General features: G+C 42.2%; 9 protein-coding genes across 17 annotated transcripts; 6 read left to right on the top strand and 3 right to left on the bottom strand.

The window, feature by feature from the left end:
- Nucleotides 1–2063: 2063 nt before the first annotated feature.
- Nucleotides 2064–83893, bottom strand: dip2a (disco-interacting protein 2 homolog A). 4 transcript variants are annotated; one of them, XM_041950099.1, is made up of 40 exons: nt 83388–83893; nt 39334–39405; nt 34705–34824; nt 34496–34615; nt 29423–29692; nt 27055–27192; nt 26054–26095; nt 22834–22953; nt 21561–21758; nt 21308–21399; nt 20961–21071; nt 19835–19958; nt 19639–19748; nt 19328–19430; nt 18155–18219; nt 17562–17655; nt 16854–16973; nt 16561–16675; nt 15880–16019; nt 15325–15461; nt 14476–14556; nt 13556–13683; nt 13290–13404; nt 12416–12617; nt 12142–12242; nt 11728–11808; nt 11479–11596; nt 10857–10978; nt 10351–10462; nt 10087–10196; nt 9542–9672; nt 9213–9381; nt 8386–8556; nt 7673–7702; nt 5757–5818; nt 5520–5577; nt 5325–5399; nt 4692–4866; nt 4444–4567; nt 2064–4217 (listed from the first exon to the last, which is right to left on the bottom strand). In XM_041950099.1, exons 1-40 carry the CDS (start codon nt 83509–83511, stop codon nt 3965–3967), a joined length of 4833 nt encoding a protein of 1610 aa, XP_041806033.1. In that variant the 5' UTR covers nt 83512–83893; the 3' UTR covers nt 2064–3964. The 4 variants fall into 4 exon arrangements, with proteins under 4 accessions (XP_041806033.1, XP_041806034.1, XP_041806035.1 ...); XM_041950100.1 differs by lacking the exon at nt 7673–7702; XM_041950101.1 differs by lacking the exon at nt 26054–26095.
- Nucleotides 83894–85415: 1522 nt separating this feature from the next.
- On the bottom strand, nt 85416–90782 carry LOC121615974 (CASP8 and FADD-like apoptosis regulator). Of its 2 annotated transcripts, none has more exons than XM_041950540.1 (10): nt 90557–90782; nt 90096–90434; nt 89879–89984; nt 89570–89705; nt 88407–88456; nt 88255–88324; nt 88026–88072; nt 87846–87924; nt 86713–87217; nt 85416–86600 (listed from the first exon to the last, which is right to left on the bottom strand). In XM_041950540.1, the coding sequence occupies exons 2-10, from the start codon at nt 90389–90391 to the stop codon at nt 86471–86473; spliced, it is 1419 nt and encodes a 472-aa protein (XP_041806474.1). In that variant the 5' UTR covers nt 90392–90434; nt 90557–90782; the 3' UTR covers nt 85416–86470. The 2 variants fall into 2 exon arrangements, with proteins under 2 accessions (XP_041806474.1, XP_041806475.1); XM_041950541.1 differs by having other exon boundaries at nt 85417–86600; nt 90096–90342.
- Nucleotides 90783–91299: 517 nt separating this feature from the next.
- On the top strand, nt 91300–135495 carry LOC121616033 (protein FAM126B-like). Of its 4 annotated transcripts, none has more exons than XM_041950624.1 (13): nt 91300–91454; nt 106426–106510; nt 112227–112304; nt 114716–114817; nt 116451–116630; nt 118530–118610; nt 120609–120724; nt 123107–123202; nt 124021–124137; nt 127001–127088; nt 127305–127461; nt 131606–132279; nt 132318–135495. In XM_041950624.1, exons 3-12 carry the CDS (start codon nt 112254–112256, stop codon nt 132253–132255), a joined length of 1638 nt encoding a protein of 545 aa, XP_041806558.1. In that variant the 5' UTR covers nt 91300–91454; nt 106426–106510; nt 112227–112253; the 3' UTR covers nt 132256–132279; nt 132318–135495. The 4 variants fall into 4 exon arrangements, with proteins under 4 accessions (XP_041806558.1, XP_041806560.1, XP_041806561.1 ...); XM_041950626.1 differs by having other exon boundaries at nt 131606–132300; nt 132339–135495; XM_041950627.1 differs by adding an exon at nt 128229–128414 and having other exon boundaries at nt 131606–135495.
- A 3186-nt stretch (nt 135496–138681) lies between these two features.
- On the top strand, nt 138682–154797 carry trpm2 (transient receptor potential cation channel, subfamily M, member 2). The gene is made up of 34 exons (XM_041951074.1): nt 138682–138697; nt 139003–139106; nt 139754–139827; nt 140049–140217; nt 140326–140506; nt 140830–140993; nt 141117–141297; nt 141403–141464; nt 141539–141739; nt 142561–142663; nt 144146–144267; nt 144573–144941; nt 145153–145290; nt 145385–145514; nt 145604–145749; nt 145915–146027; nt 146982–147080; nt 147308–147521; nt 148753–148871; nt 148966–149098; nt 149638–149809; nt 149929–150109; nt 150189–150370; nt 150674–150806; nt 151443–151551; nt 151757–151841; nt 151954–152099; nt 152219–152283; nt 152386–152415; nt 152504–152590; nt 152672–152750; nt 152852–152953; nt 153744–153860; nt 154045–154797. Exons 1-34 carry the CDS (start codon nt 138682–138684, stop codon nt 154159–154161), a joined length of 4443 nt encoding a protein of 1480 aa, XP_041807008.1. The 3' UTR covers nt 154162–154797.
- A 3030-nt stretch (nt 154798–157827) lies between these two features.
- Nucleotides 157828–191126, top strand: si:ch211-45c16.2 (mitogen-activated protein kinase kinase kinase 13). The gene is made up of 15 exons (XM_041951285.1): nt 157828–157912; nt 170446–170526; nt 180226–180936; nt 181981–182164; nt 182308–182499; nt 183402–183560; nt 183728–183886; nt 184091–184199; nt 184399–184508; nt 184664–184780; nt 185348–185491; nt 185743–186496; nt 186603–186673; nt 186904–187195; nt 187766–191126. The coding sequence occupies exons 3-15, from the start codon at nt 180294–180296 to the stop codon at nt 187865–187867; spliced, it is 3036 nt and encodes a 1011-aa protein (XP_041807219.1). The 5' UTR covers nt 157828–157912; nt 170446–170526; nt 180226–180293; the 3' UTR covers nt 187868–191126.
- An 886-nt stretch (nt 191127–192012) lies between these two features.
- Nucleotides 192013–201732, top strand: pfkla (phosphofructokinase, liver a). The gene is made up of 22 exons (XM_041951384.1): nt 192013–192242; nt 193092–193165; nt 193295–193372; nt 194245–194434; nt 194627–194792; nt 195418–195462; nt 195558–195666; nt 196341–196436; nt 196555–196647; nt 197233–197358; nt 197454–197518; nt 197727–197790; nt 197881–198027; nt 198139–198209; nt 198448–198535; nt 198652–198804; nt 199230–199394; nt 199497–199558; nt 200118–200229; nt 200337–200436; nt 200539–200644; nt 200725–201732. The coding sequence occupies exons 1-22, from the start codon at nt 192158–192160 to the stop codon at nt 200870–200872; spliced, it is 2343 nt and encodes a 780-aa protein (XP_041807318.1). The 5' UTR covers nt 192013–192157; the 3' UTR covers nt 200873–201732.
- A 4341-nt stretch (nt 201733–206073) lies between these two features.
- On the top strand, nt 206074–209424 carry tmem169b (transmembrane protein 169b). Its single transcript, XM_041951314.1, has 3 exons — nt 206074–206196; nt 206809–207197; nt 207566–209424. Exons 2-3 carry the CDS (start codon nt 206924–206926, stop codon nt 208198–208200), a joined length of 909 nt encoding a protein of 302 aa, XP_041807248.1. The 5' UTR covers nt 206074–206196; nt 206809–206923; the 3' UTR covers nt 208201–209424.
- Nucleotides 209425–210524: 1100 nt separating this feature from the next.
- On the top strand, nt 210525–218367 carry xrcc5 (X-ray repair complementing defective repair in Chinese hamster cells 5). The gene is made up of 21 exons (XM_041950083.1): nt 210525–210564; nt 210949–211062; nt 211141–211324; nt 211995–212043; nt 212182–212304; nt 212496–212675; nt 212843–212957; nt 213402–213540; nt 213617–213729; nt 213844–213906; nt 213992–214129; nt 214226–214316; nt 214714–214844; nt 214990–215186; nt 215419–215509; nt 215663–215732; nt 215887–215996; nt 216229–216325; nt 216520–216587; nt 216793–216867; nt 217089–218367. Exons 1-21 carry the CDS (start codon nt 210550–210552, stop codon nt 217101–217103), a joined length of 2178 nt encoding a protein of 725 aa, XP_041806017.1. The 5' UTR covers nt 210525–210549; the 3' UTR covers nt 217104–218367.
- LOC121615716 (collagen alpha-2(VI) chain-like) lies at nt 217105–229685 on the bottom strand. 2 transcript variants are annotated; one of them, XM_041950082.1, is made up of 28 exons: nt 229431–229685; nt 227803–227964; nt 226598–227208; nt 226470–226490; nt 226266–226331; nt 226105–226158; nt 225962–226006; nt 225824–225850; nt 225718–225744; nt 225555–225599; nt 225408–225461; nt 225075–225137; nt 224161–224223; nt 224026–224079; nt 223888–223923; nt 223733–223795; nt 223116–223178; nt 222768–222830; nt 222588–222650; nt 222451–222501; nt 222275–222373; nt 220336–220398; nt 220205–220240; nt 220062–220107; nt 219826–219978; nt 218612–219064; nt 218482–218520; nt 217105–218399 (listed from the first exon to the last, which is right to left on the bottom strand). In XM_041950082.1, the coding sequence occupies exons 2-28, from the start codon at nt 227957–227959 to the stop codon at nt 217798–217800; spliced, it is 3117 nt and encodes a 1038-aa protein (XP_041806016.1). In that variant the 5' UTR covers nt 227960–227964; nt 229431–229685; the 3' UTR covers nt 217105–217797. The 2 variants fall into 2 exon arrangements, with proteins under 2 accessions (XP_041806016.1, XP_041806015.1); XM_041950081.1 differs by having other exon boundaries at nt 217107–218399; nt 227797–227964; nt 229431–229683.
- Between the last annotated feature and the right edge of the window lie 5162 nt (nt 229686–234847).

Raw genomic sequence — 234847 nt, 5'->3', positions numbered from 1 at the left:
AAAAGAAAAATCACTTTTACAAAGTTAATTTAGCTGTTCAGTTATATTGTCTGTATTAGTAACCTTGGATCTGGCGCCACAAAACTGAGAGATTCAGTGAAATGCAACATGAGAGCGAGGCGTCAACACAACAGCAGCAGCAACATGTGTAATATGTGTTGTGTAATTGTAGATTTGTGGCTTTATAAAGTTTTTCTGGCTATAGTCTGTTTTCCAGAGTTTTGCTACTTTCAGAGGTTCGTAATTCGTCCTTTTGCTATTAATTATAATTATATATTACTAATATGCTTCTTGTCACGCTGTCTAAAAATGAAAGGAAAGAAGATTGCAGTAGTATTTGGACTAGAAATTTCAGGTATAAGTATAAATTGTGGGTTTTAACAAACTTGGCAACCCAGTTGGACAATTTCACTTTCATTTCTCGTTCGAAGAGGCCTTGCCCGCCTCTGCTCTATATACAAATATATATTTGTTTCACAAATGGGGCCTTGTCCTCACCCACAGGAAAACTGCATCACAGTTGAGCTACAGAGAGACACACTGACAGACACACACTAAACAAAGGAAGAGACTGCGACTGAATTATCACAATTTGTTTATATAAAAAAAGTCAGACAAGTCACAAGGTAGTGACATCACCATACTTAATGTACAGCTGTAGGAGGAGTTGGGGGACAAAATTTTGGAGGATGATGAAAAATAATTATAATAATAAGAAGAAACGCGGTGACTTGGTGCGTTGCCCCGTGTCCCTAATAAGAAGAAAAAATGCCAGAGATTACAATAGTGGCTCTATAGCTCTTTGCTTCGCTTTATCTGGAGGAATACACATCTTAGTCATTATACCTAATCTCTTTTAGAATGTGAACATCCGGTTGATTTTAATGAAGTCCACGTTCTGAAAGATTGTCTCACCCTGTGCATCTTTCTCTGTGTCAGGAGATGTTTTCTTACATACCACAGCGGCTCTCTTCTCCGTCATGTTTCTCAGGCACATGATCTCCAAGACATCCTAAAATGCTGATGTTTGTTTGAAAAGTTTACCACACAGTCAGAGAGACCAACCAACTGTTCAAGACTATTGATTAAGATATCATGATTAATCGTATCGTTTATCAGGAACTGAGACCTTATTTTCATCATAATCTAGTCTGAGGTCACTGATTATTTTTGTCAGATCAGTTTAAGAGCTGCGGTCTGTTCTAAAGCCTGACTGAAATTTCTTCAGAATATTATTTTCTTTAAGGAAGGAGTTAATTTGCACTGATTCAATCTTTTCCAGCATCTTACTGATGAACTGAATGTTGTATATTGGCCTATAGTTGGTGAGTGCATTACTATCTAGGTTGGGTTTTACATCGTAGAGATGTATTTACAATTTTCAGGACATGACCTGGAACACTGTTGAACACCCCTTTTAAAAATGCTGCAGGCACAGGGTCAACACAGGAGGTAGACGGGTTGGACTGTCTTGCAGAGCTCAATGAATTTTTTCCGTGGTTCCATCTTTTTGTCAGGGTTTGCTGAGGTCATCTGTGTCCACACCAGCAGCAATGCTGGCTCTAATTGAAGTTATTTTGTTGTTGAAGTCACACATTGGTGTTCTGTTTTCCTTCAAATGCTAGATAATCTGAACACATTAGGTCATGCACTGCCACCAAACAGCCGTCCTTATCTGAAAGTATGGAGTGAACCACATGACGTACTGTTGAGAAAGGTTATAATCCAAACCTGGATGTTCAGTTAATAGTGTAGTTTCAATGTTGGTGGGACTTGATTTGAATTGTGCTCTTAATTCTGGTGTAATTTTGGCTCATATCTTCCCACCTTCAACCTGAGCAGCAGTTTCATCAGCCACAATATTAAACACACCTGTGTGGATGTTTGTGTCTTTTACAAGAAGCTTCAACTGAAACTGAGCTGAAACATGCACTCACTGGGGCCTCAGACTGTAGCATTAAAAAAAAGATTATTCAAACTCAAAGTTATTTGACCAAACTTAAAATAGTCTTATTGGACAGGGCACCTGGAGGATCGGTTGCCAGTGAAGACAAACATTTCAAGTTAAAATCACTTTTTTATTCATTAAGAAATCATGTTATGAAAATAATGACAACTAACCATATATCAGACAAATGTATCTTTCCATATGTTAACGACAAAAGTTTGCTCTAGAGGACGTGACATCTCAGCAGTCGCCAGAGCGTAACTGTCTTCTCCTTGTGCTCGGAGTGTGCTTCGTCTCACCCTGGAAGTGGCCAGTTCCTGCGGTACTTTCAGACTATAAAAATGTTTACAAGGCTTTTCGTGTCACTTCCCAATGTCCACACACGAGAATACATAACATAATTTTTGTTTGGGAGGGAGAAGTTCACATATATACCAGATTCAGTCTTTGTGTTACGCTTCCTGTCGTGTCCTCCATCTATTAATAATTTACACAAAACCTGTACATACTTACAGCAGGATGGAGCCTGTTTCTGAAGGGATGTGCACATTGAAAAAAGAAGCAACACACAGTGAAGTGAATCTTTACAAAGTCAATGTGATAAGGTGGGAGGTTATGGTGCTATGAGCATAACAGACACTTGCCACATACGAAACATGCAACCAACAACTTTTTGCAACTCCCATTCAACCTTATGGCACTCAAAATGAGGCTATAACATTCTGCATCAAACCCATACCAACTACGATTTCTTCCAGTCTTTTGCTATAAAACACACATTCAACACATCTGACAAAAGGGACAGACATTATTAAAAATATCTATGGAGTGTGTGTTTGTAATGGCTGATGTTAGGATCAAGTATATTCATCTTAGATCAAGACTTTTGGTGCAATAAGAGCAGGATTTACCAAACCTAACCTCCCTCTGCATATTCCCTCCTTATCCAACAGCTGTTAAACTTCACAAAATTAAGTTAAAGAGGAGCTGGGATAAGGAACAGGCGCCTGACAAAACACTTAAGGCTTAATTCATATCATTTGGCACGTTGCTAAGTGTAAGCAACGATTATATTCCTCGCCATCTCCTGACTTTGAATGATTGGCACTTACTGTTGGCTGTCACTCAAAGCAACATCTTTCACATCACTCATATTGCATTTTGTTAAGATCAAACAATAACTATATTACACGTTTTAGATTCAGAAAAGAACGAGACTGAGTCAAACCACAACATTATTTCTAAGGTTTCTGTTACTGACACTATAAACTAAAGCACTACTGCTGGAATGAGCAACAAATAACACAAACCGCACCTCCTCCAACACTGCTGTGTGCTTCTCTGTTGATGCAAATAACAAGATCTGAAATGCGAAAATCACGTTTGATTTTAGGGTGCAGCCATAATCCGAAGAGCTGTTCCCACAGACTGACAATGCATGATAGATGTTAGACCTGCAATGGCACAGGAGGCTCTGCGAACATGAAACATGTTAGAGCTTGTGTGGACCAGGGTTCGGGTACTGGTGTCTTTCCTGTTCTATGGCACGAGTGTATGGCAAACACAACTAACATTCAGAATTTTGGAGATTGACAAAGTAAATTATGTTAATGGCACAGTGTAATATTATACCTTGACCACCTGCTGGACTGCTATCGGGTGTCCTGGGTTCAAGGAGTCAGACGTTATGATGCATACAAAACTCACTTCAACAAAACCAGAATGCCCTTTAAAACATTATTTGTTGAGGCAAGAAATCACGGGGAGAAACAGACATAATGTTTGTGTCAATCTTCTTTCTCTTGAATTTCTCTCCATTTTTGCTGTGAAGTTTTGCATCCACGTCTTTCATATTTCCGCTCTGTGAGCTGAAAGAAGAGGGCAGCTCGGTTTCTTTCAACATTCAACCATACCGTCACCGGGCCTGCGTCTATCGCGAGCACCGTATTTACTGTTCTGCTGTCTCCTGTTGTGTGGCAAGCCACATGGAGGTGTAACCCTCCTGCAGCAGGGCCCTCACATGTTGTAGGCCACATATATGGGGTCCAGCTGGTCAGCCAGGAATCCATCTCTGAGGTGCATGCGTTGCTTCTCCCCTCGGGAGTTGATGGGGATGACGCCGGGGTCGACCACCACCACCACCCCTACGATGAGGTAGTGCTCCTCCAGGACAACGTTGGTGACCAGGGCCACCAGGTCCAGGGCCTCCTGCTCTGATCCCTCCAGCTCCACTACCACCACGAGGAGGTTGGTCCATGTGAACACAGCACTGGAAGGAGGAAGAGGTGGTGGGTGCATGGAGGGATGGAAAAAAAGGAATGGGAGATGAATAAAGAGAAAAGATGGCAGGAGGAGGAAAGAAGGTAGAAGAGACAGTTTAGTAGTAAGAATTGATGAATGTGTATTTCAAGTCTAAAACGGATAAACAGCTAACTACATCAAGAGTAATTCAAACTGACCAGTAATAAAGCATTTAATTGATGTAATTTCCTCACCATTCAGCTATGCTCTTGTGAGAACGGATAACAGAGGTCTCGATGTCAATTGGGTGATACCTCATTCCCCTCAGCTCCAGAGTCTCATCCAGAGAGCCGACCACATAGAGGGCGTCGTGCCGCTCTGAGACATGCAACCACACACAGTCACGGATATGTCACTTTATATCTGATAAGTTCAAGAAATCAAGCTGACACCAAAAGCAATGCGCTGACTGCGAGTTAGAGCGAGCGCTGATGATTCTCACCTCCGCTGGCATCAGTCAGCTCAGTGCGCCGCAGGAAGCCCAGGTAGCCCGTCCTCGCCCAGACAGTCTGGGTGTCGCCGAAGCTGAGCTTGGTGTTGAAGTGGTCAGCATGCAGCGCCTCCTCACCATAAACTGTGTAGTAGCCTGTGGCATTGTGAGGACTGCTCACCCAAACCTGTTACAAGCACAATCATGACAATTGGTGGCTTGGCAACACAGATGATGAAACTCATCTGTCGCTCTTTTGATCAAAGTTACAGATCTACATGTCGTTATCTAAGTTTTGTATAAAAAGAGAATGAGCGTATTGACTCCATTGGTTTTAAAATCAGTAGTAAAAATAATCACAGCTGTTGTTTGTGTTGTTTCTGCGTCTGCTTTGAAAACTTGACTATTAAGAAAGAAGCCTGGTTATGTGTATACATGGAAAATAAACAGACTCTTCTGTGTGAAATCCAGTTGGGCAAACATGGTCGCTCTAATCTCTTTGGTGTCTTGTTATATAACATTTAAGAGTTCAGCTTATTGCAGAAAGTTGAGCGTAACCTGATAACCTAAGCACATATAAATGCACTATTTGTAGGGAACAGCCAGTTGAAACAAGTCTTCTCTGAAAACCTCAAATGATGTTACCTCTCCTAGATGAGAGTCCCCCAAGGGTCCTTTAGTCTCAGTGTTGGCAATGATCACCTTCACTCCCGGAAGGATCTACAACAGCAGAAAGACGTACTTCAAATAACCTTGACAGGTTGAGAAAGTGCAACCCTTTTGCAGCATAGCGTCACAGCTGTTTGAAGTGTTTTAGTATATGTTTACACGATGCCATACCTTCCCAGACTCCATCAGTGGCAAGCTGTGTGGTGACCCTCTCTCTACCAGGCGCACCCTGAGGAAAGGCAAGTAAAAGGACAAAACGAGTAATTTCATGTCCAGTTTCATTCCATTTTTCAACATGTGGATTAAAAAAAGTGGGAAAACTGAAAACTGTTCAGGTAAACTTTTAAATTCATATGGAAAATTAAAGGGAAAACATAGATAATCAAAATGACAAAGAATTATAATTACCTATCATGTCGTAGAGCTCGCATGTCCACATAAACTGTCGTGGGGTCTGGTCCGGCTGTGCCCTGGAGAAAAACCAGCAGTAGGACATGAGTCAATAACGTATCTCTGACAGCCCTGACATTAATACTGTATGCTGTCTGAGTGGAGGGGACGTAGAAGCTGCTAATAATACAACTGTTGACAAAGCAGGGGGGGCAGCCAGAAGCCAACCAGCCAGCCAGGCTACGATAGTTAAGACTTTGGCAAAACTCAACCATGTAGCCACAGACACTGTAAGTACCCGCAGGGTTAAACTCTAATGCTCTAATGCTGGCGGTTTGTTTTCACACAAGTGTAAGAAGGTTGGAAAAAGCTACAGTGCCAGTTATTAGACGCCTACAAGAAATTATAAATGAACTGTAGTTTATTTCCTTCAATTATCTATTTTCCTTAAAAGGCACACAAATGCCAGATAAATTCTAACCGAGCACCGTTTGTTTTGATTAAACGTCTATAGCTCAGCCATGCACCCAAGCTCTAATTGAACCATTTCTCAAGCACTGATTCTGGTTGACACATATTGATTCCTTCTGTTATGGGATTTGTCATCATTATTGCTGTAAGACTAGTCACAACACATTATGTTTTCCCTCACTCATTTGCCAGTTTATAGCCAGAGCACAAGCTAGCTATGAGTTGCTGTATGGTCATCTGTGAGGTCAAAGCCAAACAGAGAGAGTGGGCAGAATCAGTTTAATGAGCCGGCAACATTTCAGACTCAAGAGAGAGATTAATCTTTGCCATAAAACCAAAGCCAGCGGTCTGATTAGCCTAATTAAAGGTCACTTAATCACTGCTGTCAAACATTTTCTTTTATGGACCTGATCAACATGTTGGCTCATCCGATACAACGGAAGGGTCAAAACTGTGTATAGCATTCACTAACGAGAGGCTCAATCCCGAAATGCAGCAATTTAAAGGGGGGGAAATAAATCAAAGGATAAAATGCTAAAAATTAGGTGTGGTAAATTGTTGTAAATGAAAGCTTGAATATTGGGATTGTCAAAAACAATAACTTAAACTTACAAGTTACAAGTTCTCCCAAATCAATCTAATTGCGGCAGAGTTCATGCTGCTAGCTCATGGTGTAATGTACAACTCTGGTTACAAAAACGTTGGGACGCTGTGTAAAACAAAAATAAAACTGAATGCGATAATTTGCTAATCCTGTTTGACATATACTCAATCCCAAACAGTCCAAAGACATTAAATTTAATGCTTTACCTCATCAACTTCATTGATTTTTATAAACATCTGATGCAGCATCATGTTTCATACAAGTCAGGAGAGGAGCAACAAAAGACTGGAAAAGTTGTAGAAGCTCCAAAAACACCTGTTTGGAACATTCCACAGGCAAACAAGTTGATTGGTAACAGGTGATAGTGTCATAATGGGGAGTAAAAGGAAAGGCTCAGCAGTTCACAAGTGAGGATGGAGCGAGGTTCACCACTTTGTGAACACATGATAACGGATGCTACTACATGGACTCAGGAACACATGAAACCGTTGTCCGTGACCACAGTTAGTGTGCAAAAGACTGCATTCTGTTTTTATTTACGTTTTATACAGCGTCTCAACTTTCTGGAATCTGGGTTGCAGTAGCTGATCACATATAACACACATGTATCATAAAGCAATAGTCAAGAGCCAGTCGGTACAGGTAAGACTCGGCTAAAATGAATAGCGGTAAAGGAAAGCCAAAGCTCGTCGGGGAAAATGAGAACCAAGACAAAAATCGGTGAATTGAGGTTAAGCATTTTCAAAACCCATGCAAGATAAACAAAAAACACTCACATGAACACACACACAGACACACACACACACACAGACTCAGCGGCAGCCCAATGAGCAAATAGCAACTCTTATCCTACAGTTACCTGCTCTGCCAGTTTCCCTAACCTGTTGGGCTGACAGGACAGGGCGGAACAGATAAATAAAGATATATATATATATATTTATATATGTGGACACACATGCACACACACATACACACACAAACATGAAAAAATCACCAGGGATAGGGAGAAATAAATTAACCAGAATACCGAAGGGCCACAGGAGAAAAGAAATATGATGAACAGTCAGACTGAGAAGCCACTCAGAGCATGGTATTTCTGCCATTGTTCCTACAAATCCTTACATCTCTGCAATATGAAGTTTTATAAGCTGTTTTTCTTTGCTTTCATTCAGCTGATAAATTAAGTTTTTTAGTGGCTCATTTTGATCAGCTAAAATGCATCTATTACAGGGTGTGCACCATTGAAAATAAAACAAGCCAGTAAAAGATAAACTGAAGAGTAAAGTTTTCATTTATTTCATCAACTAATTTGAAGTAAGGGAAAAAATAAAACTTTTTGCTTTGTCACCAACTAATTGTACATTAAGGGAAAAAAAACTATATACATTTTATATGACTGAAACATTATCAATGATGATTAAATCATATTTTAGACTCATCTGACAACTTTTTACTGCCTTTTTACTTTGATCTGACACGTTGCATAGATTCACAGCCAGTGTTGCCCCTGAAATATTAACTGGCATGGACCCCGGACCTCTCCAACCACTTCGTCCTTCACCAGCTGCTTACCTGCAAACAGATCGCCACATTCACCCTGCAGCCGAAGGTAGTGCTGACGGCTCGTGGTGAGAGGCCCAAGTCCTTGAAGATCTTTGAGAAGGACTGGGTGAGTGCTATGCGTGGCCGCTCCTCTGCTACCACCATGCACGTACGCACGCAAGACAGGTTCACATTTCGCAACTGAAGGTGGACAAAAGAGGAAAGAAGTGTAAACTGTGTGAAAACATACTGCAATTAAAGGAATCATTTCAGAAAAAGGAAACAAGATGAGTCAGGTGAAATGTTGAGCAGGTCAGTATATTCAACAAAAAAAGGTTTCTCGGAATCTTTTAATTAAGCCCAGATTCTAAAATTCTCGAGTTAATGTTATATACAGCTTCCTTAATCCATCAAATGTGTGCAGGGGGATAAGTGTGCTTCAATTTCAGTAGAATCAAATGTCTGGCAAATAAAGCTGTGAAGCACCAGAGAGGTCAGCATCAGGTGGGGTGCCAAACATGAATTAGGTGCAATGACCACATCATAAGCCTAGATTATATTTTCAGATATGTTCGACCAGAAGTTAATTAACTTGGGACAAGACCACGTGTGAATGAAATTTTCCTAGAACTTTTTTATTAGATAGATTCTACTCATTAAAACACAGGTGTGATTTTAAAAAATCCTCGTCTCAAGTGCTGCAGACAGTAATCAGCACACAGTTACAGAGCAGTGTTTCTGCCTCAATGATTATGGCTGCTGTGGCAGCGGCACTACAGGGAAAAAGAGTAATTGAAAAAACCCTTAAATTATGTGTAAGAAATGACAACACACAACACCTGAAGAGACAAACTGACCCTCAATGCTTCTGTCTGTGACCCCAGGCCCTTGGTGCACATCTCCATGACTGAATATGAGCAGAAGGTGACGCGCACTTTGTACTGGCTGACTGCGGCGAGCCACAGGGACGCATTGCTCTCCAGCTCCAGAGGGGGAACCAGGATCGACTGGTGGCCCGAGTACACGCTGAAACCAGAAACATACATGTAAAGAGAGGCTTAGTGTGGACACACGGAGGAAAAAGGCTCCACCACAAAATAACGCATTGTTTCTAGCCACCATCTCTTTTACACTGACAATTTGATTTCTGATTTTACTGCCAGTCCTTTGTGCAGAGCCGGTTTACCTGCACAGACACCACAGAGCGAAGCCCAGGCCGCAATAGGGGTCCAGACAGATGGCGATCTGCCGGGAGGGGTAGAGCTCACACTGCAGTTTGATGGAGCGACACAAGGCACTGGTGGCAGCGTGAGACATCTGGAGGAGATGATATGAAACAGAGACAAAAGTGATGCATCCAAACTGGATCCTGGAGTAAAACCCAACTTAAAACAACTCCTTGAACTTGTAGGGATTCATTATTTCACTTCAGCAGTGTGTGGATGGTTGCTTGAAAGTGAGAACTGGAAATGTTGCCCAGCACTGTTTGGATGACCTCCAGCCAGAAACTTTACCGGATCCAAACATTTTGTTTTGTATTTTGTTAGGTTGTTATGACTGTAACCATTTCTTTTACGATCTCTACCTGCTGAGAGCAGACTGTAAAATATTAAAATTTCTCAAAGGTCTGCTAACGGGAACAAAGGAAGACTGGTAGCGTCCCAACATGACAGCGACAGAAAGTACTCAGATGATTCACGTGTGTCCTTCAACGTGTGACATTCAACCTACTTTGACCCCTGCTAAGATGCCTGTTGTGGACACACTGAAGTCCAGGTAAGCTAGCATCTCTGGGGTCGGGGGCTTGTACATCTGGGGGCTCTTCTTCCTCGGGAGGTCATCTGGAGAATGAGCAGAGGGAGAGGAGGAGAGCTTTACAAGCAGCCATGGAAATCACAGACCACGTCTTCCTTTTTTAACTTAAAAATCAAGTCTTTGGTGGTAACACAAGAGATCAAACCGTGGATCTCAGTCTGCTGAGTATGTGTAATTCACCTGTGTCCAGCACCATGGGCCAGCTCTTGATGTCCACAGCAGCAGCAGCCTCTTTGGATTTCAGCAGCTTCATTATTGCTTGAGTAGTCAGGATACACACCGACTTACTGACCTTTAACACACAGATACAGCAGTATTGCTACATATATGTAACATTACTTTCACAAAATTTGCCGTTAGAAATACCCCTCATGGAGCAGAACTGACTTTGTATATAATTCTGTATATTTTCAGGGTTCCTGCAGCAGTAAAAATTCAAGTACTTTCAAGGTACCTAAAGCAAAAATGTACAGACTCCTGAAGCCTCTATCAATTCATTTTCAAGGAGTATATTTGAATTCAAGCACAATCATAACCTTAAAAACATATCAGTTAAAATTAAGCATTTCAAGACTTTGTAAAAACCCTGTATTTTTTAATCCATGCATTCACCAGGTTTAATGATTGTAATAGCTATGCAGAGAGAGGAATTAAATTAGCTTTTTGATGCAAGTCAGTGCCCTTACCTCAACAATCATCTTGACAGTGGGCAGGGTGGTCGCCAGGTTTTGTGGGTGTGGGGGTCTGACAGTGACTGGCACACAGCCAGCATACAGGCAGCCGTAGAAGGTGGCAATCAGGTCGATTCCTGCACATAAATGTTCAACAGAATTAGCTTCACAATAATACGAAGAACTTTACTCAGAGCCTACGGCTCTTCTGGTGTGTGATATTATGTTGAATAAACAGACTGATGGCTGTGACAATAATAATAAGGCTAGTAGTAAACTTCATTTGTATAGCACCTGTCATACAGGAAAAGCAGCTCAAAGTACTTTTACAACAAAGAAATGATATGCACCAAGTGCTTCACATACAAAAGACAAAAATAAACATAAAACAGCAATAGAATGCCAAAATTACTGTTAAATAAGACAGAGAATAGTAAATACAAATAAGGATGAAATTACAATACAGAGAGCACAGCACATAAGATGGATAATAAAACCCGCTGAATAATAATAATACAATGAAGTTAAAAATTGAGTAAATAGAGTGCATAAAATAAACTAAAATACAATATTTTAAAACAGGTGTAAAGAATAGGATCGACAGGACAAGTAGCACAGCAGCAGGAGCGTCTCTTACCCGGCGGGTAGACGAGTGCTACATGGTCTCCGGTGTTGAGACGTCCCATCAGTGCTGCAGCCACCCGTTCTGCCCGTTTGTGCAGCTGCAGACAGGAAGCTGTGCTAGCCACCGTGCCCTGAGGAGCAAAAGATAAGAACACAAGTTACATTCACCTACAATGCTGCATCACTTAATAGATACAAAGGTCATAGGTTCAAGGATAATGGCTAGTCTTCCTCATTCTTATCATTCATCAAAAGGCAGTACCTTAGCATTGAGAACTAGGAAGAGCGGATGGTCTGGAGTGGCCTGTGCTCTCCATTGCAGCACATCTTGTATGTACAGGAACTATAGAGGAGAGAGAAACTCAAGTTTAACTACAGAGAAATGAGAGCAAACACACCGCAAAGTCAGACACAAACTGTGTTATGTTGAATCAGGAATGACAGATGTGATGGGGTTCAGTATATGCAAGCTGAGAAGAGTAATGGGTGTAATACAAGTGGAATCTGATCCACACAACTCCTGCATTTGCTTGCAGGAAGTCAAAATCATGTGTTCTCCATCAGCTGTATGTGTTTCAGACTCCACTCCCTCCACCATGGAGCCTTACCTGTATCTACAGTGTATGTGTGGAGGTGATGAGCGGGTGAAATGAGGGTGACTGTCTACCATACGTGCCTGATCATTGTCCTCTAGCTGGGCCACGTCTCTCCCACAGGCCTGTGCTATCCTCTTGCCTGCCACCAGGTTGCCCACTATCATAGAAGCAGGACCGACCTCTGTCCAGCACAACCACATTCATCAACGTCATCATGCATGTCAGTGAAGTTAGGGCCAACATTCATATGAACATAAAAATATACGCATCAATGAAAAATGAAGAAATTAGGTAAGTAAGTCTTGACGCTACATTTGTTTCTAAGCCTGATCTGTGTTGGGTCTGGTGGGCTACCTGGCTGTTTTTGTCTTGGTTTGGGCAGATTGGTGACACATGTGTGAGGGCACATGAGGACATTGCAGGGGTGCAAGGCGCCCTCCAGGAAGCGCTGTTTGGTCTCAGATATATGGATGCCGCCCAGGGGAGCTTTAGGAAGAGTGTTGGCAGGCACCAGAGCCAGGCAGTACACCCCGACCTGGTGGATGCTGTCTATGGCCTGGAAATAGACAGGTAATACATGCAAACACCAAGTAGAACTGAAGATTAACAAAGCTGTCTGTTGAATCAGAGGAAGCTTTTTTTTATTCTATTTTAACATATAAAAAAACATGTGAGCTTTGTTCAGTTTTAGTATATTGTTTTCACTTGCAATTACTCTTGTTTTTGCATGCATACAAAATATAGATTCAAAAATAAACCAAACCAAATCAAGACAAATTTATTGATCTTTTTGCAGCTTTTACTGGGACCAGAACAGTGGTTGTGCATTTTTCACACATTAACTACAAACCATGAATATTTCAAGCATGCAATAAGGCTTGTTAGATTTCGTATCCTCAAGCTGAGGAAGGAAATAGCATTGTTTGAGCCCCTCTTTCTTAATGCATTCAAGAATGCCTGAGCATCCCAAATTTGAGAATTATTCATTGTGATAAATTATCCTGAGGAAGTCTGAAAGTTCTGCAAGTTGGTTATCATATGGAACTGACATATACTGAAACCAGGATGGTAGGAGATCAATTTAAAACCATGTGATGTGTAGAAAACAGCACGTTAGGAGTAATATATACAAAGTATACCGGATTTGCACTTAATAAAATAAAACATGCAAAACCACAGGTACAGTCCTTCAATTAGATGTGACTTAGTGATAAGATGTGATAAAGACCTGAAGGACACGGCTCATCCACTGGAAGCTGTCTTCCTCTGAGGCATCTGGCCTCTGCTCTGCCACCACAACGATCCTCTCATCATGCAGCACGGACACAGAAAACACTGCTATCCTGGAACATGCGACATGAAAACACTGTTACAGCTGGACTGTACTCATCCAATCAGTTGCTTGTGTCCTGTAACACTGTGGGTAGAAAACAGTGCACATACAACAGACTCGTGATATTAGAGACAACGGATATGTAGAGAAGTGTAAACTACCTCCCCCTGTACACAAACTTCATGGGCTCCACTGCCAGTGCTGTGGCAACCACGTCGTCAGCATTGTGTCTCCGCCCACTGACCACCATCAGCCCGTCCATCTTCCCCACAATGAACACAAGGCTGTCCTGGTGGGAAACACAAATCACACATCATGAGACAGGTAGATCTTGACATTTGCCCAATCTAAAGTACAGTGTCCATCCATACAACTAGCACACTGGAAGCGGAAAACCTCAAAAGGTTTACAAGGGCTTGCAAATGATCATCCACCTCTTTATATCTATGAGCTCACAAGCCCTTACAGAAACAGAACTCTGCTTTTCAGCAAGAGAACAAAAAACATCACCATTTGTCTGCAAAACCTTGGCCACATTTTTTGCTTCAGTCACTGTGGTCTGGCCCTCGTCTCAGGTCGGCTGCATAAAATATGATTCTCTCCTTCACTGAATTGTAAAAACGTGACAGATGTTCCTTTAAACTAACAACTAAAGGCAGTTTTTAAATAAACACACCGCCCTATCAACAGTCTTCATTGGAACTACGGTATATACCACAGAGAGGTCTGTGGATTATACTGAGTAACTGAGATATTGTTTCTGGAAAGACACACTGCAGTTGATTTTTTTTTCCCTGCTCCATTTCCATTTCATTGCGGTCCTGGCAGAGGCTTCAGAGGCATATACTGTACTTCAAACCCTTAGCATATGAAACTGAAACTATCTGCACGGCACAATACTCATAAGCTCAGTTTTTGTGATTTGACTGACAACACTGAATATTACAGATTGTTAAATATGACCAAGGAAAATAAGACTAACTGAGGTGTAAGTACATATGTCCTTATGTAGCACGTGCTAAGAGACAGACATCAAAGTAAAGCAAGGTTAAAAGACGGCACATGAATAGCTGAAACTTACCGGTCCCACAAAGCCCAGCAGTGAGGTCCTGGTAAAGGGTCTGTCGCTGATGGGAACCCCAGATGACATGACTGGGATGGTCTGCAACAAGACACAACACTGTTCAAAACACACATTCATGGATGAATTACAACATCAATTGCCTTTACTTAAAAAAGTCTAAAAATAAGCCTTTGCAGTGTGGATTCTGGCAATAAATCATTTTGAGTATACGGTATGAACTTTAATGCAGAATGAGGAGAATTTGCCTTAAAAAATGTATAGACTCATACAACAATAATCCCTATAAATCATCACTGATGACCCACTAGAAGTGTGTAGCGGTGTCTGTATCCGCAGAGACTTATTTTGCTGTTGTCAGGATGTTTTTGGGTAGAAAAAGTTTACATTTGGTCAAAGTCAAAGTCAGCTTTATTGTCAATTCTGTACAGGACAAACAGACAATCGAAATTGCGTTACCCTTCAAACTTTTGTGACAGGACATATATTAAAAAAGAGATAAATAAAAACTGTACAATCTAAATAAAAACTGTACAAACTAAGTAAAAACTGTACAATCTAAACAATTTGGTGCCACGTCATGTGTGATGGCATATTTTGTAAACTTTGGGCTAAAACCTTCATTCTTCATTATAATGTTGGAAATGCATTATTACATCATGCAAGTTAAAAATAACTTTCCTGTTCCTGATAATTTAATATTTTCTGGTTTCATCCAGAGCTGTTATATAAACGAACAGAGGTATGGATTATATACAAAATTAACTGATAATACGCATTATAAACAAAGTATTTAAAGAAATGAACAGCATATTTTGTCACACCTAAAGTAAGAAATAAGACACTAACCTCAAAGACGTTCTTGGTCATGCCTGGGAGGCCGTAGTAAGCTACACCCGTGCTACCTGAGCTCACACAGATCTCTCCAACCTCATCTGTCTGACAGAGATAGGGTGTCCCCTCCACCCGCACCACACAAACCACAGCTGCAGAGACACAGTGATGACAAGAGGGTGGAACATTAGGAACAATGATTTATCATTTAATGGGTTTACAAATTCCTGCTTGGATTACAATTATAATTTGATTGTTTCATCATTGTCAGAAAGGTGCTTTGTAATTATGTTTTAAATCTGCTTCATGTTCTGTCATAAACACATTGACACATTAACATCAACAGATGCTAATGATGTCATTGAATAAAACAGGTAAAGTGTTAATGCTAAATATTTGAATGTGGCATAAACAAAACACTTCAGTTTAGTTTTTTTTTTTTTTGTCAAATATCCTATAAAATCAGATCTGATAACATCCATTCTATTCAATAAGAAACTTCCATTTTTCATTTTCAGCATTTTACTCATTAATGGCAGAGTTGCTAATGAGCAGCCCAGTGTACTGTACCTCCAGGCATGACCTGTCCCACATCTTGCACTGTAAGGACAGACAGTTTCTCCTCTGTGTCCACACGGATCACACTGTGGCTCAGCCCACCCATAGACAGCACTGCCTTCCCTGGAGGAGGAACACCCATTTCTGGAGGTCTGCAGGGCATAGACATTAAATTACACTCTGTGTTACTAAACACAATGACACACATGGAAAGACTTGTCAGAGAGCAGTCCAAGATCAACACTGTCACTTATTCCTCTTTCCTCTGGCAAACAAAACATACAGCAGACAGAAGTGGCTTCAGAAGCCAGTTCTATCATAGGTCATGAAATACAGATTTTTTTAAACAGTAGACTGAGCCATCTACAGCCTTAGTGCATTGTCATTGTCGCAGCAGTACTGACACCTTAAAAAGAGACAGATGTGCTTTGGTAGAATATGACAACCACGTGAACTTGTGGGATACAGAGTCTGGATCCATTACAGCTTTTCTAGACTCTCACATTTCTCTATTTATTTTAAAAATATCTGTCAGTCTAATCCTTCTTCATGACTGATCAGCAGAAAGCTGTAAAATCCTACAGTTCTGTGTAAAAGAAGCACAAATCTCCCTCCTCTCCCTGCAGGATCAGAGTAGTGCAAAGCGTCGGCGGGTGGCTTTTGTTCAAATAAGGTGCAGTAACGGCATCTCACCTGCGGATGGCGACAGTCATGGCTTCTGAAGAACTGGCACATGGACAGATCACCTCAGGTCGCAGCCCACGTGCCTGAAACACGTTGAGGAAGGCGTCGCAGGAGGATATCGACCCTGTGGCAACACACACACATACGCACACACACACACATACACACACACGCACGCACGCGCATACAGAGGCAGTCAAACAGACATACAAGCAAATACCAACAAATCAATGATAATCTCTTGTGGCTTCAGGCTGTTTTTAAGGTTATTTTATTAAATGAGAATCTGCATGTGGCCTCACATGGGTTAGCTCCATCGGCTACGATGAGCATGCGTAGGGAACTCAGGCTGATGTCTCTCTGGTCTCTCTGGGCCAGCAGAGACCAGTGCATGTCCCGCGACTTCACCACTGCAACCCGTGCTGCACAGGGGACACAAAGACAAAGAGACAGGCTTACAAAAGAATCACCCAATCAACACCGCTGTCATCCAGCTTGACAGCCAATCACAGATCACAAACTATGACAGCAAATAGCAACACAGTCTGACTCAGTTGCTGACAGGTGACTCAGCTAAGCTTGAACAAGAGAGGAGATGAATGTTATTCAGTGATGCAGGCCTCCTGTCCTCGACCTCCACCGTGCTAATACAACTGAACTAGAAATCAGTGGTCCAACAAACAATTGCTTTAATCCATCCACTCCTGTCACATGTGAGAATCAAAACGGTTATTAGAAACAGACTCCCTGTGGAAGCTTAACTTGGCCTTACACAGGCTTGCAGACTAGAACAATAACAAAATGTTGGTAAAGTATCATTTCACCATCATATAAGCTATCAAAGCATTTTCGTCAAGGTACTTCATGTGAAAAACCTATACTGTCCTGTATCTGTGCTACTGTACTTCGCAGTCTTGATACAATGCACTTTAATCAATACTATAAACAGAAGATGCAGCAAGCAATATAACTGTGAAAAGTAACAAACGTCGAAGTGGACTGAGCCGCACCTTTGTATGTGTGAACCTTCTGTATCCAAGAGAGAGGGTTGACTTTCATCAGGGAGTAAGGTATGCTGATCACGTGCATCCGATTCATGACGCTCTGCCATGAGAACAGACATCAAGCTTCACATCAGCACCAAAATATGTCAGAAGTGTGTTTTAACTACATGATGGCACTAAAAGCTGCAGGTCATGACAAGATTTTATCGCTTACTGTTAAGAGAATAAATGAAAGTGTGAGTGAGTGTTTGTGCTGCTGCTTTGTCATTTTAGGGATTTAAACTTGCAACAGCAGGTCATATATTTGCTGTGTGTAAATCCCACTGCATTTTTGAAACCAGCTAATCAAAGCTTGGTTGAGTATGTGTTGGAAGAAACAGAATATTTTTAGAGGTTTCAACCTCTTGAGTTATGAAATGAGTTATGAAATGTTTCTGCCCATCAGGACTTCATTAGTTTGAATGTATTTACATACTGATATAGGGAAGAAGTCACTCAGATAAATCAGACTTTTTATCAGCAAACTGAGCACGAATCTCCTCTATTTCTGATTATATAACCCATCTATTAGCTCTATCAGAGGCTTCAAGACCACTCACAGTAAGAACCCCATGCCATAATCCTGCTTCTCTCTTGAAGTCCAGCACGTTGGTTATGGTCTCAGCTGCAAATCAAAAAGGAGATTTTGCAATGGTTAGAAGACAAAAAGAGTTTGAGACATTCCTCAATCAATCAGATATCATCCTGTTGCTTTTAGCACAAACCAAGTCCTGTAAAGATGGAGTTAATCCTGATTGTAGCAGTACTGGACTGAGTGAAGCACCAAACTATGTCTCAGAAACAGACCTGGAGAGTGCCTCGAGGCTGCTAGTGTAGTTAGAAGTTATTTAGAGCAAAACTGGGACACTGGAGGAGAGGAGGTGCCTCACGTTCTGTTTCTTTTTAAGCAGACCTGACCCAGGTCTGACAAAAAGAAACACCAACAGCTGACTTGACTGTAATTACACTCTGATAGGATCTGTGAGCAATGTGAAGGGAAAATTCAATGTATTTATTGTGCTTATTTAAAAGGGACAGTGTGCAGCTTGGACATAAATGTTTCCCTTTGATGGACTGTACCACATTATAGCTTCAAGCTAATTCACATTTTTCAGTCCCTTGGCAGGTTGGACCAAAAAAACCCAACACAATAACAAACAGCACAGAGTAAAAACTAAAGACAAATGTATGTTTGTCAAATAAGAGCAAGTCATGGAGACCAAAAGGCAGAATATCAAAATCTGCGACTGCAGAGCTAAGCAGCTTTTAACAGACTTTTAAAGTTGACTTTGAAAGTGCTGATAGAGATGCAGCTCCTCATATCGGTGTTCCATTGATTTGTGGCTGTTACAGAGAGAGCTGACTGTCACAATGCAGTGTGGAAAAATGGTATGGTACAATCTGGTACAAATGCTATTATCTATAATATCATACATTATAAAATAGGTTCAATGAAGGTGCCCTGTGTTGCTTAATCTGCAGTATGAATAAGAAAAAACAACAAATCAAGCCTAAGGTATAGTACATGTCTTTCGTTGGATATTCCTACATTTTTATCATTGCTAAAGCTGGTTTAGTGCTCTCTCTTTCACTTTCTCTCTCCCTCTCTCGATCTCTCTATCTCTCTTTACCAACTGGGTGCTTTTCTCCATGTCATAGCAATGAATAAATCGAGAAAACACAGAAGTATAAAAATGAAGTACTGAGAAGTAAATGCAAAGTGTTCTTCTAACCTTCAGTGTAGCCGCAGGCCTGTGTGAGAGCATGACAGTGAGCTAGCATGGCTGAGTGGGACACTGTTATCCCCATAGTGCTTCCTTCCTTGCTGGTTTTATACTGGATGTAAGAAACACGGAAAAACATTTGAACAATTTCATTCTGAAAAATGAGACATGGATTATATGAAAAAGAAGAGTACCTAATTATTAGTGGATCAAAAACATAAAAAATACATAGAATATCAATTATTTAAATGAAAATATAATAAACCGTTGAATTAAATAAATCTTTGTTTTATTGGTAGCATCAGAGAAAGTACACTTACCTCTATGTAGGCTATGTCATTACTAGCTTCCCGTATTGGAGGATGCCAGTCTTTTGGAGGCTTCACAACATGTTTTCCATCTGTCACAAACCACAGCAACCGCGGCCAGCCTGCAGAGACAGAAGACGTGAAATCAGCTCAAACCAAATGAACCTACACAGGCAGACACTCAAAATGAAAGCAAAACAGGCCGTACCTTTAAAAGTGGCTACCTCCCCTGTCTGTGCTTTAGGCAAGCCTTTCTGACAGGCATCAGTGGTCAGTGCCAACGTGACGCCACAGCTGCCCAACAGAAAGCCAATCTGTTGACTTCCTGCATCCTGGGGGACCAAAGAGGATGATAAACTGAAGTTCATACTGTCAAAACATTGGCAAACAGTGTCTGTCACACAATTATCAACTATTAAGAAATATGAAATCCTGAGCATAAAGGCTTTGAAGAAAGATGCTCAGAGGGAATGTGGCAATTGTAGCAGAGAGAGAAAGAAGGATGATGACTGAAGAAGAAGAAACCTCAGAGCATCATACATCAAAGCAGCAGCAGGTAAGAAAGCAGAGTGACGGCCAATCACTATTAAAAACTCCACCGCAGAGCATCAAAGCTCAATCGTAGCAGGGATGAAGCCCAAGATCTGACAGATGCTCACTCATATTTGATTGGCTGTGCAAATTAGCTTACAGCTAGACTCGTGCTGAGCAAACCATACTGTGCAAAAAAGCAAAAAAAAGTGGGGGAATAAGAGAGAGAGAGGAAGAAAAAGGAGGTAGAAAAAGAAAGAGGCATAGAAAGAGAGAGGAAGGAAAAATGTGAGTTGGTAGAGTGAGTGAACAGGTTTCTGACACCAGAGAACAGTTGGCCTGTGATCTAATATTTTGACTGGAATTACACATCATTTCACCTCATTCAAATCTCATTAATTACAGCACAGCGTCTGCAAACAGCATGCTTATAAAGACAATCAAGAACAGGCATTAATATTCAGCCTGTGTAACTAATGTGGATGAATTTGGTTCAGCTTGAGCTGATGGATGTGTAGGAAACTGCAATGCATTGTAACACTCCGTAAATTAGAATATTTGAAGGTAATGCTGCAGCTGCAGTTGGAACCATAGAACATATTACCAAGAAGTTAGAGCTTCTTTGGGACATATTCTGGGATACGATTAACTGTAAATATCTAGATCGAAACAACATCTTGCATCTCCTTCTATCGTTGAGGGGTCAAATGTCCAGCAGGGGTCACTACTGCTCTTCACTGCTTCTGTACATACTAAAAATATTCATACCCTCCCAGGAGATGGTATTTTGTATTTGGCTTTACCTTTCTGGTCAGTGGCACTTCAATAGGCACAGGCACCAGCTCTGCCAGGAGGCAGCCATAGAAGGCCACCATGAACATCACTGGGTCATTGTTGGGGAAAACAAGTGCAACCTGCAGGCGTATCACAGACAAGATACCTTAGGGTATGATATGTTTTACGTAAAAGAAATGCATGGTGTGCAGCAAATATCATGAAACCAAACATTTGCTGTCCTTTGCAAGTAATGAGGCAGTGATAATGTATTTGTAACAAGTTTTTGGTTGAAAATAGAGCACCAAAATGCAACCTTCTGTAAGGGAACAACCAGAAATATCAAGAATTTAAGTACACTTATCTCACAACTTACTCTATCTCCAGGCATGAGCAAAGGCTCATTTCTCGTGCTCAGCTTGTTCAGAAGAGTGTAGGCCAGTTTCTGACTGCGAGTCCACAGTTTACCTGCAAAGGCAAATGTACAGTATCAAATGCTTCATTTGATTTAGCAACGTTAGACCCATAGATCAACATACATCAAGTCACAAAGAATGGATGACGAGAGGTGATATTGTTTTCCATTTCCATTGTTAATTCAGGGACAATCATCACAGGTTGGCACCTACCATAGGTGAGTGTGTAGACGGGTTTGCCAGCATTGTCGAGAGCAGTCAGACAGGGGCTCTTGGGCTGAGTGGTCCCCCACCTTTGTAAGGCTGCTGGCAAGGAGGGAGGCCACTTGTTGACCACCCCGAGATGCTCTCCTTCCAGGGGACTCATCTGCTGGCCTTCTGGCTTTGGCTGGTTGGGATCTGGCTCCTGGACTAAATACATGGGGAAGAGAAAGGGGCTTCAGTGTGAGGGTGGTTCAATGGGTACTTAGAGCGACAAAGCAGAACTAGCTCCTGGTGTACTGGTGCTATCCGAGCCCTGGACTCTCTCAAAGGAAGCAGGGTAGTAAAAGGAGCGTGGAAATTGAAAGACAATGAGAAGATAGAGGATTAAGGATGAGCTCTGCTCTGTCCTTATCTGTCTCAGTTGTCTCAGATACCAGTTCCTGGGAAACTTACTGAGCTATGGCTTACTGAAAGGCAGTATTATCTGTCCACCTTCCCTTCCTTCAAGCACCCTTTGATTTGACTTCCGTCTCCCCATCACTATTCGCCCCTCACACTCTCCTGAACTCTGCTAAGTGGAATTCAGAGCTGTTTAACTGAGCTGGAAAGATGTCCTTGCCAAATAAAACACTTCTATCAGGAGCAGATAATGCCCATCCTGCTAAGATTTCAGCTTTGAGTGTTTGTTCTGCTCACAACAAGCAGACCACCGAGGTTTGCCACAGTTTCTGTGCCAAAGTGACAAAGGCTTTACAATAACCTGCTAATGTACAGTATTACTATACTTGCTGCTTATTCATTTTCACAGTGTTTATTCAGTTTGGCAGACTACCATCCAAAACCCACGATGGGCTGGTTGGAATGGAGGAAATGGTTAGACGGGGTTGGTCCACCGTGTGTGTGTTTCTGTACACAGTATTCCCTCACCACTCCCTAAGCACACCTGGTGGTCTCAGCTCCACCCAGAGACAAAATAACAACCACTGATCTAAAAATGTACCTTGACTGTTTATTTGTGAGGCGTGGTGAGATAAATGTGACAGTTTTACCTCAGCTGCAACAAGAATTTGATAAATAACCAATACTGATGCCAGAAAACTCCATGGAAAGCTCCAAAAAACATTAAAGCTGAAGTGGATGTCACCCTCAAAAGAGCAGGGGTGTCTGTATTTAATACTGAAGTCTCTGATCAGTATGCTGATCACACCACAGAGAGAGGGATGCCTTTTTCACAATTTATTGATTTAATAGAAGCAATGTAATTACTTTCAGTCCAGCTTACCATCCAAAAGCTCCTCAAAATCGTCAACAAAGAACTCTCGCAACGGCGGTCGCTTTGGTCTCTTCAGAGTGTTGAGCAGCTGCTGGATTTTGGAGGAGACGCGACTGTTGACTGGAACACCTACACAATGAGATTGGAGGGGATGAAAAGGAAAAGATAGGGGGGAAATAAACATGGCAAGACAAGGATATGGAAATAAATACAGACATGAAAAGGGAGAATACCAGGGTGGAAACAGATGGGGGAGGGGGGATACAGTAGCGAAAGACATGCAGGCAGATTGATTGAGAGATTGATGCAATACAAGGAAGGGGACAGATGAGGGGAGGACAGATTAGAAAAGACAAGAGAAAAGGTCAGTGTGGTGTTCTAATGAGACACAGAGGACAACCTCTGTCACTCACACTGCAGCAGACAACATAACAGTGGACCTGGAGTGACTGTAGAGTCCCCTGGAGGTCAAAGGTTGCTATCTTTTAGTCACTGTTGAATCACTGACAAATCTCACAGGCTAAACAAGTCAGGAAATCAGGAGCCTCCTCGCCTGCTGCCTCGCAACAAAGATGCCTTCTCTGCAATAAGTGATTCATAAGGTCTCTCAAAAGGTGTCTGTTTCACATACACTGCAAAATTCACCATTGTGGAAGGCTAAAATTAACTACACCCCAGTCAAGTCAAAAAATATATACACACTGTATATTAATACATTACTGAGAAAGCATAAGAACAGAGACATGGACCTTTCTAAAGACATAACAACATGAATGAAGGAGCAGGGCAGCAAAGAAAAAGAGAGAAACAGACTAAGAATAAGAAAAAAGGGGAAATGTCTCTGTATTTGTGTGTTTCCCTCACATTTTGGAATGGGTATATGCAGACTATGATCATCATTGGACACCATTCCTCCATATGAATTCATACTTAGTCTGGGAGGGGTGGTCTGTGTCAGACATTCCAGACAGCCACAGGAGACGAAGGCCACAGCTGCACGCAGCTTGCCTGATCTGTCTTACTATAATAAGCCCAGCTGAGACAGACCCTGTGCCTCCTCGTGCAGGGACAGATGTGCTGGGAGTAGATGTGTGGGGGTCAGCACTGCACCTGATGGGCCAATTAGAAAGCCCCAGACACACAGGATTACATCTGAGGGCCCTGAACCCCACCCACTCAAGGGCCTTGATCATTAATATCACAGCCAGCCAGGAACCGCCTGTGATCAAGACTATAATTAACGTATTCATTTCATAATTTATCCATCCACAGCATTAAATTACTGCAGCAAACACAGTCTTCACAGCAATTTGTATACACAGTAAATTGAATTTACTGTACCAACAAGCTAAGCCCTGGCCTTATTCTATAGTTTTCCCATTGGTAATGAATCCCATGGAAAGACAAAAACCAACAATGTGTTAGTCTCTAAATATTTTAGACTTCCCTACCGTTTCTGTGGCTCTAAATCCAAAATGTATGCGTTCCCACTGAAGATGCAATTTTTTAAAGATTGTTCACAATATATAGCAGTGACATGTGGGCCACATCCAGGCCACCAAAGCTTTGCAACAGTCCCGCCAAATATTAATGACTTCAGAAACTGCGCGCATCTAATGTTACTCATCAGTGGCGGAGGCCCTGTCCGTCCTAAGGGTGATATAAATTAGCTTGCTAACCCCTGGCAACAAGCCATAAAGTCCTTAATTTGTAGTTCATCCACTCTACAGAATCGGGTTATTCTCTAACACCATCCTATCTACTCTGTGAACCCACCATCAAACCGCTTGGGCTTGGCTCGTGGACTGGTCATTCCCTGGAGCCGACAGCAGCGCACTTGCCGGATACAGGAGGCAACTCTGGAGTTGTTGGAGAATCACTAAGCTTGTTCATTAGATGCAAGAGTATTTTTGTTTGCTTTTTGTTGAGATGAGAACTCATTAAGTGGTAGTTGAACTGTGGGTTTTATATTGAGGACTTACTTCAACTTTAGCTGAGGTATGAGATAATTTAAGAGCATTAATTACCTACTTATCATCATTGACGTTGCATATTTTTAGGAATCTGTCGACCTGATAAAGACTAAAAATTAATTTTGTAAGAATGTCAAAACACTGAAACAATAATAGGTTAATTAGGCATAAATAAATGTATCTATTTTTGTATTTTTTTTAAGTCTGGCCCCCACAGTGTCTGCTTTAGAAAAATTCTGGCCTTTGAACAAATATACCTGAGGACTCCTGCTATATATTTTCATTTTCAGTAAGTTATTTCCTAAAATAGCAGGTCATTATAGCATTTGTCAAATGTCACTCAAGACAGAGAAAACATTGGATTTGTTTGGCACTATTTTCAACCATGGATTAATACACATCTTGAGTATTTACGGCACAAGAATTTATTTTGGGTCAATGTGGCATTGACCCAAAATAAATTACAGTGCCCATGTTTATGTTTTTTTGGTCAACAATGGAGCTCTATGGCTCAAAGGATATATATCAGACTTTGGGCACACACACAATACTTGTTAGTAGGATTAATCCACTGTTGGTTTTGGTCCTATCATGGGATTTGCTGGCAGAAATGCACCACAATGTGCATGTACAGAAAACAGGACATACAGTGTCGCTACCCATGTACAGATGGAAGTCAAGTTACTGTGTGGCATGTTTTCTACACCTAACTATGTGTCGTTGTTAAAATGGAAACAGTGCTAGACAGCCTCCATCAAAGAACCCATTGTGTAGCCGCAGGCCAACAGGCTTGTGTAACAGAATGTCGTGAGAAACAAACTGACAAGTCTTCACGTCGCAGTGCGAGCACAGAAATCGGTATGTCAACATGCAAATTATTTACAACCACCAAACACACAATCTGCTTAAATGTGATCGATTTTAAAGAGCATTTAGGATAGACATTGTTTAAAGACACTGTAAATACTTTTAGCCTTCTGTAAGGGAACGACTAGAACTTGTAGCCTTTTGAAACACACTTAGTTATACACACACACACACATACACACACCCACGCACACACAGGAATCTAATGACTGAATTCACTGTAACTTGCATATATTTTTGGAAAACACACAGGGTTTGGACAAGCGCTAGACCTGACAGTGGATGCGAAGGCAGAAACACAAACACACACACCAACAAACACAAATGCACACACAGCAGAGTGCACATTGAGCTGACTGCCACAGAGTTGGAGGAACAGTTATAAATACCATCCATTAAACAGAGGGATCCTTCACCTCTCCACTCACAGCCTGGAGGAGAGACACATCAGGATGTCAATGAAACAGTCCTGTTAACTTTGTGTATGTAAATGTGTGAATGTGTGATAGAGAAATCTACCAGCAGCCAGACGTAGGTGAGAGTAGACAGACTGTTGTTGTTGTACCATAACAACAACAAGGATGGGATTTTCTGCTGTAGTTATTTTTGTCATTTTTTTAATGACCCATGTGGGAAAACTTGCATAGGAAGTGCGGTTTGAAACATCTTGAATACCAAACAGCCAAAGAGAAGCAGATAAAAACAACACAGTTTAAATCTTTTAAAAAGCCATAGATTTAACAAACAAATCCCTTCCCCTTCATGTGTCAAGCCAGGTGGGCTGGTTTAACATTCATTAGCAGTGACAACCAAGAACGCACACATTCTTATTGACAGAGGATGGATTGCAGGAAGGCAATAGCTCTGCCGAAGTTGTGTTCCAGTTTTCTGGCTGCTATGAAGCAGCATTCCAGGCGTGATGCTGAATGAATGAAGATGGAGGGGAGACAGGAACACATACTGGCCTGGTCAACCAGATTGTCATCTATAGCAACTCTCTGAAGACAATAAACTTGGTGCATATATCGTAAAAACATCTATCTTAACGCATTAGTTTTTTCCAAAGGTAGATAACTAGTAATGTCACAAGATATTCTTTACCTTTTCAGGACTCAAAATAAACAGTGTTCCTATATAAATCATTATCAATTGAGTGTTTTTACTAGTGTCAACGACATGTTAAGCATTAACGCAGAAACGTGATTTTGAAACATGTGTTTTTGTGCAGTGTTACCATGACAACACACAATGGTCAGTCAGCAGCGTGTGCCAGTCTGACAGGCAGGCTGACTGAGGAGAGGACAGAGGGACAGACAGCAGGGGAGACAGGGAGGTGACTGTGTGCATGTGCGTGTGCATGTGTGTGTGTGTGAATGAGCAGGAAACTCACCATCTGCAGTCTCCATGACGCTGGTGTGATGGTTGTAGCCCCGGGAAACGCCTCGCACCGAGGCCACCTGGGGCCGCTCCGTGTGGAGCGTGGAGCGCTCCGACAACCCTGTCACATCGGGGGGCGCTGAGTGGTTATCTGTGATGAGTGGGGTGTCGGTGGTTAAAGGGTCAAACGCCAAGCCTACTTTGGGCTGTCGATACTAAATTAAAATCTAATTCATACGCTTGCAAACAGCTTAGGAATCTGATTGAGGGGCTGGAAGCCTTTCTGTCATCTGCAAGTGAAGTATTTAACTGCTTCAACCATAGACAGTACAATAAATAGTGGAAGTAGCCACCGTGACATCACCCAATTGTTTGTAGATTGGCATTTTGAGGCCTTGAGTTTAGCATTATGGCTGTCACCATATTGTTTTTTTGGAGCCAGAAGTGACCACATTTGCAAGAGAGAGTAGAGCTGGGTAGGATATGCATTGCTACACCTCTATCCTGATTGGGCTTGACTGAGAACCTGAGGACATGCCGTGGTAGCGACTTGTCAATTACAATGTACTCACACCCATAAGCATATCCTGCTTATGGCCTATTTTTACTCTAAATGGGACCATAATTTACAAAATGAACATTATGCTGCATTGAAGAAAACTTGAAACCAGCGATTAAGACCATAAACTCATTAAGAAAATGTTTACTGAGGTAATAAATTATGTGAAAAGCTGGGTCATTTACTAATAAGGAAACACACAATCAGACTTTCTTTGGCAACCGGTGGAGCCCCATGCTGGCAAGAATTTCACCTGACTGGCTTTACTTTTCAGACCTGGATGCTCCGTCCACTTACTATACTGTCTATGATTTTAACAAGGGTTTCACATTTTGCCTTCACTTAAACTACCTACAATGAAAATGAATGAATGTTTCTATTCAGCAGATACATTCCCCTCAAAGTGTAACCTATCCACTGAGAACAAGATGTCTGTGAAATCTGATTAACAAGTCTTAGGACATTGTGGGTACAGGTTTACCCATTAAAGTGGCCCTGGGGAATAGGTGCTTTGGTACGATGTGGTGGGAACTGGGTTTAAAATTTAACCTTTAACTAAAGCGCTATGGTAACACAGTCTTGTTGGACTACATAAAACATGTGATTTCAAAACCAAAGGCCATATTTGTTATTACCATCCATACTACCCTAAAATGTTGCCCAAGCATGACTCTACTAACCAGTGTCTATTGCGGAAGTGAATCATAGGCAGAATAAGAGTTTGAGCCGCCAAGGAACGGGATAATATGGAAGATATATTTACAGCTCCATTCAGCACTAGTCACTGCTGCTACTTTATGACAGCAACCTTGAGAAGAGACAAGCTGGACAGAAATCAGACAGCTTCATCCTAATGGGATATCGCTCTGCCAGCAACACGTACAGACACCCATGAACACACACACAAGCATGCACGCACACGCACACATTCACACACGCACGCACGCATGCACACACGCACACACACACAGTAAGACACCATCTCACTTTTCTGCTGCGGAGAGACGGATGGAGATAAATCCCCTGAATCTCATTAACTAGCTTGTGACACTCGCATGGTAACATGGAATGAGGAGCTTTGACAGGGAAGTGGCCGTGAACCCTTTCACATGACTGAATGACAGTGAGATGGCAGACGAAGACGACTAATTAGTAGAGAGCCTCAAATTAAAACTCTGTCACTGGTTCCCTTTGTCTTGTCTCATCAAGTGCTTTTGTGTGTCTGGAGGGATACAGCTGTAGCAGATGCGTAAGACACCGCTGTCTGTTTGCGATTGAGCTACACTTGCAGAAAAAGTCTGTGTCATAATACAGTCATCTTGGATATGACGAAAAATTCGGATTGGCTGGCAATAACATAACGCACCAACCTTCTGCTGACATCAGCATGTGTAACACAACGGAAAAAAGTAAAAAGATTCAGATCTGTATTTATAAGCTTAAAACCATACAGTTAAGCAGGAGGATCTGCAGGTTTGTTAAAGGTCGGTTTGCAAATGTAATTTTACTCCAATGAAATCTGAATCAGGATTCTTCCACTTACATGCTATATGTAGGAAATGCTTTTAAAGATCTAATACTGCTTCCTTGCTTGAAAACTTTATCTCATTTTAGTTCTACAATACCTTCCGATTTCATCTTACAAGCAAGTGACACACATTTTTAATTTCTCCGAATAGATTGAGGATGATTAATGTAAAAGTATTCACCCCTGGAGTGACTGGAGGAGAGCGATGCATCAATTAGAAAGGGGACAAGAACATACAGATCGGCCAACTGAAATGTGATGCTGCGTGAGACTGCGTGCGTGTGTGTCACTGACCTAGCTGGGTGTGTGCCATAAGATCGGCCAGTGCGGTAGCTGCTGCGTTGGCGTTGAGGGCTGCGTGGGCAGTGGTGTTGGTGGTGGTGACGGATCTCCCTCCCGGGTGGGATGAGGTGGATGACGCGGAGGATGAAGTGGACGAACCCTGGATGACACGGTTAAACCAGTGCTCAACGGCTGGGTGGCCGTGGCCCTGGTAGGGCGTGGAGGTGGCCAGACGTCCCTGCCGGCGCAGTGAGCCCTCGTCTTCCGACGCTGAGGAGGTGTCTGTGTTTGACAGGTCAAGACAGGGCAGCGTCACAACAGTGGAAAAAGACATGGGGCTGTCTGCAATGTAACCAGGAAAATAGCCAAGCTGGTGAAACTAGCAATGGATGATTGCAGGATTTATATAATATGCAGATGATACATTTTTCTACTTATACATACTGGAGTGAGTACATATAAGGTTGTGGGATGGCCAGATGATTTCGATGGAGATGATGTAAGGCTGAGAGATGCTTGTTTTTAAATATTCCATCACTGGTAGAGTCTGTATTAGATTGCCTTTAAAAGTAGCCATGCTATCACACAGCCATAAAGACAACCCACTGCAACTCTATGTGGACTATATATGAATGACAGAGTGTGAAAGCTCAGTGTGTTTCATATTTGTAGACAATGAAAAAATTGGGTGCTGTGGGAAAACAAAATGTTGGAGGTTGTGTTTTTATACACTGAAAGTAGACAGTAAAATTAATCAAATAAATAGAACTAAAAAAAGGCAGCTTTTTACGTCTACAGTAGGTCTTGCTAGAAAACTAGGCAGCTATACGAACGTATAAATCTCATGCGTGTTGAATGACAGTCCTTAAAACTATTGATGTTCAAGACAAAAAAGATTTTCCTTTTGGTATGTTAGTGCATTACATATTATCTAACCCATTGTGGTAATCCTATTTGAAGTTGTTGCTTCAAAAACAATTGTAAAAATACATACATACTGTTCTTGCATACAATACATACACACACTATTTCAATAGCCTAAACAAATTTCCTATCTAATAAATCTATCTGGAGTCAAACCCAGTCACTGATGATTTTACTGCCTCTCCCTTGAGGCAACTGTGAGCAGTTGGTCTCAGCAAAAATAGCCCAAACAGGAGCAACTTCAAAGCAAGGCAAGGATCATTCAAACTGAACACATTCCAATTCATCTACTAAGCTCCCAGAAATGTCTGTTCTTTCGACAGGATCAGTGAAGTTACACAACAGCAGGCCAGTCTGAGATTTGCATTCTGCAGAGGACTGAGTGCAATGAAAGGGCTAAACGGGCTTAGGCATCATCTACTTGAGAAAATTAAATACTCAGGTTATAAACAACTGACCAATAAAGGTCACACTTTCCCCCATTATTCATCACTGGCAAAATAAACAGCAGTGGCTGCTCTGCAGCCCCTGTAAAAAGTACAAAACTCATTCACACATCTCAAAATATTACAATATACAATATATTACGTGTCTGAGCATACTTTACAAAAGAAAGCCTTAATGATATGGAAAACCAAGTCCCAACCTTATTCCACTGAGAGGATGAGAGATTTAGAAAACAGAAATTAAGCCTGTGTGGATACGTGACCTGAGCCCGATGGGTGCAGACAAAAATTTAGAAAATGATGTATGGGTTTGGTCGCATCAACTGGGCTAGCCTTACCGACATAGTGCTCTAAAGTTCTAATCAATTAATGAAAATAAAGTGCAAAAATAAATAAAAATTAACTTCTACGTGCTGGGGTCTGTTATATATATGTAACAACAGATTTCAGGCAACAAATAACCTGTATTCATGTGGCATAGTAAAAGGATGAAGATATTAGACACAATTTGTCAACAGGGAAGTTTAAAAATCGCAGGGAAATCAATGGTATGGCAGTTGGTTATGTAAAACGTAAAACCTGTCAGGCTCTAATGAGACATGACAGCAAGAAGACTGGGAATTCAGCCCTGCAGCAACATGTGGACAGAGGGTACAGGGTGCAGGCTGAACGAATGCATGACAGCAAAATATCAAACTCAGTGCTTCAGCAGACATTAAATCCATCAGGGGTTTAGGGTTCGGCTTGGATACAAATAACACAATGCCTGTGGGGTTCAGGTCGGGCTCAGTTACTATTTTCTTGGACCTGGGTTGAGTTCGGACCAAAAAAAGCTTCCCAAGCTGCACTCTAGTGTGATATCAGCATGTGACTGATGATGTATTCTAAACAAACGAGTCCTCATGTGATTAATTTGCCTCCTAATCACTCACAGTACAAAGTTACGAGTAAAGTCCATCGATTGAGAAACTAATAAAACCACTGCATTTTCAGTCTTTCTCATGGCCTTGCAGACGCTGTCAGAGGTTTGATTATAACATGCTAAAATGTAATATCTCTACAACCAGCAGACTCACGGGGGTTATCTTGCATTTATGATGTTGCTGTTTGTTATTCCTCTGCCTCCCTCCAATCTCTCTCCCTATCTCAGTAACCTTGACACAGTTAGACAGACGGAGAAGGAAAGAGGGGGTCAGAGAATAAATGCAAAGCAGGAACAGAGAGGTGGAAAGAATGGGAAAGAAATTGAAAGAGAAAAAGAGGTATTAGTCACAGATAAAAAGAAAAAGCAAGAATAGATAGTGAAGAGTGAGCCAGACAAAAACAGGCAGTGATGGAGGATTTGGAGGCAGGGAGGGATGTAAAAGAGAGGAAACCTAAGCAGACACAGTAGCAGATCTGCTGTGATCTCAGTTATTCTAGTGCAGCAAGAAAATACTGTGTTCTAGCAAACAAGATACATTAATCAAGCTTCAGTGCAGCAGTTAAAAACTTTACTGACTTGTTTCAACAGAAAATCGAATCATTTCTATCAGCTTAAGCAACATCATAATGGATGGTTCCTGAAAGTGACAATTACTATACTGACTATGCAAAAATAGCATCCTACATATTGTAGACTCCAGATTCAATCTATCCTTCATCTATGTAGTATAAATAGTAAACTGATTTTATGGATCTGCTAGTACTGAAAACAATATTAAGAGGCCGTACTTAGGCACAGGAGTGCTTGGAGCTAAATGTAAGCAGGCTAACATGCTCACAATGCCAAGCAGGTACAATATTTATAATGTTCATGATTAATGCTAACATTTGATAATGAGCATTTTATGCAAAGTATGGCTGAGACTGATGAGAATGTCATTAGTTGGCTTTGGTTTTGGTTCTAAAACAAAGTCCTGGACAACTACAAACTTCGACCTGATGGTTTACCTGATGGTAGATGAAACGTCAGGAGGATCACCCAAGTGATTACAATTCATGCTGAGGGGATATTTCAGTCAAAACCACAAACGTGATCCTTGTGGCCGTGCTAGAGGAAAAGTCAGAGGATCACCAAAGTCAACTTCATCCTTCGGGGACAAAGACTGTCTGTCCCAGATTTCATGGCAGTCTATCCAATAGCTGTTGAGATAATTAAGTCTGGAGCAAAGTGGCCGACTAACCAACTGACTGATAAACCAACTTTGCCATCTGTAGGGCAATGCCAGGTTGGGTATTTATAAATGTGGTTTTTGCATTTTTTCCAAATATGAGTTCCAATATTGGGCACAGTGGTGCTTGCATAACAGTGCAAAGAAGGAAGCATACATCTACTCATGGATGAGAGGCTGAGAGAGGCTGCACAGTCATACGGCTGGCCAGTGTCGTCAGGTAGAAAGAAAATAGTTCCTACATGAAACTGCAGACAACAAGGTCTGTGGATTGTCTTGAGAAACCTGGTCATGATTTCTGGAAAGAGACATTGTTGTTGAGTTTTTCCAAATGTATTTTTTGGCTCTTTGAGCAACACAAGTGCATACACTTTAAATGGATACATTCAAAGTAGCTGGTTGTGGCTATTTAAATGCTTCTGCCATCCAGTAATGCTTCATTGTATTGAATGACAGGTCTGGCAGTATAAAAATGATTTTGCTTATATTAGTGCTGGTTCTTCAAAATTAGACATGTGTAACTCAGCCACTGATGGAAATCAGATGTAAATCAACCACAGCAAATTACCAAGAATTCACTTTCATGTGAGTTAAATATGGATACCAACAATAGTGGGACCTGTTAATTACTCTACAGTGGCATTAGTGGCCAAAAACGCCACTAAATCACAGACAAAATGTTGAAATAACTAACCAACCAAGACACTGTGTGCACACCAACATTTGTAGCTGCCATGAGCCTTTTCTCCTTTTATACATAAAGCATGTGATTTTCGGGGTCTGTCTGACATACCTATGTACCTTATCCCAGTAGATTACAATAGATCACTCAGGGTGAATAAAAACAACCATGAAGAGCCCCCCTCCTTCTCCTGTTCAAACTTCAGTGTCTGAGCTCTTAATCCGTTTAGTCACTCCACCACTGTGTCCTCTCCCTTTACCCAAGACATGAGGCTCTAAGGCCCCCCACCAATTAACTCTTATACACCAATGACAAAGCCACTGCAGTGTTAGAGATATCATCAGTCAGATATCTTACTGACTGATGAAAAGATGAGAAGCTTTCTTTGTGAATTATCTGGGTAAAAACCCAAAACCCAAACCCCTAACCCTAACAACACAAAAGGCTTTTTTCGGCCTTGAAAATATCAACATAAAGAAGCTGCAGAATGCAGTAAAATAACAACTCTTCAAATTGACTGGCCCAAACGATTTAAACTGTTATAAAAGCAGGCGAAAGGTTGACATTTTGGGACCATGTTAAAAATCTGATTATGAACCCATTACGCAACTCACGTGGGAAGGTTTGCCAGGGAACACAACAGCAAGAACTGAGTCCTTTGTAGTCGTAAAGAATGGACACATTCATCAAAATGCACATTTCTTTTCAGTAGCGAATGCGTGGCAACATCATCTTCATTCACTGGACACAACAGAGTGTCAGCATCCTACACACCGATGCTCATGGGAACACATGCAAACAACCCAGTGTGAGCATAAACCATTGCTGTATGTGCACAGGATAATCTCTGTCCCGTGAACAGTGGGTTTAGAGGTCTCACCTGGCGGGGTGCATGCCTCAACAGAAGACTGAACTAACACAGATCGTCTCTTGGAGGGCATTGGCATCTTCCTCTCTTTGTACTTCGCCAAAGCTGCTTGGACGGCTTCTGTGTGCAAATCTAAGAGAACACATCAACACAGATTAGTTACAGTATGAAGGAAGAGCAGAAGTCATTTAAACGTTTGGGCAGTATGGACACGTGATTACCAGATCTGAAGCGTTCATCCCGGGTGTTGGCCGCCCGCGATTTGTTGTGTTTTGAACCTGGGAGAACAGCTTGACAGGAGGCCTGAATCCTGTTGTCAATTTGCAGAGAAGGATCTACGCCTGCAGAGAGTTAACACCAAAGCAGGGAGAGGACAGGTTATAAAAACACACAAATAATGCTCAAATGCAGAAATATCAATATCACGAATGTGAGCGCACATATTCTTTGCAGAATGTGCCTTGGACACAGAGAAATGCTGCTGAAAATTGCTCAACCAGATCAAGTATCCACAAGCTTAACGGTAATCCCCTATTTAGGATGCTTTCTTCTAATACAGTAACTTGGAGTTGAGAAAGTATTCGCTTTAATTAATCCAGCCTCTCTTGCAGCTTTCCAGTTGCCTCCCATCTTTCCAAGGGAAGCAAATGCAAATTACACAGACGCTACAGAGAAGAGGTGATTAAGCTCCATGAATGTCAAAAAGACAACATCTTCTAACAAGAGAGTTCTGAAATTATCAAATTCTCAACTCATCAACCTCTCTGTGGTCAGCGAGATGCAGGCAGTGATTCATCCTTTAGCTAACACAATTCTCATTTGAGCTTCATTAAGTAACTATTGGTTAGCATCAGAGGGGAAACCCAAGACTACCGCCGTTCACAGTTCAAGCTCTGTTAGTAGTCATCCATCATTGGCTTAAATTCTTCTTCACTTCTGCTCTTATACTGACGTTTTTGCAATATGTAGGAGGGATAAATGTAAAAGTGAAATGATGAGTTTGTATCCCATGACACACAGAGGATATAAAAATGTGACAAAATGAGATAATTTTACTATACATCACAAGTTTGATCCAGATTAATTTATCTGACTATTAATTATTGACAGAAAATCTTCACCTTCTCCCAAATATGGTTTGTACTGTAATCTTCTGCAGAGACCTAAATGCACATATAAATATGTAATATTAATACTGTATGCAATATGAACACACCCACTAAAGAAATGCATATCCCACAAATTGCTGTATTTCCATGTTCAGTAAAGACCTTAGCAGTTATTTTAGGCAGAGCTGAAGGACAACTTCACACACAATGGAACAGGAAGCTGTCAAAGGAACACTATGAACACTATACTATGACTCAAGAAAACATCTGAAAGTTTTATACGGTATATTTTCCTGAGGGTGGGACAAGGGAGGAACATAAAGTTTAAAAGGATGCTTCTGTTGTTTCATGGCTCTGTACCAACACAATACCAACTAGAGCCATGTTTCCACAGCCTCCTGCTAGTTTACACCTGTACTTGAAAGACTTATTACAACAAAACTGTCTTGTTTCTGATCCCTAAACACTGCATGTTTTAGATATGCATCAAAGCAGCAGCACAACAAATATCTAAATACATTACATTTTTGTGTGAGTGAAGTCCTACAGCCCCTGTGGAGGTGACAATATGGGATGACAACTAAAAAACTAACATCATAGGTTCAGGTTCACACTGCACAGGTATTATAAAGGGAACACAGTTAAATTAAACATAAAATATTTTTCTTTTATTCTGTTTATTTCCAATGAAACCTGCTAACAAGATGCAAATATGCAGAGGCACTAACCTCTTCTTATCTGGAGAATATGAGGGCATCTCTGCAGCATCACAATCATTTCTCATGGCATGCTGTGGGACATTTTATCTTATCAAAAGATTTCAGCACCTTCAATTTGGATATTGAACTTGGTTGGCCATAGTACAATTTTGATAACATTTTGATTAATTGTTCATCCCTACTGTTACCCTATCATTGACTAGTGACTGAAAATTTGTTAAACTTGATTAAGCTAAGATGAAAACCCATAACATCCTTTGTGTCTGAAACTGTAGTCACATTGTGGGTTAATAGAAGGTCTGCAAATGCACAAATTAACAGAGCCGCTAAACAGTATCTAGGACCAGACTGTGGGCATCTTTGAGGTTGCGGTGATGTTGCAACTTTTACTGACCTGTGACCAAATGAACCACACAGAGAAAACAGCCTTGTGAGTTTTACCACACATTCAAGCAGCTAGCTGGCTGGCCAGTCAGACACCCAGCCAGCCAGCCAGCCAGCCATCAGCTCGCCTAGCTTTTCAGCAGCAGCTTAGTGAGGATCAGTGAGCTCCACACTGTCAGCAACTCCCAGACAGCAGCAGCACACACACTGAAATGCTGAGCAACATTCACGCAGACTTCAACTAAATCTATTAAATTACACAAGCTTCAGATATTACACAAGGTTCAATAAGGCCTGAGGACATTTACGGAAGCATGGAGTCTGAATCACACACACACACAGACACACACACACGCACACACACACACACAGCATTCCCTGAGCATGCATGGACACATCAATATATGCTGGTCCCTTATATCGCACTGACAGCCCAGTCACACAACAGCCTTTCCCCTGCTCCCAGAGGAGAGGTCTATAAAACAAGCCAGGACACCAGGCCGGGTTGCTGGGCAGAACACACTTCAGAGACACACCACACTGAGCCAATCAGAGGCGTGCTCCATCACAATAGACATGGTTATTGGTTCACAGCGAACCCCTGATGAATTTTTAGCACCTGTCTGATGCCAACGCTTGCAGGCGTGGCGGCGGGCAACACGTGTGCCGTGTCTCACTTCCTAGAGAGCAAATCAGCTTCACTAATGACTTGCATCATGTTCTCAGTTGTATGACATGACATGGGCTTAACACTAACAAATGGATGGGAAATTCAGTTTGAAAGAACTGGGACTTAGAAACTGCATTCATCTTCAAAATGAAAACCACAAAAAGAACAATCACCACATACCTGTGTTCTCACCAGAAGGTACCAAAATTCCTCTACAGAGCTCAGTTTGATTCTGATAAACTTACATTTACTTGCTAATTTTTTCCTAGAAGTTTGACCTTCGACACCTCAATTATTTACTCTCAAATTTCACGGTGAAACCCAAAAACTAAAATAAAAAGAAAGGAAATTAATCTACTCTCTTATAGATCTGAACAACCTGGCTTTGTACACCTACACCGACCTATTGCATTTGGCACATGTACAGTCCTATGACAACAGTGACATATATGACTGTCAAACAGCTTATGAAACTTTGTATGGAGCTCAGAAGCCCACAGTTCATTGGTCTCCTATTTCAATCCTACCCACAGATTGATCGTGCTGGATGAAAGTGCCATTAATTCCCAACACATCCATGTGTTGTATATAACGAATCTCACCCACTCTATTTCTGTCCCATATCTATCACTTCCTTTCTTTAGGTGTTGGGATCCAGAATGAATGGACCTAACAATGAACAACAGACAGAAGACACATAAATCCATGATAACAAGGACAGAGAGGGAGCAAGAGAAAGACAGAATGAAAGAGATGATCCGCCCAAGCTAAATAACAGGCCTGCTAACTTCAGTGGAAAGCCTTGAACGAGCGGCCCACACCAGACTCTGGTTTCCACTGAGGCTTGGTGTTCTGATAGCAAGCCAAACCAAAGACTGCCATGGACCCTGGATAGAGGATGGGTAAGCATACAGCCAGCGACTCCTCTCCGGGATTCACCACAAACCACCTCGACCTTATAGTCTGCCCAAGGCTGCTGGGACTGACTGACTGCACGACTGGGGCTAAAAATACCCTGAATTGATATAAAAATGTAGCCCCCTACACAGTCAACAACCATAGACAGATAATAAGTAGCAACATGGAACACTTTACGCCTCCCTGTTTTTTAAAGTTGATACCTCTCTTCTCAAACACCCACAGCCTAAAACAGGATGGCAGGCACAAATTCACATGAACCAGCAATTAAAAAACAACAAAACATTCCTCTGAATAATTTACATTCTCCAAGAAGAAGTAACTTACCTAAAATGTATAATGACAACCTATCAAGAGCTTAGCATTTGCAAAATGAAAGCAACCAAATCTAGACCACTTATAATTCCAGCAGACACCTAATATTTCCATTACAGTATGTCTTCCTTGCCTGGTTGTTAGCACTTACTTTCATCTGAAGCCTACATACACTACGATATATGGCTGACGCAGGGCTATGGCATTAAGAACAGAGCCAAGGGTCATAGGACCTGAGGAATCAAGGACACACGAGCAGAGACATAGCTAAGCAGATAAATAAAGTATAGATGTGTCAAAAGCCTCCACAGTATTCTTCATCACAACTTTACGACCATGTGATGTTCTCTCTGTTATGTTTGATATCAAAAATATTCAATTTACTCCATTGAAAATATTCATCTTCTTCTGAATTTGTTTTGGCTTTGCTTTTATACTATTGAGGTTTCAGGATTTTATTTTGATTGGTTTATCTCTGCCCTTGTAGTTTTTTTTTTTCTCTAACTTGTCTCTGCAAGGTGTAATAGGATTTGCTTTATTTGAAAAAAGTAAACTGTGCTATATGTTGTATGCTATATATGAAGCTAATCCTATAATCATCATGATCAACATTCTAGGACACTTTTTCTCATTCTGTTTGCTCTTGCAAGGACACTATGCTAACCTAACAGGCAGCCAGAGCAAAGAAAAAACCTGTTTTGGACAGTAAATTTCCTGCAGGCCTGTGTGTCTTACCTTGTATCTGTGGGATGTACGGTGCCAACAGCTTGCCTCTTTTCTTCTCATAGCCCTTCTGAGTGATGTCTCCTGTACAGACAGAGACAGAGAAATACAGAGGAACAGACAGACAGAGAGAGAAGGGGGGGGGGATGAGTCATTAGCTCAGCCGTGCCCTGGTGGTGTGTGTGTGTGTGCGTGCACAAGTGCCTCAGGATTGCACTGCGAGTCTGGTTACACTGGCACCACGGGGCACCAGAGGAGAGGAGGGTTGCAGTGGCAGATGACCAGCTCTCACCCACTGGATGTCTGTCTCTCACAAATACACAGGAAGTGACCTTGTAATCGTTGGATATGTTAGCTGATAGATATGTAGTGTGGCGAAGTTCCTACTGAATAATACTTGAACGATAACATCGACAAGGCAAGGGGCATTTAAAAGGCTATTTGTCTGGTGCGTCTGGAACATTTTCCCTCCAAGCATTTTTACCAGAAGTAAAAATACTGCTGATGTCAGCATGAACTGAATCCGCCTCAGTTGTCTCCCCACACATAATTAAAAGGCGGTCTGTTAAATAAGATCGAGCTGCATGTTATTTTAATGGCCCTATTTGAAAGGACGTACAAGCTTTTCCAAGCCTGGAATTTAACTACAATAAACCAAGACGGAGAAAAATGAGGGCAGAGCAAGACCGAGACATAGAGTGAAAGTATAAGTAATACTATAGCTCTGTAGATGCCGTAAGGTCTATAGGTTAACTATGCACAATTGTATACATGACCCAATAATAACATACTTCATCATTATAGTGGAATGTACATTGCAATTTAGCAGTATGTTATTGATTCACATTAAATACACTTTAACTGTCAGTGTTATTACAAAATGCTATGTTTTCACTTATTCATTAAGTCACAGCTAGGCATCAATTCAGTTTTAGGACCACAGCACTGGCCTCATGATACCCAACAAAAACATGATTCCAATCTGCTTAACACAATGAGGTATACAGATTCTCTATTTGTGAAAAAGAGCACCCTGGTAGAGCAGTGGTAACTGCATTGACAGATACGATGAGTTCAGGTATCCAAATCTGTATCAGAAAAGGAAACATTCCATTGATCCATCCCTAGATGCGGAGAACGCAGAGCATGCAATGGCTTTTTATTGCCTTTGTTGCAAGAAAGAAACCAGTAAAATCCAGTGTTTCTGCAGTGTGACATAGCTAGACATAGCTAAACAAAGCTTATAACAACCATACTCATCACTTTAGTGCCACCAAAATTAAAAAATATTGAAACATCCATGTCCACATGGGACCTGTTTAAAACACAGAAGTAGGTCATTGACTAGTGTTTTGGCTGCTTGTGGTTGATTTGGGGATTTAAGATGTCACTGTGTCCCTGCATATCAGACACTGTGGTGGGCTGAGGCTGATTGGGTGGAGGCTTGCTCTTTTGCAGACAAAGAACATATTGATTCACTTAGAGAGGGATGACTGACAGCACCATACAAACTATGACTGTGTACATAACTATTCTCCCATATATGTTCTCTGACAGGCTCTAACACCACAAAAGATTGATGTAAAAAAAAAAAAGGACTGAAAGACAAGGGGCCTTGTGGAAAATATTCCAGTGAAACAGCCACTTGACATGACATACACATTGTTTTGGCCGGATGATAGAAATGCTCACGAAAATCACTGCAGTCCAATGAATAGGGAACGCACTGTGGCCTTTACGTTAATCTCTACAGGCTCTCAGTGGGGGTCTCAGGGTGGAGGTCAAGTGAAAAAGCAATAAGTTCAATAGGGCTATGTCAACAGAACAAATTGATTAAAATCCCCCCCTTGAAATCCATTTCTTCATCACTTGCTCCTATAGTGACGTGTTTAACCTTTATAATCATAAAAAGCATGTTGTGTAAACACTTTGCCCTCTCATGCAACACATCTTATGGCCTTCATATTGATACATCTTCTATTGAGCTATGTTGCTTTATCTCTGCCGGTTCTCTGTTGCTTAAGACTCTTGAACACAACAGTGTGGTAGTGTGAAGGCAGGTGTTGTTGGTCACACTGATTGCCGTGCTGCCCGTTGGTCCTGAGTCACCAGTAACAGCTGAATGCTTGCACTGTTAAATGTCCAGGAGAGCTGGAGGCTAGCAACAATACAAACGCTGTCCACAGGCCGAGCCGGCTGACCTGACACTGACTCTTTCTGGTGATAAGTGCCTCTGTTTGTATGTGTGTACAACAGTATAAGTCTGCGTGCATGCCAGTGTGTCCGAGTGTGCACACCACAGCAGCCAACCGGCCTGACAACCACACAATAGAGGGCTATTCTCCGAATTCTGGCTAGCGGCCTCCATGGCCAATCGGCCCCTGGCCCACACTGATCCATCAAGTTATGTCTCAGTGAACTAATCTTTTGATCTGAGAACAAACAGCTTCGTCATTAAATATGGAGGAATGAACTCAAGCATTCAATGGCAAACAATGACTCTCACCAAAACAAAAAACATCTGAAGCACCAAAGGATCACAATATTTCCTGCGCAAGTATGTATGAAGTGTGTGTTTGCATATGCTTGCACATATATTTATGTGTGCATGTGTGTGTGCTGAAAGTGTTATGCATTCACAGACAGACACTCCATTTCCCCTCTCTGCCTGAGCTTTGAGTGCCTCCATAAGGAAAAAAACGGGAGGATTCAAAGGTCAATATGTGGCCTGCTGCCTTGGGAATAACAGAGGGGAGAGGGGCAGGGATGCAGGGAAATGGAGAGATGAAAGGATGGATGGAGGGAAGCTTACCACCTATACCAAATTACATCGTCACAGGGGACAAGCTGTAACTTACAGTATATTTACGGCAGAGTGGGAAACACTTCATTTGGTCCCTTCACCCATCTACGCTGACTACAGACTTTGCCATGTAATTGAGCTGTAAAGAAAAGAGCATATCTCCAAACAAGCACCTGAGGGGGGGGTGGGGGGGGGGGGGGGGGTGGGGGGGGGGGGGGTGGAGTAAATAAAAACTGAGAGCGAATGTGTCAAAGACGGAGATGAACCAAGGGACAAGAGGGAGGGGTGAACCAGAGAGGAGGCATTTCTCATGTCATGATGGTTAAAGAACATCACTGGGGGCTCAGCTGGAAGACTGATTTTTCTTTCCTCAGCCGGCATCCACCGTCATCAAAACCCACCTCCTTTGTTGCCTCCCAGCCCTCCACCCTAACCTCTTCACCTTCTTCTCAACCCTCAAGGGCTCACTGTCGACACATAGCTGAGCATTCTTAGCATTCTAGTCATCTTTTGACCTCTCTTTTTAATTACCTGCAGCAGTTCTTGCAGAGGGGAAAAGAACGTCTCATTTTTAGAGGCTATTGATGCTTGTCTTGTGACACTAGCCTTCATCCATCTGAGGTGACAAAATTTTAGCTCCCAGAGAACAGCTGCATTTTTATCTGGCACATCATCCAATGTTGTTACCGTAAACATTCCTCTCAAACGGCACTGAATCCAATTTCGAAAGAAAGATGGTCAATCTCGTGACACTCTGAACACAGACAAAAAGAGAGGCCGCTGTCTTCTGGTCGTCGTATTGAGTTTAATTGACTGATGGCTATTGAGCATAATTGACTGATGGCTATTGAGTTGAGCTCCTCCGATGAGGCCCATTAGAGAATTACCTCACATCTGCCCATATGGAGTTCTTCAGTGAGGAGGGGAAATACTGAAACACAGCACATTCCTCCACAAGCTAATACAAACACATTAGAGATAGATAACGAAGCTCTGAATGAAGATGGTGAAATTGGCTTTTGTTAGGGCGTAAGACTAGTAAAAACTAAGATTTATACATCCACACATATTTCCCATTATCATTCAGACACAGAGAGCCAGACGGGGATGTCAAGTCCTGTTCTCAGCTATATATCTGGATGTTATGCACGTGTAGCAAAAACAGCAACAGTGACGACTTAAGAATCACACAGCAATAGTTTCAGTGTCTAAAGTACTGCATCTGTGTGTGTTTGCCTCTGCTGCAGGCTGCCTATTAAAAACAGAACCCACAGCCAGTGTCTGTGTGTGTGTGTGTGTGTGAGAGAGAGAGTGTGTGTGGGTGGGTGGGTGTGTGTGTGCAGCTGATGGCAGACTGTCTATATGCCTACATGACTATGAGTCTTATAATGTATCTTCCCTATGTATAATTGTATTGTTTCAAATCTTTATTTCGAAATTATTTTCATGATGGGATTTTATTTATTAGACATCAATGAACATCAATATGGAGATAATTCTGTGAAGTGCAATACTAATTTTCTCCATATCAGCCATTGTTAATCAATGGTCCAAAATTCTTATTTACTCTGAAATAAAACCCGTCATGTCTTTGCAATACTGCTACCCTGTCTTCCTCGCTGACAGCCAGAGAGGTGGCCCCACCCACACTTAATGTCAGTGCCTGTGCCAGGCTGTCCCACACTGCTGCCAAGCCAGCAACCAAGCTGCCTGCCCTTCAGCCACAGAAAACCACAGTTAAATATTTAGGCAGGGCAGCATTTACTCTCTAGGCTGATGCAGCCAGCTGTTGTTTAGCATTAGCATACAAATGCCAGTTTTACACATATGATTAAGCTTTACCTTGGACAGGTGCTGAAATCTTTTTCAGTGCATATCTGCAGTACAGTTTATTTAAGGAACAGAAGAGACCTATTTCAGTTGTGCAAGGTCTCTCTGCATTATTACACTCATTCTAACAGCCCAGATGAAATGGGCATGATACTGCACAACTCGCAGCTTTTCCTCACTTGAGTCTGACAGATGCAGAAAATGTACCTGCTGCCTGAAAAAGGAGCAGAGATAAGAAAAAGAGGCAAAGAGAGGGACAGATGGAAAAAGAGCAGATCCACACCACAGCTTCAACCACATGTCTATCAAATTAGCCTGTCTAGATGACAAGAAGCACTAACCATGCAGCAGAAAGTAAGTATAGTTAAAGCTTAGTGTGCAATGACCACAGCAGACCCCTATTAAATAGTTTCAACACAGAGAGACAGAGGCAGAATCACTCACATGCAGAAGGCAGAGAGGCAAGCAGAGCAGTGATGAGACGTCTTCAGCAGGAAGAGAGAGATGCACAGACAGATGGAGGGAGGGAGAAGGAGAGGCCAGCGGCAGAATACAGGCAGTCAGGGCAGCAGAAGCTAACCGGCTAACCTGCTAACAGGCAAAACTCTAAGAAGTCCTGCTGTCATAAGTCAGGCCCTTCAGCATCCTTTGTTTCCTTTCCTGGTGGGAGCAGGAGAATGAACGATCCCCATCTCCCTCATTCTCCCTTTCCATCACTCCCCTCCCTCTCTCAAGCCCCACGCTCCAGACCCCCCCCCCCCCCCCCCCCGAATCGACTGCCTCTGACACCCCCTCCTTCTCCTCCCACTCCCTCTCTCTCACTCTTTCCATCGCTCTCCTCTCAGCTAAGGTCTCCACACAAAGCCAAACTAGGCTGCAGGATTAGGGTGTCAAAGCAGACCCCTGCCCCCCACCTTCCCACATACCTCTCTCTCTCTCTCTCTCACACACACACACACACACACACACACACACACACACACACACACACACACACACACTGTACAAGACAAGAGCTAAGAAAGAGGCTTCATTAGCCTGTTAAAACATGTTTATACAGGTCAAGTTACAAAGCATTCAAATCTTGTTTGGCTGTCACGAAGAAGCCCTCATGCTGATGCAGGCAACCACAGAGTTAATGCTTGCTACAACATTACAAAGGCCACAGCTGAAAAATATGGAGGCAAAGTAATTTATATAATGCTGTAGGATGGTCGACATAACCACACAACCACCTGGACAGCCAGATCAAACCTCCTCGACGATATAAAAGCACAGTGTCTCTAACCTCTAATGGCAGCGTTTCTACTGTAATTTCCATCTCGAAATTGCTTTGTGAAAAATTTTGGCTGTATTTTAGAGTAAAGGAGATCATCTCCTCTGATTCTAAAGACTGAGATGAACTATGTCACCTTGGACTTGTGGGTCTGTCACCCACTGCATGTTTCCTAAAGTTAATTTGATTAGAAACTGTTCACATGTTTAAGACCATATACACTGGGTAGAAAAAGAAAAACCCCTATTAAAGTAATGAAGTCGACAATATAGTAGATCCATTGATTATTCGAAAAAAATGTCCTGGCAACTAGTTTGATGATCAATTAACCATTTCAGTGGGTTCTTAGAAGAATAATGCCAAACATTTGCTGGTTTCAGCTTGTCAGATGTGAGACTTTGATGTCCTTCTTTGCCATATAGAATAGTAAATTAAATATGTTTGGATTTTGGACTATTGGTCATATAAAACAAGCAATTTGAGTATACCACCTTGAGTTCTGGGAAATTACCACAAAATTGGGGAAATTTTCATTTCATTCATCATTTATTTCACATTAAACTCAGTCACAGTATACATGTATGTATTCACACAGTCATTAATGTAGCAAAGAGAAGGCAGCATGACAGCAGCCCTGGACCAGTTTCCACCGTGGTTTGATATGAGGCCAATTCATTTAAAGTCACATACTGAATGTAGCTCTTGGCTGTACAGTACTTTTCAATAAAACCAAAAGATGTTATGCAACCTCAAGGGTATGACAAATATGAGACAACAGATTTATCATTTTGTACAGCTCGAGTCACACTGAATGACATGAATGCACACTGTAGGATCATTTATGTGACACACATCCTACTGGAAGGTTAAAGACAGTGAGGGACGGGAGGAAAAAGGGTAAGTGTTGCAGAAAAGAGGGGTTGATTGAAGATGACAAGGAGCTTGACACTGAGAGCCAGCTGGAAAGACGGAGGGGGGGCAGGGCCAACTGGAGGAGGCTTTAGGGAGAATTTAAAGACAGAAGGGGGGGATGAGGAAAGAAAGGAGAGAGGAGGAAAAAAAGGATAAGGAATAAAGGAGGATATGATTAAAAGGTAATGACTTCCTCTTCCTTTCACTAGACACACAGACACATGCTGACGCACACACACACACACACACACACACACACACACACACACACTGATATCCCTGATCCTAAAGCGCCTGGGTGTCTCTCAGTCTCTATCCATCAACTCCTCCAATCATTCGGTCGCATCGCTTTTAATTAAGTAGTGCCAACGAATTAGGAGACTGAACGAACCCGCCATTACCGCTTTGCTAATACATAACCCTCTCCTCACACACACACACGCACACACACACACACACACACACACACACACACACACACACACACACACACACACACACACACACACAGAGCCCAAAATCCCCCATCCATCCCCCAGGCTCTGTATGGCTGGTGAGCAGACAGACAGCGTGAATAATAAGACATTAGATGCAGCGCTGCCTTACTCAGGGGGCCCTGCAGCTGTGCGCTGATTTGGGGAGCAGACAAGAGGGGGGCCATAATTAACAGTCACAAATAAACACTGATACTGTAGGCACACACATCAAAGAAACACACACATACAGACACACACACACACACACACACACACACAAACAATGCTCTTACCCATTCTCACAAAGAGACAGATGCAGATTAACTCAAGAGAAAATATTACAGGAAAGGGATCAGATGAGGGATCAGGCCATTGTGTCAAATGTGAACGTATACCAGCCTGTGGAAGAGTGAACTGGTCACCTGTGTGTGTGCGTGATTTGTATGTCCGTTGTGAGGACCAATTTGAGTTTAGAGTGATGACATTTGGGAAAAGTGGGGAGATTTTGGCCAGTCCTAACTTCATGGTTTAGGGTAAGGTTTTGGGTTGCTGACATGTTAAGTATAATGGTTGTGGTTTGGATAATGCGCTAGGGAATGAATTGCGCCAATGAGTGTCCTCACAAATATCTAAATGTGTGTGTGTGCATTTGTGTGTGTGGCTGGCTCCAGTCCAAACATATTTATCTCAGTTCCATTCACACACATGATATCCAGTCTGGACTGAGCGATGTGCTGCTAAGGCACCATGAAACCACCTTGAGCAATGACAACAAAGAGAGACTGTTGCCCTCATCAGATATACAACCTCTTTTTAGCGAATGTGGTTTCTTTTGCACGTTAACGTTTGTTCTTCCAATTCAAACCTGTTTGACAGAGTCCAGAAATATGAGAGGTGACAATCAGAGACTCTCATATTGTCCAAGTCCTTTCATGTTGCCTATGTGCTAGTGTGTGTATCTCTATAGTGCATATGTGTGTGATTTGTGGAGCACGACATCTGTGTGACAGGCATGACCAGTGTGGGAGCCTCAGAGTAAAGACGCCATGAAACACAAGAATCCGCTCACAGCCACCAAGCAGAACTCTGCCTCCAGCTACAAAGTGATGGACTAACAACTGTATTCTACATGTAATCTTACATGCGCCAACCTCACTGTACTCCCTGCTGGTTCAGTTATTTTAATGACATGCCTGTAAATCAGCTCTGCTGGTGGTGACAGCTTCCACCTCTCTCTTCAGCTGCAAAAGACCATGTGTGCAACTGTCATTTGGCCAACACATCCGCGCTAACAGTGTGGTTACAGAGTGAACAGTGCTGCAGTCATCAGCACAAAAACCAAGACACAGTGTCTAGCTGGCTGCTAATGAAAATCTCTGGTCCTCACAGAAAATAAATGAAATATCCAGTAGTTATCATTTCAGCTAAAAACAGCCTTCACACACCCACTGTTAAGTGAGATGACAAGAAGGGTGAAACCAGACCATGCACTATGTTGCTGTATTCCGTATTGTGAGCAGTTTTGGCAAGGAAGAAATCAAGTCGGGCAAAGTCAACTCAATTTGACTGCTGCCCTCCATACAAGACATCACAGCTCTATTCACAAACTCAACAATCTAATTTGTCTCAATTCAAAAAGAGTCTAAAACACAGAATGACCTTCCCTGATGAGAAACCTTGTGCTATTGTCCAGATGCTAGTCAGCATGCTCAGCCACACATGCTGCATGCAGTCCGACTGTTTTGCATTCCTCTGGGGACCTGTTAAATAACCCGAGCAGGAAACTAATGTTTTCACAAACCGAGGCTCTGATTAATACAGGGGTGAAAATTACACTTGTTTGCTAAATATACCATTTTTTGTTATGAATTGCCTGTATGATATGACAAATATGGGCAAATATGGGACTACCAGATCATCATCATCATCATCATCATCATCATCATCATCATCGTCATCGTCATCATCTTCATTTTTGTCCTCCATACAGACAAATACAGACAACAATTTAAAAAACAACTTAAACCACTGCCCTAATGAAGAACTAAAGCTACTGACTATGGCAACCACCTACTTGGCAGACGCAGTACTTCCAGCATGTAGAGAGAAACCCTGCATCCCTGGTGTCTGAGATCCAAGTGGGACAGTGTCCTATCTGAAGCCCGAGCTCAGTGGGATCTGCTCACTTCTCTGTATGGTCTCGGAGGATGTGGAGAGATTTATTGTCTTCTTCTTTGCCAGGTTATTACCATATGAATGACCATGTTTTCACTGGCCTGACACAGGCTTAGCCATTAAGCTCCTTGCATATGGACGCACACATAAACACCTTTGCTATGGTGAGGGATGGCAGGGTGGGAGAGAGCCGGGTATCTTTGCATGAGCACACAAAACAGCTAAACTTCTACACACGGGCACCATGGCAATCCAATTAGAGGGCGCACACATAGATACTCTTAGCGGTATTAGAGATGCAAACCAACGCCACCAGCTGAGCATCTGTGTGTGTGTGTTTGTGCATCCATATCTATATGTCAGGGGCAAGGGCTAACTAGCTCTGCTCCAAGTCTAACAAGCCATACGGCAAAGTCTTTTGTTCCTCTACTGTGATTCATGATCAGGCCATGGAGGGGAGCCCAGCATCAGTGTGAGATTACATGAAAGCGTGTGTGTGTGTGTGCGCGCGCCTGTGTTTACTTTACACAAAATATACCATAAGTCCATTATTTCTTGCCGTCACTGCTAATGTGATATTGTTTCCAAATATACATTGAGCAAAGCAGGGCTATCAAATGAGACAGGCTCAAAACAGCATCAGTGCAGGTCAACAGAACAAGCAGGTGGACACACTATGTACAAATGTGCTCAAACATAACTATGCAGCTTACAGCGACAACAGAGTGTGTAATGCATGCTGCAAGAACCGAACTGAATGGTTACAAGACTGTTGGAAACCGTTGGATCTTAAAGGCAAACCAAGGTCTCAGCCGAGGTTTTTGTTACACTTTATACAAGTGTATAAAGGTTTCTTCAAGGTGATGTCTTCATATTTTGTCTGTAACAGTATAAATCTCACAAAGGGGTCAAATTTACAGTGGCATAAAACAGCAAGGAAAGCAGCAAGCTGGAACCAGCAACTTTTTTTGTGTTTTTGTTTGATTAATGACTTAAATCAATAACAAACTAATCATTTTGGCACAATTGGAGGATAAAGGTTTTTACTCCATGATATGCATTACATTTCGACAGTTTGAGGCGTCTTACTGTCTTTTGCTCACATGCATGTGCAGAGATGCAATAACTCACTGGTCCACTGCAATTGTCTCTCTTTCTAACATGAACAAACGGTGAACAGGCTGATCTCTCTAGGCTCTGGAGAGGATGACCACAAGCCTCACCTCCTCTGAAACACCATCTGTTCCTCTCTTTCCATTTCACTTCCTCTCTACATCACAAACACACCGTTCCAACACCTGAAAATGCACAGTAGAGTAAGCAACTAAGGAACCATGGGTCTCTATAACTACATGCAAACTGTTGTCATATGTGAATCAACCAGGAACCCCCGAATCTTTCAAGACCTGGAATTTTACACATTTTCCAAACTATCACGGTATATCTCTGTTATCTACAGTGTAACAATGTAATACTCCCATCAGTTTCAATTTCAGCCACAGAACCCTTAAGAGCCTTTGTCACTACATATGCATATACATACACACTTTCTATCTCATGTATGAATGTGATTACTCATCTATAATTCAGTAGAGTGGCTCTTTCACTTTCTTCACCACACAACAGGCTGAACTGTGCTCCTTTGGCTGCACCCAAGCAATTAAGTGGAGCAGTGATAGTGCTCTCAAGGCCGGACATAAGCCTTTTAAATTTTAACACCGCAGCTCAACACTGCTCCAGCCCTTGTTAACAAGACCAGGGCTGGCTGGAACACCTGGTTGCCCTTAGACAAGATATTTATTACTGGAGGAGAAGAACATGAAATGCTTTACATATATACTGACAGCCAGCAGAGTTCAGTTTAGCAACAACAGAAGATGTGCAGGGTTTCGTACAATCCTGATTCAAAAAAAGTTGGGATGCTGGTGTTGGGACAGGGACAGCAAAAGGCACAAGGACATGGACAGCAAAAGACTGCGAAAATGCTTAAAAAACACCTCTTTGGACCATTCCCCAGGATCATGACTGGATATGAAAGGGGTGTCCTTGAAAGATTCAGTCACTCACAGGCAAGGATGGGGTGAGGTTCACTACTCTGTGAAACCCATAACGATATAAAGGATATTACTACAGGGGCTTGGGAACACTTCGTAAAATTGTTTGAAAGTGATTGAATTCTGTTTTTATTTCAGTTTTACACAGCATCCCCACTTCTTTGGAATCAGGGCTGTGGTCTTTTTTGCAACAATTTGACATTGCACTGCTTTGTTCAGACATAGTTTACAGATTTTTGGGATCACTTGGAATATCTTTGAAAGGAAGTACAGTGTGTGTGGGCACGCACGTGTGTGCGTGCATGTGTGTGTGTTGTGTGTGAGCGTGGGAGTGAGAGTGTACTCATTAAAGTCCCATCTGAGATTCACCCCCTCACCACACACATTACTAGACTGGTCACCCTGCTGCGATAAAACCGCAAAAACAGCACAAATATTTAAAGCCAAAGACACACACAAAGTGTATATGCCACACATGTACATCAATGACAAAGAAATGTTTAAACTTACATGTACATGCTCACACACACACACACACACACACACACACACACACACACACACACACACACACACACACACACACACACACACAGTGAGCAGTCCATTAATGAGAGCAGAGGTAGGATGAGGAGAGAGTCCAGCTGGAGCACATGTGCAGAGCTCCTGTTCTAATGAGTCCATTAGTCAGTGGCAGAGCAACCACAACTGCCACCACACACACACACACACACAGACAGACAGACACACACACATTTGTGCAAAAACACACACTCTAAACACACAATGTTAAACATGTTCATGTTTCACAAATTCACAAAATAAGGAATCATCTGCCCCTCAGCCATAATCAGACCCACATCAACATGACACATTCATTTTGCTGTCATGAATTGATACTACACACAAATGAATAACAGTGGGAAAAGCGTTCCTGTCAGACAGGCTCGTCATGTTACACAGTATCTTGTCCGGACATTACACTTGTCCAACCCCAGGAGAGCGCACGCTGACAGCGGAACAGTGGTGGGCTTTTGTCTAATCTGTCCAACAGAGGGTGCTAGAGTGATATGCAGCCTGAAGGCTCCCACACCATCACCTTTCTGACCACCTCTTCATGTCATCTTGTCTTGTCTTCTCTGCCCTTGTCCTCCCATTCTTCTCCTCTGTCCTCTCCCTCCTATCAGTCTGTTCACACACTGTCACACTACACAGGGCTATTTATAGATCAATCTGAATAGAGTTTTGTCTTCGTGTATGTTTGTGTAAAATGTCTTAATGTTGTCAATCCTGTGAATGATTTGTTCTACCCAAAATTTTAGGTCTGTCCAGAATCTTGCATGAAAAAAATGGGAATCATTTTTTAATTACTGGAGAATAACCATGGAAACTCAACAAAATTACACCACTATTTCACACTAATAACAGTATAATTCCACTATGGCCTGTGGCAGCCCTCGGCTCTATCACAAGAGTGTGAGACATACTGTATCTGAGCACCAGCAGCTTGCAGACAGAGCCTTATAGTGTCATGTATGGACTGACAGATTGAGCTACAGCATGGAGGTAAACCCTGGCTGCAGAATGCTTGTGTGCATGCATGAGAAGTGGCAGCACTTAGCCTGTGCTCATCTATCACAGTGGTTGTGTGTGTGTGTGTTTTCTAATGAGTGTGCTCTTAATGAGGCTGAACTCTGTGTGATCAGCTCTCTTCAACAAAGGCCAAGCTATAAAAAAGCAATCACTTTACCTCAGTCACAGCACAAGCAAGAGCAACTCTTACACTTAGTATGAAGCTCTTGACCCGTCCAGGCAAGTAGCACTCATCATCTTTCCATATGGGTTTATGTTTACACCAGTGTGTTTACAGCTTACAGCAATCTATTAATCTGTGGGTAATCTGATGCAAGCAGAAAACAGATACCTCTGTTAAAGCTGCACAAGCTTCTCAATGTGTTACTGCATTAATAGAAAATGTAAAGACTTTTTCATGTGTAACTGGATCTATTTTTCCATTCCAGTTACTGTTGTAGTCAATGGCAAAAATGCTAAAAAATAAAGAAAGAAAATGTTGAGAAGTCATCAGAAAACAAGCATCTGCACCACAAACTAATCATTTGTTCCTTGCAATATGACCTGCTTTTTCAAGTTTTATTACATCTCTAACAGAATTTTGTTTTGTTTCAATATCCTCCTACTGAACTGCCAAACAGACTAAAGAACAGAAGTAATAAATGTTACAGAGTAGGAAATATGCCAACATTCATTGATTGTTATTGCAATAATGCACTGTAGATAGATCATTTACTAAATATATGGAAAATACTCCATATATTTTTGTTTGATAGTGACAGTATGAGGCCAGCATTGCTTGCAACACTAATAACGATACACCTTTGAACACAGAAGAAGCTACTGATTAGTTACGCACTTCCCTAGAAATGAGCCATGTCCCTTCATGCACAACCGAAGTGCTGAGAAGGCAGATGTGGGCCACTGCAGACAGAGGAGAGAGAGGCAGGGAGGGATACAAGAGTAAGTGACTGATGTCTGCTCTTTACTGTATCTATGAGAGAGTGATTCTAGCCTGTGACCTACCCTCAAAGGGATTTGCAATGCTAATGCAAGTGCACCCATCAGGCTGAACTAATCTGTGCAGCACACTGGACGTTTACCTTCTACCTTCTGACTGAAGGTCACCACTGACTGAACTGAGACAAGAGCATGTGGTGTGTGTGTGTGTGTGTGTATTTATGTGTGTTTCCTTTGCTTTGTGTGTGTCTTCTGGTCACTGCAGCACCATGTCCTCTGAGCAGAGTGAATGTTGTAGCCCTGACCTGACAGCAGCAGTGGCCCAATCACTGGTGAGTCATCAACCAGCCAACCTCTACATACAAAAGGTACTAACTTCAATATATTAGTAGGCAGCATCTGAAAGAACGCAGATATTAGATAACCTAGTTTACATGCTGCTCTCTATTTTAAGCTTTACTTTGAAGGAACTGACTTTAAAAGAGCACAGCAACACATTTTAACTTCAAAACGGTCTCTTTCTTACACTCATTCAAAAGTAGCAGAACAGGAATTTGATAATTAATGCATGTCATCATAAAGACCCGTGGTTAAGCCTGCAATCCATTCCCAACTGAAGGGAGATATTATGCAGTACAAAGTTCAGCAGCTATTAAAATAGATACCATACAGTGCCTCTCAGTGCTGCCTGTCTTGTATATAGTTTGTGCTTTGACAACTGGCTTTACAGCATTTCCTGGAAAATAGGAAGCTCTTCTAAAAATAGCTGTGAATATGGAAACTAAGAAACAGAAAATGAAACATTAGTCATTCTAGATTATAGCCTTGTTGTTAGTCCTCAGAAAGAGCTTTCCTTCATCCTCATGCAGCCTAACAACGCTTTGTCAAGATCTCACTACCACTTGTCCATATATTCCTTATATAGGCCTTTACTTTTTTCATCCTTGCTGCACCAGATAAGGTGCAGTGTGTTTCCACACTGCTCTGGATCCTCCCCTGAGGGTACCTGGCCTTGGCATGAAGCCCGCCTGCCTGCCTGCCTGCCTGCCTGCCTGCCTGCCCGCCTGCCCGCCCACCCGAGTAAATGACTGCTACAGTATTGGGGGGGGGGGCATGTTTGATGTCTTTGGGCTGGTGGGATTCACTTGAAAAGAGATGGAGAGTCAGGGAAAAAAAGGGGAAGGAGCAGGAAAGTTAAGAGGGGCTGAGAGACAGAGGACAACAGAGAGAGGAAAAGCAGAAAAGGGGAGATATATTGATTGAACAATGGAAAGAAGAGAGAGAATACAAATAAAGGAAGGGAGAGATTGAGTAGGTAGACAGGAAAAAGAGGAGGGGGCATTTACTTTGAAGTTATGAGCCGAGCAAAGAACTGCCTCCCCAGAGAAATACCAGGAGAGGGTTGGAGCCTGCGATCGTAAAGAATGGTTGGTTGGAGGAAAGGGAAAGGTGATGAATCATGATGAGCTGGATAAGAGTGTATCTCTTTCAGTCTCCATAGTTCTGTTTCAGTTGGTGCTACATGTTTTAGCTGTCAAATGACATAAAACATGGTACTGTTGTAAAAACCTGAACAACTCTCTTCTTCGATGTCTTTACTGCCATTCAGTTACTTGACTTGTCTGCGTCAAGACTGCTTTCCCTTTTCTTCTGTTTTATTTTTCCCAGACTTTGGCAGCATGTGAGTCTCTCTGTCTGATTCAGCCGGGCCAGCAGTGGTGATTTAAAGCAAGGCTTTCAGCATCTGCAGCACTCGTCCAGAGTGCCCTGCTGTCCAAGATTGTCTGTCCCAAGCAAAGGTCACCATGGTGACAGCCGCAGTGCTCTGCAGGGTCGTCTGACACGGGGAGTGAGTGTGCTGAAAAAGAGTGATTGTCCGGCTTTCGATGAAAGAACTCCAAATTAACAGAAACTAGACCACATAAACTCAGTGTTTTCTCTGCATGCTGTAAATTCACTCCACTGTGCATTGCTGGACTCTAAAACAAACAGGTTTGTCCCAAAAAGGAAAGAAAAGTAGCCATGAACTCTTAAACATGAGAATCTGACTGTCGGAGAATAGGATGGGCTCTATCCTTTAAAAAAGGACATGAAGAGAAAATAAACAGAGGCAGGTCAAGCCCTGACAGATAGGGTGATGGAAAATGATAGACCTGAGAGGGGGAGCAGGGATAGAAAGAGCCTTTTATAGGATGGAGAGATCACTTTATCTTTCCTTCACACTCCGTGGCCTCCATTACAGTTGCCAGGCACTTCCTGTTCTATTGTGCAGAATGCTGGCTGTACGTACAGGAAGTGGGCTCTTTGTTTCCTTTCTCCTTCCTGTTGGTGTTGAGCACAGTGAAGAGAAGAATGTGTGTGGATCTGGGAGAGAGGGACAACACGCGTTCTTGTTTGCAAGTAACCAGGAAGGAACTCCTGGGGACCTTTGCACTTCAAACACATACAAACACACCCATACACACACAGTAGACACACACACATACACACATACACACACACAAACACGGTAGACACACGCATGCACACACACACACACACACACACACACACACACACACACACACACACACACACACACACACACACACACAGTAGAGTGTAAAGAGAGTATAAAGAGAACACAGATGGGGCGATACCAGATAATTAATATCCAGACATTTAAAACAGCTACATGCCAAACGTTAAAGCTGCTCTGATTAGACACCTGATCCTTGCCTATTAATTGATCAGTTTCATTACTCATCAGGGAACGGAATAAATCATCAATGGCAGGCCCTTGGCTCCAACATATGTCATGTCAAAGCCACTCTATTTACCACTCTTTATTGATTCACGCCTACACAATGGCCCCTGGAAGTGTGGAGCTCTTTTTGGCTTGAAATATCCCATCCATCCCATCACTTTATCTACCCTGCATGGTTGAGAGCCAAGAAACAAGGAAATTTATCATAGGGCTCCATCAAAAAGATTGAAAGCTATGTATATGGCCCAACTCACTTTTGTCTTATTGCACACACAGTAACAATATGATGGGATGCTCAGCTCGAACCTACTCCTTTCTCCACTGAGGGTAAATGAGGTTACCAGTAGATCCTGTTAATAAGCCATAGATTTCACTCAGTAGTCTGTCACATATCAATGAAGGGTTTTCAAATTTCCTTCTCAAATCACATTTAAATGGTGTTTGAAATGAAAAAACAGCCAACTTAGCTCAGAGTCTGGAAGCTACTGTGTGGTTTTTAAAGAAACAGTCTGATTTCAGTGTAATTTACGCACCACTCATACATGTTTTTGTCAATCTGTAAATCTGTCAACAATCAGCAAAACAAGTGAGCAGGCCACAAGGCAAGTACATCATACCTGTAGAGACAATATGCTTTTTATTGCTGTATTATCTTATTTTTGCTCTACTGTTGCATTAGATGTGCTTTTTGCTGTATTCTTCTAGTGTACATGCTGTTCTTCACCACTGCAATGACCCACTTTCCTTTTAAAACTTGAGATGGGTTTTGCACCCGACTACATTGAGTGCATTTTGCAGTTTGCAAGTTACATTCATATTTGCATTCAATTTTCATGACATAATCACAACAGTCTCTTTTTAAATGAAAGGTAGAGAGAAAGGTCAACATGCTGCCAGCACCAACACCCAGAGTAACTGGTTCCACTGGACAGACAGGTTAGAGGAAAAGGAAACAGAGAGATGAGGATAGTGAGGGAAAGGAGCAGGGAGGCAGGCGCAAGAGCAGCTGTCGGAAAGATTGATTTAAGGAGAGCAGAGTAACGACAGCCCGGTATCATCCAATCAGACCCTTGTTTCACAAGGCTGGCAGAGCAGGGCAAGAGTGTGTGTTTGTCGGGATGGTAAATTCTCTGAGGATAGAAATAAAATGAAATAGAAGAGAAAGAAGGAGGTAAGAGGAAGTGAGAGAAAACTTGCGGTGTTGTGTTGTGCTGTCAGATGTCACTGTGAGTTTGATGATCCGTCACATCTCTGGGCAGCCATAAGAATAATGGAGGATGCAGAGGGAGAAGCAAGACCAGGGGGTGTTTCTCTATCAGTTTCTTCCATCTGTTTCCTCAAGCCCAACGGGTCTAACAGTCTAGTTTTGATTTAATTTAATCAATTCCAAAATTTAGATATGTGAAATAAGGACTATACTGCAGATTTCCCTCTCACTAAATGGGGTTCTAGAGTATACATGCTGTACTTTGGCAAAGTGGTGCTTTGAGCTAAATGCTAACATGCTTTACCAGGTATAATTGTTCACTTTCTTATTTTAACATGTTAGTATGCTAACATTTTCTAATTAGTGCAGCTGAGGCTGATGGGTATGTCATTAATTTTTCCAAGCATTTGATCTTAAAACAAAGAATTGGCTAATTAAAATTTTACATTATGATGGAGCAAGAGGCAATTGCTTCTCAATACAATTTGTCTTGAGGGGAACAGGAATATCTGTACCAAATGTCATGGCAATCCATCCAACAATTGTCAGGCTATTCCACACTGAACAATAATGTCAACATCATTGTGGTGCTAGAGGAAAAGTAAGATGATCGCAGGTAGGATTCATCCTCTGGGGAATATGAAAGTCTGTACTAAAATTCATGGAAATCCATCCTATAGTTGAGATACTTCAGTCTTGACCTAAGAGGAAGAAACCCCCAGTAGACGTTGGAATCCCTAAAGCCGTGCTGGTTGCATGGCTAGTAGTAAATATCATCATATTCAGCAACTAGAATCTGTGTTACTCTTGTTCCTGATATATAATTTTACTGAGCAGGGATCTGTGTCTGATTTTCACATTCGGACATAAAAGGTTTTTTTTTTTGTCACATTTAAATGACAGGTACCTCAGTCTACAAAACTACCCCAATGCCAGAGGGGGTAATTACAGTTGAGCTGACTGCCACCACCCATCAGCCCTTGTGTCCATCTCCACCCCAAAACCTGATTGTCTGACACACATCAAGTATTGTTATATTCTCTGTCAAAGCAAATAGTTTGAGAAAGCAAAACAAATAAGACGACCACCCTTCAACTGACAGGCTTTGGTATAATTGTGTCCACTACATGTGTGTACTCATGTGAAGTACTGCACACATGTAGGCCTAGAGCGTGCCTACATGTGTGTATCTGTCCAGATTAAAACAGTGATCTGGAGGTGTCATGACCCTGTGCATATGTGTGTGTTAAGGTCAGTGTGTGTACCTGTATTTCAGAAGCAAACACTAGAATGATGAGGATGTGTAGATTAGACCAAGGAGGAGACAGCTGGGCCCTTGACTTCTGGCCATCTCAGCCATTCATGGAAGTTTAATGGAGTGTGATAACAATGGCAACTAATCTGAGGGGGTGATGGGAGGTCAAGAGACCCTGATTGACTCCGGGTCAACACAAGAAAAGAACAAATGGAGAGAGCATGTGCGTGCGACCTGGAAAACACCACACATAAAGAATAATGTCGAGCTTTACGTACAAACAATAGCACACCAGGAGTTGAAATTGATCTGCAACTGAATCAGATCAAACTAGCAACTGACTTGCCAACTCCTGCAGCAGCACACACTCAGTGACAAATGGCAAAAGTGACCAAGATAGAGAGAGATAAGGGAGGTGCAGATATCACTTGATAGAGATGTAGAGAGTGGTAGTTGTACAGTATCTGTCTGCTCTTTGATGATATGGAGTCTTTTCCCACAGGGGGAAACAGGACTGATGTGGAAAACAAACAAAGCATTGCCTTTCGTCCCTGCCGCTCTCTCTGTGAGTTTATTTTAACCCTCCATTACCCCTTTTCCTTCTCTCTCTTTCCTTGTCTGTCTCACTCCCTTCCTCTCCTTGTGTCTATATGTTGAGAAAAGGCAAGGATAAACACAATTTTACTATCTGTTCTTTTAGACAATTTTTGGGCTGGAACTGACCATTATTTTCATAATCGATTAAACTGCAGATTTAAAAATTGTAAAAAATGCTTATCATAATTTCCCAGAGCCAAAAGTAATTGCTTCTTCTGTCCAACCAACAGTCCAAAACCAAAAGACTCCTCATTTACTATCATGAATGGAAAAGAAAAGCAGCAAATCCTTACATTTAAGAAGCTGTAACCAGCAAATGTTTGACTATTTTACTTGAAAAATGGCTGAAACAGTCAGTTATAAAAATAGTTGGAAATTACTTTTCTTTCAATTCACTTTTCGATTAATCAAATAATAGCTGCAGCTCTACTGGATTAGTGCAAGTGTCAATCAAATATTTGTTTAAAATAGCATGAATATTATCATCATATTACTTTCTGACAAACTTAAAAATCTACTCATCGTTTAAGCTGTACCACAAATTCTTCTGGTTACATCTTTACCTTCTCCATTTTAAACATTTTTTTGACTGTGAACAACTCTTCACATTGCTTCCAGCTCATTTGATTATTTAAAAAAATAATCAATGAATCAATCATAGACTACTCAATGCTGAAAATATGCCTGCTAGAGATTTAAGTTGAAATGAAACTGTAAAATGATAGGTCTTGATGATTTCATTATCTATTTTCAACTACAGCGATCATTCTAAATATCAGCTTTCTAAACTTGCTGACAACTGTTAACTGTAGAAACTAAAAACAGTACACACGTTTGACTGTGCAGCCCTGGTTGGAAATTTATAATCTCTGTGAGGGGACAGTGCAGGGAGTGGGAGTTAATCAGCTGTTGCTAAAAAGAGGATATCCTCCCATTTCCCAGCTGCCACCTGTCACTCCACCTGACACCTGCCCCACCGGCTATCTCTCTCTCTCACACACACACACACACATAAACAGACACACAGAAGAGAAATGTCTTCTCATACGACTACGTGCATGCTTGCACTCTAAACACACAGTGGGAAATGTAAACAAACCGGTTAATACACATGTCCACATAGGTAAACCCACAGGCCTGTTTGCACACGCTATTTACTGGGCGACACCTCAATATAACAGGCAGACAGAGAAGCAGAGTATGAGATGAACACCACAAAGGAGCATTTACACTGATGGTTTGGGGACAGCTGGACCACACACGCAGAGCACAGACAAACTAGCAGGAATAATTATACACATCCATGTACTGAATCATTCATTCCAAAAGAAACCTTCTTTTTACTTAAACACAGCTTTGATGTGAATCACTACACAATAGGGTGAGGCATTTGGTCATGGTACAGAGGCAACATTTTAAGTCATTGCAGCTAAGCAGAGAAGGAAACGAAGGACATTATTAGGACAAATCACAGAAATATAGCCAATATAGTTAAATCTTAGAAAACACTAAAAAATGTGTCCATCGGTCGTAATGATTAATAAGTAGCTCATATCTTATATTTGTCATAATGTACAGTTTTGTTTTAAATTGACAACAAAAGGCAAACCCCTGAATTTGCTCTTAGTTTGACCCCTAAAAGGATACCGCTGCACATCCTCAGCTCTTTTAACTAAGAGGACAATCCCCTTTCACGCCCTGGTCACATCTGCACAGAGCTCTACACTAATGGCAGACTGCATTAAGACACACACACAGATCCCTTCTCTCACTCACTAAAACACACACACACACACACACACACACATACACAAAAGAGGCCCTAATCCTTTGTTTCAAGCTTGGATTCCCTTCCAAAACACATCCTGAACGGATCCTAATGTAGACCTATGACTCACAAACCATTTCCCTTTTTTCTATAAGCACACATACATCCATGTGTCGTGTTTTACAGTGTGTGTGTGTGGTTTTTACAAACCCCCACCTCACAGTCATCCGTTGACTCAAGATATCAATGTGGGTTTTGTTTGTTTTTGTGAACTCAGTTGTGTGTTTTTCCTGAGGTCCTGATATCTCCACTCCGAGCAGAGAGCGAAGTTAACAGCAAGTTGCAGTCAAATCAATGCTCACTTCAACAGATGTTCCACCATCATTATTTTATGTGCCGGTGGGCAAAGAACCCTGACATCCATGCAAACATGCTTGGCTCCCGCACGCTTTGCAACAGATCCATACAGACACATGCAGATACATGTGTGCATTCATGTACTGACACAGGGCACGCACAGATTCAGTGTTCTGCTCTCACACCACATGCACTCAACAAATATCATAACACAGAGACATGAGTGCACACACAGCCACACTTTAAAGACAAGTTTGACATACAGTCTCTTAATCCTAATTCCTAATCCACCCAGATTCTGATGATATGCAGACATAACCTAAATAGCGCACAGCTTACCTCGCAGATCCCTATTAAAGCCTGAGTTGTTGCCACTCAGCTGGTATTATCTCCTCTCCAGCACACTGTCCAGGTCTAATGAGTGACATGGATAACACAGATCCATTGTGCTGGATGGATTACTAATGTAAACATGCGCTCTCTGACTCTAGCATCTTAACTGACAGGCTTGATTATTTCATCTGTCTATCCCAAATTCTAGCCGTCCTGGTTGTTTCATAAAGTGCATTTTTATAGCAAAAAAAGAGAGCCCACACCTCTCACAAAGATCCCTATTGTGTGATAAATACCTAATGGTAAATCTGGGCCCAGATCCTTAGCGCAAGTCCACAGAAGTCTATAAACACAATGCTGACTCAAGTCACGGAGGTGTGCTATGTGCTGGCCAAAAGAAACCCCAGAAATGAGATAGAGGAGAAGGCAAATGAGGCATTACAATAAATCATCAGCTCAACATCTCTCTGAGGCAGCCTGAGCTCTTTGGATCTTTTCCTTATATGGACCAATGGACTGGTGAGGCAGCAATACAGTAGTCCTGCTGTAGGTAAAGAAAAACTGTAGTGCCTTTCATCGAGTACAACGGGAAGTATGACTTGAATAGAGCTGGAAAGAAAGCAGGGAGGACAGGAAGCAGGAAGAATGGAGGCGGTATAAGAAGGCGGACAAAGGAGAAGTTAGCATAGACAAATGAAAAGAAGTAAGATGTAAGGTTGAGAGAAATGGAAGGTGGGGGATGAGAGAAAAGAGAATGACATAAAGAATGAGAGCACAGCTCTAATAGATAAACACGCACTGACAGGAGACACAGCAATAGAGAGTTAAGTAAGTGTGTGCATGCTTGCAGACCCCCAACAGGAAACATGGGACACAACATAAATTAACAGCACCACCCCCACCCCATACAAAGACAAAAGGCAGACACTTGACTGCGCGTGCAGGCTAGACATACACAAAATAAAGTAACCACCACTGACAACACTTTTGTGTTCACACGAGTATCGAGCTGTTTGATCATCACTCTTGACCTTGACAACTGCAACTGAGAAAACTTACCAAAAAGGTCAATTTTGTCACTGTTTTAGAGCATTTGATCATATCACATGATCTTTATCTTTTTTTTTTTTTTTTTTTACTTGCCGTTGAACTTTGAAACAGATATTAGATCAAGATGGATGAGAAGTCAGAAACTGCTCAGAAAACTCAATTATTAAAATTGAGTGAAAGCTCAAAAAGCAGTCACTAAATGTACTTTGTGATAAGACTGTTTTCTTAAACGGGCGTTGACGTTTTGTCTGGCTGACGCAAGTTCAGCCACAACGCACAAAATCTTTTGTTTCATTAAATCTCTGCCAAACATTTTTGTTGGATCCATTTGCTCATCCAAAAACTTGGAACTATTGAGCTTGGTTTAACACTTTATGCTGGGAAAGTTGTTAACCTGTGTGAATGTATAACATTGTCCACCTTTGCACTTAAGGTGCTCTGCTGGTTAAAGGTGGACTTTTAAACTGAATTTCCCTCAGGATGACCAACGAAAAATTATTTTCTGACTTCAGAGGGTCTGATACAAACTACACTCACAAAGACTTTTGGTTTCTTCCGTCTTTCATTATCTGTAGGCAACAAATAAATTACTGTGACCATGTATGGTGAGAAAGGTTCCACATAAAAAGTGAAAAAAAGAGAAAAAGAAAACGCACTACATCATTGGATAGTTCTGCAAATCAGTCATCTGGTTGCCATACCATTTGGTGCTACACTGCTCGGCAAGATGCTAGCTGAGGTCAGAGATATGTTAGATGACATCAGGGTAAAGGCAGGCTGGAGATCTGCCACGTATAACTTCACACAATAGAGGAGGAGCACTGGGATTTATTTCTGGTCTTTCTCCCGGTTTCCCTCTGTGTCCTTTCTTTATCTCAGCCTGTCTTCTTGTATTTCTGCATCTATCTTTATGTCCATCCTTTACGTCTTTGTCAAATGAGCTCTAAAAAAAATGAGGGTCTGCATTCATGGTGTCCTGAAGGGAGTTTCGTAGCTTTATCTCATCTTTCAGAAGTCCAACCTCCATCCCAACGTCCTCGAGCTACATGTAAGAAAATGGAAACTGTCTTTTGTTTAGGCTAGGCTATATGACTCATGAAAAAACTATGGGAAATATATAAGGGAAGACTGTAAGAGGCTATAATAAAACCACTATAGTCCTCTCTAGGTCTCTCAAGTAGACAATGCAATAATACAGTTTTGTTCCTTTGGTCCAAATGAAACCACTGTTCCATTAATCTCTCCCACCTGAATTCAACAAGATTAATCCCAAGCAGCTTCTCTCCCTATTTCTGTTTCAGCCTTATGCAAACACTGATGCACCACACACTACACAACTGTCATGAAGCCAGGCTCCCTGCCAGGTGTGACCTCATTGACCTTTGGTTAATTTGGTGGCTCTGCAAAGCTGCAACAGCTCATCTTTGGCTGCAGTGGCCTGTAGTTTAGCAGCTATGAGGGCACTCGGACTAACGCAGCTTCCAGCTTGGAGGTATAATTGTGTTTTAGAGGCATGAAAAGGTCAACCTCAGGCCATAGCCTCTTTTGAAGCTGATGGCCCCTGACTGAGGCTAAAAAGGCCTGCAGCTCTGCATGTGTCACGTATGACCTTAGCATGTGGACAGAGCCAGCTGGCTACAAAGTCACCATTTGAGTCCAACCTGGCCAGCTGACACAAGAGTTCAAAGGCAAAGAAACAAGTGGCTGTGGCAAGTGCCTACAAGTGCACAGGGGTTAAAGATAAACAAAATTAAACTAAATTTGATTTAATGCATTGCTTTAGCACCAGGATTAAGTTTTTTTTTAATAATGAAAGCACCATTATATGCCCTTTAAATGCGACACAGGGCAGTTTTTTTCAAAATAAATCAAATATAAAGGAATAAAAGTGGAAAGATAGACTGTAGTAGAATGTTATTTTCTCAGTCCTGCACTTGAGGCTATAACATTATTTAAGTGTGTATGTAGAAACACATGGTCATCAGTGCGTGACCTCTTTAATATCTGACTTTCACGAAGGGGACAGGCTCGGAAATACCAGCGTGATGGAGGGCCGAGGTTTGATCCCTCAGCTGATGACGGACACTTCCTCCTGCAGTCTGCCTGATAACACTGTTTACACTGGTCACCTCACAGCAAACTCCTCATCCAAAAAAGACTTTACTGCATCACCAATCATCCGCACAGGCAAAAACTGCGTATGTCCTGTGTACAATTCAGTCACTGCGCAGCCTGGGTTCATTTCAGTACAACACCTCAAAGGAGAGTGGCGCTAAATTTGGGTTTAGTAATGTCTGTTATTTACATGCCCATAGACAACAAGCATTTCAAAGGGATGCAATTTCACTTGGGAATGAAACTTGTGTGTTTTGTTTAGGCCTCAGGACTGTTCTTTTGGTTGAATGAACACTATATAACAAGCAGAAGATCACTTTTTAGCCCAGAGACCTGTGCTGTAGCAGATGATTACAGCAGCACATAACTGTGAGGTGAACTTCTTGCAATACCATAAAAAAATTTTGTAGGTATAAAAGTGCCATTGAGGTCCACAAAGCCAGACTCCACTGTCAATGTATCATTCTACGAGTCTTGATGGCATTACATAACCATTCATCTATGAGTTGTTTTTTCTTTATTTAACCCTAATTCTGGTCATTGCTGCAGTGTTGATTCCAGAAAAGCACCAAAGGCACCCTGGACAGTCTGAACTACAGCAACTAACTTCTATAAATGTACAGTACATATACTTCAGCATCATTCAATATCACTGAGCTTCTCACTCTGCCACACACCTTAATATCAGCCACTGAGCAAAGACGTATCTCTTTGATTATGCTTTATGCTTATGCTTATGTGTTTAATGCCTTAGTCTTTGCTTGACGCTTCAATGATGAAACACCTTCATTGTAAAAGAGCTCCACACACTGACTCATCAGCTAATCAAAAGGACCTTGCTACATATTGAAGGACAATGAAGACAGAAGTGCAGTGATTCTTTGGAGGATGGTGTTAACCTCACCACTCCCCTTTGCAGGCAAGCTGCCTAGTTCCTGGAGAGAGAGAGAGGGGAGGGAGGGAGAAAATGTGTGACTGACTGAGGCACTTGCTGACCCGTGACTGTGCTTTGCTTGCAGACGCTAACACAACACACATTCCAATCTGCAATCACAGGACACACACCATCCACTTTCACATTCGCCTGAGCACGCACTTACATATGTTCATACACACACGCATAAACTGCAAATAGCTCAGCAGCGGCATGGTTGAGGTAACCAGGGGAAGAAGAATGGCTTCCTACAAGAAAAATGCTTATCCCAGCTAGGGATGCTTGGCTGCTCAGTCACACATCCCAGCACTGGGATAAAGCCACTTCTGAAGGTCTTATCTGGAGACAGGAAGCACACAAATGAGAATCAGAGTGAAATTGGAGAGCTTCATTGGTCCCCTGTGTCCTGGAGGCTCATTACATTTAGTGGTCAACAAGTGCTATGGGACTAACAGTACTGTGTGATGGGGAACTTGCATACATTGTGTGATTAATTTTACTGTAACTGGAGAATACACAGTGACAACTACTGATGCTGCATTTATGTCAGATCATCTGTGAATACATGTCCATCCATCCAGCTGTTACCTAATCCCAGTTATCCAGTGCAGGGTGGTGAGGGATTGGAACCTATCCGGGACCTTACTGAGCAAAAAGCAAAAAATCTCCATGTATACACTTTAGACAGGTCAGGAAATCGGTTTGCAAAGCTGGCAAATAGTCCCCTCAGCCCCAAGTCGATTGCAGCCATTGATGACACAAGATCAGCTCCAATCTTACTTCAATTCAATACAAAGTCGATTGGGTAAAACATGTTCCAACTGTGATTGGTGATTATCAAACTGACTTCATCATGTTGTCTGACCCATCCGTGATGATTGCTTTATCTCACACATCAGGTCAACCTAACTGTGACTGATTTGGTTTTTGTCTCTACTTTGTAAAAACTCAGAAGGCTGTATTTTCTTCCCAACACTGTGATGTGCCACTCTGATTATACTGTATATAGCGAAGGGAACATACAGTGCGATGGATCAATCAATCCCCTGCTGAGCTGAATCAGACAGGCCCTCGTGCATCCAATCGTATGATTGATGTAGTGGCTAGATGAGGATTTCAACAGGTATTTCACTTATTAAATATGTGACCTTTTCTGTGTGATGCAGCACTAGTCTTTTCCCCTGAAGCTTAATAGGCCCAATAATATGTTTTCTAAAAATGCAAAAATTACATACACTATAAAATGCTGCAGAAAATCCTCTAAGAGTTCCCAACTCTATCTCATAATTGACAGAAATCAAGCTAACCACACATACTTTAACAAAACACTGATGCTCAAAAGGGCAGAGTATCAGTATAACATCTTAGTCTACTAATGATGTCAGCCTGTTGTATCGTCTTATGTGTGACCATGCGAAAACTAACACTATGACAAAGACCTGCTGGCAGAGGTAATTTAACTGTCCAGAAGAGACTTTTTACAGCCTGATCATTTTACAGTGCTTCTCAGCATTGCTTTGAGACCATCTTTCTCATCTTCTTTCACTGGGGAATACTGTACCTGAGCTGAGAGTGAGAAATTGACAGGCCTATACCCTAGCTGACAGCCCGAAGGCTTGGTGTGTAACACATACGCCTGTCTGTCTACTACTACTGTATGTTGACACATAATGTACGGTAATTGATTAGTCTTCCATTCTTACAAGACAACAGTTATGTAGGATATTACTGGTGCCTGGAGAAGTCTTCTTCTGTTTAATTAGTTTTTCCTGATTTTAGATGACAATCAAAAGTGGCACGTTCTCAAATAATCTTGTTCAAATTCTCTTGCTAAAAACACAATCGCACAACAAGCAATTCAAAGATAAGTTGCTGTTTGTTTTGCTTTTATCTGTCAACAGTCACAGTGTATGAAAATATGAATGACAGTCCTCAACCAGGAGCCCAGAAATAATAAACTTTTGCTCAGTCTGTCGAGAGAGGCCATTCAATGATAAGCCCTTTTGCTGTCAATAAAAAGCCACCACTGTGGAAAGCAATATATTGAAAAATGCAAGCATAATCTTTCTCTTCCAGCTTGCTGGAGACAGAATTTACGATTTGTGGGTGACATTTTAGGGCATATTTTAGTATGTTCACATACTAAGTTATGTTCATATGAAATACTATACCTGATGCTATCACATTGATGCAACAATTGTATAAAAATCCAATACTGCCATAAAACAGTCCTGGTCACTGATTAGCAATATTGGCCCCGATGGTGTAAAACAACCAGAAAGGGATAGTTTTGTTATATGTTAATCTCAGAACAAAGACAATTTTATATTGTTTCATGGTATAAATATGGGCCAAACCTCCTGCAGCATGTTTTTTTCTTACCATGTTGAAGAGATATTCTCTTACTCTCACTCCAGCATTTACACTACACTCACATCCTTTGTTCTGTATGTACTTTAGTTCTTGTTATTTCCTTCTATCCTTTACTTCCACATTACTATGCTTCATGCCCCCTCTCCCTGCTTGCCATTACTCTGTTTTCACCATCTCCCTCAGTCGGTCTCTCGCTTTGCTTTTCCATCCTCCAGCTCCTCAATCAATATCCTCCCCAGTGAAACCTCAAGCATTGTTGTGAGTGGTCAAACCCCCGAGTGAGCCTCTCAGTGAGGAATCTGACAGGCAGACAGAAAGAAATGAGACCAGAAAAGACACAGCAGATTCCAGCCTGAGGTGAGCTGAGGTTAGCCTCATGCCCTTTAAACTGTGTGTGAGTTAGAAGGGAAAGAAATGGATCGACAGCAGACAGCTCCAGAACATCTGTGCTGCAATACCATGCGGTAATGTGCCCCTGAGAAACACAACATGTCCTGGAGCTAAACTGTAAGTAAAGCTTCATTCTGACAAACATGGTAAAAAGCCTTGGGGTGTACCTTCAGAGAAATAACATTTAAATTTTGTAGGTGAACAATCCCACAGATGTATGATAGATAATGTGTGCTATACCACGCAAACAGACAAACAAACAGAATAGCAGCAACCACAGGGGCTTGTTTGCTCACATCTGTCAGACAACAGCCTGAGGTCCATTTCACCAACTTCCTGAGGTATTCTGCCAGCTCTCACTGCTTCCCCATACATGGGGAAAACAACCGGATGATATGCTTGTTCTAAAATTTCTCGAAGCCATCCCCGGCCTTTTTCCAGCCCTGCATTCCACATACGCCCACAATTCAAAGTCAGGCAGCCCTCTGCCCGGGCAGCGGCAGGGTTGCTCACTGTTCTTCCAGGACATGTGGAAGATAAGGCAGAGAGAGTCAGCTGTGGTGATATTGTTCACAGGGCTCTTGCTCGGTAACACTAGCCAACTGATATCGTCTGCCAACTCCACTGCAGGCTAATCGGCCTCTATTAGCTAATGTGGTGAAGCCTCTGCCTCACGAGGGAAATTAAAGAGTTTCAAGCTCACCCCTTGGGAATTCATTATGCGAAACTGCATATAAACAGTCCTGTGCCAAATATATTCAAATAATTCTTTGCATTAGTTTCAATCTGCCGGGAAGAAGAGGTTGTAGCGTACTGTGTTTAAGCAACTTAATGAGTGCCAGAAAGTGGGCTATTTCAAAGTCAGTTAAGTAACACTTTAGTATGGCTGACACCCTAACACTGTGCGCGCCGCAGTAAACAACATGCAAGTGGTGAACTAAATAGGTTAAATTCAAACCTCAGAGATTATTGACCATTCTTGAGGTTCTGGCCAAAGGTTTCTAGAACACACCGCAGGAATGCATGAACTTTTGTAAGACATTGTTTTAAAATAAACATTTCCAAAAATGCAATTAATAAATACCAGTCCATGACACCAGACAAAATATCCCTTATTTATGGAACCAGCGTTAGAGTGCTCAGGGTGGGGTTTAAATTGTTAGCTGATACTTCAAAAACAAGTAGAGCTGATTCCAAGACAAAAACAAACTCTAGCCCTAGCTAAATCTTGCAATAGCATTTTTCACCAAGCAAGGCATTCAGTGCTCCAGCCCCTCCACCACTCCTTACAGAAAAAAAGACTGAAAACAAGAATAAATGGTCAGTTCCAGAGAGAGGCAGACAAGGCGGCCAGCACAGGATCTGCTTTTGCACTTATCCTCACACACACGTAAGCCAGGGACCAAACCCGCAGCCTAACTCAACACACAGGCTGTGACACAAGGGACGGAGTGTCTGTGTGTGTATTTATGTGCACACACATACATGTGCAAAGCCTACCGACAATGAAAAAACACAAAACAGAGCAGAGTCAAGGGGTCTCAGATGATCGTCTAGGCAGACAGAGCCGGTAGCACATGTTCTCCAGCCAGAGGCCAATTCCTTTCACCCTAAAGAGAAAGTGCAGATTGATGGCAGCCCTGCTGCAGCTCTGCATTAGCCTATCATTCATCTTCTGTGACCTGCAGGGGATACAGCACTCATCCTGACGCAGCATCAGTAACAGTGGATCAGAGGTCAAGGCCTTGAGAGCGACCCTGCCGAGGCCTGTAGACAGTTCATCTTCACAACCCCTCAAGAAGACAAAAAGGTAGTGACACTTAATATGTGTAATACCAGCAGATGTTGGGATTATACTTAATGATTTTTATTAGTGTAACTCTTTGAAAATCTGTTTAGGAGTGAATGAAAAAAAGACCAAATCAACAAAACCAGAAAAAAAGGCACACCTTTCATTTTAAGCGCTGTATGAACCACCACAAAAAGCCAGTAAATTACAAGTGGTTTTGATAAAGCATAATATTCCCAGTAGTCTGACTGAGGAAATAAGGTGTGTCAGCTCTATTGTTGCCGTAACAACCCAGAAAGAATGTATTTTTACCACTTAACAAGGCAAGATTAATATGTATCAACAAAAAGCACAGTGATTACAAACTCCTCTTCAAAAAAGCTACACAGACTGCACACACACATATTTTACTGCAGACACTGTGACTGTTTCACCTGAGTGAATACGCCATATAAGGATCCAGTGTTTGTGAATGCATAGCCTTAATTCTTAGCATTATTTCTACATGGTATTTACTGCTTCAGAATAACTGTAATCAGGGGAAGTCATCCCTAAAAAGACAGACTTGAAATAGTTTCCTATCATTGTTTCTAGTCTTCCCTGTGTTAGTGTGGCACATGAATGTAGTACCACATAGTGGTAATACAAACAGGTTAAAAAACAAGCAATATTTGTAATTCCCAAATGTTGATTTCTCAAAGGTCTGACATACTCCAGCTGTTTCTGCGTAAGGGAAAATTTACATCCAGGTCTCATTATTCCTCCCACTCCTCCTTCCTTCCTCCCTCCCTTCCTGCCTTTTTTCCTCTCCTTCAACTGACCCTCTGGACACAGACATGTAAATACAACTCTCTTTATAGATTTAACTTGGAAGGACTGACTTTAACCTCAGAAAACCAGACCAAACTGCAAGAATGGAGCAGATTTGAAAGGAATATCATCTTTAAATAGAAACAGACTGGTTACTTGAGTTGATTTTTTTCCAGTACATTTTCAACAGCTTAGCTTGGTCAACATGACATTCAGTCAAACAATCCCTACAAATAAGAGTTAACTACTTGTTTTAAAGAATACAAAAGGGAGAAAACAGAAAAATGAGAACCAGCACGAATTTCCTGATTCAGTTGTAATGTCATGTTCTCTGCTTTAACAGCAAGCCTTTGTTGTGTAAATCTATTGCATTTTACTCTAGTCTTATTGAGCTTTATCAGACATGGCATTTGTGAAGAAACCCATCCTCTTCTTACTCCTCACCTCCCCCTGCATTAAGTAAAGTCACTTGGTCATCATCAGAGCACTATGATTTAATGTCTTGATGGCTAAATATAGGCCTGGCCTGACCACAACAACAGAAAAAATCTAATTCGGTTTGTCTCATCAAATTAGTTAACAAGGACGGGACGAGCAAGCAGCAGCTTTATCATGGGTTAGTCTTAAGATTTTCAGGTCATATGGCTTGCTCAGTCACATACATACACACAGATAAAGACACACCACACACGATTGCCAATTATGCGAACAATTGGAGGCTGCAGTAGTAAGCCTCGGGAGAGAGTTTGCACTCAAGTGTGTGTGTGTCATCGGGGGCATGACGCACTAGGAGAGGCTGCCAGCAGCTATCTGCCACTTGTTGCCGTTTCAGACTTGACTGTGTCTCCCTCCTGCTGACAGACAGGGTGGACTCAGCACAAACAGTATATCTGAACTTACTGCAATTATTAGAGGAGTGGAAAACAAGACTTCTAAAACTAAGTGAAAAGTGAGCTCCGACTGTCATCATGAGGCCAGTCGCACACACGTTATGGGAGCACAGTCATGAACATCAACCACAGGCTGCAGCGGCCTGTGACCTCTATGCCAGGAATGTTGTGAGTAAGAGCACTAAGACGTGACATTTGTGTGTGTGTGTGTGTGTGTGTGTTATATTAGATTACAGGTCATCCTTAAGTTGTATCCATGTCATTGTTCCTTCCCAAGCGCCTGGGATTCCACAACTAACACACTTGGGTGTGCTGACAGGCAGCAAAACTGTGCTTCATGCAGTGACAAAAAGCTATGTTTCATCAAAGGGTTCAGAAGCTTCATACTGTACACAGTGAAGATTTTCAAGGTTTATTGGTGTTTGATACTTGACAGGAGAGTCACCTTGAGTACTGCTCATCACGCGTTCCACATGGCTATGCCCTAACATGGACAATGAGTATAAAAACTGATTGCTGTCTTCTGTAGGCTAGTGTTAAAGTTAAATGCAGACAAAGGTAAGAAGCTTGGTTCAGAAAAGTTCTTCAGCTACAGTCAAGAGTAAAAAACGTCAACACACTCTCTGAGCTCCTTATCTGTAAAAACATCTGGTGTGTTCTTGGTAGTGCCAGAGAAAACATTACAGTGATTACTTTGACTTTGAACCTACATAGTATGAGAGACCACATTCATGCATCATTACTCAGGAATGGAGAACTCCAAAGACAGTAAGGCATACCTGCCTATAAAAAAGCCACTGAAAAAACATCAAATTTACAGAATAACCGTATGTTTTCATTGGTACAGAGGAATACAAAGAACATACGGTAAAGAAGGAAGGCTGCTGGAACAGTTAACGCTGCACACTAAATCACCTGCAACTGTGATTTGATCAAGAAAAGATGTATCCAATTCTTAAGAAGGGAGACAAAATGGTCAAAATCTTTATATTCAATCATTTTCCCTGGCCATCTTTTTATTGTGTTGTCATTTCATGGCTGAGTTGCTTTGTGAGTTTTACAACAGCAAATTAATTCTAGTTTATTAGCACTTCTCATGTTCAAGGTTTTGCTTTTGTTTTCTCTTCAAAATGACAACTAATTGCAGAAATAAGACCCAAACCAAAACTTAGCCATTAACTGCTTTGATAACAACAAGCTAATAGGTTTCATGTCTTAATATTAATATTAGTCAGTTCAGTTGTACCTTCAAATCCTACCTCTATGCTACTGTCTCAGCCTAATTAGAAAGGGTGCATTGTTACTCCTTTCTCCCAGGATGCTTCAAATGTATGTGCACCAGCTTCTAAATGCAGCACCAGAAGCTGAGTGAGAAAAGAAACAGTCTCATAACAAAAAAGCTTGGATGTTTATCCAGTTGATTTACAACTTGATGTCTTACAGACTATAGCTGTTGAATGGTGAAGGAGACTCCACAGTTTGTCAGTTATGCCTTAGGATATTTTAATGCAGTCCTGACTTGCCCCTGCTTTGCATGCCAGCCCTCTTTTCTTTCTGGCTATACAGGTACACAGTGAATAACTCACTCTGGAGAGTCTCTGGAGTGCAACAGCTGCAGAGCGCAACTAAAGCTGGCTGTCTGCTCCAAACACACAGGCTGAAAACACATTTTCTGGAATGAGTTAAGTTTTCTATCTAAAAAGCCTAGATTTAGCCCCACAATAAAAAATACTCTTTCAGTTGTCTCCCATGTTCTACTGGGACACCTAAGGGAATGAGGTACAGCTGATGAAGGCAACTTGGCCTTGTTCTTTTCAAAGAGCTGGGACAACCTCCTATGCTATGTGCCTGTTTGTTGTGTGTAGTCCTGCCCTCCAGCAGTGGTGGGGATTTGGAAAACCCTCTCCTCATGGTTAAGTTGATAGGTCACAGCACATTCCAGACATTTTCTGTCTGTTTGTTTTCCACCAGGAAGGCTCACAATGCAGCCTGCTGCTGCTACAAAGGGCTGTTTGTCTTTGATGTGCACATCACACCTGAGTAGGCCTAGACATTGACTGAACCAACAAAAACTGCATAAAAAAAAAAAAAAAAACTTTTTCACGTGATGTTACACTATAGTCAGAGCAGTGTAATTCGGCATCACTTTTGGCAACAAAGAGACACATAATCAAAACAAAAAGGGCAAAAAGGTGATATCTATCTATTGTAAGTATAGCAGCAACACCATATTAGTTTTTTCAGTACTGTTTCTAAAGAGGTTGCCCTTTGTAGTGCTTCCTCCATGCTTTCATTGAGGGCTGCTTGTTGGCCAGCTGCTGATAGAGCTAAGTTCATACTCCACACAGTCCTGTCATGCTGTGCAAGCTGACCTTTGCTAGCTCCTGGCTAGAAGGTCAAGAGAAGCTAATAGGTGCTGATGGCACTGACCAGGTGCTGATCATTACACTACCTCACTGGAATTAATCACCATCACATATTTTAATTAAACACTGCAAATTCCAGTCATTGACAGCTTATTTAACTGGGAGTCCAAGCAGTAACCATAATCAACACTGTCTGGTAAGATACAGCAGAAGATGTGGTAGACAATCAGATGTTTCTGTGATCTCCCAGCCTTTATTTTCAACCTGACTGGTTTTAACCATCAAGGGCTCACTTGTGAATAGGGCACAAATACAGCAAAGTAAGTAAAAAACAGTTAGAGTAGCTTAAGGATTCATGAGGTTGTAATATCATCACTGAAGTTATTTTGTTAACATGTGCAGAAAAATCACAAAGTGTTCAGGAGATGAAGGCTGAAGTTACTGAGAGGGAGCACTGGAGATGCAGGGTCACTAGTGTCACAGCTGAACACAGTAATGTATTCAGCGATACACACAGAAATTAAATGTTAAACAAGAAAAGTTGAGATCAAATAATCAAGACAGCAAAAGAAACATGCAATGAAGGACTAGTGATACATTTTTACCTTGGCATCTGAAAAACTTTTAAGTCTAAAAGCTCCCTGCAGAGCTCAGCAACCTCAGCCCTGCAGCCCCCCCCCCCTTTATCCTCTGCAACTAATTCACTCAGTACTTGTGAAACACTGCAGTACAAATATTGTGGACAAACTGCACTTATGCAGGAAACATGAATAATAGAAAATATGCTCTTAGAGCCAGTTCTTTATCTTTATCTTTTGGAGACAATTCAGCTCTCTGAAGCAGAGTCTGCATGTGTGTTTTAGTGTGAGTGTGATTGGACCAGAGAGAGGCCAGATTGAGCTGTGGTGTTAGCTGGGGGGTGGTGGACCTTAGCTGCCATCCAACTCTCATGCTAAGCCTGTCTCTACCAGATGGGCACAGAGAGGGTGAGGGATCAAAAGATATACACACAGGTAGGCAAATGGACAGCAAAGAATTTACACCACAAAGGTGACGGAGGCAGAACAAAAGCCTTGCTAGGCAGAAGAATGCGGTGCACAGAGCAGAGTGAAATTTTGCAACGTGTCCTTGAAGTGGGGCATGCAGCTTGTTTGGTCAGCAGATCTCCCTGGCACCGGTGCCCGCTGCACTGGCCTGCTCTCCACTGCATGTGCCATCTCTCTAGCTACAAGGACACACACAGTGTCACCTGGCTCCCGCTATAATTAAGAAAATATTCTGAGCCTGAGGAGATACTTATTAAATTATGCAAAATGGTCCTCATACCGTTATTCATTTAAAAAATGTCCCCGGTTGAGTACTACCAGACGCACCTCCTGGCCAGCCACAGAGCTCAGTGGTCTCTCTGCGTCTGTCAGGATGGGCAGGATGGTGGCCTGGCTGGAGCCTGGCATCGTCTTTCTTCTGTTGTGTTAGCAGAGGGAAGTTTCTGGTGGGCTTGAAAAAGACCAACTTCCTTCCTCTATACAGTCATTCTGATTCAAAATGTAAAGGGAATTCAACTGCAGGAGACCGGAACAGAACAGAAAAATGCAGAGTGATACTGTACATCCAGTAGAAGCCAGTTTAGCTGCCAGTAGCTCTCAAAATAATGATAAAAAGTCCACAGCTTTTAATTCCAATAATTCATAGCAAATAGAAAATGCATGATTTCTAAAAACTTAACGAGTATTGGGGTGGGCCGACGCAAAGGCCGAGTCCAAGGTCTGGGGTTTAATGTATATCTATCTATCTAACACATTAATAAACCATCTGAAAGTAGTTGGCATTTTCACATTTTCAATGGTTGATGTTCTTAAAAACTATCGCATTGCACTTTTCTGAAATCGTGAAAATACTGGAGCAAATGAAGGGGAATTTATTTAGCTTTTGCTGTGCTTTTTCATAGTAAATTAAGTGTACAGCGAGCTGTCTTGGACAGTTACGAAGGGTCCATGTCTAACCAGCGTAATGAAATGTACTAAATGTCAATCATGCCCCACTGATAGTAAGTGTAAGATATTAATTCACTGGCACTTTTAGCTTTTGTTATTACTTGTACAGTATATTGGAGAATGCTACTGTCTGTCACAAGCTGTGGATTGAACGAGTGTGGCAGAGTAATCACACTGTGCAGCAATTTCTGCCATCAATTGTAACCACAGCGATAAAGTACTTCATGCGATAAAACACTGCTGAAAAAGCACCAGTAAGTCAGTGAAACTTCATGGTTGACTCAGTTGAAAGAAAATGAAATGTCATATTTTTGGAATGCATGCAGAAAGGGAAAAAAAAGTTTTTTGTATATCAAGTTTCCAAGCAAACTTTTAAATCCTTCTGAGCCAAAAGCCCTCACAACATTTCTACAGGGAAGTACAAAGGAGCTGGGAAACAATCATTACTGAAACAATGTTAGAGGTCATCTTACAAGAAAAGAAATGATAAAGTAGTAAGTGCTTTGAAAACAACTTAATTACTATTTTGCTAATCAACTGATCCTTAAAGTTACTTGTCAAAATAAAACTATGGTTGCAAATATTTACTGCTTCTAAAATGAGAATCATTCTTTTCTTCCATTTCATAAAACTGTTACATGAATACTTTTAGGTTTGTTGACAAGAGAGATTATTTTTTTCAATTTGAAAGGCTAAGTTATTAATCAGTAAATTGATTGAAAACAATAATGATAATGTTGGTGGAAATCTGAGTCTGTAGACTCAGACCACACTTGAATAAACAAGGTATAAAAACATGTTTCTACACATTACATTCCCACAGCGCCACCCATTAAATATCCATGGCTCCTATAAAGACAGAGACAGGATGTTGAAGAGCATTGTAAAGAAAATAGGAAGGATCTACAGTAGTGGATCATTGTTGGGCAAATGAAACACAGCTCTGTGGTTTGTACTAAAAGTCGTCATTAGAAAAAATTCGATGCTTAAGTATTTTTATGGTATGTTTTGTACTCAACATCACCTATACACAGTATCTGGCCAGACAATTATAAAAAAAAGTAGCTTTGTAGGAATTCTTAATTGTCTCTTTGAGTTTCTAATTTCCTGTAAAACAGTTTCAAAAATGTTGATGACTCATCCTGCACTTGAGGGCGTATGCTAATTTTGCATCCTAAGAAACGCATTCTGAATTTTTATGACGCCACCATGGATGAGCAAAGCAAAGAACGCCGCGGGAGCGGACTGTTTCTGTGGGCTGGGAATCACGGATAACTTTCTAAAAACACGACTTTATGAAGTACAAAAACACAACTTTCAAAACTGATTCCAAAAAAGTTGGGACTTTGTGTAATAAAACACAAATAAAAACAGAATGCAATCATTTGCAAATGAACTGTGTTTATCAAAAACTGTTTAATAAAGTGTTCCTGAGCCCAGGTAGTAATCTCCTTCATACAATCATGTGTTCACAAAGTGGTGAACCTCGCTCCATTCTTGCTCGTGAATGACTGAGCCTTTCCAGGATGCTCGTTTCATACCCAATCGTGATATTATCACCTGTTACCAATCAACCTGTTAATGTTCCAAACAGGTGTTTTTGAAGCGTTCCACAACTTTCCCAGTCTTTAGTTGCTCCTGTCCTAACTTCTTTTAAATGTGTTGCTGCATCAAATTCAGAATAAGCAGATATTTTTTAAATAAATTAATGAAGCTGTTGAGGTAAAACATTAACAATATTGTCTTTATACTGTTTTCAATTAAGTATATGTCAGAAAGGATTGGCAAGTTATCACATACTGTTCCATTTAGGTACGTTTTACACAGCGTTTGGAATCAGAGTTGTAATAAATGGAAAGGGGGACCTTAACAATCAACCCAGAGACACAAGCAAGAAGTAAATAGACCGAACGAGCACACATTTCCATGTTCACAGACTTGCATATACTGGCAGAAGCATATGAGAGCAGCACAAGAATCTGAAGCTCTACTCTGCTCTGAGGCACACCCTTGAAATATTTATGACCTTCCACGTTCTATCCTCATCTATGGCAGGGGCACTGCATAGCTGCCTCTTTATCTCCGAACTGGACTTTGCAGCGGCTACAGCAGCCAGCTAGCTCGCTCCAAGGCTCAACATTCTTCTTATTTGGATCCTATTACAGAACTAACCAGCAGCCATGTACAAAGGTCCTTCAGTAAGCTCCTTAAATCCTCCATGTTCTCGAAGCTCTTAATGTAGAGTGTGATTCTACATTCATCAAAAGTTTGGTTTTGCTCAACAATAGACTGAACTCACTGGGTGAGTCCAGTGGATGTTCTTCTTTCATGCACTGGTGGTGGGAGTAAGTGACCACAGAGAAGAATGAGTCAGGACCAGAACATAGTCATTCCCTGCACGGAGTGGTCTTTTCCTTAACTAACTCACAGGGGCTTCCTGTACACTCATACTTTCCAAAAAGAGGTTTTATGAAACTACTGTCAACCAAAGCTATCCACTAACCCCACCTAGTATGCAGGCCTATGCCCTTAATTGTATAATAATATGTCTATATAAAACAGTATTGTAGGGTGCTCCTCTTGGATGAAAATCATACCTTACAAAAGATATTTTTAAGGCTTTTTAGGGATCTGGGGAAAATATGCCTTTGTATTGTACATGGTATTTCCTCATGCACAGGATAGCTTCCTTGTAGAGGTATTTCTAAATTTCTTCATCTGTGCTTTTGACTGTTATCTATGAAATTGAAAAAGTTTGAAACAACAGCAACATACACATTAGCTTTGCTTTTTTGTTTCTATCATCTCTGCCTGTACACACTTTGGTGTAATGCAGTCTTGCTATTGCAGTTTAGGGAGAAATTAAGAGTGCTTGATTCGATATAAGAGATCTCCCTGCTAATGCAATTGCTGTAGAAACATCATGAAAGAATGAAACTGATGACGATTGACTGCCCTGCCATACTTTAAGGCCCATGTAAACCTTCAGTTCATATGAAAAACTGATTTGGGGTTACTGTGGTCCAATACCAGCAATAAAATACACACTGCTGATCATTACGCCATCAAGCCTCCATCAGTGTAAGAGGTTGACAAGCATGTGCAAGTTTAATCATCACCATCTCATTACTACAATTACCACTTGACAGCAGTTTGCCTGGCCGCCTCTTTACCTACAGGCCTACGATGAATAAAGTCTCACCTTATCGGCATGATTAGATGAGGTGAAACTTTAATGATCTCCATGGGGAAACTGGGTCATTGCAGCAGCCGACATTAGATAAGAGTGAGAGCTAACTGAACACAGTTCTGGTCAGTTTAATCTGACTTTTGATAAATAAGTTTGTTGTGCTCATTGTGTGTTTGCAAGAAACACTTCGTGTTCTTCCAAACACCTAAAACCTGCTACAAACCCTACAACAACCATAAACAAGCCAGGGGCCACTACCAAAAACCTGAAATGCTCCTCTGTAAATGTTTGCTGAATGGGAGCAGGCGAAACAAGCGCAATGACCAACCAGGGCTTTGGCAGTTTCCCAGCTAACACCAGCACTGGACTAAAAATGACTTTGTAATCAGAGGGTTTACAGAGCAAACAAAGGAGGAGGGAAGAAAACTAGGGAATGATAGAGTGAGCCTATGAATTACTCAGCAGACTCATCTCTCCTGCTTTCCTCCCTGCAGGAGATAATGGGGATCATCTGTCTTCTTGCCCTCCTTTATGCCCTGTCTTTTGGCCACTCATCTGCATTCAGGTCAGCTGAGAAATACCACAGGCCCTTTACAATAACTATGATGTGTAGAATTCGATAGGCCGAGATTTCTGTCTACCAGCATTGTTGGAAAAAGCAGAATTACCAATCTGGCCGGACTGCACTGATTAAAGGCCCTAAAAATAAATTTTCTCAATCAGATTCTTACAACGAGTGGTGGAGTCCTCCATGAACACACAACTTAAAGCTAGAACAGTTTTGGTTATTTAACATTTCTGAGAGCAATTTCTGTGCTTGTATTTTTGTCTTGAGCTCTTCTCAGGGGCTTTAATTGGGAGGGGCAGAGTTACAAAAAGGTGATGAACAATATTCAACCACCAGCACCTGTAAAGCTCACTGATTAATTAGATTTTTTATGTTTGATCCATACATAAACAAAACTGTAAACTGAATTACTATAATTATTTCTCATCCCAGTTTCAATCATTCCGAAAGATGTTTTTCTTAACTTTTCCTAACTTTTATTGTCGCATATTTACTTATGAATATTTAATGTTAATGGTGCTTTAAACCTAGAAAAGCTATTTTACATACTTTAAATCCACTTTCCACATTTAAAGCAATTCCAGGTTCCAAGACAAGCTCCAGGTCTACACAAGTGTTTAGTCTTTTCAAATTATTTACTACATAGACACACTGAAAAACAGAATAGCAATGTGGCAAGTTGTAAACAAAAAGAACAATGGCACAAGGATGTAGGACTGTAGATTTAAGATAGATGTTCACCAAGAAATAAAAACAGATTGAGATAATTTGAAGATAAATGCATCTCTAGAGGAAACACTATTCATTATGACCACAATAAGAGTGCACAGATTGTTTATTTCACACATCAGCAGGCCTAAGATGCTGACGCTGGAATATTATCTTGCTGAGCAGTTGGATCGTCTCGAACTCATGTTATTCCAATGCCTACTGCTGCTAAACTGCTTAAGAAAACATACATGACACATCTATTCAACTTCATGAATAATACAGCGTTCCAGCACACTCACACACGCCCACTGGCACACTCATGCATGCTAAAAACCAGAGACGCGTCTCTCGGTGGGACATGCCTGATTTTAAATCCCCATGAGAGGAGCTCATTGAGAAGGATAGAAAACCTGCAGGATTCCCAAGCTCTCATCTCCTTCCAATAATACAAGTCGTTTATTCTATCCTGAGACAGGATGCAACAGCGAGGCAACCGAAGGGCATCATAGTGAGGTGAAGAGTTCACTGCAGCGTACAGGAATAGGATTTGAGAGTGGAAAAAAAGAGGCTGATTGGGGAAAACATAGAGGAAAAATGGAGGTGTAGAGTCATGGAGAGAGGCAGTAAAAGGGAAAGATGGTGGGCAAGAGACAACAGAGCATTTAGTAAAAGAAAAGACTGAAAGAGAAGCAGAAGGCAACAGAGTCAGGGAGATACTGCTATCAGAGCTCCAACATGGCAGGAAGTGACATGTGGAGAGCAGGAAGAGGAAACTGGACAGATATAGATTAATTTGGTAGCTGCTCCTGAAAACATGTCTATGCCATTAGGGGCGTCAGCGGCAGTTAATGTGCTTATCAAAGCGTGCACCTTTGGTCTATTCCTAACCCTGGTATGGTGCTACTGAACACAGCCAACATGGAGAAAGAAAAGACTTTTAATTTAACTACAGGTCAGTGGGTTTTCTATTAGTTCCAGTTCTAGGACAACACCTACTTCCTTGTAGAGTTTCTCCAGAGTTGGCAAGAAATAGGGTCAAACCCTGGGGTCAGATCCCAAATCTAATCAGACTAAATGTAGGTCATTAATTAATATGACTTTACCACAGCTCAGCTATTTTTTCCACGTGAGAACAGCTCAAATAAAAGGAGCACATTCAAACAATGAGTCTCACTGAACTAACGAAAAACAACAGGAGAGCTTTGTGAAAAACAAGCACCCTCTTATTTAGTGCACTGAAACTCTGCATTTAAGGATTTCAAGTCAACAGGAGGATGAGCTCAGCTTTATTTACTCTGCCGTGCTGAGGGACTACAGTTAAATGTTAAGTCCTTCTAGGTCCAAATATGAAGAAAAAAGACAGCTTTTGGGCAAATCATGCAGGTTTCAGATGGCAGGTGGCACAAATATGGGCAATTTCATGTTTTATCTTTACACAGGGATCCACAGAAGCTAAACTCTGTTGAGTCGGCTACCGTATCAAAATTTTTAGCACGCTTAAATACATGAATAGTGCATCTAGTATTTTGTCCTTTAAGGCCAACACCAAGAAAAGTGATCAGCAGATTAATAGCAGGTATAATTGTTAAGGAGAAAGATTTCTTTTTTGTTATTATTATTCTGTGAGTTTTATTGGCTATCAAAACATCTGATTCTGACAAAAATAGATAAAAAAATAGATAAAATCAGATCAAATGTTTCATGTTCAAAACCCAAAGAATTCAAATTAAGATACTTAAGGGAGATGGGACCTGACTTGATGTTTGGAAAACTAGATTTAATACTTTTTATAGAGCAGTAAATGCAAGACCTCCATGTTCAAATGCCTCTCTTTGCCCTTTTTGTACTAAAGTTTATCAAAGTACAAGTCGATGTGCAAAATATCAGCAAAAGTCTTTCAAAAGGATCCTAATATTTGTTCACATAAAAAAAAAACCCTTTGTTGCCTTTGCTAAGCAATGTAAGGACTGTCTTCACTGTTTCAACTTTTTCTGATGACATTCTACTTTCATGGTTCAGAGTCAGAAATCATTATATGGTTCCAGTCCAGATGAAAATGGTGTTGGTTTTTAATTCTACCTTGTCATAAACTTTAAGAAGGTACAGACCCTCTGGTTATGTGAAAAACAGAGCCTCATAATAGCAGCATGGGTGTGTCAGCTCAGCTGTTAACGCTGAGGCAGATAGCCATCTGATCAAATATGGTAGCTGGAGTTTGAACGTGTGGAGTCAGGACAATAGGAACAGTTTGTCTTCATTAGGATTTAAATAAAATATTGCGAACCATTAACCAGTGAAGTTCAGTTTGGAAACTGCCTGCGCCGCAGTAGTTCACAGCTATGAGGAGAAAACTACAGCAGAAGTTCAGTTTGGGAATGACTGATAGTTGCACTGGGGCTTCGCTGATGTTGGCATGTTTTCAAACATGAACCACAACGCCAACATAAAGGGCGGTGGTTTCTGAGACCTGTCATGTGCATAAACAACGCTTAAAGCACCCTCCAGGAAATAACAGCATGCCCCGGCCTCACGGTGCGGCAGCTCGTTTACATGTTGTCAACTTACCTTCAGAAAGCTCCAGCTCCAGCTCCGCCAGCTTCTCCCGGACCTCCGCCGGCAGGGTCATAGCGACAGCCGGAGTAGGCTCCAACATCATCGTTAGCAACCCGGTTGAGGTCCTCTCAGCCATGGTGGTCCAGTACCAAGCACAAATAGGTCCACGGAATCACAGGTGAGAAGGACAATGTGACCAGAAATGAGAAAAAAACGAACCCGTCCTCACTTGTTTTCGGCAAAGGAGGGCAAACAGGGTGTTGGTGCTTCTCCCGTCTCGCTGCAACGTCGTACAGATGTGTGAGAAATCTCTCCAACCGTCATGACACGGCTAGCTGTGGGGCTAGCAGACACACCTGGCTGTGCGCTTCCATGTAGCGTGGAAGGGCAGGGTTCCGTCAGTGTCTCCGTGCACGCTGCCCGTCCCTCGGCACTAACGCTGTCCCGACTGTCCGCGGCTGCTTCCCTTCAACTGTGGAGGGAACTCATTCAACTCCTCGCTCGCTTCCCACGGCGCAGTCGCCATTGCATCATAGCAACAGCAGCCCTGACCGCGCGCGCCCACGAGGCCTACTCCTGTGTTTGTGTGCGTGCTCGTGCCGTCTCCTGATGATGTTCCTCGTAAAACTTGCCTGCCTCCTACTGTCACGACCACAGCGCTGCGTGGCACTCAAGTACATGCAACGACTGGGGAGAAACTACAGCACCATTTAAAGTTCCAGCTGTTTTTTTTTGCATGAAGTGATTTGTTGGACGTTATACAAAAACACTAACAGATTTTTGATTCACTTGCTGCGAAATTAGATGTCACTATTATTTCAAAAACGTGTTTTGTATTGTAAGGATATAATTGAATTATCAACCAGTTAAAAGCACAATTTTTTCTGCTTCACTGGCCCACTACTAAATTAAATGTCACTGTTATCTCAAACAACATGTTTTGTATTCTAAGAATACAAATGAATTATTACCCGGCTAATGGCACTTTTTTTTTAATTCACTGGCAGCTAAATTAGATGTCACTGTTATCTCAAAATCTATGCTTTGTATTGCAATAATATTATTGAATTATCAATCAGCTAATAGCACAAAATAGCTTAATGATGTTGCCAGATAGTATTCAGAACTCCCTGTAAATATGCTACATTTACAACCAGAAATGACTCAATGTTGCAGTTGAAACATTTGAAATAGTTTAAATGCTAACAACGAAAGAAGAAGAAATAGCTGTTACAAGGGAAGTGCTGAAAGGAGTTGAAGTGCAATTACTGAATCAAACTGAAGTGCCTACTTAACTGTTAGCAACAGGTGAGGCTGAAGTATGAGTTGAAATGAAAGTGCTGAAAGGAGCTGAAAAGGCCAGATAAAGTGTACGTGATAGCTTGAGCAGTGAGTGTCAGCTGAAGCGGATGTCCTGAAAGAAATCAGTACAAGATCATAAACTGAAAGATAAGGTCGGTTGAAGTGTTGGCTATGAGGATATAAGATCAAGGTAAGTTTATGGTACAGTTCACACATGTGCTTTACCTACACTTTCACAGACCTAATTTTACCTAATTATTTACACAAGATATTTCAACTGTGTCAAAGTGCTTGACATGAAATTAATAATTAGAATAATATATAGTCACTACTGAATTCAACAAACTGCTATATAAATATTCCTTTAGTGTAGTGATTAGGTCCTAAAATTTGAAAGTGAATTCAGGTCTCAAAAAACAGGAACAATTGTATGACATGTAGGTTGGTGGGTGAGTGGGACAGGTATAGGTTATCAATTCAGCAGTAGCTTGGTTGGTTGGGGTCTGGGTTGACACCTCAACTGACAGTAATCTGCTCTTCAAGATCAAGAAAAACCGAGGAGTCAGTGGAGATGAGGTGGAGGAGGGTTGCAGAGAGCAAAGCCCAAGTGGGAGCAGATTCTGTCAAAGGCATGACTGCAGGCTGAGAGGAATTCATGTGGTCCTGTCACCTGGTCTCTGCTGGTATTTGACGTCATGCGATATTATATGTTATATTTTAATTACTGTTCTTTAATTTTATTGTAATGTAGCAAACAGAATTAGTATGATATACAAAAATGAAAAAAAGCCAAACATACAGCTGGGGTGATAAGTACATAAGGTTTTATCATTAAAACATATTGAAAGTAATAAAAGCATAGATATATTACTATATATTATCATATATTATTATCGTCAGATAAGACGAAGAAATTGTTTCAATACGATGTTTAATTTCCTTACTATTTTATTTTGCACACCTGTATCAAAATGACAACTATATATGAAATTATGCTGGTAGCCTACATGCATACATATAACACAGCAGTGCCTAGAATCCTTCATATATTGGGAACATAAAGATACAGAATATGTTAATATTAAAGAACATAAACTGCATCTTTTGTAAAATAAGTTATAGACTGCTTTACAAAAAGTCAAAAGCCAGAAAACAGATAAAACAGTGTAAAAATAAAAGAAACTTTAAAAAGTATAAATGCAATAGAAGCACTGAGAGACATCACTGTATGAGATAGATAGATAGATAGATAGATAGATAGATAGATAGATAGATAGATAGATAGATAGATAGATAGATAGATAGATAGATAGACTGTAGTGTTTACTTCATCCCAAAGTCATACAGGTAACAAAAACACATACCTGTTTTAGCTACAATGTATGAGGCAAGATAAAGGCTATTCACATTTATGCTTCAAAATAAGTGACATATACAATACTGTATGTTGTGTGCATGTTTAAACATACTGGGTCTGTATTGTGTGGGAAGTAGGGTCTTATTGTTCACATTACTATTAAGTCATGCAGGTACATGGGTTTGTCTGTTATAAAAGAACTAAAACATACATGTAAAAATCATATTGAGTGAGTATTCAAAAATTACTTAAATATATATTAAAACAACCAGTTAAATAGGTTTTGCTTCATCTGTGAAATTAAGTGCAAGTGTTTTGAGTTAATGCAACCAGCAGGTGTCACTGCATGCACAGTAAAAAGGGTTCTTCAGTGGCAAGGAATATATGACATTGATATCAGGCTGACAGAACAGGTTTGGTGAAAGAGATACATTCTCTATTGCAAGTAAAGATCTTTCCGCAGAGTATGTTTCAGTTCAATGAGGTACTCAGCTGCAGGATTCCTTTTGTTGTGTTCAAAAATGGCCCCATTCACTTCAGTATGGACATCAACAAGACATGATTTCCTGTCCGAACACAAACAACAGTTTAGTGTATAGCTTCTAGAATCTATAGCCTTTATGGAAACTGTCTGATGCTAAACAGGAGCTGAATTTGCTGTTGAGTGTTTGCCTGTACCTCCTTTGGCCTTTGTGTAAGGCATCTGTCAGAGCCTTCAGGTAAATGGAGCGATGGTGTCCTTGCTCCAGTTGACGTTCATCCGTCCAGCAGTGACTCCAGAACACATCTGCATCTGAAGGGATTAAATCATATCTGGGCAGCCCATCACACCCATCTGTCTCCAGATCCTCATCCCGGTGGTCTATCCTGGCACAGGGCTGAAACTCGGGGACGCTGTATCTCTGGATGAAGAAGAGCTTGGGCTTGCCAGCAAGCATTGGGCATGCATCACCATTGAAAAGATGTCTGACATTGTCCAGCTGCAGACCTACACTGTACGGGTCTGTACCCAGGAGTCTATTTGAAGTACCACGGCTAATGATGCAGCAGACAAAGCCGTCACCTTCAAGGTTCTCTCTCTGTCTGAAGATCCCTCTGAGAGCTGCCAAAATGTCATCCACACTCAGCCACTTGTAGATGACCACGTTGAAGTGAAGAGCCTTAAATGTCTGTTCCAACATGTCTAGGTGAGTAAGGAAAGATGAAACCAGAAGTTCAATTTTATGCTGATAATTACTCACTAAATAGATTAATGAAAAAACACCATCAGAGTAGGGCTGCTACTGATTATGTCTTATTTTGTCCAATCAACAGTGTTATACGTAAGTAGTTGCAGAAACATTATTTTGCAACTAAGGGTGTGCAACTAAGTACATTTACTCAAGTACTATACTGCACTTCCACTTTACTACACTATTGCCATTTTCTGCTGTTTCATACTTATACTTCACTGCATCTCAGAGGCAAATATTGTACTTTATACTCCACTACATTTATGTGACAGCTACAGTATACTTACTAGTCTATTATTAGAATATTTTACATTAAAACAGATGTCATAAACTTATAAAATACAACACATGGCTAATAAGTGACTTTAGTGGTTCTCATTTAGTGGGCCATTTTCTGCAGAACTTTGGATACTTTCTAATATTTTTTGCTGATAATACCTCTGCACTTTTACCCGTATACCTGTAAGTATGATTATAAATGCAGAAAGTTCACTTGCACATTGTGGTATTTTATGTGTACTTTGGTGATGGATCTGAATACTTCTTCCAACTGTAGGTTGAAAGTGTCAGGTGTCTCACCTCCATCATTACCCACGCAGTCTATGATAACACAAGTTCCTCTGGGATTAGTGTTAAACTTGTACAAATCTAGCTGGCTCTGTAATGCAAAGGAAGAAGCAAAGCATTAATGCACTTTACTAATCAAACACAACTCAATGGTAGACAAAAAAACGACCCAATAGTGAGTGAAAACCTTACCTGATGGCTCTGCTCTCTGTATACAGACACTGGTATGTTTTCTGTCGCTGATAAAGAGCAATACATTATTATGAATATCAAAGTGAAAGACAGTTCCATTTTCCACTTACAGTACCTCAGGCAAACACATTTGTTTGAAGTTGCTATAATCATATGTTAATAATAATAATAATAATAATAATAATAATAATAATAATAATAATAATAGGCTAATATGTAGCCTGCCTACCACTGTGACGGGGCTCTGCTTGTCTTGTTTGCTGTAGCAGATAAGAGCTATTTGGAGGGGGGAATGGACGCTGAGGAGAAGATGTTTTTCAAAAGCATTAGTGTTATGAGAGAGTAAATGAATGATTAACTTTGGGACTCTGTAATACTCACAGGAGTTCTGCACCTTTGCTGTTGGGATGAATGTTGTTCAGATGTTGCAACTGTGAAAGGTGTACACACACACACACAAATAAATGTAAGAAATGAAAGATTATTTAACAAACTGTACTTTCAGGATGGCTTTTTTAACAGCTTTGGGATCACTGTACATGTGTAGCTATTTGGGTTTATTCCATGTTTTCTGTGCCAAACTAGCCTGCATCGCCACACCAATTCACAAATGAGCACGCTCATGTGTTTGGTTCTCAGGGCTGTTGCCAAGCAGCGTTGTAATCTGAATACCACCTCTCTGTGTTTTTGTGCTCTAATACATTTACTGACATTGGTATCTCCCTGTAGGCTTAACTCTATCAAGCCTCTGCAAAAAACTCAGATCTTTTTCATGTGGTCCTTGGACATTGGATTTCAAAAAGTGCAGTCAGGGGAACTGAGTTATTGAAATACATTTTGAAAGAAAAAGTTCATATTCATTTGATTGTGTTTTTTTTAGTTGTTTAAAGTAAAATGGAATAATGAGATTTGGAACAAGCATGTGGTTTTAATAAATACAGAGTTTTAGTACTGTAATTATATCTGTGTGTCAACCTGATGTATGGTATCTTACAATCGCATCTGTAAACTGGACGCTATGCTGGTATCAGTGAGCATGATAGGCTTTGCGAGTTAAATGAAACAGAAAATGAAACACATTGTGTTTTATACTATCTTTAACAAGATAGTCTTGGAAAAAAACATAACATTTTTGTTGGAACACGCTGAAATAACCTTTTGTAGTTCATTGAGTATCTGAACAGTGCATGATCACTGGGAAAAAATGTGTCATATAGGTGGCTTTAACACTGGGTGTCTATTCTGTGTCTCTGCTCAACATGTTTCACTTTTTTTTCTTTGATTTAAAAACCATGTTGTGTATGGGACGTGCTTTATTTCTATAGTGTACATGGTATTGTCATGTGTAATGGACCCTTTCAGTGGTATTGCACATGCGCAAGCACGTGCACACACACACAAATGCGATCATTTTCAGTTCCCATTTTCCTGTGTACCTGTTTCATACTTCACATACATTTCATGTACTGTACAAACTCACTTCAGAACTTCTTTTTCACATTTTCACACTAGGCATTTGGTATTAAATGGTCACACAGTCTCACCTGATGTCTTGTACGCAGTCACTTTTTTGGCTAGGTCGACCCTGCCGATGTTCAGCAAACATTCCTCTACAAAGTCCACTCTTTCAGGTGAAACTATGTCCAGCTTCTCAAGTTCTATTATCACATCCAGAAAGCTCTGTCACACAAGAGAGAGAAGTAAGTTGGGTTTTTTTTGTCCCCTCACGATGAAAGTTGAAAATGACTATATTTGACATTGTTGTGTCAAGTGATATTACACCAAAACTCCCCTCCCACACATACAGGAATGAGAAATCCAGTCAGTAAAAACAAATGAGTTTTTGCTTTCACCTTTGCTTTTTCCACCTTCTGATGGGGTAATGTGGTGCCTAACAAGAACTTCACACTGTTCAGATCTTCACTGGCCATATCTTCACTTATATTAGCCATCAATACTCTACAGTAAGGGGGAAAAAACATGATTGCCTTGAGAACCACAATCAGGCCTATGTTAACTTGAATGATTAAAATATGTATGTCTAACTTGACTTGTTAACACACATCCTACCTGAATCTTGGCAGAACCCGCCTGTACATCAGAGTCATCTCCACCTCCTCTCTGCTGGTTTTACACACCTTCCTCAGGATATCAAAGCGTCTCAATTGCAACATCAGCTCCCTCAGGAACAGCTGACCGGTCTCATGGCGCATCACTTTACATTTCAGCATCTCCTTCATGCAAGCCACGCTGTAGTCCGTGTCCAAGCTTCCGCACAGGTAGAAGAGGCACCTGCGTTCACCGCTGCTGAGAGCCTCTGCAATTTGATTAATGGCTTGAAGCTGAAGTTGTTCTGGAAGAGCCATGGCATTTAGCAGAAGAGGAGTGACAGCTGATGGACTGGTAAACCTACAAACGGGATCGGGTTAAACTACTATTATAATACTGTTAGCCGTGAGTTCCGATTAAACTATCATGCAAGTATAACAAGGAATGCGTAAGTAGCTGAGAAAATTACTGAAACAACCTACCGTCTGCCCTCACAAGAGACAAAGAGGAACCACGTAGGAAAATGACGTACTATTATAAAGCTTGTGGGGAAAGACCCGTTTCGTGTAGACCTAAACCGAAAGCCTTTGAGACGGGCATGCACGGCTGCTGACACACATATATAGGCACCAGTACTCTTGACGATGGGTGCGCGGTAATATCCAAATTCTTGCGAGTTTTATAAAGCTACACAACAGGTTGTGGCAACTGAAGTGAAAGTGAAAGCAAAGAAATACGCGGCAGTAGAACGATTAAAAAAAACTTAAAGGCACAATCAGAGGCAGCATATGATCTGGACCGAAATCAATTTATTGACAATTTATTAACACTTAAATTGATTTCTGTTAGATGAACAAAGGCTACTTTTTGTCACTTTATGCTTTTAACACCAATGCAACATAAAAAATAGAACTTCGTGACAATTAAAAATAAGGACTGCTTTTATTTTTTATATATATTTTCACAGTTTTTATATTTTCCAACTAAGCTGCGTTGCTTCAGGATATTCTACTGGTGTCACTTTACACATCCTGAATATATGCAATGACATCGCTGTATTCGTGGTAAATCATCGCTATGCAACGTGGGCTAAGGCGCTCAAAGCGTGATGTGAGTTTTCCGACAGACATGAAGGCATCACGGCTGCTCCCCCTGCAGGTCGCCTGAGCTTTCTGCTTACCAAAGCGCACCGAGTTCCGCTCAGCCTGGCCAATCGTGTCACCATTGCAGTGTGGAGAGATCATACGGAGGTGCTGCTCGCTGGGAGAGGGATCATTTGGAGGAAAGATACTCGACCTGGGTGACCGCCCTGGGCAAACGCCACCCCTATTTCCCTCATACAGTCACGGCGTGACATTGCCATAACCACCTTTAGTCGGGGTGAGTATTTCATTACCTGGTAGCTGGCAAAACAATCAGAATTTTCTAGGTAGTCGCAGTCAAGGGCTGCTGGTGACTTGGAACATCATCCACAGTGTTGATGTGGATGTAAACCCGCGGCGAGGAGGCTTAAGCGTTAGCGCGCTGGCCAGTCCCGATACATCGGTAACTGTAGATTATCTCGGGGGCACAGAGCAGATGCTTCGGCGTCGGAGCCTGGCAGCCAGCAGCCAGCCGTTTCGGCCTGGTCACGACTGGTGAAAAAGAAGGATGAGGATGTCCACCAGCTGCTGCCTAGAACAGACAGGCTAACGGCATGCGAGCCAAGCTAAGGCAGCTAACGTTGACGTACTGGTTCAAGCTGTCGTGGCAGCGTTGTAAAAGACGTTAGCTAGTTAGCCGTAAACTAACGCTAGAGCTGCGTAGAGCCATCCAGGTAACACGCCAGCTAGCAGCTAACAGTTTATAAGGTGGGTTAAAACAGCACGAAGGTTGTCACTGAGCGTCAGCCGCTGCGCGTTTCGTCCTGAAATGTATAGCTTCACCTTTTCCACTATGGTAGTTAAAGTTGAACTCTACAAAAACGCTGCAGCTTGTTTGATCAAAATGTGTTTTATTTTGAAATCATAAGCGGAAGTACGAATTTTGCACCCTTGTACGGCTGCATTGCAACTTTTTAGGGCTAAAAACAGCACAGACATTAATCTAATGCCTCTCGCTCAAAGGGTTGAGTCTGATTATCTTCAGTCAGGCTACCTGTCTGAAAGGAGTTGCTGTAGAGTAAATCACTGTCATGTACAGCCGTTCAGCTTTAGTCTCTGAGTAACCTTTGCCATTGGCAGTTACATTTAGTGGCTAGTTAGTGACTTGTTTGTTTTTTTCCTCCCTGGTTAGTAGTCATTCATCATTCCACCATGTCTGTGAGTTTACAGCATTACCATGATGGTGATTTAAATCACCAATGCATAGGTATTTATATGTGCAGAAGTACATACATGTTTCAGTGGTTAAGTTAAGTATGAACACGTAACTGAGAGGTGTGAATGCACAGTTGCTTTAGTAAACACAGGTGAGAGTGCACAGTGCATGGTCAGTTTAGCAGCATCAGACCAGGACCCTGATGGTGCTTCAACTTTTCACCCAGAAACCTTTCACCCTGGTAGCTGTTTTCAAGCACACTGCCAATGCCTGCACCATTTTTGCTTAGGACAAGTTCTCACTATGACCCAGTGCTGTTTAATAAGTTGTGCTTGGACAGATCAGTGTTTTACATTGGACCAAAGTTAGCAGCAACACTCCGTATATCAGCAGCATCACAAATTCATTCCTCTCTGCTGTGCCAGCCCACTTTATGTCTGCCAAGTTGCTTCCTGGTTGATCTGTCAATCTTGTTAACGCTGGTATCTGTAAGTTAAATGAATGCTGCTTGGAGTGATATTGCTCATGATTAGTGAACTACCCCACAGATAATGGCGTCATGGGCATAGATGTTGAGCTGAAGATCCAGATAATTCCATGCCATCTGCTGCTCATCCTCAAATCATCATCCTCCTTCCTTATGTTGCCTCCTTCCTTGCTCTATCTCTGCCACCATGTGTTTTGGGAGTAGGCTGTCATCAGAGCTGCGGCCTATTTTAGACAGAAACTCCATTTACCCACTTAATCTGTGTCTCTGTCTCCCGGACTTGAGTTTCTATGATTGCTCAGTGTCACAAATGGTAGCTTGTCCAGCCCATGTCCAACCCATGTCTTTGATGAGAAGAAGGCTGTAAATGTATCAGGTCATATTGTGGAATCAGTGAATTCACTTATCCAATAATATACTGTAGTTACAGGGGCATTAGTAGCAGATGTGGCCTTATTAAGACAGCTGTAAACCAAAACAAATGTAAACGTAACTCTATTGAGCCCCAGAGTGCATTGCCTCCCTCCCACCTATGGTGATGCACACGCCTCGGGGATCAAAGCTGTAATTAGCCTGCCATGGATTAGCATTGGGGACTATTTTCCACTGTACTCGCTTCCACAGAACCAGAGGATCACACGGGCTACCCACCCCTGCCCTTCCTCTTCTTCTAGTTTGGACATCCAGCATTTCTTAAATTGATTATGGTACTTTCCATTGTCTCTCGCAATTCAGCATCCAAACTGGCTCTTGGTGTATATTTACGTCACCAGTGGAGTCATTCTTGTCAGCCTTGAGAATCAGCTGGGTGTATGGTTGGCATGCAGAGAGAGCTGCTGACTCACTGCACTGCCAGGTATGAGGTCTGTCTGTGTGTTGGCTGTCTCCATGATGTACAGTACCCCCCCCCTCGTTCAGAGTCTTGTCTCTCTGTCAGCCAAACACGAGTTCATACTGTTCCTCTGGGGGCTCCAAAGAGGTGGAGCAGCATAAAGAATGTACTGTCTTGTTCATTAATGAATCAGTGCTCTCAAAACTGATTGCAACAAGGTTTGGGAATCACTGGGTATATTGCCAAAGCTAAGGATGGTATTACCATACTGGCAAACAATACTTGTGTTTAGAGCTGCAGTTAGTCAGTTAATCTGCAGATAATCTTCTCAATCAATTGATGAGTCTATAAGATTGAAGATAGTGAAAAATGCAAAGAAGAATTATTGAATTTAATTACTCAAGTATAGTTCAACCAAATATCCAAAATCCAAACATAATCAGTTTGCATAGTATGACAAAGAAAGACATCAAATCCTCACCTTTGTGGAGCCAGAACCAACAATTGATTGGTGGTTTTTTAGGTTGTTTGTTTTTTTCCCTTGAAAAATGTGTAGAACGATTAATCAGTTATGAAACAGATTCTGTATCAGCTAGTTGATTAATTGACAAATCGCTGCATTTCTGGTTGTGTTACTGAAGTTTATTATTATTAAGATTTATTAACTGCATTGTGATTCAGTTTGTAACAGACTGTAGACTTTTAAAGCACAGATACATCAACACGTGCACGTCTACTATCAGCATAGGTACATTCAGAAATAACACAGCCATAAATAAAAGGCAGCATTAACATGTGCAGAAAAGCATGGGTGCACCTCTGCCCCCTCTAACTCTTGCTCAAATAGTTTCAGTATTGACTAATGAAGTTTACAAAAAGAGTCACAATTGGCAGATTCAGGAGGAACACATTGTGGTACATTGTACGACTTCTTCGTCAAACCTGTAATTCAAACTTGGTTTTGGTTTATGTGGTTTGACAGTGGTTGACATCTAACAGTGGATTACATGCGCTTGTAGTGTAAGATTTTAAAACAGTCTCAGATTATGTTTGGAAAGTGGCCCACAGTGCTAAACTCTGCTGCCATCATTGGCGCAATGGTTTGCTGGACGTGTGTGAATGTTTTGATTAGGTTAGATTAACTGTATTATCCCTGAGGGGGAAATGGCTGGTTCCCATGGAGGTGGTGATGGCTTTGTTGTTGTTCTGTTGTACAGTGTGACCGGTTGATTTCTGTGGGCCACAGACTTTCAGCTCCTTCAGTTCGTTTTAGCAAATGCTATGTTTGCCACCCTCCATTATTAGTACAATGCTATGTTGACAGATCCACCAGTCAACCTTTAATGCACAATCCTGTATTGGACACAGTGAATAGTTAACTTACAGCACATTCCTTATCCAAGTGTAAATCTGTCTGGTATATTGTTGATAATTGACGGACTAAATGAAGTAGAATACATTTCCTTTAACCAGATAATACTTTATTAAATTGACTATCAGATATCCAGAACCAGCCATCCGCCTGTGGTTATGACAAGCTATGACAGCCCTGTAAATTGTGACAGATCTACAAGTAGGGTAAATATTCCCATCGCAGTTTACGTGGCTGTCATGACTCAGGTGAGCTGATGCTGATGCTGATATTGCGAGCTATTATCAACATTACTTTTTGACTAAAAGTAACCTTTTTGTGTATGTTGTAATAACTCAATTTTCACAATGTAGGTATTTTACACATAATACAAAAGCAAAAATTCTAATTAATCAAATTAATTTGATACGTTGGCCAGCCTATTTCTGACCAGTATTCAATTTACAGTAATAGAAAAGCAGCAAATCCTCAATTGAGAAGCTGGACCCTGTGAATTTTTGACATTTTTGCCTGGTAAATAACCAACCCTGCTGCTCTGTAGTAATGGTCCAGAGGTCAAAATGACTAGGATAGTTGAACGTCACGTAGGGTTTGCTCTTTGGGACCAAACTCAATTGAAGGACTGTGTGGAAGAAATAGATCTGTGAGACCCTCTGTCACAGTGATATTTTAATCAACAGTTTTTACTAAGATATAACCACAAAATGATGTTGAAAAAGTCTGATACAGTCATGCTGCAATTTAAGACTGTTCCTCAACAGAAGTTTGAAGCTTCGTTGAGCGGTTTGCCAGCTCATTTGACATGCTGACGGCATCTCTTGAGCAAAAGGATATGATCTATCCTGCTGTTGACCTGAACACAAAGTAGGTGAGACTAAACTGCACCTGAACTCTCACACTGTTGCCTGGGTGTCAGAGTGTGTGTGTGTGTGTTTGGAGAGGAAACACAAGCTCTGTATCATTAATATGGCAGTATGGATGGTTTGTTAAAGCCAAGATCATGGGTCATCATCCTCTCAGTGCCACTGTTCTCTATGGGCTTTACCTTCCCATAGATCAGCTCTCTGCTCAGCTTGCTGGTCACGACTCAGCGCCTGTCTGAAGTTGAACCGATGCCAAAGCCTGGTTGATTCCAGGAGCCTTTGAATTATTGCCAGTTATTTGTTGTTGCAATATGATGGAAAAGACTCGGAAGGAAAGTGGGGGCTTTTACTGAAGCAAGCTGTGAGAGATGTTTACTGGAGAGTGAGCCAACTGTTAACAAATGTCCTCTCTTACATTTAGTACGGCCTAGTTGCTAATGCTTCCAATGTTGTGAGGATTGTTTGGGAATTTAGGGATGGAGGGTTTCTGATGTTATGCAACCTAACTGATCAAATAGATACAGTTAAAACTCAGTCAAAAGCTTAAAAGGTGAAACAGTTTGCATTGCACAATTAAATTTTTTAGGTGTCCAGTTTCTAAGAATACTTGAAAGGATTGAGTGTTTCATTGGCAAGCCAAGTCTGGCCAGGGCTTGAGGTCTAATGCTTATTAACTTGGCTACAGTTGCGAGTAAAATTGTGTTATTGTCCTGTCACTGTGTTTCTTTGTGTCTGCTGCAGTGGGATTGAATGAGCCAAAATGTATTATTTTTGTTTTTCACACCCTAGGAAACAATTTGATTTGATGATGAGTCTCTAGGGTGGGAGAAGTTGAGAGGCCAAGCTCTCTGGCTTGATTTTCTTAGTATTCAGTGGTTTTGCTACCCCCCCAAGCATCTGAGATTGTAGTGTCGTAGTGCGCCCACTCTCCTTTGTTTTCCCCCTCGTCGGTCCTTTGGTCATGCGGGCTGTGGTCTCAGGCCTTTGGGCTATGCAGTGCTCTTGGCATGTCACGAAAGCTCAAGGTGGTCTATTGTTAGAAGACTGCTGAGCAGCTTATATGGCAGCGCAGCATTTTGCACCGTTTCTCTGGAGTAAAGTTAAATGCTTCAGCTGCTCCCCCCCACACCATGCACACAGAGTCAGCAGCCCTGCTAAATACTGTGGAATTAGTGGTCATGTGTCTGTAGTTTGAACTGTCAGTGAACTTGTGACTACCCAAGCTTTTCATTAAAAAAACAATCCCCTCATGGCTGTTGTTTTATAACCCCGATTCCAAAAGAGTTGGGATGCTGTGTTAAACGTAAACGAAAGAGAATGTGATCATTTGCTAATTCTTTTTGACATACACTTAATTGAAAACAGCGCAAATGCAATGTATTTCATATTTTACCTCATCAGCTCCATTGATTTTTGTAAATATCTGCTTATTCTGATTTTGATGCAGCAACATGTTTCAAACAAGTTGGGACAGGAGCAACAAAAGACTGGGAAAGATGTGGAACGCTCCAAAAACACCTGTTTGGAACGTTCCACAGGTAAACAGGTTGATTGGTAACAGCTGAAAGTACCATGATTGGTAATGAAAGGGGCATCCTGGAAAGGCTCATTGACGAGCAGGGATGGAGCGAGGTTCAACACTTTGTGAAACACATGATTGTGTGAACTACACGAGTTCGAGAACACTGTGTGAAACTGTTGTCAGGAAACATTTAGTTTGCAAATGATTGCACTTTGTTTTTATTTAAATTTTACATTGTCTCAGCTTTGTGACTCAGCATTGTTCACTATTTATTAAGTACACCTGTACAATCTAATGTAATACAGTACAGTAACCCTGCTGTAAATCCTTCATTGGGGAAACTTGGTGACACTGTGTCAGACTAGCTTCTTGGATGTAGCTCATGTTTGTTTATCTTACATCTTACATACTTGAGAGGACCAGAATATTAGACAATATCTTTTAATATAATGCAAAAATGCACAAGAAGACTCTGCTTTCTTGAAACTACTACTTTTCCTTCTCATCGAACTGACTGACTGGTGGTCTTCAGTTAGAACTAAAGAACCCCACCTTGGATGACTTGTCAAGATGCTGCAACCCCTAACACTTGCAGTCTATGCGTATCTTGCTTGATATGATACTTGTCTGAAAATTATTTGAAGTTGTATACAACAACTATTGGAGAAGATCGCAAACTAAATACTCGAAATGTAGCACATGCCATTCTCTTTGTTGTTGTAGTTCAAGTATTCCCCATTGATCCCAGTGCTAATATGTGTAGGTGAAGTCGACGTGGGGCACTCTGGATGGCCTCAATGTGTGTGTTTATCCTGCATGTGGCGAACATTTGCATTGTAAGCATTTGTATGCCTCAGTTTGAGGAGCAGAGAGGAAAGAGGCCGGATGCTGTTGGCATTCACCTGTGCTGTTGTGCGTTGTGGCTCACCCTGTCTAATTGGTGGAACTGTGTGTGTGTGTCTGTGTATGTGTGTGTGTTCTTAGTTGCAACACGGGCCCATCCCAACACGTCTGGCCCTGCAGCTGCAGCAGATCTAATTTTAGCTCAGGATGTGCGTACGCCTCAGTTCCCCCTAGCCTGGCCTATGAGAGATGAGGAGAGGATGAGGGAGAAAGAGTAGCCAATCTTTCACTCTCTCTTTCTCTCCTATATTCTGTGCACCTATCTCTCTCTCTTCCTGCCTTTCAGTACTGTTACCTGTAGTATGTATTTTTCATGCCCAGAGAAGTCAGGGTTTTTTTTGTGCCTATGTCCACGTGTTCCAGGGGCAGCACTATTGATTCATACAGGAGCATATTGACTGTAGTCTCTGTTGCCTGCCTGTATGTGACCTTTACTCACCAAAAGTCCTTGTCTCTATCAGCTGCTGTCTCATTGAGGTGTGTACCTGTTTGCCTCCATATATTTCCAAATATATATTAGGTCATGATTTTGTGTAAAAAAATCAGTGCTGTATTTGCTATTAATAAACCCCGTTCTATTCCTGCGCAGACAGCCTACTCCACTGGTGAGTGGCTGGTTCTTGTTACGATTAAGAGAGGCACGGGGATGGAGATTACAGCTGACTGGTTCACTGTGGTCAGGCATTAGAGTTAATCCCTTTACCTAGGGAAAGTGTCTGGATAAAGAGCGTGTGTGTGTGTGTGCGTAGTGTGATTGTGTGGACGTTTCAGGAAGAATGGGCACCTGCAAACACAAATGCACAAAAGAGGATGAGTAAAATTCCCTTGTGACTGTGATCTTGTTGAATCAAATGTGTTAGAGGAGTGCTTTGGCAGAGAGGAAACAAAATTAGCGCATGCTTGTGTACCTTCGTGCTTTGTGCTCATTTATTTGCGCTATGCTGTGGGTTTATGTGCATATCAGCAGACTGCATCAACACATGGTCATGGTCCTACCCCAGATTCTTTTAAATAGAGCTGTGGCGAATAATGTTGAAGTTTGAAATTTCTTCTTTGCGCATATATGTTGATTCTGTTTAAATCCAGTATTTCTGCACAGTTGCAGATAAAGATTAGGCTCCCCTAATGTTAATAGTATGATATCATTAGAGTTAGATTCCAGTGGTGGCTGTGTAGGATTGTGTGCAACTCGTGTAACCCAAATTCCAATAACTCCAGAGCATTGTGAAGTCCTAAAGTCAAAATTAATTGGAAAAAGATAGATGTAATCATTGCCAAAATTCACAACATGTTTGTATCTGATGAAACGTTCTGCTTTAATTCACTTTTGCTGGCGTTTAGCCTTTCAAAAACAACATTTTCACTGCATTCATAAAACTGTTCTCCAGTTTGTCTCACACAAACTGGCACAGGCATGCACCTGTATTAATGAGGCGATCTAACAGCACCATGAATTACATTTATACAACCACAACAACAAAAAATCTACATCAGCTCTGCTTGTATTATAGTAAATTATTTAAGTTGTTACAAAACAGATCATAATAGATTGTCCTGCTGCCCCATTTAAGACTCATTTAATCTGATGAATCACTTTATTCAAATAGAGGATTTTGTTCAAGGACTTTTTAATTTATCCCCCCTTTTTTTAGGTTGATGACATTTGGTACAGCCGCACTTGTAAACCGGACTTTTAAGAGGCTCCCCTAATTTAGATAGTAAAAATTGAAATCTCTCAATGTTTGCATGTGCTGTATGGGAACCACATCAGTCTTGAAACGGCAAGAAAAAATCTTAAGTCATGGGATCCATCCGCCCTGCCTGAATGTGTCTGAACAGGACACTGAATCCCTCCTGTCTGTATTTGACACTGTGATCTTCCTGTTGAACAGGTTAAACGCAAATGAAATTTCCCAGCAGGGATCAATAAGTTGTCACGCCATCATTGTTGGATATTTAGCTTGTCATGTGTCACAGCGAGCAAACTTGAGGGAAGAGGGAGGGCGTCAGAAGTGGCGCAAACAGAACAGGCACAGAGCTTGCTCAAGCTCAATAATTCATGGCTGAGTGAGCTAAGCTGACCTTGAAAAATCCCCAGTGTTGGACAGTTGAAACCTGGCACTGCTCATTTAGGACAGAGAGGAGAAGTTGAGACAGATACAAACCAACATGAGCTGTACATTTGCAGTCTGCCTTTTGGTAAGCTTTTTTGTTGATGCAGTTTAAGCAAGTCATCTTTCTCATTATCACGTATTCCTGTTGCATTTCATCACTGTAGTTCACATGTGCTTGTTATAGGACTTTGATTATTGCATTTTGTATCTTTAGTAGTTTTGTTTTGTTTTGTGAGAGAGACACATGTTCCACTACAATGACTTGTTTCACAGTAAGAAAAGGGAAGCAGCCTGTCTCTCCAAGAGATTTTATTGTGAGGAAGCATACAAAAAGAACTTTCCAAAGGATATTAGTGATGCAACATATACCCACCTGCTACCTTTATTAATGTAATTTGTTGTTTGCTGTCTTGTGCTGTTTTATGGCTTTAGTAAATTAGATCTTGACCAGCCAACGCTTCAGTCTGGACTGTCTTCCATTTCTTGGTACTGTACCTGGGACATCAGAAAAAGCGAATAATGTGAATGAGCACAGGCCTTCCACACTTTGCTGAAGTAACGGGGACTGAAATCAGATTTTTTTGACTCCTCTCACTCCTCCTCTGCCAAAACCTCTCACTAATCTCACGGCACGACAGCCAAAATTCACTCTGATCATTTCAATAATTGTGTGTGCATATCAGTTTGGATTACAAGTTCTGTGGAGTTGCCAGTTGCTTTTGAAGCTAAGAAAACAAAACATGAAAACTGAAAGCCTTTCGGCGGTAGTGCAGTTGAGATGAACCGTAGGCACGATCGCGCGACCATCTTCTGCTTGAGTGTTAAGGACATTTCTTCTCATGCTGAGAAGTGTTGCACCCGTGTATCAGACCCTGATTAACGCTGCTGCGGTATTTGTTATAACAATACCACACCATACTCACTTGTCTTTCAAACAGTCCTGCGTTTTGCCCTGCTTTGATGGATGTGGTGAACACTCGCTTGCAGCCCCGTGTTTGGATCGCATGTGGGGAAAGTTGTTAAATTTCTGTTGCACTTGTAGTTGACTTGTGGGGGAAATGACATGATTGTGCGTTTCCTTTCAATCACATAGCAACTGTGGCAATACACAATGGAAAACCTCTGTGTAGCATGATGCCCAAATAGTAAGTGTTGACTAATACAAGCTCAGTGTAGATTGATTTACTTTTGGTAGCACAACTGAGTGTAGTTTGTATTGTAGCTCATAACTTGAACAGGCCAACTATTTGAATCTGTCTCCTCTGCTCTGGCCTGGGTGCAGCAGCAGTTAAGAGTGGTTCTCTGTACTTTGCAGCGTTGCAGCGTTGTGTTTGTTTACACTGGTTTAATGAGTCACTTAGTCACGGATACTTGTATGATTCATCTGTCTGCAATGAGTGATGAGTATCATTAGGTGCTTGAGGGAGCCCTCTATTTAGTAGTCACTTGAAATAAGACTCCAGCTACTAACAGGATATGTTAGGGATATGGTTTTATGTTGTGTATTGCTGCTAATGTGTCACCTGTTGAAAAAAAAATGTTTCATTGGCATAACCTGCGTCATACCTGTGCATGCCCCCTAATATATTGTTCAGTCAAGCCCCGGCTAAATAGGTCTGTTTACACGGACAGTGAGGTAAACACACATGCAGTACACAGAACAGCCGGGTGGGATTAGCCTGCGAGCTGTCTGTCATAGAACTGACTTGATTAGCATTCTTGTAGTGTTTGTTTATGGAGTTGCACAGCATGTCGATGAGTGTGCTGCAGCTGTTGTTAGTCCTGTATGTCCTGGCAGCTGGCAGAGGAGAGGACAGGCAAAGACGGTGTGTGGGTAAGTGTCATGGCACACGCACGCACCCACACAGAGACACACACACACAGCAGTCTTGCCCCAACATTCAAGACTTTAATCCTATGTTGTTGTTTTGGTTCTGACTCGACTGATTGTATGAAGGCGTTTTTCTTTTACGAGCTTAGCTAGCAAATACTGCACTTGTTGAGTCATGAGACTGCCGAGGCTCCAGTATGATAACAGTCTCCGTCAGAGTGTGAATATTGACCAGTTCCTTCCCCTCACTCATAAGTGCAGTTTGAACAACACGTAGCACTCCATACCTGCCTGACTGGGCTGGTCAATGACCCCTTTCTCAGTTATGTATTAATCAGTGGCCGGGTGAAAGGTTCCACTGTTTTAGCCCCATCCGATCAGCATATGAATAAATTCATGTTTTTTACAGAATGAGAATGGAAAACTTTGACACTGTAATGGAATATCCATATTGACATTTTTTTTTTATTTCATGCCCTGTTTGTCAAAATTTCCAATCAAATTGAAACCGATCAAAATTGCAGGAATTGCAGCGGTGTTTTATAACTCAACAGTAATCACCGTGACAGTATATACTAGCTAGAGGATGGCAATGTTGAATAGTCTCAAGAGCTGTCTGATCAATAGTCATGAAATTGTGTACATTCGTGGTCCCCAGATGATGAATCCTCCTGACTCTGGTGATCCCCTGACTCTCCGTTTTGCTATGAGGTTGGCATGTTTAGGTTTTAGTGAAATATTTGAACAATTATTGGATGGATTAAAAAAAAATAGAGAGGGAACAGGCCCTGTCCTTTGCTCAGTCCAGGGTGTAGATTGGACAAACAATAAGAAAATACTGTAATATTTGTGGTAATGACAAACATTCAGCCAAGCTGCTCTCTATCTGGCTCTGTTGTACAGCATAAATACACTCCCTCGTCAGTTTATTAGGTCTACCTAGCTAAAACTAACGCAGTCTCAACAAGGCAGCCCTGTAATACTCTTACATGATTCATGAAGGTCTGTTGAAAGTGTTTTAGAGAGGTGTTGATTCTTGCAACTGAGTGTAGTTCTGAGGTAACATTGTGATGTGACTACCTTTAATATTTATGACAGTTTTTTTTTCCTTAACCGCTCTGTCTTTACACTACATGTACAAAATACACTCGATGGCTTTGTTTCCACCTCGTGCACTCTTAAGCAGTGTGTTTAGCAATGTCATTGTGATTTGGGGTTTGAAGTGCCGTAAACAGGATGGGTTGGCGCTCTCTATTCCCTTGTGAGTCCCTCCACAGGACAAAGAGCAGGTTCTGCATAGAGGAAAAGCGGCCCTTGAAGGAAAGTTTGCTTATTGTTAGTCGCCAGGCCTCATTAGGTGTATGACATATTTAGCTAACAGTGACGGCTGGCTGGAGAGCACTGTTGATACATGCAAACACTGGGATGAGATGGGTGCAGAGTGGGGAGGAAAAGTACGTTCCAGACAATTATGCATTGTTATAATGACAAAGGAGGACAGAGTTGTTATTATTCCTTTTCTTACTCCTGTTACCAAGCCTTAGTTTGATGTTTAATATGTCTTATTCTTAAAGTGGTTTCATATTGATACTGTGGCTTTTGGGTTTCATCTGTATGATGGGAAGAACTCTACCCAGTATCCTTAAGGCAAAAACCCTTTTGGTAAGACTGAAATTGTTGAACTGAGGAAAATGCATGTTCTTTTGTTACAGTGCAATCATTTCGCCTCATACCGTATAATTTGAGGCTCCAACTATTCAGACCAATCCACTGCAGTTCAAATGATCTTGGGCTCTTTCACTTGCCTGGTATTCTCTGAAATGTCCTCAGAGAGGTTTTATGGATGGAGATCTTCTGTTTTCTCTGTTCCTTATTGTTACAGAGCTGTGTTTTTGAAAAGGCAAGAGTCAGTCAGGCAGACTCCAAATCACACTATCTACTTTATAAAAGGGACAAATCTCAGAAGAGCAATATGGTTATTAAGGCTGATTTGTATGTTGGTTGTCAAATAACACATTTCTTACACATAATTATGATCTACTTGCCATGCTGTTTAGACATTGGAGAAAGACCTTGATGAAAGTTTAGATTCATGGTAGATTTGAGGCTACAGTACCGTACAAAATACTTAATTCTGCCGAAAATCCAGCTTGTTCTGTTGCTGTTTTGTGCTAATCTTGCAAGTTAAATGTCTGACAAATAAGTAGTTGCATTGCATTTAATGATGCAAAAATCATACAAAAAGCCAATATTGCCATAAGGAAAAAGCCCTGATCATTGATTTGCAACGTTGCCCACAATGGCTTGATGTACCCAGAGATATTAAAGGGATGGATAATATAAACTGTGTGTACCAAGAGCACACTGTACTGTTTGAGAAAGTTGTAAGATGTCATTTTTACCCAAAGAAGTGAGATAGATACATTAGATTGATCATATTTAATGGGTAGTTGTGGTAGTCTGTTGTCCTTTTCCCATCAAACATTTAGCTTATGAGTCTGTTGTCTAATATGTAATCCACTGATGTTGCAGTTTTTATTTTGTCATATTATTAATTCCTCGTTCCTTCCCTTTGCTGTATTCACTCAACCTGGAGCCACTGTTACCCTGGGCTTTGATGAGTCATTCAGAATGAGTACGCTTTATCTGGCAAAGGAAAATGAATACCTTCTTTACAGCTTTCAATAGATAGCGAGGCTATACACATAATTCCAGACAGATGGGACTTCTGCATGGCAATTTCCTCGACTCTTTGTGATTAGTCACTAATGTGAGGGTCCTTCAGATAAACACAAGGCTGTGCTGGAAATGCTTGACATCAGATGGAGTGCTCAGTGATGTGGCACCGTCTGCTTCTCAGGGACATGCAGCAGTGCAGAGCGGGCTCTCTACAGCGTCTTCCTGTGTGTCACTGAGGCCTTGATTCATTCTGCCACATACAGTAAATACTATGGGCGTGGATCCTCAAGTTGCATTTTTAGCAGGCGAGGACAACAAGTTGGCCAGCTGACTGTTGCTATGCAACAAAAGGAAACTTGAAAATTGACTCCTTGAGCCATGCCTCAAAATAACCTTCAAAACAGTGTTTGTTCAACAAATGCGTAGTTTTTATTATAAAACAAAATGCGTTATTGGTTCCTTGTAAATGCATGTAGTGAGGCTCGTCTGCATGACAGTAATGTTCATTAATGTTAAAACTGCATCTTTTAGTGGAGGACTGTGCTTTTGTAGCAACCATCTGTTGGTTTCCGAGACTCCATGTTGTCAGCTGTTTGGTACGTTCTCTTGGCTGATTATTTGTCGTGTATGTTCCTGTTCATTTCAGAGATCCAAAGCTAGGGCTCTGCAGTATGACCAAAAATCTCACATCCATATATGGGTCATTTCATATCCTGATAACAATATATACCAGTCTATAGCACATTTTCACACAAGTTCACCAAATAAATAGTTTATATTAAATGACCACATGGTTTTCTGGTGCACGTCAGACTTTTCATACCCAAACCAAGTCCATGTGACAGAAATGGTCCCTCTTTTTAAGTACGTGCTCCTTGTTTTGTTCTTGGCTGGTCAGAGTCCTCCTCCTGTTTGGTATTACCTTTTTCTGTGTCACGTTCCCTCTCCTCCTTCCTTGTTTGCTTTGCCTTCATGCAAATTTCCTGTCTGCATCAGTGCCGTGTGGAAGAACACAAACTGTTGTCCAAATGGTGGAAAATATTGCTGTCGAGAGTGTGATTTGTGGCACAACAAAATGAATGATAAAACGTAATATGAAAGAAAGATAGACGCTTCTCTACGGCTACATGATCATATTGCACAAACCTATTCAAAACATTCTTTGAAGCACTGTTTAAAGTTTATTTATAGTTCCTTTCAAAGTCATCTTTCTTTTGAATGCACTCTGAGAGAAAAACACATTTAAAGGAAGTTAAGTACTTTTTTTGCAAACTCATGACATAAAGAATAATAGGGGTGCACCTAATGATTATTTTCATCTTCTATTAATCTGGAAATGAGCTTCTCAATTAATCAATTTAGAATTATCGAAAATGTCCATCACAACTCCCACCAAATGCCTTGTTTTGTCCAGCCAAATGATGCATCTTGTTTTTTGTCCTTGTTGCAGGTGACCCTCAGTGATAGACAGATGTGTGACACTGTGGAGAACCATTTGCCTCTCCCAGTGGAGATCTGAGTTCTGGGACACTGAGGTAAGCACTGACTGGTCAACAACATGCCTCTCAAACTGCCTCATATTTTGTATTTTATTGATACTCATGATGGCCTCACCTGGGAATTTCTTGAATTTATTACCAGCCTCAATACAAGAAAAATCAATGTCTCATTGATGGCGTTATCGTAATTGTTCTTCCTGCTAAGATTCTGTCGTCGAATTAGCAACACTGAACTTCAGGAAAGTTGTACTGTAATTTTTTTTCCAGTTTAGTACAGATTGGCATCCGTCTCATCATATTTTTGTACACAGCCTGAAACAAGTTTACACTTTCACAAAAACATGTGGTAGCTAAGAACATTGCCAATGATGTAGATATGAACTATTGAGGCAAATGCCACTGATAAAATTTGGAACAGTAATGGCGCAGACTAATTCCTTTTTATGTGGAATTCTTAAGTGTGTGCTTGTTATTTCTGTAAATATAGATTTATGTGTAAAATGTGAGCTGTTAAAAATCCCCCCCCGATGATCCAATTGACGGAGCTTTGTTTTTTTTTATCTTCCTTAATGTTGTGGCTATGGATCTGTTTATCAGAGTTGAGCGTGTGTTTTTTTTCCTCTGGTTTTGAGTTTTCACTTTCATGTGTCCTCTTTAAGCTCTCACTTTAAGCGCTGTGGGGTAACTGACATATGAAGTATAAACACCATAATAAATTCTCAAATCTTACATTGTCAGATTTTAATTGTTTAAGTGTATCAGCCTGTCCTTTACCTGCCTCTTAGAGCAGCCCCCTGTTTTATAAACATCGTGAAAGCAGTATGATCTGAGTCGTTTTTACAAAATCGGACATTCCTCATTGGTGAATATTTGCCATTGCCTGAAAGTCACTCGACTACAGTTCCCATGGTAACTGATGAGCCTGCCCTGCCGATGGAGAACTGCACTTCAGTGAATCTTTGACAGTTTGACAAGCCAGAGTAAATGAATGAGTCAGCCTTTCATGAAGAGCTGAACAAGCTTGCTAAATGGAGCCTTTGAATTCACACACTCAGATTTAAGGAGTGTGCTCACACAGAAAGACTTGACTCGTTCAGATTGTCATCTGCTCTGAGCGGTGAACATGATTTCTGTCTCCGTCAGCCCCACAGCAAAGCAGATATCTTGCTCCTCTAAGCCTGTTTTGTAACATTTTCAAGCTTATCTGCACCGTTCAGCGAGCCACGCATCGTTTTATGTTGGATTTATTTCAGCGGGTAACCTCTAAATACTAGTGTGAAATACTGAGGTCCCTTTAAAGTGTTACAAGGTGTAGTAGGTGGTCCAAGTTAGAATTGTGCCTCTGAATGAAGTGGATGTGTTGCATTTACAGTCAGTCCTAACTTGATTTTAGAGAAAAGGCCAAAGATGAGAGTCAGAGACCAAGTCTGTTTATGTGGGTGAAAATATAGATTTGTACAGAAAGTAGGTTAAGAATCTACACTATATTAATGCTTAATTGTGTCTCTTACAAATTTAAAGTTGCTACTCAAATAACTAGTTTTGCCTCTCTAAAACAATGCTCACATCATAGCAGTTGAGATATAAAAGTATTTACATTTAACCAAATTGTGTGTGGAGTTTTAAGTTTTTCAGTACATATGAGATTGTACTTTTCAGGTTTCGATTGTAACCCTTTTTGCTAGAAAATGTAATAAAGTTTACATTTCTTGTCTCGGAAAAACTGCAAAGCATTGAGAATAAGAAATGTAAATCCAGAGGAGCATTAGGGCTTGTGCAAATTTCCTGGCCTGTAATGATTTGGGTGTACCAAATGAGATTAAACAAGGGTGTGTCAACATTATGGCTTACTGTGGGAGTGTGCTTTAAGACTGTGCACATACACACAGTTTGACACTGTTTGGGACTTACAAAAAGGCACAGCGTGTGAACATCTTAAAAGCAGAGGTTGCTAAATCTGACAAATTCTATGCATGCATATTCCCAATTTTGTGCCTACGCAGCTTTTTACTCTTGAATGTAAACACGTCTTAAATCTTTAACTTTCTGAACTGTCTGCGTAATCCCTGTGGCCTCAGTTTATTCAGTTTTGTTAACTTGTGCATGTCAGAAAGTTTACCAAGGACACTGACCCAGATACAGCTGCAATGAGTTTATTTGCAACACGCTTCTATCACATATCACATATTGCATGCTGAGGGAGCATATTTTTGTGCCAAAGGGAGGAAGGCAGGGCAAAGAGAGGAGTGAATTGGTCAGATCTTAGATAATTACTGCTTATAATTACAGCATGAAGGCATACGAGCTCTGGTGAAATAGCTCATTGTAAAGTAGAGTGTCTACTTTTTTTTTTCTTTTGTCTGGAATAACTGAGGTTAACAGTACAAATAACATGAGTTATATATAACAGTACTGTATGTTACCACGATTAATTACCATGGCATACGTGTATGTGAGTTGCATTATAGTATAAAAGCTAAGACTAACGGAGTCATCTTGAAGCACGTTGTCACAGTATCAGTGTGTTAGCTGCAGAAGAACACCTTACAATCAGACAGCAGGCTGTTGCCTGATATGTTAAATGGGATCTTCCCACTTTCAAATGCAAATATATTGACTTAGTCCTAATCTCTAATCCCATCAACTCAAAACCACAACACGTTTATGAGACACACAGTTCTTTCTAAGGGCAAAGGCTCCAGGGCCATCACAGCTGAACGCAGGTGACGGAAACCAAACTCTTGTCTGGCAAAACTCACTTTTACAGGATTTTTACAGTGGCCTTGAAATGACAAGGTCGTTGACAGTTACACACATTTCAAGCATTCCGTTTATCTTCTGATTAAGGAAATGCTTGAAATTTGATTAAGACATGGAGCATGTTGAGGATGCATGTAACTTTAACTGTTAGCTGTACGTCCTGGTTTTGGTATTTGAGGTTCAAGTCAGGGAATCTGTTCATCTGAAAGGATTTGGATCTGCAATTTCCACCTGCACTTATATTGAGTGCTCTTTTAAAGGCACATGTCATTTCCGCCTCAAGGGGTCTCTCAATCAAAACAATAGCAAAAGGCGCAGTTTGATGACATCATTAAGTATGCTTACATCATGGGAGTTGTTGTCTTCATTGTTTAACAAGCATCATGACCATTGAAAATATATGTGTCGTGACTCAGGCTGAAACGTTTATGAGTGAGGCAATGTATCATAGTTTTATTCGTGGTACGTGTAGTCACATTTGCCGGCTGCCTTTCTCACGCTCTGACAAATTATCCAATGTTTCCTGTGTTTCCCCTGAATTTATAGCAACTCCAAGGCCTAAAGATGATATGATACAACTGCCAGGAAACCGTTATCCTGAACAAAATTACAGATTTCTCTGGGTTTGAACATTGTTGGAAACTTAATAATTTTATAATTTAAGTATAAAACTCAACAAAATATATTACATAAATCAATGCAGAAATGTTACTTATTATACCTTAAAAAGCCAACAATGGTAGCTCAATCATAACAGTCATAACAGTGAAAGCTGTCAAAGGATTTGGGCATTTACCGTAAGCTATAACCTAACTCTAAAATTCCTTCAGCATTATTTTTCTCTTACATTTTGGCAGTTTGACACACTGTCTCACCTACAGTTTGTATCCAACCCGTCACTGGAACCCGTGACTGCTCTCATTTAACAGGTGTAGCTCAGGAGGTAGAGGGGTCGTCCATTAATCACACGGTTGGCGGTCAATCCCCAACTCCCTTTGTCCATGCATCCAAGTCTCCTTGAGCAAGACACTGAACCCCAAGTTGCTCTCGAGACAGGCCAGCCTTCCTGGGCAGCTCTGCCATCGTGCGTGCGTGCGTGCGTGAGGCGAAACAGTAAAGCGCTTTGTCCATTAAGGTAGAAAAGCATTATTTAAATGTTTACTATACAGTCCATTCACTCTACTAGTCTACACTCACACACTTGCTGAGACACATGAGTCCTTCATAGCGAGCCTTTTTATGGGATAATTAATATTTTCCACTGAAGTCTGAAGGAGAAATGACTTTTTATTTTGAGCTCTTTGCTGAAGTTAATTTTAGCAGCTCGATACAGAGAACAAGACAAGGGATAACAGTGTGCCTGTAGCCTGAGATCAGAATGTGTTTGAAGGAACTAGGGACTGTCTTTTGTCATCTCATATCTCATCTCTCTGGATGTATTGTGAATAAACTGTGTATATGAAACATTTAGGAGATTCAGATCTCTGGCTTTCTGTCATTGCAAAGTATAGAAATATCCGAGCTGTGGTTTTTCAGCTAAAGTAGGATTTTTATTGGGTCTTTGCAAGGCATTGTTTCCAACGTCATTGTTGGTTAGATCACACCCATCTAACTGCCCTGTGAGGTTTTGTGTCTGTTTGTGACGATTTCGTAAGAATGCACCAAAAAAGATTTGAGCTCGGGCCACATAAGATTTGAATTGTCGAGAGAAAGCCCGAATGACGGCCTGCTGCGGTCCATGTTCACGTCATCCCTTATCCGTGGTGACAGGTGAGGTCACTGAGGTGGCTCCTTATGTAACAGTTTGGCCAGCATCATAGCTTCCACACTCGGAGGCGGTAAATGACCATGCTGGGTTTTTTTACTAGTGTATCCCAACACATGTACAGTGCACAGTACTGTTGAGTGCTTGAAGATACTGATGTAATTCACTCATGGGACTATTGAACTGACACCACTGATAGACGTAGCAATCCGGCTTTCGTAGTCTGACGATTGTATGGATTGTAAATATTGCAACATGCGCTGTGGAATGAGAGACAGGAAACAGGCTCAGCGACGTCACAGAGGACAAAAACTCACAAACACAGTAGCAAAATGCAGCTGATGTCAAGAAATGCAGCAGCAACCTCACAGAAGGGAAAGCATCTTGGATGTGTGCTGTCATACCCACTGCTCTGACCCCCCCCCCCCCCCCCTTTTTTTTTAAATTTTATCAACAGCCCAGTAATATTCAAGCAGGAAATTAAACTTATCAAAGAGGACACACTAGTCACACAACTCCAAGGCTCCCTGGCAGCGACAACTGGGGCATCTTCGACAGAGCTGAATAACAGGGTCACTGGAGTTACGGACTTTATCAATTTCTGCACAAATACCACTATACCGGTGGAAACAGTAAAGAAACCTCCCATCTCCAAACCCTGGATAGCTCCTCAAATAAGACTGAGAATTTGGTTTTCAAAAGCAAAACTGAAATCTGAGTTTAAAGTGGAGCATGAATTTGGCCACGTGAACACTAAACAAGCTTTTAACATGGTGAAAATTCTGCAAACAGCAACAATAGCAACAAAGGAACGAGCTCTTGTATCAGCAGATATTCAAATTCAGACGTCAGAATTGGATCTGAAGTGGGGGGAAAAAAAGGGGATGGGTGCATCTCTAGTTTTTTAGATGACTGATTCCTGTTTATTTTTAAAAATGGCTGCCTATTTAGTAGGGACAATGTGGTTTAAAATGTATCTTGTATTCTTTGGAAAATGGCTGGCAGTAAAATTAAGTGCATGTGCTTTGAAAGTGATAAATGGGCTCAAACATAAAAAGACATTGGAGTTGCCCTTCATCAAACCACTGCAAGCACATATTGTTTGAATACGCACTCACTCTGCCCCCACTCATATCTCCTCCTCTGTCACAATCTCTTCTCCTTTTCTGTCACTATCTCCCCATATCTCCCCTCTCCATCTGTCCTCTCTGTTTCTCTGTCCACCAGGCGGCCGAGGGGGGGTCTCTGAGGAAGATGCTGGGTTCAGAGCGCGGTGTTGTCGAAGAATGGCTCTCAGAATTCAAGGTAAAGGCCCTCCTCTCCTCTGTTCTCCATCATGACTCATGTCAGTGAAATGTTCTCCTGGAGGTCATCTTCGGAGGCATTTTTTCAGAGAGAACCACACACTGTGGGAGTAACAACTGTGATGAGTGTGCAGCGTGCAAGTTGGTGCACGTCACCTCTTCAACATTTCAGTCCTTTTAAATTCCTTTTAAAATGCAGTCCATGCAAGCAAGAACTTTGGCCATTTAAGGACAGTTGGGACGCATGGTCAGCTCTACTTACATCAGTGTAGGCTGGTTGTACTTTGTCCAGTTCGAGCTACACACAGAACACATACTCTTTTCATTCAATCTGTGAGACACTGCATCCATCAGTGTCATCACATACTTGTTTGTGCATACATGTAAAGTATAAGCAGGCTTCGGGATGCTTTTAAAACGCAGAAAATGTCGGCAAAAGACGAAAGTCGGCCTACTTGAAGACGCTCTGTTTCTGAAACGTTGCCATCGAAACATCAGGATAAACATGACAACATATAGGTCAGACTAATGAGAGCTGACCTGAGTCTGTCGAGTCTGAGATGTCCTGAAATGACCACTGCATGTTAAGTGTTTAAAATGATCTGCATGAATTCAAGGGAGTGCAAAGGGAAGACAAGCCAAAAAATAAGGAATTGGTGTGTAGTGCATTAAGAGGGAGGGCGGAGGAAAGCACGGAATTGTGAAAGAGAAAAAAGAGGGAGTATGATGAATAGTGAGGGAAATAGATTGGTATGAGTCATTGTGTGAGTGGCGCAGACTGGGCACATTGTGTTCTGTCCTGAAAATGACCATACTTAGGCCGTGCTGAGAGGAAATCTCTGCCTTCTGTCATCTGCTGACAAACACACAGTCTTGACCATTTAAAGAATTTCACCCCAGGATATTCTGAGCCTGTCAGATATCATCACTCTGTGATGTTCAGAGTTATTTAGTGATTCCTTTTCATGAGTGTATCCACTTCTCACTTAACCTGCCTCATTGACTTGCCGAGTTAATTCTCCACATGTCCCAGAAGGCTTTTTAACACTAGCTAGGTGAGTAGGCCTTTTTCATTCACACATTTTGAGACGTCAGAGTTGGAAAAGCACAGGTATAAATACTATTGTTAATGATGGCTGCGTTAGTCGTAGTAGTATGCAGCCGGCTCACTGTCACACTGTCATGGCTTACTGGGACTCTTGGATACAACAGAGCCATCGTTAATGTAGGTAGTAACACTTGTGATTTGATGCGTAAAGGTGTGAATTTGTGTCATTCAGGTGTGGCTCATACATCTGGGTGGAGAGAGTGATAGTAATAACACAGCATGAAGTTTCCAATAGACCAAAAAGGTGGTGTATTTGAGACGCTGCCAGTGGAAAAAGTAGTGTACCTGCCTCTTGTATGATGGATTTATTTCTGAATGACAGGTGAACATTGATTACACACCCACACAGGTGTTTTGAATCACCCCAGCTGATTAGACCTCTAGTCAGGTGAAAGTTGAACAGAGCTTTGCTTGGAAATCACACGATGTCACCTAAGCCTTACAGACCAGTAAGATGTGTCTGAATTCACTTCCTACTTACAATGCAGTGCTGCACTATATTTACTGACTGACTGCAACGGAACAAAAAACGTTGTGTCCACAGCATGCACACTTCTCTTTGCTAACAGTCTCACAATGCAATATGGTGAATTTTAGAGATCCTGAAATTCCATTCATGTGACCCAGCAGCTGTCAGCGATGACGCAAATGATGATGATTAGTAAGTGCTCAAAATCTCCCTGTTAACTCCCCGCTGAATAAACAATTGAGTTTAGAATTCAGTTTGGCAGGTCAATTTGTATAGTACCTTTCTACAACAAGGCAATTCAGAGTGCTTTACAGGAGAGAGAGGGTCACTGAGAAACTATATCAAAGAAATACACGGCAGTATAAAAAGGCACGTGTAATAGATAGTCCTAAGTTTAACTTGCAGTGGCAAACAGAAAAGTTGTAAGCCCTGATTTAAAATAACTGAGAGCTGGAGCAACAAAAGCAACAGAATGATGAGAGTTGTCAGTCAGTGGCAGTTTGTGCAGGCGGTCTAATCACACTATAACACCTGTTAGTGTGTCGGGGCTTCAAAGTGTAGGGGGCGATCTCTGAGGCTTTGTGGTTGATTTTTATTACTGGAAGTTTCCACCCTTTAAATTCTGCAGTAGCTGAGCTGGAAATATGTGGTCATGACATGACATTGTCAACATTTGTCTACTGACTGTTTCCCATGCATGAAATACTTGATGACTATTTAGAGGAATATAAGGGAAAATGATGCATAGGCCTTATGTGTCATGCCTCTGGTCTTGTGAATAAATGTGAAAACTGTGCGCAATTGCTCAGCAAACCTTTCTTTCTCCTTGCCCCAGTCCTTGCCAGAAACCCACATCCCCAGTTATGCCGGCAGCCTTCATCTAAAGAAGTCCCTGGTGCCAGCACTCTACAGAGTCATCCAGGACCCCAACAATGAGGTGATATACAGAGGCCACACACACACACACATGCAGAGAGTCTCAAGTATGGCTGTTTTTAGCTCTAGGAAATGTGTTGCTTATGGCTCACACGCTGTGGTCTCTGTTAGTAGTGAGCAAGAAACTGACACACAACTGTGTCTGCAGGCTCCACATGCAGACTAAAACAGAAGCACGCTGTACTCTGGGAGGGTGTGATGGACGGGCACAGTCGCAGTGCCAGCCACACTACCTGTGAGATGGCACACAGTGTTCCTAACATATATACACACACAGCATTCTTACAGACTGGAACATCTGCTGCCCACGCTGGAAAAGCTACACACACAGTCAAAGATGCAAACACAGAGCCTGTATACATGCACAGACCTGGCTTATTATTAGATGTGCTGCAACACACAAGCACCTCACTGTTTTAAGGCACAGGTGTTCCCTGTCCCAGGTAGGCTAAAGCAGTATTTTCTCTTTAAACGACCTAATGAAACAATTTTTGAGCAAAGGCCTGAAGCACTCAAGGAGACGGGACTTTAATCTTATCTTATCTTATCTTAATTTCACTCCAGCAATACTGTCAGTGCCTCTAAATTGGTCATGGTCAAACTTGGGTGTCAAGCAATCAGGGATCTGGCTGCGCAGTCCCATTAATGGTCGGACAAGCAATGCAAGACAGAGAGAAAAATAAATTAATTATGACAAGTAGTTTTTGACACATAAACACACAAAGTTACATATATATTAAATACACATTTGGATGGTTTTAATGTTTTTAATATTGTGTTATATTATGTAATATTTCTGTTAATTACTTGTAATTTTGTATCAAAATTGTCTTTAATGCCAATACAGCCTTTGAATCGAGGGAGGGAAAGAGAAAGAGGTTGCAAAGTGTGCTTGACTGTTACATATTTGTGTTTGTTTTTTTCCCACTGGTGACATGGAGGGCCAAATGCCTTGCCAAGTTCATTAATGAGTAGCTGTTTATTTCATGGTCAGCCACACTACGGCACACACACTCGCTTACACAGTAGTGCTGTGTGGGCACTCAATTCACTGACCCCTGGACAGTATAAACACATTGGCTTAGCTGGCTCCCTGGAGACGACATCTGACCAGACTTCCATTGTAGTGATTTATCCCCTCTGCTCGTACACACCTCCCACTATTGACCAGCAGAAGAACTTTCCCTCCATCTGTCCGTCCTTGTTGTAGTCAGGCTGACATTCATTCATGTTTTGAAATAAGAGCTGTGCAGCAGAGATAGTGTCTCAGTGTGCTTCTGATGGCTGTTCAGAAGGGTTGCTGCTGAGTCTGGTTTCCTGTACTTGCCACTGGTATGTTAATTTGGTGAATTTGAAATTAGGCAGAACACTTCCCTGAAGATGATCTTATAAATTTCTTTGCCATTTTATCATTAACTGATCTTTTTACTTGTTCAAAATTAATGATAATTTGAAGAGTCACAATTATTTGCTTGACTGTTGTCAATCTAATAATGGGAAGGATGAAACTTTTTTCATATCCGTTTTTCATTATAATTGTATCAATTCAACCTGTCAGCCATATTGTATTTCCACTAGGGTGTCAGACCTGTACTTATGTGCCTTTATTTATGCCCCCCTCCCCTCCAATCCAGCTACTGGAGCCTGTTTGCCACCAACTGTTCGAGCTGTACCGGAGCTCTGAAGACCGCCTGCGCCGCTTCACCCTGCAGTTCCTGCCTGAGCTGGTGTGGGTATACCTACGTGTCACGGCCAGCAGAGATCGTCAGAGCAATGGATGCATCGAGGCCCTTCTCCTGGGCATCTATAACCTGGTGGGTGTCAGCCCTCGTGGGTGTAATGTGAGATATATATGCATGTGTCATTTTGCTTCCCCAATTCAAAGTATCCATTTGGTCACAGAGAGAGAAGACAAAAAGCAGAGCAACGGATCGGTTACGAATAAGAAAATCATTATTTTCCCAACTATTCCGATGGGTAGTTGTTCTTTACATGGCTTGTGTGTGCAGATGTGTGCTGCAGTGATTAGAGAAACAGTGCAAACATCATGTAGAAGGAGTGTCCTTTAGAGAAACTCTGAATCCCCACTACAGCTTGAGGGATGTTGCCCTGTAACTGACCCTGACAGAGAATCGCACCATTGTTCTCACCAACACTGTGCAAATTCCTGCAGTTGAACTTAACTCTTCAAACACATGCTGTCATAATTGGCTAACCAGGATGGTGTGGCAGTTATATCACCACATCACTGTCAGTTGACAAAGAAGGCCTTGTCATGTCCTCACCTCTCTCCAGAACTCATTCCACATTAGAGAGCCTTACTTTTCTTAGGAACACGGAAACAGCCGTGTAGATGACTATGAATGGGTTTGTGTCTGGGCTTTCAAACTTGTAATGTGGAAAACACCAAAAATCGTTGGTTATCTTTTAGAGCTAATTCAGGTGGCGCATTCATGAGGGTGTAAGTCTGTTGACGTTAAAGACAATCTGCAGAGAAAATCCTGGTTAATGGATAGACCCAGGATAGATTGCATCCCCAGGAAACACCCTCGGGGAAATGGGCTAAAAGCTAGAGACATCAATAGAAAGAGCTCCATGTCAGCCAGCACGGCTAAAGGTATATCCATGCATAATTTATTCCTCTGTGTCTATACCACCACACACACACACACACACACACACACACACACACACACACACACACACACACACACACACTCCATGCTCATGGACCTCTCGCCTATGGTCCCTGATGACTGAGCTCTGATAAACAGCTTTGCTCTCAGCAGTCCCATCAGATATTCAGAGATATACTGTGAGCCAGTGAAGGGCAGGACAAGGCCTGACCCAACAGTACACGCAGGGAGAACAGGAGATGAAAGGGATAATGGTACTTTTTGGTACCACATTCCAGAATGTAGATTATGGGAGCTTGGACGGGTGGACGGATAAGCTTGTGTTGGTTGTTTTCTTTGCATTGGTTTGCTTGCAGTCGCCCCACGCAGCCAGAAAATTAAACTGTGAGCCCTTTGATCGGCACATGTGGGGGGGAAAAAACAACTGCAAGGCACATTTATCCACATTAAATGATTTAGCAAAAATAATAATAGTTTCACATCTGCCATCAGTTACACAGATAAAACTGAGAAACATCATACACTCAAAACACAATTGCTTCTGTGTCTTTCAATCAGTTAACAGTGTCTGCTATGCCCAGTTGCTGTGATAACTCTTACACAGTACTTCAGTCCTCATCAGGTGCAAATAATTGTCTTACAGAAAAAAAAGGAATAACAAGTGCTTTCTAACGAATGAAAAAATGCCCAGCTCAACGTCTCTGTTATTGTACTTCATTATCATTTGTGGCTGGTGCAGATAATCAGGCATTACTTTTAGAAATGGCATCATTTTCAGGGACGCATTAATCTTTGTGTTGCGTATCACAGTGTGAAATTGGAATTGAGTGGCTGGACGGTCCTGGCAGTGACATCTGCTCTGTCAGAGTCAATAACATGTGGCAGCTGAATGGTCTTACACTGGCTCAACAGCGTGAGGGACAGAGGACTGTGCAGCAGTTATTAATCGCACGCGGCTAAATGCTCTCCCCAGTCCACAGAGAAGGGCTAAACTGGGTTAAATTATGGAGATAGAAGTCTGAATTAATTTACTGACCCAGATTTTCTGTCTCTTCTTCTCTCTGTTTGGTTTTGCAGGAGATCGTGGATAAAGATGGCAACAGCAGGCTCCTGTCCTTCACAATCCCGTCTCTGTCCAAACCATCGATATATCACGAGGTGGGGCTCCTGTCTGTCCTATCAATCAATGTTTTGAAGGCAGTGTACTCTACTATTTACTTTCACTCCTCCTGCCCTTGCCTTTATGTCTGGTGCTGCTTCCATCTCCTTCTCTTTATCTCTGGCTCCTTCTCATTGTCTGTTGGAGCATTAGAAAGACTTCCTATATTTAAGTGGCTGTTCAGAAGATTCCACCTCCCCACTGTCCATTTTTATTAACTGAACCTGCAGGGCTTATCCATCTATGCCAAGAGCTTCACTTTGAATGTCTTTGAGGAAAGATTGGCAGATTTATTGCGCCCCCTCTCTGTGACGGCCGGCTTTTGCCACCACCCTCTCTGCGGGAGCCACTTTCTTATTCAGTGTTTTCCACATGTCTAAACTGTGAAGATATTTGGAATGTTCCGGCAGGCCTTCAAGGAAGAACAACTCGGCAATAAATCCTTTCCAGTTTGCGCAAACTTTTTTGTTTGTGTTGAACTTTTTTATTTTAAAAAAATGAGCTTTTCTGTTCATTCCTCCTCTACTCTGCCTTAGTCTCTCTGTGTCTGAGTTTGTGCAGCCCCCCAACTTCTGACCTGACTGCTAAAACAGAGCACAGCATTGACTATTGTGTGAGCTGGAATTCATTAGAAAGGTGTTTAACAGGACATGCTGACCTAGGACCATTTACTGAGGGCAGAAACAAGCCATTAGCCAGTTTTTTAGGCTTTTTTTTCTTCTGCTACCCAAAGCAGAGCAAAGCAACCACAGTGTATCATCATACACTATGACAGTGTGTGTATGTATGTGTGTGTGTGTGTGTGTGTGTCATTGAGACTACAGTGTGCAGCATGTGCTGAGGGCGATTTATCGCTGTAATTACAAGCTTGAGAGGCTCTTTCCTCCATGCTGAGAGAATGAAGAAAGCATGGAGGCGTGGTGGGCTTGGGTGTGGTGGGGGGGGTGTGCGTGCGTGCGTGCGTGCGTGCGTGCGTGCGAATCACAACAAGCTTTGTAGGCTGTAGTACGGCGTGCACGTGGCCTTATCCCCAGGCCTCCAGCATTAGCATAAACTCCAGCCTCTCTTTTTGAATTAATCCGCCCTCCCCTCCGTCTCTGCTCAGAATCACCTAAGATACTTAGGACAAAATATCAATTCAGTTTAGTGGTGACTTTTGTTCTGCACACCATCAGAATGAAGTGGCCTTGTCATTTCTCACTTGGACAAAAATTTTGATTCCAGTGACTCTTTGCTTCGCTTTTCTAGTCATCACCCGTGCCACTTCTTCTTACTGTTATACTCATGAAAGAAAAAGAATATCTAAGATTAATTTCCTGATCACGACGTGTCCGTTTGTCCTGGATTGACTTAATACTGGACAAAAGGTGCAAGTACAGAATACTTGACATACCTGTTGCCAATAATGATACAATCACAAATCGAAAAAGAAACCGCCATGTCTTTTAATAAAAAAGCAAAGCAAATAGCATTGCAAATGAAATGCTGATTAACCAGATGAAGACCTGCTCCAGGATCTGTACAGTCGTCACTGAGCCCCCCCCCCAGGGAAACATACAGTATCACTATGACAAAGGTGACGTCACTGACAAATACATTTATTTGTAGTTGAGGAGGGCAGTTGGTGAGATGTCTGCAGGTTTTTCCCCCGCAAAGTTGTTTAGCCTTTGAGATCCTGACAAATCTCATCTCATGATGAGTTTAGTTAGTAGATGACAGCCTTAAGAGTACCTGACTCATTAAAGCTAAGTCGCTGGATGTGTGGACTAACACCTTGACTTTGAGTTGACTGAGACTTTGGCAGGGGTCCAATGGTAATAAAATGTGTGCAGTAATCACAGCAGTTTCCCATCTGAGCACACCAAAGGCGCCAGTTTGTCAGTCAACAACTTGAAGGGCACCGCAGCTTGTTCGCAGCATCATCACTGCAATTTACTAACACGGTGTGAAAGCAACAAGTGTTTAATGAACTGTGTTTTTCTTTTGTGCGCCTGTAGCCTTCTAGCCTGGGATCCATGGCATTGACAGAGGGGGCCCTCTGTCAACATGACCTGATCAGAGTGGTGTACAGCGGCCTCCACCCTCAGAGAGAGACCTTCACAGCCCAGAACAGGTACCACTGTGACTCCACCAGCTGTTAACAGAGAGGGAATCATTTGAGGTGCAGTACAGAGATTAAATGGTAGCAGTTTAGAGACATTTTGCTGAGTCTGGCATCCCGACTCTGACAGAATGAGTTACCAGAGGAGTGAAACTCTTTTGTTGCTTTTTGGATGCAGAGAAATGGCAGTGCAGTAGGTTGTTCAGCTTCGCTAAACACAGGTAGCATCGGCACACCGAATCCCACTTTAGCCCTTTGGATGTCAGTCTCATTTATTTATTTTTTACGACAAAATAGCATCCCACATCTCATCCTTCCCCCGTAAGATGAAAAAGACCTTTTAAGATGATCAGAGCGTAACCCCTCGACTCTCATTCAGCCTCTTCTGGCCAGACTCAGCAGGCCTGAAAGCTTTTTTGGCTCTTACATTTTCTCTGCTGCTGTGGATGAATGATAATCTTAGCATAGTAATGAAGCATGCTGGAGTGCTGCCAGAAAATGGTCTGCTGCTGCACCAAAATGAGCAGACTTGCAATTTGTACATGCGTTTATTAGCAGTGAGACATGCGCAGAGACAGGCACGCATCTGAACTATCAGAGCTGATAATGTAAGGGCAGCACAGATAAGACTGGTCACGCTGTGTGTTGTCCAGAGCAGTGCGGCCCTCTGCCACGGTGATCACAAAGTATCGTAAATTTACTGAATGGTTCCAGCAGGGCCAGGCCTCGTAGCTTATCTGTGGCCTGAGATAGTGTTTATGAGAAAAAGGCCCAAAGCTCCTGAGAGGTGCCGGCTCACTCCAACTGATGATATACAGCCAGGCCATTTACCTCCCCCCTGCGCACAGAGTCAGTTATGGCTCTTACACCCGAAGTCCTCCTCCTGGTTGTCCTCCATCAACACGCTCACACACACACACACACACACTGCCAAAACACACATGCACCAAATCAGGATGCGCAATATTGAGATATCTGAAAAGTGATCATTTCAAGTGGATAATTTTGTTTTGCTCTCATTTCAGTACCACCATTTATGTTTTCACCATAATCACCAGTGGTATCTATGATACTGTAACATTAAAAAAAATCACTGTACTCTAGCATCTGCAGTCTGACAGAGATGATCACAGATCACTTCGACTCTAATGTAATATTTATTTTGGGTTTACATTTTTAAACATCTTTGTGCTTGCAGTTTCTTGACAGCACCTTAATCTGCTGACAGTTACACTGACGCGTCAAGTGAGCTAGTATTTCACATTTAAACAGAAATGGTGTGTAAAGGATTTTAAAAAGGCAAATTTTGGACTTGTAATTATTTCTTAATTTAGTTAATTTAAAGTCAAGATACTTGTGCTCAAAAAGAGGATTCATTCTCAGTGAAGAACCTTGGACCCCTAATCTGCCTCTATACATGCCAAAGAGCAGTGATTCCTAACACGTCTCTGGGGGTCATCAGGTGGATACCTCCCTTCAACGGTGTTCCGCCTACTTAGTCCCACTACACCTCCAGGAGGCTAGGTGGTGAACTCCAGCGTCCCAGAGTCACCCCCCCTAGTGCCAGTTCACACTGCTCCTACACAATCCAAACAGCACTGCCACGTTCAACTGACGCAGGCCTGTTTAGGAGATGCTCCCGGTAGTGGCCAGTACCGATGCTACCATTTAGCTAATGCTAATGCTAATGCTAACCGCTAAGAAGAGCAGAAGAAGACAATATAGTTCCGATGCTACCATTTAGCTAATGCTAAACGCTAACCGCTACCTGCTAAGAGGAACAGAAGAAAACAATAAAGCTAGATTCACCTATACTGTTAATGTCTTGTTAGCTGCTACAATGCTACCACAGGCCTAGATGCCACATGTAACTGCCAATTGCCATACTACCATCATCTACCCCTAATTATTTATTATTATTATTTATTATTTTATCATTTTATATATTTATTTATTTAGTGTTTGATTAACAAAGGTTCCTGGCTATAATTCTCTGAAGATGATTGATGATAATTCCAATTGGGGATAATTCCAATTTTAGGCCTGCAGAGCTGCCCAGTTGCGTTTTTCTACTTAATGATTGCTAAACATTTTACCAGTGAACCATCTAAACTGCAGCCTCTCACAGTCTGCGTTTGGCCTGACATGTGTGTGTTGAGAGTTTAAGGGCGATTACTGCAGTATATTAGGCTCTGCATCTGCATACAATACAGTAGCTCACAAAGCTGCTTGGGCAAGCAGTTTGAACAGCAGACTATTTTACAGTTCAGAGTGAATAAATTGCTTGAGCAACTCTGCATAATTGTCGACAGTGAAAGTGTCACAGAAAAATGGACACAATGTTGAATAAAAATGGACGAGCTAAAATTAATCTTCACTGTTTTGTGGTTGCAGGTTTGAAGTGCTGTGTTTCCTCATGCTCTGCTACAACTCTGCTGTGGTCTACATGCCCCTATCGTCCTATCAGTCAGTCTGCAGAATGAGCTCACGGTGAGAAAAACATGTGTGAAAAGCATCTTCTGTTCTGTCCATTCTGTACCCAATTAGTGACTGCCCTCTCCTCTTCTACCTCCAATACTTGCACTCCTGAATCTAGCATTAAATCGCCTCCTCTGCCCTGTAGCCATACACTGACCTCAAAGCTGACGGTCCTTTTTGCAGGAGGATTTGATAAGTCTGATTTCATTAGAGCTCAGTCAGACAGGTGTAGACAATACCTGTCTGAGTCTGTCTGTCTTGGAAACATGGAGATGCCCTGGAGTTTGGAGAAAGGATCAATGTGGAATTCACAATATGAGGCTCTGTAGAGGAGCCGCCACCTAGTGTTTGTTCCACCGCGGCATGCAGACTATTCAGGATATTAAGACTTCCCTACTGTGACTGAGCAGACAGACAACGCCTGAAGCAAGCTCAGCCTAGAAAGACGGCAAACTGTGACTGTGAAGATTTCCGAGAACAATGCACACTCTTTGAGTTTAACCTCACTGCGTAGACCCCAAACACCTTGTCATCTAACCTTGCCTGACCTTCATAAGTGGGAAGTATTTGAAATTTTGTTCCCTTTGCTGACGTCTGATGTGTTTTCTCTTTGTGTATTTTAGCCAGGAAGTGTCTGATATTCCCCTTTGTTGATATCCCCATCTGATCTGTGCAGCAGTTTGAGGGAACTTGTGATTTAAACTGTGGAACATCTCTCAACCGTTGTCTTCTTTTTCCCTCTTTTACCACCTCTCTTTGTTGTTGCCTGACGCTGCATGACTTTAGTCACCTCCCTCATATCACTGTGTATGTGTGTCTTCCCTGCTCAGGTTGTGTGTATGTGGCTTCCCCCGGCAACAGCAGAAGCTTTGGCGGGAACCGTGCAACCGTGTGCTGCTGGACCCTGAGTTCATGGTGCAGATGCTGACTGCTGTCTATCACGCCATGTAGGTATCTTAAAAACTGTTTGTGAACAATATTAAGTCCGTTACCTCTGTTTTTATCTCGACCAACTCCTGAGGGAAACGCACACACATACGCACACACATATGTGTACAGACAAGGTATAGTGACAGTAATAGTATAAAATAAAACCTAAAAATGGCCATAGAACATGTATATAAACTGTATCAAAATAAAATGTGACACATCATCAACTCCCAATGTCCCTTCTGGACCTCAGCTATGTTGTTTGTAGTTGTCTATTATTTTTAATATGCCATATATTCTGCCAAGAGCACATTTAATATAGATTTTACATGTGGAAAATGTGCATTTCACAATCTGTCCACCACTACAGAAGGCATATGACGTCACAGGCTTTACAATTGTGTGTAAGAGCCTTAATCTCTAATTAGTAATATTTGAGATCAGTCAACATCTGGCTCTGTAGCTGCTCCACTGTGTTCACCACCTGAATGTGAACTGTGTCTGTCTACCACGTGGAGCTGAGCTGTGGGTGTTTTTAGAGCTGTTTCAGCTGCAGAAAAACAGCAGCCTGCTGCAGCCCAAAACGAAGCTGTCAGAGCGAACCAAAACGGTAAAAAGTTGCTTAACTACGAGCTGAAGCCGAGTGGAGCCGCAGGTCCAAGTGATAATTTAATGCAGTATGTTCATAACTACAAGCGACCCCTTTCACACTGTCATTTCAATCACTGTTATCATGAAATAATCAATTATAGCTGCTTTAAGTGGCTGTCGTCCATGCTATATCATATCACATCTGTGTTGAAAGATCAATGAGCCATTCAGTTATAGATATCAGGTAATTGGCAGGAAGGTAATCCCATGTGTGTTCCTGACCTTAACAGATATCATCATGTTCAGAGTTCCTTTATGAGCTACATAAGACGGTGTTTCTCATTTCTGTTGTTGTGCCTCTGTGGGACATCACTAATGAGGGCAGTCTCTTTTCCAGTTTGCAGTGATCTACTGCAGAAAATCTCCCAACAGCATATGCTAGCGCTCTACCAAGGACAGAAGCTTCCCACTGTACAGACTGATTACATCAGCAGTGCATTGTGGGAGCAGGTGATTTCATCCCCTACGAGGACAGTCGTTGTAAAGCTGATTACGTCTCTTTGATGATAGCTCGTCCTCCAAGATGGATCCCCTGATACGGCAGCGACTGGAAATCGCCACTGCTAAAGACAGTGCAGCGAGGGGAGAATGAGTATGCATTCTGCATCATCAGCCCTGTGAGGCTGCACAGCAGCAATCAGGAGATTGGAGCAGTCGGTGCCGCTGGAAAAAAACCCCAGCCTGTGTGTGTATGTGTGTAAGAATAATAGCCTTTTTAGTAATCCCTACCATAGGTCACCTCAGTGCCTCAGTGCCTGAGCTCTCACATTCACCCTTGGCCCAGGCAGGCGCACGTGAAGGGCAGATAAACACGAATCTACAGCTCCACACATGCAGACGGACATTGGCACTCGTCGAGGACACTCTGGGATTTAGGTTAATATGTCCACTAATGCAATACCCCATGAGAGGGAAGAGAGAGGGCGAGACATTTAGCGATATCAGAATAAATATACACAGCTCTTTTTTTTTCCTCTTTATCGGCTCTGAAATGTATTCTGGACTGATTTTCCAGCCTTCACGACATCAGAGGATCCATTTTTACCTGCCCATTCATACCAGTCTTTTCATCTTGAGTCGAAAGGGAAACCCACGTGTCCATCCCTTGCTGCTGTTGCACATGCAGGACCGGATCAAAGAGAATATGTTCATTTATCGTGGCTGTTCCTTTAATCCCTCTTGATTGTATATGGGGTTGTGGCATCATCTAATGCAAAGACATCCCTCATCTTTAGCAAAGAGCCGGGTCATAAACCCAAAAATGTCCCTTTACCAGCACACGCATTCATCCTTGTTTCACCCCTGTCTCCGTGTTCAGTGCTCATGCTCTCCAGGTGCTTTTGGAAGCTGTTCCCTAAATCGCTACAACACCAGAGGTCACCCAGTCTGCACTTCTGTCTGACTCCTAATGAAGCAGCATGTTGGCTGCTAATGCGATCAGATTTTAAGCCTTTAAAACATGATCTCACAATGAGTGCTCCAATGGAAGTTTGAAAGTTGTATATGCTAACATCATTCATCTGCTATCAGAACTAAGGACAATGCTTGCAATTATTGAAGTATTTTTATATAACTAATAATAACAAATGTATAGTGACACTTTATATCAAGGTACACTTATTCACCATTAAGTACTTGCTCGCATGCATATCATTAGTCATTACAAAGCACTTATTAGTGCCTTATTCTACATGGCTGTATTCTACAACTACGAGGCCTTTAACTGAGAGTTTTCCCTCAATAACTTCCCAATTACTGCTTATTGATGGTAAGTAAGGAAGATGTACATGGATTCCAATCTCATTAATCTATCCCTAACCCTTGATAACCCTAACCACTAGAATAAGGCATTAACAAGTGCTTATAATGACTAATATGTATGCTAATCAGCAAAGAGTCAAAGGTGAATATGTTGACTTTAATATATAGTGCTGCCGAATTTGTGTGTTCCTCTTAAAGCCTTTGTGTGGTTTTAAGAAAAAAGGTAGATCAGGTTTACGGGAATAGTGTGACATAAAGGTATAATGACTCTTGGCTATGTGTCTAACGTCTCTTTTCCTCCCTCACTGTAGTTGCAGGCATTACTAAACAACTAATATTAGTCCAGGAGGATGTGACTCAGACATCAAGGCATCTCGTCAGACCCTCCTATTTACTCAAATAGGCTCACAATGTGACGTTATTAAATGCCGACGTGCGTGCATTTGTGTTTTGTGCTGTGATGTGCAGATACAATGGAGAGTGGGAGATGGGACGGGAAGCTCTGGAGGACATTCTGTACAGAGCCCAGCTGGAGCTTTACTCCCAGCCTCTCCTGGTAAGACCAACAGCACCGTGTGTATGGAGTTAGTCACGCACAGTTCAACTCAAGTCAAATAAAAGCACTTGTGAGCTGCCATGTTTTCCACAAATCAGCACAGGCTCTCCAAACACTTTAAAATCAGCGATTGTGGTCGAATTGACCTCATAATCAGGCTTTAAATCTCGCAAAATCATTTTACTGCTTATTGATCTGTGTGTGTGTCATCTCCAGCTGGGGAACGCCATGAAGAACTCGCTGCCAGACAGCGCTCCCGATGAGCCGCGGGGGCGCAAGGTGCTGCAGGTGGAGGTGACGCCCACCATTAGCCGCATCTCCATCTCAGCCATCACCACCGCCTCCATACGACGCCACCGCTGGAAGAGAGAGGGTAAGACTGGAAAACAGGGAAGCCTGCCGTCATGGCTTCAGCACACAGCGAGCGAACCAGACCTCAGTGCAGGACAGGTCTCAGTCGACGTGACAGCGCAGTAGATTCATCATAATTTTTTTATTTTTTTTAATCGACCTCATTATTAATCTAGCACAGGGTAGGATGGACAAGAAAGCTTTGCAAGAAAAGCACCAGTGTTCACTTGTGATTTAAGCTGTAAACTTACCAGCTGCTACTTTTTTTTTTTCGATCTGTGAAAGGCCACAAGAGGGAACTGATCGGTGAGACTTTTCTGTTTGTTTAGCAGTGAGACGGAAATCTGTGTAAACCAGTCACACCATTAGCATCGTCCAAATGGTGTTTCACGTCAGTTACTGTTTCTAATATTGGTCATATAGTCTCTGTGTTGCAGTGCTTGTGCCACTCGCTACTCCTTTCTGTTGATTTTTTCTTTTGCTCGTCTTCGTCTATTGCCCGTGTGCTGTGCTTTGTATCGCCAGTTAAATTGAAGGTTTGCGGTTTAAGAGAAACTCACAACAAAATGGTGCCTGTAGATTCTACTGACTCCATTTTACCCGGTAGATGGGCGATAAATGAGGCAGTTCATTTTTAAATATCATTGTGTTCCTGTTTTTCTGTAGTCTACAAAAGAATTAACAGGCAGCTGTTAGGCCTGCTGTGCCCGTGATGGATGAGGCCCGACTCAGTTGGGGCTGGTCGCCACTAAAGAAACACGTTTCCCCGTCTGTGTTGTTGACTCCCAGATTGTTTTGACTACTCAACCGATGCAGAGTTGAGCCTCATCGTCAATCCTCCTAGCCTCGCCCAGCACCACCAACAACACCGCCACACTCCCTGGGACCCCGCAGCCAATGAGGAGAGAGGAGGGCGGCCTCACAGCCACCACAGCAGCAGCAGCAGCAGCATCATTCCCCCCATCACATTTGAGGGTAGGGGACAGGGGCGGTCACTCAGTGCAGGGAGGGCCTCAGGAGGAGGGGCCCCTTCGATCCGTATCTTCCCCACCCTCCTCCTCCTCATCCTCCTGCCTCTCCTCAGCTTGAGAGGGTTAACTCTGCAGTTGCCATTGTGGCTGCCTCTTCACTTCCCCAGAGTATACTAACTCATCCAGTCTATAAGACCCTCAGCCAACAACCCCTCTACTACCAGACCACTGCTTTTTGTCACCTCATTCAAGAGTGGAAGAGTCGCCTATTCTGGGTTTGAAGGAAGTGCGGCTAGTGGCCATATTGCATGGGCCGTGTCATCATGTCATATCCTCTCTTTTTCCTCATCATGCCTCCAACGTACTTTAGACTGCCGCCCTTGTCACTCACTGAGCATGTTCAGTGCCCGGCCTGCAGCTTGACCTTTTACTCTGGGCTTTCTCAGCTCTCCATGTCTGACAATTGGTTTTATACAGTAGATTGATTTTTTTCTGTCGTTTTAACAGGAAAAATACATCAGTTTTAACAAAACTGGCACAGAGTACCCGACATCTTGTTCCTAAGCTGCCCCTTGCGGTGTTTGACACCACCGCAAGTTTAGGGTCACTCGGGCCAGCAGTGCCCATCTGCTGCCGCTATTCTGCAGGAAGAGGCCTTCCATTTTGTTTTTCAGAGCAGCCGCTTTATTGTATGCTAATTTTGTGTTCTGCCATGTTACAATTCTTTTCCTCAGCTCAGTGAGTGGGAATGAGCCCTTCATCATGCATGCGCACGCTACGGCAAACCTGTGCTAAAACATGAAAGCCTGGAACACTTAACATGTCAAATGACGAGGCCAAGTGAGCAGACTGATTATTGTCAAGTGAAACAAATCCAATACGTTGATCAGCAAAGGCTATTCCGCTGCCAGGACCTATCATACGGCCCATTTTGTCTTGTTGAATGTGTGTCCATTTCCATGCTTGGTTGCTACATGTTTCGAAATCTTAAAACGCCGCTCAGATCTTTTGACGTGACTGAAGATCAGCTCATTCCCTGGCTTGGCAGTGTTCGTCTGAGTGCCATCCCGTCTTCTTCCCATGATCTGTCATGAAACTCAGTGCAGCTGTGGCAGAAGAACTCTTAAAGTTGTTTCATTAGACAGAAATCTACCACCTAGTTAAAGAGAGAAGTTATTTTAAAACAGAATGAGTGTCTGTGTACAATTACTGGACATTCTGTGGCAGAAACAAACACACTTCCTTTTGTTTGGAGCTGCATTGCAGCAATATTGGAAATTACCGTACCAGTAGTTCTGCATGTTGAAGCCACTTCACTACAATTTGCATTCACTCAGCAACACGAAAGTCTTCTATGGTATACCACACTTTTTGTAATTGATTTCCTTCCTTGTAGGAAGACATTAATTTCCATTCATTTCACTTGACAGTGAAAATGACCGTAACACAAAGTTTGCGTGAGCAACAGTAGCTTCTCAAGTAGTGAATATTTTACAGTTCTCTTTTTTTGTTCTGTCATTGAGAAAAGGGACAGTCTTAAGAACTCCTACTGTTGCTGTGTAAATCAGCTGCTGCACATGTTATTAATTTAATCTAAATTTTTAACAGAAATGACAAACGCACACCGTCAATAGTGTTTTTAGCAATGTAGTCACGATAATAAACGTATTTAACTTTTATACTACTTTTATCCTCTCCCTACATGTGCACAGTGTTTGTGTATCCCTGCATCAAACGCACCTGCTTTGTGTAACATCGCTCTCAGGTCCAAATATCTTTTCCTCCCTTTGTTTTATATCACAAAACTCACATTATCCTTTTCACATGGACCATATTTCCCAGAAACACACCTTGTGTACTTATGCAATGATTTTCAACAGTCAGGTCTAAAATCAGAGTGTCCTTGAATGCATCATCTAGGAGGAATTTTTAAAATGGTCCCTGCTCCACAGCTGAAGTAGCATACTGAAATGACTGGAAATCAATAGCAAGCATATAAATGTACTGCACAAACAAACATGAGCAAATTGAAGTCCAAAGGCTAAAACATGCAAGAACATGGTACGATCCTTTAATTTCATCCGTGTTTATGAAGCTGTGACGAACTTTAAGCTCTTCATTTGGGATTGGGTTGGCTTGTGATGGCTTGCAGACCGGCCCACTGAGCCTCGCGGGCTGTCAGCTCGAACTGGCGTGCTGTTGATCTGATGAGGTGTGCGGACTCGCCTCAGTGCTCTCCACAGATTGGCAGGCTCGTCTCCGCCAGGCCAGCCACGTGACCCGCTGCGGGAGAAACGAGGGATGGGCAGGAGAGCATGTGTCTTCTCCTCATGTTATGTGCATGTCAGTCCAGACCTTTTCTTCTCGGTTCCTCCATTTCTTTTCTGGTGCTGCCTGTGGTTCCCTGTCCACCAATTTTGCTTGTCCCAGCGATGCATGACAGAGACAGACGGCTGATCCTCTGTCTCTTCTCTTTAACAGGCCTTACCCTGCATACCGTATGTCAGTAACATGCTTTTTCTAACCCGATTTATCATCTTTTTCCCTTTCAGCTTTCAAACAATGAGTTCATTGACGGATTAGTAACTGCTTTATTGTTCATATTTTTTCATGTCAATGTTGTGCCTGTTTGAATTCTACCAAATTATCACCGGATGCTAATTGATAAAGTTTAATATATTTTGAATATGACCTATTTTGCTTAACGAATTCGGCTGTCTAATCAGGCAGGTTATTGAACTCAGCTCTTTCCTAAACAAACAGCTCGTCAGATTTTAGTCGATCTGAATTACATCAGATGATCAAAGCTCAAGGTCATTGTGTACCATACCGCATTGTACCTCTGTTCGATGCATAATGAGTGAGCTAATGAAGCAGAACGGTCTGTTGAATGTTAGCGCGGGCCTGTTTGAAGGCTACTTATTTAATCTGCTAATGTATTCTGCAATATTTATAAACTCTTTAAAGATTCTTAATGTTATTGCTCAGATTAAGTTTTTCACAGGCCTGTTCACACCACTGTTAACAAGAGGCTCTTCTCTGGATTATGGTGATATTTTGTCTGAATTTTGGTACTTCACAGTCTGATTTAACTTAATTTGTCAACATAACCTCAGCCCTCATCTGACCTTGCTCTCTTTCCTGTTTGTCTATCATGCTTTTTTTCTCTGTATGTTCGTGCATGTTCATGTTCAGATGCTGATGGTATGAGCGGCGGGGAAGATTCCTTCAACGTCAACGACCCTGACGAGGGTTTCTCCTCCGGGGCGTCTAACAGCAGCCAGCCCAGCGGAACCAAGACGGGCGGCAGCATGGGGCCGAGGGGCGGCAGCCTGAACAGCAGCAGCAGCAGCATCAAGAAGGCCATCACGGCCCGGCTGTCTCGGGACAAAGAGAGAGAGCGGGAGAAAGAGAGGGAGCGAGAGAGGGAGGCGGTTTTGTCGGTGGATCACCAGACCCCTGTGAGGAAGCATCACCAGAGGCAGCAGTCGCCTCCAGCCAGCATTAACTTGGATGCCATCCAGCTGAGCCCCATAAAGAAGCACCTGAGCTTCCCTGCGGGGCCCACGCTGGTGCGGACTGGCAGCACCTCCTCCAGCAAGTCCTTTGACTGCATGAATTTCAACCTGAACGGAGGTGATGACGAGCGAGAGGAGGCGGCGGGGGGCTCGGACAAGGAAGGAGGGCTTCCGGCAGGTGGCTCCCACCGCCACTCCACCATTAGCTTGAAAGAGGAGCACCTCATCAGGCCAGAGGACGCCCAGGACCTCCTGTCTCCTGGAGCTCCTCTCACCAAGCAGTCCCGCTCCCCCAGCTTCAACATGCAGATCATATCACAGGTCTAATGTGCAGTGCAGGGCATGGTAGAGACACACACACACACACACACACACACACACACACGCACACGCACACGCACACACACACACATACACACAAAACACCTGCTCATAACACACACTCATGCAGTTTTCCTCTGCAACTCTTTACAGCCCTACTTTGACAACTTCTGTCTACCTATCTATGTTGTGTGTGTGCGTATGTGTGTGTGTTTGTGTGTGTGTCTAATTCAAGATCTCAAGAGTTGTGTGTCCACCCTTTTAACATCCATTAAACTTCAAATTGTGACCTGCAGTCGCTGCTGGTGGGTTTAGCGTGTCTGGAAATGCAGCAACGAGAAAAGAGGTTAACGACGACTGCCCACTGTTGTGAAAGAGTCCAGCATGTCAGCGCATCCTCCCGTCTGACCGGGCCGAGCATCCCACAGAGAAACTCTCCTCAGAGGGAGCAAACACGGAGAGAAAACTCGTAAGGATGCCACGCTAGCTGTAGGAGGATAATATGACATTTCAGATTTTTTGAGTTCCTGACTGAATCAGTCAAAAAAATGAATCAGCAATAACACTTACCAGTCGCTCGTGTGGAGAAGAGTGGGGTCTCTTCATTCCTTCCCTTTCATTCCCGGGCTCACGTGCAATCGTTTCTTCCTTGTTAACTGTTTTTAATTAGGCATAAATGGTTTTATGAGTAAAATTTCTTTCTTTTTTTTTTAATCACAGTCCAAAGAAGGTAGCATTTGTTTTTCTTCACTTGTTTGATTTGGCAGAAATCACTCAGACTTGAAGTGATTCTCTAGTTTTGACCTTCATTTTATTCTCATTTGATCCGTAAAATCAGACTTTTAAGATTGTTGTAAAACCAAACTGGAATGTGGTAAGGGTTTTGTCTTGCCCCAAGCTTTTAACTGGATGAATCGGAAGAATTCACTAATGTGCAGCTACAAGAGGAAGGAATTCATCTTGTGACTTGATTTAAAATCTAAAGCTGAATCTCGTGGAAGAACGGGATTAAAACAGTGCAGGTTTGGGTCTGAAGCTAAAAGGCAATGACTGTATTTTATATTGGATTGTTATTAAGGTTCAAACCATTTAATGGGTCCTTCCATCTGAAAGCGCTTGTTGGTGTGTGTTTGTTTGGCTCGTGTGTGGTGTTCTTTCTGAGCCGGTGAATTACTGCCCTCTGGAGGTTTGTACTAGTCACTGCGCATCAGCAGTCACCATGACGATTGTGTCTCCTGTTTTGTGCTCTGATTGGATGCTCATGAAACATTTTGTTCTACCTCATTGTGTGTTCACCTGCCACTCAGACGCCTGTCTCCCAATCAGACGCAGGATTTTAAAAGACCCCATTTGGTTTGAAACTGGAGCGCTTGACTAGTTGTGGGGGGGGGATTAAAATAGTGTGGACCAAAATGGTTTCACACAGCAACTGTAATGACACAGTAAAATCTGTGTGTGTGTGTTCATGTGAGGAGTTATGACATTTCACTTCAATCGCATCATGCACAAAACCTAGCTGCAAAACAAGAACACGACTGTCTTCAGGTTTTCGTATTTTCTGTTCTATATCAGACAACCACATTTGGGATTAACAAGATTATTTGGATTCCCTAGAAATGTCCTGCTAATCTTTTTTTTTTTTTTTTTTTATGTAATGATTTTTGAAGTGCAATTTTTTTAATCCTCATGTGCATGGAGTTGGATCTTCTCTGCTGTTAAATGCCTGCATCTGCGCACAGTGCTAGCTAGCCTTCTGTAGTGCTCCCTGCCCAGGCTGAGTGATATGAACACGGCGTGCTTGTCTGCATGTTTAGTGCCCTGCAAAGCACTGCTGTTTCAGATGCGTGAAACGGCCAGCGAGCCAAACCCAAGTCTCGTCCTTGTCTTTGCCAGATGTGCCAATACACATCCTCTCCTTAAGGAAATCTTTCTTTTTGCTTGGGTGTCTTAAATTAAAATGCCTATTTTTTTCTGTTTACTGGTCTTACTTTAACCGAGAAAAAGGGATGTTTGGACATACGGCTCAACGTGCCCTTAGATGCAGCTTCACCTATTTTTTGCCATGAATTTTCTTTTCACTCATCACAGGTGTGTGCGTCACGCCGTACTTTCACGATCATCGCTAAGCTTTGCTGTTCACATGTAAAAGCAGTATATTATGCGTCTGTGTACTGTAGATGTCTGCTGTTGTATTGCATTTTCCGCGTCTTTGCTCACGTGCTTGTTTAAAACGAGGATGAATGATAAATGTATATAAAAGCCAGCTCAGTCTGCAGTGAAAATCCCACACACTCACGCTCCCACTGTGCTGGAAACCTCCACAGCTGCTGCTCCTGCTCCCGAGTGAGTCCTGCGTGCGCTTTAGCCTTAAACATTTCAGGCCAAAAAGCCTCGTTCCGTCGGCTCTTTGGCCCTCACGTGCTCCTCCTCTTCCTCCTCCTGCTGGACTTGACTGTGGAAGAAGAAGAGAGGAGTGCAGCGACAGTTCACACTCTCACCTGGTCTGTCTGCTGTCATCCCCGTGCTGTGTGGCTCACGACGAGCCGGGTTCCCATTTGCTGTACTTTGCTGTGAGTTGAGTGGCACCTTTTTGCTGTTTTAAAACTGGTGACGTGTTCATGTCATTAATATGAGTGCCCCTGACCAAGGTTACCAGCAGCCATGTTGGTACTGTATGTTGACTTAGAGTAACCGATAGACAAATATCCCTCAGTGTCTGGTGTTATTTGCATGTGACCAGGGCGGGAAATGAACACCAGCCAGTGAATGCTGATGAAACTTGACTGGGGCTGGAACCTGCCATCCATTGTGGGAGAATAATGAGCCCAGAAATCCCCATAAGGTCCACTTACATTTCAAAAAGAAGTCTAATTTTAGTGAAAAAATGTGAAATTAGTGCTTGGTCAGCCACTGTTGCTGGTGGACAAAGTTCATTTCCTGTCCTGCATGTGATAACTGTGGGCTTTTGTTTTCATACAGTATAATGCACTTTAATCCATCCACCTCTCTCCTCAAGATAGTTATTGAAATGATATATATAGATGTGCAAACGTGTATACACTCAATGCAGGGTTTTAGTCTCTTTAAAGTAGTGCTTCTATGTGATGTCACATCCAACACAATGCTATTTTTGTTAAAGTCTAAGGGTACAGCTATTTACTATATTTTCATTTCAAAACCAAAAAAAAAAAAAGTTATGGAGTCTGGAAGGTCTCAGGAGCTTATCAAAAAGCCACATTTTAAAAATGGCAGCACCAAAATTTCTGTTCTTGAAGTCAGAATTGATTCTATGCAACATTTTTCCCCCTTTTTTCTTTTTGGTGTACCGGCTTTCATTGATCCCTGCTGGGTGGGATGGGGCAGATGCATTTAAGCTGATTTTTTTTTTAAAGGTGCAAGGCCTCAACAGTGTCCCCATTCAGTGGTTCTGTTTATACACCCTGTTGTGGTGCTGCAGAGCGAAGGACCCCTCTCACGTGGGTGAAATGAGAGGACCATCCATTCGTCGTCCGACTGCCCTCACAGACAGAAAGCCACACCTGGACTTTCGGTGCATGTTTGAGCCCTTCTGTCAGTTTGCTGCTCTGTGGCTCAAAGACGTCAGTTGGTGTATGAAATACAGATTATCAATAATGAATCTCATCTAGATGCTTCGAGGGAAGCTGCTGGACCATGTGATAACACTGTACTGTTGATGTTGTATAAATGGAGAGAAAGACTTATTTTAAATCTTGTAAATAAAAAATGTACAAAGGTGAAAGCGAGATAAATCTAAAAAACTGAAGACCAGTCTGAGATGTAGAGAGAAATTAATCTGTATATTGTTGAATAAATATTGTGCCGTAAGGGATACCAGTGTCTGTCTGCTTTGTATGTGTAAGTGGTTCAATATGACACTGCTCATAGTCTCTCATCACCATAGAACTGCGCTCAGTTGATAAATAAGCTCAGTTAACAAAGATCTGCGGCTCAGTTTTTTAATACACTCTTATTTTTCCATGTGACCAATCACCATGGTGACGTATTGGTTTGATTAAAAAGGGTAGAGACTAAAAAAAAAATCAATAACAAACAGTAGAGCCAATTTTTCCTGCTCTCCTGAAAAAAAAAGACCTTGAAGCTGCAGATGGTGCAATAAATGTTGATTGTCAGTTACTGAACACCTGCCAGGTGTTCAGTAACTGACAATCCAGGTGTCACCAGGTGTCACCTGTCATTGTGATTTCATTAGAGATGTGGGATTTTGATTATTTTCAATTATTCTCATAATTAGAGCCAATTAGTGCTAAAATTATATTTCGAGCATAACTTTGTCTTGTCTGGTTCCAGCTTCTCAAATGTGAGGGTTTTTGCTTCTTTGCCCAACGAGATCATAAACTGAATATCTTTGGATTTTTGACTGTTGATCAAACAAAACTGTTAATTTATAGACTGGATTTCCACAATATTGTGATTTTTGCATTGTCTGTGCATTTTTCACTGTTTTGTTGACATATCATAGACCAAATTAATCAAGAGAATAACCCATGAAAATAACTTAATTGTTGTCTTAGTATTAAAATTAGGATCTGTGATCATAGAATAAATGAGAATAAGAAAACTACACACCACAGACTTCTTATTTAACTAGTTATCAATTATAAATATAAACAAATCTGAGCCTAATTGCAGAAATTCCCACACAGCTGGTTGCGAGCTTTTAATTAGAGCTGTGATTAGTGGTGATGTGCTGACATCTAGTGGTGGTGTATCAGAACAACAACCAGTTCTCAGCAGGTGAATCAACCGAACCTGATAAATGAATGCTTCCCACTAACAAAAAACACTTTATCCATAACCTAATATAAATGTGTTCAACTCGATGTTGATTCTTCCAGAAAAAGTCATTTATCGGAATTTACTGATTCATTAAACAGAAACTGAGACTTGAATTTCCTTTGTGTCAGTTGATCTGTGTTAAGGCAGCAGCTGAGCAGAGCTGAAACCCTGCAGCTACACCTCTGACCCCCACAGTACAGGGTGGGCCCCTCACCCTTAAACCAGTTACACATACCACAGCTTTTACAGAAAGGAGTTAACCTAATAGGGTTAAACATTACAATTATTAAACACAAAGACCTTCACAGCTGTTTTGCTCTAGTTGCATAGTTTTACCATGCAAGGATTGGTATTACCAAGGTACTAATTTTAAGTCGAGAAATTATGTGAAAGAGGAAACTACTTTTAGCCATATTAGTTTAGCATATTAGCATGCAAGCATAGCTAATTAGCAATAAATACAAAGTACAGCTGAGGCCGATGGGAGTGTCATTAGTTAGGCCACACATATGGCACTAGATTAAAAGTCACGGGACAGCAAGCACAGATTTATTCAGAATTTCACTTTCAGAATAGCTGACAGAATAAAAGATAAAGCCTGTTCGTGTGTTTTAGGCTGCAAGTTGTATAAATGTAAGGAATCCAACAAGTGGGTCCATGTTTCAGGGTAAAACAACAATGTGTTTAATTGAATATATGTTGAAAAGCCAAATCATCAAATACTGTCTTTTTATGCTTTCTCGCCATTTTTCATCACCTGCACTTCCCCGCACCTGTTCACCTGTGCCCAGCACATATACAGGCCCCACCTTTTTGGTTGCTCTGATCTGCCTGCCTGCTTTGAACTTTTACCTGTTTCTTACTACGAGTAAACATGAACTTCAACCTAAGCTGCTCGTCTCTGAATCTACATCCTGGTTCAAATCTGGTTATTTACTGAGCGTTTATACTTCACGCTGAATAAATACGACTAATTCATTTTGTGTGAATGAATGAACCATGAACTCAAGTAGCTGCAAAGATCCAGTCAGACCTCCAATCAGTAACAAGATCCCTAGTTGAATACTCTGGAGGTGTCACCTGGCAACAAGTACTGTAACGCCTGGCGAAGGACATGAAACATAGCACGTCTTCCACACACCTGAGAGTGTGTGTTTGTCAAGCTGTGCTCCATGCTGTTGCCGCTGTTTAAAGGAGGACGTGAGAGCAGTAAGAGGTAATGTCAACCGCAGCAAATCAAACCTTAAATGCTGATTTTTTTTTTTTCTTAATGAAAATGAAGAAAAATGAGCGAGCCTTCCTCTCCTCTACCTGGGGTCTGACAACACTCACTGGAAGGTACGTGGATGAAACACTCTCAGACCAGTGAATTAAACTGGTGATCTTCCATGTGGTAAAATCCCATTTTTAAACACACACACACACTGTATATCACAGAACTTTGGCTGTCGGCTGGCTGGATGCTGGATTATCTTATCTGGCATACCTACCGGATGTTTGGAGTTTCAAGGGGAGGAGGTTGATATTGTTTTGAGAGGTGGAGCCATAACAGTGCAGCATTACAAGGCAATTACAGCCTCTGTGTCCATTTGAGATCGGGAAGTATTTATTGCCATGGCTGAATCAGTGGGTTAGTGTCGACTTTAAAACTGTGGTATTGTAGGTATAGGTCCTTAATTAAAAATTCCATTTGCTGGAGGTGTGTGTGACCTGCTGTTGCAGGGGCCTCAGTGAAGGGAGATAATGCAGAACAGATCACATGTCAGCGAAGGAGAGGCGTATGACAGAAGTTTAAAGTCTCAGGCTCTGCAGGTTTTATAGATTTAGAGTCTGTAATTGAGTCTCATCACCCTTTCTCCACCAGAAGCTCTGGTTGCTTCCTCCAAGCAGAGGTGTTTAACTGATATCAGACTGTTTCTTTTTTCACTTCCTCAGAAATGCTGCCTAAATCAGAGAATAAGATTCACCCGCTGCAAGTGATCGAGGAGCAGCAGCAGAACAGGCTTCATTTAAATCAAGTGGTTTCTCGTTTTCAGAAGGTGAGTGTTCGCCTTTGATTTGTGACGCAACAGTCTGACTATTGTTAAACTCTCACCAGCATGAGGATCGAAGGAGTGAGGACATTTAATTTTGCTATTAAATGTACATGGGTGTTAACATAGGTAATATTGTCCTTGCTGTAATATAAATGCACCTTAGAAGAAGACTAAATTAAACCAGTAGGATGGTTTGCAAGTACTTTTTGAGGAGAATACAGAAGCTGCTTTGATTTTGTTAATGGTGGATTGCTCATACTCCTGTTTTGGAGTAAATTTGGCCTGTAATTAATCCACTCTCAGATAATGCAGATATCTATCGATCCAGATCTGGAGCCCGGCTGCTCTCTGTCCCGTAAGTGGAGGGTTTAGTCGGGTTTCAGCAGTCGGCTCGGCTGCAGCTCAGCTCTGACATCACTGATGCAGTGCAGAGAGTGAGCCAGCACCCTCAGCACTGACTGCAGAGGCTCCTCTCTCCCGCCATGCTGTCAGCTCTCGGCCTGAGGCAGACCTGTGCACCATAGCCTCCCCCTCCCCACGTTGCTTCCAGGATGGGGGTAGATGAGGCGGCGAAGTCGCGGCTGTTTCACACTCTGGCCATCAGCGCAGCCAGACCCTCTAAGCGCCTTCCTGTCTCCCCTTCTTTCCAGCGCTGCGTCCTCGCCTCCTGGATCAGGGAGAACATCCACAAGAAGGAATGCTGCTTCTTTGAGAGAGGTGTCAGGTAGGAGAAGCTGCTCTGCACAATAAGACAGAGACACTGTGGCACCTGCCTTCTGTTCTGCTGATGTGAGAGGAGGCATCGCCCTCAGCTACACATCAGTTGAATCTGTTAGTAGCTGTCGCTTCCCTTGAACTGCCTGCTGAGTAATCACATCTTGCTCTATCTTGTTCCACTTTGCTACATGGAAACACTGCAAGCATTCGCTTTTGTTTTTCCACCAGAGGGGATGTGTGCAAGTGTGACTACTCAAAGACCGAGCATGTGGATGAAGCCATCAAGCCAGAGGACTTCACAGGCGAGTCGTGGGACAGACACAGGCACATCCGCGAGGTGCCCACTGATGCCTTTGGAGACATCAGCTTTGGCGGTTTGGGACAAAAGACTGGCAAGGTGAGACCATCCTCACTCTGGATTATAGTAACATTACTTGAGTGCATGTAAATGTGGTGCATGTGTTTATCCTCGCCTCTGCGTCTGTGTTTTTATGTCCATTCTCAGTATGCGCGAGTGTCCACAGACACCAGCCCTGAAATCCTGTACCAGCTATTGACTGAACAGTGGAAGCTCACTCCTCCAAACCTCCTGATCTCAGTGACCGGAGGAGCCAAGAACTTCTTTCTGAAGGCTGGTCTCAAGAGCATGTTCCACAGAGGCCTCATCAAAGTGGCCCAGACGACAGGTGAGCCCGTGCGAGACGTCATGGGTGTGCTGATGATTAGCCAAAGAGTCTCCCTCTTCCTTTACTGCCAATTAATCTTACTGGCTGTGTCCTATTTTATACTGCTACAACATGCAAGCATTTGCAAACAAGCTTTCTTAACCCACAACAGTTTTATAAAGTGTGCCTGAGCCCATGTAGTATGTAAGTAGTATGTCCAACAGTCATATGTGTGGGTGTTCACATGAAGTTTTTGTGCATACCGTACATATGTTCCTTTATGGCCAAACAAATGATATATGTACAGTAGCACTGATTTGGGACGTATGCTGTGTTGTGCACAGGTGCGTGGATCATCACTGGTGGTACACATGCTGGCGTGATGAAGCACGTAGGGCAGGCGGTGAGGGACTACGCCCTGAGCAGCTCCACGCAGGGCCAGATCGTAGCTATTGGAGTAGCAACGTGGGGTATAATTCACAACAGGGATGCTCTGGTGCATTCAGAGGTACGATAACCACATTTGAACACATGGTTTGTCTCCTTCTTTTGACAAGATTAATCACCTGCACAACAGACAGCCCTCTCCTACCTTCCTCCCTCTCCTCCTCCTCCTCCTCTATGTCTGTAGGGTTGTTTCCCAGCGCATTATTTGCTGGACGTCAAGGGCCAGGGCCGGCTCTCCTGCCTCGATAACAACCACACCCACTTCCTGCTGGTGGATGATGGGACCCAGGGACACTATGGCGTGGAGATTGAGCTGCGCACCCGCCTGGAGAAATGCATCTCTGGAAAGCGGCTGGGAAACAAAGGTTAAGAATAGCTGAGGCAGCATGCCGTTACAGATAACATCTCAGATCTGATTCTATTTATCTGTCCTGCTTTTAATATTGATTTTTTTCTTGTCTAACCTCCAGAGAGTGGCGTGACCATCCCTGTGGTGTGTGTGGTTTTGGATGGAGGGCCAGGCACTCTCAATGTGAGTCATCACTTCTCTGTCTGTCTCTCTCTGTGCCTCCATTTGACCTGACTGCCTTGTGTTTCCCCTTTCAGACCATCTATAACGCCATGCTGAATGGTACACCATGTGTGATCTTGGAGGGCTCTGGGAGAATAGCGGATGTGATTGCCCAGGTGGCAGGACTGCCAGTGAGCCGGGTCACCATCGTTCACATCCACCACTTAATGAAAAGGTTCTTTGGCCAAGAGTATGAAAACTTCGCCGACCTCAAGATCATAGAATGGACCAAGAAGGTATGGGAGCGTGCCGACAGCAGTATCAGTAATAGAAAATACTAACACACAGCTGAGGCTGATGGGACCACCATTAGTTTTGCTGGTATTTAATAATCAAACCAAAGTATTGGACAAACTGAAATTTTCGACCTGACGATGATGATGCCAGATGAAATAATTCATCCTCTGGGCACCATGAATGGACCAAATTTAATCAAACCCAGAAATTTCACTCTGAAGCAAAAATGTCAACCTCATGGTGGCGCCAGAGGAGACTTCAGGAGAAGACCAACATCAGGATTTATCCTCTGGGGATCATGAGTGTTTGAACATTTAATCCATCGAATAATTATGGAGATATTTCAATCTGGACCAAACTTAAAAAGTTTCCAAAGTTGGATCTTTTCCATCATCTGCTAACGTGAAGACAGTTATTCATTCAGACTGGACCGCATCACCACGGTCTTAGTGTCCCCTCTGAAGCAACCAGTTGATTTCAGAATTGATTTTAACAATTCACTGACTACTTTCAAGGCTAATGGTCTAGCCCCAGCTTGATCGCAGCCTAAAATCCTCTGAAAAGAATCTCCTGGCTGGTACAAGGTCCAGGTTAGTAACTAGGGGCGACGGAGCCTTTGATGAACTTAGCCTTTAGCGACTTTAGTGTATACTTTCTGCCCCTTTCTACGAGTATGAGCCATTGTATCTGGTGTGATTTTATATTTTGTCTTTGCTCTAGTTTGGTCTTTGTCTCTTGCTCTTTGAAGCACTTTGCAACTTATATTTTGACACTGTGCTAAACATAAGTCCTGCTTGATTGTGTCTGCTTCCTGTGCCAGATTCAGGACATCATCAGGATGTCTCACCTGCTGACAGTCTTCAGGGTAAGCGAGGACAATCGTGGGGATGTGGATGTGGCTATTCTTCAAGCACTGCTCAAAGGTAAGCTTTGGCTTCCATGCAAATGCTCAGCACCTGATTGTAGACCGGCATTAAGACAGCATTAAACGTGAAGACAGAGAGGCTTGATGCCAAAGCAGCTCTTAGCGAGTATAATGTTACAAAGTGACTGCATGGTAACACAGATATTCTTGCAGATATTTTCATTTTAAGGATTGTCTTTCTCTACAGAGAGACATTGATAGCCACACTTTGCTTCAGTTCTCCTTGCTTGCATCTTCTTCCTCATGCTGGTCTTGAGGAAGACTGATGAAACCCATTTAGAGCAAGCCTAATGCATGCCGTTATAAAAGTGTACTGAGCCAAAGTGCTCCAAACGATGAGCAAGTCCACCACCCTTGATATTAGCTTAGGCTTCTGATCATGATGGATCATGATTCTCGCTAAACTGCTTTGCCCATAGTTTCCATCACTGAGTTCCATTAACTATGGAGTAATGAAAATGCGTTTCCAGGCAGTCGCCCCGCTCTCAGCGAGGACATCCGCTGTCCTACTTCGCCTGAGGCCACAAAGTTCATAGCAGAAACTTGGTTGTTGAGCAAAGCCTTGCTCCTTGCTTCTTGCTGCTTGTCTGTGCTGTGCAGCTTTTCAGATAACACTTTATGGTGTTTGGTGTAAGTAGTTCATTCATCAGTTTGTTGATAAGAAAGCAAGAGGAAATCATCAGCATTTTTTTAATTGATTAACCACTGAATTCAATTATGTGACAAGCCCGGAGGCACGAGATGTCAGGACTCAAAAATGCAGAACCACACAGCAGCGATAGGTTTCAAAATAAGAATAATTTATTAACTTAAATCGCTCAGGATGATATAACAAAACAAGGGAAGATAATCAAAGTACAAACAAAAGCGCTAAGGATCAAAATGGAAAAATAGCAAACTAATTTGGCAATAGACTACGAGAAAAGTATCAAACAAAAGGCGCAAGGCAAAACTTTAACTCAGAGGAAAAGTAACAACAAAAGATATGACTCAATACTTCTAACAAGACTTACTAGGTACTCAGGAGACAAGGATCAAGAAAGCTAGACAGCAAGGCAGTACAAGACATGGCACGAGACAATCTGGCACAGGACAAAGAGAGACGCGGACTATATATACACGAGGTAACAATGAACAGGTGGAGACAATTAGGGCGGGGTAGACAATCACACAGGCGGGAAACACACCGGGAAGTCAAGGGCCTGAAACGAGAGGAGAGTTAGGTTTCACAATAAAACAGGAAGTGCAAGACAAGACATGATGCTCGTGAACAAAACACATTAACAGACTTGACGAGACATAACATTATGAAGCAAAAACAAGCCAAATATTCTCCAGTTCCTGCTTTTCAAATATTATTATACAGTAAAAAGTGTCTTGATTTAGGATAGAGGTTGAGCTGATGTGCAGAGAGAGTCTTGTTTCATCTCTGGTTCATAAAAGTGCCACATGAGCCGTGTCACTGTGAAATCGCCTCCAGCCTCAAGGACCAGCGAGTCGCTGGGGATCGACAGCTGGAAGAGGCAGCTGGAGCTGGCTATAGCCTGGAACCGAGTGGACATAGCTGAGACTGAGATCTTCACTGAGGAGAGCCAGTGGAAGGTGAGTTCGCCTTCTATACAGCGACACCACGACACCAGCAGCAATCTGTGTCAAACAATTGAGCCTGTGTTGCCACCCTTCATGTTATTAAGATAAGATTAACAAGTGTGTCGGCCTGACTGGGAACACAAACTTTCTTTGTTGCAATCTAATGAGGAAGTAGCTAAAAGCTGAGTGGCGACAATTTCTGCATGGAAATTTCAACCGATGCTAAGCCGTCGTATTTCTCCAAATGACTGGCTGCAGTCATGCTCCCTGCTGGGATGCTCACTGTGCCTTCTCCTACTGGTTTTGTTCCCATCCAGTCCAGTGACCTCCACTGGGCCATGTTCTCAGCCCTGGTGGGCAACAAGCCTCAGTTTGTGAGTCTGCTGCTGGAGAACGGCGTGAGTCTGAGGGATTTCCTGCAGGACGAGGAAACCCTGTGCGAGCTCTACAAGCAGCTGCCCGGCTGCTTCTTCCTCCGCAAGCTGGCCAAGCGGGTCCACAGCTCTCGGCGCAGCAGGAGGCCGGCGATCGGCATCCGGGCTCGAGCTCACTCGGGCGAGACCATCGCCATGACCCACGTGTCTGACGAGGTGCGCCACCTGCTGGGTAGTTTCACCAAGCCCCTCTACCCTCCCTCCAGCACGGTAAACCACTTCAGCATGTCTATGGAGGATTCATCCGCATCAGTGAGTCTGTTTATCCATCATCTACTATGCTTTGTTTAAAACAATCAGCCAATCTGAGTAAAAAGCAAACTCTGACTGAGAGCCATGACGTTAAGGATGTTGAGGTCATGCACTTATCAAGTCTCTGGCTTCTTTCAAAACTCATTTATACATTTCTTTTGTGTGAAAGTATTTGGAAATGTTTGATACATGTTTTATTTATGGTGTCTAGCTGTCTAAAAGTCAGGCAGATTCTCAGGCTGCACTCAGGGAGGACGCTGCTGAAGCGCCGAGGGACTTCGGCAGAGACCTTTTCCTCTGGGCTGTCGTCCAGAACAGTAAGGAGCTGGCTGAAATCGCCTGGGAGCAGGTGACCCAAACGTTCACCATTAACGTTCGAAAGTGCTTGTTTGTGTGTTGTATCTAAGCGGCCCTCCTGTCTTACTGTACCTGTATGTGCACAGTGTAGAGACTGCATGTCCGCCGCCCTGGCCGCCAGCAAGATCCTGAAGAAAATGGCAGAGGAAGGAAGTGATGCGGACGAGGCGGAGGAAATGCGAGAGCTCGCCAATCATTATGAAAAACACGCCATTGGTAGAAGAGTGGCTTTGCTGGTGTAAAAGATTTTACAAGCTTAGCATTTGTCTTCATTGTGTGTGTATGTGTCTGTGTGTGTGTCGCAGGTGTGTTCAGTGAGTGCTACAACAGTGACGAAGAGCGAGCTCAGAAGTTGTTGGTGCGTGCGTCGCTGTTTTGGGGAAGGACGACGTGCCTGAGGCTGGCACTGGAGGCTGATGATAAGATCTTTATCGCTCAGTCAGGTGTTCAGGTAGAGCAAATTGAGACATTTGCCAGCCGCGTTGAATGCAAAACTTTTTGTAATAGAAAAACTTGAAAAACTGAAGCCAATTAATCTAAATTAATGAGTGAGACTTTGATTTCTGAGTGTAGGAGATTGAGTGCGACCCACTCTGATAGCTGGTCTGTCTTGAAGGCTCTTCTGACACAGATCTGGTGTGGCGAGCTTTCAGTGGACAACCCTGTGTGGAGAGTTCTGCTCTGCATGGTTTTCTTCCCACTTATCTACACTGGCTTTCTGGTTTTCAGGTGCGTTTTATCAGCTCACAACTGTCCCATATTTAAGAGGCTCGCACTATGCCACTGCTTTTAGTTATCTCTTGTAGCATGAGAGCTCTCATTATGCAAGATGTTGTGTTGAGATTGATACAGCATGACTGACACTTGGCATTAATGAAATAAGACACAGGTCATATGAAAAAGAAATAATAAGAGTGGAATCATGTTTTTGCTGTATGAGGCAGCTTTAAAAAGAGGTCAGACGAACACACTCTTGGTGTGTTTCCAAAGCAGCCAAATATTTTGCTTTCTAAAAACACAAAAAAACTGCAAACCTACTGAATGCAGCAAGAAGAGCAAGTCGATACAGTCAAAGCCAATACACCGGGCCAATAAAGTGGACCAGGAGTCAGAAAGAGACGCTCTCTGAAGGGGAAAGAAGTTGCTCAGCATGACCGCACTGATTCAGCACATCTGTAACACAGCCACTTGTGCACCACTTGTTTCTGAAGCCAATGCACAAGGATGAAAACCTCTGGAACCCTGAGCATTGAAGAAAAGTAATGCTCTGATAAAGATCATCATTTATCTTAAGTTCAGATCCAAGATTACTTTTGGAAAAAGTAAAAAATATGAATATCAGCCACCTTCTTTGGCCAACAGTTTGGCCAATGATTGTGCTGCAAACAACACCCAAGACATCCAAAATCCTCACTGTTTTCATATTGGTGTAAGCTAATAGTGCCCTCATGTGCACTGAAGAAGAGTTTACAGCTGTTATATATTTGCGTTAAGTCGAATGCTTTTTATGCCTCTTTTATTGTTTTCTAAGCACAACTGGTTCATGTTGTTTGTCATTTATGATGTTTATTATTAAAAGCGTTTTTTGAAGGGTTTAAGTTTGCATATCTGAATGTGTTAACATACTTGTGCCTCTGCTTTTACTACTGCGATGCTCAGCAGTGTTGTTCTAACTCTCCCCAGACGTGATGAGGTCATCCAGAGAGAAACTGAGAAGAACGAGGAGATTAAGACGGTGGAGAAAGTGACGGGAAGTACGCTTCGAACAAATTGTAGTAGGCTGTAAGTAGACGGTCGCCTCTGACAGCAAATGAGCACATTCACTGAAAAACCAGGCGAGATTGTATAAGAGCTGCAGACACCTTTACATTTAACGTTTTTCACCTGCAGGTTGGTTAGGGGAAAGCAAGAAATCAGTGTCCCAAATGTCACCTGAGTAGACTAGTTAGACATGAAAACAAGTTGCCTCTGACCGCAAGCCCCTTTTCTGTCTGCAGTGACCTCACCAGCCTGAGGCGCCTGAAGCCTCTGGGCAGCTGGTCCAGAGCGGCCTGCCTGTACAGCTCCCCGCAGGTCAAGTTCTACTGGAACATCGTGTCGTACTTCGCCTTCCTCTTCCTATTCGCGGTGGTGCTGATGATCGACTTCCAGGACACGCCGTCTGTTTGGGAGGTGCTGCTGTACGTCTGGCTGCTCTCTCTGGTGTGTGAGGAGGTCAGGCAGGTGAGAGAGTGCGGCCGGGATGTGTGCGCTGTGCAGATATTGAAGGATGAATCAACATGTGCTGATGTGCTGAGGTGCAGACCAGCATTTCACAGCTTTTTAATGTTACACCGTCGCTCATGTCAGGGCTGTTTCTGAACATTTTGGGACCCTTAAGGACAGCTTGCACTGGTGGTCCTGCAAACCTAAACCACCACCACCTCTGGCCTCAAGGCCGCAAATCATTCTAATATCCCTGAATGAAAGGGAATGAATAGGCGTAGTTATAATCAGTAAGGCTTTTAATTAATGCTGCAGGAGGCAAAACCTGTGCAAACATGCAAACCCTTCTGCCTCTTTCTCTGCTGCCTCGTATCTCTCCACTAAGCCTCATCCACCAAACCCACAAGTTCGATCTGCAGCAGAAGGAGTTGGCTGCCCTGTGACACCTCATGCCACGTAAGGCCCGCTCTCCACTGCATAGGCCTCGCCAAGACCCCGGTTCCTCTTATTCTGACTCATTTTATCAGCAAAGCCCCTCCGGCGCTCTGTGGTCCTGGAGCAGAGCGGCCCAAAGCTTCAGAGGCAGCTGCAGCGATGTCTAATGGACCAGTACACCACACACACTCAGACGTCAAGAGCGCCATCAAACATAGTGAAGCCTAATCTCTGCGTGGAGCCAGGATATGCTCACACACGTGTTGTACTATGCGGCTTTGTAGGCAAAGTAGGTATCGGAATTTTATGACAAGATGCAGGATTTTCTGCCACTAAATCAGGCTTCTGAAGGGACGTGCACATGCATCTGCTTTGTAGAGCAGCCAATAGGAATTACAATACGCTGAACGGTTATTAAGGAAATTAAGGGAAAAATGGCTTGTGCAAAATAAAAATGTATCAATAACTTTTAACTTAAATATTAAAGCTAGAAACAGAATTGAAAATAATTAAAATGTAAACTTTTAACAGGACAGAAGTTGAGCTTTTCCCTTAAAAATCAAATGCCTGTAAAAAAAAAAAAAAACACCACTGCATGGGGCCCCCTGGTGGTTACAAGGCTCATTGCAGTCACTCATAATGTATATGTGGAAAAACAGCCCCAACTAATATTATGACATTTTTACACTGTAATCAGAAAGAAAGAAATAGGAGCCTCTGCATCCAAAGTGTGTCTTATTCTAAGAAATATCTACATTACCACAGTATTAAAATCCCAAACTGCTAGTTTTAATTTGTCTTTTCTGTTTCTCAGCTGTTTCATGATCCTGATGGCTTTGGGTTTCGTAAGAAAGCCAGGATGTACATCAACGACCTGTGGAATATTTTAGATGTTCTCTCCATCCTCCTCTTTATTATTGGCCTTGCATTTAGGTAAGCATCCTTCCTCCCAGACAATAACTTTAGGCCATGAACGTGCCCTCCAGACGCTGGGTTATCTATGAATTACAGTGTTTTCCTATTTTAGGCTGACGACTGAGCTGTTCTATGCGGGTAAAGTCCTCCTCTGCATCGATTTTGTGGTCTTCTGCCTCCGTCTCATGGCCATCTTCACTATCAGTAGAACCCTGGGACCCAAAATCATCATCGTCAGGAGGATGGTGAGGGGGCTACATTCCAATATAACGAACGCCGATCTGATGTAACATGGGAGCAACTGCACAGCACAAAGTGCTATGCTCCAAAACACCTTTTATCTAATGCAGAAAGAGGCTTCTGCCTCACTGGGCCTCCATCTGGTGTCTGCAGATGAGATGCACACTTTGTGATAAATAAGGTGTTTTTTGAAGTGTTGCAGGGGGTCTGTTTGTTAACACACTGTGATCGGATGTGTGTTCAGCTGCTGTCATTCCATTCTTGCTTTTTATTGCAGAGATTGTAGCTTGTGCAACATGGCAACCTTTAAGATACTGAAACTTGTCCCTGCAAAAGAACTCTTGACCCCTTATTCTGCTCAGAGACCCCACAGATCAGAGAATCAATAGTTGTTCCACAGTCCAGGCTTGAAACAAAGCCTGTTTTAGCTTCAACAGCTTGTAATAACCTTCTTTTTCTTAATTAGTTTATTATGAGTAGTGGTAGAAATTATGTTACATGTCACTGGTTGCAGTATTCAGACGTGTCCATTTTTGTCCTCCAGATGATGGATATGTTCTTCTTCATGTTCCTGCTCAGTATCTGGGTGGTGGCGTACGGTGTGGCCAAACAAGGCATCCTCATCCACAATGACAATCGGCTGGACTGGATTGTCCGTGGGGCGGTTTATGAGCCATACCGCACCATATTTGGGGATTTTCCCACAAATATTGATTGTGAGTGGAGACTGAAAATGGTATTACTTGGTTTGTAGTCTTGTCAAGTGAAAAATGAGTAACTATTTCTTTGTGTGTATTAGCCATGAGTTGGGGAACACTTTCTTTGCCCTCCGCAGACGCTGCATTTGACATAGAGTCCTGCAGCATGAATGGCACCGACCCCCTGAAGCCCAAGTGTCCTGTGCTGAATGAAAACCAAACACCAGCCTTCCCCGAGTGGCTCACCATCATCATGCTTTGCGTTTACTTGCTCTTTGCCAACATACTGCTGCTCAACCTGCTCATAGCCATCTTCAAGTGAGTTCTCCTCCGCATCCTCGTGCCTCCATTCAGTCCCAGTGGCGTGAGCTCTGTCTCTCTTTGTGTTCCTGTGCAGCTTTACGTTCCAGGAAGTTCAGGATAACACGGACAGGATATGGAAGTTTCAAAGATATGAGCTGATTAAGGAGTACCACAGCCGCCCTGCCGCCCCTCCTCCTTTCATCATCCTCAGCCATCTTTACCTCTTCATCAGGAACATGGTGCTGTGCAGGCCGCCCATCGTATACACAGAGTTCAGTAAGTATTGAATTAGTGAAGCAGACTTCATGGTTATATGCAGTATAATTATGAGCCAGATTATTGTCATTATAGTCAAGTCCCTGAAGAAAAAATGTCATTTTCCCAGATCTGCTCTGGCATTCGTTCATTTGAGAGCTTTTTTACGATTTTTTTTAAATTGGGTTACAGTCATCCCCCTGTTATAGAACCGCCTGTCATCACATGACCAAAATTCCATGCCTAAGTCACATGATCAACTGCTACACCATCTCCGTGACAACCGAGCCTGTAAGTGAGAAAACATGTGCCACTGTATTTCAGAGAACGAGCTTCCTGAGAATGAGGAAGAGGAGCTGCTGTCTTGGGAGGCCTTGATGAAGGACAGATACCTCCTGTCCACGCAGCAGGAGCAGAGTCAGAGCATGGAGCGACGCATCCTGGACACAGCCCAAAAGTAAAGTCCCACAGGGATGAAGGCCAGTGTAGCTGTGTAATTATCCCCCTCGGGGTCCATGTGAGACCCCTCATCCCACCTTCAATATGTTGTAGTTCTGAAAGTTCAACACAATGTGATTTTACCATCTCAAGTTGTTTCATTTGAACTTTAAGGGTCCTGTAGGTAGAGAACTATGGAGTATTTTACAACACAAAATGGAAAAGCTTATGTAGCATATGTTTTTACCCCTTAAGGCCCCGGCCTTTAGGCCTGGCCTAATGTTAAAGCCGCCCTACGCAATATTTTTGTATTAATAATCAACCTTGTGTGATGAAATGTGTTGCCCATGGAAGAAAACCTTTACTTCAGTTCTCTTTAACTCCATGGAGCTTTTGAACATCTTTCAGCTTACTGTTAGATGAGAAGGTCGACGCCACTTTCACGTCTGTCCATTCAATGTGAATCTAGAGTCGGGACCAGCTAATATTATCTTAGCATAAAGACTAAAGCCGCCTTTTTGTTACCTTTGGACAGAGCCAGGCTAGCTGTTTCCACCTGTTTCCAGTTTTTGTGCTAAGCTAAGCTACATGGCTGGAGGCTGTAGCTTAGCATTTAACAGCAGCAACATAGTCCTTAAGGTGTGATGTGGCTCAGACTGCTTGTTTCTTTCTTGAGGGTTGCGGCCATAAGCGATCAGCTGGAGAGGGAAGAGGAGACGAGCTCTGACGCCACGGTGAAAAGACTGGCCCGACTGGAGGAGCAGGTTTGGACCAGATTTTTGGTTATCACTAATGTTGCACCCGTGTCTGTAACGTTTCACATTGGGGAGCGAGGCGCGATGCAGGAAAGCACCCACGTGTGTTTGTTGAATTTTATTTCCGGACGTACGCGGTGGAAAATCTGTCATCTTTGTCATTGTGTAAGCATCCATCAGACGTATTTGACCCACTTTGATTTTGTCTCGTCAGGTTGTCCAATCAGCCAAAGCCCTGCAGTGGATTATGGACAGTCTGAAATCTCAGGGTTTTGCAGCAAGAGAAGCACCATCACTGAGTTAGCAACTGGCTTCCTCATTCTTTATTAATTTAATATTTCTGCCATAACTTTCAAAATATATTACGCATCAGATCTCCCCTCTTGTTTACACTTTAATTCTTCCCCGCAGCACTAACTTCGTCAGACGAGTCCCCTGACACGTACGCCAGTACGTCGGAGAAAGAGGACGGGTTCCACGTGAACGCCCGCCAGTTTCATTACCCAAACAGCAAACTCACACGCTTCTCTGTGCCTGAGGAGAAGGTGCCATGGGAGGTATTTCACATGCATTTCCAGCACAGCATCACCAGCCGCTGGTCCGCAGAACATCACTGCATAAAAAAGATGGTTTGACTTTACTGGATCCAGGTGGTTTTCATGTCCCCTCTTTTCAGGTCAGCTTCAGCTCATACATGCCAACCTATTACGCCTCTGAAGACATTGAGGACCATGTGGATGGGTATGGTTTACCAAGAGGCCATATGCAATGTTAGGTTGTGTGGATATACATCTCAAATAAATCAGCCACCTCTTACATTTTATTTATTGTTTCTCCTCGCAGATCACAATCAGACACCTTAGATAATTACAGGTATGATGCTAGATAAGACATCAAAAAGCACCTTCAGTAACCTCACAAGCATGTCTTGATGCCTGATGTGCGTCTCATCTGTCATTAGAAACCCAGGAGGGAGGACGGGCATCAGGGGACGAGGTGCGCTAAGCCGCCTTGGTCCAAATCTGAATGTAGATCTCGTGCTCACACGGTGGGTCGTCTTAATCCGTACCTTTAAAAACCGCCACTGGATTACGTGGCGTGATGTAAGACTTTGAAAATGAATTTTCAGGTGGCGAGACAACGAGCGCTCTGTTTTGGAGTACCTGGCAGTCTGGGGCGAGAGCCGGGGAACCTTGGCTTTGCCTTCAGTGAGTCCGGCTGTCTGTTCACTTCAGGTGCTGTTGTTTTTCTGAACTCTATGACGTGTTCAAATAAATTTACGGCTCTGTTGTGCTTCTGAAACCTTCAGGGACCCGTCCAATCTGCCGACCACCTGCCAGTGACTCTGAAGAGAACCATGGGAAAGAAGTTGTATGAAAAACTAAGCGAAAAAGTACCAGAGGGAACAAAGGTAAGCCTGGTCAACACGTTGGTTTTAGGGCCGAGCTTGAATACTTCTGGAGGGAGTCAAACAAATAATGAATACAAAAAGTGCAGCAGCCAGTTCAAAACTATAAATCTAATAAAAGTATATATAAAAGTAAAGACGTCTGCCTGTGAATGCAGTGTCTCTTGACACTAAAACCATTTTCAAGAATTGTTGAAGAAACAAGTCTAGTTGATAAAATGCCTTTGACGGCGATTCGATCTTGAGATGAGTTTTTAAACACTCACACATTCATTAGGAACCATGACAGTAAAAGCTTGATCCCCATGAGACATGAACTTTGAGCGGGACAAAACAAAGAGCCCTTTGTCTGTTGACCTTGGAGGCCTTGTGGACCTGTGAGGCATTAGGAATCAAAAATAGCCACGAGGTTTAGAGAAGCCAGCGTTGAGCTTGTGGCTGAGGAGCGAAGCCTAATGCAGTCTGACACAACAGCCCTGCAATAAATCCAACCGTCGTGAAGGTTCATGTGGTCACTTTTTGTTGAAAGTGTTGTGAGAGATGGTGATTAAACTTTACGATCCTTCTGGAGGCAGCAGTCTGTGGTGCTGTTGAACTGTGTTGCATTGTACTGACTCAAAAAGTTTGGCGCTCTCATCAGCTTAAATTAGTCGGTGCTTTGCCTCGCTTTTACAGGACAGACTGGCTTTTTTTGATTACATTACTTTTTAAGAGTGAAATGAGTAATAATTGAGATTTTCCTGACTCTGACAAGGAGGACTATGTTGATTCTGAGTGTTTTCCTGTGTTTTAGGTGTTTGAGGGCTATGTGGACGACCCCAGGAACACAGATAACGCCTGGGTGGAAACCACCGTCCTAAACATTCACCTGGACAGAACGAGCCAGGTGATGCTCGATATCAACAACATGGTGAGAACATTGTTATTTTATTGTGTTGAGGATGTAGAGCATCCAATATGCTTCAGTTATATGAGGAACTTGACTGATGGACTGTGTTTCCTCTGCACCGGGATGATTTCTGGGGATAAATTCAGGATATGACCCCTGACACAGTGAATATATAATTACTGTTTTCTGATTGTCTCCCCTCCAGGTGCTGAGCAGCCATGGCGGCCTTCAGTGGCAGGAGGTGAGCGGCAGAACCAGACTTGACTCAAACCAAAGGGAGTCTCTGCGGCAGGTGGCTGAGTTCCACAACAGGAAGTTCTGATGTTCGCCACCGCCGTAGCTGAAAACGTGCCTGTCGGCCCGCAGGCTGTCCTCTGCCTGTCCATGTGGCCTTTAGTTACGGCTGACGTAGATTCGCTCTGTTGCACTGAAATGTGAAAAAAAAGAGGCTGAAAACAAGACACTATAAAGCCATGATGTTATGCTGCTGCAGATTATTTTTCAAAAAATTTGCACAAATGTCACAGGACAGTGGCATGTTTGGCCCACACACTGTGCTATGTGTTAGCATTCATATGTGTTCACTGATCATAAATACTTCAGCTACAATCCTGATTCCAAAGATGTGGTGTAAAACCTAAATGTAAGGTAGAGTAAAGTTTTTCACCGAAAAGCAAAGAGAGAGAGCTTGCAAAAGTCAAATGTAGTTTTATTGATGAGATGAGGAGAGAAGAGCTGATGCAGAGGTTATGGGTGAAGCAGGCGGAGGCAGGCGGAGGCAGGCGGGCTGCCGGCTGGAGGACGGGCTGGCAGGAAGCTGAGAGATCGTGGAAGGAATATGAACACAAAGTTAAGCAGAGTTAAGAGAATGATGAGCTCCACGAGGGGACGGGCTGCAGGTGTGCAGGATGATTGGCAGGAGGAGGGAGTGGAGAACCACACCCAAACTCAAAGCCACACAGACAAATGAGAAAACAACAGCAGGAACACACGGAATGAGGGAGAGGAACAAATGGACCATGACGGTGAATAAAAACAGAATAAACTCATTTGTTAACAAAGTGTTTACCAACAACAGTTTTAGAAAGTCTTCCTGAGCCCATGTAGTAATCTCCTTTAAGTGGTGAACCTCGCTCCATCTTCGCTTGTGAACGGCTTAGCCTTTCCAGGATGCCTCTTTCATACCCAATCATGATACTCTCACCTGTTTACCTGTGGAATGATCCAAACAGGTGTTCCACAACTTTCCCAGTCTTTAGTTGCTCCTGTCCCAACTCATTTGAAACATGTTCCTGCATCAGATTTAGAATAAGCAGATATGTATAAAAATCAATGAAGCTGATGAGGCAAAACATTAAATTTATTGTCTTTGTGCTGTTTTCAGGTTGACTATAGGTCACAAAGGATTAACAAATGATCACATTATGTTTTACACAGCGTCCTAACTCTTTTGAAATCGAGATTGTAAAGTTCAGCCACTCAAATATGATGTCATGTTGAGGTAGTTGTACATCACATGAGTATTTCCATTTTATGCCACTGTGTCTTTCTAAATTACTATAATTCAGAAGCAAATATTGCACTTTTTACTCCATCTGATGATATAGTCAGTATTTACATTCACATACAAATGCAAATCATCATCTGACAGCATATAAAATAATGCAATACTATATAAAGTAGTTAAAAAGGTCCAGCTGCGATATTAAAATGCTGCTTAAAGGGTGACGCATCAATAATAATAATAATAATAATACAATATGACTCACAGTGTAAAGTAATATAATCTTCTGAAAGGGACCATACTGCAAAATGAGGACTTTTATTATTACTACTACTATACTATTTTTTTATAGGTTTTGCTGCTTATATATCTGTATTCCTGCTTAATTTTGAATGCAGGAGTTTCACTTGTAACAGAGCATTTTTACTTTGTGGTACGCCACTATTGCTTTTATTGAAATAAAGGTTCTTTTTCCTCAGCTGAAATACTTTATCTGCTCAGTTTTCCTGTGTTTGTACACGTTGCTGTAGTTTAAAACATATGTAACACTATCAAGCACTCTTGGCCTTAATCATTAATAAAAAAGCTACCTAAACTGAAATGCCTTGACTGCTTTTCGTGTTTTAATAGATAAGCCTGTGTTCTCTTATGAAACTCACGCTGATCACCTCGGGATTTATCTCAGTACAGTGAACTCGTTCTGTCTTATTGTCGGCAGTGTTCTTGTCCACCTGCCAAGCATGCAGCCGTGCAGTAGTTTCGGAGCAGCCTCTGAGGGCGCTCATTGGCTCAGGCAGAGGTGGCCAGACGGCGCAGTATCGGTTTCACACCCTCCTAATTCCGCCGCTGTTTTTCCTAATGCTGATAATTCCATTATTCCAGGAAATCAGTATTCATGCTCGTACTCTGTGAACATATACAGGCCGGTGACTTTAATGTGTAGCCGATATTTCACTTCATGCACTGTTTGTGAAGTTCCTGCAGGAACTTCAATGAAGACGTTTCTTTGTAAAGATTAAACTAATCTGTAAGAAGTCTTGCTCATCTGTAAAGTGTCTAATTTGTTGCAACATCCACGCTTTTTTTATTATTGTTATATTATTTGTGCTGTTGGTCCTAGGCGGCGCAGCCTAGATGAACATCTATAGAAGCTATTTTTAACCACAGCGTCAGAGAGGACACAAACGAAGAGCTCCCACTCTCATCGGATTTCATGATACCACAAACAGCAGCACAAAGCGCAGTTTATTGGCGTCTCCCTGCTGTGTTCTGTTTTTCTGGACCAAAATTCATAGAGTGAAAAGATTTTAACATCCAGTGCTGTCCGATTACTATTGGACTAGTTGTACACATTAACTGGATTTGGCAAGATTGTTTTTATCAAATGCAAAAAAGCAAATTTGTGTCGAGCAGTTTTGTATTTTGTATTGTGTTTGTGGAGAAACCTCAGCGATAGAATGTCACCAGTACAGTACATTTACTCAAGTACTACACTTAATACTACTTTATACACTTATACTTTGCTTGAATATTTCCATTTTCTGCTACTTTATATTTACGCTTCACTTCATTTCAGAGGCACATATTGTACTTCAGGGCACTTATTGGATAACTTTAGTTACTTTGCAGATTATGCACACAAAATATAATCAATAAATGATGATGTATTATCATAGGTTAAGATATGTTAAAACTTGATTGATGCCTGGAAAACTGCACAGCCATATATAAAGTAAATAAAATTAGCCCCAACTTTACCAGCTGCAACTTTAACATGACATACACATTAATGCATCAGTAAGTATAATCCAGTAGTAAAAGATATTATTATTATTCATTAATGGACCATACTGCATGATAGGTACTGTTATAATACTATAAATTATACATTATGTACATATGTATATGCTGCATTATTTTGGTAGTTACTGTAATAATGAGGAAATTAATGAACATTATCATTTTAACCTAAAATGACAAGCTACACTGACAAATCCCATGCAGTGTTGCATATATTGTAAGAATACATTGTCACATTTATGTAAGAGTAGTTGGTGGAACTAATTTTCACTGTATAATATAATGTAGTTTAACTTAAATTGTCATGTTAATTTAAGACCTGAAAAGTAATTAGAAGCCATCAGTAGCTGACAGATAAATGCAGTGCAGTAACAAGTGCGATATTTGCCTCTGAAACGTAGTGAAATAAAAGTGTAAAGGAGCAGAAAATGGAGATATTTACCATACTCTTACTGAATAGTGCACATAAAACGTCACTATTTCAAGCTGGCATTTGACGAGACTAGCTTCTAGCTAGCAAATGCTTCTGCTCTACGGCCATTTTTTTTCCAGAGCGGAAGCTCGGCCGTTTCAGCTGCCGCAGGATTCATCTGTCCAATAGACGATCTTCGATGACGCTTACGCTGGGGTTTACAGGTGTACAGAGTGTCCGGAAGTGACGTCGGACGCTCACAAGACTATACCATCGGATTGGACAACAAATATATGGACCGAGGGAGAGAGCGAGAGAGCAGTTTGACATCTCTGAGGGATTCAGCGGAGTTTAACGGTAATAATTTATGTCTTTTAACGATTCCTTATCAGAAGACGCACCGTTAAAGTAAAATTAATACCTCCGTGTTTGTGGAGTTTGACGAGAAACGCTTCGGTTTGGTTGTGGGATGAAGCTAAATGTGCTGACTGGGGTAGCTGTCAGTTGAGCTACGGTCTATGTGCATTAACACGACGACGGTAGACTGTTAAACCAACTGTTTACACTGTTTATGAATGGTTTTTCAGCCGCAAATCAACACCTATTGTACCCCAGAGTCAGCACAAAAAGACTGCACCCCTGGTTGTAGTCACCACGACCACCAGGGGTCAAACAGCAGAAGGTAAAGTGGGTCCTGCGCGCACACACGTATTAAAAGGTTAGAGTTCTTTATCGCCTTCATTATGTAACCGAGCGGACTGAATACTGAACTGATCCAGAAAAACACTCTTCCCTTGTCTGCTTGAGGCAGGAGAAGGAGGAAATTATAGGCTGCTCTGCTCTGCTGTTGCAGGAAAAGGAGGCTAAATTACAGTGGGTGGTGGACAAGTGTTTGTTTTTGAGTAAGATCTTACTCAGTGCACTTTTTCTGTAGTATTTTATGACTACGTGGCTGAAGCAAAAGAGTTAAAACGAGCTCCTGGCTGGCATAGGTCGGCTCTGGTTTGATATCCTGTGGTCTTAACTCTGCAGACGATTTTTTATAGAGGATGTTATTGTGGTGTTGTTGGTGAGTTCCACCTGCCTTTGAGCTGATGCAGTCTAATACCACAACCCTGCAATAAAGCTCCATTTAGGTGATGGTGTTCAGTTTTTGTTTTAACACTTTCAAATTAAACTTCAGTGTTATTTTTGAAGCTGTAGTTTGCGGTGCTGTCGGATTGTACAGCGTCATAGTGACAGGTGTTTCTAATATTTTGTCCACCCCATATATATCACTGGAGCAGGACTGAATAGAAGACACGCCTGTCAGCATACTGCAAAACAATTCAACAGCATTCAAGTCATTGTTTTTAAATCCAAGTCCTGAACAAGTCACTGTGCACCCTCCAACAAATGTAATGCTATTACAAATTTATAATCTGAGTAATAGTATTGTAAAAGACTGAATTGTAGGTATTACCTTAGAACTTATACACTTTATAACAGTTAAAAACAAAATGATCAGCAGTGCCTTATTGCAAATCTCATCGGACTTCATGATATCACAAACAGCAGCATAAAGCGCAGCTTTTTGGCTCGGTGTATCCCTGTTGTGTTCTGTTTTTCTGGACCAAAATTCATAGAGTGAAAAGATTTTAACATGCAGTGCTGTCCGATTATTATTGGACTAGTTGTACACATGGATTTGGCAAGATTGTTTTTATCAAATGCAAGTACTGTCCATTTTCTGCTACTTTATATTTATGTTTCAGAGGCACATATTGTACTTTTTACTCCAGGGCATTTATGGGATAACTTTAGTTACTTTGCAGATTATGCACACAAAATATAATCAATCAATAAAAGATGATGTATTATCATAGGTTAAGATATGTTAAAACTTTATTGATCCCTGGGAAATTCACAAATTGCACAGCCATATATAAAGTAAATAAAATTAGCCCCAACTTTACCAGCTGCAACTTTAACATGACATACACATTAATGCATCAGTAAGTATAATCCAGTAATAAAATATATTATTATTATTCATTAATGGACCATACTGCATGATGAGTACTGTTATTGATACCATAAATTATACATTACATACATATGCATATGCTGCATTATTTTGGTAGTTACTGTAATAATGAGGAAATTAATGAACATTACCATTTTTACTTGAAATGACAAGCTAAACTGTATGTTATTTCTGTGACACAATTATTTGAAAATATTTAGCAGCATGTAACACACAAACACATAAATATAATCTTTGGGTTCAGGGAGGATAACAAGTTATTTAAGAAGAAAATCAAAATCCAAATCACAAGTCATTGGTTGTATTGTCTTTTTGGATTTTGTCAAGCATGAAGTCACCAAATTCATGACTTGAGTGTGACTGTAGTCCACACTTCTGTCAAACACTGCAGCCTCCTTAATGACCAAAAAGCTGATTCGTCGCCTCTCCCAAAACATTTTCAACAAAAACTGAACATTAAAACTTTACTGCTGGTTGGATTTATTGCAGGGCTTTAGCCAGGTGTGCCTGATAAAGTGGTGGCGTATGATTGGATGTTCATGCTCAGAGGTGAGGTGAAGTGTTGATCAGTGTCAGTGTCCTCTGTCAGATGTGGGACTGGTAACACATCAGCATGCATGTTCTCCGCGAGCTGTGCCGCCACTCACGGCGGCCATCTGACACAAATCAGAGACGATCATTCACCCGCTTTTCATGGAGACTTAGTGTCACAACAGCTTTATGGTCCGGCTGCTTTTCTCTTCCGTCCCGCATGCTTTGCCAGTCAGTCAGCGGCGGGAGGCGTTACACGTGTGAGCGGTGGATGCTGTGTGCTGTCATGGAAGCAGCATTGGGTTCCACCCTCATTGTGCTGAGTGGGACATTTCCAGTAAGTGTCCACGTGTGTCACTAACGGCTTTGGTTCTCTTGTAACTGCTGCGGTGGCTGTGGTGCAGTTACAGGTCACGCTCAGCACCAATCAGCCAAATGTAGTCCCCCACTAACTGCGTGCTGAAGGCTGCACCTCTCAGGTGTTCTTTGTGTTCTTAACTATGGCACAAAGACACCCAACACCAGGTTTACAGCAAATGTGAGCAACTACTAATGTGGGCCAGTTTTTTTTTAAGTTGTTTAATATATTTGCGATATGCTCTGCCACCAACAAAGAATGAGCGGATTGTTTTGCATTTCAACAGTCTACATTAGTGAAGGTGTGCCTCGTCATTTGAGAGGAAACTACAACATCCATTTAATTTCCTGAAACATTACAGAGAGGGGTGGAGTCCTGGAATTTCCTGCCCTGCTGCCCTTATTAGCAGCAAATGTAAAATGACTGTTGCTTAATGGAAGAGGTTCGCAGTATTCTATGTTGGTCAGAATAATTGGTCAGCTAATTTATTAGTTGATCAACATGAGCTTAAAAGATTTGATAATTGATTAATCAAGCAAATTGTTAATTATATTGCTAATTATCGCAAATATTGTCCAATTTCAGCTTCTCAAACGTAAAGACTTGCAGCTTTTCTGTGTTTCATATGTGAATTTACATATGTTTCGTCGGACTGTTGGCCCGACGAAACAAAAGCTTTGAAGACATCAGACTCTCAGAACCTGTAATGATCATTATCCATGTCTCTTTTGACATGTTATTGACTAAACGATTAATCCATAAATTGAAAAAATATTGCTTGATACAACTGTTAGTTGCACCTGTAATGTGATATTCTTTTCATTGTCGATAGGAGGAGAGTGAAATGCTGGCTGTTTCTTAACAAAGAGGTCTATCTCTGTAGGGATCCTTTCCATAATGTTGTCAGACCTGCAGAAAAACAATCTGACCCTGTCACTTTGAGTAGACGTATTATGATGGACGCAGGTGCCCCCAAAGATTATGTGGCAGCCTCTGTAGCCTGTCTTACGGCTGCCGGCTGAGGCGATCTACGGGACCAATTCCAAACCTTTTTATACCAAAAAGTCATCTAGACACCAAAATATGCAAGTATATATGCATGTTCACAGACATGCTGCTGCTGTGCCATCACAGCTCATCTTTGCATCCTGCAGTCTGTTTACATTTTCCCATTGCTCAGCACTATATCACATGTTTCATTGCTCTCATTGGTTGTTGGTCTATCCAATTGCATCCAGAGGCGTTTTGGTCTGCACCCACTGATAAAGTTAGATAAAGTTAGATAGATAAAGGAAGTTGAGAATGACCTGAGAGGTTGGTTTCAATGCTCAATTCAAAGTGGGTCACACTGGCGATGCTGTTGCATGGCAATAGGGGTGTTTGTGCAGGTGTCAAGAGTACCTGGCAGCGGCGAGGACTGGACAATTAATTGATTTTATTTTGAGTTACGGCTGAGTTATAATGCGCATCCCTTTAGTTCAGCTCACTGCATTCAAGCGAGCCGTCATTTCCACAAAGCCCGTCAAGCCAGCCACTGCTCAGATTTTTTCCTGATGCTGGCATAGAAACAGGAAGCTGTATTTATGTAATTGACATGTGTAACAACAACAACAGCAGCAGCAGCAGCAGCAGCAGCAGCAGCGTAGCCTTGCAGCTGGTCTGATCTCTCTAATCCCAGCCCTGGAGACTCGGCTTGTTTGTTTTCAGTCACATTTATGTAGCGGTGGATCCCGTCAGTGTCGCGTCCCATCAGGCTTAATGAACAAGCTCATTGCTGTGTTTCATAAGCTGAGTCAAAAATGAATGTGTGAAAATGTGTGTTATGTGTCATTAGTGGTATGCTGCCATTACAATTGTATATTGTGCTGGCTGTCACGTGAAAACCCCCACTGTTGTCTGACTGAAACGGTTACATGTTTGATGCATTTGCGCATTAAAACGAATGCCAAATTTAGGATCAGTGTTGTTCGCTGTTTTCAAATGCAATTTTCAAGTAACCAGTTGGACAATGTGCTACAAGAAGAGAGAAGGGATGAAGGCACATGCACTTTAATTCACTGTAATATGTTACACACCCAACTCTAAATGAACCAGTAAGCTAATTAATCGATTATTTGATTGAGCTTAATAGAAAATAGTCAGCAACAGTTTCAATAATAGACTAACTGCTGAATGTTCTCTGCTTCTTGCTTCCCAAATGTGAGAATTTCCTTCATTTTCTTTGTTTTGTGTTACTGTTAATTGACTACCTTTGGGTTTTGGATTTTTTTTGGCGAAAACAAGAAATCAGATTGGTCTGTTGTTGGCACGTTTCTCAAATTTGTGACATTTTATAGACTAAATGATTCACTGATTAATTAGAAAAATGCAGATAATTGTTATTTACAGACAAAATAAAGCTAAACAAAAAAAAAGTAAAAAAAATCAAATATATATGTGTTTCAGGTGTGTGTGCTGTACAATAATGAATGCCTAACAGTTGTTGGAAATGGACTTTGCATACTGGAGGTTTATGTGCTGAGTGTTCGCATCGCGTGCAGAACGGCCATTGAAGGGCAGTTGAGTGGAAAAAGCAAAACAACGAACGCTGGGCTAAGGGAGGCATGTGAACATGAATGTCTTGGCCCCTTTCCTTCTCTCTCCCCCCTCTCTTCCTCTCCTCCCCTCTCCTCCCTCGGGCCCTCTCCTCCCTCCCTTCCTTCTGACTGACATTTCTGTAATGACACTGTCTAGGCTCCACAGGCCCTGCCTCCATCCCATCCTCAGCTTACTGTGCGCCACACAGCAGGGCCAGCTTGTCACACCGAGAGCCTGCCTGGCTCACCTCACATCTATATCAGATAACTAAATGTCAATAACGACAACCCGGCTTGATTAAGAAAGTAAGCATCTTCTGTCTTCCGGGCTGTTGGTGCTCCTGGAGGTAGAGTTGTCGTTTGCCAAAGGGTTTATTGGGCAGACTGGCAGACGCTCTGCTGGTCAGCCTGTTTTAGGATTGGGATTCTCTTGAGAAGTGGGTTAAGCCCCACATCTCTTTATATGTGGGCAGGGGTATTACAGTAGTGACTGTGAGGGGTTTAGATTAACTCAGCATTGTTGAACCCTAAGTGTGCATGGGCTTTGCTGCTAATATTATGCAGGGTTAGTTATGAATCCACAGTCCTGTTTAGAAAAATTATCTACACCTATTAAAGTTTTAAGTGTGGCCAAACGCCTCATGTGTTTGTGTGTGTGCTTTGGTTTATGCCCATGTATGCATGTACTGTATTCACACAACTGCACATGGCTTTAAATGTACTTCTCTCTTGTGATGTGTCTGCTAGCTGAGCTTCTATAATTACCACAGCCTGCAGCGCCTCATGGGGAGCATATTAACACACACGAGTGGAGGAGCACATGCACAAGTCATACAGGCTGCTTGCGTGCATGTGTGTGTGTGGTTGCTTGAACGTGTTTGCATTATCTCTGACCTCTGATGTGTGCATCTGTACAATAACAAATGAGTAGATAGTATAATGTGTTCTTATGTATACATGAGTAATGGTTGTCTAATGCAATGGGGATAATTTCTAAGTCAACTGAAAAAAAAATAGCTGGATTAATCAATGCTGAAAATAATTGTTAGTAATGCCTCTGTTTTCAAGTTGGCTGTCTGTCCGTGCCATTCTCGTGTCCGAAAACTCAGGAACGCCTGGAGGGAATTTCCTCAAATTTGTCACAAATGTTCACATGGACTCAAGGATGAACTGATTAGATTTAGGCGATCAGAGGTGAAAAGTCATTTTGACCACAGAACACATTTTTGGTCATAATTCAATAATTTCTACACTAGTTATGACAAAATGTTATATAATGTCCTACAAAAACACTTTTATAACTGCAGACACTGAGAAACCTATACCTATACGAGGTGCCTTGCTGAAGGGCACCTCTACTAGACCACCTTCATGAATCTGCCCTATGTGAAAAAGGAACATTTTCCAGACTTTTTATTTCTTTGTGGTTTGGAAATATTTTATTTTTAAGCCATACAATTGATGGTAACAAATGTGCATCCTGTCAGAAGTTTGGTTTAAAATTATAGCTGCACACATATATAACAATAATAAAAGTAATTGAGATACTCACTTTTTCCAGTAATCACAGTTGTATACAGTGAGTGCTTAATGTACGGTGTGTGCTCTGACCTGCAGTCTCCTCTTGCCTCTGTACGGCTGTAACCTCCCATAATCGTCTAACAGCACCATACACCTCCAGCTACACAGTGGTAATGTCGGGCAGACCACAACTGCCTGCCACCCACTGCAGCCCCACACTCTTTTCTTATGCCATGTGTCCAGGGATGTGGAAGGAGGAGGTGAAGTGTATGTGAACACGACATCCCAGCATGTGTTCATTTTCCTCCCACTTCTCTAATTCTCTTTAGTGAAATAATTAGAAGCAAAGAAGGCTGGAGAGCCTTCATAACATTTTATGTTATCTAAGACTAGCTGCTGTGTTCTGCATTATAGCTCTGCACGCAATCCCATAAATCACGCTTGGGATTACCAGGTGCATACAGTTGGGGGGGGGGAGACAGCACAGGCTTTCTGTCTGCCGCTCCTCATCTGCTTGCTCCTGCAGTCTACTCTGAACTCATGATAAAGAACGAACCAGGATACATAGATTGTTGTGGTGCGGGCAGAATCCTCCGGGAGCGTTGAACAGTCATTGTTATGTAATTTCCTCTCAGCGCGGATTGGTCGGGCTGTGGGTTGTTGGTGGGCTCACCACGGTAATCTCACAAGCATTATCTGTCTCTCAGAATCAGTGGTTGTTGTGTGCAGACTCTCTCATCCATGCTCGCCTTCGTAAATCCAGCCAGGCCGGCCTGTTTCTATCATCCATCGTAATACCTAAATCGGCGCTCTACTGAATCTTCACATAGTCTTGAACGAATGTGAGGGAAAACACAGACAAACTTCTGCTTTCTACCAACCTTTCATTAGTAATTTCTTTCAAATCAATATAATAAATGATTCAACAATTTCATACATGTAAATGTGTGATTTAAAAGCATCTTAACGACCCCAAAGCATATGAATCCATTAGAGTCATAAAATGAGATTGCGGTTAATGTCACTGTAACTCTGCTAAGCTAATGCGACGTTAGCTGCCTTTCAGCAGGACTGCTTTAGCTTGTTTGAATTGCTATATTTACATGATTGCTGTTAGCCCCTTTTCATTTATATTTAAAATAAATTATCAAGACGCTGGTTTCTCAAAATTAAACTTTGTCAGTTAAATGGCTCGGGGGAAAAAGGTTAGCTGGATTAGCTTTGAACAAGGCTAGCCGTGGCTATCTCACCAGCTAGCTTTAACTAGCGTTAACTTGGTTTAGCTCTTCTTGCTATCTAGGTTAGTTGAATTTTTGGTTTGTTTATTAACTGCATTTTGTAGTTATGTTACTATCAATCTTGCCCTGTTTGAAATTGTGTATTTCTATTTTGACATGATATGCAGTTAACCTACTGCAAAATGCTGCATTTTGGCTTGCAGGGCATAGTACTACTGTATTATTTTGAAGATACAGTATGATATAGCTGGACAGGTAACAGGTAGGCGTATATCTTCACTACCAGCTCACTGGAATGAATGTGAACATACATGAAAGTGAACGTGATGGAGAAATTATTCTTAGTTTGATTCTGTTTGCTCTGCATCTCCCTTCTAGAAGTGTCTGGCCTGTCTCTGTGCTGATCAAGACAGACTGTTGCTGTACCAACAATAGACCTTGAGCCAATCACAGTGGCCATAGGCTTTTATTGATAGTTTAATTGCTTTGCACACTATTTCCAAGTTTATCACATTGATTATCTTAGAGGTTGTCTTAGAGGTTGCACCCTGCAGTCACGCAAGGAAGACACCCTGTACTGTGATGACATTATCTCACGTGCTGCACTTCAGTCCAATTTTTGATGAGGACCGTCTACTGAAGAATGCTATTTTCCAAGAGTTTTTTTTTTAAGGCTGTAGTTTTTTGCAGATTCAGATTTTTCTGGCTGTACAGTTTTGAAAGTTCTCTATGATAATGTTGATACTCGAGTTTCAGTACCAATACCAAAACTACTTTTTCTACTACTTTAACTCTGGAAACATGTTAATATACAAAAGCCTTTTTTTCCACTTGAAAATTCTCAAATGTTAAATGTTACCTTAGCATGAGCAGCTGTGCAAGGACTTTGCCTACATAAAATAGTCCAAAAGTGGAAAATATTTGATTTAAAGCTGGATTTTACTGATCAACGCACAAACACATTTGTTTCCAACTTTTGGTACTTATCAGATTTTTATATGTGGTGCTCAGGAAATGGAGCACCTGTTGGCTCATAATCTTATTGGAGAGGTTTTTGTGGTGACACTGGCAGATTTGATTACTTCTTCCACCTGCGCTTTCATCATAACTCCATGGGGCGCAGTGTGACCGCCACATACCTGAACATGTCAGCATCCTGTAAGGCTGAGCAGACGTCCACGGTGGTCTTATTTATTTGTTGGTAATCATAGATGTTTGTGTGTGTGTGGCCCAGCGTGCCTGTACCTGGCTGCTGCATGCGATGGCAGATTGGAAAGGTAAACCACTGTAAGCTGCAATGGTGCTTTTTCTCTTATTAATGCAGGGGACACAGGAGCTGTCAGTGCTGTTGTTCCGCTGCTGGTGAAATAGTAATGAGTGTGTATAACGGAGCTGAGTCAGTGTGGTTTACAGCTCTGTTGCACTCGGAGGCGAGGCGAGGCCGGGGCACATGGAGCGCTGACTGGCTGTACATCATGTCTGCATGCTGGTGATGGAGACAGAACAAGATGCTTTTGGCCACTGCTGGAGTAAAGCTAATTGAGAGGCTGAGGTCAGACTTTGGAAATATTTAAAGAAGTGGTCTGGATTTCTTTTTATGACCATGTAAGACATCTAAACCCGCTGAGTAAGACATCAATATCTGGTTGTAGCTATTGTTCAGATCAGGCTGCCTATTGAGAGGCTTGAAAGAGGCAAAAAATATAGTTTAGGTTCTGAATGTTTAGGTTTTGTTTCATGCACAAGGAGTGGATGAAAGTGATTTTTTAAAACATTTTGATTGACTTAGAATTCATAATGTGGAAATATAATGAGAATGATAACGGATTTCACAATGACCTTTAAGCCGCTGTGTGGATTAGAGCTGAAATTAGTCAATTATTGGCACAAAATAAATCGGCAGCTAGTTCAATAATTGCTAAATCAGTCATTTTCCAAGCAAAAGCACCAAACATTCTCTGGTTCCATTATACTTAATCATAAGATTTGCTTATTTTCTGTGTTTTACATTATTGTAGATTTTGGGCTGTTTTGCAGACGGTCCCACTGCTTTCTTAAACAAGATATTTGCTGATGGTGCACTGAGCTTTTGGAAAATGTCATACTTTCTGTATTATTTTTTGATTTTTCATGCACTAAAATGATTACTCAAGAACGTAAGTGTCAGATTATTGTTATATTAGTTGCATAATGTGAATTCTAGTCCCCTATAAAGGGAATCTGTCACCAGCCATTGATATTTTGTTCTTCACTTTGCTTGAATTAGAGAGTTGTTTGACAAAATGTCCTATATGACCGATGGATTTATGTCACATATAAATCTTAATTGGATTGTTAGTTTGGCTCCATGCACTTTCTTGTATGCGTAAAATCATAAGATAGTATTTGCAGGTTAAAAGTACATCTGATAAAGACAGATGAAGCCGCCTTCATCTTTAAGACCACATCTTCAGTGATCAGGAAAGACTTTCATCACTTCTCTGGCATAACAAGCAGCGGCGTGCCACAGAGCATAGCACTGACCCACACTTTGCAAATTAACACAGTTTGAAGCAAACGTCAGCACAGCATCAAGTCGTCAGGCAGGTGGCTTGTCCACGTAGTTCCAGCAAAAGTAAATATGGCAGACGGTCGGCTCAGCAGAGGTGTTTTGAGAGAACCTGAGAGGCCAACCAGTATTTTTGTTTTCTCATGATCACAAAATAACTGTTTCATAATCGTAGCAAAATGAGCTTCACATTTATTTTGTTATTCATTTGTGATCAAAAGAAAACTGCCTTTATGTCTCACATATTGTGCTGAAAGGCAGTTTCCACCTGAGGAAGCCATAATCAAGGTAGAAAATGAACAAGCTCAGATTTCAGCTGCTGTGCTCGTCACCCTGCAAGGTTATTCGAAACTTTTAATTAAAGTTAAACAAATTCAAATATTTGTAGCAAAGTTGGAGGATGGAGGATATACAAAGAGAGAATGACATCAAATTTCCAACTTAAAGCCAGCTCTCGCATAACCATGGCTCAATATAACTTCTGTGGGTTTTTGATGTGATACTGACAATTATGTGGGATTATACTATTCATGCATTATTTGTTAGATAGTCCTCACAAATCAGCACTGCTTTGAAGAGTTTAAAGTAAATGCAATCAATATTTGTTAAATGCACCACCACTAAGTTAGCCTTTTAAAGCATTAACTGCATGTTTTAAACACTGGAAACACAGACCTCTTCAGCATCACAGTAAGTAGCTAATTTGGAACTACTGGAAATGAAACAGCCTGATAAATATGGAATGCTATATATATATATATATATATATATATACACACACACACACACACACATTTTTACCCCTGAATCATGCATAGTAACGCATTTGTTGACACTGTGGTCTTCAGATGTCTTTATAATACCTCCTATGCTTTCTGGTTTTACAGCAGCACATCCTTTGGCCATGTCTCATAAAATCTGTACCATCACAACTGAATTTGCTGTAGTGTTCCATTTCTATTAAGACTACTTGGGGCAGTTGGGGCGTGTTTGTGGCTTGTTTTCGTAATACATTGTGGCTGTTGCCTGTTTCCACATGAGCTCACAGGCTTGTGATCTGCTGACCTTTGGAATTTCGGCTATAGAGCAGAGCTAGATGTTCTCGCTAAGCAAACGGCTCAGGTTTGAATCCAGTGCTTCTATTGATATCGAATGTCTTTCTCTCTTTGCCAATGTTTAACTAGAGCTATGTATTTGGGAATCCCCCTGCTGCTTTTGTGTGCATGCAGTGTACACGTTTGGAGGAGTTTGTCTGCAGCAACATGGCAAGAATAACAAATTTGGTTTACACCCACTCTTTTTCTCTTAAGGGCCAGAGGAATGCCTGACGTGTTGATTTTGGCCTCTGCATGACAAAGGTGTAGTTTGAGCAAATCAGCTAACAAACTCACCATTAATGCCAGTCCCGTTAGAGCCACCATCCTCGGCCATCTGCACCGTGACTCATTTGACTGTCATTTCACGCCATTTATAGGCTGTGTTTGGAAGTCTCCCCCCTCAGCCTCGCCTCCGGGATACCAGACTCCCTCCTCTGGCAGTGTCCCCCCGCTGGGTGTGGCTTGAGGATGGAGATTGGACAATGCTGCTCCAATCTCCCAACCCCCCACCCTCCATGCATCATTACATTCCTACTACAACCCCCCCACCCCCTCAAATCAGTATCTTCCCCAGAGGTTTAGGCCTGTAACGAGAGGATGGGGTGGAGCATCTGTTCCCGGAGCCTTTCCTTTCACCCGCAGGACCTCCCTCCCAATTAGTCTCTTTTGATATACCCCCTCTGGTCGCAGTCTCAATCTCTTCCATTTCCACTCAATAACACACACAGATACACCACAGACAGACAGACACAACACCACAGTCTCCGTCTGTCTGAGTCCCCCTTTTTTCTCAAGTCTTTTGATCATTGGGTGACTCAACTGTTCAGTCAGTTTCTTAATGTCACCCTGAAGATTTTGCAGACGGCACTAGCTTTGTTGTGCATTATAAACTCGATGATCATCTTCATTCATGCCGGTTCTTGTTCTGTACAAAGTTTAATGTCTCACTCACACATATGAACCTTTATCCCTGCTCTCTCTCTCTGTGTATGCAGGTGAGAAGCAAGACGGAGCGGAACTCGGAGCCCAGATCGAACTCAGCAAAACCTGTGAGATGCTCAGAAACCCCCGGACAGGTCAGTATGTGCACACAATGGCTTACTTCAGCACATTCAGGGGAAGTGTGAGAGACATTAAATGACCTTTTGGGGAGAGTAAAGAATGGTTCATCTGACATTCTGACTCTGACCTTTTGATTTTTCTCCGACTGTCGTTGCCCTGAAGCTTGAACTTTCTTATTCCCCCTGAGGATGGGCTCATGTCATGTGATTTGATTTGATATTTGCATCATGAGAAACTTGAGGGAAAATGGTCAAATTCAGCTGATAATAGTTCAGAGTCATGTATAAACATGGGGGACACACATGCTCTGTAGAAACACTGACACCTGTCAGTTTGCAGTTAAACAAGAGAAGGCAGAGATGTGCAGAGCATTTACACCTTGTGCAAATGTAGACTAATCAATATAATTTGATAACAACAATCACATGTCAAGAGTTTATTTGGCTGCAGAAGCAGGTTGTGTGTGCTGGTATGTGTTTGTAGTGTGTGTGTGGGTGTGTGTGTTTAGAACTAAGAATGATTAGTCAAGTATCTGATGAGTGGATGGTAGCCAGTTTATCTGCAAGTATTTCGACAATTAATTTAAGCTATTTTTCAAGCAGCAATACCAAAAATTCTCTGTTTCCTGCTTCTCAGTCGTGAGGTTTTGCTGCTCTTCTCTGTCATGTGATAGTAAACTGAATATCTTTAAGTTTTAAACTGTTGGCTGGAGAAAACAAAAGGTGTCAAGCTTTAGGAAATTGTAACAGTCCTTTTTCACGTTATTTTCTGATATTGTACACACAGAAAATATCAGAAATGGATAGCCCCTGCAGGAATACAGGCTGCAGTGTGCCATCATATGTGGGCTGTTGATTCAACTGGCATCGGGAGAACTGATTACTGATTTGGCACAAAGGGATTTTCTCTTGTGCAGAAACCGTCTGTCCTACTTACAGAGACACCACCGCAGCCTAACCTGCTGTTCCCAGCTGGTTCTGCTTTGAAATACACCCCCCTCCCCTCATCCGTCTCTCCTCCTCCCATCTCCTCTTCATCTCTCTTTGCTCCTCCTCTCTGAGTCTGTGCAGAAGGCTCCACCTCTCCCATGCACCCCCCCCACCCCCTCCTCTTCTGCTCTTTGAGCCGCGTCCTCTCTGCGTCAGAAAGCTCCATTCATGAAAAGTGTGACGTGAGCAGGTCTTCAGCGACCCGGTGATGCTGCCGGCCACCCACTCACAGCCCAGGTGCTGCGGGAGTTAGAGGAATGTCTGTCATCCTCCTGCCTCTGTCTCCCTCTTTCCCTGCTTTTCTTGTTGTTTTTCTCCAATCCTGACCGTCAGTTCAGTCTTTCTCCCCTGGCTTTTTTTTTTTTTTTGTCCATCCCTGCCTCAGAGCTGAGAGAGGACCATGAATTTGAGCTCTGTCTGCTGTGAGTAATCTGCTGATGCTGTGTCTTTGCCTTACATCCGAGCAGAAGCTGGTGTGATGTGGAGGTACCTCTCCTGCTCGTGTGTCTGTTTGTGTTTTCTTTGAATGTACATATTTTAATATCTGCGTGTATGTGTGTGTGCGTGTATGTGTGCGCTGTTTGTATGTGGATCAGCTGTCAGTGTTTGCTCAGCGGCAGTGCTGCAGGAGTGTGTCGAGCGGTCGTGCTTCGGTGCGTGCAGGAGCTATTTTAGGCTCAGCTGTGATGCTGCTGCTGCTGCTTTTTGATGCAGTACTTCTCCGTGCCCTCTGAAGGACAGGTTGAGATGTACGTTAAGGTATAGACCAACAGATCCCGCCCTCCACCTCCTGATGTAGCAGCCAAATGAGGAATTATAGCGCTGGTTTGGTCAGAGATGACTTTTCTGGGACACACGTGCATCATGCACAGCCACGGTTATTTCAGTATCTGCACATGCACAAATCACATTCACTTTTCCTTATCTAGTTCTTCATTTTGGCTTAGTTAACTCTCTTTGTTCTCCATGTTTGACATTTCTCCCACACTTTGCAACTTCATCCATCTCTATACACTGGGATTGGCAGTAGGAAAGCTGTGTGCCCACCTCTGTCCTCTGCTACTAAGCATGTTTATGTAACTGCACTGGATGAGTAGCCGGCAGCCGGGCTTTAGAGGAGAGGAGCAGGAGGAGGAGGAGGAGGAGGGGAGAACTCCGTCCATCCACCCATTCTCCACAGAGCATTTCGAATAATGGCTGCATATTCATATCCATGAGGAGTTTGCCATTTATCTTTATTTGTGTGTTTTTCCAGAGTGTCTCACTTTAGCTGCTTGGGGTTCAGGATTTAATATTAGAACACAGCTGAGGTGAATGTTGTGTTATTTTTAAGGGCATGCAGGAATAGTATGAACCCAGGGGCTGAGCACTAATGTGTATTGATTTCTTGGCCTTCTGTCTGTCTTTATAGGAATAAGGAAGGGCATGTAGCACAACACCCATTTCCTCTTATTTTCCATTTATGTATTTTTTTTTCGCTCTGTAGTCTTGTGTATTTTGCAGTCTTTAAAATGGTGTCAGTCACAGCCAGTCTCCTGCAATATGCGCATTTGTCTGTTGTGTCACTTTTTGTGTGTCTGTCTCTCTCCTCGGCCCTTGTTGTTGGCGGGCCAGGCAGGCCGTCCCTATTAAAAGAGCACAAGGGGGATTGTTGTGGCAGCAGCTGCTCTGGTGTGCAGTGTTGAGTGTGTTTGTCTGTGTGTGTGTGTGTGAGTGTGTGTGTGTGTGTGTGTGTACTGTCTCCTGGCCGTGCAGGGCAGACAGGCCCAGTTCACATGGAGCCGGCTCCTCTTGTGTCCTTTGTTGTCGCTCTGGGAGTCTTTCCCATTGGAGCGTGGTCGGTACAGTATCATGCCGCAAGCAGCCACAGCGGCAGCAGAGGAGCAGTTTCCCCTTCTTCTTTTTTTGTCTGTCTCCCATTCATTTTTCTCTGCTCTCACTCTTTTCCGTTCCCGGCCACAAAATGTTCCTCCCCGTCTCCCTCATTCATAACCCTCCGTATCCTTTCCTGACTCCCTAATCTGCATCTCGTCCTCCACTTTTCTCTCTCCCTCCACTGTCTCCTTGGCCCCACCGTCCCTTTCTGTCTGTTTGCATTCATCATCTATCTGGATGGATCTGGTTAGCATTCATAAATAGAGCTCCATAAAGCTTTAGTGTTGAGCATCACTGGGGATGAAGAGTTTGCTCGACTGAAAGGGCCGATATTGAAGCTTTTCAGAGCAGAGTGTGCGTTATAGCTGGAGATTTTCGGGAGGCTGTGTGTCCTGGTTGCAGTGCTGGCTGCAGCCTCAATGAGAGGCTGGGAGAATGAAGCTGGAGGGAGAGTGTGTGACGTGTCGATGGCGCACACTCTTTTCTTCAGTTATTTATTTTCTCCGATTCTGGCTGGTACCGGCTGAGGCTATTTGAGGCACACAAGTTGTGTTTGTGTGAAGGCAGTGCTAATTATTCACAGCCATGTCAGCCCTGTGTTTGAATTTTAGCTTCTTCCTCCAGAACGTGTTGGTCAGCTGGGTTCTGCAAGTATGAATTTTGTTAAACCACACAGACAGACTTTGATGTTTTGGACTTCAGAAGAGGAAGCCGAGTTGTAACAGTTTTGTTTTCACACACTCTTTCATCCTCATATCAGTCAACTCTCTCTGGCAGTTTCATTCATCCACCTGACCGCCCTGCTCCTCCTCCTCCTCCTCCTCCTCCTCCTCCTCCTCCTCCTCTCAGCCTTCACAACAAATCAGGCATATTCCAGATTATCCCACCTGGCACGTTCCCTGTGGCAGCAGCTTTGACCTTGTTCCCATTTGCCCAGCAACACCAGTCAAACCCCAAGCAGGCAGGTAGGCAGGAGGGCAGGGATTATTGTTCTGTGGCCTGCTTTCCCCTCCAGCCACCACCAGGTATTTAAGTCAGCCCAGGTGAGTCACCAGAGGGAATCAGAATATGAAGAAAAGGGGATTACAGGGAAATGTCAGCCATGTGATGGCAGATGCCTGAACGCTGTGCCAGAATTTGTTTATTCTCCCCTCCACCGCTGTGCCCGCACCAGCAGATTATTACTTTCACCCACCTACAGCAGGCTGTCCAATCCCCTCTGGCAGGACTCGTGGCCATGGTAGCGAGGGAAAGCTGATTTAGACATCGGCCCACATCCCAACAATCAAATCGGGACTTGGGCGACTCTGTTGGCGGAGTCACATTTCCGAGGTCTCTGGATTTGATGTTCTTATTGCTGAATATACTATAATTTTGTCTACCTCACTGACCAGAAAGAAATCTATGAGCAATGCATTTCCTGATTTTACAACCACAGTTCCAACAAAGCTGGGAATGCTGTGTAAAATGTGAAAAAAACGGAATGCATCATTTGCAAACAAACTCTGTTAACGGTTTTACAAAGTGTTCCTGAGCCCATGTAGTAACATGGTCAACAATAACATTGTTTACTCACATGATGAACACTGACCGTGAGTCCATAGTCTGCACTGACTTGGGAAACAAGTACAGATACCGAAGTTCAGCTGTTCAGCTGTGACCCAGAATAACAGACTGTGTAGTTCAGACCATAGAGACGTTTTTTGCTACTGATGATAACAGACTCTTGTATTTGTCCACACTATTTTGTTTTTATAGTCTAAACTTTCCCTTTTATTGGTCATTTGAGGTGCTCAGTGGACATGAGTACTGCTCTCAACATTCATTTTTGTTTTAAGAGAGGAGGTCGGGGAGATAGAAACAGCCCAGTGCAGGTATTTATCTTTTCCTTCTGTGTTCACGATCATGCAGACCACTCTGCCAGATCTGGACAGTATCTGTGAAAAGGTTTGACACTGGTTCACTGTGCTGCAGTCATACATTTCTGTATGCCTTAGCTGTCTAATGATGTGAAAATCTGATTTTTTTTTTAATGTGATGGACAGATGTTGAGTATATGATGGCTCGTGAGACTGAAATTTGCAAACATATACTTTTAAGGTAAAGAGCTATGGCATGCGCTTTGTTTAAAAATAATGGCAGTAAAGGTAGTGAAGACCACTGCTCTGCTTTCACTGTGTGACAGGCTTAGTGGATAGAAAAGCAACCTCCGGGCTTTTTGGCCTCTCCAAATCTGAGTGTTGGATGAGAATGAGTGTGACTGGTAGCAGAAGGTCAGGATGGATGCTGTGTTGACATGGTAACGTGTGAATGACGAGGTAGGATAGGGGCTAAATTGGTTCTTTGTTGGTGGCGCAGCTGTCACCTAAAGGGAGGTTCCCCCTATGGGGCCCAGCAGGGACTTCCCTTAATGAGGAGCAGAGTGATGGAGACACAGCTGACGCTGCTGCTACTGAATGATGCTGCTGTGTGAGCGTGAGCATGACTGCGACAAGCAGCTCCTGTATATGTCGCAGGTCTGTCTGCTGCTGCATTAATATGTGGTGAAAGGTCCAGCTGCTTTTGTGAGGCTGTAGTATGATGAAACACAATCTAAACAACCTTTGCAGCATTTGCTGAGTGCCACAGAATAACTCCCTTCCCCAGTGGATTGCTGGGAGTAGTGGGATTATTGGATCCTGCCAGACACGCCCCGGACGTGTGTGTGTGTGTGTGTGTGTGTGTGTGTGTGTGTGTGTGTGTGTGTGTTCTCTGAACCTGATCCCCATGCACCACCAGCTGCCGTGCACACACACACACACACACACATACATACTCATATAAAGTAACAGTGGCTATACCAGTGAGGTCTTTCTCTGCGATAGTGTTTGTTCATATACTAAAGCTATGCTTATCTTGGTGTGTTGTGATATTGACCATTGACATTAGGTTGCCTTTAGAGAGGCAAGAAATGAAAGAAAGTGTGTAGAGGATACACAGAGGGGGAGGGCTGAATAAGGTCTGTGTTTGTACAAGCTTGTTTCTAGAGGCCTGTAGAGGGATTAAAGGATCAGCCCCTGATAATTTCTCTCTCTCTATTGCTCTCTCTCTCTCTCTCTCTCTCTCTCTCTCTGTCTCTCTCTTTCCCTTTCTTCATTTTGTCCATTCTGCTTAGCGTCTGCATTGTTTTCTTCTCTACTTTATGCAAGCATATAACCAGATTTTGTTTTTTTCAACATCAGTGGGACGGTCAATGTGTCCTTCTGTCCAGTCACGGTCACTTTCGGAAAGTCCTGTAAATAAATGACTGTAAATGAAACCCCGTTCCCTTCTTGATGAAGTGCAGACATTATTCATGGGATTCTATGGCCATAGAGATCTTCCATTAGAGATTAATGGGAAAGAACAAGGGGTCCATTTCCTGTTCTTGGTGTCAGATATAAATGCATAGACTCAGCCTGGTAGGGAAGAGGATAGAGATTGTGCAGAGGGAGTGCCAATGGGTGATAATTATAATAAATTGAAAGGCGTCAGATTTTCTGTCCGACTGTGCTCCGTTGTCATTATTTAGGCAAGATAATTGTGCAGTGTTAGCTGGGTTATAGGGGTTACTGTGCGTGCAGGCTGGTGTCTTCATGTGCGTGTTTCTGCCCAGCTGACCGAATCCACCCACCGCGACCCACGTCAGAAGCCCAGCTCTGAGAATCGTCCATGGGGTGGAATTACAGCACGGGCCTCTACTCGAACAGCTCGATTGTCTCGGCTGTGGAAGGGACGGATTTATTGGATACCTGAGAGAGCATTCTCTCCTTCCCCTGCACTCTCAGCAACCTGCTTAGAGACAGGCCTGCATTATAGATGAGCTTCTGGCAGCCGCTACACTCTCACAGCGCTCAGGTTACCCCCCAGTAGATACACACAGATACAGTACATGCATTCACACAAACATGTAAGCGGCATCTGTGTGTACCATCAGACTAGGACCATGTAACTCTGAGCATCTCCACTTTGAGTCCTGTCAGGAACTTTCCATGTCTCCTTTCTCTTTCCACAGCTTTCATGTTCTTCACTCTATTAACAAGTATCCAAAAAGGCAAAATGCCAAATAACAAATGCATGATTAAACACACGTGTTGGGACCTGGAATCCAAGCTCGGCGTCGTAGCTTTGCAGCATCTCAGCAGCAATGTTATCTTCTTCGGGATTGCACTTTGACCTATGCTGAGAGGGAGAGCTATGCATTTGTGCCAGTGTTCCCCCGCAGAGATCAATATAAACGGAGTGTGTTTCAGTTGGACTTCATGGCTGCCCTCTCCCCTTCAGAAAACTTCCACGTAACACAGAGCCACCTCACTGCTTTGCCTCTCTGTCTCCACCCCCCTGGACTTTGATCTCCTGTTCCCGACTGTACACACTGTACAGCCTCTCACTACCTCCCTCTTTCTGTGTCCCTCACTCTCTGGTTTTTACTGCCCCCTCAAACTTGATTTGCGGTGACTTGAATTTGTAGGTTGTGTCCTCATGGGTTTAAAAAGGGGACAAAAATCAAGTGTCATTTACAAAGCAATTGATTCACTGCCTTGTGCTGCTTTTTTTTGCTAAGATTGGTAAGCAGGCACAGTCAGACTGTATAAATGGCCATCTGTTTGTCTGAAAACGCAGCGTATGCTACAGTTGCAACCAGTTGCAGCCCTCATGTGTTGGATTTGGAGGTTTTAGACTCTGGCAACTCCCAGTGGTAGTGTTGAAAAAGAGACTGTGGCAGACAGCTTTGCACACCAGTACAGCCCCCAAGGACACTGAAGAAAAAGAAAGAAGCACATACTCTGGCCGTTTTCTTTTTTTATTTTACTGCAAACAAACGGTTTTGCCATGAGAATAATTTGATGTAAGATATTAAAAATCGTACAAAAATGCTCCGTACTATGTAGGGGCTTTAAACGACATGGTAGCTAGTTTGGATTGATAGGGTTGCACAGTTCAGCATTTTTCTTAACTACATCTATGATGTAACGCACAACATTTGTGGTTAACATTTTTCATTATATAACATGAGACTAGCATCATAAGATGCAAAAAATGCTCTTTAAGGATAAGGCTACCATCAGTAAATGATATGAAGTCATGTCAAGTAATTTGATCCTAACAAGCTACAACCAAATATGGGCAGAAATGAGTCACATTGTCACGCTGGGTGACATGTTTCTTTATTATAAAAATAGAAAAATTGTTGTTTATTTTGATTCAGTCACGTATACGCCATCGTGGTGCTTTTAATACTCACTGGAGCAGCAAATGTGTATTAATCCACATCTGAAAATAGTCCCCAACAAGTGCACTGCTTGCTCCTGTTTGACTAATTTTGTTTTAGAAAATTACTGATCCTTTTTTTAGTATGTTTGTGACAACATGTTTGTTGCATGTTAGTTTTGGTCTTTGAATTAGACTTGTAAGCAAAATACAGAATAATACCAAGCTCATAACTGTAAATATTCATGCATTTTATGTGTTGTGTTATTCAGTTGTTGACCTCCGTAACTAATGTTAGCATTATCCTTAAGCATGGAAAGTGGGTCCTTAAGCATGGAAGGTGGTTTGGATCAGTATGTATGACAAAATGATATTAAAGTCTGTTCACTAGCTTTGTCTGAGCTTTCAACAACCCCTCACAATCCTCATCAGCAACTGTAGTGTGACTACTTGTTATCACGTGCCTCCACACATCTGTCGTGATGACACCTGAGGCAACTCACTGATGAAGACTGTGAGATGCTATTGATCAGAAAAAGGTAGTAGGTGAATTGAGATGAATTTGTCACACTGTATTATACTTGTTTATCTTTTTTTATTCTTTAAACTGTTTGATGCTCTACAGCTGTGCATATTTATTCATGCTGAGCTTATTTGGCTTTGATAGACTGAAGTGACAACTTGGTTTGTTCATCAGCTATTTTGCCATGCCCTGGAAGATACCCCTCTAATATCCCTGTATGTATTTGGTCATTGCAGGCAAAGTTGCATTTCTAAGAACAGATCTAATTCATGGAAGTATTGGATTTGAGATGATTTTTCATGTTTTCATGCTCAAGTTGCTCTCTGTTTAGAGGAAAGTTGTGTCTCTTCCCTCACCCAGGTCCACCAGTGTCTTGTGTAACACTAATAGGCAGATTAAGACAGTACAGATTTTCTCCTGGTGATTCGGCGACTGAAGAAAACTTGTTAGTAAGTTTGCTCTGCGGCTGGCTAAGGCCTGGCCTGTGGTGTCTTAAGGCCAGCCCTGATGGTTTAGCAGTGAGAATGGGCTGTGTGTGCCAGATGTTTCGCTCTCAGCAGTCCTAATACACAACAAGACTTTTAATCCCCGCTATACTGTTACTGCTTCACAGAGAACATGCTAAAGCCCCAGTTGTGTGTGTGCGTGTGTGTGATGGGTTTAGTCCAACGGTTTCCCAGAAATTTCCCAGAATTGCATTATTAGTATCTACTCTGCAATGTCTTTCATTTAGCAACACTATCTCTTATGCACTGATTCAAAGCCTGGCTGCTATTTCTGACCTCCTCTACCCTGCAGTGTTTGCACTCCATAGCTGAAAATAATCATCATTAATGTAAGATCTCTCAATCCCATATCTATGAGAGGAAATGAGAGGATTGCACTTCTCTCTTTGTGAGAGTAATAGGCCCCATGGTAACAGTTATAATCATGTTTATGTTGTATCAGAGGTGTCTACAATCATCCAAATGGATTTAACTCAGCTTTTTATTTTAATCTGCATTTCATTTTCCATGTACTGTACTTTAGCTAACCTGTCTCTCTCTCTGTCTCTCTCTCTCTCTCTCTTGTTCTGCATTTTCCTCCCCATTCTGCAGGCAATTTTCTGAATTTAGATTAACCAGTGTGTTAGGACGCGCCCAACATCATCATCACTGGGTAGCCCATGCACATGCACGACACCATGGGTAGCTCCCCCGAGGTGCTATCGTGGACTTCCTGCCCGAGTCTGCTGGTGGGCAAGCTGAAGGAGGAGCTCAAGCTCACCGTGGTCGGGGATGCCATGAAGAAATCAAACTCACCCAACTCCCAACCTCAGCCTCCTCAGGCCCCTCCGTCCAGTTTACCTCCTCAGATTATCACAGACCTGGCCCCGCCGACACACCTGCCCGTTCCCCTGCAGACGCTGCAGACGCCCGGCCAGGATGAGGACTCAGTGCTGGGGGGTATAAGCCCCCCGAACACAGCCTTGAGCGTGGACTCGACACGAAGTGAGGGCGGGCACTTTGACAACAGTGTGCTCCAGCTGCAGGAGCAGGACCATGAGGAAGCCGGATCGCCAGCCTCCTGCGAGCACGGCGGATGTGGCAGTGGGATGGAGGAGCAGATGGGAGAAGGAGACTGTCCCATGGACCACAGTGGAGGAGGAGGACAGGGCCACCCCCATCACCCCGATGACATCAAGTTGCACTTCCACAGAGCGGGGCCTGGGTCTGGTGGCTTCTTAGAGGGGCTGTTTGGCTGTCTTCGGCCTGTGTGGAACATCATAGGGAAGACATACTCGACAGAATACAAGCTACAGCAGCAAGGTTTGTTCTGTTTTTTTTCTTTCTGCATGGCATCAGTCTAGGAAACTTAAATGCTCTGTGTCTGTTTCAAACAGCCCTGCCCCTTTAGGGCTTCTGAGAAAGAAACTTCAGATTCTCTTCCTGTTTCTGCTAATCTAGTCTGAAACCGTAATTGAACAGCTACCCCTAGCTTCACCATATTGTTGTTGTGGGTAAAGCTGTCAGTTTGAATTGAGGTCATGGTAAAGGTGGACTCACCTTGCTGCAGGGCTGCCTGTACAGGCTGGACACAGAGGCTACAGGATGCAAGTTGAGGTCAGACAGAACTGGACGGGGTTTTGTGGTTGGTCAGCTAATGTCCAAATGTGGTGGGCTGGAGATTTTAAGCAGCATAGTTTTTCTGCTACGCTGGTTTTCAAACCACATAACAAGGATGGAACAGCATATGACTCACTGTTTGAACTGTTTCTAAGACATTTATAGCAGTTGTGCACTGGGCTTTACGTTTATTTTTGCTCAGCATGGCTAAAAAATATATTTAGCCCTAACCATGTTTTGTGTTGTTTTTTTGTGCTGTGCCAAAAATCTTAACCTCTGAGATACAACCTTCCAATAAGGATCGTTCTCGGAGATTTAAACTACACGACAGATATTAGTCATTGTCATTTTTACTTTTCATTTTCACTTCCTGGAGTCCTGTTGTCACTGTGTGGTTGCCAGACAACCAGCAGAGACTCCAGGAAGTAACTGCTCCCAGCCAAGAAATTGTCCAGCAAAAATAAACCCCTGTAACCCCTCCTGTGTTTGGATACAACCAGTCTAGCTGTTTTGCCCTATTTTCATTCAGTAACCTAAGCTAACAAGCTGTTTGCTGTAGAGCAGTATCATTCTACCCATGAAAGTGAATATGTATATTCCCCATGACGATTTCTTTAAAGAGCAAATGTAATGATGATGTGCAAAAGAGCATAGACAGACAAAAACAACGCTTATGATCAAAATCTTATACACTTGAAAAAGTAGCTAGATAAAGCTTTTATTTTGAAAAAATGTACTTTTTTCCAGACATGTGGGAGGTTCCATTTGAGGAGATTTCAGAGTTGCAGTGGCTGGGCAGCGGTGCACAAGGAGCCGTCTTCTTGGGCAAGTTCCGCTCTGAAGAGGTGGCCATCAAGAAGGTGCGCGAACAGAAGGAGACGGACATTAAACACCTCAGAAAACTCAAACATCCAAATATCATCAGCTTCAAGTAAGTCTACAACCACCTGCCTGTGCACATTACCTGATGTTGTCTTCAGCTATGGTGTCCAATGGGCAGCAAGAGGTGTTGAGTTTCGTATTGTCAGGATCTGTTGATCTACAAATATGTTTCCTGTGTTTTGTCCAACTTAGGGGTGTGTGCACCCAGGCACCTTGTTACTGCATCATCATGGAGTACTGTGCCCAGGGCCAGCTGTATGAGGTGTTGAGGGCCGGGAGGAAAGTGACCCCCAGGATGCTGGTGGACTGGGCCTCGGGCATCGCCAGCGGCATGAACTACCTGCACCTGCATAAAATTATCCACAGAGATCTCAAGTCTCCCAAGTGAGTTTCTTCTTTTCCTGGTATTGTAAGATGAAAGATCATTTCTGGGGACTTTTCAACTCTCACCACTGTGTAATCTGCTGCAATGAAAATGATCAGTCTGTTCCTCCAAAAAGCCTTTGAGCAGGAACCCAATTTGCACTTTCGTTGAGTTACAATAAAAATGCTTCAGTATGTAAAGCAGCAAAGTTGATATTTCCTCGTGATCTGCAGGAGAGTACAGCAAACTTTCTTGTTTTGTCACTGATATTCAGCAGCTGATCTGTAAATCTCAGGAAAACAGCTCAGCAACCTTGTGTGTGAGTTCTTAGCCCACAGCAATGTGGGACAATTCATCCTTTCAGCTCTGAACAGTCTGACATGAACTCAAATGCCATTCTTCGAATTAATAAAAGCCTTAGAAGCCTTAATGTAAGAGTAAGACATAGTGTCCTGTCTCTTCCTCTGCGCACTGTAGCACTGTTTCTCTAATCAATATCATCATACTGCAGCAGTGCAAAACACTGTATTAGTCAGCAGAAGGATTGCAAGCTGAATGTGCTGGAAAGGTCAGTCTCATTCGGCTAATGGGATGATTCAGTCGAGAAATGTGCTTCTGTAACCTTTTAGGCTTGAAAATTGAAATGCTGCAAAAGAAACTCGTACCGCTTTAAAACCAATACCAATGTCACAGGAAAAACTTGGCATTGGTTTGAGTGGTTTAACCCAAGTCATCTGACCCGGATTAATGTCAGTCTGATAGCACTCGGCTTTGATTTGAAAGTAAATATGAGTTTTTATAATAACTCTAGAATTACTATCCAGTTGATATCGATTATCATAGGACTACTGTCTTTTTCAGTCCTCTTAATCAAACAGTGTGACCTTGGTAACAAGACTGTGTCTGTCTTTGTCTCTTTCAGTGTTTTGGTCACACACAACGACACTGTGAAAATCTCTGACTTTGGAACGTCCAAAGAGCTCAGTGACAAAAGTACAAAGATGTCATTTGCTGGTACGGTGGCCTGGATGGCCCCGGAAGTGATTAGAAATGAGCCTGTGTCTGAAAAAGTAGACATCTGGTGAGTACTATAATGAGTTATGTACAGTTCAAGTTTTTAATTTGAGGTAGATACATGCTAAATTGGAAAGACGTGAGGGCAGTGTCCAACAGTCGTATTGTATATCATAGACTTTCATTTAAAAGTGATCTGTTGATGTTGCCTGACTCTTTTCTTGTGTGTTGCAGGTCATTTGGAGTTGTGTTATGGGAACTGCTGACGGGAGAGATTCCCTACAAAGACGTGGACTCCTCCGCCATCATTTGGGGTGTTGGCAGCAACAGTCTTCACCTTCCTGTCCCCTCCACCTGCCCGGATGGCTTCAAAATCCTCATGAAACAAACATGGTGAGTGTGGTACATATGTTATGTTTAGTAGCATCCTTGTCCACCACGTCTGTTTAAATGCTGTGGTTACAAAGGTTAAAGGCTGTGCTTGCACTTTAAGATGAATGCACCACACAGGACTGCCCAAATTCCTATTTAAAAAGGGGCATTTTTACTGCTCTCATTAAATCACATCCCTTCCTCCTCCTTTTTTGCGGATTCCAGGCAAGGCAAGCCCAGGAATAGGCCTTCGTTTCGTCAGATCCTCCTACATCTTGACATTGCCTCTGCTGATGTCCTAGGAGCTCCTCAGGAGACCTACTTCAAGTCTCAGGTCAGCCCTATAGCTGCAAAACACAACAACCTTCGTTCTGTTTAAGTCAAAGGACTATATACTCTTCTTAAGATAAGTTTGATATGCACTTACAATGAGTGCAGCGCTCAGGCCCCAGACAGTATTTCTAGATGATGTTGCTGTCTTTGTCGCTGCAAGTAGATTGTCAGCATTTTGACTGTGTTCATCCACATTACAGTCAGAATGGAGGGAGGAAGTGAAGAAACATTTTGAGAAGATCAAAAGTGAAGGCACCTGCATCCACAGGCTGGACGAAGAGCTGATCCGACGCAGGCGGGATGAACTCAGGTGTGTACAAAAGCAAAGCCAGACGGAAACATAACCTCATTAAGCACAAATGATCACATGGAGTCTTTCTGTCTGTTCGTCTGCACATGATGTCGTTTTTAAATTGAAGCAGGAGGTGTTGTAAATATTTGTCTGCATTTCCTGTACACATTCAGGCATGCTCTGGACATCCGGGAGCACTATGAGAGGAAACTGGAGAGGGCAAACAACCTCTACATGGAGCTCAGTGCCATCATGCTGCAGCTGGAGGTCCGAGAGAAGGAACTAATGAAGTATGTGAATACTATTATTATTATATATTAACTATTTATCACACTAGTCATCAGCTATCTTTCATACTATCCTGCTCCTTTCTACCATTACAGGCCTTACTGCTTGCCAGTTTATCACTGTTTCCTCTTATCCAAAGGCATTTCCAGTAATGAAATGTTTGACATTATTCCAATAGCCTGGCAAGAGAACTCACCGTATATTCAGCTGAGCTTCTTCAGCATTTATTTGTCTTTGCTTGGGAATGACTCAAATAAGAAAGTGTCAGTCTTTCTTCCCTTAGGTGCCAATTTCTTGACCTATTTTTTTCAATGCGAGGATTTCTTTCCTTTTCCAAATCAATTCTCTTTTTTGTTTCTGTCCCAGAAACAAAAACTGTTACTGTAAGATCACCTGAAATGATTGCACAAACATGTAAATCGATTTGTACAATCTTGAATTCTCTCTTGTGTCTTGTAAGATCCTATCAGTCCAGAGTTTGGAGTAATGAAAGTATAACTCTGTATGGAACTGAATGGGAATGCTGTTCAATGTCACATAACTCTAAACTAATTCAGCCATCCCTGCAGGAGAGAGCAGGCAGTGGAGAAGAAGTATCCCGGGACCTACAAGCGCCACCTGGTCAGACCCATCGTCAGGTCTAACGCTGTAGAGAAGCTCATCAAGAAGAAAGGAAGCATGTCCCACAAACCCGGGATGCCCCCCACAAAAAGGTACAAAGCTCAACAAACTGAACGGTAAAAGAAAAGGCAATAATTCCCTGCTATGTATCCATTAGCATTTATGTTAATGTAGATTATTACATTAATTTATCCATTAAATAAGTGACTACTCTCAGTAAGGGGAAATTATTTACTTTCTGATAAATCCACGTGTCATTCGAAGACATTGGATATACAGTGTTGGGGAGAATGAATTAGTTTAGATACATTAGGTTAATGTTTGCTAAATGCATTTCTCACAGGCCAGACTTGCTTCGTTCTGATGGCATCCCCAGTGTCGACCCTCTCCCCTCCCCCTCGCCACTGTCAGCCAGCCCGAAGGTGTCCACTCCTCCTGGCAAAGCCCGGTACAGAAGCAAGCCTCGTCACCGCCGCGCAAACAGTAAAGGAAGCCACAGCGAGTTCCCCGGGCTGCTGAAGCCCGTCGCTGGGCCACTAGAGGACACCCAGTCTCTTCAGGAGCAACAGTTCCACCATCATCACCACCACCACCCACCGACCGAGGGGCCCTTCCTTCCTTTGAAGGGCCGCGAGGAGGCCGTCGTCAACTGTGCCAACAACCTGCGCTACTTTGGCCCTGCCGCTGCCCTCCGTAGCCCTCAGACTGACCACCTGCAGCGCCGTGTGTCTGGCTCCAGCCCTGACCTCATATCCACAGCTGTGGATGCAGACACGCGACAGCGGACTTCATCCACCAGCTCCAATCCTCTCCCGGGTGCAGGTGCTGGTTCTTTGTGTCCCTGCTGCCAGGCTCACCCCTTCCCTGGCTGCCTACACTGTCAGGAGACCCCTCCTGCGTCAAACCACCCAGAGTTGCCCCACTACTCACTGCTCAACACCCAGGAAAGTGCCCCATCTTCTTTGGGGGTTCCCGGCAAAGATCTAGCCTCAGACGGAGAGGCCGCAAAGAAGGCTGAGCCACAGGAACAAGAGGCATGCCAACACACTCACGCCCTGCCCACTGCACTGCCCCGCACTCTCAGACCTCTCAGGAAGGTGAGCACAGCTGGTTGCCTGACATCAGTGAGTCTGTAGTATGTGTTTGTGTGAAGGAAACTGTGAAAGATGATGGATTAACAGCTGTAACTGCTTTCTCTTACAGGGTGGGGATGAGTCATCTGAAGAGGAAGAAGGGGAGGTTGATAGTGAAGTGGAGTTTCCACGGAGACAGAGGTAAAGTACAGTTGGTCATCAGGTTTACCACGTCGACTTTCACTGTGTTGTAACACTGTTTCATTATGTGATGCAGCAAAAGAAAATTGCAGAGCATTCACCACACCATAATCAAAATAATCATTATAGTTTGTAATGCTGACGTATCTCAAACGCAGCAAGCCAGGTCTGAACCAGTCTTAAAGGAAAATGCTGGATGAAATTTGTGTTCTTCCTCTGCTCCCTGACAGACCTCATCGCTGTATGAGCAGCTTCCAGTCTTACTCCACCTTCAGCTCAGAGAACCTGTCTGTGTCTGACGGAGAGGAGGGGAACACCAGCGACCACTCCCACAGCGGGCCCCTGGAGAGGCTGAGCGCCAGTCAGGAGGAGCACCTGGATGAGCTGCTGTCGCACACGCCGGACATCCCCATCGACATCTCCACCCAGTCAGACGGCCTCTCTGATAAGGAGTGCGCCGTCCGCAGGGTGAAGACCCAGATCTCACTGGGAAAACTGTGCTCCGACGAGCACAGCTATGAGGTTAGGACTGTGGATGTGTGTGGTCCTGTTGTATTAGCTCAGAAATTTTAACCAAGGTGGCGATGAGGCTGCAGGGATTTCAGTGTAGGTCAGCCTGTCCACCACAGTGGTCCAATCTGAAATATCTCAACCGCTATTGGACAGATTGCAAATTTGGTTTAGACTTTTGTGGTTTTGCATGAAATGTCTTCACAACTGTTGGATAGATTGCCATTAAATTTAGATTGCCATGAAATTTGGTAGAGACATTCATTTTGTCTCTGTATTAAGCGCCATCATCAGGTCAGAATTGTCCAATTCTTTGGTTTAGGGCCATATACCTGCAAAGCTAATGACATTTCTATCATCAGTTACTAGCAGCTGCTTGCTGATACAGATATACACAAATACCAAGTCAATATACATGTATGTAAGTACAAAAAAGTATTTGCTCTGTCATTACTAAAATAACAGAGCTTTATCTTCCATCACAAAAGTCGATGTTTAGAATACAAAAGTGATTTTGTAACGTAGTTGCCCTTATACTGTATTTGTGCTGATGTTCCTCTGTCTCTCTCATGTTTCTCTCAGAATCCGCTACAGTTTGGGGACTCAGACTGTGATTCATCAGAAGCAGAGTGCTCCGATGCCACCATTAGAAACAACAAAGTCGGGGCTCCTTCCTCGTGGTGAAACCCGCCCCGGGGCTCAGTTCTGTTTTTGCCTGGAGGCCATCACGTCCCACTCTGCCCTGCAGAAAATACAGCAATAAGAGGACATCATTCTAAACAAAGCTCCCTATAGCAAAGCCCCATGCAGTCTCTCCCAGGACCCCCTTCACACCTACCCTTCCCCTCATAAAACCCAGTCTCCCTCAGCTCTAGCACAGCATCCAGGCAACCCATGGCAGGGATTCCCTTTTGAATGATAATGTACAGTCGATAGTGTAACATTCATAATTTATTTTTGTCTGAGTTTTGAAGGAAAATTCAGGACCTCTGTATGTTCTCTGATCTGAACAGAGAAAAAACTGACATTTTGAAACTGAGCATGGGCTAACTGTGTGGTGGGGAGAGACTGAGATTGGATGAAGATGCAGATGATGATGATGTGAAGGAGGATGTGCTGGGGTGCTGATGTATCAGAGGCGGACAGCTAGCAGCGTGGTTATATCACTGCTTTTGTTGGTCTCTCAGGAGACTGACTTAGACTAGGATTTATCAGTTGCTCTCAGCATCTTAATGTTGTAGACCGAAATCCCCAACCAACAAGGACTCCCTCTTACTAAAAGTAAGACCGACCTGCTTTATCATGAGTTTACAGTGCAGAGCCCCAGTTACCCCGCCTCCCCCACTTCCATCCCATCCCCACCATGGTGAGTGGGAAACAGGAAGCTCATGAAAACCGTATGAACACCAGCATGAACAACCTGCCTCGCGACCGGACTCCCTCCCTCTGTAGAAAACCACCACGTGTGTCTAGTCATCAGGATCCCCGCTGAACTGTCCTAGCATGCCTGTGCAGCTCGCAGAATGCAAAAGCTGCCAGAAGACTGCATGAAGTGGACGAGCCAGCAGAGCAACAGAGATAGAGACACAGCTGACAGCTGAAGAAACAATAACAAAAAAAAGAGACTCTTTCTCTGTGACCCAGCTAATCTTTCTCCAAGACACGCCACTGTCATTGTCATCGTCAATCAGATGTCATGACCGGAGTTGTTAAGGGAGTTATCTGTGTGTGTGATTGTGTGTGTGTGTGAGAGAGGGTGTGTGAGAACAAAAAGCCCTTTCCTCTCCATTAGACATTACAGTTTCAAGTCTCATCTCAGGATTGTTCGAGGACTGCGAGAAACTGGACTGGACCAATAATTGAGTGTAGGAATCTCCTTTGAGTGGCACATATTACGGACCATGCAGGAATATTAAAAAAGCCAATAGCCTTGATGTTCAACCCATTGTTGCTGTAACGGATATTAATGCTATGTAGAGATATAGAGTGTTTTAGTTGCAATCCAGGTGCAGTATCCCATTTCTTGAAATCACAAGGTGCAGTGTCTCCCGTGTACAATTTTCTAGCAGGGTAATTTATACTGTCCAATAAGCAATGTCCAAAAATATTTGTTTTACTGTGCTGTGGTGAGTAAAACAGCAATAATGTAAGTTGGCGCTCAGGTGAGAATGAAGTTGCTTGCTCAGGATCTGGAGCGTCTAGCTGGCTAGACACTATAATGGCTGGAGGAGAGCAGCAAGTGTCAAACAGCTTATTATAGATGCTATATTTTTTAATTGTCCCATTTTTGTGAACTTGCCTTTCCAGATATTTGATGCTCAGGTTTTATGTTGCGGATTGACAGCAGGAGCAATATATCAACAGCCACTAGATGGCGACAGTTACTATGACTTATTTTTCCTTGTGTTATGTAAATGTCCTGGTTCAATTTCTTTTTTCTACCCAAGCTAATTTATCTGACATTTGCCATGAGCATAAAAATCTAAGCATCCCAGCAATATTACTTTTTTTGTTTTGTTGTATTTTAAAAGGGATACTGCATCTGTGAGAGCTTTATTTTTTATCTCTGTTATAGTGTTTGTCATCTTTAATGGTTTTGCGGTTGAAAATTAGCTAGCCAGGGTTGAATTTAAAGATTATGATGTCAAGATGTCAGCTCAAGTGTATGCAGACTGCTGAGCTACTAAGTTAGGAATATAAGCCAGAGACAAGGCCACAGAGCAATAAAGCTGCTCTTGGTTTTCATCAACCTCATCTCAGTGTTAGTTACCCCTGTATATAAACACCTGTAAATGTAATGTTGCCCGTTTTTGTCCTCTCTCTGTAACGCATCGCACAGCTCTGACAGAGCATCGAGCTTCTGCCACCGACAACCAGCCGACAGGTTGAAAATGAGCAGAAAATCTGTATTACATCAGTATTGAACACTGCAGGAGGGTGTGAGTCATGAGAACCGAGTAGCACAAGGTGAATCTAAAACTGTACTGATGGATAAATTACCTTTTGCTTGAAAGGCTTACACCTGGTATTGAAAGCAGCTGCTGCCTTTCCTCGAGCCTCCTTCAACCTTCTTCACTCTGTTTACGTACGTGTGAACTAACCTAGTGTATTGTAATGACTGGGTAATCCGATCAAGCTGTTCATAACATTGTCTCTCTGGCATATATCCTGTGAAGTATGATTGTTGTAAAGTTTTAATTTAATATTGATTCTTTTTTTTTCTTTGTAGCTGGCCTACATGATTATTGAATTAATTTATTATGAATGACTGGTGTTGTGTTCTTTTTAATTTCAGGCAGCTTTCGAAAAGTCATGACCTATGATTTCTCCTGAAAAGTATTATTTAAAGGAAGCACAATGAATTGGTGTGGGAAGAGGACAGTATTTGTATGGCAGAACAAAGGCGTATCACAGGAATCTGAAGTTGTTTTTATCTTTGTGACCCTGCAGGGGGGCCATTCATTATTTAGATTATCACTGTGGATGAAGTATTGATTTAGCAGACTTAACATCAGTAATTAGCAACATTACGTTCCTAAAGCTTTTTTTTTTTAACCTTGACATAGGTTATAAGGAATCACTTGTAGTACAACCAAAAGCCAGTCAGTGGACTGTCACAGCAGGGTAAATGAGACATTAAGCCTGAAGGCATGTGTGATGCCGATTTCTGTACTTCTGCAGAGATCCTTTCCTCTCATTTTTAATTAAAATACTTACATTTGAATTTCTGTGAAATTGTCTCTAACTGTGGACATCATGTCGCCTCATCCCATGTATCAAACATCTATTTCTTTGTTACTCTCATTTCCAACTCCCTTTCCTGTTGAATGGCATTACGATCAACCAATCCTATCAGTTTCCTGTATTATCCAGTGTACAGTGCAATGGGTATCTGGGAGAATAAAATCGGAGCCAACAACTGCATGGAATAAATGCTGATGTACTGTACCCAACAAACTGTGATCTGACTCTTCTGTGACACCATAGACCATGTGATTTTCATCCCATTAATTATGCCCATATATCGGGTTGTATTTATACAATCTTGATAGAACCAAACACACCTGAGAAATTTATTTTTTGACCAGTCTGACCAAGACCAGTCCAAACTTGTATTTTTTTTTTTTAAATGTTATCATCCTACTACCACATCCTACTTTCTAGGCTTTTCCAAACTGCCAGGAATTCGGTTAAGAGTGCTAAATCTCTTCATTTTAACACCAGTAATATTTAGAGAGACCAACTCCAAAGAATGCCTACAATTATATGTGTAAACTTTGAAGATTGTTAAAATACCCCAAATTCCCAGAAACAATACTGAGGATATGACAGGTAGCTACAACCATGGTATGAAATTATAAATTAAATTAAAAAACTTTTGAAATCAGAATTGTTTTTAAGCAAAACTTGGGGTCAGGACTATTTATTTATTATTTTGTCTTGCCAGTTTCAGTGTGAGCAAGATGGTATCGAATTTAACATATAAAAAATCCAGAATTAGACAACATAAAAACTGAAGCCTTGATTAAGGGCGCTCAGATCATTATGCCCCTCAAACTATCCATTATAATGAAAACAATGGCATATTCTTACTCCCATCCTTATCCTCGCGTTGAACTTGCTGGAACTTGCTGTGGCTGAGCATTCTTGCTATATAAATTTCATGACACGGCGAGCAGGCGGTGTTAATGTTGCAACACGTGTCGATGAGGGACAGAGTTCTACCGGGCGCTACGAGGTTATAAAATAAACGCTCATTGTACTCCTCCCCGCGAGCCCCTCTCCTTTGAACGGGGGCGGAGTTAGACTGAAGAAGTGTCAATGCTGTACGTGTACTGAGGCTTAACCTGCGGAAAACGAGGAAGCGACATCTGCAGTAGCCCGCCTTTACGCAACAAGTCACTTTCTTTTGCTAATTAACCGACATTTCTTCGTTTTCGCTCAGTTTCGTCGCTGCGAACTGAGCGGGTCAAAATGTCTTCGATGGACTTAGAGAAGCTGAAGATGACGGGAGCTGGGCGGGCCATAGCAGTTCTGACCAGCGGTGGAGATGCACAAGGTGACTTAAAAGTCACCCAAGTTGATATTATATTGCAGTTAGTGCCTTTAAATACGCGTAGATACCAAGCTTGTGTTCTGTAGTGAATATTGACATATGCAGGAAATAGTAGCAGTTTTTTGTGGAGAGTTGAGTTCATGTTAGCTAACAATCAGTTAAAACTGACAGTTGGATCGCGTTAGCAGGGGTCAAAGGTCGTGAATGGGCCGCATATACTTTACCTATATTGTTCGTAGCTAACTCACAATAGCTGAAAGTGTGACAAGTATTAAATACATTTATTTAAGTATATTTATTAGACAACTTTTGTTGCCAATAGCTTTGCAGAATCAGATTCATAATACCAAATATACTGAACAAATTGACTTTACTGAACCCAACAGTATGTAAATCTAATTCCAATTATTGCCATCTTCACCACCTGCAACATTAAAGTGATGTACACATCAGTGCATCACTAATTATAATCCAGTCATCTGTGCTTTTGCTTTAAGTATATTTTGGTGCACTACTTTTGTACTTTCACTTTTAAGTAAGACTTTGAATGCATGACTCTTACTTGCAACGTAGTATTTCTAGACTGTGGTATTACTATTTTGCAAAGTGCAAGAGTACTTTGTCAACCGCTGTTAACTCAGTGTCGGCTCTGTTCATGTAATCGCTTGTCGAGGACTGTGATTGCTGTGTCTCCACAGAGCGGATGGCACCTTTGCCCAATAAGAGATAATGAAGTCAGATCCACCACAGGGTGTGATTTTCTCATGCAGGCTTATGTTGCAACAGTTTGTGTGCAATGACTTGAGGAACAGACGTAAATCTAATATTTTTGTGCAACCGTCCTCGACCCAGGGATGAATGCTGCTGTCCGAGCTGTGACCAGAATGGGCATCTATGTGGGGGCCCAGGTGTATCTTATTCATGAGGTAAAAAACCTGTTTGTATTAATATGTCCCTGTTAAACATACTCAATGAATTAGGTGTTTATTCTTGCTTGACTACTCCACACTGTTCTTGTCATTAACATACAATTTGGAAATGCTGTTTCTTTTCAGGGGTACCAAGGCCTGGTGGATGGGGGAGACAACATCAAACTGGCACACTGGCACAGTGTGACCAACATCATCCAACAGGTAGGTGAGGATAATATCTTCACCACTGGTAAAGGTAGGTATAATAGGCCTTTTTCACAGCAGGCATTTTGACTTGTCATACCAGGAAAAGCATGAATTTTCTTGTTTACACCCTTGCTCTTCCTGACTGTCACATGTCAAAATCTCATATGTGAAAAGGGCCTATTGTGCCTTAATTGTAATATGATTTAATATTTTTGTTGTTTCTTTCTGATCTTAAATCTCCTTATCTCTTTCTTTGTTATGGTTTTAATAGGAATTTTATTATTTCATCCATCTCCTCTCATCTCTTCTCTCCCTGCCTGTCTATTACTGGTTATAACCTGGTAAGGGGCCTTGTTGCATGTACTTTAAACCTAATCAGAAGCAGTTAAGAAGCAGTAAGTTGCACTATTCAAAAGGAAATGATAAGCAATGTCTGTTTTATATTAGTTCTCTTGAATTTATGCGGAAATGTGTTGAAGGGCCTGTGCTAACCTGCTTTGCTTATGACAAATTAATACAAAGCAAAGTCTATAAACGTCTGTCCTGCATTTGTCTATGGATACCTACTTATGAGTTTTGAGCAGTTCAAACAAATAGTGATTTTCCCTTCTCCGCACAAGTCAGCAATAAAAAAAATCCTACTCTAATAATTATCTCATGACCTCTTAGATTCATCTTGTGACACATGTTGGGAACCACTGCTGTATAGGAGTTGGAGCTCATATTGGCCATCAAAATCACAAATATGTTTCGAGTGACTCTTTGTGATTGGATCCTGGTTCTTGTTGCCAGAGCAGAAAGACATGTCTCTCTCACTTAGCATGACATTTTTTTGTCGACAGATTACAATGTCCTGATTTGGTTTGTGACTTGTCATATGACTGCAGGGTGGGACTGTGATAGGTAGCGCCCGATGCAAGGCCTTCACAACTCGCGAGGGCAGGCTCGCCGCCGCCCTCAACCTGGTGAAGAAAGGCATCACCAACTTGTGTGTGTGTGGTGGAGACGGCAGCCTCACAGGAGCCAACATCTTTCGCAGCGAGTGGAGCAGTCTGCTGGCTGAGCTCGTACAGAAAGGTAAAGTGCTCTCAAACAAAAACATTTTGCAGTTTACTCTCATTATGCATTAAATTTGAATTTATGAATCATTCTGTAGCCCCTATTGTAGTAATATGATGATTATTTTATTGCTTTAGTACATTTAATAGGAAGCTGCTAGTGTAACATCTACAACAATGTGCGTGTGTGCGTGCATGTGTTCCACTTCAGGAAGCATCACAGACAGTCTGGCCAAGCTGCATGACCACCTGAACATTGTGGGGCTCGTTGGCTCCATCGACAACGACTTCTGCGGCACCGACATGACCATCGGAGCTGACTCTGCGCTGCACCGCATTATGGAGATAATTGATGCTATCATGACCACTGCACAAAGGTCAGACACTGTGTGATGCTGAACAGTGGCAGCACTGAAACAGCTGTTGTTCCATCAAAGCAATTATTCTAAGGTCACTGACAAAAGTAATTTGTCATTTGTTCATTAATTCTTTCTAAATATGTTAGATAATGTGGAGACATAACAGGAACACAGTGCTACTTTAATGGTGGTTCCAGCTTCTTAAATGTGACAATTTGCTTCTTTGTAATGTATAATAGTAAACTGTGTCTCTGGGGTTTCGACTGTTGTTTGGACAAAACATGCATTTGTAGATGTCATCTTGGGCTCAGAGACGTGATTATGGGCATATTTCATACATTTCTAGAAAAATGATGGATTGCATTGAAAATTATTGTTAGCTGCAGCCCCGTAATCCCATTTACTGTAATATGTATTTATACCTGCATAACGTGATGATTTATTGCTAATGGAATGCGAACATCTAAGGCAGGTTTTGTTATAACCCAGCAGGGGAGTTGAGGGGAACTAAGCTTTTTGGCATGATTTCTATGATCTTGCCCAGACTAGCTCACTTGGATTTCGGCATGTTGCAACCATCTGAAAATTCTCTCCCAAGTGTTTGGTAGCTTGTTTCAATATAATTGTTGTTTACTTCCTACAGCCACCAGCGCACTTTCGTTCTGGAAGTCATGGGGCGGCACTGTGGGTGAGTAACACTCAACTGACCCAGTTTTCTATCCTTTATGCACTTTCACTGAATAAAGCAAATTATTGTGTGATTACTCTCCGTTCTTACTCTAGATATCTGGCCTTGGTGTCAGCACTGGCATCTGGGGCAGACTGGCTCTTCATTCCAGAGTCTCCTCCTCAGGATGGCTGGGAGGACCGCATGTGCACCCGTCTAGAAACAGTAAGACACAAAACTAGTCTAGACTGTGTTAGTCCAAGGGAAACACAGTAGGTGATTTGTTAATTTTTAGCAGGTGGGAAGGCCCGTAACACTAAACCCTAAATTTAAAACTATATCTGTAGTCGTGTCTCACCTAAAATACTTTGTTACAGAGGTGGCTTGGTCTGACGGTGTAGTTTCAGCAACACAGACGTGACCGAATCATCACAGAAATACTATAGGAATACTAAAGGCAGCAGTGTGAGAGAGAAAAAGGCAGAAGTACAAGTCTGTCTGCTACTTCAGCACCATGGACAGCACCGTTGATTTATCAATACCCAGCAGTTATTCTACAGATATTTCAGAGACATGGTGTAGGACATAGATTGTAACTTGGACAAACCTCGGTTAGATAAAGGAGCAATAGGTCAGGCAGACTAGACTAAAATATTCAGCTAAACAGCCCCTCTGCCCCTGCCCTCGCTCTGCTACCGGGGGGGGGGGCAAGTTAAGCAACGGGGATGGCATCCTCCTCTCATGCCCCTCACCATCGTTTAAAGTAGGAGCAATATAGACATGCTCTTAGTCTACAAGCATTGGGGAGGCTGAATTGCCTCTCTCAAAATATAGTACTTAGGAGCAGGATTGTGCTTACTGACTTGTTGGCTAATATGTATATATCTGTTTACCTCCAGAGCCGCATAAAGGGGTCAAGACTCAACATTGTAATTGTTGCAGAAGGAGCCATCGACAGGAGTGGCAAACCCATCTCCTCAACTTATGTGAAAGAGGTAAGATTATAGATTTAAGGACCAGAGATGATTAGTGGCTGCCTGTAGTGTCTGTAACCACCGACACCACCAACAAACCCATAATAGACTGAAATGATGTATGCCTGTATGTTTGAAGCTGGTGGTAAAGAGGCTGGGTTATGATACCAGAGTGACAGTACTCGGCCATGTTCAGCGAGGAGGAACTCCCTCAGCATTTGACAGAATACTGGTGAGTCGATCAACACTGATTTCTTTTATTTTATACTGCAGAAATGCAACTCATGAGAACAAATGAACAAAATGTTGAGGCCGTACAAATGGTCTGTTTCAGCAATAGTTTGAACATGGAATTGCAGATCTAAACTGCCAAAATGTGCCTTAATATAACAATTTTATTTGTACTTGTGCAAATACTTGTTTCTGATTGGCTGGCTTGTGTCCATTCAAATATTTTAACAAGAGACCACTAACAAGATCTGGTCAACAGCAGAATCATTGTTGTAAATCAGTTAACTGCTGATAACCGCTGTAACAATTCCTGACACTATTTACTCTGCCAACAAATTTTGACAATGGAATCAGGCCTTTGCCAAACCTATAATACCTATTTGTGTTTGTTAAGTGCCATTGTATAAATTCTCTACTGCACATTATTGCAGACATAACAAATCAGTACATATTTATTCAGTCGTTCACTACTGGACTTGTCAGTTTGTCCAGCTACGAACGACTGAAGGCCCTGAAGTTTACAATGACCTGGATGAATGAGAATATCCACAGGCCTGCGAACTTAATGTATGGATTGTGTTTCCAGAGCAGTAAGTTGGGTGTGGAGGCGGTGATAGCCCTGATGGAGGCCTCTCCTGAAACCCCAGCCTGTGCCATCGGCCTGTCGGGTAACCATGCTGTGCGTCTGCCTCTCATGGAGTGTGTGGAGATGGTGAGTTGCTCTCCTCCCTTCTATAATTGGTTTAATGGACATACTCACAAACAGTGGGAGATGGATGTATTTTTTGACTGTACTATTGTTCTCAGACTAAGCTGGTGCAGAAGGCCATGAATGAGAAGAGGTTTGATGAGGCTGTTAAACTGCGTGGAGGGTAAGAGTCGAGCATTTTTACGTACATGTTAAATAGTTCATGTACCATTGCATTAAAATGCAAATTACCTTGATGTATGTCAAGTTTTGCATGTCCTTTGCAAATGTATCATCCATTCATATTAATTTTATCGTGCCCACAATGTAATTTTGTTGTTTTTTTTTCAGTGCAAATCTTCAACAAGCTAAGAATAATGATTTTCTTGCAGGAGTTTTGAGAACAACTGGAACATCTACAAGCTTCTTGCCTTCCAGAAGCCAGCCCAGTCTGAGGTGAGCACACACATGCAGTGCCAGCCTTAACTCATGTAAAAGAACCACAAAAGTCATGCTTATTGATACCTGACTGGTGTTCTCCCTCAGAGCAATTTCTCTGTGGCTATTCTGAACGTTGGCGCTCCGGCTGCAGGGATGAACGCCGCGGTGAGGTCTGCTGCGCGGGTAGCGCTCGCTCATGGACACAAGGTCTACGCTGTCCACGGTGGCTTTCAAGGACTTGCCACAGGAGCGGTGAGGGCTTCTACCTCCTCATCTTTACTACACTGCAGTCATTTTCAGCAACACGTAACCTGTATGAGAGTGAGAGGAAACTGTTGAGTGCTGACACCTGTCTGTCTGCAGGTCACTGAGATGGAATGGCACACTGTGGCGGGATGGACGGGCCAAGGGGGCTCACTGCTGGGCACAAAGCGGTGAGCAACAGGACATTTTGATTTCTATAATATGAACATATTTAAGTAATTGTAAGAGTACTCAAACAGTTTATTGTTGTACTTCTGTGAAGTCTGGGGACTTGAGGGAGACAGTTTTTTTTAAAGGCCAAAATTGATTCAGGAGATGCTACAATCAGGCTTAATGACAACATATACGTACTATACTACTATTTATATTGTGATAAGGATTTTGTTTCTGTTTCATGTCCTATTCCAGAACTCTCCCAAACAAACACATGGAGAAGATTGTGGAAACCATTGCCAAGTTCAACATCTCAGCTCTGCTTGTAATTGGAGGGTTTGAGGTAGAGAATAAGACGCAACCCTTCAAAGAACCAGAGCTGAATTACTTCTATATCAATTTACAGTGTCAATGTTACATCAAAGTGGTTTTCAATCTACCTCTTGGTGACTTTCAAAGGGGTACGAAGGTGTACTGCAGCTGTTTGAAGCCCGGAGTCGCTACGATGAGCTCTGCATCCCCATGTGTGTAATCCCTGCTACCATCAGCAACAACGTCCCTGGAACTGACTTCAGCCTGGGAGCAGACACAGCTGTCAATGCTGCCATGGAGGTAATGCTGCGCAGATGGCAAATTAACTGTGCGACTTTGATGTTTCAGGATTAACATGAATAAAGTCTGAACCGAGCCAGAAAACATCACATCTCACATAAGCTGTCGTACTACTAAGATACACTTTGAACTCTTTAGTCTTAATCAAAACATGGGATACAGTGAGCATTTAGAGCCTTAGTTTTCATCTTTAAACGTTGAGAGGAAGTAGATAGAGACAGGCAGCACTCTAGTTCACCCCTGTGCTTTTGTGTTAAGCACCACACCTGGAAGAAGCACATAAACAACACACACTACAGTATAGATGACGGTTAATTAGGATTAAGTTAAAGTTGACCCACTCTCCACCTCTAGACCTGCACTTTTGGCTGTGTCTTCAATTACCACTGTCTCTTTTCACCGTGCCATTTCGATTTCTTCTTCAGGGTTGCGACACAATCAAGCAGTCTGCCACAGGGACCAAGAGACGAGTGTTTGTGGTGGAGACTATGGGTGGGTTCTGTGGCTATCTGGCAACCAGCACTGGTATAGCTGTGGGTGCTGACGCAGCCTATATCTTTGAAGACCCCTTCAACATCCACGACCTGAAGGTATGACCGCAAAACAAACCTCTGCTGGTTTTTTTTCCCTCTGTCTGTTAATGTTCACAGTTTTCTGTCTCTTTATTTATTTTTGTATGTGGCCTTTGACAGACCAATGTCGAGCATTTGACTGAAAAGATGAAGAAGGACATCCAGCGGGGTCTTGTACTGAGGTACATAACCCCCAATCAGCTCCATACATTCAAACATCCATACAGTGACTTTTGTCTATGTTGCATCAACGTTTTTGCTGCCACCATGCTGTCTATTGTAAGGGTGCTAAATGGTGTCTCAGTATGCACATATATTTACATTTTAATACATTTACAGCCAAGCTGGTGGCTCTGTGAGGCTGTACCTAGACAAAGGGTTTTGAGCTAAATGCTAACGTCAGCATGCTAACATCACAGTGACAGTGCTAACAGCTGATATTTAGCAGGTTGATATTTGCTACAAACGACCTACTTCTTAGGCTGATGGGAATGTTTTTAGTAGTTTGCACTGTATGTTAAGGCTGAGGGTCACCAAAGTTAATGGGGTTTATCAACTGGGAAACACTATTGTTTGTGCAAAATTACATGAAAATCTTCACTATTTGATTTCATCTTCACATCTTCGAAAGGACACACTGTACAGTGTATTTAGAACGTATTACCTTGTACCAATGAAAGGCTGAAGCAGAGAAACATTGTCAGATTTAGTTTTTCCCTTGTTGATATTCTGTCAAAACAGGAATGAAAAATGCCATGAAAACTACACTACAGATTTTATCCATAAGCTGTATTCATCAGAGGGGAAGGGCATCTTCGACTGCAGAGTCAATGTGTTGGGACACCTTCAGCAGGTATGGAGCCACCATGCAAGATCCATGGACTATCAGTTACAGTGACACTCATATACTGTGAAGCATCTTGCATCATATTTGTATTTAGTTGTGTGTTTGTCCTCTAGGGAGGGGCACCTTCTCCCTTTGACAGAAATTTTGGCACTAAGTTGGGCGTGAGGGCCATCCAGTGGATTTCGGAGAGACTGACCGAAAACTTCCGACAAGGTAGAGTTACTGTATGAAGCCGTAGTTGACATAACTAAATTGCTCGGAAACCCATCGTCAAACCACAGAAACATTATGATTATGCCGCCTTTTTGCCACCAGAACGCGTGTTCGCCAACTCACCAGACACAGCATGTGTGCTCGGCCTCAACAGGAAGGTCATCTCATTCAGCCCGGTCACTGAACTCAAGGCTGTGACTGATTTTGAGTAAGTAAAGTCAAATTTTGTCAAATAACAAGTGTCCATTATTAATCACTCTTAATGTGTGAATTATGCCCGTTTGTTAGGCACCGGATGCCCAAGGTCCAGTGGTGGCTTAAACTTCGACCGATGCTAAAAATGTTGGCTAAGTATCAAACCAGCTTCTGCGAATACGTCCCAGGAGAGATTGAACATGTGACTCGACGCTCCATCAGTATCGACTCTGGTTTCTAGGCTCTCTTGAACAGTATATTCTCTGCACTTTTTAACCCTTATCTGTCCATCCTTTGTTCCTACAGACTACATACTTTAAGAATGGGTTTCACTCTGCTGCTATGCATGTATACAGGACTGGAATTTTAAAGTCAGCCTTGATGTCAGTGTCGTAGTAGCTACATTATATTTAAGAATGTAACAATATAGTTCAAGCAGTCATTTATTGAATGATGCATTCAATACATCAGGTTTTGCTATTCCTTGTGTCAAGTGAGCCTTTGTATAGTCGTATCACTGCCATAAAAAGGTAACCAGGTGTGCCCTGAAGCTAAAACCTAATTCATTTACTACTGGATACAGTATATAAAGCAGATTGTATGTGTTGTGATATGGTTTACTTCCAAAATCATATGCAAGAGAAATATGAACTTCTCTAAGACAAATACTCAGCCAGAAATAATCTGATCATGAACCTTAAGTAAAAAGTGTGTATATGTATGTTGTAACATTTCAGTAGCTAAGAGCAACTAAAGTTGTTGAGCCCCTCTATGATTTGCACAATAATTAAAGTTTAAGTGCTCCAGTGGTTGGTTGGAAATACTCGTCTGATACAGTCACTTAATGTCAAAGTGTGACTCATGGGACCAGTGAGATGTTATTTTCCTTTTATTAATACGCTGCATTGGACTGAAACATCACTCCTGTCATTAACTAATGCAAACTGAACAGCAAATCAGAAAATATCAATACAGTGCTTATTACACTGTGTAATAAACTTCACAACTACTGCACTTGGACGAGAGAAATCAGTAAAGAAAAATGAACACATGTTGTGTGTTATTTGGATAATCATGCCGTACCTTCAATAAAATGTTTTAGAAAGATGCTCATTGTATTCTGAATAACTATTGACTTAAGATATTAAGTTAAACAGGTGAAAAAATTGTTTTGCAAAAGTCCTACATGTTGTTTTATAATGGCGTTAAACTATGAACTCTTGCCTAAGATATTTGTCATTAACCCACTACATGGGAACAACACTGATGAAAATATGTAATGAACTATTTAAGATTTTTTTTTCTTCTAACTCTCAAAAGTTGAATGAAAATGGGAAATCATTCCCAGAGTTGTCTCTGTCAGTGGTCTGAGGGCTCTCGGAGGTGAAGGCAAACTGGAAATCTTCACTTTGCTCTGGTTGGCAAAACAGGAACTCAGGGCCTGCAATATCATACACATAATGTGATTGAAAGCAGGTAACAAATGTCACAAAAACAGATCTGACTTGATACTTACAGCTTGAAGACTTTGATTCTGTGGTTTTCTGCAAAGAGATGAACATAGTTTGGTATTTTTATTGTAGTAACACTGTATGTGATAGAGGTGTAGAGCAGTTCGGTAAAAATGCACTACCTTCTCGTTGAAAAAAGAGCCGGTGAAAGCAAAAGATGAGTCCTGTGAAGAAACTTGGAGGTAATTCCAAAACCAAGAAACTGTGATTTCTGTCAAATCACATATTCCACATAATACTCAAGATTCCTTTAGCTCACATCTCACCTCATCCTGTGTTGAGCCCACGTCAAATCTAAATCCAGAGAAGCCCGGGGTGCTGGGATCAGAGTTCAGAGAGAACAGGAAAGCTGGAGATTTGGAGGTCCCTTGATGTGGGGAGCCGCCAGGACTGAAGCTGAAACGGCAACGTGAAAACACAGTTCTCAGAAGCTGTTTTGACAGTGATTCAAAGTGTTGGCCAACTCAAACAAGACCTTACTTAAACGGCAACACTGGGGTTGATGGCACAGCTTTCACTGTTGCTGGGGAAGACTGAGGATTAGTTTCTTGCAGTGACGACTGAGGAAAAGCAGCCAGTCCCTCTGTGTCCTCTTTGCCTGGTGCCTGCTCGTCTTCTACAGCTTCTCTTTCTTCCATCTCTTCCTGCTCCACTGCTTCCTCTATGACTGATATATTGGATTGCTGTTCCTATACAGGAAACACCTTTAGTGTGAGAGCATTTACAGGAGAAGCCTCTGAAACTGCATTCACAGCGTAGATCATCATGGGATTGTGTCACTATTTGAAACAATCTGATAAACAGATTTTTCAGATTCGTAAATTAGCATGTGGAAAACTCCACTGCATCTCTTTACAGACACACTGTCATTTTACTTACTTTGCTAAAAAAAGAAGCTCTCATTGAAGACTGCTGAATAACCTGAGATTATTTCTGTAGAGAGATGTTGCTGCTGAGTTTTGCAGATATAACAAACTGAAGAGCCCTGCAGTGATTAGTATTTTAGTTCCATAAAGTTTGGGGCCTTGTGAGAAACAAATATAAAAAAAAGTATAGAGCTCAAATCCAATTCAGCAGAGGCTGAAACATCCTGACTTTTAGTCTCTAGTATGGGTTTCATTCAAGCCTCCCTGCCTGGTAAGTGTCCAGGTCTTTCAGAGGGGTAAGAGGGAAAGGTTTTTGGTAAATTAGGAAAAATGTCCACTTTAAGGTCAGTCTTGGTACGGTAGACAAACATTACCAAGACCTGGTCCTCTGGTACAGTTTCCTGGTCCTGCTCTTCAGTGTGCATCACATCCTGCCATATTCGTTCTGAGGAAATAAGTATTCTGCTGATGCCCTTTGATGTAAAATAAACATCCAAACATGACAAAATACACTGCCGATGTGTGTAAAGTGCTGGCGTTAACTGAGATACTGTCCATATCTGACTTTCCTCTTCTTACCATCCAGCTGTTGACATGACCACAGCCTATTGCTGCCTTCTTCTGGGAGAAGGCTGCAGGTTGCATCCTGGCCCTCGTTTTCCTCACAAATATCTTCAGCATTTGCCACTGCAGAAGATGCATGAGCATTCTGCGCAATCTGTTCAGACTTATCAAAGTGGTTAAAACAGCACCAACTTCAACTTTTACATTTCATATATGCTAGACTTTCATCAGCTTTTACACTTCCATTGGTACTGACTGATGCATCAGAGTACCTTTGTCTGGTTGAGATGAGGAGAGGAAATGTCAAAAGAAGAACTGCTCTCCTCAACTGTATGAGGATCTAATAGTTTCTCTGGTTCTGCTATGGACTGCTGGCAAGAAACTCTAGGAAGAAGAGTGGACTCAATCAGAGAAAGGTGAGCTATGCTGGAGGCTATGGTTCATAATTTTTTGTTATCTATAAGATTCACTGACAGGTACCTGGCTGGTAGTTTCTCAGTGGAAGACAAATTGACTGTTGGTCCTGGTCAGACAGAGATTAAATTAACGGTATGAAGAGCTGTAAATATTTCAGCTCTACCAGAGCAAGTTGTGATGATGTAAAAAGTTTATTACCAGTGAAACACTCCAGCTCCTTCTGTTTCATGGCTATTTGAGCATCACAAGCCTTGATCCTAGACTCAATCTCCTCTTTTTCAGCCTGCAGCGTGAGGAGCTTTTGAGCAGGAGGATTCTGGCAGTAATACCCTTTATGGGTCTGGAATATCTTCCTGTAGCTAGCGATTCTCTCTTCATAGACTTCCCTGGTTACAAAAGAGGAGAAAAAATCAACTGTGCTTATTTGGAAATGTATGAAACACAATTAGCCACAGTTAACTGAACCCACATGTCATGGCTGTAGCTGGCTTTTCTGCTCTCCAGTTCTTCTTTCAGTGTCTGCTCATACTGATGAAGCAGGCTGTTAGTCGCCTTCATGCTAAAGTTAGATGGAAGACAAGCATTAATATCTGAATATCCATATTACAATCCACTTCTTATGTTAAGTTATATGTAAAATGTGATTCATTGTGGCGTGGCCCCTGTCTAACCTGGTCATCATACCTTTTAGCACTTGCTTTGTTATGCATCATGGTGCTCTGCTTCAGCCTGATTTCTTCTTCAAGTTTCTTAGTGTTTCTGTGGATTGTTTCAATGTAAGACCTCCTCTCAGCAATGTCAGCTCTGTAAACTGTTGACACAAACGTGAACACTTGATGGACACCATTTCACTTAAAAATCTATGGTAAACTACTTGTTTGATAGCCTGTCCTTCATACCTGACTATCAAGCTAACTGTTAGACATACCTTTAATTTGTTGGCTGATTTCATTCTTCTTTTGAGAAAGCTCCCGAGTCTGAAGAGCTACAAAATACAAACAACAGCTATCTTATCTGAAAAGAACTATTAGCTATTATATATTATTAGTAGTATAAGTATGATTGTCGCCTCACCTGATTTATCTTAAGCTAGGTTAGTTAGCTAAGACCAATCTAGCTAGTTAGCTAGCTAGTTACTGACATACGTAATTAGGTAAAACTCTACATTGTAAGCCAAGCAAACATCGAATGACAGCAAAACTACAACTAAAAACCTACAATAAACTCAATAATTGAACTCACCAAACTGCAAGAGGAGGCTGTCGATATTATTAAATGCGTATTGGTCGTTCATTCTTACACCAGCCTAATGTCAACGACTTCAGCCGATTCAACCATCAAGCACACAGGCTGCCACCGTCATCAACGGTTCAGACATAACGAGACACACACTCACCCTTTCAGCATAAAAGAGCGGTATTCATTTTGGTCAACTCTTTTTTGCTCGGAACGACAAGGTATGGTTGTTGTAACCCATTATTTTAATGAAGACAGCCACAATAAGGGCTAACTTTTAAATGTCACTCGGATGCACTGTTTGGGAAGCCTGATATATTTCAGGCAAACTGATATTAGCATAGTTAGCGTTGTACATTTAGCTAATGTTTCTATCTTAAAATCTATTACCGGTAGTTAGCTTGATATGCTAATCACAGCAGGTGATATGATCATAGTAAATGTAACCGTGACTCTATTAACATATTCAACCAACATTTTATTAATGTATTTCTTTATTCATTTGTGTAACCATATGCAAAACATATGGACCATAGAAATAGTGACACGTGGAACATTTTATGGCTGTAAAATAGTCATATATTCAGCTGAGGGAGAGCATGCTCATGCTTTAAAAAGTTAAACACGCCATTACATGATTTTTCTAGTTTATTCTGACGTATGTATTTAATTTGTTGGTGACATGTTAGTTATTCATTCCCGTGTTCCCATTCTGACAGATGTGCTTTTAATGGACATTGGTGGATCGTTTGTTCCATGTTCACATGACTGCAGTTGGGCTCATTGGAGGCTCAGGATTGGTGTGACAGAGGTTAGAGGGGCGGGTTTTGTGCTATTCTAGAAATCATCTTGCGTAGCGCATCTGTATCGGCAAAAAACACAACGCTGTGATGTGCGGGCCCAGCCAAATTCAGTGATTTATCCTCACAAGGTACAATTTATCTACCTGGTGCTCGTGCAGCCTCTTCAAGGTAAGACTGAATTCCAGTTGCAACTCTAGTTAGAGAACATGTTGTTCGCCGGCTGGCGTCTGCAGACAAAAGAGCGGACATGGGTGGGATTTCAATGGGAGGGGATCAGCTGTGTGAAGAATGGGTTGCATTGTTGATCGCACCCCCTCTTATCAAATCATGCGTTCTCTTGTAAAATATCTACAATCGCTCTAGGAATGGTGCAGTTTTTCTGTCATTATGTCTGCAAAATGGAAAGGATGGTGTGACTAAACTGAGCTCGCAGCATATCAGCTGAGAGCACCGTGCGCTGTCATGCAAGAGAGGCAGCCCCCCCTTTCCGAGCAAATCTATTACGCTTTGTTTGTGATCTATCTTGAACGATTCTGTGTCTGTATGTTCCTAACGCCTAACGCCATCAGATCTATAATAATGTGACACTGGGAAGATTTTTATCAGTCGTTGTTCTAGAAAAAGCGACTGTGATGAATCTAGGCCAGGATCACTCTACATAGAGGATTAAATTATAGTGACTAAAAAAAAAGCTAACCTGCTACTTAATGGCCCTCTCCCTCTGCTTTCCTGTGTGTGTGTGTGTGCGTGCGTGTGTGTTTGTTTATCACTTTCCCTTAGATTTAAAACACTAAACACAGTGGGTGGACATGGTTCGTGCTGCTCAGGACTTCACTATTAGTCTCCATTTATAACCCATCAAAACATCAAAGAGTTCTGTGGATCAGCTGAGAGCATGGCACAGGTTGAGGAGCAACAAACTGAAGGAGAGGGCAGTCCCCAGATGATCTCCTTAAGATCAGACATATCAGGGAACCATGTGGACGATGGAGAAGTGGGGCCCTCCATACGGAGGAAGAGGAGGAAGAAGAAAGACCCACGTCCAGAGTCCATTATTGTCTACCGATCTGAAATGGACAGGGTTCCTGGAGAGGACCAAGGCGGTGAGGAGGGAGCAGAGAGGAGCACAGAGGAGGGAGCCAAATTCCTCTGCACACCTACAGGCGAAGGTGAGACAAGTGTCAGATTCTCTTAAAATCATGAAGCCACCTGCCAGTTATGATTACTGAAGGATAGACTGTCGCAGTTTAGCAGGTCAGTCATGTGTTTGATACGCACCATGCAATTTACACCATGCAAACTGACTACAAATGAACCAAGCTAAAGTAGGATTTGAGGTTTAGTCATCAGAATGGGACCATGCAAATGATGCAATACCACATTTTCATAAAAAAAAAAAAAAATCAAATAGGGATTTGACATCAAGGCTTGCTTTTTCTTTATGACCCCCAAACAAGAATAGGTGTAAGGAAGAGAGCCTTATTTTCTGTTGTTTGTCACAAATGTAAGAGTCTAATCTCATGTCACCTCTTAACAGGAGGAGGTTGGAGCCTTCCTCCAGACAGCCGCTACGTGACCCTGACTGGCACCATCACCCGAGGAAAAAAGAAGGGTCAGGTGGTGGACATTCATCTCACTTTGACAGAGAAGGAACTCAGGGATCTGGCCAAGTCAAGGGAACGTCTTGACGCAGAGTGCGAGGCAAGGGAAGGCTCTAAACGCACCTGCAGCTTAGGTGTGTGCCAGGGGCCACATGTCGTCCTGTGGAGCGTCTCCTGTGCCCCTGTGGTTTTCCTGCTCTCCTTCATCACCTCCTTCTACTATGGCACTCTCACCTGGTACAACGTCTTCCTGGTGTACAATGAGGAGCGGACGTTTTGGCACAAGATTACAATATGCCCCTTCCTTATCATCTTCTACCCCATGCTCATCATGCCCATGGCACTGTCTCTGGCTCTGTACTCGGCTGTGGTGCAGGTGTCCTGGGCCTTCAGCGAGTGGTGGCAGGTTGTGAGAGACCTGGAGAAAGGCTTCTGTGGCTGGGCCTGTGGGAAGCTGGGGCTGGAGGACTGCTCACCCTATAGCATCGTAGAGCTGCTTGACTCTGATACTGTTTCTGGCACTCTGCAGAGCAAGGCCCCCAGTGAACTCGCCCAGACATCATCAGTGTGAAGTGGGGTGTGCCAGAGAGTGCAAGTCAGTCACAAGAAAGTATATGAAAGCTAGTTCACAATTCTTTTCTGTTCATGACAATTTATTAAACACTGCCCGGATTGTGCTGAAATGCTCAACTACTGTTTCAAATTTTGTAAAGCATTATTGGATCTCTATGAATGATTTCCCTGAGCATGTTAGTCATTTTTTACTTTTAGGTTCTAAGAGATATTCTCAAATCACTGAATCCTACTCAAAGACCTTTTGATACATGTAGGTCTCTGTGCCTCCTGTAGTAAAGTTTAGATAAACTGGTTGTGGACACTGTCTCACTTCAACTGTAAATATCTGTAATTAAAATGTATGTGATCACTGTGCTGTGCACTGACATCAGAAACAGTGTTCATTTCAAAGGCAATGCTGTCCTGTCTGTGGCAAGACATGTGACGCTATATTTGAAGTAAGACTGGATAGTGGATACAGAGTGTAACATAGATTTTATATTGTGTAACGGTGTCAAGTGTTCACATTTGTGTCAAGAGTTGCATTACTGAGAGGAGGTCTTACATTGAAACAATCCACAGGATATGAGCACAGTACTGACAAATATGTATCACCTTAAGAATGGCAATGTCTGGTGAAGGAGTTCTGAGGGCTAATGAGGGAACATGTCTCCAGTGCAGCAGTGCGGCTCATTGATGTTAAAAGTTTGTGCTAATTTTTGCCCCAGGGCCCCTACGCAGGTTAAACCAGCCATGATTTACAGCCATAATCAGCACAAGCTGACAGATCAGACATGCCTTTGGTGAATTTGTTTTTTCCAGTCATTTTTTTATATGATTAAGGCACCACCAACACAGATGTTTGTGACCTTAAACTGCTTGTGTTGTCTTCACAGTTGTGGTCCATACAAGAGTAAAATGAAGTCTTCTGTAATTCTTCACCTAAGAATACCTGCTAAATGTCCATACAGTCATTTTTTTTTTGTTGTTGAATTAATTTATTTTGAATATTTAAGTCTAGTACACTTCCTGAAAATGTAGTTGCTAGGTGTTTTATACTCTGGCACTTTGAGGTAAACGTGTTGCAAACAGACTGACTGAAAAGAAGAGTGGATGGGGTTTAAGTGATCATATGGTTTACATATGTGGTGATTGAGGTGTTTATGAATAGACCTGGCTGGGTGAAGTAATTCAATTTTCATTTCATACAGGTAAGGTGCAGCATTAATGAACTGGGACTGTATGCCACATTACATGTTGTGAAACTACAAAATTCAAAGTAAAGAATTACACAAATGAAATGAAGTGTTATGTCATTACATCGCCACTGTGCTAATTTTATCAACTGAGGAAGAGAAAACAGCATCTTGTTTCAATGCACAGCAAGTCACTGTTTTTTGCATGGTTTCTTATGTCTCAGGAAAATAAGTCAGCATGGTAGATGCACATGGCTCTCTGGGGTTTGGGTGCTTTGAGATTTGATTATTGGCAACCCATTGGGGTGCTTAGTGAAGGAAATCCATATGACCCAGACACAGACACTGTACAATAGATAAAAGCACTCAGGGCCAACACATCCTGTTAACCAAAGTGTACTGGCTTTACTGTCTGTTTTGTGAAAACAATTTAAGGTTAAAACACAGAACAGAGTCTTTGGGTCAAAACTGCACAAATGAACCAGGGCGATACATACAGTATGGTCAGTTTTTTTTGGGAGGGTTTTATTTATTTTCTCTAAAGATTTTATTCCTAGCAGTGTGGAGAGCATCTAGACCTTTATTTAGGGAAATAAAATATATTAAAACAAACGTATACAATCAACAGAATACTAAAAATCAAAACATTTTACAATATGATGGAGTGAGTCAGGGTTTCTTTGGGGTGACTGAGTAGTTTGTGTTGTTGTTTGTTTATATATTTATCCATTCATTGTTATTACTCTTATTTATTTATTGTTAGGTATTCATTCGTTCGTTTTGTTGACTGTATTTCTATTTATTTATTTTGATGTATTTATTTAGCATTATTTTTATATGACCATAATACACCACACTCAGCCGTCATTTCACTCACAACGTATTGGGCCATGTGAACGCTGGGGGACGTTTGACCTACATCTGACTATTGCATTTCATTGCACGGACTCGTCTCAAGCTCAAGAAACAACGCGAATGACATTATCACAGATTAATATTGGTCCACTTTGTTCGTTTAACGGCTATATCGAAACATACGGTGAGCAACCAAAAATAATAAATCGTTAAAGAGAACTGCGGAACAATTGTCACTACTTCCTGATGCTCGCAGTTTCTTTCCGGAGCCATAACAGAGTGACACGCAGTTACTGGAAGAGGGAAAAAAGAAGATGGCAGGCGCTAAGGTAAGTTACTTTCTCTTACATTTCGTAAATAAATTACTTATTCTTGTGTACAGCTTTGTTAGGTAGCGTTCGTTGTTTAAAGGGGCGATAGAAACAAATTCCAAACGTCAGAAACAAATTGTTCTCTTTCATTGAGTTTCAGACGTCAAACGTTAGCGGCATGTTGAGACATGTTTGTACTGAAGCAAACGCCATCACGCCCCCAGTGACTGTGTTCAAAGCTCAGTCTGCACTGGTTTTCACAGCATGAGAGCAACTCAAATAATGCGCTTGAAAAATCAAAAAGCTGTCTTGTCCGTGATTGTGCTCAACATAACTCTTAATGTGGTCATGAAAACAAGTCGCCTTGACTTAAACCTGAAGTGTAATGTTTGTTGTTTGTAGTCAGCGTTGGTGTTGTGCATGGATGTTGGATTCTCCATGTCCAATTCCGCCCCGGGTGAAGAGCCTCACTTTGAACTTGCCAAAAAAGTCATCCAGAAGTTTGTCCAGCGCCAGGTAATACATTTACAAAACAAGAAGCAAACCAACTCAACCTGGGGATCTGCACTGAAACCGCCTTTTGTCTTTTGACAGGTGTTTGCAGAGACCAAGGATGAACTAGCTTTAGTTCTGTTCGGCACCGACTCCACCAAGAACCAGTTGGACCAGGATGGCCAGTACCAGAACATCACTGTGCATCGTCACCTTATGATACCTGATTTTGAGCTTCTGGAGGAAATAGAGAATCAGATCCATCCAGAGAGTCAGCAGGCTGATTGTATCCTTTTGCTTGATATATTTTTTAAATCAGGTAACTTTTCAGGTATATAATATTAAACTTTCTTTATATTATATTTTTCTTAGCAATGTTACAAAGTGCTTTACTGCAGATAAAAATAAAACCAGATAAGTCAGATAAAACAAGAAGAAGGCAGAGGACAGAGCAAGTAAAGACGGTAAAATGAAATTAATAATAATCAAATAAATAGGAATAGAAACCGTATAAATATAACATGCATGAAACATTTCCAAAAGAAGAGTTTTAAGAAGAGATCCAGAGACTTGGTGTGTGAGTTCAGTAGGTGGAAAGGTCCATAGTGTGCATGCCCTAACAATAAAAACCTGATCACCCTCAGTCCCAAACCGTGACCTGGAAGTAATCCGCAGATCTGAATGGTCAAGAGGGCACATACCAGGTTAATAAATCAGAAATGTATTTAGGAGCAAGGCTGACACATTTCGCAAAATGCTCTATCAGTTTTAGGTTGACTGGTTTATGGGGTAATTGAATAATTATTTCAACACTAATAGCTATAATTTAGTGACTCGTGAGATAAGAGCCACTTAAATAATCTATGTGATCTATTGTGTTGGTATTACTTGTATAAAGTGTTGATTGTACAGAAGATGTGTGAGAATCTGTTTGCTCCCTAATTCCTGTTGAACAGGGATGGATGCTCTCGTTGTCTGCATGGATCTCCTTCAGTCAGAAACAAAGTAAGAAGCTGCTTGTATCTCATATATAATTCTCGCTGTTCACAGCAAAAACAAACGTCCTCGCGGTTAAGTTTGCTGGTGGGATTATTGGCTTTTCGACGGTGTGACACTGTGTTTGTTTATTGTTTTTGTTTTCAGGGGGAAGAAGTGTGGTCGTCTCAACATTGTCCTCCTTACTGACCTCAACTCTCAGGCCAGCCCAGAGCACCTTGACGTTATTGTTGAAAACATGAAACAAGCTGGCATCACCTTGCAGTTTTTGTAAGGTTCAGACACATTCACCACTTGTGATTTTAAAGCAAATATAATCAGTAAAAATTGCTTGGCCGTGACGCTCAAAGATTTTTTTGCATCAGTCACATCAGTTAAATGGGTCTCTTTGCCAAGTTCACTGTGTGTAGTTTCATGGCATTTACTCACCTATGTATCCGTCCTTCCTCATGCATTTTCAGTTTGCCTTTCCCTGCGGAGGACAATGAAGAGGGTGGAGGAGATGCGGACAGGAGAGGCCCTGGTCACCCGGGCATGGGCAAAGGTCTATCCAGGGAACAGAAGGATGGCCTGGACCTAGTGAAACACGTCATGCTGAGCCTGGATGAGGAGGACGGCCTGGATGAAATTTACACCTTCAGGTCAGAGGACTGTTATTAAACACTGGATATTTTTCATGTCACACTTCTTTCTTCTTCATCTTTTTCTCTCTGAATCGAATGGTTCTTTTCATATTTAAAAATAATTAATGCTCTTACTTGATGATGTCGTATGACTTGGCTTTCCATGTGCTTCACTCATGCTGCAGGAATGCAATTGAGCAGCTGTGCATGTTCAAGCGAATCGAGAGGAGACCCACGGCCTGGCCCTGTCAGCTGACCATCGGCAGTTGTCTGTCCATCCGTATTGTTGGCTACAAAGCAGTAAGTTTACTTTGAGGTACACTGGATGAATATATATACTACATGCTCATTACATACATTTCTCTCATGTCTGACAAATTTTATCGTGTCACTCTGGCGTTACTACTGTGAAGTCTGGCTGCTTGTTTGTGTTCTTCACTCTGGTCAATTAGTGACCCCTTGTGGTAAAAAATAATTCCACACATTTGTTACTGCTGACAGTGTTTTGTGATGTTTTATTTGTTTACTTAGAATAAAATAACAAAAAATCAGTATTTGATTATTATATCTTACATACCAGTATGTGTCTTTTAACTTACAGTTATATGACATTAGTAGTGTTGTACTTTTACTGGTTTCACTTGGCTTTTGTGCCATGTAAATACACAGATGACAGCTCCTCAGCAATAGCCAGTGAGGCCAAAGGCTTTCTCATCCACAAATGCTACTTACCATGTGTTCCAGGTGACAGAAGAGAAACTGAAGAAAACGTGGATGACAATTGACGCTCAAACCAACAAGAGAGAGGACGTGAAAACAGAAACTGTCTACTGTCTGAATGATGACAATGAGACAGAGGTGCAGAAGGACGATATCATCCAAGGTAGGAAAGTTCTTCTGAACTCAGATTTATTAATGTTGTTGGACTTATGAATAAAACACTTATTTTTTGCTCACAGGTTTTCGTTATGGAAGCGATATTGTTCCATTCTCCAAAGTAGATCAAGAGCAGATGAAATACAAGCACGATGGGAAGTGCTTTGCTGTTCTGGGCTTCACCAAACAGAACATGGTATTCACTGTCAAAGTATTCAAGCTAAACAAACCTCAGATAATGTAAACATAAAACTTTTAGACTGAGCTGCTTAATTTATTCACTGACGTTCTTTTAACCGCCTGCCTGCAGGTACGTCGCCATCAGTTCATGGGGAGCCAAGTCATCAAGATGTTTTCTGCCAAGGATGATGAGGTGGGAATGGAGAGAGCTGCTATATTGCCCCTGACTACATGTTGATACTGACCTGTTTCTGTTTTTGACTGTTCTGTCTGAGCAGCATGCAGGAGTTGCACTGTCCGCCCTCATCCGAGCGCTGCATGAGCTCCAAATGGTGGCCATCGTACGTTACGCCTATGACCGGCGCTGCAACCCTCAAGTAGGAGCAGCTTTCCCGTGCATCAAACAGGACTATGAGGTGAGATCAGACTCCTGAACACACTGTTTTAAAGTATTTTTACTGAATCTGCAACAAATAGCACAGAGCTAAGTGTCTATTTCTCACCCTCTATAGTGTCTCATGTACGTCCAGCTGCCCTTCATGGAAGACCTCAGACAGTTTACATTTCCATCTCTTGAAAACAACAAAAAGTTCACTCCATCAGGTACTGTGTCTGCATCTCAAGCTTATTCCAAGTTTTGATGCAAGTTATTTTTAGACCTAAAACACCTCAAAGAACAGATTTTTTAACCAACTCGCAAGCTCGCACATTCATGTTAAAGTGACTGCAGATTCTCCACAAGAGGTCTGCTCATTATCACAGCAGCAGCTACAGTATTAGAGCTGCAGGTGTAAACACTGTTGCCACCTTCAAGTGGGGAAAGTAAAATCTGGTGATATTTTGACACAGTTTCAGCAGGTTCCATGCACGCAGTTAGTGTGGATGATGTATTTGGTGTGTGTACTAACAGCCACTGTTTGTATTTAAAGAGAAAAATAAGTTTGAGGACTTCAGTGAGAGATGGAGGAATGGACTTTTATGTGTTTTGTGATTCCTCCAGACACCCAGCTGTCTGCTGTGGACTCTCTTATTGACTCCATGATGTTGGTAGAGGACGATGATAATGCTGGACAAAAGGACATGTTCAAGGTCCACCACCTTCCCAATCCTGCCTTCCAGAGGCACTTCCAGGTACTGCAGTCCAGTTTGTATTTAAGAGATACAGCACTCATGTTATTTATTCTGACCTGAGGCAGACTAGAGTGTAATTTTCACCTCTGGAGATCACTGTCGATGTTCGACCAGGGTTTATTTCTCAACCCAACCTTTCTTTCAGTGTCTGCACCATCGGGCAGTAAGCCCCGGCACCCCCCTTCCCCCCATGGAGCCATGGCTGAAGGCTGCTCTTGAGTGCCCTGATGTCATTAGCAACCGCTGCCAGGCTCCACTAGAGGAGGTGAAGAGCAAGTTTCCTCTCACAGAAGTGGAGAAGAAAAAGAAACTGAAGACGAGTGCACAGATTTTTGGCAAAGAGTAAGTTAGATTCAGTGTTCTCGTGGGTCTTTGAACGTTACAGACAGGGCTGTCAGTCACGAAGTAAAGAGTTATTTGTGTTCATGCAGAAGTTTGTATGAAAGGATTTGGAATGTATATTATTATTATTTTTTACAGTTTATAGTGTATGTTTGTGTGTGCAGAGGTTTTACTGATTATATGTTAGTAATTGTTTTCAGTCTTCTAACTGACCACCTTTTGCCATTGACAGCGCTGAGGAGCCAGATGCCAAGAAGGCAAAAGGAGATGAAGAAGAGGAGGATTATAACCTGGCTGACATTGCTGAAGGCTCTGTTACTTCGGTGAGAATTAGGGGACCTGGATGGTGTAATAATCCCAGAGAGATATCCACTTTCTATAAAAATCAGCTATTCCAAATAAAGTACTTCACCACTTGTTTGAACAGGCATACTTTAAGATTCCATTTCACTTTTTTTTTTTAAACACTTAACCAGGTGGGAAGCGTGGATCCAGCCCGAGACTTCCGCACTCTGATCAAGCTGAAGAGTCTTCCATTCGGAGAGGGTGAGGTCCAGTTTTTTTGGTCTTTTTTTTCCTGACGAGCTGGCCTGATAAACATTCCGCCAGGTCGTCTTATAAACCATCATCACTCATGTTCAGCCCTGGTAATTGTGTTTATCTCTTTGTTTGGATGCGGTGACCCCCGTGTCCTTTCCAGTCTGTCAGCAGCTGACTCACAGGATTGAGCAGTTGCTTAGCAACAAGACGACACACTACTACATGAAAAGCATCACCTGTATCCAGGCTTTTAGAGAGCAGTCTGTTAAGGTAAATAAACATCCACTATCTTCCATTTGGGAAATGCATGACGATGTGGGGGTTTCTTTCTCAATCTTAAGATATCAGAACACATACTTCTGGCTTTACTGTGGAGATTATGAGTCAACTGTTTTATTTCTCAAGATTGGAACCGAGGCCAGTTCTCATGTGAGCATGTAGATGTGAGCTTTTAGAAGACTCATAAATGGATTTTGAATGTGCCTTATCTTTCATTTTCCAGCTGGGGAATGCTGATCTGTACAATAGCTACCTACAGTCGTTGAAAAGAAGCATTCCAAACAGACGGCTGGAGGTTTTCTGGGACCTGCTTGTTCAAGGTATGTTAAGCCGTATTACTCAGTGCTGCAGGATTTCTCTCACAACATTCCTCCCTTGAGATGAGATTACGTTTCCACATAACTGAGTGCAAAATATGTAAATAACACACCAATGGGAGCTGACTGATGCTTAATAATGTACTGTGGCCTGAATCACAAGTCTGTTTGTGTGCTTAATTCTTGCTGTTTGACAGATGCCATAACTCTGATCAGTAAGGACGAGGTTGAAGGAAGCACCGTATCCAAAAATGAAGCTAATCAGGTGACTTATTTTTTAAAAACCTGGTGGTTGTTTTAGCTCATCTTATCCTGCTTTTTACCTTTTATTGTTCTGATAATCTGCTTATATGTTATGCATTAATTGTGACGTATAAATATGGTCTATTGTTATTTTTATTAATGAAAACACCTGTGAGTTGTGATCTTGGGACTGTGCTCATACTGACCAAAATCTGTTTTGTCCTCAGTTCCTGGCTGCTGAGGAGCAGAAAGAGGAGGCGCCTGCACCACCAGCTGAAGATACTGGAGATGTTGATGACCTGGTATGCATTTCTGTAATTTTTTTTGTCCTGTAACTCCACTTTCCAGGTTTTAAATATTTAACTGATGTACCACAGACTTGTATTCAAGCCATTTCCTGATTATTTGTAGAATGTGCCTCATTGTGTGTGTGTGTGTGTGTGTGTGTCTGAGGATGTGCTTGGGCTATTGAGACCTTTAATATAAACTCCCTAGTCTCACATCTTATCCTTTTCCTGTGCAGCTGGACATGATGTAAGAAAGGAGGCAATGGGAGCGTCTGCAGTGGACATGCAGAGAAATGAGAAGAATGTAGTCATTCAGCCCAGCCAGTCCAAACCAATTCAGCCGTCCATTGTTCTGCCTCCCACTTGGAGACCCCTGAAACTTGTAACTGGTGATACTCAGTAACTGCACGCATACTCCACAGACCAAATGTTTGACTTAACTAATTTTACACCAGTACTGTATACAAGATTATGCTTTTCTATATAATTCACAAAAACTATTGCAAGTACTCTAGTCCTCTAGAAGACTTCAGATGTTTTGTTTGAAATGTCAGTGTTTTATTTTTGTGAATCTCTTGTTCTAATTCCATGGTAATTTTCAGTAATGCTGAATACAGTGAGTTCTTAAAATCTCACGATTTATTTGCACTAGAAACTCGTTGTGACTTCAGAGAAGACAGCATTGCAGTTTCCAGCAAACTGCAGGTTTATTATCTGAAATCAGTAAAGCTTAGTGGCGGAAAAAGAATGAGTGACTTGTACTTTTTGTGTAATAAAATATGGAAGATGAATATAGTTTTCCTGACAAATGTAGCACAATGCTGTGATGTCATTTGCAAGTTGCACAGTGCATAGTGGAATTCTGGTAAACCAGTATCTCATGTTTAAAATGTTAGATTAACAGCAGTAGCACGAGTATGATGTTCATGTCCATGTGTTGTCTCTTCAACATACCCACTGGATGAAACGGTCAAACAAACTGTATTGGGACAGACCAGAGGCGTCATTTACTTTAAAGATGGCGTCCTGGTCGCCCATGGCCAGCTTCGTTAGGACTTCTTGGTCAACGTCACTTCCTGTGGCTATCACTGTGGAGACGGCCTGTGCCCCGCGCATGGCACTGACCGCCTCCTCCAGGTTTTTGTTGTCAGTGACACCGTCTGTGATGAAAACAAATGAAACTTCTGCATTGCGTCTCGTCTGGCGAGCATTTCCTCTGCCCAAGACGTTGTCGATGGTGTGGATGATGGCAGGCCCCACGCTGGAAGAAGAATCCAGATAAGGTAAGCGAGCTATACCGTCAGCGATGACAGCGGGGTCGTGTGTGAGAGGGAAGGCCAAGTGGTTCTCGTTCTCCTTGCCGAACTCTATCAGTGCCAAGCGGGCTCGCATACGATCAGTCCTGCTCCGGGCCAGTCCCAGTCTGTCTGCCACCTTCTGCACAAATTCCCGGACGTGCCGGAAGTTGTTCAACCCGAGGCGCTCTGAACCATCTAGTAGAAATACCAAATCCACCGGCCGCTGGACACATGGCGCTACATCAGGTTCTGTGATGAAATAAAACAAATCACTCACTGAGCTGCACTCTTATGACATTAAACAAATAACCTATCCAGAAATAACACCAACCACTTTTACAGGGGAGATCAGGACATACAATCACCGGCTCTAGAAGAGAGATCAGATGGACACAGGTTAGACAAACGGTCTGAAGACCGAGTACTGTCATCGTCTGCTGTGTGTACTGGTACAGGCTTACCAGGACAGAGGACAGTCTCCATCGATTTTATGAAGTCGTCAGCCAACAGGTCAACGTAACGCTTCATCTCGTCGACACGTCCTTTGCCGCACGCTATCGACTTCAGGATTTCATCATCCTGTTTTTTTTTAAACATATCACCAACCCCAATGGCGTTCACCACCACGTTGTCATCGTAGCAAAGGTAATTGAGCAGATCCTCATCATCACGCGGGTCAAAGCGGCCGTCTGTGATCACCACCACAGATACTCGGGCTCGGGCTCTCTTGCTGTCCCGGATGAGGTTGTCATAAGCGAACTTTAGGGCTGAGGGTGTGAAGGTGCCCCCAGCGATCCACTGCAGGTTCTTCACTGCCGTTTTGAAGGCAGACATGGAGTTTATGTTCGGGTCATCGAGACGAATGGCCTCAAAGGTCCCGTTGTGACTGAATTGTACAACTCCGACCCTTGTTCCTAGAAGAGGCAGACATGTCAGGCAGTGCATTCCCAAATTTGTGAGATAAGCCTGGTGGTTCTCTAGTAATTATGGAAAAATTCCATGAAAAGACCAAAACCAAAAATGTATTACTTTATGAATTCCTTACCCTGTTGTTTCTTTTTTAGCAGATGTTGCTGTGTATTTGTTGGGGACTAATTTCAGTCACATATTAATACAGTCGGCGCTGTATAGTATTAATGCTGCATGTGGAACTGACTCAAAATGAACTACAGTCCATGTTTCTTTGTAATGAATGAACATGTCACAGTGCAGCAGTGTGACTCATGTATGCATATCTCAGTTTTTAGACAACAATGGAAGTCTATGGCACAGAGGAATAAACTCTCAGGTCTGGGCTACACAGGTTGTACTTCTCAGAAATTAACATAAAAGGCAAAGCATTTTGGATGTTTTGGCTTTGTGTTCACATCAGTTTGAATGTGATTGTCTTAACAGTATGAAGTTGGAATATTAACTGTTAACACTCGTAAGAAAATATGCAACACTGACAATCTGTACTGTCGTTACTGTAGTCAGTGTAAATGAGGACTGCACTGCGTAAATGGGGCCCTGTCCAAATATTTTTGGCTGTAACCGTATATTCAATGCTGGATTAAGTGATTCACTCATTGGAAATGGCTAAGCTTTTATGGCAACCTCTACGTCTTGTCACTTTAAACTGTGTCTGCAAAGGGATTTACAGGGACATCTGTGCTGCGTTTTTGCTCAGCTGTACCGGTGGGTGACGCAGGGTCGTCGGCCATTGATCCCAGCCTGTTGATGGTGTTAATGACAAAGTCCTTCTCCAGGGTAAAGTTTGTCAGCCCGACACTCTCTGAGCTATCAATTACAAACACAATGTCCATTGCTCCACAGCGCCTCTCACAGTCTGGGACAAAAGACAACAACAGGGTCAGTACGCTCAAAGACACTGAAGAATGGAGCTGCGTTTGATCGCTGACATTTGCTCACCACAACAACCACACGTCTCCCTGATGTAAGACATGACATCACAGTCCTGCAGTGACAGGTATGCAGGTTAGAAGTAATACTGCCAAGGAAATATCATTAATATAGTATTTCCAAAACTGTAATGCTTTTTAAAGACAACTCACAGTGAGCCCAGGATCGCCCACTGGTCCTACATCCCCCTGCACACACACACACAAAGGGAGAGTAATGCAATTGGATCTCAAATTTGCATGCATGGTCAAGTCATTATTTGAGTGGTTGTGCTGTTGCTTACATCAGATCCAGGGTCACCTCTGGGTCCTCTCTCTCCTGGCTCACCCGACTGACCTGGTTCCCCCTGCACATAAAACATTTTTCAGTGGAAGTGACTTCAGTGGATATTATTGCCCATCTTTTGAAGTCATATTTGTCTTCTGGGTTTCTGCCTCTGACTCAATAGTCCATTAAATGTTTTTCTGCAGAAGACCTAAGCAGAATGTTCCAAAATACACATTGTTTTGTTTTACAGAGCATTTCTTAAGAACTGAGCATCCTGTAGGTGGGATAAAGGGATTGTTTGTTTTTTGAAGTTGGGTTGTGTTAAGTGCTTCTCCATATTCAGTCTACAGTAGACGATGGTTAGCACACCCCCGGTTGGAGGATCAGCAGCGAAATATACTTCCTATGCATAAGCCGCACACTGTATTATGCTGCATATCAGCTGTTTGTGTCAGAAAGTTGCGAGATCACACCGGCATATTGGCCTCCGACAGCTGTAGCTGCACTGAATATAGACATCAACACTCAATGTGCAAGACAGACACACACACAACTCCACGTTTGCAGTGATGATTTCTCTGAAGAGGATTATGTAAAACCACCAGCAAATAAGCCAGATAGACACTTGCTGAAGAGCACTGCTGTACTCAACCATCAGATAATAAAGTGCTTAATACCTAAAAATACCAACAAATAAGCCAGTCAAGAAATGCACAAAAGTTTGGGTCTCCATCTGCAAAAGCTCTTCTGTGTACTCTGGTTCATAAAGGCGTCCTCTTGTCTACACAGTGATCAGCATTTCGTTGTTGTCATAATCATTTTTTGATTGTCTGTCTGTAAACCATTGAAACTGACCCAAACAGCTGATCTGCAGCATAATACAGTGTGCAGGACAGCTGTGCTTCTGTGTAGGAATACAGACGTTCTACTGTTGAGAAAATGTAGAATCAAAGGAAAGGACTGTCTAAAGTACGCCTAAACTGGTATTGATTTTTTTTTAGGTGGATAAAATGTTTTGCTGCTGACTCTGTCCACTGCAGTAGATTGCTTTACTTCCATGCCGGTAAGCCTGCTGCTTCTCCAAGCTGAGGACGTGGTGACTGTCATCTACTGGAAGTAATACACTACACACAACTGCACAGATGTTATTAAGTGTTAATGATGCTTTACATGTCAGACATTAATATCTGACAGGTCCAGCTGGTGTCACATGATCTCTCTCACTGCATCTGGTACAGTATCTAGTGACCTCGCAGCCTTGTTCTTCAGCTAAATTCATACAAGACGTTACTGCACTGTTTTCTCTGTGCACAATAAGTTGCACACTCACATTCTAGAGGGTCATCGTGGGGTCACACATCCAAATTACAAAAGACATTTGCACTGAACCTCTAATCGTATCTGACCATGCATTGCAAATATTTTCAGTTACATCAGCTGACGTTTTGATGCACTGTATCTCTAAGACTTCTACCTCAATCCCAACACAACGGAGGTGAATGAAACTTAGTTTGTGTTGGACAGAGTGCTTCAAACAGCTCAATCCACAGACCAGCATGTGAAGTGAGTCTTCTTTGGACTTCTGTCAGAGAAACAGTCCCACCAAAAAGTGGTGACAGTGAGATCTGTGCATTATCCTGATGATGTGTTGTTGATGAGCTTTAAAAACGGACCTATTCAACGCATCATCATTCAAGTTGCAGCGTTTGAGTGGTGGCAGACTGAAAGCTAGCTGCATGGCTTGATGCAATTAGTGGTAAATAATATAATTTTCACAATTTGGGCAAATCTTTCTCAAACCTTTAAGACTGAGCAGCATGCCTGACGTACATTTTAAGGTTTGCATTTTCAGAGGCAAGTACATGGACATCATTTCAACCTACACGTCCCTGGCCAGAACACAGGTTACTCTAATTGAACCCCAAATTCCCCTTCCACTTTGTTATTAATCTTACAGGCACTCCAATGGGCCCCTTTGCTCCAGGTTCTCCTTTAGCGCCACATTCACCTCTGCCCCCCCTGGGCCCTCTTCTACCTGGATCACCTCTGTCTCCCTGGAAAGACGAGAGTCGCTTTAGACTCAAGTATGCAAGATATGCAAGAAGTTTGTGAGGTAAACGGAAAACCGTACAGTGGGTCCTCTCGGTCCAGGATAGCTGAATCCCGGTCTTCCCTGGTCACCCTTTAGAAGAATCAAGGACATCACACAACAAATGTTATTTTACATGATGCCATAATGAAAGTGATGAACAGAAAAGTTCTACCCACCTTTGGTCCAGGGATCCCAGAGTCTCCCCTTGGTCCAGGATCTCCAGGATTTCCCATGGTGCCCTGCAACCACAGAGAAAACTTCCAATGAAAGTTGTGTCATCTGCTGTGTATTTCACACAAATACTTTAAGAATCCACCCAGTTACTGTTGATGATTATGATGCTTTAAATGACACACATTTCCTCCAGGGCCCCCTGGTTCTCCTGGCTGACCCCTCAGTCCTGGTAGTCCTTGGTCTCCCTGGAGATAGGAGCAGAGAAAACATCCTCACTGGACATCACCTTCACTCCAGCCCACATACACAGAATTACTCATGCTGACGGACTGGACAAATTTTTTAAAAAGCAATTTCCCCGTAAAATGTGTTTTTATGATAACAGGCTCAGCTCAGGCTATTTTGGCAGGACACCCAGTGCATGAGGGCAAAACTCCAGTATTTGGAGGTCTAAGGAAGACTTGCTGAGTTCTTAGGAAGCCGCTGAGTCATCCCTCTGCTAAAATCCACCCACAGCACGATCCCCTCACCTTTGCGCCCTTGAGTCCATCTTCTCCGGGCCGACCTCTGCCTCCCAGTGGCCCACGTTCTCCCTCGAAAAATAAATTAATGTGTCAGGATTCCCACCACACCATTAATCATCAACAAATGTATACAGAACACAGCGGCAATAATTCTATTTCAGTGAAATATGTGAAGGATTTTTTTCTGAGAAGCAGCGTAGGAAATGCCCTATAGCAAGAGAGAGCTAGATTATACTGGCCAAGGAACGGTTTGTGGTCTTTCTCTGGAAAATTTAAACCCAGCAGAGACCGTAAGGCCACGGGTCTGTCTCACGCTGTTGAAATCTCTTGTAGGGCCGACAGAATCCACTGGGATTTGTCAGGGTTTCACAATAACTTGTTATTTGGCTTTCAGATCACAAGAATCAGCTGTTTCCCTCATGTTCTTTTTTTTTTTTTTAAACTAAGTTCAGTCATGTTTGAGACGACAACCTGCAGTATTATATTTATTTCTGCATCTTTTCCAGAGTCTTTGAAAAGGCAGCTGCTCCCAATTAAACAAATCCGCTCCACAAACAAAATTAAAAATAGAAAAGATTAAGTGAATAAAGTATATGACATGACTTCCTGAGCGCTTAACTTACTTTCTCTCCTTTTGGCCCATCTGGTCCTTGTGCTCCCTTCGCTCCAAAGTCTCCTCTCCTTCCCTGTTAATATTTAATTAATGATGAATTATAACAAACTATGGCAAATTCTCGAAATGGTAATTTAAAAAAAAAAAAATAAGTGTTTGAAATACCCTTTCGCCTTTTGGTCCAGCTAAGCCAGGAAGACCCTGCAAGAATTAATCATTTTATTTCAGAGTCATCTCTCTAACATAAACTTATAGCTGGATATAACAGAAGTTATTATAATAAACAAAATAAATGTTTTGTACCGGGGATCCCTGGTTTCCGGGTGGCCCTGGATTTCCAGCATATCCTTGTTCACCCTGAGGAGCAAAGACTCAGTTGTGAGATTTAGTTTTTCTGACACCGTGTTATGTTGTGTTTCAATTAAAAAAAAACGTTACCTTTGGTCCTTCATTACCCAGAGGGCCAGGAGGACCCGACTTTCCAGGGAGACCTGAGTCACCCTAAGCAAACAAACAAACAAACATACATGACTGATGACATTAAATAACGCACATTTGAAATGTCTAAACGTCTGCAGATCCCACAAACAACGATCCATCCGCTCAGGAATCATGTGGGTCAGTAAAAATTTTGACCTGTTGTTTATACATGATTAAAACCAAAGTCACCAAGTACGTTGGTACCAAATTTCATGGGAATACAACCAAAAGTTGTGTCCAGAGTGTTGGATTTCAGTATAGTGGGTTTACATAGAGAGTTTTGATCTTTAGCCACATTATCAGTTTTGCTCCAGTCGGTCCACCACTATATCTCAACAATGACTGAATGATATGCTGTAAAGTTTTGTGCAGACATTCATGAATCCTAATGCCTTTTGACCTCTAGCGCCACCAGCTGGTTGACATTTCTAATTATGAGTAAAATGTCTCAACAATCTTGGGATGGATTTCTGTCAGATTAGTTCAGACACTCAAGTCGCCTTCAGGATGAATCAAAATTTTGGGGGAGCCCCTCACTTTTCTTCTAGCTCCATCATGTGGTCAACATTTTAATTTGTCAAATACTTTATTTAAAGTATAAAAGTACAATCTATTAGACAGCTGGTAAGTCTGAGTTACCATTAACTGCTGCTTTTGGTGCCAACTGGCCAATATTAGCATACAGGCTAAACTAAGATGGTGAACATGTTAAACATTATAGCAGCATGTCACTGTGAGTACGTTCGCATGCTGATGTTAGTAATTAGCCCAATGTGCAGCTTCACAAAGCTGCCAGCATAGCTGTAATTCCATTTTTATCTGCTGATAAGTTAAAGGGTAAAGAAATATCCTAGTATTGATTTAATGCAGACCTTTTCTCCCTTGTCACCAGGTGGCCCTGTGTCACCAACGTCTCCATGGTGGCCATCTGGTCCCTTTTAGAGACAAAAACAAAAGCATTCAGTTGTTCATCAAACAAATTTTTCCAGCTATACGGCTGTTGGATAGTGCCATTAACCTCCCGCATGCATGATTTCACATAGTATGTTTAAATAAGACGTTTAGTTAATTAATGATCTTACCATAGACAAAATATCTCACCTTGGTCAAAAATATACCAAATTTAACATATTGAAGTAGCAGCTATACTGAATGTCACTGAATACCAGCATCGTCAGAGCAACATAGACCACCGCTAGACCTACCCTGTCACCTGGATCACCTTTGCAACCGGGAGCTCCAATTCGGCCAATTTTGCCCTGCAGATTTCCCAAAGACAATTCCATCAGATCAGTATACTGTACATGTTAAGAGTCGTGGCTGACATTGCATTTTGTCATATGCAGACTCACCTTTTGACCGTCAGTTCCATTCATGCCAGGAACACCTGCCACACCCTGAATATTTGGATGTCAGTGAAGACAGAAAATAAACAGTATGCAAACAGTGTTGGATGTTGTATGATATATAAAGAAAATACCTATGCAAGCATGTAACGTTTAAACCGTTATGTACCTTTGCTCCACTTGCTCCGATTTCACCCTGTCGAGGTAAAGCAGAGCCATTAATCCCAACAGCATTTCCTTTGACACATGCGGTAATATAAAGATTTATCTCTCACCTTGTCGCCTTTCCAACCAGGCTCTCCCTACATCAGAGCACAGACAGACATGTTTTTGAGAATTAAAAAAAAAAAGAAAGAAAAAAAAAAGACAGACAAGTAGCACGCAAAATTATTGATCAGTCGGTCTCAGCAAACCTTTGGACCAGGTCGTCCGATTGGACCTTCAATGCCAGGATCACCCTATAATATAATAAATATATGAATTAATATTCATAATTGTTTTTTTTTTTTTTTTTTACAGAATAGCAAGTGTCATAATGATGTCACTTTCTACTTACCTCTTTACCCCTGTCACCTTTTGGCCCAATATATCCTCTGTCTCCTTTCATACCCTAGAAATGAGCAGACATTTTGCCACTTCAACAAAGCAAGCTTTGGTATAAACAGAAATACACATTATTTGTATTTTTTTGTTCCAATTTTGTTTTTCAACACTCACTTTTGAACCGCGAGCCCCTTTTGGTCCAGGGTTCCCAGGTGTTTCAAAGCATTTAAACTTATAACACTACAAGATCAAGAAGGAAAACAAATCAACATTAAATGTAGAAATACATGAAGACATTAAAAACGAGAGATTTGGGACAATTTCTAAAGGTAGAAATGTCTCCAAAACCCCTGTAAAGAACTGTAAAGTGTATCTTACCTGTAAATAAGCTTGATATTTCTGTGAAGAAAAAAAAAACAGTAAGTGAAACGTGACTGATAGAGATATTGTAATTTAACTCTGAAAATAAGCATTCATCGTCAGAAAGGACAAAGCTTTCAGATCACCATGGCTTTTATGATTCGATCGATGGAATCTGTCTTTATTTTTGGTCGCCCGTCAACGATCTCCACAGCAATGTAGTCATCGCGGTACAGCTCAGAGGGAGAGCCTGCGATCTCCCTCATCCCTATTTCATCGATGCTCCTGGACGCTGCCACTGAGAAAATGTGGATCCCTCGCTCCCGGGCCTTCTCTGCCATCGCCTTTATCCCTCCACATGGACTTCCTGTCACATGCCCATCGGTGATGACCACAGAAAAGAGGACGGCCTCCATCTCTGGGTAGTGGTGGGTCATTTGGTAGGTCATGTTTTTGAGGGCGCAGTCGGTGAAGGTGCCTTTGCCTTTGTATACAATCTGACCGAGATTCCTGATGAAGTTCTCCTTGGTTGTGAACTGGCTGAACACCCACTGCGTCTGCGAGAAGTTCAGGCCTCCTATGGACCAGCGGATCAGGACCTGGCCCTTGTATTCATCATCTATCAGCCTCTCGGCAAAGATCTTGGTGAACTCCTTCACGTTGTCCACCAGGATCCCAGGTGGGGACTCCTGCAAGGCGATGGTCTCTGATGTGTCGATTGTGAAAAACACCTTGATGGGACAGTCAATGATCCCGGCTGGAGGAGAGGAAGTCCACAATTGTGTGAAAATTTTTACTGCTTGTGCTTCTCTGGACACAAAATAAATACAATACATGCAGAGCTGTTCAGTAACTAAGCCTGTAGCCTATCCGGGTAAGCTGATGTTATCAGTCAATTCATTGATTAGTTGATTGACAAAGTTAATTGGCAACAATTGTGATAATGGTAATTTTTATGCAAAAATGCAAATGCAAGGATTAATTTCTAATGCATAATAACGTAATAACTGTAGTTTACATGAGGTTTGGACTATTGGTCTGACAAAACAAGCATTGTGAAGGTTTCACAGTTCTAACATACTTAAACTCCACCTCAATATACAGAGCTGATACATTAAAACACTGCTAACACATTAACACATGAGTACAATGTAATGATACATAATAGTAGGACAGTCAAAGGAAACATTATCTGCATTGAGTGCTTTACATTTTACTAATTATACATCTTATATCTAAAACATTTTAAAATATCTATCTAGTGTACTTTCATTAAAGTAAATGGATCTGAATGTGAATGAGTGAATAGAAATAAAGTAAAAACTAATACATAAATGAAACTCACGCTCACAATCTTTATCTCCTGGTAGCAAAGGCTGGAGTGGAGGTGGAGTCGGTTGTGGACTGTCACCTCGCCCTGGTATCGGTCTGGGTCCGCGAGGGCTCAGACCTTGAGGGGCTGCAGCTTGGAGCATGCACAGAAAGATGAACCCTGAAATCACTGCCATGATTCCTGCAGAGGAGAGGGGGGAAAAAAAGGACAGTGAGGAGTGAGCAGCAGAGTTGTTGAGGGCTTACTTTTAACTCCAACACTCCTTTTAAATGCAGGAAATAGCTGTCACACGAGTGAGTCTTCACAGAAGGTGTCTCCACAGAGCTTAGAAATGTTTATCGTTGTTTTAAACAATGTAACCGCGAATAACCACACTGTGTGGAAAAAGAGGGCAATATTTAAATTGTAGCTGAAGTGGAAATTTTTGTTGTTGCATCCCACCTGTTCAGTGAAATCACAGCAGGGATTCACAAACTATTTCATGTAAAGAACGATGAAACACAAAAAAGATGGCAGACGAACCAAGATGAGGTTTCGTGTGAGGAAATCACATCCAAAAGAAGAGCTGTACTGTTAGGAGTGATGTGTGGCAGGTGAGGATTAGTTTAAAAGCCGAAAATCTCTGTAACCCAACATCAACAAACCAATAAAACACAGATTCAGCTGCGGCTTTAACCTCAATCCACAGCAGAGATGGACAAGATATTGTCGAGGGGAAATCAAATCCATGACTGCTGGATTGGAAGGTAACTAGGCCTGCAAACAATGATTATCTTCTGTGTTGATTATTTTCTCAATCAATTAATAGCTTGGTGTATAAAATGGTGAAAAGCGTCGATCAGTGTTTCCCAAAACCCAAGAAGACGTCCTCAAACGTCTCGATTTGTTCACATCCCAAAGATATTCAGCTTACTGTCTTGGAGGAGCAAAGAAACCAGAAAACATTCACATTTAAGAAGCTGTAATCTGAGAATTTGTACTTTTTCTTTTCTCGAAAAACAATTAATTGTTTATCAAAATTAAATTAATAGTTGACACCTCACTGATTAATAATTGCAGCTCTTAATGTAACTAAGTACAAATAAGTACTGTACTTTTGAGGTACCTTTTACTTGATTATTTCTTTTTTCTGCTACTTATACTTCTCTACTAAATGTCAGGGCATATCGTAGACCATCTCTTTATTCCACTAACTAACAGCCACAGTTACTAGCTTTACTTCACATATTCACATTTTACATTCAAAACAGTTAATAAAAAATAACCAATCTTTTAGAGTAGTTGGAGTATAAAGTACAGGCCTACTGCTTGTTACACAGGAGAAACAGTTTGCTCAACTAGCTACAGCATTGCATCAATTAGTGTGGTTCAGTATTATAACTTAAAATCAAATAAAACTCTTATTATGGGCATTCTGGGTGAAGAGTAACTACTTTTACTTTTCATATAATTTTGAATGCCGGACAGTATCTCCCACAAGGTGCTCACGTTTGGACCAACTGGCCTTAATTTCACTCGAAGTTATTTTCTCCCAGAAACAAAGTGCAGGCAGGTGAACAGAAGACTAATTGCTTGTCTGTCGGTGCTTCACACGCACACCACACTGCAACAAAAAACTCATAAAAGCTTAAATAAAGTGGACTCACCGCGTCGACTGTGCGGAGACCGTCAAAACCCAAAGCTGAGACTCGAGTCCGCCAGGAAGTTCAACCAATTTCCAGAGTCTGTAAACTACAGATAATCATCTGAGGCGGAAAGTTCCCATATCAGCGAACTCTGCGAGGGTCAGCTCGTGCTCGAGGAGCCGCCCGTTCAACAGACGCGCGAGCGGGTCCGGGGCGCGCGCGCGCGTTTGAGTTTCACTGCAGTTTACTCTCTGCTGTTCAACAACTGCAGCTGGAGTCAAGAGAGACGGTGTCCACAGCGAAGGTGAGAGTCTGGGAAATGAAGTGACTGTAAACACAACATAATCCATCCGACTGCATAAATGCGAGCGTCACGCGCTGATTCTCTCCAGCTTTGCGAACACTTCAGCTCCACATCCTTACATGGAGAGGGCCGCGCGCACACTCAGCCTGTTTATGTTTCAGGACCGTGCAGCATGAGAGATGTCACGCTGGAATGTAGCTGCTGCCTCACAGTTTGCAAAACGATTGTTGGATTCATCGATTACTTGATTTTGTCTGCTCTTATTTTAAGGCATGAATTTAGTCTTTTTTGGCCATAAAAAATGTTGCTGGTTTCAGATTCTTAAATGTGAGGATTTGCTGTCCAAGGAGCTCCTCAGTTCTAACTGACTGCTGAGGAGTCCCAGGTGTTCAACCCTGTGGGGTCCTGATCAAGGCGGATTGATAGCACCTGGTTCCTCAGTGCTGCTGGCTGTGTGGTGGCAGTCCTAGAGTCACCTGAGGCCAAGTGTGTTTAGTTTTTCACATAATATTCACATTTGGCCTCATGTCCAGTTGTCCTAGGTTCAACCCTCCTTGGGTAACATGACCTGGATGACTGACAGTCTCCACAAACATCTGAGGATTTGCTGCTTTTCTCTGTTTATATCATTGTTCATTGAACATGTTTGGGGTTTGGACTATTGTGAAAGAAAACAAGCTTTCTGAATACCTTTCCTTGAGCTGTGGGGAATTTTTAAAATACAAACACATTAGTAGAAGTACTGGTATGACCCTGTAAAGAAGAAGACCTGCACTGAAAATGTTACTGAAGTAAAAGTGTGTAAGTGTAATCAGGACAATGTAAAAGTATTTAAAGTACTCAACGCAGAGAAATGTCCTGTGTGACTGTAATGACGCATTATGTTAAGGCAGGATTTTACTATTATAGTCGGCTGAATGATTGAAAAATAAAATGATTAAAGTGAATGAAAGGAAAAGCAACAAATCTTTATGTTTGAGAAGGTGGAACCATGAAATATTTTTGCTTGAAAATGACTGAAACCAGCATAAAGATATTTGCGAATCGTCCCATCTTCACTTGTATATACTGTTGGGTATTTTGATTTGTTACAAAAACATATTTCATTATGTTTTATATGCAAAAATCTCATTTTGTCAAGTAACTAAAGCTGTCAGATAAATGTAGAGGAGTATAATAGTTCCCTCTGAATGTAACAGTGGAAACGAAAAGAAAAGAAAAGACTCAAGTGAAGTACCTCAAATTTGTACTTAAGTACGATACTTGAGTAAATCTTGAGTAAAACTTTTGACAGTTACTCAGGCACATTCATGTTTGCTGCGAGCAGACTTCTTCTCCACAGCGTTTGCTGGTGCATGGATGCCTTTTCTCGATGCAACACCTCCACCTGTGGATCGGTGGAATAATGTGAAACCCCTGTCAGGACCGCGTGGTCAGAAACAACCAGCTATTACAACTGAAGAAGAAGCCTACTCAGTATCCTGTTACTTTTAGATACCACTTTCAATATGAATTAAAACACGAACAAACCCAAATGTAATGTCATGATAATTCTTTTTCACTCTTAATGAATCTGAATATTTGCTGGAAACACACACACACACGGATCCTCTGAATGTGGCAGCACTGTGAACGCTGCAGCACGAGCTCAGTCCTCACCGCCACGAGACACAAAATCAATTTTTTATTGTCTCCTGAAGGACGCTGCAGATAAATTATTACAGACGACCTGCCTGTCTTTTCATGCCTCCATGATTTTTTTAAATTTTTTAAATAAATCAAGCGGAGCGACGCGTCCTCTCTGCCTTTGTAGCTGTGGCGAGGTCACTCAGCAGTCCTGATGATGGAAACTTTATGCGTCATTTAACTTCAGTATTTAAAAGCAGGTGCAGATATGCTTTGGTGAAAATGTTATGCCAGGCACTTGACTTCACTGTAAGTTTTAGCAGCACTGACCAAGGACTCCCTTTATTAAGATGGATTGATTATGTTCTCATACTGGGAAGCATTAAGTGCTGTAGTTGATCCAAAGGGACACAATTAGCCACTCTTTCATTCACACTATAAGATGCTCACAGTCATGAGTTGTGACACTGACCTGCAGTAGCTGTATGTTCATTTATAGGTTGTCAAGGAATTAAATGAAGAAAGAAAAAAACACTTTCAAGATTTAGTCTCAGTAATTTATAGCACTAAGCTAAGGTATCAGTGCAAAAAAAATGATTAACATTTAAAGCTTCATATGTAAATAATGATAATAATAAGGCTAAAATCCTCATATATACAGTAAGCCATCAGGAGCGAGGTGGCTGCAAGCTCAGAGACAAGGATCTTGGAGAATAAATGAGAAGACCTGACCCCTGCATAAACCATTTAATGTTTATGTAGTTCTTTCATTGTGCGCTTTCCTTTGGGGTGCAGCTAACCGTACTTGGAAATACCTGATCTCCATCGCCACTAAAATTTGACCCTTTGATCCTCCGGTGAAAGGCGAAATCTTCATCGTCGAAAGCAAAACAAACAAAAGAAAACCATTAAGAAGGCGTGGAAAGTGGGACGTTATCAGCGAGCAGGATTACTGACTAAATCTGGAAGTAATATTGTAGGTGATCCAGATTTTACTCAAGAAAACCGTCCAGACATTGTAAAGCTTTGCTGTTTACAATAAATTCCAGTCATTCACAGTGCAAACAAAACAAAGACAGCAATGGTCAGCAGCAGGAAATTTGGGAATACTGCACTTTTGGGATTGGACATTAGAGGCATGTGCCCTAGTTGGAGGGACGTATTTTAATCAGGTCACACGCTGCTCTGACACCGTGTGACAGCCAGCAGGAATGCATTAGTGTACACGGCTGCCTGCTTATCGACGTTCAAAGGCAGCGAGCTCAGGAAGTCCATCATCAGGGGCTCAATTAGAGAAATGCAGTGATACTGCTATTGACCTGCTCACAGAGCGCTGCTGCTGTTTTTAGAGCACCCAAGTGTGTGTGTGTGTGTGAGGGAGGGGGTGCATTTCTGAAGAGATGCTGAGTGGGCAAGTGAGCGATTAAGAGAGAGGCAGGCAATCTGCGATTGTTTCTCCTGGGCAACACTCGTTTTAAGTGCCTGCGGCATCCAGATGAACATTTACAGGTTGAGCAGCTGTGCAGCATGAAGGGAGGAGCGAGCAGCAACGACCACAGTGACCTCCGCCTGCAAGGCCAGGCGTTAGCACAGTGATGTTCATGTTCATGTGTGTAGACATGTGAGGTGATAACAGATAGATACAGGATTCTTTTTCTGCCGGAGGACATTTAAATTGTGACTAAGGGAGCTCAAGTTTAAGACAAACATGCTTGACTTAAGATCTTTTGCTTCAGTAAAAGCATCAACACTAGAGATAACAATGGAGACAGACTTTATCTTTTCATCCCCTGCAAAGTCTGATATGTTGGAGTTTATTAGAACGCTGTCAATAAGCCAAAATCAAACCACAATGTAAACATTCTCTATTAGACATAAAAGTCCTGCATTAAAGACTTTTTCAAACTTCATTTGGCAGCAGCTTTGCTTTGCTTTGGCTCTTGAAACTACTACTGCTACTAGATGGCAGCAAATTGAAGAATTCTCTAAATCTTCATATTGTGGTTTTAAGAAGAAATACTATATATACTTATCATGTTGGGTTGTTATTGTTGATGCATAGGTGGATTAGTCTGTTACATTTCATCTCATTTTGAACTCTGAATCTGCTAACTAAGGGATGAAGCTTCCATCAAGAACACTGAGGTCATGTTTTAATTCTACAGTTAAAGTTTTTCATTGTATTTTACTGTGTTTTGCAAGCTGATTCCAGTTTTCCTGACAGTGTGCAGAGAGCTTTGAAAAATCATTCAATCCTTTATTTTGGGAAATAAAATTTAGAGAGAATCAATAGAGCACAGCTAAATCCAAGATAAGAATGTTAGATTTTCCTTCAGACTTTAATCGGTTTTCTAAAAATCCTGTCAAAGAAGCAACTGGTGCAACATTTTGCAGTGAAATACAGTTGAGAAGAAGGAAGAAAATGTTGTGATGCTGCACTAGTGATGCCTGCATTGCATATCATGGACAAGCAAAATCTCTCATTGAGCGGCTACGGTCCTCTGCTTTGGTTTCACCTTAGCAGCTATACATATAGCAATGTTGGAATATGCAGTGAGTTGACCTCTTAATCGCTGCCCACATCTCCATTTTGCCACTTTAGTGTGAACATCAAGCTGATTCTACTCAAAGTAGCCACTGTTTTGCAAATCCTTCAGAGCAGTACATCAATGAGCCACTAGGAGGAGAACACAAGCCACAAAGATGATCACTTGACATGTGAAGTCCAGACATCAAAGACAAATATCTTTTCAGTCACCTGTAAAAGTCCTGCAATAAAGTACTGATTGGAAGGATGGAGTGGCTTCAGATTTAAAGTCTCTGTAGGGTGTGGCGTGGTGGCGCCTAAGTGGTCTTGCCGTCTCACAGAAAGAAGGTCCTGGGTGTGAGTGTCTGCTCTAAACTTCCTGTTTGGAGTGTCTCCTCATTTGCTTCCTCCCACAGAAACACGCAGCTCAGTTGAACCGGACCATCTAAATTGTTTGTTTTTCCGTGATGATTCACTCTGACCCTGAACAGCTATAGGTGGGTGTAGAAGAGGGCCGGACATGTGTCTGCACTCAAAAAGAGGAAGACTCTGACCAAGGCTGCCTCTCCTGCAATTTCTTCCAGCATTGTCGCTGACCGTCAATGCTTTTAGCTTCCCTGTAATACCTATCATTTCATCTCCGTTCTTCAAAATGCTCCTTTTCATTTTCAAAGGTAGGAGAAGTTGCAGGGAATGAATGCGATGCTTTCTGCGGATGTGCTTCAGACTTCAGACGACCCGCTTGAATAACACATTAGCTGTATGCAAGTTCCCCGGTTTCAAAGGTTCAGTGTTCTATATAGTCTGCAAAAATCCATTTTTGGGTCAGTTTTCTGCAGATGAAAGCAATGCGGACAGCGGTGTTATTACATTGTACACCAACCAGGAGAAAAATAGCTTTTGTGAAATCACTGGTTTGTACCAATTTCACACAATCAGGCTTTGCACAGTGCCTCAATTATTTGCTTTGGCAGAAATATT

Source organism: Chelmon rostratus, chromosome 13, assembly GCF_017976325.1.
Source record: "Chelmon rostratus isolate fCheRos1 chromosome 13, fCheRos1.pri, whole genome shotgun sequence".
NCBI classification, from domain to species: Eukaryota; Metazoa; Chordata; class Actinopteri; order Chaetodontiformes; family Chaetodontidae; genus Chelmon; species Chelmon rostratus.
This window is presented reverse-complemented; position numbering and strand designations above follow the sequence as displayed.

Bases quoted from the DNA above. Each gene is read 5' to 3' on its own strand.
- dip2a (XM_041950099.1), bottom strand. From the start codon at position 83,511: ATGGCTGAGAGGACCTCAACCGGGTTGCTAACGATGATGTTGGAGCCT. The intron at 10,463-10,856 runs GTAAGGGCACTG...TGTGTGTTAAAG, and splicing joins CTGTCAAGATGATTGTTGAG to GTCAGTAAGTCGGTGTGTAT. The intron at 7,703-8,385 runs GTAAGCAGCTGG...CTGTCCTGTCAG, and splicing joins ATGTGGCGATCTGTTTGCAG to CCCAACAGGTTAGGGAAACT.
- LOC121615974 (XM_041950540.1), bottom strand. From the start codon at position 90,391: ATGGCTCTTCCAGAACAACTTCAGCTTCAAGCCATTAATCAAATTGCA. The intron at 88,457-89,569 runs GTGAGACTGTGT...CACCTTTCACAG, and splicing joins GACTGCGTACAAGACATCAG to TTGCAACATCTGAACAACAT. The intron at 88,073-88,254 runs GTAGGCAGGCTA...GCTCTTTATCAG, and splicing joins AGCAGAGCCCCGTCACAGTG to CGACAGAAAACATACCAGTG.
- LOC121616033 (XM_041950627.1), top strand. From the start codon at position 112,254: ATGCTGGGTTCAGAGCGCGGTGTTGTCGAAGAATGGCTCTCAGAATTC. The intron at 112,305-114,715 runs GTAAAGGCCCTC...TCCTTGCCCCAG, and splicing joins AATGGCTCTCAGAATTCAAG to TCCTTGCCAGAAACCCACAT. The intron at 118,611-120,608 runs GTGGGGCTCCTG...GTGCGCCTGTAG, and splicing joins AACCATCGATATATCACGAG to CCTTCTAGCCTGGGATCCAT.
- trpm2 (XM_041951074.1), top strand. The intron at 151,842-151,953 runs GTTAGCAACTGG...TCTTCCCCGCAG, and splicing joins AAGAGAAGCACCATCACTGA to CACTAACTTCGTCAGACGAG. The intron at 152,954-153,743 runs GTAAGCCTGGTC...CCTGTGTTTTAG, and splicing joins AAGTACCAGAGGGAACAAAG to GTGTTTGAGGGCTATGTGGA.
- si:ch211-45c16.2 (XM_041951285.1), top strand. From the start codon at position 180,294: ATGCACATGCACGACACCATGGGTAGCTCCCCCGAGGTGCTATCGTGG. The intron at 183,561-183,727 runs GTGAGTACTATA...TGTGTGTTGCAG, and splicing joins TCTGAAAAAGTAGACATCTG to GTCATTTGGAGTTGTGTTAT. The intron at 185,492-185,742 runs GTACAAAGCTCA...CATTTCTCACAG, and splicing joins GGGATGCCCCCCACAAAAAG to GCCAGACTTGCTTCGTTCTG.
- pfkla (XM_041951384.1), top strand. From the start codon at position 192,158: ATGTCTTCGATGGACTTAGAGAAGCTGAAGATGACGGGAGCTGGGCGG. The intron at 192,243-193,091 runs GTGACTTAAAAG...TCCTCGACCCAG, and splicing joins CAGCGGTGGAGATGCACAAG to GGATGAATGCTGCTGTCCGA. The intron at 197,359-197,453 runs GTGAGTTGCTCT...TATTGTTCTCAG, and splicing joins TCATGGAGTGTGTGGAGATG to ACTAAGCTGGTGCAGAAGGC.
- tmem169b (XM_041951314.1), top strand. From the start codon at position 206,924: ATGGCACAGGTTGAGGAGCAACAAACTGAAGGAGAGGGCAGTCCCCAG. The intron at 207,198-207,565 runs GTGAGACAAGTG...ACCTCTTAACAG, and splicing joins CTGCACACCTACAGGCGAAG to GAGGAGGTTGGAGCCTTCCT.
- xrcc5 (XM_041950083.1), top strand. The intron at 213,730-213,843 runs GTATTCACTGTC...GCCTGCCTGCAG, and splicing joins GCTTCACCAAACAGAACATG to GTACGTCGCCATCAGTTCAT. The intron at 216,326-216,519 runs GTATGTTAAGCC...GCTGTTTGACAG, and splicing joins CTGGGACCTGCTTGTTCAAG to ATGCCATAACTCTGATCAGT.
- LOC121615716 (XM_041950081.1), bottom strand. From the start codon at position 227,959: ATGGCAGTGATTTCAGGGTTCATCTTTCTGTGCATGCTCCAAGCTGCA. The intron at 225,851-225,961 runs GTTTGCTGAGAC...GCTCTGATGTAG, and splicing joins TCGGACGACCTGGTCCAAAG to GGAGAGCCTGGTTGGAAAGG. The intron at 225,745-225,823 runs GTGAGAGATAAA...TTACCTCGACAG, and splicing joins CTGGTTGGAAAGGCGACAAG to GGTGAAATCGGAGCAAGTGG.